General features: G+C 41.8%; 2 protein-coding genes and 1 non-coding gene across 10 annotated transcripts; 1 reads left to right on the forward strand and 2 right to left on the reverse strand.

Annotated features, from left to right (window-relative positions):
* Nucleotides 1–7456: 7456 nt before the first annotated feature.
* LOC140733677 (nuclear receptor coactivator 7-like) lies at nt 7457–147899 on the reverse strand. Of its 7 annotated transcripts, none has more exons than XM_073057351.1 (17): nt 147741–147899; nt 132032–132177; nt 104860–104919; nt 94084–94355; nt 57695–57768; nt 57425–57532; nt 57221–57325; nt 56867–57025; nt 49822–50006; nt 48531–49252; nt 42514–42682; nt 29946–30093; nt 12950–13075; nt 12715–12867; nt 12509–12604; nt 10067–10140; nt 7457–9018 (listed from the first exon to the last, which is right to left on the reverse strand). In XM_073057351.1, the coding sequence occupies exons 2-17, from the start codon at nt 132079–132081 to the stop codon at nt 8883–8885; spliced, it is 2637 nt and encodes an 878-aa protein (XP_072913452.1). In that variant the 5' UTR covers nt 132082–132177; nt 147741–147899; the 3' UTR covers nt 7457–8882. The 7 variants fall into 7 exon arrangements, with proteins under 7 accessions (XP_072913452.1, XP_072913451.1, XP_072913453.1 ...); XM_073057350.1 differs by having other exon boundaries at nt 48531–49285; XM_073057352.1 differs by lacking the exon at nt 104860–104919 and having other exon boundaries at nt 48531–49285.
* A 43461-nt stretch (nt 147900–191360) lies between these two features.
* Nucleotides 191361–191432, forward strand: trnae-cuc (transfer RNA glutamic acid (anticodon CUC)). Its single transcript has one exon. It is a non-coding gene; the product is annotated as a tRNA-Glu (tRNA).
* An 11357-nt stretch (nt 191433–202789) lies between these two features.
* Nucleotides 202790–209558, reverse strand: hey2 (hes-related family bHLH transcription factor with YRPW motif 2). 2 transcript variants are annotated; one of them, XM_073057359.1, is made up of 6 exons: nt 209195–209558; nt 208981–209059; nt 208800–208883; nt 208520–208601; nt 207470–207838; nt 202790–206632 (listed from the first exon to the last, which is right to left on the reverse strand). In XM_073057359.1, exons 1-6 carry the CDS (start codon nt 209275–209277, stop codon nt 206469–206471), a joined length of 861 nt encoding a protein of 286 aa, XP_072913460.1. In that variant the 5' UTR covers nt 209278–209558; the 3' UTR covers nt 202790–206468. The 2 variants fall into 2 exon arrangements, with proteins under 2 accessions (XP_072913460.1, XP_072913459.1); XM_073057358.1 differs by having other exon boundaries at nt 206501–207838; nt 209195–209555.
* Between the last annotated feature and the right edge of the window lie 78800 nt (nt 209559–288358).

The following is a 288358-nucleotide window of genomic DNA, read 5'->3' on the forward strand; positions in this document are numbered from 1 at the left end:
CGGTCCATCTGGTCCAGTTGACTTATTAGTTTCTCAAGCTCCTTCTCCCTAGTAAGAGCTCTTCTGCCCTCTGACACTCCCAAACTTCTGGCATACTGCTAGAGCTTTCCACAGTGAAGACTGATGCAAAATGCTTATTCAGTTTGTCTGCCATTATATTATTCCAGCTGCTGCAATTTTGCTCAATTTTCTAACCACTCAATCTGGAAAAAATTGAACAGGTTGGGAATTTATTCTTTGGAATGTAGGTTAAGGGAGATTTGGTAGAGGTATACAAACTTATGAGGTTATAGGTAGAGTAAATACAGACAGGCTTTTTCCACTAAAATTGGGTGGGACAACAAGAGGTCATGGGTGAAAGGTGAAAAGTTTAAGGGGAACATGAGGGGAAACTTCTTTACTCAGAACATTGTGAGAATGTGGAACAAGCTGCCAGCGCAAGCAAAGTCGAGTTCAACTTATAAGAGAAGCTTGGATAGGTACATGTGGCAAGGGTACAGAGGGCTATGGTTCCGGGACATGTCGATGGGAATAGAAGGTTTAAATGGCTTGGTGCAGACTAGTTGCACTGAAGGGCTTGTTTCTGTGCTGTACTTCTCTATGACTTTATAACATCCTTTCACAGCATTTTTGTAATAATTTCCCAACTTCTACATTACCCGTCTCCACCTTTATCAACTACCTACATGTAACACGCTGTAAGGTTTCACTGCTAAGGCTAATGTAATGGCTTCTATGTAATATTCCACTGTTAAGGTAATGGTTTCTCTGTAGCAACAATGTTTGGATTATGACTAGAGATAACGGAAATTTGGAATTCAGTGGCTAGCCAATAAGAGATTGTTGCTGTGTCTTGAGATTCTGGAAGCAGTTGTTTTCACAGGCTTTTGCCAGAGGGTGAGAGAGAGATGAAGAGAGAAGACGCGAATGGAGACCGTCAGACGGGGTGGACTCGGAGTGGGGGTCCTAAGGTTGGCGACACTCGGAGTAGATCGATGGTGGAAGAAGAACTACTGAACTGTGTGAGCTCCAACTTTGTGTGCACATGACTGCTTAAAAAGATTTAGGCCCTTTTTCTTTTATATTTTGTTTCTCTACTAACCATATAGTTAAAGTAAGAGTTATAAAGCTTAATTGTTTAATCATATATTGTGCACTGTTTGTCATTTCGGGGTACTGATGTGTAACGGGGGACACCGCACAGCATCCACCCAAACAAGATTTCTTAAGTTTGGCCAGGCAGGGGGTTATCACACCCAATATTAAGCCGCTAGGTGAAGCGAGTGTTACATATATAGATATATGTAGTACATGTTGATATAGATTACAACTAGCCAACACACAAGAGCTGTTTCTTGTAATCCACTAATTACAACCCTGTAAATAACCTTGTTATTTTATGTGTTAACCTATCTTCAATCTATTTGGATATATTATGCTAAAGCTAATAAAATACCTTTTAGAGATAACACTTGTGTGATATTGTAACAAATGTTTTTGGAAAATCCAAATATTCTACATCCACAGATTCTTTTTTCCCCACACTTTCTGCCATTCTAGAAGTGTTCAAATTGCCTCTAACAAACTTGTCTGATTTTCCCTTACTGAAACAAACAGCAATGTGATGATTAGATAGGCTATTCTTAACAAATGGTTATTCTATGCACTGGGTTTGAACAGCAACAGGACTGTAGATATTGTCTCTGAAGTGAGATTTTCACCTACAGCCTCTGCAATCCAATAATTACAGAATACATTTATTCTCTATTTTGCTCCTTTTTGAAGACCAATGCAGACAGGCTAATTCTTCTAGTGGGTTGTGTTGCTCCAGATTCCAGCATCTGCAGTCTTGCGTTTCCAACAGCAAGATAATCTGTTTCAGTTTAAGGGTAAATATCACAGATCGTTTTATACACCTTCAGTTCAATTGAAAGGGCAAACACCACCAGTTTTTAATCACTGGGTACAGAAAAACTACTTCTTGCTATCGGCCAAGAAACAAGAGCAGGAGTATGTCAACTGGTCTCTCAAGTATGCACTAGTATTAAATTAGACCATTGCTGATCCAAATTTCCTCAAGTCTACTTTCCTACTCTCTTCCTGTAATACACAATATCTTTATTGATTAAAATATATCTCAGCTTTGAACATTTTCAAGGATTTAGCCTTCAGCCTTCAATCCCAATTCAGCAGTTTGAGAGATGAACTTTTTCCACCTCAATTTAAATGGACACTCCCATATTCTGAGACTGTGCCTGCTGGTTTTAATTTCTACCACAAGGTGGAAAATCCTCCCAATTGGCCTTAAAGATAGATTGTGTTGTGATGTTCAACAGCACGAAGGAGTGCATGTTTAGAATCAATGTTTGCAAGCAATATGAACTGAAGGCAATCTCTAATTACATAGGATTCAATTTCCTCAATAGGAATGGCTGGCAAAACAGCATCCAAAAAGTGTTTGGTGGGAAATCCACACACTAAAATGACTAAGATTCTTGCACATCCTAATGTGGAACATCTACACAGGAAGGCAAAAGTGTATTTGTGTTGTGATTTCTATAACCGACTAAAAGGAGATATAAGTCTATACGAATATTCTCTTAATGATAGCCTTTCCTCCCTGGATTTATAGCAATCTTTGTAGAAATTCCATAGCAATTGACATATTAATGATCATTAATGGAGAATGTGTGGAGCAGGTTAAGACCTACAAGTATCTGGGAGTACAGTTAGACGAGAAGCTAGACTGGACTGCCAACACAGATGCCTTGTGCAGGAAGGCACAGAGTCGACTGTACTTCCTAAGAAGGTTGGCATCATTCAATGTCTGTAGTGAGATGCTGAAGATGTTCTATAGGTCAGTTGTGGAGAGCGCCCTCTTCTTTGTGGTGGCGTGTTGGGGAGGAAGCATTAAGAAGAGGGACGCCTCACGTCTTAATAAGCTGGTAAGGATTTTTGAGATAGTGATTTAGATGTATATCATATTTTTTTTACTGAGTTAAGTATTGTATGTAATTAGTTTTGCTACAACAAGTGTATGGGACATTGGAAAAAAGTTGAATTTCCCCATGGGGATGAATAAAGTATCTATCTATCTATCTATCTATATTTGTAGTTAATAATATTTTTTGAAGAATACACAGGCTTTGAGATAATTGAAATAATTGTCACTGTTCACAATTTAAGTAGATGCATGTAGATAAGTTTGTGACATACAGGTAGATAGATAGATAGATACTTTATTCATCCCCATGGGGAAATTCAACTTTTTTTCCAATGTCCCATACACTTGTTGTAGCAAAACTAATTACATACAATACTTAACTCAGTAAAAAATATGATATGCATCTAAATCACTATCTCAAAAAGCATTAATAATAGCTTTTAAAAAGTTCTTAAGTCCTGGCGGTTGAATTGTAAAGCCTAATGGCATTGGGGAGTATTGACCTCTTCATCCTGTCTGAGGAGCATTGCATCGATAGTAACCTGTCGCTGAAACTGCCTCTCTGTCTCTGGATGGTGCTATGTAGAGGATGTTCAGAGTTTTCCATAATTGACCGTAGCCTACTCAGCGCCCTTCGCTCAGCTACCGATGTTAAACTCTCCAGTACTTTGCCCACGACAGAGCCCGCCTTCCTTACCAGCTTATTAAGACGTGAGGCGTCCCTCTTCTTAATGCTTCCTCCCCAACACGCCACCACAAAGAAGAGGGCGCTCTCCACAACTGACCTATAGAACATCTTCAGCATCTCACTACAGACATTGAATGACACCAACCTTCTAAGGAAGTACAGTCGACTCTGTGCCTTCCTGCACAAGGCATCTGTGTTGGCAGTCCAGTCTAGCTTCTCGTCTAACTGTACTCCCAGATACTTGTAGGTCTTAACCTGCTCCACACATTCTCCATTAATGATCACTGGCTCCATATGAGGCCTAGATCTCCTAAAGTCCACCACCATCTCCTTGGTCTTGGTGATATTGAGACGCAGGTAGTTTGAGTTGCACCATATCACAAAGTCCTGTATCAGTTTCCTATACTCCTCCTCCTGTCCATTCCTGACACACCCCACTAGACAGTAGGTATGGTTAAAAAGAAGCCTAATGACTACATATGAAATATTGACTGATTAAACCAGAAATGTTCTGCTGGGGTCACATATTGACCAGAGACTAGGGTCTCCGCAATAAAAAGTTGGAAAAGTGATGTCAGAAATTGCTGAATTTGTCTGGGCTTGATGAGGAACGACTGCACAGGCATGTGAATGTTAGCGAGCGAGACCAGCTGGAAGAGTATAAAAATACTTTTTATACTCTTTATAGAGCAGGAGTCTGAGTTAGAGGTAGAGGGGATTTGATGATAACGCATCAAGGCAAGTTACCTGTGAGGAATAGGAACAGGAAATATGTCTGTGAGGCCAGTGTTTAGATCTGTGTCAGATGTGGGATGTCCAGGAGACTCCCAGCCTCCTGCACAGCCACATCTGTGCTAAATGTGCCGAGCTGCATAGGGAACTGGAGTTGCAGCTCGATGACCTTCGTCTGGTCAGGGAGAGTGAGGAGATGGTAGAGAAGAGCTATAGGCAATTAGTCACACCGGGCCTCGAGAGACAGATAAGTGGGTAACAGTCAGGAGAGGGAAGGGCAAGAGTTAGATACTAAGAGTACCCCTGTGGCTGTCCCCCTTAACAATAAGTACTCCTGATTGAGTCCTGTTGGGCGGGGGGGGGGGGGGTGCCTGGGGAAAGCAACAATGCTTGTGTCTCTGGTACAGAGTCTGGCCCTGTGGCTCAGAAGGATAGGAAAAGGAAGAAGGCAGCAGTAATAGGGGACTCTGTAGTTAGGGGCTCAGACAGGTGATTCTGTGGACGCAGGAAAGAAACTCCGATGGTAGTTTGTCTCACAGGTGCGAGGGTCACGTCCACGATATCCTGAAGTGGGAAGGTGAACAGCCAGAGGTCGTGGTACATATTGGTACGAATGTCATAGGTAGGAAAAGGGAGGAGATCCTGAAAACAGACTACACGGAGTTAGGAAGGAAGTTGAGAAGTAGGACCACAAGGGTTGTAATCTCAGGATTACTGTCTGTGCCATGTGACGGTGAGTACAGGAATAGAGTGAGGTGGAGGATAAATGTGTGGATGAAGGATTGGAGCAGGGGGCAGAGATTCAGATTTCTGGATCATTGGGACCTCTTTTGGCACGGGCATGACCTGAACAAAAAAGACGGGTTGCACTTGAATCCGAGGGGGACCAATATCCTGGCAGGGAGCTTTGCTAAGGCTATTGGGGAGAGTTTAAATTAGAATTGCTGGGGGTTGGAAACCGAACTGAAGAGGGAATGGGCTGTTGGCTCACAAATAGAGAAAGCTCGGAGACAGTGCAAAGGGAGGATGGACAGGTGACAGCGAAGGGATGTGCTCAGAGCGATGGTTTGAGATGTGTCTATTTTAATGCAAGAGGCATCATGAACAAAGTGGATGAGCTTCGAGCATCAGAAGAATCTTGGGGCCCCGAGTCCATAGGACACTCAAAGCTGCAGCGCAGGTTGACTGTGGTTAAGAAGGCAAACAGTGAATTGGCCTTCAGCAACCATGGGATTGAGTTCAAGAGCCGAGAGGTAATGTTACAGCTGTATAGTTACCTGGTAAGACCCCACTCAGAGTACCGTGCTCAGTACTGGTCACCTCACTACAGGATGGATGTGGCAACTATAGAAAGGGTGCAGAGGAGATTTACAAGGATGTTGCCTGGATTGGACAGCATGGCCTACGAGAATAGGTTAAGTGAACTTGGCCTTTTCTTCTTGGAGCATTGGACAATGAGAGGTGACTTGACAAAGGTGTATAGAGGTGAGAGGTGACTTCTTCCTAGGGCTGAAATGTCTAACACAAGAGGACACAGTTTTAAGGTGCTTGGAAGTAGGTACAGAGATGTCAGTGGTAAGATTTCTTTTTTACGCAGAGTGGTGAGTGTGTGGAATGGGCTACCAGCAACCGTGGTGGAGGCAGATTTAATAGGCTCTTTTAAGAGACTGCTGGATAGGTGCATCATGCTTAGAAAAATAGAGGGCTATGGGTAACCCTAGATAATTAAAACCATAAGATATAGTAGAAGTAGGACATTCAGCCCATTGAGTCTGTTCCGCCATTCAATCATGGGCTGACCCAATTCTTTCAGTCCTCCCCACTCCCCTGCCTTCACCCCATATCCTTTGATGCCCTGGCTAACCAAGAACCTATCTATCTCTGCCTTAAACAGACCCAATGACTTGGCATCCACAGCCACTCATGGCACAAATTCCACAGATTTACCACCTTCTTACTATAAAGTAATTTCTCCGCATCTCTGTTCTAAATGGACATCCTTCAATCCCGAAGTCGTGCCCTCTTGTCCTAGAATCCACTACCATGGGAAATAACTTTGCCATATCTAGAGTACGTTCATGTTCAGCACAGCATTGTGGGCTGAAGGGCCTGTATTGTGCTGTAGGTTTTCTATGTTTCTAGTTTGTGCACCTTCTTGCTTTAGTCTGGTTGACAGATGATAACGTAACCTCTTTACTTTGGTGTGTTTGTACCTTATCTCCAAAAGGTGTATATAAAGATTAGATTCATTGGTCCCAAGTACATCAAAACATACAGTGAAATGCATTGTTTGCAACAACAATCAACACAGTCCAAGGTTGTGTTGAGAGCAGCGTGCAAGTGTTGCCATGCTTCCAGTACCAATGTAGCATACCCACAACTTCCTAGCCTTCACTAACCCATACCTCGTTGGAATGTGGGAGGAAACCAGAGTACACAGAGGAAACCCAGGTGTTCACAAGAGAATGCACAAATTCTTTACAGACAGTGGCAGAATTGAACCCTGGTTGCTGGCACTGTGCTGCTGTGCCTGCATCTGCTTTATACACTCAGGGAGAGTGTGCAGACCACACTACTTAGTAACAAGGCCTCCCGTGCTTCTTCAGGAAATCAACTGAATAAATGTGTTTCATTTTGACCTGAGAACCCACTTGTTTGAGTGATGCTATTGCTGTGAAAGAAAAATATCAGCCAGAAAAAGTTCAGTACGGGGCTCTCACTAGTTTGAAACGTCATTCATTTAGTTCTGCCTGTTCATTACTATTTTGTAATGATAAAGACAAAGATAAACACAAAAAAGTGTGCGGATGCTGGAAATCCAAAGCAACACACACAAAATGCTGGAGGAACTCAGCAGCTCAGGCAGCATCTGTGGAAAAGAACAGCTTGTCAATGTTTCAGGCAGAGACCCTTCTTCAGACAAGGATAGGAGGTTTTCACAAGATAGGATTTGAATAAAAAGTTCTAAGATTATCATCAGCAATTAGATATCATCAGTTTCTTTCCTCCCAATTTATCTTCCAAATATCTATTTCACAATGTTCTTAAGTACACAGATTTATTCAATTTACTGCAAGTCTTTTGTTCTTAACAACATTCACAGATACAGAATTCAGATACAATTTTGATTGTTCTGACAATACAGGTATAATTCATTAAATACAATATGATTTTTAAGCTATTTAACATATCAAATGCTAAACTTAAAAAAATGGTGAAACCTTTTAGTGCTCAGTTCAGATATTTTTTAAACAGCACCACAAAAACAAATATGCAGAAATATTATAGAAAATTGTAACTTTGTATATTCTTTATTTCTTCAATTTTGGTGATACAAGTAGAAATGGCACCTACAGAAACCAAAAAATGATGCTTCTTTGATATTTCAATTATCTACTCCAGGACAGGAAAGAAATCAAACTTGTTTAACATATTTAAGTGTTTTAAGCTTTCCTGAAGTATTATAATATGCTTAACGATTAATGAAAATAATCCAGAAATGAAAGTACATTTTCACATCCTTTGTTGTGCAAAATGAACTTGTAATTCAAAATGGAGAACAATGTAAAAAAAAAAGTCTATACATTCAAATTGTATTTGGTGCCATAAACTACCATTTCTTTCAAAGTGCTCTAATATTCTTCATGTGCATTTAGGTTCCCTTGGTACCCTCAAGACACTGGAATGTTCAAATGAATGCAAAAATGCATACAGAATTAAGAATATTACATAATCTTTCTGCTAACTGTAAACAAATATTCACACCATGGTGTTCAGTGCCTGCACCGATATAAAACCATCCCTAAACGAAAGGATACAACATCCATTGTAACTAAAAATAAAAGTTAATATACTGTACTATAGCATTTAAATGGTCCTGGCTTAACTGCAATTCTTTTCTTCCGTAACTATTACCTCTTCAACAATTTTTCCCCACCTACTGGGAAAACCACCAAACGCTCTTAGAGGATATTGAATATTCCAGTTGGACTTTAAGCAATGTGATAAAAACAATTTAAAAAAATCAGAAAAGCAAATGAGTATTTAAAAATGTCTTTGACATGCATTGTCACTGAAGGTTTAAATATCCTCTTAAGTTGAAAAGCACTGCCTTGCACCCTGGCTTTGGCTGTACTCAGTTTATTGCCAGCCATTCTTCGACTAGCATACAGCATTTGGAATAAGCTACGTCTGTCATAGCAAAAGTATTGTTTTGCTCTCCCTTTTCAACCAAATACAGTTCCGCTAAAAAGACTTTGCCAACTCAGCTGGTTTCCTTCAGCATGTGGTAATTCCAAGCAAGTTGACAGAACGGAAAGAAGTTGTTGCCTCTCTGGAAAGCTGTGCCCTGTGATCTCCTTTGTAATTCAGGTTGAGAAGTCTAGCTCAAGCATTCAGAAACATGCTCATTTACAGTAAATTGTGAGCACTGGACACAATATAAGGCAGCTAGCAGTGGAATCATAACATCCAATGGACTGGAAAACAGAACCAAGTGGACTACTGAATCAGGCTAACTTATACAAAAGTCCACACTTCAAGATCTTGCACAATGAAGTCTTCTTTTTTTGAAAGTGTTTCATTGTTAAACGTACTGCATGAATTGCTTCGGCCGTGATATAAGTCTGCGTCTAGCCACAAGCCAAAATGGCCACTGAAATACAGAATATTAAAATTATTGGATTATTAGAATATGAAGTACTTATCAACAAATTCATCATCATGTTTGTGTTTACTTCTCAAATTTACAGTTAAAGTTGATCCTTAGTTTCTTAATTAAAAACAATAGTTCATTAGTAATAGGAAGCATTGTTCTTATGAGGAGGTAATGCAGGTCTAAGCCTTAGGAAATGTTTTCCACTTTACCAAGTGTAACTACCTTGAGTTAGTTCAGTCTATTCAACAGAGTTCTCAGAAAAGGATAATTTTCTAGCTCTAGAATCTTTAATAGAGTATAATGCACAAGGAATTTTCCAATTCGCATTATTCATATATAGTTGAACATGAGATATTTCACAAACGTACATTGTGGGCAGCACAGTAATGCAGTGGTTAGCACAACGGTTTACAGTACAGATTGCACAGGTTCAATTCCCACCACTGCCTGTAAGGAGTTTGTAATTTTTCCCTGTGACTGTGTAAGTTTCCTCCCACAGTCCAAAGATGTACCGGTTGGTGAGTTAATTGGACATTGTAAATTATCCTGTGATTAGGCTCAGATTAAAATCAGGGAATTGCTGGGCTAAGGGCCAGAAGGGCCCATTCTGCACTATATCACAATAAATAAATATTGCTCAGTTTTAAAAAAATGTTAAACGGATATAATTGTAAGATACTTTAGCAAGGATAAAATTTATCTCAGGATACCAACTTAAGATTTTGAAAAATCAGTTCAATTTTTCTTCCTTGGAAAGACCATTTCTGCATCTACTATATTAAAATATTCCACTACATTATATGACACCATCTGACAAAATTCACTCAATAACGAACTAACACGGCTCATTCATACATTGCAGCAGCCCCCACGTGCTGTTCTCCTTCTACAACTGTCCACTGGGATATTACAATAGCCTTACTTTAATATGAAATGTACATAAGCAAGCAAATAAGCAGAAGCAAATGTACATATTTTATACTAATTTGCAGGGAAATATGCAAGAAATAACATGAAACAATAATATTATATTGTGAAAACATACCTTCCTCCACCTAGTTCTAACGAGTCTTTATCTCCTTTAATGAAATACGAATTTTCTCCACTCCACCTAAATATCTATTAAATAAAAAACTATATTATTCTTATATTCAAATTACTTCACAGATTAGAACAGGAAGATTTTCTACTATGGAACTTGCATTCTGTTTCACAAATCCATTACATATATTAATTCAATTTCTAAATGTAGGAAACATGCTTAATTTGAACACATACTGTAATTATGACATGAAGGTTGGTAGAGTTGTGAAAAGTGTAGAAGGCTGTCATACGTTACAACGGGACATTGAAAGGATGCAAAACAGGGATGAGAAGTAGCAGATGGAGTTCAACCTGGAAAAGTGTGAAGTGATTCATTTTGGAAGGTTGAAATTGAATGGCAGGATTCTTATTAGTGTGGAGGAAACAGAGGGATTTTGGGGTTCATGTCTATAGATCCCTTAAAGATAATAAGGTCGTTAAGAAAGCGTATGGTGTGTTGGCCTTCATTAGTCGGCGGGTTAAGTTCAAGAGTTGCGAAATAATGTTGCAGCTCTATAAAACCCTCATTAGAATACACTTTATAATTACTGTATCTCAATAAAAAAAAACTTGCAATTTTCCTCTAAAATGAAAAACCAAGTATCAAACCAGCCAATCTAGTATTTTAAAATATTTTTCCAACAACAGTCCCAAAACAGCTTTTGATTCAGCAATTTAACATAGCATCATATAAGCCTATATCACAAATCATAAGCATATTTCCAAGCTAAAAACAAAATTGCCTGAAATTGTACACAGAAAATGCTGGCATTTGCTCTAAAATGATTAGGGTAATTCAATGCCATTCTAGTTGTGAATAGAAACATATGACAATCTGCAATATTTCAACTGTTTCCCAGTTATTATTCTGGAAGATCTACCAGCTGAAACAGTTCTAGGTTATACATGGTGCAGATTTAGCAACTCCATTAATTTCGGAGTGCAATGATACAGTGGAAACATACAAGTGTCTGGTAAAATGCCTCAAGTTTGCATCCATCATTAAGAATGCTCACCACCCAGAACATGCTTTCTTCTCATTACTACCATCAGGGAGGAAGTACAGAAGCCTGAAGACACACTCAACATTTTAGGAACAGCTTCTTCCTTCCGCCATCAGATTTCTGAATAGTCAACGAACCCATGAACACGACCTTACTATTTTTCTCTCTTTTTGCACTACTCTTCGTAACTTCTTATTGTAACGTAAAGCAATTGTTTATATATAGCTTTATACTGGTGCCGCAAAACAAGCTTCAAATACTTGCCAGTGATAATAAACCTGATTCTGATTCAAATCTACAAATTTATTTTGTTCAGCTAATTTAAATGTATTTAATTTCCTAATTCTTTCATTTTATTTTTACTAGAAACATATGTAATCATTGAATATTTAATAGCATGTTTAATTTTTAATAGTTTTTGCATGTTTAAGAATACCAAAGACATTTGTAGACATTAAAGGTGTTTAATAATATCAGAAGAATGCTAAGAGTAGGCTAATCAGCTTGTTAAGGATGCTCTGCCATTCGCCAGGATCATGTGTGATCTTTTTCTCAAAATCTTTGTCATGCCTAAGACTCATACATTTATTATTATTATCCAGAAATGTCTCAACCTGTCAGTGTGATTGATTGAGTACATGTCCATTTTGGACAAATTCAAAAGATTCATTGTTCTCTGATATATAAAAAAAACTCCCAATTCAGTCCAACATAGCCTAGTATTTATTTTAACACTTAAAGTCCTTAATCTAGACTCTTTGAGCAGGGGAAGGATGCATCCCACATCTACACTGCGAAGTCTTCTTAGCACTTCCTCAATAAGATTACCTTTCATTCTTCTAAACTCTTTAGAACAGAGGTTTAGCCTACTTAATCTCATCTTGCATGGCAAGTCTACCATTCCGGGAACCAGTCCAGCAAACAGAGCCTGCACTCCCTCTATAACAAGTATGCTCTTGTTAAGGAATGGGGATCAACATTGAAAAACAAATTCTGTACATGGCCTTACCAAGTCTCTTTACAATTTCTCTGTTCAGGTACTCAAATTCCCTTGCAAAAAGTGCCAACATACCACTTAATTTTCTAACTGCCTGCTGCACCTCTTTTAAAGACTTGTACACGTCTTTTAGTATTTCCCAATCAATTATTATCAGAAGGTAGTAGACACTTCTGTTTTTCTACAAAAGTGAATAACGACAATTTCCCACATTGTTAAAGCCTTTCTGTGTGATTTCAAAATGGCTTACAACCAGCTTCACTGAGAACAAGGTAGGAAGGCTGCAAGTGGTGAGATGCTGTGAAGAAGTTCCAGACTAATTTTTCTTTGAGACTTTCTGGCAATTTGTCAGTTCTACCCAATTTTTTTTTTATTTAAAAAAAATCAGCATGATAATAGATACCTTGAACTGTGGATTAAATGTGTACAGAAAGGTTTCTCCTGTACCAAAACAATGGTCACTTAATCTGAAAGGGTGCGATGCCAAAGCTCCAAATATCTGCAAAAAAAAAATGATAGCTCACAAATTTACACACACCAATTCTAAAAATTATCCAGCAAATTATGCACCGTTGATTTGATGTTTAAGAATTATTTCAAGTTGTTTACCTGATTATCCATGTCTTTGACAACTAAGAGAACTGGGGAATCGATAACAGCCAAACTACGGTAAAGTGTTCTTAAACTTGTTCCATGGACAGCTGTGCTGTACATAAGGCGCCAAGCGTATCCCTGTGTTCTTGCAGGAAGATGCAGCATAAGCTATGTTGACAAAAGCATTTCATTAGCAGGTTTCTCAATCTACTAAAGATTACAACCACAAGAAAGTGTTTCATATATTTACCTTCTCAATGTGGAAACTCTCAAGCAGTTCACTGGGGTCTGTAAGTACAGGCTGAAGATCTTCTATCTCTTCTTCATAAAAACTACTAATGCTCTGGCGTCGTTTTGCTTCCTCAATAGTGATGATCTGGAAAACCAATTTCACAATCTTGAACACTTTTCAAAATTTTCATTTTTATTTTATTCAGTGATAGAGCACAAAGTAGGCCCTTCAACCCAGGCCACGCAACCCCCCTCCCCAAACAAACTTGATTAACTCTAAAACTCTAATTTAACTCTAACTTGGTCAATTTACATGACCCAGTAACTTATTCATTATTTTTTGGGACTGTGGGAAGAAACCGGAGGAGCCAGGGAAACCCATGCATTCCAAAGGGAGGACATACAGACTCCTTACAGAATGGCACCGGAATTGAACTGCAAACTCCAGAATGTCCTGAAATGTAAAAACATCACACTAACCATGACACTACCATTTCTCCAACACTCCAGTTTCCTATCGCCAATTTACTATTTAATATTTTCAACTTTTACAAGATGTATTTTGCCTTTGGAATAATGCCTCTTCACAATGAATTTGTGGCATGCTTGGGTAAGAGGCAAAAATATCCAGAATGAATCAGTGTTCTCAGAAAAGAGCAGAAATACAAAACAGAAATAGTATACCTCAAGAGGGGATTTATCATTTTTTCACCTAGTTCTGATTGAATTTATGCAAATGTTTTCTTAAAACCAATGTTCACATTGAGCCAAAAAAAACTATGCTAAAAGTTGCACATTTGCAACAGAGTTTCAAATTATATGAAAAAATCAGATATCCAATTTATTTTATTACAGCAGAACTAATATAAATTAAAAGATCCAGAAACAAAATTATGGTTACATGCTTCAATTTCTATTGACAGTTCAAAACACGTGTGGGGAAAAAGTTCAAAACTTTGTGATTTCCCGCTTTTAGCATTTCAATTTGATAAGGCAATTCAAATAACATTTTTTCTGTATTAGATTAACTAAGTTTAAAAACCAGATTTTCATGCTATTTTCTAAATCTTTATCACTTAAGGTACTGCCTCAATACACATGTACATCTAAAACTCAATAATTTTATTTTTAACATTTAAAAATGTAGAATATTTTTACAGCACATAATCATCATATTTAAAATTTCTATAGGTTCTCTTCATTATAAATATCACTTACAAGATTAGCATAATATACTACATTGAATTTAAAAACATCAACGTAAGCAAGAAAAAAAGAATTACTTCTAAGAAGCTTAAAATTCACTAGCAGAAAACAAAATAGCATATGTGGATATGAATTTTTTTTATAAACCTTATAGTACTTGTAATATTCCAAATATAATTTTTTGTGTAAAATACTGTAAATACCTACAAGTCTAAGACAATTGAAATGCTTACATAAATGACAAAGGAAAACTAGTATGTCAAATTGAAAATACATAATTGACAGTAAAATTACAAAAATGCTTTAGGTACAAACTTATTTAAAAGCCCTATAGTGAATCAATTGAGAAAATACAACTGACCTGTACAAAAGATCCATCATCTCCCTTTGCTCTGAATAAAATCTGAATATTAGCTCTTTTTTTTAAACCCCTCATTTCTCCAGCTTAGTCTGCTCAAAGTTCTGGCCCAGCAGTTGAAAATCCATGTGAAGAACTGTTAACATCCTTATCACTTATGAAAGGCTTGCTTCTTTGCTTAACTGTACTTGATTGGCTATTGCGAGCTAATTTACATTTTACATAGTAACTTTCGTTTTTTCTGAAACCAAAACTGGCACATAGCCAAGTTTCCTATTTCGCCTACTCAAAGTAATGCATGCACGCTTTAATCAAAAAAAGATCCCTCAGTTCAAACATTATTACTTTTATTGGATTTCACATAGAGGAAGCAAAATTTAAAATAATTGTTTCTTTTTAAGTTAATAATTACAAATTGAATAATTTCAGAGTTACCACAGCAGACTCAATTCTGCTTAGCTCAGGTTTAGAATAAAAAACACCCTAATACCAGGCAAAAATCAGCCATTAATTTTAACAAAATTAAAGAGTGCTTTATTCAAATCCTGATCTGATTAATGGCAGATGAAGCAGCCAAGTCATCAGAGGGAGGTCTTGTTCTTTGATTGGTTTCTCTGTAGGCAATGTTCAACCTGAAGGTGAACATGTAGTCTTCACTTTTACTGAGTGGAAGTGGTACAGGATAAAGTCAAGATGAAGGGGTAGGAGAAAGTCACTGTTAGCTGGCCTAATTTCAGTCACATAAAAAACATTTTACAAGAGTGGCAGAGTACTTAACTGCCAATATCAAACTTGGATGGTATTTCCAGGATATGCATGCCATTTTAGCTTGGGAAGCCTGCACTTAAATCAGTTGGTGAAAAATGACATCTCTCACTAAGCACCATTCAAGAGGAAATGCTTTCTTTCTCCATTCTTTTTTCGACTATTTGTTATGCAAGTGGGGGTGGGGGAGAAGTAAAGGAATGTACAGCCCAAAAAAATATTTTGTTCACCTCCTTTTGTTCATTCACAAAGACTTTTCACGATTATGCCCTTTCTGGTGTCCTACTTGCATTGCCTTCTCAATCCTTCCAAAGTTAGCATTGGTGCAAGTGAGGCCACAAAGTTAAAACTTACATTGTGAAGTCCATCCAAACTGATACACATTAGACCCGATCTGTACAGATCAAGAGAAATGCAGAAAGTAGAACCCTCCAGTATTATTTTCAACTTCACTGATGTCTTTAACTCCATCAGTTAGGAGGGACTGTCAAACAGCCTCTCAAGTTCAACTATTCAGAAGAAAATGCATCTACAATGAAATTTCAAGTCATGGTCCTTCCAAGCTAGCTTGCGTGAAGTCAAACAAGACTACATACTGCCTGTCACTTTTTATGCCTTATCACTGCAATGTATCACTCTTCCAAGCTGATCGTTAAGAACTAATGACAAGCTGTTCAACCTACAGCAACTAAATGCCAAACAAGGCCACCCCAACCATGGTAGAGCTAAAATAAGCAGATGATGCATGTGTTGGTGCACCAAGACATCACTGACACATTTATCAAAGCACACTCAAGGACTGGCCTTGTATTCAAAAAGAAATGGGTCCTGTTATCCACCTGCCACCTCTGTGCAATGCTTCTCTGACAATGAAAGTTTATAGTGAGATACAGAAAAAAACCACTAATGCTCTTATCCCCAGAGCCACCTCTCAGTAACAATAGAATTCACCATTACTTTTAAAGCACCAGTACAGCACCGGTAAGCAAGAATGTTTGAAGATCAAGATCTGAGACCTGGCACAAAACAGTGATCTCTGCCCTTTTATATATTCTAAGAACTGGAATGTGTATAGAATATATTGACAATATTCCCTACCAACATAGAAAGAGATGGAAAAGATTCACGACAGACTGAGGAAAATATTCAAGGCTGCCTTTAAAAAAATGCAACACCCAAGTGCATTCTGGAAATCTCCAGCCCATAACCTCTCATAATGGAGAAGGAGCAGTTGGAGGATATCGAAAATGGAGCCTATACGTTGGGCACACAGAGATACTGTGTAGTTGACAAGAAGCTACCACCTCCCGAAGTACAGATCTACCCTATCAGGTGCTTTTTGCCTCATCTGTAGGAATGTCTGTAATACCCACATTAGCCTCATTAGCAATTATCAGTACCCACAAATCTAGTAGAAGCAAATCATTCTTGAACTTACTGGACTACCTTAAAAGGAACCAAATACTCATTCCAAATTATAACCAGGAAGAGTACCCAATCAAGACCAAAATACATTAGTGCAATAAAATATTTTTAGTAGTATCTTAAAGGAGGTCATAGTGGTAAATATGGCAACTGGGGTGTTTTATAATCTAAAGACTGAAAAATTTGCTAAATATCAAAGCTAGTGTAAAAAAAAAACAATTATTAACTTCCATTAGTCAGTGAAAGGACTATTTTGAAGAAACTGTGTGTATTAGATCTGATGCTAGTGCTATTAATCAATTCTTATCAGTGCTATATAATTTGACTCAAGAAATTATATAAAGAAACTGCAGATAATGGAAAGCTGAAATAGAAGAAGAAAGTAGCCTCAGTACTTCAGCAAGTTAGGTAGCATCTTTAGAAAGAAAAACACAAAACATTTCAGATCTAAGACCCTGTCCCAGAACTGAGAAACAGGAAAAAAAACAAGTTAGTGTTGAGAAGGAGATAAATCTGGGTGTGTTCAGTTTGGATCTATATAGAACAACACTGAAAAACATGAATATTCTTGTCATATCTTCTCAGCTTGAATGATATGTTATTGAATCGCCAGTACTCATTGCTTTAAAAACATTCTTGCTTCTTCCATTATTATCACAAAAATCTTAAGTTTCATTTTCCAGATGGTAAATTCCTAACAGTGAGTCAGAACAGAACTGGAGCACAACCAATTCCTTCTCACCATTTCCAACACTGAAACATGCAGCATATTAGAGCCAGCAAAACCCCCAAAGTTTTCTAGTTAAAAGTCAATTAAATCAGGTAAGGTCAGTAAAATAGATAGCTGGATAAATGACAAAATTATCTTCATGACATGAAACTTTGCTTGCCATTGATTGAAACTCCAGCATCAGAAATTTGATTACCACATCCGAGTTTCAATACATTTGCTTTTGTAATGAATCCTCCATAGCTCCCTAATTAATTCTACAGAGAACATAAAAATCCTTAAGGCAACTGGGAAAAGCAATTAAATAATTAAATTTCCCTGTTAGTGTATAATTTCATTCTTCTTACAAGAGGCTATTCATCCCATAGTCCTTCAAACACTCATCAATCCCATTCCCAATTACTTCCCAAAAGCTTATTCTCTCACACATGCACAATCTCCCATTCCAAATTCTCCTGCTTCGCAGCTACACCAGGATCAACTGAATTGAATCGAATCGAATTGATTTCTTACATCCTTCACGTACGTCAGGAGTAAAAATCTTTTATGTTACGTCTCTGTCTAAATATGCAATGTGCAATTTATAGTACTTCGTAATAAATAGTATGTTCAACCAGTTAATTTAACCAAGAAATATAATTGCATCAACGTGAATTAATCAATGTGATGGCCTGGTGGAAGAAGTTGTCCTGGAACTTGCTCGTCCTGGCTTTTATGCTGCGGTACCATTTCCCGGATGGTAGCAGCTGGAACAGTTTGTTAGGGGTGACGCTCGTCCCCAATGATCCTCTGGGGCCCTTTTTATGCACCCATCTCTGTAAATATCTTGAGTACCCGCCCTGGGATGCCGTCCGGTCCTGTAGCCTTGCAACTGTCCAGTCATTGGGAACACCTGGGTATTTCAGCCTCAGAGATGACCAAGGCAGGAGTTGCTTCCGCAGCTCTCCTCAGGGACTCAGTGTTGGCAACAATGAACTGAGTGTAAAAAAGATTTAGCTCATCTGGGAGAGAGGCAGCATTTTTGGCAGCACCACTGAATTTAGCTTTGAGGTCTGCGAATGGTGTTGTTGGTAGAGAGAGTTGTGTCTGGACCTTGTCCCTGTATTGTCGTTTCACTGCTTTAATAATTTTGCATAGATTGTAGCTGCATTTCTTGAGTTCCCAATCAATTAATTAACTTAACACCAGCATGACCTTGGAATATTGATAGAAACCAGAGCAGCCAAACCAAACCACATGCACACACAGGGTGAATGTGTAAAGTCCATACAGACACCACCAAAGGCCAGGCTCATATTCATGACCCAGGAGTGTATCAACAATGCTACGTGCTGAAAATATCCTGCATCCATGATCAAAAATAAAATGCAGTTTTAAGTGGGGTATCTCTAGAATGAATGTCAGTTGGTACACTTGGACCACTCCTTCCTTTTCTTCCAAAACTGAAATGGGATCTTAAACATCCATACATGCATGGCCACCTTCAATTAAAATCATGTCCATCACAAATTAATCAACCAAGATTAAATGTTCAAGTGCAAGGAAGGTGCTTGATCAGAATCTGCCGAATTTGGGAGGTTTGGATGCTCTAAGGCAAGCCAGTAGCAATTAATGCCTTCAGGATATGATCCCACATTTACCCTGATATCTGTAAACAATTAGAGGTTTGAATAACCTCTATGAGAAGCAGTGTTTCTCCAGAAAAAGTGATTCTGAGAGTTTCTCCAGTTGCTACAGATTAACATGCTCAAAAGTGCAAAGCAGGGGAGGGTTACTGGAAATATGTAGTGAATGAAATGGCATCAGTATAGGACTGGCTGATGTACAGTACTATGCAAAAGTCTTATAATATAGTATATATATTAGTAGCTGGGGTGTCTAAGACATTTGCACAGTACTGTAGTAATTTTATGTATTGCACTGTACTGCTGCAACCAAAAAAACCTAATTTTGTGACATATATGAGTGATGATAAACCTGATTCTGATATGGGTCTCTTTTGTTGACTAAGAGGTGGAAGGGAGAGTTAGAGAAAGGGGAAAGGGGAGGGGAGAGGGAAGCACCAAAGAGACAGTCTGTAATGACCAATAACCAATTGTTTGGAATCAAAAGGCCTTGCCTGGTGTCTCAGGGCTGGGTGAGTCTGCACCCACACTAGACCCCTGCTTCGGGCACCCCTTCTCTGCCACCTGACCCACGCCTCTCCTGTGACACTCCATCCTTGCCATTTCCAACATCCTTTGCTCCTACCAATTACAGTACCCTAGCCATCTATATATCTAATCTATCTATATCAAAATATATCTATCTCTTTAAGACTTGCACAGTACTGTAAATGGATGCTTGATGAAGAATGTGGATTTAACAGAGCCTGTTTTCATGCTGAATGGCCTCATAAATAGCTCAAAATACTTCCTGAAGGGCAAACAGGATCCCATGCATTTTTAGGCCAATTATTTCTTCTCCAAGCAACATCACTGAGATTATTTTATTTAGGAAATGCTGCTTTACAGTTCAATGGAAAAATAGCTATTGCATTTCCTACATTGCACAAGTGACTATGCTTCGAAAAGGAGGTAGACTGAAGTTAAATCAGATTAATCTAGGGAAGAAAATTGAACAAGCTTGATTAATTTTCTCCAACTGAAACAACCTAGTGATATTTAGAAAAACCCTTTGTCAGCAGGAGTCTAATAACCAAAACATCAGTGGCATAGAAACAAATGAAGTAATTTCCAATGGAAACTGGCTTTTTAGATCAAACAAGGGCCTTAACCCAAAATGTCAAGTACATTTCCCTAAATATTACCTGACCTGCTGAGCTCCCACTGCATTTTATGTATGTGCCCTTTATTTCAGTAGACAATAGCCAATAGGAGTAGGCCATTTGGCCCTTCAGGCCAGCACCACCATTCACTGTGATCATGGCTGATCTTCCACAATCAGTACCCCATTCCTGCCTTCTCCCCATATCCCTTGACTCTGCTATCTTTAAGAGCTCTATCTAACTCTTTCTTGAAAGCATCCAGAGAACTGGCTTCCACTGCCTTCTGAGGCAGAGCATTCCACAGATCCACACCTTTCTGGGTGAACAAGTTTTTCCTCAACTCCATTCTAAATGGCCTACCCCTTATTCTTAAACTGTGGCCTCTGATTCTGGATTCCCCCAACATTGGGACATGTTTCCTGCCTCTAGCGTGTCCAATCCCTTAACAATCTCATATGTTTCAATCAGATCCCCTCTCATCCTTCTAACTTCCAGTGTTTACAAGCCCAGTTGCTCTAATCTTTCAACATATGATAGTCCCGCCATCCCAGGAATTAACCTCGTGAAGCTACGCTGCACTCCTTTAATAGCAAGAATATCCTTCCTCAAATTTGGAGACCAAAACTGCACACAATACTCCAGGTGTGGTCTCACCAGGGCCCTGTACAACTGCAGAAGGACCTCTTTGCTCCTATACTTAACTCCCCTTGTTATGAAGGCCAACATGCCATTAGCTTTCTTCACTGCCTGCTGTACCTGCATGCTTACTTTATTTCATGTCCTGAAATATTTATTTTCATCAGATGAACAGATTGTGTTAAATGGATGCACTACATTTAGACAGATAGTTTAAATTTACACAAGACTGCAAAAATAGAATAACTATTGATTTAATCTCCCATCCTAAAGAGAAGACAAAAAAAAATACAAGGACATACTTGTGTCTTGAATTGGTCAAAGGAAAATGAACAGGCCCAAAGTACAATATTCAAAAATAATTTTTTTTGTTTAAAAAATGCCCAATGTAACCAAAACAGCTGAATTTTGTTGATGTAGATATAATAAAGCATGAAGAGAACCAAAAGAACCCAGTTTCTTCTGTGGTTTATCAATACCGGGTACTGAGTTGGGGGAAGAACCAGGGGAACTCCAAAAAAAGCATCAGGCGGACAAAAACCAGGCCCGAAGTATAAATTGTTTATGGCAATTCTTTTCTCATGGAAAGATTTACAAGGCAAAGAGTGATTACTGAAGCTCTGTAGCTCTTTAATTATACTTCTTAGCTTCACGTTTTTGGCCTGTTTTCACAAGAATCAAAATCATTCCCCCTTCCCATTTAATTGTAATCATAAACTCTACATATGCCATAATAATAGAGTAACACACACAAAATGCTGAAGGGACTAAGCAAGTCGGACAGCACCTGCAGAGTGGAATAAGCAGTTGACATTCTGGGCTGGGACCCTTCTTCAGGATTGCCATTATAACATTCTCATTTTTGAGCCAGGTAGTCTCGTATTCAATGTTGAATTTGGGGCTTTATTACATAAACTAAGATATCCAAGGAAATTCTACAATATCAAACATGGAACTAGTTGGTCATTTGCCTCTTCTGGCCCAATTCATAACATCACTATCATGGTAGATCATCCACGCATTAAAAAACGTATCTACCTTTTTCTTGAATATACTTCATACTTTGCTTCCTGTGGTAGAGAATTCCACAAGTGCACCACTCTTTGGATGAAGAATTTTCTCCTGATCTTCCTTTATCCTGAAGCTGTAACCACAATTCTAAATTCTTCCACTGAGAACATATTCCCTTTATTTAGGCTGTCGTGTCCTGTTAGAATTAGAATCCCTCTAACACTTATGTGCTACAAAAAAAGCCCTAACTGATGCAAGGTCTCTTTGTACTTCATTCTTATCAACCAACTAGAGCCTTGTTGGGTATCCTCCACAATAAGTACCGTAGATTCCGGACTACAGAGCGCACCTGATTAAAAGCCGCTGGCTCTAATTTTAGAAATAAAATCATTTTTTTAATTGTAAAGGCCGCATCGGATTTTAGGCCGCACCGGATTTTAGGCCGCACCGGATTTTCGGCCGCAGGTGTCCCACGTTGTAATATGAGATATTTACACAGAAAGATATTACACGTGAGGATTTTTTTAACTTTTAATTAAATCCATATGGTAACAAAAACAAATACATATTGCAAATGCTTTTTTTCGAACCGTGCCCGTACGCGGCTACTTTTAAATATACGTTGCGTATACTTCTTTACTGAACAACATTCCAATATCTCCTAACGACTGGTAAAAAAAAAAATATATATTGCAGCCTACCAGGAAAAGTTATTGATACCTTTAACTTAAAAGCAGAGTTCGCTCAGATCCAAAGCCGCTCGCGTAATGCGCTCCCTCCCTCCGTCCCGTTTCATCGCAAACCGGCATTTTCCCACAAGACACCGCGAAACCGGGTGTGACGTCATAGCATCCCGCGATGTAGTACAGAAAACAAATATAGTTTAAACTAAGTAGGCAGCACAATGCTTCGAGTGTTTTCCATGTTGATGAGGGTGAGTACAAATGACTGATTTACAATAATTTAATTGTGAAAGTGCGCTTGATTTATCGTACAATTTCATTGGACCTCTGTGAACTACTCATCAATTTTATTGGTCTACTGTTACGAGGCAAAATGTTTACGAGGCGGCATGAAAAAAATCATGCATTAGCCGCTTCGGATTATTGGCCGCAAAGTTCAAAGCTGTTCAAAATGTGGGAAAAAAGTAGCGGCTTAAAATCCGGAATCTACGGTACATCTTCCTCTATATGGAGACCAGTATGCAGCCTAGAAGACCAGCATGCCTTCAGGGTTCTGGGATTTCGTAGCTCCAGAAGCTGGCGGATACGAGGTTGGCGCCTCCGCAGGAAATAGTTGTATAATGGGAGACGGAAGATCGAAAGCAGCAAACTGGCTGCTGGTTATGTACCCAGAGACCCGAGTTCTTTGGGCACAGAACAGGAAAAAGTGAGGAAACAAACTTTTAATATCGCAAATCAGCAAGTTGTTTGTTATGTTTCCCCTCTCACTGTGAAACAGGGACATCTCTTTCCCCTAACTGGGGGGGGGGGGGGGGAGGGAGAGAGAGGGAGGAGAAAGAGAAGAGAGGAGAGAGGAGAGAGGGAGAGAGGGAGAGAGGAGAGAGGGAGAGAGGAGAGAGGGAGAGAGGAGAGAGGGAGAGAGGAGAGAGGAGAGAGAGGGAGAGGAGAGAGAGGGAGAGAGGGGGAGAGGGAGAGAGAGGGGGGAGAGGGAGAGGGGGGAGAGGGAGAGAGAGGGGGGAGAGGGAGAGAGAGGGGGGAGAGGGAGAGAGAGGGGGGAGAGGGAGAGAGAGGGGGGGAGAGGGAGAGAGAGGGGGGGAGAGGGAGAGAGAGGGGGGGAGAGGGAGAGAGAGGGGGAGAGGGAGAGAGAGGGGGGAGAGGGAGAGAGAGGGGGGAGAGGGAGAGAGAGGGGGGGGGAGAGGGGGAGAGGGGGAGAGGGAGAGAGGAGAGAGGGAGAGATTGTGCGCCAGTGGTATGTTGAATTACCAGGTGAATGAGTAGTCTTTGGGGTACTGCAAGTCTGTGTCTTTATTGATGCTTTGCTGCAGCCTTCAGTGCTTGGTGAGGAGTGCCGATGCTTTTTTATTGCTAGTGGAGGACGGGGAGTTGTCACATTGCTGCTGCTTATGCATGGGGGGGAGAGAGCTGGGGGCCTTTGGGGTTCTAACATTTAACTGTCATTCATTCTTTGGGGAACTCCTCTGTTTCCTCTGACATTAAATGTACCGCTAAAAGCACAGATACTTCAAACAGCAGCCCAGCTAGGCTCTATAAAATTACATTGAATGATTGTTGGTCTTACAATCAAAACTAAGGTCCTGAACACTTGCTTTCAATGACTGATGCACGAAGAGACCCAGGTCTTAGCGCATCTTCCCATTTTGCAGTCTAATATAATTCAAATAATAATCTGTCTGTTTTTAGAACCAAAGTGGATAAGCTCATGCATCAACATTAAACTATAATGGCTATGCATTTACTGACTCACATTCTCTCTTTGTATCTGCCTCACAACATGCACTTGCCTCTAATTTGTGTCTTCTTCAAACTAAGACATTATATTTAGTTCCCATAGCCAAAGGACTGATCTCAGACACTTCATTTTCTGGCAATTCTATAAGCCTCTTCTTTTGATTTATTATTATGTTTAACTGCTTTCAAAAGCCACAGGTAGAACCCCTTTACCTGATTTAGTTTTTGTCAAGAGAGGAATGATTATTTGTAATTCATCAACAGACTCAAGTATTATTCACCATTAACCAATTTTGTAAAATTCCCTAATCAATACCACCAGTTTGTACCGTTTTCCCCACAATTTCTTTCAGGTTTAGAACCCCAATCATCAGGCAATGTCTTTTGTGGTTACTAATATACCACTATATACATGATGAATCAGCATACAGAAGGGAGATTGAAAATCTGTCTGCGTGGTGCTACAATAACAACTTCTTACTCAATGCCAACAAGACCAAGGAGCTGATTATTGACTTCAGGAGAAGAAAATCAGAGGTCCATCAGCCAGTCCTCATCAGAGAATCAAAGGCGGAGAGGGTCAGCAACTTTAAATTCCTCAGTGTTATCACTTCAGAGGACCTGTCCTGGGCCCAGTTTGTAAGAGCAATTGGGAACAAAACACTGCAGCGGCTCTACTTCCTTAGGAGTTTGTGAAGATTTGGCATGACATGCAAAACACTGACAAATCTCTATAGAAATGAGGTGGAGAGTATATTGATGGGCTGCATCACAGCCTGGTAGGGAAACACCAATGCCCTTGAATGGAAAATCCTACAGAAGGTAGAGGATACAACCCAGTCCATCACGGATAAAACCCTTCCCACTATTGAGCACATCTGCATGGAGCATTGTCACAGGAAAGTAGTATCCATCATTAGGGGACCCACCCTACCATCACCCAGGACATGCTCTCTTTGCGCTGCTGCTGCCAACAGGTAGGTGGTACAGGAGCCCCAGGGCTCACACCACCAGGTTCAGGAACAGTTATTGCCCCTCAACCATCAGGCTCTTGAACCAAAGGGAATAACTTCACTGCAATTGCCCCATCATTGAAAATGTTCCCATAACCAATGGACACACTTAAGGATTCTTCATCTCATGTTCCCGAAATTTATTGCTTATTTAAATATTATCACTATTTTTTTCTTTTGTATTTGTATTTGCACTGTTTGTTGTCTTTTGTACACTGGTTGAATACGGAAGTTGGTGCTGTCTTTCATTGATTCTATTAGTTATTATTCTATTATGGATTTGTTGAGTGTGCCCACAAGAAAATCAATCTCAGGCTGCATATGGTGGCATATATGTATTTTGATAATAAATTTACTTTGGACTTTGTTAATAATTTATTATTCATGCCTGTTACACTCTGTGGCACAATTTGGAGAACAGCTAGGATTTCCACTAGACCTCTGGCTAGCTTTTATGCAAACTATCAAACTAGATTATTCTCCCTGCTATTTCTGAAGCTCAGTGAGTAAACAGGTACAGTGAGTAAATTGCTATATCTATGTAATACTAACAACTATAGTCCAAGCTTTATAACAAGTATTTTACATTCATATACAAATTATTATGAAGTATTACAAATTCAGAACTTAATGTCAGAAACAAAAACAATGGTGTACATCTATACAACGACAAACTATCATTAATGTTAAGTAAAGTCAGTGTCATGGAACTTGCTTTAAATATATGGTAAGTCCAATGTGGCAAGCAACTTGGTGCAAAAGGTACTCCATGAATTGAAAAAGCATTTTGCTTTTAACTCCACTGGGTCTTTCACAAAGGCTTGCATCTGCATATTAAATGCCATACTTGTTTTTAAAAAAAAATAAGAGTTCTGAGTATATGTTAATTGTTGACGGTCAATCATCAATCTTTCCAGCATTGAATGTGAACAGTTAGAAATGCAAAGTTATTTTCTTTTCTTAACTTTGTTTTCTTTTTCACTTTGATTTATTTCCATATCCAACATGATAGCAAACACCCTCTCAATAATTTATCACTTTTCACAATCCACAAACCTCACTGGTTTGAAAAAGACTATTGTTCATACTTTCTGCCACTAAGAACAAATATGCTTTGGGCTAAAGGGTATTGGAAACACTCACACAGGCAAACCATGACTTGTCCTGTCTGAACCAGAAGGCTCATTCACCTTGCTCATCCAGAAATTTGAAAATGTAAATTTATTTATTGAGAAGCAAAATTATATTTAAAAAATTCTAAAGATTGCAATCTGTGTTTTCTGCATTTGCAAATAAAACTGTTTAATTTTAATTGGAATTTCACTGTAAATTTAAGGTTGAGATAGATATATAGTTGAAAGATAATGGGGACTGTGGGGAACTGGAACAGAAGAGGAAGATCTGAAGCCAGCATGGATGAACCAAATATGAAAGGTCTGCTGGCCTACTCCTGTACCTATTTTCTCACGCTCATTTGAACAACAGTCAGTATTGTTGTGACTGTGAATGAAGTCACAGGAGAGACGCTGAAGCTCTGATACAGAAGTCTTTATTTCGCATAACAAGTAGACATTATTCTGGAGACACTCTCGGTGAAGACTCACAAACCCAAAGGTATATACCCCTAAGATCAAAGGTGCCAGTAAGCAATTCAACACATTTTCAATAGTTACAAAGACATTGTTTACTTAAGTAGTTTGGGTTGACAAATGGTTCCTTTGAGATATGTAGTGGAAGCACATCATAACTGATAAGACACCTCTGAAGGTCCAAATGTCTTTAGAAAAAATGAATTAGCACGAATATTCTAAACTTCTTGACGACAGAGAGCCGGACACCCAAAATTAATATTGCCGGAGCTGTCTGAGTACGGAAATATGGTAAGTACTCAAAAGCCATTGATTGCCTATATCTGTTTGCTGATGTGGGCCAAATCCAAGGTGGTGATGAATCAGCATACAGGAGGAAGACTGAAATTTTGGCTGAGTGGTGTCATAACAACAACTTCTCATTCCCATGTCAGCAAGACTGATTGTAGACTTAAGGAGAGGGAAACCAGAGGTCCATGAGCCAGTCCTCATCAGAGGATGAGGTAGAAAGAGTTCGCAATTTTAAATTCTTGGGTGTCACTATTTCAGAGGATCTGACCTGGACGAAGTACATAAGTGCAATTGTGAAGAAAGCGCAACAGTGCCTCTACTTCCTTAGGAGTCAGCGGAGATCCGGCCTGACATCTAAAATTTTGACAAACTTCTCTAGTTGTGTAATGGAAAGTGTATTGACTGGCTGTATCATAGCCTGATTTTGAAACAGCAATGCCTTTGAATGGAAAATTCTACAAAAGGCAATGAATTCGGCCCAACGTGTAACAGGTTAAGTCCTCCCAACCTTTGAGCACATCCGCATGAAATGCTGTCATCAAAGATCCCCACTACCCAGGCCATACTCTATTCTCACGGCTACCATTAGGTAAAGGGTAGAAGAGTCTCATGACCTGCACCACCAGGTTCAAAGTCAAGTACTCCCCCTCAACCAGCAGGCTATTGAATAAAAGGGAATAACTACACTCACTTGCCCCATCATTGAGATGTTTCCCACAACCAATGATCTCACATTAAGGACTCTATCTCATTATCTCAATTCTCTTTATTTATTGCTATTTATTTATATTTGCATTTGCACACTCTGTTGTCTACTGTGCTCTGGTTGATCTTTCATTGATCCTGTTATAGTTACTATTCTGTAGATTTGCTGAGTATGCCCACAGGAAAATGAATCTCGTGGTTTTATGGTTACATATAGGTACTTTGATAATAAAATTTACTTTTAATTTTTGAACTATGACCATGTTTGACATGCTAAGTTGCGACATCTGCCTGGTCAGCCAATTTGCACTCAATTCACACAATCCCATTGACCTAATGATTGGCTCTTACATTTGCCATCTCTTCACCTATGGAGCAGCCTGGACTTTTTAAACTTCAATTTACTGTTTGTCACACAGAAAAAACTGAAGGCTAATTGCAAGTGTAAGAGGTTTCTCCTTTTATGAACTTAAGTACATTTACACTAAGAACTGAAGTCTGGTTCTTGTTTGAATTAATATCTACTATATTCACAGAACTCCAGAATACTCCCTAATATAACTATAGAAAGGTGTATGTATCATATAAAACCATTCTCCCTCTTCTCCACTTCCTTTGAGCATCTTATATCATTCGTTATACACAATTTCTATCTCACCTAAATTTCAAACATTTTATTAATGTTTTTTCAAATGCATCAATTGCCATTAGTTCAAGATTCTAACATCTGAATATCATTTATTGTAGCTACTTTTTGAAAACAAAATTCTGTGACTAAATAATTTATCCAATTAAAATGGCAGTGACTATTAAATGCGAAATTTCAACAATTTTCTCCAGAGAGTTACACAGAACTAGAAATTACATCCATTAAAGGACAAAGACTTAGCAGATCTGAACTTGCTAAATATAACTATTTGGAACAGCAGAAGTCAGTGCAGAAGCCTAATATGATAACATGAGAACAGACTTAGGTTTGTTTTAAAACTGTTCTCCCTTTTTGGATGTCCCCCACAAGCTTGATTTAACTTTCATCAAACTTTTCTTTTCCTATCAAGCACATATACTTTGTTGTAATATTAACTGCTAATTTAGATCATTCCACCCTGCTTCATATTATGAGATTGCCCATTTACCTCTAAAAGTGCTTAATTACAGCTTAAGGGAAGTTCCATCTCCTCTCTGTTTTCTGTAATCGGCATCTTAACCACACAGAAATGTGAATGAAAGGCTAGAGGCTACTATCAGTAACTTCGGAGTATGATTTGCATCCAGATCATTAAAGGTCAACAAGTAGCTAAACCACAAGGAAAGTGATAGCTTAGCCTTTATTTTGAGAGACTTTAAATACAGGAATATGGAAGTTTTAATGCAATTGTACAGTCCATTAATGAGACCACACTTGGAGTACAGGGTACAGTTTATCCTTACTTAAGAAAGGATATAAATGCCACAAAGGGAACAGAGCAAATCTTTGGTTCTGTGGATGGCTGATTTGCCATTTGAGGAGAGATTGAGTAGACTGGGATTGGATTCTTAGGCTATCAGTGAATGAGAGGAGATCTCAGCAGAACAAACAGAATCACTCAAGATTTGAACAGGCTAGATGCAGGAGGGATATTTTCCTCGGACCTGGGAATCAAACACCAGTGGTCAGTTTCAGAATGAATACTAAACCATTGAAAACTGAAAGTATGAGAAATTTCTTCACTCAGAGGGTGGTGAGTCTTTGGAGCTCTTCATCCCAAAAGCACTTGAAAGGAAAGATGTTATGTTTATTCAAAACAGATACTAAATAGATTTCTGGGAATCAAGGAAATCACGAGATATGTGGATGTGAACTACAAGATCAGTCTTGACCTTAATAAATGGTTGAACACGCTTGAAGGCTTAGACTTCCAACCCCTGCTCCCATTTCTAATATTCGTTTATTCTACAGTTTCAAATTAATTCAAAGTTGGATAACCTGGATCTAATCTTAAGTCCTCAAGATTTGCTCATATTTCCAAATGTATTTACCATACATTAACAAATAAAACTTCCAATACTTGGATGCACGAGTGTTAAAAGTAACTAACATAACTTACCTCCCAACTTTTAGGAACTGGGTCACTGAAGAAATTGTCTATCACTTCCAATTCATCCTTTTCCACCACCACAAATCCTTGGTCTTTAGCATCTTTCCCATATACTTCAGGTGACCACTGAACAAAGAATGCATACAGATGATCTACCCTGGATAGCAGAATAAAACAGGAAGAGGGGTGGAATGAAGAAGAATCTTTTAATGAAGGTTACAACAAAAATGTATACTATTGATTTTAAATGCTTTTTAGTTATATTTTTACAATAAAACAGAAAAAACCCTTGAGAAGCTGAAAACAATAAAATTAGTAATGTTTTGACGCAAATGAATTGCAACGCTGGCTACACCCACATGCACATTTAGATCTATCCTGTGAAGCAGTCAGAGCCTCAATTAGAGTGCAAAGTTTAGCACTGGAAATAAAATTCTAAGTAATTTTCACAAAAATAGAAACACCACATTTCAGCATGAATAGTTATCTATCATGCAATTTGAATATTAAAGGTAAAAGTTAACAAAACTACCAGTATTTAAATTTCAACATGCAGCCCGACGTTAGTATGAACTGTTAATACAGGTTGCCTGGACCATGCATGCTCAATTCTGTTTACTGTTTTGACAGCACGTCTTAAATTAGATACCAGTTGCATTCTTATTTCAATACTTCGGTTTCCCTTCCAAGCTGAATGCAGAAAAGTTTCAATTTTTGTTATTGCCTCCCTTCCATGTATTACACTGTAAAGGGAGAAAATCCCCTGCACAATTAAGATACACAGAACCTTACTCATGTCGTAAAATTTTTCTTCTTCACAAGGTGATTCTCATGAATAAAAATAAATTTATTTTTATCTTAAATAATATATACAAATAATATATTTAATTTCAATTTTTGTATAAAGTTTGGAACTGACACCAATATGCTACCATTATAATGAATGTGCATGCTACTGGAAGTCTGAAATTGCTGTTGTGGTAATTAATTTACAGTAAAATGGGACAATATTTTTGTACTTGGACTTTATACACAACTATTTGTGCTCATTTTTGGTATCTCAACAGCTACTGAGGCCAGTAGTTACCGTCAATCTTCAATTGCTCTTAAACTTTGGTGACATGGATTCTAGAGTTCTGTAGTCACTTTAAAATCAAGTAAGGACAGCAAGATTTCCTTTCCTGAAGGATTTTAGTGAGCCAGATGGGTTTTCGGTCACTGTCACGTTTTCAATTCCACATTATTAAAACTTTGTGTAAAAATTTGTGTAGCTGCTATATTTTTAACCCTTAAATGCAACAATTTTAAAAACTCATCCTTTCTAGGCAAAATACTTTACTTTTTTTCTTCTCCGTCCGCCATTCTGCCAATCACGTTATTTAAAAGACGTCCTTTTTGCTGACGTGTGTGTCATAGAGACAACAGAGAGATTTCAGATCTCTATTTCAGTGCTTCCTCCAGATTTGAACCAAACTTGCAGTAAATTGCTTGTTTGTGGTTTCAGCCAATTTAGAATTATTCTAATTAGAACCCAAGTTAAGCGAAAACTGATGAAGCTATTGGTATGATCACTGGTACAACATGTACACTCCCCTCTTATACTGGCTGAATTTTCCTTTTCTCTTTCATGCTTAAATAATGTGTTACTATCTTGCTTAGTATTTTTGCATTGCCAGGGCTAGCTTTTTGTCCATTTTTATTTATTCACTGATAGAAAGTGGATGCCCTGACCTGAACTAGCAATTATTGCCTTCAAATGAGGCAGTTAAAAATCAAGCAAACATTGATAGCTTCATCTACTACCGGTACTTTTCTTTCATTTTCTAGGCCCTTTTTCTCTAATGATTACTGCAAATACTGTGTCGTGATATTATGATTATACATCTCTCCATTCTTTGCCATTTGCTATTTGAGGGTGCTGCACAAAGTACTTTGCTGAATAATGGAGCACAAATACTAACTGATAAATCTCAAGAAGAATTCACAACAACATGTTGGAGGACAAGAAAATAACTTTGTTTCGTTACAGCATTATTCTAAAGACCCAGAAGAACTTAAAGAGATAATGAAGTCTGCACAAAGCTACCAAGAGATGTGGGGGAAATTAATACTAACAACAGCCATGAGGTGAATCGTCACAAAAATTTGGCAAGGAGACTAGCTTGCAACTTACTTCACAAAAGATGCTAAATCTGGAAAAGGTAATAATAAGAAAAGACATCACTGAACTATGTGAGCAGAGTTGAAGATTATATGGGATAGCAGGACTAACATAATAAAATCATTAACTACAGCTGTAATATGCTGCCACCTTTTCATGCACGAGCTGAAAAAGATGAGACTTTTGAAACATATTCAGAAATATCCTTTGTATATCCTGACACTGTATAAATTAATTTATGAAAGTCAATGAACATGAATGCTTGCTCAAAATTGTGTCAGAGGTTAACATGCTAAAGTCATCTGAGAAAATCCACCCTATTTTTCATTTTAACATGGGTAGACAGCCAACCAGTTCATGCAGAAAGGATGGTTCATTTAATTGTAATAATGAGGCAATTTTTTGCAATTTAACAGTCAGTCAGTTGTACTCCATTTAATGCAAACCGGTGGGAAGGGTTGAAACTATGACTCAAGTGTCTTAACTGCAGAATGTGAGACAGAACATTTGTGTCATGGCCAAGTATAAACAACCCTTCATCACTTACACATCCCTTTATCTCCCCAGGGTTTATCCCATCCTCTCCCCACACAAAAAAAATCATTCCCAAGTGAGCTGTCTAGCAGAAAGACCTACAACTGTCAGACCTTCTGCAAGATGGAACCTCACTTAGAAAGAGCTTCTGTAGACCACTTCACTGACAATCTCATTCCCAACGTAACAATAGCCAGCCCTCCCTCCATCCACCCATCACTAAACCCAAACACACTTACAGGTTCAAATCCAGTATAGACAATACAAATGTCACAAAATGCTTTTCCAGTGGCGCACACAATCCACAACCTAACTGCTGAACAGTTTCAAAATGTTCAAATGAGTCACAAAGACAGGTTTATAATCAAGACTCCATTTGCTTTTGAAATTCAATCATGATTTAGTATTTTTTACTTGCCAATGGCTTTCTGAACTAAAATCATTTAACCTATGTTTCAACTACCCTGAAGTCTTGATATTGAGCAACGTCACTGCATTTTTAATGCAATTCCGTAGTCAAATAACGTGCTGGCCAAATTCTGAATCAGTATTTTCCAAGTCAACATTCCACGCCACTCTTCCTACTACATTTAATTAACACATTATTAGCCAGAGCATTCAAGTGTCCATTAGTAGTTCAGAACTTTCATCCCTTTCAATAAACCTTGCTGCAGATCATAGGAGGAGAATTTCAGTTTTGGAAGTAAATTTATGGAGGAGGATATTAACCCATTCCAAGACTAAGCTGTCAGCTCCTCAGTAAAAGTTCCTGTATTCCACGATGTCACCTATTTCAGTACCTTGGGATCCATTTGCTCATAATGTGGCATTAAGGTATTTACTACTGCCTTTATGTTTAACATTTTCTAAAATAGACTACAGAGGGGAAAAGGATCACATCCTGCTGGTACATCACAGATAGGAGGAAAAAGGAGAAAAAAGATCCGAGGTTGCTCAAATACTCTTTCTCTAAGGCATTCAAATAAGTGACAGAAACACACCAACAGAGTGAAAGTGCTAATAATTCAAATTTAGCAATATCTGTTTTTTTAAAAAGTATGCTTTTTCATCTAAAGAACATTGAAATATTGTGAACAGTCAGAATTAAATTCAATTGTGCCAGTTTGCTGTTAAGTATCAGACACTTAATGAACTGACACACACAAAATACTGGAGGAACTCAGCAGGCCAGGCAGCATCTATGGAAAAGAGTACAGTCAACAGTTTGGGAAGACTCTCTTCTTTAGAACTGAAAAGGGGGAAAAGCCAGAATGTAAAGGCGTGGGGAGGGGAAGGAGGATAGCTAGAAGGTGATAGGTAAAGCCAGGTGGGTGAGAAAGGCAAAGGGCTGGAGAACTAGGAATCTGAGAGAGTACCGTAGGAGAAAGGGAAGGAGGAAGGGGACCAGGAGGAAGTGGTAGGCAGGTGAAAAGAGGTGAGATGCCAGAATGTTAGTAGAAGAAGGGGGGAGAGGGAGGGTCTCATCCTGAAACATTGACTATACTCTTTTCTATAGATGCTGCCTGGCCTGCTGAGTTCCTCCAGCATTTTGTGTGTGCTGCTTGGATTTCCAGCATCTGTAGATTTTCTCGTTTGTAATGAACTGACACCAAAGCCGCCTTAAATAGCCATAAGAAGAGTCCCCTCTATACCAACATTAAAAAAAAGCAAAGTGGAAAAGTTATCAATGGAAGACAGTTATCTGCAACAGAAGTGTTTTAGGTGCTGCATTTCATAGCAATTATTGGCAATGTGATTATTGATTTTATCAATACAAACATATCCAATCCCTTAACAATCTTTTCAATCAATAGAAAATTAAATAAAATACAAGCATTAAATATATAGAACGAACACTTTTTTGATAGAGTTAATTTTAACAAGAGAAAAAGATGGTACTTACTCTCTAACACTATAACCAAGGCCCATTTTCTGGAGTTCAAATGAATATAGAGAAGCTACTGCAATTTTAACACAGTCACAGCAAAGTACATTCAACAAAGTCCACAATGTGGCTTCACTGGTTGAACCACTTAGATAACTTCTGAACCATTGCCAGTACATTCACATTTTACGAGCCTATTAGAAGTTGCTTATTAATCAAAGTTGTCTGCCAATGTTCAGAATACCACAGAACCTTGATAAAACTGCAATGTTGGTCTGATTTCAAGCACGTACTCAACTAAGCTGCTGCTAAGTTAGTTTTGGCACATACAGTGGCATGCAAAAGTTTGGGCACCCCTGGTCAAAATTTCTGTTACTGTGAATAGTTAAGTGAGTAGAAGATGAACTGATCTCCAAAAGTCATAAAGTTAAAGATAAAACATTCTTTTCAACATTTTAAGCAAGATTAGTGTATTATTTTTGTTTTGTACAATTTTAGAGTGGGGGAAAAAAGGAAAGGAGCACCAGGCAAATGTTTGGGTACCCCAAGAGATTTGAGCTCTCAGATAACTTTTACCAAGGTCTCAGACCTTAATTAGCTTGTTAGGGCTATGGCTTGTTCACAGTCATTGTTAGGAAAGGCCAGGTGATGCAAATTTCAAAGCTTTATAAATACCCTGACTCCTCAAACCTTCTCCCAACAATCAGCAGCCATGGGCTCCTCTAAGCAGCTGCCTAGCACTCTGAAAATTAAAATAAATGATGTCCACAAAGCAAGAGAAGGCTATAAGAAGATAGCAAAGCGTTTTCAGGTAGCCGTTTCCTTAGTTCGTAATGTACTTAAGAAATGGCAGTTAACAGGAACGGTGGAGGTCAAGTTGAGGTCTGGAAGACCAAGAAAATTTTCCCGAGAGAACTGCTCGTAGGATTGCTAGAAAGGCAAATCAAAACCCCTGTTTGACTGCAGAAGGCCTTCAGGAAGATTTAGCAGACTCTGGAGTGGTGGTGCACTGTTCTACTGTGCAGCGACACCTGCACAAATATGACCTTCACAGAAGAAACATCAGAAGAAAACCTTTCCTGCGTCCTCATCACAAAATTCAGCGTCAGAAGTTTGCAAAGGAACATCTAAACAAGCCTGATGTATTGTGGAAACAAGTCCTGTGGACTGATGAAGTTAAAATAGAATTTTTGGCCACAATGAGCAAAGGTATGGTTGGAGAAAAAAGGGTGCAGAATTTCATGAAAAGAACACCTCTCCAACTGTTAAGCACAGGGGTGGATCGATCATGCTTTGGGCTTGTGTTGCAGCCAGTGATACAGGGAACATTTCACTGGTAGAGGGAAGAATGAATTCAATTAAATACCAGCAAATTCTGGAAGCAAACATCACACCGCCTGTAAAAAAAAAGCTGAAGGTGAAAAGAGGATGGCTTCTACAACAGGATAATGATCCTAAACACACCTGAAAATCCACAATGGACTACCTCAAGAGGCACAAGCTGAAGGTTTTGCAGTGGCCCTCGCAGTCCCCCGACCTAAACATCATCGAAAATCTGGATAGACCTCAAAAGAGCAGTGCATGCAAGACAGCCCAAGAATATCACAGAACTGGAAGCCTTTTGCAAGGAAGAATGAGTGAAAATCCCCCAAACAAGAATTGAAAGATTCTTAGCTGGCTACAGAAAGCAATTACAAGCTATGATACTTGCCAAAGGGGGTGTTACTAAGTACTGACCATGCAGGGTGCCCAAACTTTTACTTCGGGCCCTTCTGCTTTTTTGTTATTTTGAAACTGTAAAAGATGGAAATAAAAAAGTAATCTTGCTTAAAATATTAAAGAAATGTGTCATCTTTAACTTTATGCCTTTTGGAAATCAGATATCTTTTACTCGCTTAGCTATTCACAGTAACAGAAATTTTGACCGGGGTGCCCAAACTTTTGCATGCCACTGTATGCTGCTCAAAATGTCATGGAAGGTCAATCATTTATAATCTTTCTCCTAACTCAATACTTTATACATAGATATATTTTTACAGGCCAGGGACAGAGAAAGGAGATTAATATTTTTATAGCCCAGGGACAGAGAAAGGAGATTACAGCAACATCAGTTCTTGACCAATTATAAAAATATCATGTAGCAATTTAATTTCACTATGCAAGTGAAATCAATAGACACATCAAAAATAACACACTACTACATTTGTATTTAGTGTTTGATGCAGATACTTTACAATGCCCCACGTCCTTGAAAGAGTTGCAATATACTCCTAAAATATTTGCAGTATTTTCACACAAATGATAATCACAAATGCCTTTAACCTAAATCTTTGAGATATTAGACTTCCAATGTGAATATAAGTAACACAAACTATTCAATATATTAAAATAGAGAGTACTGAAAAAAAAACCCCAGCAGATCAGGCAGCATTGATGGAAAGAGAAGCAATTACCGTTTCATGTCTAGTTCCCAACATCAAAACCAAGAGACCAACAAGCTCGTCTTGGTAGCAGGAAAGGTGGGGGATGATTAGAACAAAGGAAATTTGTCTGATGGTGAAATAATGTGGTTATTAGGCAGTAGTTAAGTTCCTTTATCTGTGTTGTGTGCAGCTAATGTTGTAAAACCTGTGTAATGTTGTACAATAAGGCCTACTGGGATATACCCTGCAGGTCAAATAATACAACAAAATTAAGGATGGAAGACAAAAATGGCTACTCCTGATTTATACAGAAAAAAAGAGCATCTAAAATTGTGATAGAGTTCTGCAAACTCACACCAAACCAGGCAAAACCCAATGAAGTGTTTCTTCTTGAACTCATTGTAACAGTGTACAGGAGGACACTGATAGAGAGGTCAGATTCAGAGTCAAAGTTACACAGAAATATAACAGACCCATCAGTGTATGCCAAGTTCTCTACCCCAGCTAGTTCCATTTGCGTGCAATTGGCCATCTCTCTGAACACCCCCTTTTCATATATTTTTCAACACTGTCATTGTACCTGCATCGACAACTTCCTCAGGCAACTCATAACATATAGCCGCCTATCTCCGTATGGAAAATGACGCCCCTTAGGTCCTTTTTAAATCTTTCCTCTCTCCCATACCCTGGAGAGAGTAACTGTAACTGTAACCATTGCTCATCTAATTTTCATCCACCTCCACAAGGTCTCACCTCAGCCTCTCATGCTCCAGGGAAAATAGTCTCAATCTATCCAGCCTCTCATACGCTTCAAGCCCTCCAGATCCAGTAACATCCTCTAGAAACTTTTCTGCGCCCTTTTCATCTTTACAACATCCTTCCTATAGCTGGGCAACTATATATGTACACAATACTTCAAGTGTGGTGTCACCAATGACTTGTTTAGTTGCAACTTAATGTCCCAATTCGAGTATTCAATCTTTTAGATTTCTCCATCTTACAACATGCTCCAGGGCTCTGCCACTTACCATACAAGTCCTGCACTAGTTTAACTTTCCAAACTGCAAAAAAACACTTTGCCAAATTAAAGTCCATCTGCCATTCTCTGGCCTACTTTCCCAATTACTATAATCTTAGATTACTCTTCTTACTGTCCACTATACCACCAATTTTGCTGTCACCTGCAAATTTACTAATCATGCCAACTATGTTGTCATGCAAACCATTAATATAAATTTTAATCAACAGTAGACCCAGCACCACCCCTGCAGTCAAAGATCTTAAGTCTAAAAAATAAACAACCCTCTACTTCCACCCTTGACTTCATCCACCAAATCAGTGTTGTACCTAACTGGCTAGCTCACATCAAATTGTGTATAATCTAATCTTCTAGACCATCCCACTTCGTAGGCCCTTAAAGACCTTGCTAAAGTTTGTGTAGACAATCCTGCCCCTCAGAATCTCCTACAGTAACTTCAATTGTGTAGAAGATACAAAAATCTGAAATCACATATCACCAGTCTCAAGGACACCTTCTACCTAGTTGTTATAAAACTATTAAATGGTTCCCTGACATGATAAGATGAACTTGATCTCATAAGCTACTTCTTTATGATCTTGCACTTTATTGATTAACTGCACTGTACTTTCTCTGTAGCTGTTATACTTTACTCTGCATTGCTATTTTACCATATTCTACAAACTTTGTACCTTATGCAACATGTAATGATTTGATCTGTATGAACAGTAGGCAAGACAAACCTTTCACTGTATTTCAGTACATGCGACAATAATAAAACAATTCTAATTTCCACCACTAATGTTATGCTTACCAGAGTTCCTTGCCTTATTCCTGTAGAACTTACCTAAATAAATGCAAGACATGTGTCACATTCCAGTCTTCCAGTACCTCACCTGTCACTTAAAATGATGTAAATACCGTACCTTTGCAGGGCCCCTGCAATGTCTTCCCTAGCTTCTGACAATGCTTGAGGATCTACCTAGTCAGGCCCCAGAAATGGCAGTGTGAACTAAAGGTAGGAGGCAATGGGAAACTCAGGATCATGCCTGCAGACTCTTGTATAAAGTGATCACCTATTTGCATTTGGTTTCTCTAGTGTAGGAAGGTACATTGTATAGGTGAGTAGTAATTTCTGGGTGGTACTGATAAGAATGTGGGCAGAATTAAAAATAAGACTAACTTCAGATGAGTAGAACTGTGTGGTTTATGGTCAGACCAGACTTGGAGGGCCTAAGTGCCCGTTTCTGTGCTGTACTTCTCTATGACACAGTTTGACCCAATATTCACAGTTGTTCATACATATAGAACAGAATAGTACAGCACATTACAGGCCCTTCGGCCCACAATGTTGTGCCGACCCTCAAACCCTGCCTCTCATATAACCCCCAACCTTAAATTCCTCCATATACCAGTCTAGTAGTCTCTTAAACTTCACTAGTGTATCTGCCTCCACCACTGACTCAGGCAGTGCATTCCACGCACCAACCACTCTGAGAGAAAAACCTTCCTCTAATATCCCCCTTGAACTTCCCTCCACTTACCTTAAAGCCATGTCCTCTTGTCCTGAGCAGTGGTGCCCTGGGGAAGAGGTGCTGGCTATCCACTCTATCTATTCCTCTTAATATCTTGTATACCTCTATCATGTCTCCTCTTATCCTCCTTCTTTCCAAAGAGTAAAGCCCTAGCTCCCTTAATCTCTGATCATAATCCATACTCTCTAAATCAGGCAGCATCCTGGTAAATCTCCTCTGTACCCTTTCCAATACTTCTACATCCTTCCTATAGTGAGGCGACCAGAACTGGACACAGTACTCCAAGTGTGGCCTAACCAGAGTTTTATAGAGTTGCATCATTACATTGCGACTCTTAAACTCTATCCCTCGACTTATGAAAGCTACCCTATCTACCTGTGAGGCAACTTTCAGGGATCTGTGGACATGTACACCCAGATCCCTCTGCTCCTCCACACTACCAAGTATCCTGCCATTTACTTTGTACTCTGCCTTGGAGTTTGTCCTTCCAAAGTGTACCACCTCACACTTCTCGGGGTTGAACTCCATCTGCTACTTCTCAGCCCACTTCTGCATCCTATCAATGTCTCTCTGCAATCTTCGACAATCCTCTACACTATCTATAACACCACCAACCTTTGTGTCGTCTGCAAACTTGCCAACCCACCTTCTACCCCCACATCCAGGTCATTAATAAAAATCACAAAAAGTAGAGGTCCCAGAACAGATCCTTGTGGGACACCACTAGTCACAACCCTCCAATCATAATGTACTCCCTCCACCACGACCTTCTGCCTTATATAGCAGTTCTAACCATATCATTACTACCTCCAAAACAACCATATAATCTGGACAGTGTAATAAGGTAGTTTAATGTAGACAGTGGTTGTTTCAATTAACTTCAATAGAACATTCTACATCTTTATAAGAGTGCAAAGACAATTCATTAAGTTCTGCCCCAAGATCTAGATTGAATTTAATATCCATATTTCTGTATTTTAGGCATTATTGCAGATAAGCCTCTGACTGAACTATTAAAATAAGATTGAACCTGGATATTTGCACAAGTTAGTACATTGTTGAACAAGCATATTTGACTTGCGTAATGCCCTATTTCCAATCAGGCTTAAATAGTTCAAAAAGATTGGCAGTACAACTGTGTTAGTTTAGTGAAGCAACACGTTCGATAATTCAATTTTTGGCACAAAGTTTTATTGTACAATGAAAGATCTTGCCAATCCTCAAACAAAAAATGACAGGAGATATAAGATTCCTTTGCAATTGTTAATTAAATTTAAGTAAAATTAATTAAGTTCTGTAATGTTTTATAATGTCAAATAATTTAAGGGAAAAAACTGAGAAAGAACACCAAATGTCTCTGTATCCCTACCACATATCTAGAACATGTTGTGAGGGAGAAACTTACTAGAAGTAACAGGACATACAAGGCATTTTAATCTTACATAGCTGTTTTATAATTATATCAATATAATAAATTCCTGAGCTACCTGCTCAGAAAGCAAATTAATGGATATTTCTCTTGTAATAATTCCAACTTCCTTTTAGTACGGCAGAGCTATAGATAACACACATACTGAGATGTCCACTTAGTTGAGTTAATGTCATTGATGTTTGATAAAATCTCTACTATGTACTGATATACATTTTAACTGTACAGTTAACCATTTATTTAATGCAGTGATCTAAAAGTAGAAAATCCTATTTTTGTTGTTATGAAAATGAGGGCAAGTAACAGTTGGAGCAAGAACATACAGAATAACAATACGCATGAGCACGTTCCCTACCATCAACAAAATTGACTGCAGTGAAATACAATGCAGTAATAAACAACTTGCACGTATATTACACCTCATTTCCCTGGCTCCTTTCAAGAGTTCAAAATGCTTTTATAGTCAATGAAATATTAGTGAAATGTTACCATTCTTTTTACATAGGGACAAAGCAACAAGTTTCCACACAGCAATAATAATATGCTGCTCAGTTTTTGTGATGGTGGTTTAGAGAAAGATTTACCGTAGTTCTAGATGCTATGGACATCTCACCAGACTATATATTTAACTATAACTATATCTTAACTATAACTTAAGAATATATAGTAGAACACTTTGAGCCTGCTTTGCCATTCAAAATAATCATGACTGATCCTCTATCTCAATGCTATCATTCTATACCAATTCCAAATCTCTTGAATCCTATAATATCCAGATATTTAGTGAATGTATTCAAAACATAAATCAATGAGCAGACCTTCACAGCTCACTGGAATTGAAAATGATAAAAATTCTAACTCTGCAAAAATAAACTTCTTCTCATCACAACCCTAAATAATTGATCCCTTTACTGAACTATGATCGTCAGTTCTAAACACCAAACTCAGAGGAAATATCCTTCCAGCATCCAGCCCTGTAAGAATTTGTGAGTTTCAAAAAAACTCTCCTGAACTTTTGTCACTGCTTTACTCAGAACATCAATATCTGTTTTTAGGTCTCATTCAATTATCAGATAAATCAAAGAGGGTTAACTACACTATTAGACTTCACAGCAATTACACTAAACAAAAAATGAATATCTTCAGAACTGTGTTGAAATAACAAAATTTGAAAACCTACTGAATTTAATAGATTGGACAGTAAATCTATCCAATCAATATATAGTATCAAATCTAATACAATTTTGAATTTGAAATAAAACCACATAATTATGGAAAAACTCAGCAGATCAAGTAGCATGTATGAAGGTTAAAAAGGTTAATTGTTCAGGCTGATGACCTTGCATCAGAATATTGAAATACAGAGTCAAAACAGTAATCATGTAGGGGAAAGTTAAGTTATGATGCACATCAACTTTCAGCTCTATGAAGCAGAGATTTCCATTGGATTAAAGATACTGAAAAATAAAATTCTCAATGTTATCTCCATGCAAATTTGATTTCAAGTTAGTGCAAAGCTTTAAAATAAGCTGAAGTATACATTTGTTGGAAAATTCAGATACAGCAGCTTTATGAAATATTCAAGAAATTACCTTTCTTGTGGAACTGCAAACCAATATTCTGGCTGCTTCTCCCTCTTCACATTTTGGTGTATTTTTGTGATGCCATATGACACGAATGACTTTCGCATTGGTTTCCCAACTTTAATGCAAAGGAACATGGGTGGTTTTTTACTCTTCTCCTCCTTTGATGGAAGCATGTCTAAAGAATTAAAATCAACATTATAACTACAATTGGAAATGAACAATGGTATTGAAAACAAAAGCTGAGGATGTACAATTCTTAAAAGACTAAACAATAAGCATTGCTAACCAATGCAGAAATTCAAACAAAACTTGTGGGATGTGGCAAAACATAGCCAAAAGGGTAACCAAAAGAAAAGTTGTGAATGAAACTAATCAGACTAACTAACGCCATGAAAGTTGATACTGGCTTTTGGAAAATGATAAATAACAGATCTCATAACTCTGGCTTCTAATTATCCTCCTTTTCTCTAGATTCCCCTTGTAGAACAAACTTTAGAAAAAGATTTTTGTCATCCCTAATACATTCTTTGTTTAGCTTACAATAATGATAAAATTATGACGTTTAAAAAAAAAATCAGCCAAATAATGAAAATTTTCTTTCCTGATTGCTGTTCATCAGATGCAGAGTTACCAATCTGAATGAATCAGCCTGAGAGAAAAATCAAGGGCTGGGGCCATTTGTCCATTTTGAATATAGTACTGCTGAGACAGAAACTGTGACAGGACAGCTTGTGGCCATTGAAACCATAATGATACCACAAAAGTCTTAGACAAAACTCAATTCTTCGTCTGTTTCAAAATTTTATCTACGTTTTTCTTAAAATATACTGACCCTTTGTAAAGCATCCAAGCTTCAAACAATCTCTAAGTACATTTCTCCTGGACTATCAAAAAAATACAAAGAATCTGTAAAATAAATGTTTGGTACACTTTAGCAAAGGTGAAGACTTTGCATAAGAGATTTACCAAAATAATTCCAAGGTTAGAGAGACTGGGCTTGTACACGCTGGAATTAAGGAGATTGAGAGGGGATCTGATTGCAACATATAAGATTATTAAGGGATTGGACAAGATAGAGGCAGGAAATATGTTCCAGATGCTGGGAGAGTCCAGTACCAGAGGGCATGGTTTAAGAATAAGGGGTAGGTCATTTAGGACAGAGTTAAAGAAAAACTTCTCCCCGAGAGTTGTGGGGGTGTGGAATGCACTGCCTCAGAAGGCAGTGGAGGCCAATTCTCTGGATGCTTTCAAGAAGGAGCTAGATAGGTATCTTATGGATAGGGGAATCAAGGGATATGGGGACAAGGCAGGAACCAGGTATTGATAGTAGATGATCAGACATGATCTCAGAATGGCGGTGCAGGCTCGAAGGGCCGAATGGTCTACTTCTGCACCTATTGTCTATTGTCTATTGATACAAGACAAAAGTTATAGATATGCAGGAGATGACTATGTTGTTCCTGGCAAAGGGAGTTCTTACAAGGAGTTGTGGTGAAACTATTTATATCATCAAAAAGACACAAAACTATGCAGAGAGAATTGCTGCCAGTGGAGGAAAGATGATCTAGGGGCATGAAACTAAGCTAAATGTTAAAAGAATCACAAGTCTTCTTCTCTTCACCTCCCTGTCCCCCACTCCCAAGCAGTGCATCTAGGATGAAATGCCAGATTAAATAGCATCATTCAAAAAGTTGAATTGACATCTGGAAGGAAAAGCATTTGCTTGACAATGAGGAGAGAGTGGGGATGTAAAACTGCTTGGATTATTCATGTGTACAGCTGGTATGCACTCCTTCAACATTCTGTGACACAAATTCACTAGTGAAATAAAACTGACGTAAATTTCACCTGAATTACCAAACTAACAAACTGAGGACACTAATACAGATGCCCCAAGGTATGGTCAGTGGGTTAGCTTTGAAAGAGCATCTTTAAAAAGTAAAAAAAGCATTCCTGTATTTAAGGCTTTTACAGCTGAAGACATGCCATCTAACAAAACAGTGATTAAATTCATAATGGTGCAAGAGTCTGGAATTGGAGCAGTGTAAATACCTGAAGGTTCTAGTGTTGGAGGAGATTATAGATAAAGAAAGGGCAAAATTATGGAGGGAGTTGAAACAAGGACAATCTTTTTTAAACTCCGATGTGTTTAAATTAGCAATGAGACAACACAAGGAATTGAAAATCTGCAAGTAAGAACACAGAACTCTGAAGGGCATTAAGTTTATGGAGAATAAAATAGTATCAGAGTCTAAGAATACATCAGAAAAACCAACTTAATAGTAACACAGATGTGGCAAGGGTCTTGCAGAGCAGATTAAGAGAATAGGAAATTTTGGCAAGAACATGAGCTCTAAAAAAGAGAACAAGATCACAAATGTCAAGTTCAATTTCAGATTTTACTAGTAAACAGAATTCAGTCTTCCTCATATAATTGAAAGAAATTTAAACTCATCCACCCCTGGATCGAGGACAAACAATTCAACATCTAGATCACAGGGGTCAAAGATTGAATAGTGAATGTAGAAAATTATGCCAATATTTAGGATCTTTATTTTAAACAGAGGAGCACCATCTAGTAGTGGGTAACAAACAAAGATGTAGCTGTAGAGTAATAAGCAATCACTACTAATTCTCAGGCTAGGCTCAGATTACAAATAATGAAGTAGGTGAGTGTGGTACCATCCAGCTATGGAGATGTTAGAAAAGAGTAGGATAATCAACTAACCACCATCAAGTTTGCAGAAAGGTCATAGTGGAAAAGGATAGATTACCTTCATTACAATCACAAAGGATCTCACTAGAGATTAGTTGGGCCTGCTTCAGTGTTGTAACAGACTGGAAACCTGGTTGATTCAAATTAAAAACTTCAAGTAAAAGAGACATGAATTTGGGAGGCTATGTGTCTAAAAACACATACGTTCAGATGCTGTTCATGGACTTCAGTTCAGCATTCAACACAATCATCCCTCAGAAACTGACTGGAAAGCTGAGCCTACTGGGCCTGAACACCTCCCTCTGCAACTGGATCCTAGACTTCCTGACTGGAAGATCTCAGTCAGTCCGGATCAGGAGCAGCATCTCCAACACCATCACACTGAGCATGGGGGCTCCCCAAGGTTGCGTGCTCAGTCTACTGCTGTTCACTCTGCTGACCCACGACTGTGCTGCAACACACAGCTTGAAACATATCATCAAGTTCGCCGATGACATGACCGTGGTGGGTCTCATCAGCAAGAACGACGAGTCAGTTTACAGACAGGAGGTGCAGCGGCTAACAGACTGGCGCAGAGCCAAGAACCTGTCTCTTAATGTGAACAAAAGAGATGGTTGTTGACTTCAGGAGGGCACGGAGCGACCACTCCCCGCTGAATATCGACGGCTCCTCGGTAGAGATCGTAAAGAGCACCAAATTTCTTGGTGTTCACCTGACGGAGAATCTCACCTGGTCCCTCAACACCAGCTCCATAGCAAAGGAAGCCCAGCAGCGTCTCTACTTTCTGCAAAGGCTGAGGAAAGTCCATCTCCAACCCCCCATCCTCATCACATTCTACAGGGGTTATATTGAGAGCATCCTGAGCAGCTGCATCACTGCCGGGTTCAGAAATTGCACCATCTCGGATCGCAAGACTCTGCAGGGGATAGTGACGTCAGCTGAGAAGATCATCAGGGTCTCTCTTCCCGCCATCATGGACATTTACACTACACGCTGCATCCGCAAAGGAAACAGTATTATGAAGGACCCCATGCACCCCTCATACAATCTCCTCTCCCTCCTGCCGTCTGGGAAAAGGCTCTGAAGCATTCTGGCTCTCACGACCAGACTATGTAACAGTTTCTTCCCCCAAGCTATCAGACTCCTCAATACCCAAAGCCTGGACTGACACCTTGCCCTATTGTCCTGTTTATTATTTATTGTAATGCCTGCACTGTTTTTGTGCACTTTATGCAGTCCAGTATAGATCTGTAGTCTAGTGTAGCTTTCTCTGTGTTGTTTTTTTTTATTATGTAGTTCAGTCTAGTTTTTTGTACTGTGTCATGTAACACCATGATCCTGAAAAACGTTGTCTCATTTATACTATGTACTATACCAGCAGTTATGGTCGAAATAACAATAAAATGACTTGACTAAAGACTGCAGGGGGAATAGATAATGGAGATTTGGAGATGGAGCAGTAGTTTATAAGAACTTGGTGGGGGGGCTGGTGCTGTGGCTACTGAATTAGCTTTGACAGTAAATTTAAAAGGTGCAGGGAAAATCATCTGTGGGAAAATACTGATAATCAGGATGTTGCCTCGACTGAAGGACTTTAGTTATGGGGAGATATGATATAAGCTAGGGTTCTTTATCCTGGAACAAAGTAGGCAGAGGAATATAAAGGAATGCAACATTATAAGAGGCACAAATAGGTTAGCTAGTCCATGGTGCAGCTTCAGAAACAGGATAGCATAGGTTTAAGGCGAGGAAAGAATTTCAATGGGAATTTGAGGGGCAAGTTTCCCCAGCCCCTGAGAGTTGATGATACCGGGAACTCAATGTTGAAGGAGGTGGCACTTTTAAGGAATGTTTAGAAAAGTAATTTAATAGGTAAAGTTAAGAAGGATAAAGACCTAATGTGGACAAATGGGATTAATGTAGATGGGCAAAAGAAAGTCAGCATGAATGTGGTGTGAAGGGTCAGTTTCTGTATTGTACAATTCAATTATATCAAATAACTTAGAGAATAGAAAGCCAGTGGCCAGTAATGTATTGGGAACAGTATTGAGACAGCTCCGACAAACATAGCAAGTTTACTATATTCTTGTTTCTATACTTCTTATTCTATATTCTTGTTTCTATATTTGTAAACAAGAATAACAACTATAGAAAAATGAAATTTTGGAATTAGGAGAGGAACATTAGAAGGTCTATGAGTCAGTCCTTATTGGGGGTCAGAGGTTGAGAGGGTCAGCAACTTTAAATTCTTTGGTGTTACCATTTTGGAGGATTTGTCCTGGGTCCGACATGTAAGTGCCATTTACTTTTTACATTTACAAAGCACAGTAGCACATTTACTTTTTTTTTTAAAAAAGGAGTTTGCAAAGATTTGGTTAGTCACCTAAATCTTTGACAAACTTCTCTTGATGTCTGGTAGAGAGTACACTGACTGGCTACATCATGGCTTGGTATGGAAACACTAATGGCCTTGAATGGAAAAGCCTTCAAAAAAGTAGTGGGTACAGCCCAGTCTGTCATGGGTAAAGCCCTCCCCATCAACGAGCACATTTGCAAGGAGTGCTGTCCCAGGAAAGCAGCATCCATCATCAAGGACCAACACCATCCAGACCATGCTCTCTTCTCATTCCTGCCATCAGAAAAGAGGTACACGAGTCCCAAGAACCATACCAACAAGTTCATAAACATTTGTTATCCTTCAACCATCAAGTTCTTGAAGCAAAGGGGATAACTTCATTCATCTCATCTTTTTAGTTTGGTGTCTTTTACACTTTGGTTGTAGGTCTGTCTTGTTGGGTGTGGTCTTTCATTGCTATTATGTTTCTTGTGTTTACTAAGAATGCCTGCAAGAAAATTATTCTCAGGGTTGTATAAGGTGACATATATGTACTTTGATAATAAATTTACTTTGAACATTGATCTTTGGTCTTGCGAGCTGGATCGAACAATAAGTGGTAGATGCAGCAACCTAAAAAATACACTTGATCTTAATCCCAAAACCATCCATGAGCTATCTGCACAAAATTGTAAGCATGGTTAAAGCAAGAGTTAATGGACAAAGTTCAAAAGCCAGCAGTCCAGATGATCCAGTGATAGTGGAATTGTAGCAGGAAAGCAGAAATTCATTAAGGCTTTGTAACTTCATTTAAAATATGATGGTAAACAGCTAAGCAATTGCCCTTTTTACTCAATCAAAATCACACTTTGCAATGCTCATTCAGAAAAGTGAGAAGCATAATGAGACGGATTTTCTCTGTGTAAAGCTTTTCGCAATTCCGAACAAAAAAATTAAATTTCTGAATCTTACCTTCAATTGGTCCTTTAAGTTTGTCAAAGAAAGCTTGTATTTCTGATTGACAGCCAGCTTCTACATTGTCTTCAACTACCTCCTTCAAAGCTGATTTGGTAATCTTATCTGGATGCATACCAGTTGACAAAATCTGCACTGTTGGAACCTTGCTCAAGTCATTATCTTGGTGAATTCCCTCAGGTGTTATAATTGAACAGTCACTATTAAAGGTAATTTCACTGTCCACAGAAATTCCCTCATCCAAATGAACACCAGATATTAGCAATGGACTTCCAGAAGAATTAATGCATATTTTTGAAGTGCGTTCAAGTAACAATTCTTTAAGCATGGTTTGTTGGTCATTGGACTCATCAGTTTTCACAAGTAAGTCAAGTTTCGTAGAGTCCACAGGCTTAGGCATGTCTGAAGGTTTCTCTTCAGTAGCTGAGTCATTTTTGCAATATTCTTGGCTTTTCAAGACAGACAGAGCTGCAGTCATTTCTGATACATGTTCAGATATGCCTCCAGAAATACCATTTGCTGCAACACTTTTCTCTTTTTCTGGAGATGGTGCAAGTTCAGTAAAACATTCATCAGCTGCATCTTCCATACTGTTTTGGACAGGATAATGGTTTTCCAAAGAATCAGAAGTCTTCACCTGGCGATTTTTACTCATGCCCTTGAAGCGATTAAATGGATTTAGATCCCTCTCAGCAGATAGATCATCCCAATCTCCTGGCCTATACAGGGGAGAGAGATCCTTTGGTACATCACTGTCAGGATAAATGATGTAGCAAATGGGATGTTAAATCAAAAATAAAAATGAACACAAAAGTGATGAACAAAATCTGAAATCTTGAAATTAAAACAAAGGCAATGAGAAACATAACTTAGAACAAACAAAATGTAACAAAAGTTGAACCACAATGTTATTAACAAATCTCAGAATTCTTGATGTTTTGAAAAATAATTGAAATCATAGGAAAATGGTAAAGCAAATTTGAAATAGGTTATTTTATTCTTTAAGCATATAGCAAAATTAAATACTTCTAATGTACCACAGAAATGTTTTCTCAGCATTATTGGTTTCAACTGAACAATGTAATTTTCTTTGTAGAACAGACAATAATCTTAGTTCCTTTAATCCTCTTCATGCTTTATGTTTCTTGAGACAGTTTGGCCATGTTTGAATACGGTTGGTCAAAACACCTGCCTATTATAATGAAGTTTTACATTTGAAGGCATACAAAAAACACATAAAAGCAAAAGGAGAAACATTAAACATTTTTTCTCAATGCAAACCACTTACGATGGAAGGGCATCTTTAATCTTCATGTGCGAGATATCAGGGTACAAGGCAATGGATACGACTTCATCCATGGGACAAATGAGTCCGTACTCCTCACAGCCATTTTCAATGACAAGGGAATCAGACTTGTGTGGATCAAACATTATGTTATTTGGAGTGACGATCATAACACCTCCAACCACGCCCTAATGAGGGGAGAATTTTATGTGAAATTTTATTTCAGTAAAAAGGAAAATTAGAATACTTCAGTAACAGCTTTAAATGTATTAAATGAATATATGTCCTGCTAGAACTTATTACATCTGTTACTCTAAATTCTAGGAAGACTTGAATTTTATCTAGCACCTCTGCAGTTGAGTTTATCTAGCACCTCTGTAGCTGAGTTTCATAGTACTTCAGTTAAAATGTAATGGTCAGTTACAGTTATGCAAGTAAAACAAGATCCCACAATTTGCAATGACACGAATCAGAAGTAAAATGTCTTGTGTGGTAATGGCACAATATGAAGCAGCTTGAAATGAGTCAAACTGAAACTGTTCAATGATGTATTTACTGGTGTAGTGTGCCACAGGAACATGTGGGAGACGATTATTCAAAAACAGAGGTGAAAAATACTGAAGAGGACATATGATTCAAGAAAATGCAGTGAGGTTGTGAATGGTTCTGGAACATAGATGGTGAATAAAGATAGCTGAAGTGAAGATGATGGGTATCCATAGACTTAGTTTCAGCCACAGCTCAGTTGGTAGCAATCATATCTCTCAGTCAAAAAACTTCTGGGCTCAACAATCAAAATTTGGAGTACCCATGATGTTTTCCATCATCAGTGGTGCTGCTGTTCTGATCAGCTAATAAAAGCAAGACCTCTGCCTATCCTCTTGGCTGTTTATAAAAGATCCCACAGACATAATCGTAGAACAAAGAAGTTTTCCCTCTGAAACCCTCAATCAACATTGGTAAGCAAGTTACCTGGTAATGACTACGTTGCTGTTTGAGTGTTTTTTGACATGAATTATCTGCAGCATTTATTATTTTAAAAGTAGTGACTACAGTTCATTATCAATTAAATGGTTTGACATATTCTAAGATTGTGGAAAACAAATGCAAATGGTTCATTTTTCTTTCCATCTTCCACATTTGTTTCAAAACTTCCAAAATTGTTTTTGTCTTTTTATATTTTTTATGCTTACATTTGTTTCTTCAAAGTGACACCTAACTCTATCTTGAGTTGGTGCACTAGTACATCCAGTATAAAGTATCCAGACCAACTGACTTTCTCTATAAAACATTAACGAAAGAATCAACAAAATGTGAAATTCCTCTCTACCACCCCCCCTCACCAAAGTGAAAAGGTACACCTTGTTTCAATCTGTATTTTGAAGAAAAGGGATTATCAACCACCTCAAATAGTATTTTCCACTTCTGAATTTTTAAAATGATAAAATAGTCTTGCAGGCTACTGGTAAGGAATTTGTACCATGCTTAAATTTAGTGATAGCTTCAGAAATCTCATTACAATTTTGCACAAGAAATCCATGTATACATCTCATGTAGAATAGACTGACCTTCAATTGCCACGGGATTAAGACTTTGTGAAATCTGTGTAGTAATAGACAACAGACAGTAGGTGCAGGAGTAGGCCATTTGGCCTTTCTAGCCAGCACCACCATTCACTGTGATTGTGCTGCCTTTATGGCAGTTATTTAGTTTATAATATTTTCGCTTAGTAATTCGTTTGTTAGCATTTTTTAGTTAAAGTTAGGATTGTTTAAGTAAATTCATTTGTCTGTAATATATCGCGGCATGTGATCCGGTTTCGCCGTGTCTTGTGGGAAAATACCGGTTTGGGATAAACGCAAGGGTGGGGGCCAGACATGTGCCAGTTCAGCGCAAGCAGTTTTCTCTCTACGCTGTAAGTCATGAGATAATCAATATGTTGAATTAAAATGTTAACGCTGATTCTGTTAAAAGTAACGACGGTCGACAAGGTTTATGTTTTCGTTAGTTAAAGAGTTGGGATAGTTTGTGTTGAAGTGTATTTAAAGCAGTCAATGGCATAGATAGATTCTGACTGTATGCTGCACTTTAATGTAATGTAGTTATTGTAGTTTTACCTTTGCAAGTATTCACGATGTAAATGTGATATCTAGAAGGAAACAAATACTGTACCAATCTTGTATTGTTTTATCAACAGTTTTCACCATACGTTAATGTGGAAGAGTGAACAGTAAACGGTTAATCTTATTGTGATTCTGTCTTCATTGACAACGGTTTATCTCGACGTTTAACTCGGGTTCCGTTACACCCGAGCGAGAACGTTACAGTGAACATGGCTGATCATACACAATCAGTACCCTGTTCCTGCCCTCTCCCCATATCCCTTGACCCTGCTATCTATAAGAGCTCTGTCTAACTCTCTCTTGAATGCATCCAGAGACTTGGCCTCCACTGCCTTCTGGGGCAGAGCATTCCACATATCCACCACTCTCTGGGTGAAAAAGTTTTTCCGCATCTCTGTTCTAAATGGCCTACCCCTTATTCTTAAACTGTGGCCTCTAGTTCTGAACTCACCTATCAGCGGGAACATGCTTCCTGCCTCCAGTGTGTCCAATCCCTTAATAATCTTATATGTTTCAATCAGATCCCCTCTCATCCTTCTAAATTCCAGTGTATACAAGCCCAGTCGCTCCAATCTTTCAACATATGACAGTCCCGCCATTCCGGGAATTAACCTTGTGAACCTACGCTGCACTCCCTCAATAGCAAGAATGTCCTTCCTCAAATTTGGAGACCAAAACTGCACACAATACTCCAGGTGTGGTCTCACCAGGGCCCTGTACAGCTGCAGAAGGACCTCTTTACTCCTATACTCAATTCCTCTTGTTATAAAAGACAGCATGCCATTAGCTTTCTTCACTGCCTGCTGTACCTGCATGCTTGCTTTCATTGACTGATGTACAAGAACACCTTGATCTTGTTGTACTTCCCCTTTTCTTAACTTGACTCCATTTAGATAGTAATCTGCCTTCCTGTTCTTGCCACCAAAGTGGATAACCTTACATTTATCCACATTAAACTGCATCTGCCATACATTTGCCCACTCACCCAACCTGTCCGTCACCCTGCATTCTCATAACATCCTCCTGACATTTCACACTGCCACCCAGCTTTGTGTCATCAGCAAATTTGCTAATGTTACTTTTAATCCCTTCATCTAAATCATTAATGTAGATTGTAAACAGCTGCGGTCCCAGCACCGAACCTTGCGGTAACTCACTGGTCACAGCCTGCCATTCTGAAAGGGACCCGTTAATCACTGCTCTGTTTCCTGTCAGCCAGCCAATTTTCAATCCATGTCAGTACTCTGCCCCCAATACCATGTGCTCTAATTTTGCCCACTAATCTCCTATGTGGGACTTTATCAAAAGCTTTCTGGAAGTCCAGGTACACTACATCCACTGGCTCTCCCTTGTCCATTTTCATAGTTACATCCTCAAAAAACCAGAAGATTAGTCAAGCATGATTTTCCCTTCATAAATCCATGCTAACTCGGACTGATCCTTCTACTGCTATCCAAATGTGTCATAATTTCCTCTTTTATAATTGACTCCAGCATCTTTCCCACCACTGAAGTCAGGCTAACCAGTCTATAATTCCCTGTTTTCGCTCCCCCTCCTTTCTTGAAAAGTGGGACAACATTAGCCACCCTCCAATCAGCAGGAACTGTTCCTGAATCTATCGAACATTGGGAAATGATTACCAATGCGTCCACGATTTCTAGAGCCACCTCTTTAAGTACCCTGGGATGCAGACCATCAGGTCCCAGGGACTTACCAGCCTTCAGACTCAACAATTTATCCAACACCGTTTCTTGCCTAATATAAATTTCCTTCAGTTCATCCTTTACCCTAGTTCCTTTGGCCACTATTACATCTGGGAGATTGTTTGTGTCTTCCCTAGTGAAGACAGATCCAAAGTACCTGTTCAACTCATCTGCCATTTCCTTGTTCCCCATAATAAATTCACCCGTTTCTGTCTTCAATGGCCCAATTTTGGTCTTAACTATTTTTTTGCTAGTCACATACCTAAAGAAGCTTTTACTATCCTCCTTTATATTCTTGGCTAGTTTACCTTCGTACCTCATTTTTTCTTGGCATACTGCCGTTTTTGTTATCTTCTGTTGCTCTTTAAAAGCTTCCCAGTCCTCCGGTTTCCCGCTCATCTTTGCTATGTTATACTTCTCTTTTATTTTTATACTGTCCTTTACTTCCCTCGTCAGCCACAGCCGCCCCTTACTCCCCTTAGGATCTTACTTCCTCTTTGGAATGAACCGATCCTGCACCTTCTGCATTATTCCCAGAAATACCTGCCATTTTTGTTCCACTGTCTTCCCTGCTAGGGTATTGTTCCATTGAACTTTGGCCAGCTCCTCCCTCATAGCTCCATAGTTCCCTTTGTTCAACTGTAATACTGACACATCCGATTTTCCCTTCTCCTTCTCAAATTGTAGGTTAAAACATATCATATTATGGTCACTACCTCCTAATGGTTCCTTTACCTCGAGGTCCCTGATCAAATCCGGTTCATTGCACAACACTAAATCTAGAATTGCCTTCTCCCTGGTAGGCTCCAGTACAAGCTGTTCTAAGAATCCATCTTGGAGGCACTCCACAAACTCCCTTTCTTGGGGTCCAGTACCATTCTGATTCTCCCAGTCTACCTGCATGTTGAAATCCCCCATGACAACTGTATCATTACCTTTGCGACATGCCAATTTTAACTGTTCATTCAACTTACACCCTACATCCAGACTGCTGTTTGGGGGCCTGTAGATAACTCCCATTCGGGTCTTTCTACCCTTAGAATTTCTCAGTTCTATCCATACTGACTCTACATCCCCAGATTCTATGTCCCCCCTGGCAAGGGACTGAATATCATTCCTCACCAACAGAGCCACCCCCTTTGCCAGTCAGTCTGTCCTTTCGATAAGATGTATATCCTTGAATATTCATTTCCGAGGCCCTGTCCGCTTGAAGTCATGTCTCAGTTATTCCCCCAACACCGTACTTGCCAATTTCCAACTGAGCCTCAAGTTAATCTACTTTATTCCTTATACTTCGTGCATTCATATATAATACTTTTAATTCGGTACTCCCTTCTCCTTTCATATCAATTCCTATTTCACTTGGCCATACTGTATGACCTCTTCTTGAGCTTTCTACTCCATTGATTCTGTGGTCCTTTTTAACTTCTCTTATTTTCACTTTCCCTTTAACTCCATCCTTATATTTCCAGTTCATCCCCTCCCCCCCCCCCCCCCCCCCCACTACTTAGTTTAAACACATCTGTGTTGCAGTGGCAAACCTGTCTGCCAGAATGCTGGTCCCCTACCTATTAAGGTGCAACCCGTCCCTTTTGTACAATTCATCCCAACCCCAAAACAGATCACAGTGGTCGAAGAATGTACATCCTTGTTTCTTGCACCAGTTCCTCAGCCACATATTCAGATCCATTATCTCCCTGTTCCTGCCCTCTTCAGCACAAGGAACTGGAAGCAAACCAGAGATAACCACCCTGGAAGTCCTGCTTTTCAACCTTCTTCCGAGTTCTCTGAAGTCCCGCTGCAGAACGTCCTTCCTCTTCTTCCTGATGTCATTTGTGCCGACTTGCACTACCACTTCCAGCTGTTCACCTTCACCCTTGAGGATTCCCTGCAATCAGTCTGTGATGTCCTGGATCCTAGCACCAGGGAGGCAACACACCATCCTTAAATCTCGCCTGTTGCTGCAGAAACCCCTTTCCGTACCTCTTACTATGGAGTCCCCTACTACCATGGCTCTTCCTGATGTCTGACTCCTCGGCTCTGCTTCTGCACCAATTTTCGGCTCGCAGACCTGTCCACCTCTCAGACTGGCAGTATCTTCTGTCCTGACAGCTTCCAAGAAGGTGAACCTGTTTACGAGAGGTACATCCCCTGGGGTCTCCTGTACTTGAAGCATCCTTTCCTTCCTCATCGTCGCCCCCTTTCTCTCTTCCGGTATCCTCGGTGTAACGACTTCACTGTAGGTCCTGTCCAGAAAACCCTTGTTTTCACGGATAAACCTGAGGTCATCCAGTTCTTTCTTCAGTGCTGCAACATGCTCCTTCAGAAGCTGAATCTGGACCACTTTCCACAGCTGTAGCAGCCGGGGGCACCATCAGTGTCCCTGACCTCCCACATCATGCACGTAGCACACTGAATCAGCTTAGCGGTCATGTCTTCACCCTCTCCAATTGTGCCTGGCGTAGTCTCCTCCCTCAGCCTCCTCGTCGAAGACTTTCGAGCCAAAGACTGGCACTTTTCACACCAGGCACTTCCCTCCATTGTAATTGGTATACAATGGCTACCAATGTTTAAGGAATCTTACATAAGTATCTTCCACTGCACAAATAGAAAGCTTGTAATCTGGAATATCAGAACCATCATGGACAATCCCAACAACAGCACAGCCATTCTGCTTTCATAGCTCAGGAACTTGGAATTCTGACACCAGCATCACCACATACATGGCAAGAAAAAAAGGCCATTTCAAAGAACTAGGCAGTAGGCACAACACCTCCTTAGGGCCACACCAAAAGAGGTAGACTACCTGACAGCCTGCTTTTTAAGCTGCCACCTGCCCCATCTGTGGAAGAGCCTACAACTTCCACTAGCCTCTTTAGCCAAATCAGAAGCCATAAAACAGGAGGGTTTGAGGATGATACGCTTTGTCAAGGGGCTGCCGAGAGAAGACATCAAATCTATTACTGGCAAGATATGTAAAATGTTTTTAGAAAAACAAAAATAAATGCAAGATGATCTTAAAATTCATGGTGCTTTTCAAACCAAAAAAAAAAATCAACACTGAAAGGACTATTAGTACAATTGAAACAAGCATCATGAATTTAGATACACAACTTATCAATACCTCAGTTCCTACCAACAATGTAGGGTAATTTTTTGATAATGTAAGAAGTGAAAATTTGAAATGTTTAGAATTCAAATATATTAAATTGAAGTGGTTACCTCGCCATCTGTTATGTATCTGCAATTCATTTTCAAAAACTTCTCTGTCAGTGGTTCATCATCTTCCGAACCAGATGATGTTACCCTCACAACGGGCTGGGAATGCACAGGTGACGAGAGGAAATTCCTAGCTGTTACTTTTCTTGCAAGATCAGCATCCTGTAAATGTTAGATTGGTCATTTAAGTGTAAGTACAATTATGTAGATAAAACTCAACCAAAAATATTCGAATTGGTAATATTTCATGTTTTCCAGCTGACAGTTTTGTACTACATTTTAAAAATGTTGCTGCAATAATAAGATTTACAAGTAAACTACCTTCAGAACAATCTATTGGATAACAACAATACTTACTGGAAGTTTATCATACTCTGTATCTGATGAGGGTGGAGTCAGAGGGCTTCCACAGTCTGGGGAATTTGCTGCAGCAGAATATGGTGCTTCTGGAACAAACAAGATCTGAAAGCACCAAAGCCACTTTAAATATATGCAAACTCCAAATTTCAGAGTATTATTAAATTAGCACAATTTAACTTTCTGTAATTAGTGAAGCCATACCTGACCAGGAACAACAACACGACTATAAAGTTTGTTCATTTGTACAAGTTCATTTGGAGTAATGTTGAATTTCAAAGCAATGGTGTTAATTGTGTCTTGGGACCCAGCCTATAAAATATTGCAAATAAAATCATCTCTCTCATTCTAATGATCAGCATCTTACATAAGATTATTTATTCCCATTTCTTCTTGGATAGATATAACTGGGTCTAACTTGTCAGCAAAATTTAAGTGTAATTTTACCTTATAAATCAATAACTGAATTCTTACCTCATATTCTATGGTTCCTTTTGGCTTCTTAACAACCATTTTCTTTTCCTTATTCCTGATCATCTGACCATCACCTTTTTAAAAAAAGATCAGATCTCTTAATTTAAACACAAGGTAAATGTATTTTAATATTTAAAATTAATTACATAAAGACATTATGGTTATTCAGAATTTTTTAAATTCTAGAAGGAAAGCTGCACACACTAATTTGAATGATTTCTAAAATTGTTATTTTCTGACAATCAATTTCAATTAGTTTAGATTTGTTATTCCTTTATTTGGAAAATCAAAAGTGAACTTAAAACATCTAGTTACCACTTCATAACAATTGCTACAGGTCCTCCTAGCTAACACTAAACAAATCTAAGCTGGACAGTACTGCTCATAATTCAAGAAGCCTGAGAACTATGTTGGCCAACTTTCAACTCCTACTAACTACTTACAAAATGACAGAAAATAGTTCCAAATCCGGCCTATTCAGTTAAATCAATTCCAGCAGCCACTTTTTAACACATCTGCAATTATTCTCTCAGCTATCCCACTGTATTGTCGGCATGATGAAGCCCCTTCTCTTTCAGTTCATATAACATTTGTCTCCTCAATACCCAGAGTCTAGACTGACATCTACATCATTTATTATATTGATATTTGTCCTCTACTGTGTCTATTGTCTTGTTTATCACTTATTAATTAATTATTGCACTGCCCTGCACTGTTTTGGTGCACTTTATGTAGTCCTGTGTAGGTCTGCACTCTAGTGTAGTTTTTGTGTTGTTTTATGTAGTCTAATGTAGTCTTGAGTTGTCTCACAGTCTAGTGTAGTTTTGTGTTGTTTCATGTAGCACCATGGTTCTGGAGGAACGAAGTTTTGTTTTTACTGTGCACTGTACCAGCAGGTTATGGTCAAAATAACAATAAAAAACAACTTGACTTGACTTGTCTGATTTTGTGAAATTCTCAGCACATTTAAACTTTGTTTCCTAACATACAAGTTAGAAAATTTATGACATTCCACATCTAACCACTCCCTAAAAACCCTTGGTATAACAAGCCACAACATTCTTAAAAACTATTCCCCCACCCACACAATTTTATACTTTATTGATTCAAAACACTTCCCAAAACCCAACAATTCTATTAAAGCTCAACAACAGGAGCTTAACTTTGGGGCTCTCCTCTCCACAACAGTTTCCTGTTTTATCAGCTTTGCCAAAGCACTAGCGTGCATAAAACCACCAAGTTTACAGAATCAGACAATAAAATACCACACACAGTCAACATTCACATTTAAATAACTAACATCTAGAATTTGAACTCAGAAAGACTTTTTTTTACCCAAAGAGGTATGAGATATATGAGGTATATATAACTTTTATATACAAACATAATTCTGTTTACCAAGACCATATTTAAAGTTTGTGTGCCATGTCTCATGAAAGTGTGGCTTATACCTGCTTCACCTGACTGCACCATTACAATCTTAATTCACCGGATTGACTGTACAGCGTCCTCTGGCAAAGCAAGGGTCAGAGGGGTCTGCGTCCTAATCAGCTCCTCATGGTGCTCAGATATGATGCTCTTGCTGGGTTCATACTCAGGCAGCCTGGAATATAAAACGGTGAAGCACCGCCTATACTACTTGCCATGGGAGTTCACTTCAACTATACTGACAGCACTTTACACCCTACTCCAGGTGGACTTGGAACCTGTACTTAATGAGTTGTACTCTGGTCAACAGCTTAAAACGGGATACCCAGAAGACCTATTCACCCCTGCCAGTGATTTCAACCAGGCTAGCTTCAAAAGGGTATTACCAAAATACTACCTGAATGTTTGTCGTCTCACCAAGGACTCGAACACCCTTAACTAGTGCTATACTACCAAAGATGCCTTTTGAGCCATCCTCCAAACATAATTAGGTAACTCAAGCATCATGCTGTGCTCTGCCTCTCTGCATACAAACAGAAGCTGAAACATGAGGATCTAGTTCAGAAAATCCTACAGTGCTAGTCGGAAGAAATGGATGAGCTTCCACGCTACTGATCTGAGTCAGCAGACTGGTCCTTATTCAAAGATTCAGCAGCCAGCTCAGATAACAATGTCGCCATTGTCACGGACTTCATCAGTGTTGGCAAGTGTAGTGCCATACGCATACCAAAGGCAATAATCTAGGCATTCTCAAACTGAAAACTGGGAGATCTAGCTTCCTGGTGAGCTTAACACATTCTATGCATGTCCTGAACAACTGGAATATCACCACCCACACAGATAGCCTTCAATGTACTTGAACCCAAACAACTGGGCCAGATGCTTTCCACAAGTAAAGAGTGAACTCGTAGAAAGCATCTGGCCCGGATGGCATTCCTGGCTGTGTCCTCAGATCTTGTGCAGATCAACTGGCAGAGTAATTATAGACATTTTTAACATCTCTTTGCTTTAATCTGAGGTTCCCACCAACTTTAAGACCATTATCATCCGGGTACTTAAGAAAAACAAGATAAGGTGCCTTAATGACTACCATCCAGTGACTCTGAGACCCACTATCCTGAAGTGCTTCAAAAGACTGCTTATGGCACCTGTTAAATCCAGCCTTCCAGATAACCTCAATCCACTGCAGTTCGCCTAAAGCCAGAACAGGTCTGAGGCAGACACCATCTTTCTGGCCCTACACTAAGCTCTGGAGCGTCTGGGACAATAGACACACCTGTGGTTTACTGGGTGCACCTGTGCCTTCAACGCTGTAAGTCCAAGCAAACTCTTCTCTATACTCTGAGATCTGGGACTCAAAAACTCCCTTTGTAACTGGATCAATGACTTTCTGATCAACAGTCTGCAATCAAGAAGGATGGGCAGCAACCCTTTCACTGCAATTACTGTGAACACTATGGCCCCACAAAGCTGTGTCCTTAGCCTCCTACTCCCTGAATGCTCATGACTGTGTGGCCAGATTCTGTTCTTACTCCATCTACAAGTTTGCAGATGTTACCACCATTGTGGGCTGTATCTCAAATAACAATGAGATGGAGTAAAGGAAGGAAATAGTGACATGGTACAATGACAACATTTCCCTCAGTAACAGCAAAACTAAAGAGCTGGTCATGATCCTGTTTACATCAATTGTGCTGTCTCCTTTGACTCTCACCAATTTTTATTGATGTACCATTGAAAGCATCCTATCCAGATACCTCCCAGCTCTGCACTAAACCACAAGAAATTGTAGAGTTGTGGACTCAGGTCAGCACATCACGAAATGAGCCTCCCTCCTGGAACTCTGACTGTCTCAGTAAAACAGCCAAAGACACAGACACCCCAGACATTCTCTCTTCTTTCCCCCTCCACACTCCCGTCAGAAGATACAAAACCTAAAAGCATGCATCACCAGACTCAAAGGCAGATTCCATCCTGCTGTTGTAAGACAACTGAATCCTAGTACTTTTAGATACGATAGACTCCACTTCTGGAGAGGGACAGGAACAGACATGTTAGGAAATTGGAGTAAGGGGAAATATGAGGCTATCAGGCAGGAACAATATAACCATATAACAATTTCAGCACAGAAACAGGCCATCTTGGCCTTTCTAGTCTGTGCCGAACGCTTACTCTCACCTAATCACACCAACCTGCACTCAGCCCATAACCCTCCAAATCTTTCCTGTCCATATACCTATCTAATTTTACTTTAAATGACAATATCAAAACTGCCTCTACCACTTCTACTGGAAGCTCGTTCCACACAGCTACCACTCTCTGAGTAAAGAAATTCCCCCTCATGTTACCCCTAAACTTTTGCCCCCTACTCGCAACTCATGTCCTCGTTTGAATCTCCCCGACTTTCAATGGAAAAAGCCTATCCACGTCAACTCTAAATATCCCCCTCATAATTTTAAATGCCTCTATCAAGTCCCCTTTCAACTTTCTATGCTCCAAAGAATAAAGACCTAACTTGTTCAACCTTTCTCTGTAACTTAGGTGCTGAAACTCAGGTAACATTCTAGTAAATCTTCTCTGTACTCTCTCTATTTTGTTGACATCTTTCCGATAATTCAGTGACCAGAACTGTACACAATACTCCAAATTTGGCCTTACCAATGCCTTGTACAATTTTAACATTACATTCCAACTCCTATACTCAATGCTCTGATTTATAAAGGCCTGCATACCAAAAGCTTTCTTCACCACCCTATCCAGATGAGATTCCACTTTCAGGGAACTATGCACCATTATTCCTAGATCACTCTGTTCTACTGCATTCTTCAATGCCTTATCATTTACCATGCAAGTCCTATTTTGATTATTCCTACCAAAATGTAGCACCTCACACTTATCAGCATTAAACTCCATCTGCCATCTTTCAGCCCACTCTTCTAACTGGCCTAAATCTCTCTGCAAGCTTTGAAAACCTACTTCATTATCCACAGCGCCACCTATCTTAGTATCACTGCATACTTACTAATCCAATTTACCACCCCATCATCCAGATCATTAATGTATATGACAAACAACATTGGGCCCAGTACAGATCCCAGAGGCACACACTAGTCACCAGCCTCCAACCTGACAAACAGTTATCCACCACTACTCTCTGGCATCTCCCATCCAGCCACTGTTGAATCCATTTTACTACTTCAATATTAATACCTAAAGATTGAACCTTCCTAACTAACCTTCCACGTGGAACCTTGTCAAAGGCCTTACTAAAGTCCATGTCAACTTCCCTAGTAACCTCTTCAAAAAATTCAGTAAGATTTGTCAAACATGACCTTCCATGCACAAATCCATGTTGACTGTTCCTAATCAGACCCTGTCTACCCAGATAATGATATATACCATCTCTAAGAATACTTTCCATTAAGTTACCCACCACTGACGTCAAACTTACAGGCCTATAATTGCTCAGTTTACTCTTAGAACCCTTTTTAAACAATGGAACAACATGAGCAATATGCCAATCCTCCAGCACCATCCCCATTTCTAATGACATTTGAAATATTTCTGTCAGAGCCCCTGCTATTTCTACACCAACTTCCATCAAGGTCCTAGGAAATATCCTGTCAGGACCCAGAGATTTATCCACTTTTATATTCTTTAAAAGCTCCAGTACTTCCTCCTCTTTAATTGTCATTGTTTCCATAACTTCCCTTCTTGTTTCCCTTACCCTACACAGTTCAATATCCTTCTCCTTAGTGAATACCAAAGAAAAGAAATTTTTCAAAATCTCCCCCATCTCTTTTGGCTCCACACATAGCTGTCCACTCTGATTCTCTAAGGGACCAATTTTATCCCTTACTATCCTTTTGCTATTAATATAACTGTAGAAACCCTTTGAATTTATTTTCACCTTACTTGCCAAAGCAACCTCATATCTTCTTTCAGCTTGTCTAATTTCTTTAAGATTCTTTTTACATTCTTTATATTCCTTGAGCACCTTATTTACTCCATGCTGCCTATATATATTGGAGATCTCTCTCTTTTTCTGAACCAAGTTTCCAATATCCCTTGAAAACCATGGCTCTCTCAAACTTTTAACCTTTCCTTTCAACCTAACAGGAACATAAAGATTCTGTACTCTTAAAATTTCACCTTTAAATAACCCCCATTTCTCTATTACATCTTTCCCATAAAACAAATTATCCCAATCCACTCCTTCTAAATCCTTTCCCATCTCCTCAAAGTTAGCCTTTCTCCAATCAAAAATCTCAACCCTGGGTCCAGTCCTATCCTTCTCCATAATTATATTGAAACTAATGGCATTGTGATCACTGGACCCGAAGTGCTCCCCAACACATACCTCCATCACCTGACTTATCTCATTCCCTAACAGGAGATCCAACACTGCCCCTTCTCTAGTTGGTACCACTATGTATTGCTATAAAAAAACTATCCTGCACACATTCTACAAACTCCAAACCATCCATCCCTTTTACAGTATGGGCTTCCCAGTCTATGTGTGGAAAATTAAAATCTCCCACAATCACAGCCCTGGGCTTACTACAAATATCTGCTATCTCCTTATAAATTTGCTCCTCTAATTCTTGCTCCCCATTAGCCGGTCTATAATACATCCCTATAAGTGTTACTACACCTTTCCCATTCCTCAATTCCACCCAAATAGCCTCTTGGAAGCATAAATTGGAAACAGATATTCTGAGGAAAACATAGGGAAGAAATATGGCTAATGTTCAGGGGATATTTGCGTGGCATTCTGCATAGGTACACTCCAATGAGTCAGGGAAAGGATGGTAGGGTACAGGAACTGTGGTGTACAAAGGTTATTGTAAATCTAGTCAAGAAGAAGAACTGTAGAAAGGCTCATAAAACTAGGTAATGATAGAGATCAAGAGGATTATAAAGCTAGCAGGAAGGAGCTTAAGAATGAAATTAGGAGAGCCAGAAGGGGCCATGAGAAGGTTTTGGCGGACAGGATTAGGTAAAACCCAAGTCATTCAACAAGTATGTGAAGAGCAAGAGGATAAGACGTGAGAGAATAGGATCAATCAAGTGTGACGGTTAAAAAGTGTGTAGGGAACTTGAGATAGCAGAGGTACTTAATGAATACTTTACTTCAGTATTCACTACGGAAAAGGACCTTGGCCATTGTAGGGATGACTTACAGCAGACTGAAAAGCTTAAGCATGTAGATATTACAGAACAGGATGTGCTGGAGCTTTTGGAAAGCATCAAGTTGGGTAAGTCACCGGGACTGGACGGGATGTACCCCAAGCTACTGTGGGAGGCGAAAGAGGAGATTGCAGGGCCTTTGGTGATGATCTCTGCATCATCAATGGGGAAAAGAGAGGTTCTGGCAGATTGGAGGGTTGTAGAAGCTGTTGCTTTATTCAAGAAAGGGAGTAGAGATAATCCAGGAAATTATAAACCAGTGAGTCTTACTTCAGTGGTTGGTAAGCTGACAGAGAAGATCCTGACGGCAGGATTTATGAACATTTGAAGAGGCATAATATGATTAGGAATAGTCAGGATAGTTTTGTCAAAGGCAGATCGTGCCTTATGAGCCTGATTAATTTTTTGAGGATGCGACTAACCACATTAATGAAGGAAGAGCAGTAGATGTAGTGTATTGTAGCGATGTGCTACACACAGTGCTGAAATAATGACATGCAGTCGGTAAGTCATTTCAAGACTAGTTTGTTCAAACTTCACGGCACTGGCATTTAATCCCTAGCGCCCGCCCTCTCTGGGCGGAAATGACGTCAGAGGTGCATTACCAAAGTCTCCTCCCGTGCGCTGGCTATTTGTGAGCCGGTTCGCCTGCACAGAAAGTGGGTCGCCACATAACCCTCTCCCCCAGAACCGGCGATACACCCCCCAATGTCCAGAGTCTGGATCAGCCTCTGTTTGGGAGGTCTGGCGGACCTCCGTACGATCCCCAATTCCTCCATCCTCTTGAACTCCTTCGCCACGCAGAGCTTTTCTGGGGGGGAGCCTTCATGCGTGGGTGTGGAGGGGTGGTCCCTGGGTCGGGATGTGGTGCTGTACCCCGTGTCTGGGCATGGCTGCCGTAAACTGCGGTGCCAGAATCGATGGAAAGTCCGAGGATTCTGGTGAATTCGTTGTCCGACAGCATGATGGAGTCTAGGTGTGGGGCCGGCAACTTGGCTTCACCCAGGGAGAACATCTGGAAAGTCTCGGCATGTACCAGTCTTTTCCCTTGCAAGTCGACCAGCAGGCTGTGAGCTCGCAAGAAGTCCGCCCCCAGGAGTGGTAACCAGTGGCAACCAGTGTGAAGTCCCAGAAAGTGCAGTTTTAGCGAAACTGCGTGAACAGATGAAGAGTTGGTCATCTTTGGTCCAAATCTCGTTTGGACCATCGGGGTCACCAATGTAGCGATGTGCTACACACAGCGCTGAAATAACGACACACAGTCGGTAAGCCGTTTTGAGACTAGTTTATTCAAACTTCGCGGCGCTGGCATTTAATCCCTAGCGCCCGCACTCTCCGGGCGGAAATGACATCAGAGGTGCATTACCAAAGTCTCCCCCCGCGCGCTGCCTATTTGTGAGCCGGTTCGCCTGCGCAGAAAGTGGGTCGCCACAGTATATGGATTTCAGCAAGGCATTTGATAAGGTACCCCATACAAGGCTTATTGAGAAAGTAAGGAGGCATGAGATCCAAGGGGACATTTTTTTGGGGATCCAGAACTGGCCTGCCCACAGAAGGCAAAGAGTGGTTGTAGTCAGGTCATATTCTGCATGGAGGTCAGTGACCGGTATTGTGCCTCAGGGTTCTGTTCTGGGACCCCAACTCTTTGTGATTTTACTAAATGACCTGGACAAAGAAGTGGAGGGATGGGTTAGTAAATCTGCTGATGTCATAAAGGGTGGGGGTGTTGTGCATAGTGTGGAGTGCTGTCAGAGATTACAGTGGGACATTAATAGGATGCAAAACTGGGCTGAGAAGTGGCAGATGAAGTTCAACCCAGATAGTTGTTCAGTGGTTCATTTTGGTAGGTCAAATATAATGGCAGAATATAGTTTTAATAGTAAGACTCTTGGCAGTGGGATCAGAGGGACCTTGGGGTCCGAGTCCATACTACTACTGTGCAGGCTGACTGTGTGGTTAAGAAGGCATACAATGCATTGGCCTTCATCAATCGTAGGATTGCGCTTAGGAGCCGAGAGGTAATGTTGTAGCTATATAGGACCCTCGTCAGACCCCACTTGGAGTACAGTGTTCAGTTCTGGTCGCCTCACTACAGGAAGGATGTGGAAACCATAGAAAGGGTGCAGAGGAGATTTACGAGGATGTTGCCTAGACTGGGGAGCATGCCTTATGAAAATAGGTTGAGTGAACTCGGCCTTTTCTCCTTGGAGCAACAGAGGATGAGAGGTGACCTGATAGAGGTGTATAAGATGATAAAATGCATTGATTGTGTGGATAGTCAGAGGCTTTTCCCCAGGGCTGAAATGGCTAGCACAAGAGTGCACAGTTTTAAGGTGCTTGGAAGTAGGTACAGAGGAGATGTCAGGCGTATGTTTTTTTACGTAGAGAGTGGTGAGTGTGTGGAATGGACTGCCAGCAACAGTGGTGGAGGTGGATACGAAAGGGTCTTTTAAGAGACTCCTGAATAGGCACATGGAGCTTAGAAAAAAACAGGGCTGTGGGTAACCCTACGTAATTTCTAAGGTAGAGATATATTTGGCACAGCTTTGTGAGCTGAAGGACCTATATTGTGCTGTAGGTTTTCTGTTTCTATAACCTCACAATCTACCTTGAATGGCCTTATTATCTAGCTGCATTGCACTCCTGTAACTGTAACACTATTCTGTATTGTGTAGTTTTACCTTGAACTACCTTAACGAACTGCCTCAATGATCTGTACGAATTGTATTCAAGGCAAGCTTTTTGTTATACCACAGTACAGGTGATACTAATAAACCAATAAATTAATTCCACTGATAGTTTTGTTAGCACCTGTGTTTGTTTCGATAAGCAAATGAGTGCCATTTTCTTAAATTTGTTTGTATTAAATCTCTGAAGTTTTCATATTCAAGGATAAGCAGTAAGTGCACCAAGGAGTCCAACAAACTAAAAAAAACTTTCAATTTTCACCCAGAGCGTCACAATTCTACAAAAATGCTAATTTACAGAAAATGAAAATAATAGTCTGGGAGCAACAACGCTACAGCCCTAATCATTTGCTCCCATGCTGGGAATTATCTGCACGAGCATGGTTTTCAGCAGATAACGACACTTTGCAGCCTGGTGTGTATACTATCAACTGCCTCTGCAACGCATCAACAGACACTTCATGAAGAATAACGGTCAGCACAAACAGCTAAAGGCTTCCTAACTCTCAAATTGGGAAGCTCGCCTGATGATGATCCTGCACAGTGTTAAACCTGGCAAAGTCTCCATTAAAATTCGTGAGAGATATCAAGATGAAACCAAAAAGGATAAATGAGGATAGGACATTGGATGCTGTCTCTATGGACGTGAACAAGGCCTTCAACAAGATTTTGCATGGCAGCCTAGTTTGAAATGTTAGGTCCCATGGAATTCAGGGAGAGCTGGTTAGGTGGATTCAAAACTGGCTGGAAATTCAAAATAGGAAGGAAAGAATGGTAGCTAAAGGCTGTTTTGTAGAATGGAGGCCAGTGACTAGTGCTACAAGGGTTGGTGTTGCTCTTCATTATTCGTATAAATGATTTGTACGCGAATGCACAAGATCTGATCAGTAAGGATGCAGATAACAAAATTAGGAGTTCATAGTGAACAATGTTACCAAAAATTACAGGGAAGGACTTTGATTATTTAGGGAGATGGGCCAAGGAGTGGCAAATGGATTTCAAGACAAATAAGTGAGGAGATGCATTTTGGATAGTCAAACCAGTGTAGGATTTATACTATGACTGGTAGGGCACTAGAGAGTGTTATGTAACATTGGGATCTGAGAGTACATACACAACTTGTTGAAAGCAGTGTCACTGGTAGACAGGGTGGTGAAAAGTGTTTAACATGTTGGTCTTCATCAGTCAGGGAGCTGAGCATAGGAGCTAGGACATTATGTTGCAATTATATAAATGATTGGTGATAACACACTTGGAGTACAGTACTGTACAGTTTTGGGTATCCTGTGATAGAAAAAGACATGGGTAAACAGGAAATAGTGCAAAAAGATTTACAAGGATGTTGCCAGGACTAGAGGGCATCAGTTATAGACAGCAGTTGGCCAGGCTAGGTATTTATTCCTTGGGAGCACGAGGGCTGGCCTTATAGATGTTTATAAATGAAGGATAAAGATTAAATGCATGGTAGAAGTTTTATTCCCACTGATTATCCATTCAGAAGACTGTCTTCACTGTGACACTTTTAAAACTGCACTGCGATACACTGAAGTGCTACAGTCAGGCTGCCAAAGAAAGAGTAAGCCAGAGTCAAACAGCATGGCTTAGAAGCAAGCAGTTAACAATTTTATGGCAAAAGCAATCAAACCAGATACCAGTCAAAACCTCACAGCACATTGCCTTTTTCTCCACATCTAAAACTCCATTCTCCAAAAAAATGTAGAAAAGCCAGTGATAATGAGGAAACAAAATACTGCAAATCAAACATTAAAGAGGCTAGTTGTACTTTTTAAGAAGTAAAACGCAAAAACATTTAAGGGGGAATTTATAAAGCCCGAAGCTTAGATGACTAAAGCCACTTCCTCCAATAAAAAACAATGATAAATAATTGCAACAAAGTAGACCAAAACTAACAGGACCACAACATTTCTGAAGAACTTGAAAAGAAAGACAATGTTGTGGATTGATCCAAACGAAAGTGTGATTAAATTCTGGACTGAAATAATGGAATTATAAAACATGTTTCCACTCAGCATAGCACATTCTATTGCAATGCTGCCAACTAAAACAGATTCAGCCATCTACTCAGAAAGGTTTCCGTAAACTGAATTCCACAGTTGGGAAAACGTTCAATGTTAATCCTTCAGCAACATTTGCATCCTGTGAAATAATAGGTAAAGATCCATGGTACATAAAAATGATATTAATAAACAATTTCCAGATTATCTTTAATCCATTTATAACATAAATACAACATATTTTATGCATTTCTGCAACTTCAAATATTTCCACTAATTTTGCTTTAGGGGGTGCAGTATTACAGTGCACATTGGTTTCTGACTCAAACCTGCAGAGGCCAGCCATAGCTACGAATTTCTAGTTTTGTCCAACAACCTTATTGATGAGACAGACTGATAATCAAAACTATAATTTTCAGCAATCCTATACCGAACAACTACTTACCCAAAATATCTGAGCATAACTTTTCTTATTGTATGAGTGGGGCTCTGATCTCTAAAGTAACGATGTAAAATCTATCTCTCACTGCACTGAAGCTCAGCTTTAAATGAATGCAAGGGAATAGGGAGATTCCAGAAAAAGAATGGACAGGAATATGTAAGGTGCTATCTGAAACATGCTGAATAATCATGCTCTGTATTTCCCTAAAGCAATTCAAATTCATGGAAACATGAGGGCATAACCACATGTACATTAACATGAAAAAAAAATTGTAAACATACTTAAATTTCCCGCATTAGGGCATGTAATGCATTGAAAGTCGAGCTTTGATCTCCAGAAGCTAATTAATCTTGACTCAAGATTTCCAGCATCTGCAGAATCTCGTGTTTAGTCCTGTTACATCTTTGTCACTGTCTTAATTATCTATCTGATCTCAATTCAGGGGAGGAAAACAATACTGTGTTTCAATATGCACTTCAGATCTTAGTCTTTACAAGCAAATGTGTCCATGGTTCTCGGTCATTCATTTCATGCTAACCTACTATCAGCAATTTATAGAAATCAGTCAGTACTCATGCAGGACAGATCTGTTGATCTATCAGATTGTTTCATACTGATCATTTATCAAAGCTGAAATTATAAACACATAAACGTTGAAAATCATAGACACAAAAGATTCTGCAGATGCTGGAAATCTAGAGCAACACACAAAATGCTGGAGGAACTCAGCAGGTCAGGCAGCATCTATAGAAATGAACAAACAGTTGATATTTTCAGGTCAAGACCTTCCTTCAGAACTGAGAAGGAAGGGGGATGATGCCAGAATAAAAAGTTGGGGGGAGAGAAAAGAGGCTAGCAGGAAGGTGATAGATGAAGCCAGGTAGCTGGGAAAGGTTAAGGGCTGGAGAAGAAGGAATCTGATAGGAGAGGAGATTGAACCATAGGAAAAAGAGGAGGAGGAAGCAACCCAGGGGAAAGCAATAGGTAGGTGAGAAGTAGAAGGTCAGAGTGGGAACGTACAACATAGAATAGTACAACACATTACAGGCCCTTTGGCCCACAATGTTGTGCTGACCCTCAAACCCTGCCTCCCATATAGCCCCCCACCTTAAATTCCTCCATATACCAGTCTAGTAGTCTCTTAAACTTCACTAGTGTATCTGCCTCCACTACTGACTCAGGCAGTGCATTCCACACACCAACCACTCTGAGAGAAAAACCTTCCTCTAATATCCCCCTTGAACTTCCCTCCACTTACCTTAAAGCCATGTCCTCTTGTCCTGAGCAGTGGTGCCGTGGGGAAGAGGCGCTGGCTATCCACTCTATCTATTCCTCTTAATATCTTGTACACCTCTATCATGTCTCCTCTCATCCTCCTTCTCTCCAAAGAGTAAGGCCCTAGCTCCCTTAATCTCTGATCCTAATCCATACTCTCTAAACCAGGCAGCATCCTGGTAAATCTCCTCTGTACCCTTTCCAATGCTTCCACATCCTTCCTATAGTGAGGCAACCAGAACTGGACACAGTACTCCAAGTGCAACCTAACCAGAGTTTTATAGAGCTGCATCATTATATCGCGTCTCTTAAACTCTATCCCTCTACTAATGAAAGCTAACATCCCATAAGCTTTCTTAACTACCCTATCTACCTGTGAGGCAACTTGCAGGGATCTGTGGACATGTACCCCCAGATCCCTCTGCTCCTCCACACTACCAAGTATCCTGCCATTTACTTTGTACTCTGCCTTGGAGTTTGTCCTTCCAAAGTGTACCACCTCACACTTCTCCGGGTTGAACTCCATCTGCCACTTCTCTACCCACTTCTGCATCCTATCAATGTCTCTCTGCAATCCTCGACAATCCTCTACACTATCTACAACACCACCAACCTTTGTGTCGTCTGCAAATTTGCCAACCCACCCTTCTACCCCCACATCCAGGTTGTTAATAAAAATCACAAAAAGTAGAGGTCCCAGAACAGATCCTTGTGGGACACCACTAGTCACAACCCTCCAATCTGAATGTACTCCCTCCACCACGACCCTCTGCCTTTTGCAGGCAAGCCAATTCTGAATCCAAGTGGCCAAACTTCCCTGCATCCCATGCCTTCTGACTTTCTGAATAAGCCTACCGTGTGGAACCTTGTCAAATGCCTTACTAAAATCCATGTAGGTCACATCCACTGCACTACCCTCATCTATATGCCTGGTCACCTCCTCAAAGAATTCTATCAGGCTTGTTAGGCATGATCTACCCTTCACAAAGCCATGCTGACTGTCCCTGATCAGTCCATGATTCTCTAAATGCCCACAGATCCTATCTCTAAGAATTTTTTCCAACAGCTTTCCCACCACAGACGTAAGGCTCACTGGTCTATAATTACCTGGACTATCCCTACTACCTTTTTTGAACAAGGGGACAACATTCGCCTCCCTCCAATCCTCCAGTACCATTCCCGTGGACAATGAGGACATAAAGATCCTAGCCAGAGGTTCAGCAATCTCTTCCCTCACCTCTTGGAGCAGCCTGGGGAATATTCCATCAGGCCCCAGGGACTTATCCCTCCTAATGTATTTTAACAACTCCAACACCTCCTGTCCCTTAATATCACCATGCTCCAGAACATCAACCTCACTCATATTGTCCTCACCGTCATCAAGTTCCCTCTCAGTGGTGAATACCGAAGAGAAGTATTCATTGAGGATACTTCCACAGCCTCCAGGCACATCTTCCCACTTATATCTCTAGTCGGTCCTACCTTCACTCCTGTCATCCTTTTGTTCTTCACATAATTGTAGAATGCCTTGGGGTTTTCCTTTACCCTACTCGCCAAGGCCTTCTCATGCCCCCTTCTTGCTCTTCTCAGCCCCTTCTTAAGCTCCTTTCTTGCTACCCTATATTCCTCAATAGACCCATCTGACCCTTGCTTCCTAAACCTCATGTATGCTGCCTTCTTCCACCTGACTAGATTTTCCACCTCACTTGTCACCCATGGTTCCTTCACCCTACCATTCTTTATCTTCCTCACCGGGACAAATCTATCCCTAACATCCTGCAAGAGATCCTTAAACATCGACCACATGTCCATAGTACGTTTCCCTGCAAAAACATCATCCCAATTCCCACCCGCAAGTTCTAGCCTTATAGCCTCATAATTTGTTCTTCCACAATTAAAAATTTTCCTCTCCTCTCTGATTCTATCCTTTTCCATGATAATGCTAAAGGCCAGGGAACGGTGATCACTGTCCCCCAGATGCTCACCCACTGACAGATCTGTGACCTGACCCGGTTCGTTACCTAATACTAGATCTAGTATGACATTCCCCCAGTCAGCCTGTCAACATACTGTGACAGGAATCCATCCTGGACACACTTAACAAACTCTGCCCCATCTAAACCCTTGGAACTAATCAAGTGCCAATCAATATTAGGGAAGTTAAAGTCACCCATGATAACAACCCTGTTATTTTTGCACCTTTCCAAAATCTGCCTTCTAATCTGCTTCTCAGTATCTTTGCTGCTACCAGGGGGCCTATAGAATACCCCCGGTAGAGTAACTGCTCCCTTCCTGTTCCTGACTTCCACCCATACTGACTCAAAAGAGGATCCTGCTACATTACCCACCCTTTCTGCAGCTGTAATAGTATCCCTGACCAGTAATGCCACCCCTCCTCCCCTTTTCCCCCCTCTCTATCCCTTTTAAAGCACTGAAATCCAGGAATTTTGAGAATCCATTCCAGCCCTGGTGCCAGCCAAGTCTCCATAATGGCCACTACATCATAATTCCATGTATGTATATATGGAATACAATAGGGAAATAGAGGAAGGGATGGAGGGGGTGGAAGAAATTTCTGGAAGGAGAAACTGATATTCATGCCATCAGGTTGGAGGGTACCAAGATGGAATATGAGGTGCTGTTCCTCCACCATGAGAGTGGCATTATCTTGGTACAAGAGGAGGCCATGGACCGAAACGTCAGAACAGGAATGGGAATTGGAATTAAAATGTATGGGCAGTAAGAAGTCCCACTTGTGCCTAAAAAAAAGTTAAATATGGGCAAGCAAACAGTGTAAACTGCTTAAATGGAAAACAATATATGAAGTTATAATGAAACAGATGAAACAGATTAAAGACTTGGTGATTACAGTATTTCATAAAAGTAAGGAAACGAAGTGGGTGACAGGCTGGGGCTGCCACAAATTGAGGAAAAGACAACAACTTCCACAAATATTGCAACTTAAAATTAAATTATTACCATAAAGTACAGAGTCAGAGGAAGTGACCAAAATAGTGGAGGGGCCTTAAAGAAGTTTGAAAACAAAGACAGAAATTTTAAAAATGCAGCACCACTTAAATAGGAGTCAATGTGGATAACCAAGTGAGGAATTTGGGAACCAGCTTTGCAGAAACAGTTTTAAACAGTTGAACATGGAAGCTAGTAAGTTGTCATGAATTTTCAGACGCAGGGCAGACAAAGGCAAGAACTTAGGCTTTATCAACGGACACAAGACTGACTGCATCAGGTGACATCATGAAAGCAAGAATTTGCAGTGTTAGTAAAGGCAGTCTAAAAGCACATCTCGGGGTCACATTGCAAACAAAGGTTATGAACTGATCCAAATCCAGACAATGTCGGAGGAGTGCCAGAAGGTCTTTGATCTCTCTACGCATCCAATATCAACACAAGCATCTTGACACTGGAAATGGTGAAGGGCTCAAAAGAGGTGGTAATGAAGTAGACCAGGTTATCGGGCAGAAATGAACACCAGTGTTTCTGATGCTACCAGGGTGATGCACGTTGGCAGGAAATAGAAGGCCAAGAATAAATATGTATTAACGACACTGACGGAGAAGACTTTGTAACCATTTACTACATATGATTGAGCAATTACTAATGAAATAAATGGGATAATGGTGCAAAGGCGCTGAAGAATGGTGTAATCAACAGTGGCCATGCTGCAGATGGGTGACAGAGAGAAAAATTGAACTGACTTTATTTCTTACATCCTTCACACACGTGAGGAGTAAAAATCTTTACGTCTCCGTCTGAATGTGCAATGTGCGAATTATAGTAATCTGTGATAAATAGTATGTACAGTAAGATATAGAATAGAACTGTCAATATAGTTTGGAAATACAATTGTGCCAGCGTGAATGAATCATTCTGACGGCCTGGTGGAAGAAGTTGTCCCAGAGCATTATACAGGGTGTAACTAATTGTTTTAATCTGAGGTTTTTCTATACTGAAAAAAGGGCAGAAAAATATTGAAATGACTCTTAAATTTGGCATGTTCCTGTTGACCTTCACCAAATTTTTTTTTACAAATATACCACTGAAAACATCCTATCTGGTTGCATCACAGCTTAGTATGCCTATGTGGGAAATTGCAGAAAATTGCAGATACAGCACATTCCATCATGAAAACCAAACTCCCCTCCATGGGCTCTGCCTTGGAAAAGCAGCCAGCATAATCAAAGACTGTTCCCATCATGAACATTCTCTCTTCTCCCCCCCTTCCACTGATTTGAAGATAAAAGAAAGTTTGAAAATGCACACAATCAGACTCAAGAACAGCTTCTATCCCCTTGTTAAAACAGACAGACCTCTTGATCTTTAATGGTGAACTCTTGCTCTCAATCTATCTCTTAATGCTCTTGCTCTTTGTGATCTACATGCACTGTGACTGAAAGACTATAACACACACAAAATGCTGGAGGAATTCAGCAGGCCAGGCATAGAGCAAAGTCAACATTTTGGGCTGAAACCATTCAGCGGGACTCTTGTTTTTGATTATATTTGTATTCTGTTATTGTTTTTCACTTGAACTACCTCAAAGTATTTGTTTTGAAAAGAGCTGGATGGATGGCTTGCAAAATTATATATTCACTGTAGCCTGTACTTCTCAGATTAATATGTAAATGACAATTCTGGGCAAGATTGGCTCAGATTTAAGTGACTACAATATGTCAAGGAGACACAAGAGACTATAGATACTGGAATCTGGAGCAACAGACAATCTGCTGGAAGAGTTCAACAAGTCTAGCAGCATCTGTGGGAAACAACAAGCTGTCCATATTTCAGGTCAAAACCATTCGTCAGGGTAACCCTGCAAAATGAGGGGTACATAGGGCTATGGTTTGGGTGCAGGTAGATGGGACTAGGCAAAATAATAGTTCAGCAGGGACTAGATGGGCCGAAAGGCTCTTTTCTGTACTATAGTGGTCGGTGACAATGACTCCACGCCAAAGGATTTTAAAGGAAAATAAGGTTGAAGTAGGATGGCTGTTTACAAAGACAGAGGAGGCAACAGTTGTTTGAAAAGCTATGTTAAACAGAAGTTTGAAGGAGTAGGAAACGCTACTCGGGAGAGAACTGTCAAGAATGCCATCCTGAGGCTGAGAAGGGAATTGTATGGCCAACGATTTACAATAGCAATTCAGCGGTGTCTGGCGAATGATATTTATGTGTTTACAGAAAATTCACAGTGTTACTTAGAAAACTGCTACAGTAAAGTGTCACTATTTTATAATATTGGCTGGGAAAAATAGCTAAGTACGTACTAGAAGCTCATTCAATCAAGTTTTCCTTGCCACTTATTCTTTCGGCATCAGGGTTCAATGACTCTTCGCTACTGTTGACTGCCGAATAACCAGAAGAAAATAATTCTTCGACTTCGGACGGATTTTCCCAAGCAATTTGTAATTAATTGGAGTGAAAATCCTCCACATTTCAATGGGATCATGCATTAAAAAAACTCCAGCGCAAGCATTCTTAAAAGTTGTGGAGAATTCTGCGACAAATGGATTGCAAGCGCTTCAAAGTCTTTACCCGATCAGTTCGAGTGAACAAACATCCCAGAACACCAATTCCAAAAAACTACAATGCAGCTACTATCGTAGCCCCAGAACTTAAAAGCTGATAGCTGTTCTGTCGGTGCACTCCGTACATGCTTTACACAACGCTTTTTCCAGGAGGAACACAGCCATCCCACCTGGTAGGTGTAAACACATGCACACCACGTCTCCGCACAAAAGAAGGCAGACTGCTAAGGCTGTGAAGCTGAGAAGTTTGAGATATTATCCTACTTTATTGTTTACAAGAACAAGGCAGTTTATAAACTTGAAGGACTTACGGAAGCTTCTTCTCAAAATAGCTAATAACATCTTGGATTTGAAATACACTCCTAAACTAATATAAATGTACCATGGACAGCATTCTGACAGGCTGCATCACTATCTGGTATGCTGGGGGGGTGCTGCATAAGACCAAAAGAAGCTGCCAGAGGGTTGTAAATTTCGACGACTCCATCTTGGGTATTAGCCTTCAAGGAGCGGCGTCTCAGAAATGCAGCGTCCATTATTAAGGACCTCCAGCATCCAGGGCATGCCCTTTTCTCATTGTTACCATCAGGTAGGAGATACAGAAGTCTGAAGGCACACACTCAACGATTCAGGAACAGCTTCTTCCCCTCTGCCATCCGATTCCTGAATGGACATTGAATCCTTGGACCCAACCTCACTTTTTTAATATATACCATTTCTGTTTTTTGCACGATTTTTAATCTATTCAATAAACATATACTGCAATTTATTATTTTGTGTTTTTTCTCTTCTATATTATGTATTGCATTGAACTGCTGCTGCTAAGTTAACAAATCTCATGGTGATAAACCTGATTCTGATGTAGAGGAAATAGCTGAAAATTGGAGCACATAAGATTCTCTGCATACTTTTGGACATATGTACAAAAATCTTTTCAAAAAGATAGCTGATAATTAGTATGCATTAGGGGTTGACTGCGGCTAGCTATATTTACAAGGATAGTCTCTCATATATGGACAGAAGTTTTTAAACTGGAGGCACACAGAAACACAGCTCTCAACTGTCTGCCCCTGACTGGAAATCTTCCGAAATGGACGGTTGAGACTGATGAACTCAAACTGGGAAAGGCAGGCAGAGAGAATCTTTCATTCACTCACTCACACTCTCTCTCACACACACACACACACAAACAGGACAGGCGAGAAAAAAAATTGAGAATGAAGGAAGTAAAAGGGAAAAAGATGGAGGGGAGTGTTAAGTAGGAACCATATAATCTCAACATGGCCCCTTTAATTCACAAAGTCCATGCCAAGCTTCTCGCTAGTCTACACCAATCCCATCCAGATCCTCATCAGCCAGACTATTGTGTCAGAATAAATGTCTCTTGACTGTAGTAATTAACTCCATCATTAAGGATCCCCATCACTCTGGACATGCTCTCTTCACACTATTACCATGGGAAAGCAAGCACAGGAGCCTGAAGGCATACACTCAGCGATTCAGGAACAACTTCTTCCCTTCTGCATCAGATTTCTAAATGGACACAACCCATGTGTGGTAGAGCATATATTGACTGGTTGCATCAAAGCCTGGCATAGAAACACCAAAGGCTTTGTACGGAAATGCTTACAAAAAAGTAGTGGATATGGTACAGTCAATCACAAGTAAAACCCTTCCCACCATTGAGCACTTCTATATGGAACACTCTCACAGGAAAGCAGCTTTCATCAAGGACCCCCACCATCCAGGCATGCATCTTCTCACTGCTGCCATCAGAAAGGTGGTACAGGAGCCTAAGGACCTGCACCACCAGGTTCAGGAACAGCTTTTAACCCTCAACTTCAAGCTCTTGAACTAGAGGGGATAATTCTTGAACTAGAGGGGATAATTGAACTAGAGGGGATAATTGAACTAGAGGGGATAATTTCTGCCCCATCACAGAACTGTTCCCACTGAACTGGATTCACTTTCAAGGACTCTTCATCACATGTTCTCAATATGTGATCTCTGCCTCAAAGGCCGATGTTCAGCTGTCTTTAAAGAGAGTGAATTCTCACAAGGCCGAAGATCCCAATGGAGTACCTGGTAAGGCTCTAAAAACCTGTGCCAACCAACTAGCGGGACTATTCAAGGATATTTTCAACCTCTCAGAGCTACGGGAAGTTCCCATTTGCTTCAAAAAGGCAACAATTATACCAGTGCCTAAAAAGAATAATGTGAGCTGCCTTAATGACTATCGCCCGGTAACGCTCACATCTACTGTGATGAAATGCTTTGAGAGGTTGGTCATGACTAGACTGAACTCCTGCCTCAGCAAGGATCTGGACCCATTGCAATTTGCTTATCACCACAATAGGTCAACGGCAGATGCAATCTCAGTGGCTCTCCACACGGCTTTAGACCACCTGGACAACACAAACACCTATGTCAGGATGCTGTTCATCGACTATAGCTCAGCATTTAACACCATCATTCCCACAATCCTGATTGAGAAGTTGCAGAACCTAGACCTCTGTACCTCCCTCTGCAATTGGATCCTCGTCTTCCTAAGCAGAAGACCACAATCTGTACGTATTGGCGATAACATCTCCTCCTCGCTGACAATCAACACTGGTGCACTTCAGGGGTGTGCGCTTAGCCCACTGCTATACTCTCTATATACACATGTGGCTAGGCACAGCTCAAATACTATCTATAAATTTGCTGACAATACAACCATTGTTGGTAGAATCTCAAGTGGTGACGAGTGGGCATACAGGAGTAAGATATGCCAACTAGTGGAGTGGTGCTGCAGCAACAACCTGGCACTCAAGGTCAGTAAAATGAAAAAGCTGAATGTGGACTTCGGGAAAGGTAAGCCAAGGATCAGATAGAGGGATCAGAAGTGGAGAGAGTGAGCAGTTTCAAGTTCCTGAGTGTCAAGATCTCTGAGGAACTAACCTGGTCCCAACGTATCGATGCAGTTGGCAAGAAAGCAGCTATACTTCATTAGGAGTTTGAAGAGATTTGGTATGTCAACAAGTACACTCAAAAACTTCTATAGATATACTGTGGAGAGCATTCTGACAGGCTGCATCACTGCCTGGTACCGAAAAGAAGCTGCAGAAGGTTGTAAATTTAGTTGGCTCCATCTTGGGTACTAGCCTACAAAGTACCCAGGACATCTACAAGGAGTGGTGTGTCAAAAAGGCAGCGTCCATTATTAAGGACCTCCAGCATCCAGGACATGCCCTTTTCTCACTGTTACCATCAGGTAGGAGGTACAGAAGCCCGAAGGCACACACTCAGTGATTCAGGAACAGCTTCTTCCCCTTTGTCATCCAATTCCTAAATGGGCATTGAACCCTTGGGCACTACCTCATTTTTTTTTAATATATACTACTTGTTTTTTTGCACAATTTTTAATCTATTCAATATATGTACACAGGTTTCCCCTGCTATCCGAAAGTAGAGCATTCCTATGAAACCTTTTATAAGCCGAAATGGCGTAAAGCGAAGAAGCAATTACCATTAATTTATATGGGAAAAATTTTTGAGCATTCTCAGACCCGAAAAATAACCTACCAAATAGCACATAAAACACCTGCCCACGCAAGGCTTCACTATCATGGTATTCTCGGGGTAAACACAAGTTTATGGTGGGCGCTTTTCTTCGTAAAAGTGAAAATCCTCTTCAGATTTCTTTTGGTTAGTGAAAACAGGTACTAATGTAGGTCTTTTGTAAAAGCAAAGCGGCGTAAAGCGAACTTTCATAAAGCGGGGGGACACCTGAACTGTAATTTATTTATTATATTATTATTATATTTTGTGTTTTTCTCTTCCATATTATGTATTGTATTGAACTGCTGTTAAGTTAACAAATTTCTCATTGCATGCTGGTGATAATAAACACAATTCTGATTCTGATTTTCACAATTGCTTATTTTTTCATCATTATTACTTTTTCTTTTTGTATTTGTAGAGTTTGTTGTTTTTTACATGTTGGTGATTGTCTGTCCTGTAGGATGTGGTCTTCCATTGATTTTACTGTGTTTCTCGTATTTACTGTGATTGCCCACAAGAAAATTAATCTCCAGCTTGTATATGGTGACATTATATAGTTTGATAATAAATTTGCTTTCATTTTTGACTGACAGATTAGTCTTAATCATCCTTCCTCAGATGACTAAACACTTTACCAGAGGAAATTGGTGGTTAATACTGTTACTACTGTTGACAAGTGGCACCAAGATAAGGAAAGTGGATCACAGTTCCCAGAGATTTATTGTGGATCTTTACCATTTGAAGATAAAAGTTTGGTAAAATCTTTGTTTTGTAAAATTTGGCCACACTTCAGTGAACTTGGCCATCAGCTTCTGAATGTACACAAATGTAAATACTATCCACATAATGCAACATGGAAGTAGAGGCAGTTTTAATTTTGGAGTGGTCTAGTTTCCCATTGGTCCTGTAAATTTAATGCTGATGAATGAGGTGATGCATTTGTGAAGCCAAATAATGATTTGAATGCTAAAATGATACGATCCAAGAGAGTATTGAGAGAAACCTTAATGCACATGTTCAAGGATCCCTGAAAGCAGATGCACAAGTAGATAAATTGAAGAAGAAAGCAAAGCTCAAAATAAATTTATTACCAAAGTACATAGATGTCACTAAACACACTACACACAACTCTCATTTTCTTGTGGGCACACTCAATAAAACTATAATAGAAGAATAACTATGAAAAATGAAATGAAAGACCACACCAACCAGTGTGCAAAAGACAACAAGCTACAAAGAACAAATCCAAAAAAAAAGGAACAAATGTTGAGAACATGAGATGAAGAGGCCTTGAAAGTGAATCTAGAGGTTTTTGGAACATTTCAATGATGGGGCAAGTGAAGTTGAGTGAAGTGATCTCCTTTGGTTCAATAGCCTGACAGTTGAAGGGTAATAACTGTTCCTGAAACTGACCGTGTGAGTCCCAAGGCTCCTGTCCCTTCTTCCTAATGGCAGCAGTCAAAAGAGAGCATGTCCTGGGTGATAGGGTCCCTGGTGATGGATGCTGCTTTCCTGCGACAACACTCCGTGTACATGTGCTTAAAAGTGGGGAGGGCTTTATCCGTGATGGACTGGGCTATATCCACTACATTTTGCAGGATGTTCCATTCAAGAGCATTGTTATTTCCGTACCAGGTTGTGATGCAGCCAGTCGTTACACTAGACATCTTTAGAAGTTTGTCAAAGTTTTAGGCGTCATGCCAAATCTTTGCAAACTCCTAAGGAAGCAGAGGTGCTTCAGTACCTTCTTCATAATGGCACTTACATGCTGGGCCCAGGACAGGTTTCTTCCTCCTGAAGTCTTAACCAGCTCCTTGGTTTCGCTGATATTGAGTAAGAAGTTGTTGTTATGGCACCACTCAGCCAGATTTTCAATCTCCCTCCTATATGCTGATTTGTCACCACCTTCAATTTGGCCTATGATAGTGGCATTGTCAGCAAACTTGTATATGGCATTGGTGCTGTGCTCAGCCACACAGTCATTAGTGTAAAGCGAGTAGAGCAGGGGCCTAAGCACACAGTCTTGTGATGCACCTGTGCTGATGGAGATTGTGGAGATATTGTTGCCAGTCCAAATTGATTGGGATATGCAAGTGAGGAAATTGAGCAATTGCACAAGGAGGCATCGAGGCCAAAGTCTAGAAGCTTATTAATTTCGAGGGGATGATGTTATTAAATCCTGAGCAGTAATACATAAAGAGTATCCTAATGTATGCATCTTTGCAGTCCAGAGATACTTGCCTTTATTAACTGGAGTACAGAACATAAGAGCAGGGAAGACATAGGTCATAAAGGAGAAGGATCAGTGACAATTTTATAAAACATTGGTTAGGCTACAAGTGGTGTACTGTGGAGAAGATCAAGGTGGCTAAAGAGGAATACAGGAGAGAGCTGGAGAACAAGCTTAGGCAGAGTGGCACATGGGAGGTGTGGAGAGGCATGAAGAACATCACTGGCTTCAATCAGACTAGCTGCAGGACCTTGGAATGCAGTCGTGAATGGGCTAATGAGTTAAACCAATTCTCAATTCTTCAATAGGTTTGACAATTGCCCTCCTGTTCACAGCCCCCTCAGAACACCAGTTCAAGTGCCGAGGCACCCATTGTTCCCTCAGCACCAATGCCTCCCCTCCTCTCTCCAATTTAACACATAGATGAACAACTGTCTACATTCCCTCCTTGCCCTGAACCTACCATCCACACACGAACTGGTATCATCCCAATCTTCACCTCCCCCACCCCTTACCTTCCACCAACTCCCCAGTCATCATGGAATCACCTTCACGACTGAGCAGATGAGAAGGGCTCTGGGGAAACTCAGGCACGGCAAAGCATTAAGACCGGATGGTGTGGACCCCAAGGTCCTGAGGGAGTGCTGAGCAGCTGTGTAGAGTTCTCCTACTCATTTTCAATCTGAGTCTCAGCCTGGGAATGGTCCCAACTGTGTGGAAAACATCATGTGTGGTCCCAGTACCCAACAAGGACCAATGACTACCCTCCAGTGGCCCTGACCTCACACATCATGAAGACCCTAGAGAGGCTGATCCTGGCTTACCTCTGACCCCTGGTCAGATCAGCCCTTGATCCCCTGCAGTTTGTCTACCAGGAGCACATTGGAATCGGCGATCCTGTCATCTACCTGCAGAACAGAGATTAATCCTATTTCGATAAACAGGACAGCACAGATCATGATTTTTGATTTCTCAAGTGCCTTCAATACTGGGGAGAAAGCTCCGTTCAATGCAGGTTGGCACTTCCATTGTATCCTGGATAATGGACTAACTGACTGGCAAACCACAGTTTGTACAGCTACAAAGCTGTGTGTTAGACATGGCTATAAGCAGCACTGGGGCGCCACATGGGATTGTATTGGCTCCTTTCCTGTTTATCCTATATACCTCAGACTTTAAATACAGCATCGAGTCATGTTATCTACAGAAATTCTCTGATGACTCAGCAATAGTTGGGTGTATAAAGGGAGAACAGGAGGATGAATACAGGGCACCAGTGGAAGACATTGTCAAATGGTGTAAGCTGAATCATCTGCAGCTCTACATTAGTATGACAAAGGAGATGGAGATGAACTTTAGGAAGACTAAGCTAGCACTGCTCCCTGTTACTACTGATGGTGAGGATGTGGATGTGGTGAGGATCTACAAGTACCTGGGGGGGCAACTGGATGACAGACTTGAGTGGAGCACCAACACAGAGGCTGTATACAAGAAGGGCCAGAGTTGCCTCTATTTCCTGCGGAGACCGAGTTCCTTTGGAGTATGCAGGCCTCTCCTTCACATATTCTACTAGTCTGTTGTCGCCAGTACAATCTTTTATGCAGAAGTGTGCTGGGGCAATGGCATCAACACGGGTGATGCCAACAGCCTCAATAAACTGATTAGAAAGGCTGGCTCTGTTATAGGAGCCAAACAGAACATACTGGAGGCTGTGGTAGAACAAAGGACCCTATGGTAAATCCGGGCAATTCCAGACAATGTTTCTCACCCTCTGCATGCCATCTTGGCTGAACTGAGGAGAACTTTTAGTAATAAACTAAGACAAACTGCGCTGCTTCAAAGAGCGCTATATGAGGTCATTCTTACCCTCGGCCATTATGCTCTATAATGAGTCAACCTATAGCCGGAGAAGTGATTACCCCTCCTGTTAGACTGTTTGAGGTAACTTATTTTTATTCTTTCTTCTAATATCTGTATATCTATGTATTTGTAATGCTACTGTGACAATGTAATTTCCTTTGGGATCAATAAAGTATCTATCTATAGTTCTGGTCACACCATACAGGAAGGATGCAACTGCACTGAAGGGGGTGCAGAGGAGAATCACCAGGATGTTGCTTGGGATGGCGTATTTTAGTCTGAGAATAAACTGGATTTGTTATCCTTTGAATAGAGGACCTGATGGAGATATACCAAATTATGAGAGGCACAGGCAATTCATTTCACAGGGATATCTTAAAACTAGAGGGTTTAGATTTAGATGAAGGGTTAAGTGGTTAGGTAGGTTCTGAGAAAGAACTTATTTACCTGAAGCATTTGGAATCTAGAATCCAACGCTTATATGGTGCCTTAACATTCAAGCACTTGAAATTTAACATATATAGAAGGCCAAGTTCTGGTAAATGGGTTTAGTATAGATAAATTACTTGATAGTGAGCCACGAGACCTGCCTGTGTTGTACAACTCTATAAGGGAAGGGATAACAGTGAATACAACATTTTCATATGAGTTAAATTGTCTTTTCCTAAACCTCACTTTTATTATCCTTAATTATTTGGATGGAGGTTCAGAGTTATTGGCACTACTGTATATATTTGACATTATGCAATGGCCCATGTTGGTTAGTGTTTTTTCCCCCTTTTTTTGGGTTTTTAAAAAAATATTTCTTTTGTTCATAAATACTATGAGTTTGGGAGGTTATTATATATTGATTATCATATATTTGAATGCCTACTTAAACTATTAACTATGTACCCTCAAACTCTCTGTATTCATGTTTCATTTATGTTTGCTTAAAAATTAATAAAAAGATTTAAAAAGAAAGAAAGAACAGTGAATAGTGTCCATGATCCTAAATCCACACTGGCATAGGGGTAGGGTCAATGGCAGTCTGCAAACTGCCTTAACAGAAATTCGTGGTGTGATGTCAGAAGGCAGATATGTGATTGATAGCAACTGTCTGTTAAGTTAGTTTACTATAATAAACTAAATGAGGTAATATTGTAATTTATAAGTTTTTTAAATTATTTCAATATGTATTACACTGTACTGCTGCCACAAAACAACAGATTTCATAACGTAACACGCACAAAATGCTGGTGGAACGCGGCAGGCCAGGCAGCATCTATAGGGAGAAGCACTGTCAACGTTTCGGGCCGAGACCCTTCATCAGGACTAGCTGAAAGGAAAGATAGTAAGAGATTTGAAAGTAGGAGGGGGAGGGGAAAATGCAAAATGATAGGAAAAGACCGGAGGGGGTGGGGTGAAGCTGAGAGCCAGAAAGGTGATTGGCAAAAGGGATACAGAGCTGGAGAAGGGAAAGGATCATGGGATGGGAGGCCTAGGGAGAAAGAAAGGGGGAGGGGAGCACCAGAGGGAGATGGAGAACAGGCAGAGTGATGGGCAGAAGGGGAGAGAGAAAAGGAGGGGGTAAAATCTAAATATATCAGGGATGGGGTAAGAAGGGGAGGAGGGGCATTAACAGAAGTTAGAGAAGTCAATGTTCATGCCATCAGGTTGGAGGCTACCCAGCCGGTATATAAGGTGTTGTTCCTCCAACCTGAGTGCGGCTTCATCTTGACAGTAGAGGAGACCATGGATAGACATATCAGAATGGGAATGGGACGTGGAATTAAAATGTGTGGCCACTAGGAGATTCTGCTTCCTCTGGCAGACGGAGCGTAGGTGTTCAGCGAAACGGTTTCCCAGTCTGCGTCGGGTCTCACCAATAAATAAAAGGCCACACCGGGAGCACCGGACGCAGTATACCACACCAGCCGACTTACAGGTGAAGTGTCGCCTCACCTGGAAAGACATTCTGGGGCCCTGAATGGTGGTGAGGGGGGAAGTGTAAGGGCAGGTGTAGCACTTGTTCCGCTTGCAAGGATAAGTGCCAGGAGGGAGATTGGTGGGAGGGGATTGGGGGGGGGGGGGGCAAATGGACAAGGGAGTCGCGTAGGGAGCAATCCCTGCGGAAAGCAGAAAGAGTGGGGGGGGGGGGGAGGGAAAGATGTGCTTGGTAGTGGGATTCCGTTGGAGGTGGTAAATATTGGTACCAATGTCATAGGTAGGAAAAAGGAAGAGGTCCTGAAAACAGACTACAGGAAGTTAGGAAGTAAGTTGAGAAGCAGGACCTCAAAGGTAGTAATCTCAGGATTACTGCCTGTGCCACGTGACAGTGAGTATAGGAATAGAATTAGGTGGAGGATAAACACGTGGCTGAGGGATTGGAGCAGGTGACAGGGATTCAGATTTCTGGATCATTGGGACCTCTTTCGGGGCAGGTGAGACCTGTACAATAGGTTGCACTTGAATCCCAGGGGGACCAACATCCTGGCCGGGAGGTTTGCAAAGGCTGCTGGGGAGAGTTTAAACTAGAATTGTTGGGGGGTGGGAACCGAACTCAAGAGACTGGGGAAGAGGCAGTTGGCTCACCAATGGAGAAAGCTTGGAGACAGTGTGTGAGAGAGGATAGGCAGGTGATAGAGAAGGGACGCGCTCAGACCAACAGTTTGAGATGAGTCTATTTTAACCAAAGGAGTGTTGTGAACAAACCGGATCAGCTTAGAGCGTGGATTAGTACCAGAAGCTATAATGTGGTGGCCATTACAGAGACTTGGACAGCTCAGGGACAGGAATGGTTACTTCAAGTGTCGGGTTTTAGATGTTTCAGAAAGGACAGGGAGGGAGGCAAAAGAGGTGGGGGCATGGCACTGTTGATCAGAGATAGTGTCACGGCTGCAGAAAAGGTGGATGTCATGGAGGGATTGTCTACGGAGTTTCCATGGGTGGATGTTAGGAACAGGAAAGGGCCAATAACTCTATTGGGTGTTTTTTATAGGCCGCTCAATAGTAACAGGGATATCGAAGAGCAGATAGGGAAAGAGATCCTGGAAAGGTGTAACAAAAAGAGTTGTCGTGGTGGGAGATTTTAATTTCCCAAATATCGACTGGCATCTCCTTAGAGCAAGGGGTTCAGATGGGGTGGAGTTTGTTAGATGTGTTCAGGAAGGTTTCTTTACACAATATGTAGATAAGCCTACAAGAGTAGAGACTGTATTTGATTTGGTATTGGGAATTGAACCTGGTCAGGTGTCAGATCTCTCAGTGGGAGAGCATGTTGGAGATAGTGATCATAATTCTCTCTCCTTTACAATAGCATTGGAGAGAGATAGGAACAGACAAGTTAGAAAAGTGTTTAATTGGAGTAAGGGGAATTATGAGGCTAACAGGCAGGAACTTGGAAGCTTAAATTGGAAACAGATATTCTCAGGGAAAGGTACAGAAGAAATGTGGCAAATCTTCAGGGGATATTTGTGTGGAGTTCTGCACAGGTACGCTCCAGTGAGACAGGGAGGTTATGGGAGGGTAGAGGAACCATGGTGTACAAAGGCTGCAGTAAATCTAGTCAAGAAGAATAGAGCAGTTTACAAAAGGTTCAGAGAGTTAGGTAATGTTAGAGATCTAGAAGATTATCAGGCTAACAGCTGAAGAAGGAAATTAGGTGAGCAAGAAGGGGCCAAGAGAAGGCCTTGGCAGGCAGAATTAAGGAAAACCCCAAGGCATTCTACAAGTATGTGAAGAGCAAGAGGATAAAACGTGAAAGAATAGGACCTATCAAGTGTGACAGTGGGAAAGTGTGTATGGAACCGGAGGAAACAGCAGAGCTACTTAATGAATACTTTACTTCAGTATTCACTATGGAAAAGGATCTTGGTGATTGTAGTGATGACTTGCAGCGGACTGCAAAGCTTGAGCATGTAGATATTAAGAAAGAGGATGTGCTGGAGGTTTTGAAAATCATCAAGTTGGATAAGTCAGTGGGACCGGATGAGACGTACCCCAGGCTACTGTGGGAGGCAAGGGAGGAGATTGCTGAGCCTCTGGTAATGATCTTTGCATCATCAATGGGGACGGGAGAGGTTCCGGAGGACTGGAGGGTTGCGGATATTGTTCCCTTATTCAAGAAAGGGAGTAGAGATAGCCCAGGAAATTATAGACCAGTGAGTCTTACTTCAGTGGTTGGTAAGTTGATGGAGAAGATCCTGAGAGGCAGGATTTATGAACATTTGGGGAGGTATAATATGATTAGGAATAGTCAGCATGGCTTTGTAAAGGGCAGGTCTTGCCTTACGAGCCTGATTGAATTTTTTGAGGATATGACTAAACACACTGATGAAGGAAGAGCGGTAGATGTAGTGTATATGGATTTCAGCAAAGCATTTGATAAGGTACCCCATGCAAGACTTACTGAGAAAGTAAGGAGACATGGGATCCAAGGGGACATTGCTTTGTGGATCCAGAACTGGCTTGCCCACAGAAGACAAAGAGTGGTTGTAGACAGGTCATATTCTGCATGGAGGTCGGTCACCAGTGGTGTGCCTCAGGGATCTGTTCTGATTTTTATAAATTACCTGGATCAGGAAGTGGACGAATAGGTTAGTAAGTCTGCTGATGACATAAAGGGTGGGTGCGTTGTGGATAGTGTGGAGGGCTGTCAGAGGTTACAGTGGGACATTGATAGGATGCAAAACTGGGCTGAGAAGTGGCAGATGGAGCTCAACCCAGGCAAGTCTGAAGTGGTTCATTTTGGTAGGTCAAATATGATGGCAGAATATTGTATTAATGGTAAGACTCTTGGCAGTGTGGAATATCAGAGGGATCTTGGGGTACAAGTCCATAGGACACTCAAAGCAGTTGTGCAGGTCGACTCTGTGGTTAAGAAGGTGTATTAGCCTTCATCAATCATAGAATTGAATTTAGGAGCCAAGAGGTAATGCTGCAGCTACATAGGACCTTGGTCAGACCCCACTTGGAGTAGTGTGCTCAGTTCTGGTCGCCTTACTACAGGAAGGATTTGGAAACCATAGAAAGGGTGCAGAGGAGGTTTACAAGGATGTTGCTTGGATTGGGGAGCATGCCATGAAAAAAGGTTGAGTGAACTCTGCCTTTTCTCCTTGGAGCAACGGAGGATGAGAGGTGTCCTGATAGAGGTGTATAAGATGATGAGAGGCATTGATTATGTGGATAGTCAGAGGCTGTTTCCCAGGGCTGAAATGGTTGCCACAAGAGGGTACAGGTTTAGCTGCTTGGGAGTGGGTACAGAGGAGTTGTCAGGGGTAAGTTTTTAATGCAGAGAGTGGTGAGTGCCTGGAATGGGCTGCCAGCAGCGGTGTTGGAGGTGGATATGATAGGGTCTTTTAAGAGACTTATGGATAGGTACATGGAGCTTAGAAAAATAGAGGGCTATGGGTAACCCTAGTAATTTCTAAGGTCAGGACATGTTCGGCACATCTTTGTAGGCCGAAGAGCCTGTTTTGTGCTGTATGTTTTCTATGTTTCTATGATAGCAAACCTGATTCTGAGGTAATTTGTTTAATACATCTCTTGTAATTGGAGGATAGCAGATATGCTACTGCCTCCATAAATGGAAACTTCGGGATACTTAAAGTGACTAGACCTGCGGTAAATGTCGAAGGTTCACAAAAATTTCAGGAGAGTTTGGGAGCTGGAGTACAAGCCACAAGCACTTGGAGGCATCTGGGAGGGAGGAAATTACATGGACCTTTTGCTCTCGGATACTGTTGATTAAATACTTTAGAATTCACAGTTGGCAAGGAAACAGACAGCAGGGTGGAAAAAACAATTCTAATGAATCAGTCCTGTAGGTCTGAGGATTTTAATGGCACAGTAATTTAATGTTGTTGATTCACAACCACAGGGAGTGGGTTTTAACCACGTTCCCAAGTGATTTGTGCAGTCTACGTTCTCCTTGTGACCATGAATTTCTGCTAGGTGCACCAGTTTCCTCTCACTTCCCAAGGATATCCCATTAGGTTATATGGCTACTGTAAATTGTCCTAAGTATAGTTCAGAGGCAAAAAAAATTAACAATATGAATTGACAGCATATTATGTGAGTTTTGTTGTTGCAGGATAACCAGGAAATGAGGGTGAATGGGATTACAGAGGGCAATGGTCACGGTGTGGGTCAATGGGAGTCAGCAGTTTAAATAGTTTTGGCATGGACTAAATGGACTGAAGGGTCTGTTTCTGTGCTGTACTCCTCTGACTCTCTGACTACAAGTCAGGTAGCATTTATGGAGGATATAAACAGTCAACATTTCAGGCCAAAAACCTTCATTGAGACAGAGGAACAAAGTAAGAGCTGCAAAATGCATGACATGTAAAGCACGTTAGGCTGTGGCGATGGACAGAGAGAAACTGGGCTAATGGATGACTTGACCCGATACAGAGAAAATACGTAGATTTTGAGTGACTTTGATACTGAGTGCAGAAAGTTGCAAGTGACAAAATGTATTGTTCCTCATGCCTGCATCTGGCTTTGTTATAAGAACAGACCACAGACAGATTTCTCAGAATGAAAGCTAGATGGAGAATTTAAGTGGCAGGAAATAGAAAGCTCTTAAGTCACTCCTGCAGACTGAATGCAGGTGCTCTGCAAGGTAGTCACACAATGTACACATTGTGAATACTAAACAAGAGAATTGCTGTGGAACATCTCTGGAACCAGACCATAATATTCAAAGTCTTTGGTTGATCTAGTCTTATTTTTTAACTGTTTCTCATGTAAACTGAAGGCAGCATAATTAAATCTATACGACCACGAATGCCTTCACAAAATCAGCGTAGGTTTTACGATGAACAAGAAATAAGTTAAACAACAGGACCATCAAGAAATAAAAGCAAGAGTGGCCCATTAAGATACCGTAGATGTCGGATTATAAGCCGCTACTTTTTTCCCACATTTTGAACAGCTTTGAACACTGCGGCCTTTACTACGGTGCGGCTAATGCATGATTTTTTTTCATGCCGCCAAAAACATTTTGCCTCGTAACAGTAGACCAATAAAATTGATGAGTAGTTCACAGAGGTCCAATGAAATTGTACGATAAATCAAGCGCACTTTCACAATTAAATTATTGTAAATCAGTCATTTGTACTCACCCTCATCAACATGGAAAACACTCGAAGAAAAGCATTGTGCTGCCTTTATGGCAGTTATTTAGTTTATAATATTTTCGCTTAGTAATTCATTTGTTAGTATTTTCTAGTTAAAGTTAGAAGTACTACATCCCGGGATACTATGACGTCACATCCGGTTTCGCCGCGTCTTGTGGGAAATACCGGTTTGCGATAAACGGGAAGGTGGGGGGGAGCGGCATTAGACCCGATCGAAAACGCTGCTTTTAAGTTAAAGGCGATCAATAACTTTTCCTGGTAGGCTGCAGTATATATTTTTTTTTACCAGTCCTAAGGAGATATTGGAATGTTGTTCGTGCACTGTTCAGTAAAAAAGTATACGCAACGTAATTTGTGTGTTACCGATACGTATGTATATTTAAAAGTAGCCGTGTTAGAGGCACGGTTCGAAAAAAAGCATTTGCAATATGTATTTGTTTATGTTACCATATGGATTTAATTAAAAGTTAAAAAATCCTCACGTGTAGTATCTTTCTGTGTAAATATCTCATATTACAACGTGGGACACCTGCGGCCTAAAATCCGGTGCGGCTTGTACAAGTACAAAATTGATTTTCTTTCTAAAATTAGAGCCAGCGGCTTTTAATCAGGTGCGCTCTGTAGTGCGAAATCTACGGTTCTTTACTAGTGCTCTACCAATCAGTAAATTCAAGCCTGCACAGTGTCTTACCCACCTTCCTATTACAACTCCAAGTTCTTTGATTTTTGAATGCTATGGAAATCAATCTCAACCTGAGCAACTGAGCTCCCATAACCTCCGGAAACAAATATGCAAAAAATTACCACCCTGTTCATAAATACTTTTCATCTGAATATCCTGAATGGCTAAGCCTTCATCCTGAAATTACAAGCCCTAACAGCAGAAACTCCAGCTCAAGAAACAATTTCTCACATTTATTCTCCCAGAATTTTGTACTTATAAGAACATCTTTAACATTTCTAAACAATATTCTTCCTCACTCTCTGAAAAGGGTAGCCCCTTCATTTATGAAATCAATCCAGTGATGTCATCACCTTTAGTGCCAGCCACCAACTTCTCATTCTGAACATCAATTTGCATGCCAAATCAACTGGGCCATGTTTCAAACCTATTCGTTCTACGTAACCCAGAATGAAATTCTGCTCACTTCCTCTCCACCACAAAATCTGACTGCTTGCATCTCTGCTATAGTGCATCAGTTACCATTTCAGCCTGTTACTGAAACTTGCTTTAAGAAGTAAACTCCTTTCAAACAAGATGTTTAAAAAATGTTAAGGAGATGCAGCATGGAAATAGGTTATTTGGGCTAGAGTCTGTGTGAAACACCAAGCACCCATTTCTACTGATTCTACACTAATGCCATTTAATTTACCCTACATTGCTACCAACTCCCATTATATTCCTCCACTCACCCACACACTAAGATCAAGTTAGAGTGGCAAATTTACCTAACATCTGGCCCTCAACCTCCCCTGGACTTTTCGGTAATTTAAACCCATCACCTCCCACAGAACAGATAAATTCTTATAATCTGTCTAGTACAAGTTCACATTGCCTTGTCTCCCAATCTCATATTTTTATCCTTAACTCCATCCTGTTAAGCCATTAGCTTTAATATGTCACAACACCTTGTAGTACAGGAACAGATCCACCAGCCTGATCATAGCCCCAAATTTGCAACTTTTGAATCCTGCATAGTGTTGTTTAAATGCGGAGAGAGTCTCTGCATGAGAGCTAGTCCCAGGTCATCAACTCTCCAGTGAAACAATTTCACTCATCTCCCCTCTAATCCTTCTTCCAGTTACTATAAATCCATGCCCCAGGTCTTTGCCTTTCTACTCAGGGAAACAGATTCTTCCTATTTGCTCTGTCCATTTGCTTTAGACATTTGATGAGGATGTTAGGAGAATTCAGGGTGACTTGGATAGGCTGGGTGAGTGGGCAGATACTTGGCAGATGCCGTTTAATGTGAATAAGTGTGAGGTTATCCACTTTGGGAGTAAGAACAGGAAGGCAGATTATTATCTGAACGGTATAGAGTTGGGTAAGGGAGTAATACAAAGAGATCTCGGAGTCCTTGTTCATCAGTCACTGAAGGTGAATGAGCAAGTGCAGCAGGCAGTGAAGAAGGCTAATGGAATGTTGGCCTTTATTACAAAGGGAATTGAGTACAAGAGCAAGGAAATCCTCTTGCATTTGTACAGAGCCCTGGTGAGACCACACCTGGAGTATTGTGTACAGTTTTGGTCTCCAGGGTTAAGGAAGGACATCCTGGCTGTAGAGGAAGTGCAGCGTAGATTCACGAGGTTAATTCCTGGGATGTCTGGACTGTCTTACGCAGAGAGGTTAGAGAGACTGGGCTTGTACACGCTGGAATTAAGGAGATTGAGAGGGGATCTGATTGCAACATATAAGATTATTAAGGGATTGGACAAGATAGAGGCAGGAAATATGTTCCAGATGCTGGGAGAGTCCAGTACCAGAGGGCATGGTTTGAGAATAAGGGGTAGGTCATTTAGGACAGAGTTAAGGAAAAACTTCTTCTCCCAGAGTTGTGGGGGTCTGGAATGCACTGCCTCAGGAGGTAGTGGAGGCCAATTCTCTGGATGCTTTCAAGAAGGAGCTAGATAGGTATCTTATGGATAGGGGAATCAAGGGATATGGGGACAAGGCAGGAACTGGGTATTGACAGGAATTGATCAGCCATGATCTCAAAATGGCGGTGCAGGCTCGAAGGGCCAAATGGTCTACTTCTGCACCTATTGTCTATTGTCTATTATCTTTGTTCTAGGGATACAGCCCTAATCTCTCCAATCTTTCTATATGCAATATTAGTCTTTCTTAGTTCTACTTTCAGGACAACTTGTGCATCACAATAAATTGAATGTATATGCATCCATTGTGGAGTTCCTGTTCCAAAAAGTAAAAATTTTGCTTGTATTTTTTCACTTTGTAACACCATTAACACTTTTCCATCATGCATTTTCATTTTACATAACTGAAAAAATCTTCAGCTATAAAATCTGTGTATGATGATTTACAATTACCTACCAGACGAGTAAAAATTCTTAAGCTCTGCACGTCGGATTTCTTTCCTTTGAACAGATTTTCTTTTGTCATCTGCAGGATTATCCCTTTTTTTCAACGAATTTTCTGAATTATCCATCAATTTTTCATTGTCAATCATATGTCGTGAAGACACACGGAGATTTTCTTTAGTGTCATCTTCACCAGTTTGTATTTCTATTATAGGCAATGGATTTTCAGTATTGCAGCTTGTAGATTCCGCTTCCTTTTGTTTTAGTTGCTTTGTTCTTTTCAACCTTAAAATAAAACAATGTGCACGTAAATACAACTTGCATCTAGAGAAATTATAGTAGAAATGTAATTTTCACTGAAGTACTCTGCAATGCACGATGATGATGAGGAGGAAGAGGCGGCCAGGGATGATTTTATGAAATATAATTCATTTTACTTCTCATCTTATGACTGGATACATTTCAAATAAGAAAGTGCCATTATCTGAGCACATTACAAAACATACTCTTATTGCCAAAATCACTCATTTCAGTTTTGGATTTTCAACTGCTTTAGCTTCAGCAAGTTTGAGGAAGTTCCAAATTTCAAATATCATTTGTGCAAAGAACATTCTATTGCTATCACCTGGAACAGTTCCTCTCTAAATTTAAGATTATGACATCAATTTTGAACTCCTTTGACCTAAAGAAAATGCTTCAAAATAGATTTTAAGTATTATATAAATAATTAAAAGCCTGGAACTATGAAGGAGCAATGTGATTAAGGGATTCATGAACAGCAATCATTCATATTGGAAAAAGGTCATTAAAGTAAACGGCTGCAATAAGGAATCACAAAACAAGGGGGTAAATGATTATGTTAAGCTCTGCTTAAATTGCATCTGGAATAGTTTAATTATTTTTGGCAACATTTTCACATTAGAGGATTAAAATTAGTATGTACAATGGTTAAAAGCATTGAAGAACAAGAGGGTGAACAGGACACTCTCAATTCTTCTTTTTAAATTATTAATAAAATGTTGTGAAAGTAGCAAAGGTCTGCTACATCATAGTGAAGTATTCTACATGGTCCATCTTTGAATTAGTGTGCAACTATTATCTCTTTTTTTGTTTTCCTAACTTCTAACTAGGATACAAGGAGAACCCACTGTTTCTCTTGATTGTGTACTTTAAAAGTAAACTGGAAAAACTGGCTTAAAAGAACAAACTGCACATTCAGATGCTTTTCTAGCTATTGCCTACTGTACTTCTTTTACAATGATCCAATTAAACTCAACTTTGAGTTGAGCCTGGATGGTCTGCTAAAACAATCAGTCATTTCAAATTGACCTACTGCAATTGACCTTTTATTCTGCAGCATTCTCCTTCAAAATCAGTTTTATTAATCATGATGCATAGATTTCACCTTATTAATGTTCATTTTTCCACTGTAAATTAATATATCAATTCAATATATTCATGTACACCAAGAGAAGGAATTGGAAATATTTGAACTCAGTTGTAATTCTAGGTTATTGGCATGCTTTAAAAATCTAGAGCAACAATTGCAATGAATGGTAATACATGCTTCCATAAAAACAGCAGAGCCATTCAAACGTTGTTTCTTAATGCCTCATAAAGCGCATGCCTCTACATACATATGTACATGTACATACATGTATACATATGTGTATGTGTGTGTATATATATAAGCAATAGAAAATGAGCCTCAACGGCTGGCACCAGGCATCAATTCATGGAATGACTTAACAGTAGCATATGATAACCCAAAGATTTAATTTCTGCTGCCCTCTGACCTTCTCCTTTTGTGTTTTCATCTTCAGGCCTTCTTCATTATATTTCCTTTATTCCATCTTTTGCCCAATACAGATAACAAATTATGGGTCTGAGATATTAAGTGTTGCCTTCTCTATAAACACTGCCTGATTTGCTGAGCATTTCTAATATATTATATTTTTGAATGCGAAGACTCCATTTCAAGAGGCATTTTGGGCATGTGGTTTTCCTATGTCCAATTAGAGAGTTTCAGATGAGAGGAATCGAAAAACAGAGGGAGTATCCTATCAGCTATTAGTAGCTTTATGTTTGTCAATATATTGTAGAGTTACTCAGTATTAGGTAAAAATAATGTTGACTGGTGAAAATTAAATAAATCCAAAAACTTACAAAACAAACAGGATGATGTTAACATAGTGTCTAATTGATTTTTTAAGCTACTAGTTTCCTCTATAGTAACTGTGACACAGTTGTGGTTTCCAAGAAAAAAAAGAATTCAAATCTTTGCCATACACCTTTGCAACCAAAGGCATAACTGCCTACTCCTACATATGACATTACCAGCCAACAGAAAACATGACATCAACCCAACCAAGATATTGTTTCAGCATTACTCATGAGATGACATCACTGTAGCGGTGTGCTACGCGCAGCGCTGAAATTACGACACGGAGTCGGTAAACTGCAACCACGGAATGTTTATTTCAAAAACACAGTCTTGCTTTAAAGCCTGTCTCCCCCCACTCGATACTTCGAGAGGCACGTAACTGAAACTCCTTGAGGCTATGTATCTTTGTCTCTGGCTCTGGCTAATTGTCAGCCGGTTCGAGTGTGCTAGTAATTGGGTCGCCACATAACCCCCCCCCAGAACCGGCGGTACACCCCCCAATGTCCACAGTCTGGGCCGGGCCCTGTTTGGGAGGTCGGCCTCTGCGCCGCGGTGCCGGAAACTCGACCGGTTGCGCCAAGTCCACGTGGGCCGGTTTGAGTCGGTCCACCGTGAAAACCTCCTCTCTCCCCCCAACGTCCAGCACGAACGTGGACCCGTCGTTTCTGATCACCGTAAACGGCCCCTCGTAGGGCCGTTGCAGCGGTGGCCGATGCCCGCCCCGGCGTACAAACACAAACTTACAGTTCTGCAGATCTTTGGGTACGCAGGTCGGGTGCTGCCCATGCTGCGAAGTGGGCATGGGGGCCAGGGCACCGAGTCTCTCGTGTAGTCTGCCCAGGACCGCTGCGGGTTCTTCCTCTCGCCCCCTTGGGGCTGGTATGAACTCCCCGGGAACGACCAGGGGCGCGCCGTACACCAACTCGGCCGACGAAGCGTGCAGATCGTCTTTGGGCGCCGTGCGGACGCCGAGCAGGACCCAGGGAAGCTCGTCCGCCCAGTTAGCTCCTCGCAGGCGGGCCATGAGAGCCGACTTCAGGTGGCGGTGGAAACGCTCCACCAGTCCGTTCGACTGTGGGTGGTAGGCAGTGGTGTGATGCAGCTGAGTCCCCAACAGGTTGGCCATCGCTGACCAGAGGCTGGAGGTGAACTGGGCACCTCTGTCGGAGGTAATGTGGGCCGGGACACCAAAGCGGGACACCCAGGTGGCGATCAGCGCCCGGGCGCAAGATTCGGAGGTGGTGTCGGTGAGCGGGACCGCCTCTGGCCATCTTGTGAACCTGTCCACGATAGTCAGGAGGTGCCGCGCCCCGCGTGACACTGGCAGGGGGCCCACGATATCCACATGAATGTGGTCGAAACGCCGGTGGGTGGGGTGGAATTGCTGCGGCGGGGCCTTGGTGTGTCGCTGCACCTTGGCCGTCTGGCAGTGCAGGCACGTTCTGGCCCAGTCACGGACCTGCTTGCGGAGTCCGTGCCAAACGAACCTGCTGGAGACCATCCGGACGGTAGTGCGGATGGAGGGGTGGGCCAAGTTATGAATGGAGTCGAACACACGTCGTCGCCAAGGTGCCGGGACGACGGGACGGGGCTGGCCGGTGGCGACGTCACAGAGTAGGGTCCTCTCACCTGGGCCTACGGGGAGGTCCTGGAGCTGCAAACCGGAGACTGCGGTTCTGTAACACGGGATCTCCTCATCTGCCAACTGTGCCTCAGCCAGTGCCTCAAAGTCTACCCCTTGGGAAAGGGCGTGAATGTTAGGGCGAGAGAGCGCATCCACCACGACATTGTCCTTACCCGAGACGTGCCGGACGTCCGTCGTGTATTCAGAGATGTAGGACAGATGGCGTTGCTGGCGGGACGACCAGGGATCGGACACCTTTGTGAATGTAAAGGTAAGCGGTTTGTGGTCCGTGAACGCGGTGAAGGGCCTACCTTCTAAGAAGTATCTGAAATGCCGGATTGCCAGGTATAGCGCCAACAGCTCCCGGTCGAAAGCACTGTACTTGAGCTCGGGTGGCCGCAGGTGTTTGCTGAAAAGCGCCAGGGGTTGCCAGCGGCCCGCGATGAGCTGCTCCAGTACCCCACCGACTGCCGTGTTAGAGGCATCCACCGTGAGGGCGGTAGGGACGTCCATTCTGGGGTGCACTAGCATCGTGGCATTCGCCAAGGCATCCTTCGTTTGAATGAAAGCGGCGGCGGACACCTCGTCCCAGGTAATGTCCTTGCCCGGACCGGACAGCAAGGCGAACAGGGGGCGCATGATCCGGGCAGCTGAAGGGAGGAAACGGTGGTAGAAATTGACCATACCTACGAATTCCTGGAGGCCTTTGACCGTGGTGGGTCGGGGGAAATGACGGACCGCATCTACCTTAGCGGGCAGAGGGGTTGCCCCGTCTGTGGTAATCCTGTGGCCCAGGAAGTCAATGGTGTCGAGCCCGAACTGGCATTTGGCCAGGTTGATCGTTAGACCGTAGTCACTCAGCCGGGCAAAGAGCTGTCGGAGGTGGGACAGTTGCTCCTGACGACTGCTGCTGGCTATGAGGATGTCGTCCAAATAGATGAATGCGAAGTCCAGGTCGCGTCCCACCGCGTCCATCAACCGCTGGAACGTCTGTGCGGCATTCTTCAGGCCGAACGGCATGCGGAGGAACTCGAAAAGGCCGAACGGGGTGATGAGAGCCGTTTTGGGGATGTCATCCGGATGCATCGGGATTTGATGGTATCCGTGGATTAGGTCTACCTTGGAGAAGATCTGCGCGCCGTGCAGGTTGGCTGCAAAGTCCTGAATGTGCGGCACAGGGTAGCGGTCCGGTGTTGTAGCCTCGTTCAGCCTGCGGTAGTCGCCGCATGGTCTCCAGCCCCCTGTCGCCTTGGGCACCATGTGCAGGGGGGAGGCCCATGGGCTGTCGGACCGCCGAATTATCCCCAATTCCTCCATCCGCGTGAACTCCTCCTTCGCCAGTCGGAGCTTGTCCGGGGGAAGCCGCCGAGCGCGGGCATGGAGGGGTGGTCCCTGGGTCAGGATGTGGTGCTGTACACCGTGTCGGGGCATGGCTGCCGTGAACTGTGATGCCAGAACCGATGGGAAATCCACCAGGACCCTGGTGAAGCCGTTGCCGGACAGCGTGATGGAGCCGAGGTGAGGGGCTGGCAACTGGGCTGCACCCAGGGGGAATGTCTGAAAGGTCTCGGCGTGAACCAGTCTCTTCCTGGGCAGGTCCACCAGTAGGCTGTGAGCCCGCAAGAAATCCGCACCCAGAAGCGGTTGGGCTACGGCGGCCAGTGTAAAGTCCCACGTAAACTTGCTGGAGTCGAGCCGTAGCTGCACCGGACGGGTGCCATAAGTCCTTATGGTGCTGCCGTTCGCGGCCCGTAGGGGGGGACCCGGCGCCCTGCTGCGGGTGTCGTAACTCGTCGGAGGTATGACGCTGATCTCGGCACCGGTGTCGACCAAAAACCAGCGTCCCGACTGTTTGTCCCAGACATACAGGAGGCTATCCCGATGGCCAGCCGTCGTAGCCATCAGCGACGGCTGGCCCTGGCGTTTCCCGTGGAACTGGCAGGGCGGGCGACAATGACGGGCATCTGCGCCCCACCGCTGGTGGTAGAAACACCAGTGTTCGTTGGGCTCCGCACCCCGGCCTCTGGGTTTAGCAGGCTCTGCGGCCGGGCCTGGACTGGTTTGCCGCTGGGAGCGTGGCCGGGTGATCTGTGCGATGGACGCCCCACTCACCTTCTTGGCGTTCCACAGCGCGTCCGCCCGGGCTGCCACCTTCCGGGGGTCGCTGAAATCCGCGTCGGACAGCGGCAGGCGTATGTCCTCGGGCAGCTGCTCCAGGAAAGCCTGCTCAAACATGAGGCAGGGTGTGTGTCCGTCGGCCAGAGACAACATCTCATTCATTAAAGCCGATGGAGGTCTGTCTCCCAAACCATCCAGGTGCAGTAAACGGGCAGCTCGCTCGCGGCGGGAGAGCCCGAAAGTCCTTATGAGCAGGGCTTTGAATTCCGTGTACTTGCCGTCCGCCGGGGGAGACTGTACGAACTCCGCGACCTGGGCCGCTGTGTCCTGGTCGAGGGAGCTCACCACGTAGTAGTAACGGGTGTCCTCTGAGGTTATTTGCCGAACATGGAATTGGGCTTCTGCTTGCTGAAACCATAGGTGAGGTCGTAGCGTCCAGAAGCTTGGCAGCTTCAAGGAAACCGCGTTAACAAACGCAGCGTCTGCCATCTCCGGTCCAAAAAAACGGTTGGACCGTCGGGGTCACCAATGTAGCGGTGTGCTACGCGCAGCGCTGAAATTACGACACGGAGTCGGTAAACTGCAACCACGGAATAAGTTTATTTCAAAAACACAGTCTTGCTTTAAAGCCTGTCTCCCCCCACTCGATACTTCGAGAGGCACGTCACTGAAACTCCTTGAGGCTATGTATCTTTGTCTCTGGCTCTGGCTAATTGTCAGCCGGTTCGAGTGTGCTAGTAATTGGGTCACCACATCACCATAATTTAGTACCTGAGAAACACTGGTTAGGAAATCCAGCAAACCTGACACAATATGGTACTTGTGAACAAAGACAAATCATCTATAATTAAAGTACAATAATCCAACATCTGAAAGTTCATGTTTTGATGGTTCGGCATCTGACTCATTCATTGGTCTGGTTTGAGATGAAGGTTCCCAGTTGCAAGTAGGGTGTGTAAACAGAATGGGGTTGTGTTTCAAAAGCCAGAAGTCAGGAACACCCATGCTTGTAGCTGGAGCTAAGGACCAGAGTACTTATCCATTTCCTCTTCTGCTTAAACTTGTAAGGTTAGGTGGAAAATTTATTATTGAATAGGTAGTAGGAAAAAGTTCAAATAATTTGAGTCTTAATAGTAGTGACATCTAATTGTCAGGAAGGAAAACAAAAATACTAGTCTGGCAATAGTAATTGTGCAGGATTCCCTAAAGGTTAATCTGCAAGCCGAGTCTGTGGTGAGGAAGGCAGATGCAATGTTAGCATCCATTTCATGAGGACTACAATATAAAAGCAAAGATGTAATGCTGAGACTTTATAAAGCAATGGTGAAGCTTCACTTGGAGTATTATGAGCAATTTTGGGACTCTATCTTAGAAAGGATGTGCTGAAACTGGAGAAGGGTTCAAAGGAGGTTCACGAAAATGATTCAAAGATTGAATGGCTTGTCATATGAAGAGTGTTTGATGGCTCTGGACCTGTATTCACTGGAATCGAATGGTAATATGCCTTGATAGAGGATGTTTCCTATGGTGGAAGTGTCTAAGATCAGAGGACACAGCCTCGGAATAGAGGGGCATCCTTTTAAAATGGAGATGAAGATGAATTTCTTTAGACAGAAAGTAGTGAATCTGTGGAATTCTTTGCCACAGGCAGCAGGGGGAGCCAAGGCTTTCTGTATATATAAGGCAGAAGATTCTTGATTCTTATGGGCAGCAGGCAGGATATTGAGGCTGAGAGGAAAATTGGATCAGCCATTATGAAATAGCTGACCAGACTCGATGGATTAAATGGCTTAATTCTGCTCCTATATCTTATGATCTAATGTCCAAAGCTGCCACATTATGGGAGTTTTATTGCCTTTAACACTGATGCACCAAGTTCCTTTTGTATCATACCTCAAATACCGGCATATTGTTGGTCATTTTCCACCCCTCCCCCGACATATTGCAATCACTCTGGATACATATGATATTCCAACTCATTTCAACAAGAGACAGAATTGTTTGCATAGTCACACAACCAAAGGAAGTGAAGGTCACATTCACATAATTATTAAAAATAGCATTCAATATATAAGTGATGACTTATTTCCCCAAATAGAAAAGCAAACAGCAGTGTAGAAAACTTATAGATAAAATAATTATTCAAACCTTTAATATTATCAGAATTACTGAAAACTAAAAATACTTCCAATCTTTTGTGCTTTGATTGCAAACTCCTATATTAATCACAGCCAACATGCAGTAAGCAAAAAAGCAAACTGTAAAGAAAATTTTCCTTGCAGGGAATGCAGAGTTCACTGGAATAATTCCTGCAATTTAAGGGATTTCCAACAGAAAGAGGTTCAAAAGACTTAAGTGCAATAAATATATAAGGATGAGATTTTACACAACTAACAGGTGATCCTCAGAAGCACCAATTATTTTTAAGTGATTATATGCACTAGATGCTGGAAAGCTGCTCCCATGAATGCAGAGTCTAGATCCATGGGAAAAGCTTCATAATCAGGGACACACTCTTCAGACATCTATGAGAAATTTCTTCTCTTGCACAATTGTCAAATTTTGAAACTCTGTTCAAGAGATTATGGATATTTAGGGGTTGAATATAATACAGATCGAGATCAACAAGTTTTTGGACACAAAGAAAATTGAAGGAATTGGAAAGGATGAAGTTGAAGCAGGTCTTAATCTTATCAAATAGTTAAACAGGCTTGATTGGTCAAACCCATATCTTATTTCACATACTTGGAGACTATTTAACCACGGTCAATTATCTAACTACACTGCATAAATACAATACTGAATTCCATTTTCCCCAGTTCACAAATTATACCAAACTTTAAGATTTTGGCTACATCTTAAATACTTAGTTTCTCACTGAATTATGGATTGTTCAGCGTTACATTAAAATGCAAGAACAACAGAATGGGAAGTGGTGTAAATAAGCAATGTAACTTTTCAAAACTATTAAAATGTGGTTGAGTGGAAAGTAGTCTATAACTCTTCCTAGAATATGAAACTGTGCCATCATCTACTATCTCCTAGAGCAAGACAGTGACCTTTTTCAACCTCCATCTGCACAAAACCTGAGAGGCAATGAAAATGTTCAGTATTAAACTCGTTAACAAAATGTGTAGATATATGATTAGTAGAGTGCTTTTTGCTCAAGGCCGATTCTGTAAACTTTCCAACAACTAGCAATGGACCATGTCAAACAATAGTTCCTTCCATGGTAGAAATCCATTTTTAAGAAAGGAAGTATCAAGGTTTTATTCAGGAGAATGATGATCCCAGGTGATTAGCAAAGGAGGCAGCAATAGAGTATGAACAATTAACAGTTTAACAAATAACTATTAACTAATGAACTATTATCAGGTTCTAAGAGGAAAGCTGAGCATTCACTAATACTGGAATTAAGGCTGTGGGAATGATAGACAAAAGCAGGTGAATTAAGAGAGAAAAGTAGGGAGTTCAGAATAATGAGGGGGGTGGGTAAAACTTCAGGAGAAACAATTCAAGAAGCTTTTGACTTAATTCCTTCAGTATGGCCATATATACCATGAAATTTTCCAGATAATTACTGAAATATTTTTTTACTAGTTCCAGTAATGTTTTATAATATGTACTTAATGATGAATATATATTTTCCCATTGATTGCCCACAGGTGATTTCAGAGTCAGAAAGAGTCAACTAAATCAACATTGTATGGAGTCATAGTTGACTGGAAAAAATGGCAGATTTCATTCACCAAAACCATGGTATCATAATAGTTAGCTCAACGCTATTACAGAGCCATGCTCTCCTCGTAACTGCATGGGTTTGCTCCAGGTGCTCCATTTTCCTCCCACATTCCAAAGATGTACAGATGGGTTAGTAGTTTAATTAGTCACATGGGTGTAAATGGGCAGCATGGGCATGTTACTTCCATCCTGTATTTCTAAATAAAAGTTTTAAAAATTAGAGTTCTCTCCTGGTGCTCAGTTTTCTTCCCACAGTCCACAGCTGGTAAATTAATTGGCCATTGTAAATAGTCCCATGATTAAGCTAGGGTTAAATTAGGGGTTGCTGGGCAGCACGGCTGGAACGGCCTGACAGACCTGTTTTGTGCTTTATTTCAATAAATAAACAAGCAACAAACAAACAATGAGCTTTTATAACAATCTGGTAATTCATTGGCACCAATACTGATCCAAATTTTTAATCTCTGATTAATAGAATTGAAATTCAAGTAACTGCTTTATGTCTCTGATTAACAGCCTGCACATCTGGATACTAGACTGGCAAATTAATCATTATGATACTAATAACCACTGAAGTGATAATTACAAAGTTAAATAATTATTGAGTCTTTAAATACTGTAGAAAAGGTAGTACAAGGAATTTACAAACATATTTAACAGGGAATTCTGGGCTTACCAAAATTTGACTGCACAGAGTTAAATGTGCTATTCTTTGCTAGGTATTACAGAGCATTTACTACTTTAAGTGTCCAGAAGTATGAATTGTTAGCGTATATCAGTCTCTTTAATTCTAATTGTAAACATTTAGACATACTGTATATCTCATAACTGCAGAAATCTTTCCAGTAATGCCTTTTATAGCAGTAACCTATTGGATCAAATGATCCAATATTTTAGATACAAACTTAGAAATTATGCACACATGCAACTGAAAATAAGTGCTCATAAAGTTGCTGAAATTAAAATGGATGGACTATGATCTCCAAGTTAAATTCATGTTATGTCAGCGCTTGCAGAAAATAAAGCCTATAGCAATGGCAGCTAAACGTACCATAAATCACCAGTGGTACAAAGTACTTGCTAATTGTCTACACATACAACATTTCCTCCCGAGGTCTTCCACCAATTTCTAACAAACTTACCAGTGCAGATTTAGTGAGAGGCTACAGAGAGAGACGTATGGGGACGTCATGTGAAGCAGCCTGAAAATAGTCAAAAAGTGATAAAAAATTTTAACTAAAATTTCTTCAACAGCGAATTGGATATACAACATGAGAAGCAACAGACACAAAATGCTGGACAAACTCAGCAAGTCAGGCAGCATCTGTGGAACTGAATAAACAGTAGTCAATGTTTTGGGCCAAGACCCTTCTTCAGAACTGGACGGAAGGAGGAAGACACTAGAATAAAAAGATGGGGGGAGAGTTGCTTAAAGGTAATAGGGGAAGCCAGCTGGATGTAAAGATAACGGGCTAGAGAGAAAGAAATCTGATTAGAGTGGGCCACAGGAGAAAGGATAAGGAGACCTGGGGGAAGTGATAGGCAGGTGAGAAGATGTAAGAGGCCAGAGTGGCTAATAGAAGAAGAAGGGAGAGGGAAGAAATTTTCTTTTTGAACAGAAGGAGAAATTGATATTAATGCCACCAGGTTGAAGGCTACCCAGATGGAATATAAGGTAACACATACAACAAGCTGGAGGAACTCAGCAGGTCAGACAGGTCCGACCCGCTGAGTTCCTCCAGCTTGATGTACGTGTTGCTTTGACCACAGCATCTGCAGTGCACTTTGTGGAATATAAAGTGTTGCTCCTCCACCCTGAGGATGGCCTCATCTTGACACAAGAGGAGGCCATGAACCAACATACAATAAGAATATGTCCTAAAAAAAAAGTCATGTTTGGTCATTTTATTGAATATTCCTGTGATGGCTGAAGGTACATTAGTAATTACAAAAAAGATTTTACTGGCACACCAGGAACTTTAATACAGAAAACATTTCCAAATCTCAATAGGATAAAGCCACATTACTACAACAATAAAGCAAAAAAAAATGCAATGACATGGCATTTTGGAGGACAGACACCAACTTTCCTTCCCACAGAATTTGAAAACTATCAAAAACAAAGGAATAGTGTTAAATTATTTTAAAGTGTTATGAAATATAAATATAAATTAATGAGGGAAGATTTAATAATCACTTCTCAATCAACAGTTCTACTCCATGTTAAGCTCGAGTACATAAACCTGGGAGTCTCATTTTGGGCAATCCAGACTTCACAATGAGGATAGTAAAAAATATTCTCCCCAGGTAAGTCATAAGGCATCTCCAATAAGGAGTAAATATTTATTAGCAAGCTGTGGCAAAAACCCAGCTATCAGCCTGACAGGTCTGTACAGCAATGGCCACAAAACTTGCATGATTGGTTTCCTTCATCCTAGCAATGAAGGTCTCCACTTTTCCCTATAACACACAGCTGTAAAATAGAGCCAGAAAAACCAACTTGGTGAGGAGGAGGAGGAGGAGGAGGAGGAGGAGAAAGAAAAGGACAATTTAAAAATATTTGAATATAGAACATAGAAGAGCACAGCACAGGAACAAGCCCTACAGCCCACAATATTGCACCAAACCAGCTAAAAACACTCAAACACTAATCCCTCTTACCTAAACAATGTCCATAACCCTCCATCTTCCATATATCATCGTGCTTATCCAAACATCTCTTAAAAGCTTTTAATATATTTTCTTCTAACACCACACCAGGCAGTGCATTCCAGGCATCCACTACTCTCTGAATAAAAAAATTGCCCCTGACATCCCCTTTGAACCTATCACAATAGTCATTTGTTACATTATTTTCACATAGAAGCAAAGGCTATGCATGGTAGACATTGACATCAAATACTATGCAGATGCTGAAAGTCAAGATGAATAAAAACAATGTCGTCAGGAGTTCTGTACCATTTGATTCCAAATCCAAACTCTCTGCCAGGTGGAAAGAGGATAAATTAACAAATTGTGGTATCATGTGAAGAGACAACACAGCAAGAAACAGCCTGGTTTAATATTTTAATCAGGAGGTGCAGCCAGCACTCTGTGGTCTGGAATATTTTAATATGACACAGATTAAATCATTGAGAACTATAAACGTTTATCAACACAATAAAAAACTCTTATTCTCCAACACATATTACTGTGAATGACAGAAAGCAAACTATCCTGGGACAGGCATGGGAGGTGGAAATCAATGTAGATTTTCTTTGCTGGCTAATGTCCCCTAAATAACATTGAAGGAGTCAGAATTTAGCTGGGATACTAATAGTCCTTGACAATATTTACTTTAAGTTCAGATATTCACTATCTAATGTCAGACATGAAGGGTTTCTATTCAGTTCCAAAGCATGGGGAGAAATCAATCACTGTGGATCTGCATCTCAAGATTACAGTAGGCACTGCTGTAACAAATGAAACAAAAAAAGTGATAGGAAGAGATGGATAGGAATTGGATTATTTGCAGGAGGATGACAACTGTGAATTTTCTTTTTAGCATATATTTAAAATTCTGCAAGACTGAATTCTACTGCATTTCTGAAGCCAAAGTAAGAGGAATAAAGTATTGGACTGCCAGAAGCTAATCAAAAGCATTAATGATCTGCAGATCTTCTGTCTTTAAATCCTCAATTCATCCTCACTGGGTTTTGAATGCCAGAATATGCACATTCCATGAAGTACCGTGGTAAACCAAGAGGGGAGAGATTGTGACAGTGACACATGCAGTGATATCTCCCCTTCCCCCAACCCAGAGACCTCTTTGGTTACTCTGACTGTAATATTCTGAATGCAGGACAAACCATTCTAGTATGCTAGAGGCACTTGCTCTATCAGTCAGGTTGTGTACTATGCATTTGGATTACATATGCTCAGTGAAAGAGTAAGCAGGTGTTGTTATTTTAATTGGATTCTTTATTAAGGACCTGGGGACTGACAAAACAAAGCATAATATTGTGTTAAAATCTAAGTCTAGAAAACTAGCAGATTAAAGAAACCAGTTATTAATGAAGAAATTAAGTATTAGAGGAGAATATATACACAAAAATCTGTTTGCTTTTCTGTCAAAAAGTAAATAGGCAGAATTATTTTAGCAGTACAAACCTGAGCTTAAAGGCACATAAGCAGAACCCAGTTGTTTTGAATATGCATCCAAATATGTGGAAGTACTGCAGGGCAATTTTGTGCATTCAGCCCTAATCCATATAAGGCAGGGGTTCCAAACACTGGGGTCCATAGACTCCTCGGTTAATGACATAAAGAAGGTCAGGAAGCCCTGTCCTTCTATGTATCTATACAGGTGTTTCTAGTACAATATTGTTGTACCTGTCTCAACCACTCTGGCAGTTCATTCCATACACTCACTATGCTTTGAATTCTAAAGTTGCCCGTCATGTTCATTTCAACCTATCTCCCCTCATCCCAAATCTACGCTCCTTAGGTTTGGACCCCCCTACTCCCAGAAAAGAATGCTACCATCCACCTTATCTTTCCCCCTCATGATTTTATAAACCTTTTTAAGGTCACCTCTCATTTATTCCTTGGGAGTGTAAGAAAAGAATAAATACCTAGCCTGGCCAACTGCTCCCTATAACTCAGGCCCTCTAGTCCTAGCAACATTCTTGTCACTCTTTTCTACACTCTTTCTAGTTTAACCATGTCTTTCCTATAAAGACAACCAAATCTGTACACAGTACTCTAAATGCAGCCAATTAACTTGTAAAACTTGAACATAATGTCCCAACTCCTATGCTCAGTGCCTTGACTGATGGCAGTCAATATGCTAAACACCTTTTCACCAACTATCTGTGATATTGCTTTCAACAAGTTATGCACTCGCACTCCTGGGTCCTTCCATTCTGTTACGCCCCCTAGTGCCCTGCCATTCATAATATAAGTCTTATGCTGGTTTAACTTTCCAAAATGCATCGCTTAACACTTATCTGTACTGAAATCTATTTGTCACTTCTCAGCCCACTTCCCCAAGATCCTTCTCAGTATTCTATGATAATCTTCTTTACCATCAACAATACTTCCTAATTTTGACACCTGTATTCTTATTGATCAAGTCTTGAGCATGTGTCCAAATGATTTATATAATGAATGAACAACAAGGATCCCAACAACAACCACTGCGGCACACAACTAGTCATAGGCCTCCAATCCAACAATCTTCAACCACCACACCCTTATTATGAATCCTCTCCCAGGATTCCATGGGACCTTCCAAACCAGCCAACCATGTGGGACATTGTTGAAGGCCTTGCTGAAATCCAAATAAGACAGCATCTGCTGCTTAAACTTTGGTTATCTCTTCAAAAAATTCCAAAAGGTTCATCGAGCATGCATAAAGCCAAGATGACTCCTAATCATATTCTGTCTATTCAAATGCTGGTAGATCCTGTCGGTCAGAATTTCTTCCTGTAACTTCCCCATTACTGATCTTAGGCTGACCATCCTGTAGCTCCCTGCCTTGTCCTTGATAATTTTCTTAAATAATGGAATATTAGCCACTTTTCAGTCTTTGGGAACTTCACCAATGGCTAACGATGAAGCAAAAATCTCTGTAAGGTCCTCTGCAATTTCTCCCACAAAGTCCAAAGATACATACAGTCAGACCCTGGGACTTATCCACTTTAATGAACTGTAAGGCAGCATGCACCTTGTCCCTGGTAGTATGAATGCCTTCAAAAACATCTCCACCTGTTTCCCTTGAGCAATCATAATTTTCCCCTCAACAAACATCAAAGAGAAATACTCATTAAAAATCCCACCCATCTCTGACAGCTCAAGATATCAGCAAGCCCTGCTGATTTCTAAGGGGACTTACTCTCTCCCTAGCTGCCTGTTGTTATTTATAGCTAAAGAACCTCGTGGGATTTTCCTTAACCTTCCCTGCCCAATTCATCACACATTCCCACTTTGCCTTCCTTATTTCCCTCTTCAGTGTATTCTTAATCTTTTTTATAGTCATCAATGGATTCACTTGTCCCCAACCTCCTGAACCCGTGTACGGTTCCTTCCTTTTTACAACCAGAGCCTCACTCATCAGCCAAAGTTGCCCTTTCACCCTGGAACATGCTCATTTCTATTCACTCCTACTCCTTCAAACAGGCTCATGTGAGAATTTAGCTAATTCCCCCAAAATTAACCCTGCTCCAGCTTAGTACCCTGATTTGTGGACCTGTCCTATCCTTTTCCATCACAATCTTAAATCAAATAGAATTATGGTCACTAGATCCAAAGTGCTCCTTAACTGCCACTTCAGTTACTTCCCCTGCCTTTTTCCCTACTAGAAGTTCAGTATTATAACCTCCAGAATATATTGACTCAGGAAGCTATCCTGGACACATTTTACAAACTACCGTATATCTGTGCAGGCCCTTAACAGTCTGGGTTGTCCAGCTAATACCAGGGAAATTAAAATCTCCTACTAACACAACTCATTTGTTCTTACAACTATGAGCAATTTCTTTACACACCTTTTCAAGTTCCCACTTTCTACTGATGGGTGTATAATAAAGCCCCACTCCCCTTTTCATTTCAAAATTCTACTCATAATGATCTCACTGGATGATCTTACAAGTATGTAGCATGCCAAGGAAGACCGTCATATACAGCAGCCATCATCAGAGTGGACTGAGTCAGAGTGGGATGGCTTTGGCTCAATCAGGCTTCGGCGAGAAACAGGCAGAGGCGAGGGTAGGTTCCGGTAAGTTTCTGTTTTTCTTTTTTTTTGTTCAGACTAGAGAATATGCCAGGCAGGATGTTGGAAAGCTCCTCTTGCAGGATGTGGGAAGTCAGGAAGACCTCCGGTGTCCCTGACAACGATATCTGCAAGAAGTACATCCAGCTGCAGCTCCTAACAGACCGCGTTAGGGAACTGGAGCAGGAGCTGGATGACCTCCGGATCATTCGGGAGACTGAGCAGTTCATAGATATGTAACACTTACCCAAAAGGCTGGTATATGTCTAGGGGAAAAAGAGATCCAGCCACACACCAACCCACCTCCCGTACACGCAGGTGCTGTGAGAATCGAGTTTATGCCTCGCGCCCCGCCGGCAGTATCAAACTCACAACAAATACCGTTATGAAATACACTTTAAAGAGTTTACTAAAATTAAAAGAGTATTAGGCAGTACAATATATATATATATATATATATACAAGAAAAAAACAAAAGGCGCCAACTTATCAAAGTTCAGTCAGTTTAGTGCACATCGGTGGAGCTCATCCAGCGAACCATTCGACTCCTCGGTGGTCGTCCTCCCGAAACTCCCACTTCGGACTCCCCGGTGGTCTCCCGAGCGCACGTCCTCCTTCCTCGGCGTCTCCCTCCGGACTCCCCAAGCCCGCGCAACCCCTCCCCCAAGTTCCCAGCCTCACAAAACACAATAACATTCCCCATTGATTAACAAATGAATACAATTACCATATCAGCCATTCTAAAGCGAAACAACGGCAAGAGAAACTTTTAACAGACAAAGAAGCATTCCTACTCGTAACAAACCAAAGAAGCCCTTTTTAGTAACATACACAGGACATTGTACAGATAGTAGCTTCCAGGAGGTAGTTACACCTAAGGAACAGGGCACAGGTAATTGAGTTACCGTCAGGCAAGGGAAGAGGAAAAGGCAGGTAGTGCAGGGTTCCCCTGTGGCCATTCCCCTCCAAAACAGGTATACTGATTTGGATACTGTTGGGGGTGATGGCTTACCTGGGACAAGCTGCAGCAGCCGTATCTCTGGCACTGAGTCTGATTCTGCAGTGCAGAAAGGAGGGAGGAAGAAGAGGAGAGTGGTAGTGATAGGGGACTCCATAGTCAGGGGTACAGACAGGAGATTCTGTGGTCGTGACAGAGACTCCCGGATGGTTTGTTGCCTCCCAGGTGCCAGGGTCAGGGATGTCTCTGATCGTGTGCACAGCATTCTGAGGTGGGAGGGTGATCAGCCAGATGTCGTGATACACATCAGTACCAATGACATAGGTAGAAAGAGTCAGGAGGTCCTGAAGAGTGAGTACAGAGAGTTTGGTAGGAAGTTGAAAAACAGGACCTCGAGGGTAGTAATCTCCGGATTGCTGCCTGTGCCACGTGCCAGTGAGGATAAGAGTAGGATGCTCTGGCAGATGAACACGTGGCTGAGAAACTGGTGTAGGGGGCAGGGTTTCACATTTCTAGATCATTGGGACCTCTTTGGGGCAGGTGGAACCTGTACAAGAGAGACAGGTTACACCTGAACTACAAGGGGACCAATATACTTGCAGGGAGGCTTGCTAGTGTTATTGGGGAGGGTTTAAACTAGATTTGCAGGGGGATGGGAACCAGAGTGCCAGAGTAGATAGTGGAACGGGGGTAAAAATAAATGATGTTAGTAGTTCATGCAAAGTCACAAATAGTAAGGTTGTGTGTGGTGATAATGATCTTCTGAGGTGTGTGTATTTCAATGCAAGGAGTATTGTGGGAAAGGCAGAAGAGCTGAGGGCCTGGATTGACACATGGAATTATAACATCATAACCATTACTGAAACTTGGCTACAGGAGGGGCAGGATTGGCAGCTCAATGGTCCAGGGTTCCGATGTTTCAGACCTGATAGAGGCAGAGGGATGAAGGGCGGGGGGGGGGGGGGGGGTGACTTTGTTAGTCAGGGAAAATATTACAGCAGTGCTTCGGCAGGACAGATTAGAGGGCTTGTCTACTGAGGCCATATGAGTGGAGCTGAGAAACAGGGAAGGTATGACCACATTAATAGGGTTGTATTATAGACCACCCAATAGTCAGCAAGAATTGGAGGAGCAAATCTGCAGAGAGATAACAGACAACTGCAGGAGACAGAAAGTTGTAATAGTAGGGGATTTTAATTTTCCACACATTGATTGGGACTCCCATACTGTTAAAGGTCTAGATGGGTTAGAGTTTGTAAAATGGGTTCAGGAAAGTTTTCTAAATCAATATATAGATGTACCAACTAGGGAGGATGCAATATTAGATCTTCTATTAGGAAATGAGTTAGGGCAGGTGACGGAAGTGAGTGTAGGGGAACGCTTTGGTTCCAGTGATCATAACGTCATTAATTTCAACTTGATCACGGATAAAGATAGACCTGGTCCTCGGGTTGAAGTTCTAAACTGGAAAAAGGCCAAATTTGAAGAAATGCAAAAGGATCTAAAAAGCATAGATTGGGACAGGTTGTTTTCTCTGGCAAGGATGTGATTGGTAAGTGGGAGGCCTTCAAAGGAGAAATTTTGAGAGTGCAGAGTTTGTATGTTCCTGTCAGGGTTAAAGGCAAAATGAATAAGAATAATGAACCTTGGTTCTCGAGGGATATCGGTACTCTGATAAAGAAGAAGAGAGAAATGTCTAACATGTATAGGCAACAGGGAGGAAATAAGTTGCTTGAGGAGTATAAAAAGAGTAAGAAAATACTTAAGAAAGAAATCAGGAGGGCTAATTGGTCCTCTTGAAGATCAGAGTGGTCTGCTATGTATGGAACCAAAGGAAATGGGAGAGATATTAAATGGGATTTTTGCATCTGTATTTACTAAGGAAACTGGAATGGAGACTATGGAAACAAGGCAAACAAGTAGGGAGGTCATGGAACTTATACAGATTAAAGAGGAGGAGGTGCTTGCTGTCGAGGCAAGTCAGAGTAGATAAATCCCCGGGACCTGACAGGGTATTCCCTCGGACCTTGAAGTATTCCCTAGTGTTGAAATTGCAGGGGCCCTGGCAGAAATATTTAAAATGTCGATATCCATGGGTCAGGTGCTGGAGGATTGGAGGATAGCTCATGTAGTTCCATTGTTTAAAAAAAGCTCAAAAAGTAAGCCGGGAAATTATAGGCTGGTAAATTTGACATCGGTAGTAGGTAAATTATTCGAAGGAATACTAAGAGATAGGATCTACAAGTATTTGGATAGACAGCGACTTATTAGAAAAAGTCAGCATGGCTTTGTGTGTGGTAGGTCATGTTTAACCAATCTATTAAGAGTTTTTCGAGGAAGTTAGCAGGAAAGTGGATGAAAATGTTGTATACATGGACTTCAGTAAAGCCTTTGACAAGGTCCCGGATGGGAGGTTAGTTAGAAAGATTCAGTCGCTAGGTATACATGGAGAGGTAGTAAATTGGATTAGACATTGGCTCAATGGAAGAAGCCAGAGAGTGGTAGTGGGGATTGCTTCTCTGAGTGGAGGCCTGTGACTAGTGGTATGCCACAGGGATCAGTGCTGGGTTCATTGTTATTCGTCATCTATATCAATGATCTGGATGATAATGTGGCAAATTGGATCAGCAAATTTGCTGATGATACAAAGATTGGAGGTGTAGTGGACAATGAGGAAGGTTTTCAAAGCTTGCAGAGGGATTTGGACCAGTTGGAGGAATGGGCTGAAAAATGGCAGATGGGAGTTTAATGCGGACAAGTGTGAGGTATTGCACTTCGGAAGGTCAAGCCAAGGTAGAACATACGAGGTAAATGGTAGGACATTGAGGAGTGCAATAGAACAGAGGGATCTGGGAGTACAGATACATAATTCCCTAAAAGTGACGTCACAAATAGATAGGGTCGTAAAGAGAGCTTTTGGTACATTGGCCTTTATAAATCAAAGTATTGAGTATAAGAGTTGGAATGTAACGGTGAGGTTGTATAAGACATTGGTGAGACCGAATTTGGAGTATTGTGTGCAGTTTTGGTCACCTAATTACAGGAAGGATATTAATAAGGTTGAAGGTTTACAAGGATGTTGCCGGGACTTGAGAAACTGAGTTACAGAGAAAGGTTGAATAGGTTAGGACTTTATTCCCTGGAGCGTAGGAGAATGAGGGGTGATTTGATAGAGGTGTATAAAATTATGATGGGTATAGATAAAGTGAGTGCAAGCAGGCTTTTTCCACTGAGGCTAGGGGAGAAAAAACTAGAGGTCATGGGTTAAGGGTGAAAGGGGAAAAGGTTAAAGGGAACATTGGGGGGGGCTTCTTCACACAGAGAGTGGTGAGAGTGTGGAATGAGCTGCCAGATGAAGTGGTGAATGCGGGCTCACTTTTGAAATTTAAGAAAAACTTGGACAGATATATGGATGAGAGGGGCTTGGAGGGATATGGGCCAGGTGCAAATCAGTGGGACTAGGCAGAAAAATGGTTCGACACAGCCAAGAAGGGCCAAAAGGCCTGTTTCTGTGCTGTAATGTTCTATGTCATCCCTAAGCACTCTTTTATGTCCTCCTTAGATAGGCAATACCACCTCCTCGTTTACACCTGTACCTCTGTCACACATAGAATATACTGGAATACGGTCCTGCCAGCCCTGCCCTTTTCTCAGCCACGTTTCTGTTATGGCTATATAAAATCCCATTCTCCAGACCCAATCCACACTTTGAATTTATCCACACACACACACACAGAGCAAAAGAGCAGCTCACAGAATACTTCCAAATCCAAAATCTCAATACCTTTTAGTAATTATCCTACACCACATGTCAATTCTTCCCCAATCTTTTCCCGCAAATTCAATTGCTCAGATTGATCTAGGCAAAAATGTTGCAAGAACAGAAAGATTAGGTGATAGATAATTCTGTTTTGCTCATGAGTCAAACTCCTCAATAACTTAAATCTGAATTCACATTGCACACTAGATTTTTAAAAAACTCCACATTTATACTCTTCACATTCCACCAAACAGTAGCAAATTAATCAAATTAAATGATTTCAGATGGTTATAATTGAGAATGATATATTCAAAACTCAGAAAAATCTGATAAACTGCAGATTCAAGAAATATTAAAATATTGACTGAAGGTTAAAAAAAAATCTTAATTATATTATTTAATGACAAACTTAAGTGGGATGAACAACATGGCCTTTCAAATAACTGAATGCAGACAATACGGTCAAATGTAAACACAAAATAAAAAGCATGCCATATAAAATGCAAAATTGTTTAAAAACTGAAACTTGCTCAGTTTAAACTCTGCCGCATAATTTAAAACGGTGAAATCCACAATTACTGTTCTTGGTCGTAATTAGATATTGTAACTGCTCTGAGAAATGCACAAATGAAGCTCAAGGGTATATATGTTGTTATATTATGATTTTATTTAATACTCAAACCTGTACATAAATACTTAGGAAAGGGCCCAAAGGGCAACTGGAAACAATGATACAATTGTCCAGGTTAATGATTGATACATTAGGGCATAAGCAAAACACAGAGGAAACAGGTTAACTTTAAAACTAACATAAATTACAAGGAATTACTGTGCTAAACTACACAAACTAAAGGAAAAAAACGAACCTAGTTAGCAATCCTAATAAAATCAGTAGAACAAGCAAATTTGCATATGTTTTTTAAATGGGCAAACTAGAGCAATCTTTGTAATTTGATGACAGTACAGTTACAGCCAGATCTGGGATCCACACACACAAAAAGCTGCAGAAACTAAGCATGTCAGGCAACATCAATGAAAATGAATAGACAATTGATGTTTCAGGCCGAGACCCTTCATCAGAAAAGGGGGAAGATGCCAGAATAAAAAGATTGGGGGGGGCGGGGGAAAGGAGAAGGAGGACAAGTTGGAAGGTGATTGTTGAAGCCAGGTGGGTGGGGAAGGTAAAGGGCTGGAGAAGGAGGAATCTGATAGGAGAGGAGAGTGGACCATGGGAGAAAGAGAAGAAGGAGGGGCACCAATGGGAGGTGATGGTCAGGTGAGGAGAAGAGGTAGGAGGCCAAGTGGGGAATGAAAGAAGGAAGAGGGGAAAAGCAAAATAAAGAAAAAAATTAGTGAAAGGAGAAATCGAGATTCATGCCACAAAATTGGAGGTTACTTAAACAGAATACAATGTGTTTCTCCTTCACCTTGAGAGTGGCCTCATCGTGGCAAAAGAGTAGGCCATGGACTGACATTCAGAATGGGTATGGGATATGAATTTAAATGGTTAGCCATTGGGAAATAACACTTATGCCAGAGGGAATTGATGCACCATCAATAACTCTTGGAGACGGGAGGCGAACGATAGGCTTTTATTAGCAGCAAGAGACCACCACACAACATCCTGGAGACTGAGGGAGGAGCAGTGCCTCCAATCGCCTTTATACAGGGGTCTGTGGGAGGAGCCACAGGAGCAGTCAGCAGAGGGGCGTGTCCAGACAGGTCTATGTCGTTTACCACAGGAGTGAAGGTGCTCGATTATGTCCAATCTCACTAATGTAGAGGAGGCTGAATTGAGAGCACCAGATACAATATACAACCCCAACAAATCTGATGGGTTGCCTCACCTAGAAGTACTGTTTGGGGCCCCGAAAGGAGGTGATTGGGCATGCCGAGCATCCCTGCCACTTGCAGGGATGGAGATTAGTGCGGAGGGACGAATCGACAAGGGAGTCGCAGAGGGAGTGATCCCTGCGGAGAGTGGGGGGGGGGGAGAGTAAAGATGTGTTTGGCAGTATAATCATGATGAAGATGGCAGAAGTTGCTGAGAATGATGGGTTGGATGTGGAAGGTGAAGGAGGAGGGTATCTCTTCACCTCCAAAGAAAAGGGTTTCCCCTCCTCCACCATTGACACTGCTCTCACCCACATCTCCTCCATTTCCCAGATGTCTGCACTCACCCCATCTTCCTGCAGCCTTAACAGCGACAGAGTCCCTTCCATATCCAACACATCACACTCTGCAACTTCCACCATCTTCAACAGTATCCAACCATCAAATACATATTTACAGCCACCCCCACTCCACTTTTATTGGAGTATAAAAGTATAAATTTTAAACTTGCTATTTGCTATGCATGTACCCAATTTAGTAGGACAATGAAATCCTAAAAATGTAGAAGACAATGGTGTGTTAATGAGTGGTAGCTAAGAGATGTAGATTAGAACATGATTAAGTCACGAAATCTTAAGAATGTAGAAGACAATGGTGTGTTAATGAGAGGTAGCTAAGAGATGTAGATTAGAACATGATTAAGTCAATTGGTAGAAACAATGGTGGCAAGATGTACATGTGGTACGTGTGATACGCAACTATAGACCAATTACATATGCTAATGCAACTGGACCAGGAGATTGCTATAAAAAATGCTGTGTCCGAGGATCGGGGGGGGGGGGGGGGGGGGGGGCAATCAGCGGCTAGCTCAATGACTGTCTCAGCTTTGATTTGCAAATTAAAGTTTAACCCTTCTCGAAGAATCTTCTGCGTCTCTTGGTCATTTGTGAGGCACGAGAAACCACGACAAAAAAAAACCGGAAAGAGACCCGCGGAATGGAAACGACAGATTGGGGACGCTTCCCAGTCCTCTAGGGACGCCCATAAGGCTAACAGAATTAAGGCTGCACCCAAACAAAAGGTAAGCGCTTTTTGCGACAATTTGGACTAAGAATTCTGTTGGCTTTGGGGAGGCCTTGGAGTCTCAGAAGTGTGGAACCACTGCCGAAGGGTCTCTCCGGTCCAAAGAATCTGGCAGAATTGGGGGTTAACAGAGGAGGCTCAGAGGATTGATCAAGAACACTGCAGTGCAAGTACAAATAAGTTAATAAGAAGTTAAGAAAAATTCCAAGTGGTGTTGGTAAATCCCTGTGGGTACCGCTTCGTATGAAACGAAGGGCTGAACGGGCAGGGAAAAGAAAAGAAAATAGAATAGAATTAGAGTAGAAAATCCTTGTGGATACCGCCTTAAGAGATAAGGGTCTGAACAGGCGAGGTGCAAAGAGCAAGTTCTGTGGGTACCGCTCTGAATAGAGGTCTGCACAGGCAGAACAGAATAGACTAGGCATAGAATTAGAGTAAGTTAAGTTAAGAAAAAGTCCACGTCGTGTTGGTAAATCCCTGTGGGTACCGCTTTGTATGAAACGAAGGGCTGAACGGGCAGGGAAAAGAAAATAGAATAGAATTAGAGTAGAAAATCCTCATGGATACCGCCTTAAGAGATAAGGGTCTGAACAGGCGAGGTGCAAGGCAGAACAGAATAGGAAACAAGGACAGTCCAATATATAGTTTAAAGCGCTGGTAGATAGACGATAGACTAGGCATAGAATTAGAGTAAAAAAATTATCCAGTAAACGAACTGTGAATCTCTGAAATACCTTAAAAGAGAGAATAACATGACAGGTAAAGGAACGGCAGTAGAGATTCTGAGCAAAAAATTCCTGATAAATAAATATGAGATCACAAAAACTTCAGAAAAATGGGAAAAAAGAACCAAAAACCTGGTCACAAAGTGGCCAAGAGAAGGAACGTTTGATGTAAGTTTGTGCGAAGAAATGGAGGGACTAATTAAAAATTACAAACCAAAAGATAAATCTAAGAAAAGAGGGCAAAAAAGAGAACGAGAAATGGAAATGCTAAAACTCTTCAGAATGGAGGGAGAAAGGCTGAGGAGGACAGGTAGAATATTGATTACAAGCGAGGAAAACACTAAGGTGCTGGAGAAACTGCCTGTTAGAGGAAGGTACAGTGAGAAGCTGGCTTCAGATCCGTACCCGGATGTGAAAGAAGCAGAAAGACCCCCTCCCTATAATGAGGAAGGAACCCCTAAGCAGTGCCCCCTGCTGACGGGAACAGTAAACATGCAGGGAGAAGTCCAAGTTTGGGATAATGAGGGGGGAAAAAAACAATACGAGAAGGAAAAAGCGGCAATATGGAAGGAGATACAGGCAGAAAGGATAAAGGTGGAACAGGCACAGAGAGAAATGGAAGAAGGGATTGAACGGATGAAATACTTAAGAGAGGAAAAGGAGTATGAGGAGTATCGGTTATACTATAGAAATAAACAGACTAGAGAAGAAAGTGGCTCATCAGGGCAGGAAGAGATGAGGCATTCAAGAAGAGGTGGAAAAAAGATAGAAGATGAGAGTCTTGGAGAAACACAGGAGAGAAGGGAATCAAGCACGAGTAAGGGTCATGAGGAGTCCCTGCCACAGGTGTACAGACACGGACAGAAAGAAAGAGAAGGTGACTCATTGGAAGAGCAAGAGTTAAGTGGAAAGAGAGAGGATGCGAGAATTTGTGGGGAAGAGGTAGGAGGCAGAAGCCTAGAAGGACAGAAGGAGGCGGGAGAGGAGCAACTTGCGGAAGTAGAGAGAGAGCTAGATAAGTTACTGAGAGGGGATTGCCAGAAGAGATGCGAAAAATACTCCAGGGGCCAACCAAGTATTGAATCAAGACAGAAAGGAAGGACTCCACAGGGAGACCGAGGGAAGAAGAGGACCCTGGAGACATTTGTGTGGGAGGCAGTAAAGGCACACCCTGAGACAGACGGGGAGTCAGGTGAGGAGGAGAGCCAGGGCAGGTGGGAAGAAGGAGGAAGAATGATGCCGTTGTTAGTAAAAGGATCAGGACAAATGCAGTATATCCCTTGGGGATCCCAGGACCTAGAAGGGCTGAAAAACACTCTGCACAATCTACATGAAGCAGCAGGGAAATGGATTAGAGCCTTTGAAGAAGAAACAGCGGGACGATTATTGGCTATGGGAGATTTGAAGGCACTGTTGATAAGGTTAATGGGAACCTCCAAATTTAACAAACTAATGGAAATGGCTGGCATAATAAACTCGAACGACCCAAGAACTGATGGAGATGGGTTTGACAGAGTGAGGCAGAGGGTATGGCAGGCCCTCAGAAAGCTTTATCCACCCAAAGTGTACCCCAAAGCCTTAAAAGGGGATCCACTGGGAGACACTGAAAACCCAGCAGCCTACGTAGAAAACCAGTTGAAAAGGTGGAGACTGGAGACTGAGCAAGAGGTGGAGAATAGCTTATTTATGACCTCACTGTTCCGACATAGCATTTTGGATGCAATGCCTCCACAAGTAAAATCCAAACTGGAGGAAGTGGTTGGGCTGACGTCAATGACCCCACAAGAATTTAGCGACCATGTAGTCCATGCGGTTGAAAAATACCGGAAAGACAAATGAAGGTTGGCTGAGCAGCAGGAAGAGGTGCAAAGAAAGTTAATACAAATGCAGCTCGAAGAACTCAAAAAGAAAGAAAAAGAGAAAAACAAAAAGATGCTGCCAGCAACCACCAGTTCGAGTACAGCCATCGAACTGGACAAAGCACTGCTATATGGAGGGACCGATCATACTGTAAGACAAGGGCTGGAAAACCCCATGCCAATAATTATCTTTGGGGGAACATTCCCACAAATGCCCTATCAGGAACAGACTAAATTCAAACAGCCCAGACAGGACTGGAAGTCCCAAGGAGGGGGACAGAGGAGCTATGGGCAGAGGGGACCAGTGAGGAAACAGGGGGGAAGAGAGGTAGAGAGATTGTGCTGGGAATGTAATCAGCCAGGTCACATGAGAAGATATTGTCCGTTTACACTATGGCCTGTCACACACCAGCAGGAACCAATAAGAAGGGAACCAAAGTTTAGCCAAGGACCAGCCCCCACAGGCCCAAGTGGACCTGTGAACCCCTATGCGAGGTATTAGGGGTGCCCTGAGAACTTGAGTGGGAAGGGACATTACCCAATGATAACAAGGGAGGCAGATGAGGAACCCATTGTTCAGGTTATGTTAGAAGGGCAACTGACACCAATGATGATAGATACTGGAGCCATGTACACTTGTGTACAGCCACAGTATGCCCTTCACCTTCCCATGTCAGGAAAGTTTATTAAGACGGTAGGGTTCTCGGGGAAAACACAGTTGACACAGTGCACGGCTCCAGTGCGGTTGAGAATGGGAAATAAAGAAATTGTTTTGCCGGTGCTAGTATTTAAAGGAACTCCGATTAATTTGTTAGGCAGAGATGCCTTATTGAAATTGGAATTAAAATTAGAATGCACCAGAAATGGGCTGAGTGTGGAAAGAGCAGGGGCTCAATTGATAGTACAAGAAGACAAGAAGGCTAATGTCTTTTGGATAGGAGACATCGCAGATCAGATTCAGGAAACCTGGGAAAAATGGAAAAAGGGTGTGCAGGTTATATCACCCAGGGCTGTAATGCCCAAATCTGAGCTACATTGTACAGTGATTTTTGACGAGACTCAGAACAGGGAGTTAGAGGAGAAATGGCACCTGGAGGTATGTATCCAACAGCACCTGGAAGGGGAGGCTGTGATAATTGGAAAGCAAGGGACAGCTTTACAAGTTAAGTGGAACACCTTTTTAGAAAAATGGTACAGGATACCAGAGGCTGCGCCCCACGTAATGTTGTTGGTAAATAAGGGATATCAGTCTAAAGACTTAGGACCTTTAGTTAAGAGTGCTGAAACCGTAACAGTGTGGAGGAAAATCACGCCAGAGGTGTGGATATCAGAAGACAACAATTGCATTAAAATAATGGTAAGTGTAGATATGGTAGGGACAGTGAGAGAGGTCGAAATAACTCCCCAACCACACATGCCCTTGCTGGGAAAGGAAAGAGGCCAGCAGAAAGATAAAATGTTAGATGAGTTGCTGTCTATTCTGTGGTCACAGCATGACACGGACGTAGGGAAAATAAAAACAGCTAGTCCAGTGGAAATAAAGCTGAAAAGGGGAGCAATTCCACCCAGGAGACCACAATACCCTCTAAGACCAGAAGCAGAAGAGGGAATAGCATCGACAGTGCAGGGGTTGCTTGAAATAGGAGTGCTTAAAAGAACAATCAGTCCATGCAATACCCCATTGCTGCCGGTCTTAAAAGCAGATAAATCTAAGTGGAGATTGGTGCATGATTTGCAAGCGGTAAATAATGTGGTAGAGGACTGGCCAGCGGTAGTCCCCAACCGACACACGCTTTTGACTAATGTTCCACCAGAAGCAAGTTACTTTTCAGTGATTGATTTGTGTTCGGCTTTCTTCAGCATTCCTCTAGCCGATCAGTGTCAGTATTTGTTCGCATTTACTTACAGAGGTGCTCAGTGTACCTATACCAGAATGGCGCAAGGATTTAAACATTCACCACAAATTTTTAATCAGGTATTGAAGGCAGACCTAGAGGGCATGCCATTGGAAAGTACATTGTTACAGTATGTGGATGACCTGTTGATTTGCTCCCACAGCAAGGAACAGTGTGAGCAGGACACTATAACTCTGTTAGAGAAGCTAGCGCACGGAGGACATAAAGTATCCAAAAAGAAACTGCAATTTTGCACGCAGCAAGTGGAATACTTAGGCAGGGTAATATCCAAGGGAGTGAAGGCGATAGCACCAGATCAGATTGAGGCAATAACTAAGGCCTCCAAACCCCAGACTGTAGGGCAGATGATGACGTTTTTGGGAATGGCAGGGTACAGCTCAGATTGGATAGGAGAATATGCTGAGATTGTGGCACCTTTGAGAAAGATAATGAAAGAAGCAGGACATACAAATTTGAAGAACGGCTTACAGTGGAATGGAGAGGCGGAGATAGTTTTCAATACTATTAAGCAGGAATTGCAGTCAGCACCAGCATTAGCTTTGCCTGACTACGAGAAGGTTTTTTATTTGTATGTATCCAACCGACAGGAGGGTTATGTCACAGCGGTTCTAACACAAGAGACAGGCACAGGAAAAGCAAAGCAGCCGATAGCATACTACAGTACGAGACTAGATGAGGTGGCTCAGGGGTATCCACCCTGTTATCAGGGATTGGCGGCGCTGTACTATGCATATGAAAAGGCATCATCTGTAACCCTGGGCTATCCTGTGACTCCGTACACACACCACAAAGTAGCAGAATTGCTGGAAAGAGGGAAATTTGTGCTGACGCCAGCCAGGATAGCAGCGTTATCAGATGCTATTGACATTTCCAGACATAACTATACAGAGATGCACTACCAGTAATATAGCCGATTTTGTCCCTTTAGACTATGAAGGAGAACCCCATGATTGTGTAGGGAAGACGATGGCATTTGCCAAATTGAGAGCAGATTTACGGTCAGAACCACTAGAGGATGCAGATAAAAAGGTTCTGTTCGTAGATGGCTCTTGTTATAGGGACGATGATGGAAATCATGCAGGGTTCTCAGTAGTGCAGCAGGATCAGTCGAGCTATAAGATTATTAGGATGGAGTCCTGTCCCCAACCGTGTTCAGCCCAACTAGCAGAAATCAAAGCCCTGACAGCTGCGTGTGAAATGATGGAAGGTGAGAAAGTAGACATCTATACTGATTCGGCATATGCTCATGGAGTATGCCATTTGTTTGGGGCAGTGTGGAAGCAGAGAGGTTTTTAAAAAAGTAGCGGAGATCCCATACAACATTGTCAGCAAATTCTAGACTTAATAAAAGCCATAATGAAACCTAAAGCATTGGCTATAGTAAAATGCCAGGCACATAAAAAGGGAAATGATGTAATAACAAAGGGAAATCAAGCTGCGGACGAGGCAGCCAGAAAAGCGTCTGGATGTACATCAGCTGTCATTGCCCCCCAGGTAAGCCTAACTCCAGAACCTGAGGTAGAGGACCTAATTGAAATACAAGGTAAGGCAACTTTGGCAGAACAGACAATGTGGAGAAAAAGGGGGGCCAAGCAGAACCCGGAAGGCTTGTGGAGCACGGAAGACGGTTTGTTAGTAGCACCCACCCCTCTACTGACGATTCTGATTTCAGAAGCGCATGGGATGGACCATTGTGCAAGGGGGGAAGTGATAAAGAAAATAAAGAAGGATGGTTTTTGGTCACTTTATTTACAGGCTTCAGTGGACTTTGTCTTGTCACAGTGCAAGGTATGCGCACAGAATAATGTTCGGAAGGGAATTACAACCCCAATAGGTCACATTCCTGTACCTGAAGGACCATTTAAACATCTAGTGATCGATTACGTAGACATGATAAAGACAGTGAGAGGGAAAAGATGCATGCTGGTAGTAATTGATCGATTTAGCAGATGGGTGGAAGCGGTACCTTCAAGAGATCAAGGGGCAAAGACAGTGGTAATATTTCTGACAAATGAAGTGATCCCAAGGTTTGGAATACCTACAGAAGTTAGCTCAGACAATGGTTCAGCTTTTATCCAGAAAGTGGTCAAACTGGTACTACAGGCGCTGAGGATAAAGCAAAGATTTGGATGTGTATACCACCCTCAGTCGCAGGGTATGGTAGAGAGAATTAATGGAACCCTGAAAGCCAAACTAAACAAAATTTGTGCAGACACTAAACTTAATTGGGTCGATGCTTTACCGTTAGCATTGATGAGTTACCGCATGCAAACTAATCGAGTGATATGCCTGACACCGCATGAGATGCTCACTGGGAAGCTATCATACCTGTGATAGGGGTAAGCAAAAATGTTGAATGGATATACTACAATCAACAGAGGTTCATCAACTACACCGATGATGCACTGGAGGCCTTAGGGCAACAACTAGATGCAACTAGCAGGGTGGTGTGGCAAAACAGACAGGCACTGGATTGGCTTTTGGCAGAAAAAGGGGGTGTGTGTGTAATGTTTGGAGAACAATGCTGCACTTTCATACAGAACAATACTAGCCCAGAAGGGTCTTTCACCAGAGCAATGAATAAATTAAAGAATCTGCGGACAGAGGTCAAACAGAATGCAGGGTTCGGACATCAGTTTTTTGATTGGTTAGAAAGTAGACTCGGAGGATGGGGAGCATGGCTGACTAAAATAGCAATAACTGTCAGCATTATATTGCTGAGCTGTGCGCTTGTGCTGTGCTGTTTTCTTCCTTGTCTCAAATCTCTTGCAGTGCATGCTGCAACCAAACAATTTCCAATGCTCGTGGCAATTGCTGAAGCAAGCTTAGTGAAGAAAGAAACACCGAAAATGTATCATTACAGCCTACAACACCTGCAGGATGAACAAGAGCAAAACGACAGTGTGGGAGTGGATTGTAAGGGCTGCCGAGTCTTTTTCCCTGTCTCAGATACAGAGGGACAGGTTTTTGGATCAGCGGCCCAGGGTAACAGGGAGAGAATACTTTGAGGTCTTGGCGCAGAAAATTATAGTTTAACCCGAGATTTGGGAATAAGTGCTTGAGTTTATTGGGGCTTTTGTGCGCAGACTCTTAAGTCTTTTCTCTGTGTGAGACCCTCTGGGTCTCAAAGGGGGGATATATTGGAGTATAAAAGTATAAATTTTAAACTTGCTATTGCTATGCATGTACCCAATTTAGTAGGACAATGAAATCCTAAAAATGTAGAAGACAATGGTGTGTTAATGAGAGGTAGCTAAGAGATGTAGATTAGAACATAATTAAGTCACGAAATCTTAAGAATGTAGAAGACAATGGTATGTTAATGAGAGGTAGCTAAGCGATGTAGATTAGAACATGATTAAGTCAATTGGTAGAAACAATGGTGGCAAGATGTACATGTGGTACGTGTGATACACAACTATAGACCAATTACATATGCTAATACAACTGGACCAGGAGATTGCTATAAAAAATGCTGTGTCCGAGGATCGGGGGGGGGGGGGGGGGCAATCAGCAACTAGCTCAATGACTGTCTCAGTTTTGATTTGCAAATTAAAGTTTAACCCTTCTTGAAGAATCTTCTCCGTCTCTTGGTCATTTGTGAGGCACGAGAAACCACGACACTTTCTGCAGGGATCACTCCCTCCACGATTCCCTTGTCCATTCATTCCTCCCCACTAATCTCCCTCCTAGCACATACCTCCACCCCTACCTCCACTCATGGCCTCAAACAGTCCTTCCAGGTGAGACAACACTTCAGCTGCAAATCTGTTGGGGTCATCTATTGGATCCAGTGCTCCCAATGCTGCCTCCCCTACATTGGTGAGACCCGGCATAAATTGGGAAAGGGTTTTTTTTTATAGACTTTCACTCCATTCAGCAAAAGCCAAATTTTCCAGTGGCCAACTTTTTAAATTCCTTTCCCATTGTCATTCCGACATGTCAGTTTATGTTCTCTTCTGCCACGCTGAGGCCACTCTCAGGGTGAAGGAGAGACCTTATACTCTTCTAAGCTGAAGCATGAACATTGATTTCTCTTTCTAGTAATTTTTTTCTTTCCCCCTCTCCCTCCCCTCTTCTTCTACTCCCCATCCTGGCCTCATCTCTCTTCTCCTCACCAGCCTATCAGCTCCCCCAGGGTCCCCTCCTCCTTCCCTTTCCCCCATGTGTCACTCTCCTCTCCTATCAGACTCCTTCTTCTCCAGCCTTTACCTTTCCCACCCACCTGGCTTTTCCCCATCAGCTTCCGGCTTTCCCTCCCTTCCTCTTTCCACACATTTTATTCTGGTGTCTTCTGCCTTCCTTTCCAGTCCTGAAGAAGGTCTGAGCCTGAAACGTTGACTGTTTGTTCATGTTCATAACACTGTCTGAGCTTGTAAGTTCTGCCAGCTTCTTGTGGGTGCTGGTCTGGATTTCTGGCATCTGCAGATATCTTGTGTTCTGAATATGGGATGATGTTTTGCCTGACTGCAGTGTCTATGGCAAGAAGTTAGTGTCTCAGGTTATCAGATAAGAGATTAAGGACTGAGACAACAAAAGATTTTTTTAAAATTCAGAGACTGATGAATCTTTCTATCACAGAGATCTGTAGAGGTCGTAGGCTTTGCATTGATCAGGGCCAAATATGGATGTTGCATAGTAGCTGTATAGGTGAGCCAGGGCCCATGCAGTAGGCATCCCTGCGCATGCAGCTGATGAATCCAAAGGAACAGCAGACACCGTTAGTTTAGCACCAGCGACATTGCAGGATTTGCCAGTCAGCACTGAACTCAACTTAGGGTCTCCAGCTGTGGATTTGCCTCAGGATTTACTCCTGAAGCCTTCGCCATTACTGGGTATAGCTGCAAAGCAGCAGAGGTTTAATACCAGAGATTTTCTTCTCCTAGATGAGCTACCAACCACGGCTGATGAGCCCATCTGCCCAAAGCAACTGGTTTTAAAGTGCCAGTAGCCTTTACCCCTTCTCCTGTCAGTAGAAACTGTTCCGCCAAGCTTGGTCACCAAACTATTGGGAGCTTTAACCCACTGTCTCTTGTGGCTATGACAATCGTAGGAACCTCTGTAGAGGTAAGACACTGAATATTCTTTAAGGAGACAGATAAATTTCTTAGCTATAAAGGCTTTAAGAGAAATTAAGAAAAAGCTGAAATGTGTATACAGTAATCATACTGGACAGTAGAGCAAGACTGAAAGTTCAAATGATCTACTTCTACTATTTTCTATTTATAATATTTTACTAATATCCAACCAAGACCTCAATGGTGGAACAGGTGGACCAAGTTACTTCAAATTCAACTGCTGTGAAGGTGGATGATAGATAGATAGATAGATAGATACTTTATTCATCCCCATGGGGAAATTCAACATTTTTTCCAATGTCCCATACACTTGTTGTAGCAAAACTAATTACATACAATACTTAACTCAGTAAAAATATGATATGCATCTAAATCACTCTCTCAAAAAGCATTAATAATAGCTTTTAAAAAGTTCTTAAGTAGTTTACTTAAATACATTAAATACAATCAACCCCGGCACTTTAACATATCTTACTCCTGGCGGTTGAATTGTAAAGCCTAATGGCATTGGGGAGTATTGACCTCTTCATCCTGTCTGAGGAGCATTGCATCGATAGTAACCTGTCGCTGAAACTGCTTCTCTGTCTCTGGATGGTGCTATGTAGAGGATGTTCAGGGTTTTCCATAATTGACCGTAGCCTACTCAGCGCCCTTCGCTCAGCTACCGATGTTATACTCTCCAGTACTTTGCCCACAACAGAGCCCGCCTTCCTTACCAGCTTATTAAGACGTGAGGCGTCCCTCTTCTTAATGCTGCCTCCCCAACACGCCACCACAAAGAAGAGGGCGCTCTCCACAACTGACCTATAGAACATCTTCAGCATCTCACTGCAGACATTGAATGACACCAACCTTCTAAGGAAGTACAGTCAACTCTGTGTCTTCCTGCACAAGGCATCTGTGTTGGCAGTCCAGTCTAGCTTCTCGTCTAACTGTACTCCCAGATACTTGTAGGTCTTAACCTGCTCCACACATTCTCCATTAATGATCACTGGCTCCATATGAGGCCTAGAACTCCTAAAGTCCACCACCATCTCCTTGGTCTTGGTGATATTGAGACGCAGGTAGTTTGAGTTGCACCATATCACAAAGTCCTGTATCAGTTTCCTATACTCCTCCTCCTGTCCATTCCTGACACACCCCACTATGGCCGTGTCGTCAGCGAACTTCTGCACATGGCAGGACTCCGAGTTATATTGGAAGTCTGATGTGTACAGGCTGCAACAAATCCATTAGCTCCAATCGTCATGGTTTCCATGCCAGCGGAATCAGTTGGTTGATTTGTGAAGTATTGTGTGCTTCTTGGAGTGCAACATCAAGTACACGTTAAAACAAATACACGCACAGGTGTCTTCGCTCTGTGGGCCTGATTGGACTCATAGGCCATAATTATAAAAATTGAATGCTTTACAAAATAACCCTACCTATACAAAAGCTCAAAGTTGGAACCCAATACAGGTAAGTAGATACAATGTTCTCCTAATCTATATGAAATCTTCATTCTTCAGAAGTTACGCTGTCCAATTGCACATTATTTAGAAGTAAAGGTTTCATTTTGCTCTGGCATTGACTACAAGCTGACACCAGTTCACAGCACTATGCATCAGACTGCTGACACATTATCTCATTCAAGCAGAAGGAAAAATACTTTTACTAAATGACAAAAATCTGCATCATAAATATTGATAAACATGTCCATGTTCACATTCACTCCAATGAGAGTACATTATGTTATTGGCTCTTGACTAATGACAGTGATAAGCAATGGCTCATTTTAAAGTTGATTCAATTCACACTCTCATTCCAGGTATCTGAGAGAGAGGTAGGTGCCAGAACAGAGTTCATGCAAGATCAATTGATGAAGATTTTATTACCCATTGAATACACAAAATATAAATGGTAAGGAACTCTGCAGCATGCCACTATAATGCAAAATAAACTTAGTTAAAAAACGTAGAGCCACTATTCATCATCATCTTCCTTCAATACCCATTTGACACTAAATCTTGTGAACCAAATTCCTATATGGCTATGGTAAAAGATAACTATTTTTTTAAACCCCCGGGGTTTCCCCAGGTGCTCCGGTTTCCTCCCACAGTCCAAAGATGTATCAGTTAGTAGGTAAATTGGTCATTATAAATTGTCCTGTGATTAGGCTTGTATCAACTAGGTGGGTTGCTGGGTGCTCATTGGGGTGGAAGGGCCTGTTCCGTGCTGTATCTCTAAATAAAAAATAAACAAATCCAGATATTAAACCACTAGATTTGAAATGAATTTATGACTGCACTTTTTACTGAAACTTACTTAATCATCCCTTCTGTTATTGTTATCAATTTAATACTTCAGTTTAAATTAATCATAACAATCTAACCCCATGTGGCTGGGTTGCTTAAAACAGATTCAGAAATGCTACTAAACACATGTGACACGACCAACTCAAAGCAAAGTCTGAATCAGTACTTCGGCAGCATAATTTTCTTCCAGAGTCCAAATGAATGCTCAAAATTCTTCAAAGGCAACTATTCAAAGAAGAAAAAACCCTAATATTACGATACACAGCAAAATGATGTACCACTACAAAATGAAAATATTAATGTAGCATTTATTTCTGATTAAGGGTCTAGGCTTGAAACATCAACTCTTTATTCCTTACCATAGTTGCTGTCTGACCTGCTGAGTTTCTCCAGCATTTTGTGTGTAACTCTGGATTTCCTAAATCTGCAAAATCTATTTCTATTTACTCTCATCACATTTCAAATTTTCTATACATCCATTCATTACATCCAATATTTCCTTTCTCACTTCTTTCACCTTGTGTGTTTACCTGCGAATGAAAAGCAAGACTCAATGCTACTAGTGCAAAAAGGCTGACCACCACTTGCACTCCTAAGTATTTGTTTTCCTGTGAATTTGGCTCTGACAACACAAAATGATGAGACTGAAACATTGCAATTGTCCAAACCATGTTGCTTCACCAAGTTATTTAAGCAGTTCAGCTAAATAAAGATTTTCAAATTTTGATGAATGCTGAAGAGAATATTTATAAACCACTAAACTAGTAAGTGATTAATTCAATTATCACACAATGATTTCTTCCCTTTTTTTGCTCTTAAGCAATAAAATGCTTTGGCAGAGGGTTACTTAGAGAAAGTATGGTCTAATATTAAGTTACTTAGAAAAATTCTTAAATATTTAGCAGTTTTATCTTTGTGTTTCAAGGAGCATTGAAATGAACAAGAGAATAAAATTCATGGCTCTGGTCAACTAGAATATGCAACTTTGGAACAGTATAATCAATTATTTAAAAATGGAGAGCTTCAAAGCAAACCTTATCCAATAAACGCCTCGGGCAGTTTGGACTTTGGCATGCAAACACACATCAGGGCATATATGACAACAGCCATCTTGACCTCACGACCATCTCACTCGCTTCCTTGCCATCTAATATAAACTATACCATTTCTCCAACATCTTGGATTTGAGAAAGTCTGAATCAGTAGTTGAGAAAGGCACTTTCTTTATTTTCTGTCACAACCCCCATTCCCCAGCAGCTTTCTACCCCTCTTCATGGCTGCAGAGATCTGTCACACTGTCAATTATATTAAGCATAGGCTGGTTTAAAAAAAGATTAGTCTTAAAATTTAGGATGGGGGCAATATGGCATATTCCAGATGCTTTTACTTTCATGCCTAAACCAGACCCACTGCTGCTACAATATTGTACAAGGTCTCAGGATTAGTTTCTATTCTATTCAGTTCTTCAAATACATGATGCATCAACATCAATATTAGATTCCAGAGCTCAAACCTAATTCCTCATGGACAAGAATGAAATGAAATGAATGTGTAGAATCAGACAACAGACAAACAACTGTACCCAAAGATGTTATATTAGCAGGGGGGAAATTCAAAACAAAATAAAATGTACCTATCATGTATACAGATTTTAAATTTGTGGCTAAGGCACATTTAGTAGGACAGATGAATGAACATGTAAATTTCTATAAATTCTTGCAATCTCCAACACTATGTTCAGCCTAAGATATTAGAAACTATAAAGTAGGAAACTTATTTTCTCCACTAATTGACGTACGACACATTTGTCCCTAAATATTATTTTCCTTTCTCAAAATAAACTTCTTATTGCATCCAAACAGTCTGGTTTGTAAATGCTTATTCCAGAGTCTAGGCAATAATCAACAAATATTTCCAGTTTCCAGTCTGTGCTCCAGTCATATCTAAGCATGCTTGATCTGTAGGTATTCATTCACATTTTAAATCCTTTGCAACAATAATAAATGGTATTGTGAAAGCAGATGACCCAGTGTACAAGTAGATAAGAAATATTTCACCTGGCAAAGTAACCTGGTCTTCTCTCTTTTCTCAACTCTTTAGTCTCCATGGCAGGATATTCAAATGCTGATGTTTGTTTTCTTCCGGTGCTCTGCAGCTAAGCTGTGCGAGTTTCAAGGTTCCTTGTCATCCACGTGGAAAATTCCTGTAATGACAAGATCTTGTGATTCAATTCACAAACAAAATAATTAGTTATTGTTTACCTGTAGAAAAATTTAACCCAGAATTTCAGTTAAGCGCTTTTATATTATGCAAAAGCTCTGACTGCCAATTTTTAAATGGATTGTGCACAAAAAATGTATCAAGTGCTTACTGAAATATTGTGGGGCTCTTCAGTGATGAATGCTGCCTTCTTGAGGCAGTGACTCTTGTAGGTACCATCAATGCCCGAAAAGGATGTATTGGACAGAACTGTAGTCTTAACAGGAAACACAGAAGCAGGAGTAGCAACAGACATACAACCCTTCAGGTTTGTTGCATCATTCATCAAGACCATGGTCTTTCACCCAAGTACCATTTTCAAACATCAAGCCCATGTCTTTATTTCATAAGTGCCCAGTAATCTCAGTTTTAAATAAAAATGACTGAGATTCCAGAGTCAACTAGAGTAAAGAATTCAAAAGGTTTATCACCATCTTTATAGCTTTACTTGCACAGTACCCTTGACCTTGACTCCTCAGCCAGGGGAAATAATCTCCTTGTGTTAAACCCTTGAAAAATTTTCTAAGTTTTGAGTAAATATCCTCTCATCTTTCTAGATAGGAAGAATAATTACCAGTCTATTCAATCTCCCCCTATGTGGCAAATCTGAAATCTCTGGAATGAGTCCAATGGAACTTCACTGCAGTCTCTCAATGGAAGTACATCCTTTCTTCCGTAAGACCACCATACTTTCTATACAACCAGTTATGGTTTTTATCAAGCCCCTTACAATTGCGCAAATGTTTCCCTACTCCTTAAAGCTACTCAAAATAAAGGCTAACTTACCAAATCTCTTCCTAATTGCTTGCCACACCTTAATATTAGATGATTTAAAATGGCACTGGTGAAACTCAACAACTGCTTGCTGGCAAGAAACAAAATAAAGAAAAATACTGATTATTGTATTAATCATTTTTTTCTGGTAAATGATCACTGCAATCAATAGCCTGTAACTTCCCTTTTGAAGTGCCTTTATGAGCTGGCATTTTTGTGGCGTGAACTAAAGTCTCAAAGGGTTAGAGTGAAGCGTGTATGGGCTGAATCAAGGTGGCAGGGGCAGGGCTTGGGCCTCAGAGTGAGGAATGGCCCAAATTCAGAATGACTTAAGAGCCTGGCTAGATTGAAAAGATCCAGGTGTCAGGGCCAAAGGTGAGGGAAGGGCCAGTTTAGCTCACTGCTTTGCGAGGTTTACTCATCTCCGTGCTGAATTAAGACTACATTGATGGCTGACTTTGTGGCTATGGATTCACTTTCGTGAATTTCAGTTGTTTTCACGATTTGTCTTTTTTTCTGCACTTTGGGTGTTTAACAGTCTTTTTAAAATGGGTTCTATTGGGTTTCTTTGTTTTGTGGCTGCCTGTAAGGAGCTGAATCTCAAGGTTATATGTAGTATGCATACTTTGACAATAAATGTAGTTTGACTTTGGTGATTTATTTACAGACACGTGTCACTTTGAACACTACCCATGTATTTGACAAATACTCTACTATTTGCTTTGTGCACCAAACTGAATGATATTACATTATATTCCCACACAATTAGATTGTCCATATGTTCTTGGAATCTCTCACTTGTTTGTCTGCACTCACAATCCTACTTCTGCTTTATTATCAGTAAACTTGGAAATATGACATTGCTTGGGATCCGGCTACTTTATAATCAAGGATGTGCTCGAAGAGACAAAATGCCATATTTCCAACTTAAATGATAATAGTAAATGATTATCCTTTGTGCTACCCACTCGTCTTAAAACTGCCAATCCAAGCCAAGACCCATTTACTCCTTTGTTTTCTGTCCAAAAATAACTTCAGTCCATATCAGTATGTTTACCCATGATGCCAGTACTCTAACCTTCTTAGCAAACTTCCTGCACAGACCTCAGCAGCCTGATGAAAATTAATTCTACTGCTCCCACTTATCCTGCCAGTCAAGATTCTCAAAATACTCCAATAGGTTAGTCAAACTAGATTTACATGTAACAGTGTAAATTGACACTGGTCAATCCTATTTTTTTTTCCAAGGTGATCTACTTTTACATTCTTCACTATGGTTCCACCATTAGCCCTACTGCTATCATTAGGCTAACAGATCAGGAGTTCCTGTTTTCTACCTTCCTACTTTCAGATTCAGAATCAGGTTTATTATCACTGGCATATGTTATGAAATGTATTAATTTAGCAGCGGCAATTCAATGCAATATCTAATATAGAACAGAAAAAATATATAAATAAGTAAATCAATTACAGTATATTGTGTGTGTGTGTGTGTGTGTGTGTGTGTGTGTATAGATAGATAGATAGATAGATAGATAGAACAGATTAAAAATCATGCAAAAAATCAGAAACAGTATATATTATAAAAGTGAAGTAGTGTCCAAGGGTTCAATGTCCATTTAGGAATGAGATGGCAGAAGGGAAGAAGCTGTTCCTGAATCGCTGAGTGTGTGCCTTCAGGCTTCTGCACCTCCTTCCCAATGGTAACAATGAGAAAAGGGCATGCCCTGGGTGCTGGAGGTCCTTAATAATGGATGCTGCCTTTTTGAGACACCACTCCTTGAAGATGTCCTGGGTACTTTGTAGGCTATTACCCAAGACGGAGCTGACTAGATTTACAACCCTCTGCAGCATCCTTCAGTCCAGTGCAGTAGCCCCCTCTCCCCATACCAGACAGTGATGTAGCCTGTCAGAATGCTCTCCATGGTACATCTATAGAAGTTTCTGAGTGTATTTGTTGACAAATGCATCCCCACTTTCTTAAATAGTGGGAATGCATTTACAACATTCCATTCCAAATGAACAAATCCAGAATCCATAGCACACAGGAAGATGATATTCAGAGCATCCACTACCCCCAAAGTTGCAGACCATCAGGTCCTCATGATGTATCAGCTTTCATGCTCAGGAACTTCTCTAGTACTATTTTTTGATCACCACCTAGTTTCTTATCCGCATTAAACCTTTGATTCTGTAAATGTGTCTGGGAATTCTTCCGTGAAAGTAGATGTAAAGTATTTGTTTAATTTCTATGTCACTTTAAAAAATGGACCCAGAATTGCTTGCATTAATCAATTTTTTCTACATTTTTGCTAGTCTTTTTAAAAAATTTCTCACCAGTGGACACTAATATTCCACTTTGCTCTTCTTCGTCAGTATCTTGGCACTCCTCTGCTGAATTCAAAATTACTCCCAATTCTCAGGTCTACTGCTGTTTCAGAAGGCTTCATGAGCCTCATCTTTTCCTTTTGGAGTTTTGTGTCTTAAAATATACTATTCTTTTACACTTTATTTAAAAATAATAATCTGCTTTTCTCAAACTCTTCATTTTGAGGTGCACCACCTCATCTTTTGCAATATTGTACTCTATTTGCCACTCTTGTCCACACCATCAAAACAAGCCTACGGCAAACACCATCTCCCTGACCCTACACTCATCTTTAGATCAGGACAGTAAAGACACCTATGTCAGATTATTGCATACTAACCTCTACCTTGCTGAGGCACAGCGACAACTCGCTGATACCTCCTTTTATTTACCCCTCAATCATGACCCCACTAGGGAGCACCAGGCCATTGTCTCCCACACCATCACTAACCTTATCAGCTCTGGGGATCTCCCATCCACTTTCACCAACCTCAGTTCCCACACTCTGCACTTCCCATTTCTACCTCCTACCCAAGATCCACAAACCTGTCTGTCCAGGTAGACCCATTGTCTCAGCTTGCTCCTGCCCCACCCACCCATTTCTGCATACCTCGACACCGTTTTATCCCCCCTTGTTCAATCCCTTCTCACCTAAGTTCGTGACACTTCACACACTGATTTTTTTCTCAATTATTTTAAATTCCATGGCCCCCACCGCCCTATTTTCACCATGGATGTCCAGTCCCTATATACCTCCATCCACCACCAGGAAGGTCTCAAAGCTCTCTGCTTCTTTTTGAATTCCAGACTTAACCAGTTCCCCTCTACCACACCCTCCTCCAGCTAGCAGAATTAGTCCTTACTCTTAATAATTTTTCCTTGGCTCCTCCCACTTCCTCCAAATTAAAGGTGTAGCCGTGGGCTCCCAAATGGGTCCCAGCTACACCTGCCTTTTTGTTGGCTTTGTGGAGCAGTCTATGATCCAAGCCTATACTGGTATCCGTTCCTCACTTTTCCTTCGCTACATCGATGATGGCATTGGTGCTGCTTCCTGCATGCATGCTGAGCTCGTTGGCTTCATTAACTTTGCCTCCAACTTTCACCCTGTCCTCAAATTTACCTGGTCGGTGCCGAGTACCGTCCTAGCGGCCGAGGGGTTGTGCTCGCACCCGGGTGCGGGGGGGCAAGAAAAATTAAAGAAGAAAAGAAAAAGAAAAAAAAATAAAAAAAAATTACCTGGTCCATTTCAGACACCTCCTTCCCCTTTCTTGATCTTTCTCTCTATCTCTTAGCTTATCTACTGATGTCTACTATAAGCTTATGGACTCTCACAGCTACCTTGACTATTCCTCTTCTCACCGTCTCTTGCAAAAATGCCATCCCCTTCTCGCAATTCCTCCGTCTCCGCTGCATCTGCTCCCAGGATGAGGCTTTTCATTCCGGGACAAAGGAGATGTCTTCCTTTTTTAAAGAAAGGGCTTCCCTTCCTCTACCATCAACTCTGCTCTCAAACACATCTCTCCCATTTCATGCACATCTCCTCCTACCCCACTGGGGATAGGGTTCCCCTTGTCCTCACCTACCACCCCACCAGCCTCTGGGTCCAACGTATAATTCTCCATAACTTCATCCACCTCCAACGGGATCCCACCACCAAGCACATCTCCCTCCGCCCCTTTCTGCTTTCCGCAGGGATCGCTCCCCACGCGACTCCCTTATCCATTCGTCCCCTTCATCCCTTCCCATTGATCTCCCTCCCAGCACTTATCCTTATAAGCTGAACAAGTGCTACACCTGCCCTTACACTTCCTCCCTCACCACCATTCAGGGCCCCAGAATGTCCTTCCAGGTGAGGCGACACTTCACCTGTGAGTCGACTGGTGTGGTATACTGCGTCCGGTGCTCCTGGTGCGGGCTTCTATATATTGGTGAGATCTGAAGCAGACTGGGAGACCGTTTTGCTGAACACCTACGCTCTGTCCACCAGAGGAAGCAGGATCTCCCAGTGGCCACACATTTTAATTCCACGTCCCATTCCCATTCTGATATGTCAATCCATGGCCTCTTCTACTGTCAAGATGAAGCCACACTCAAGTTGGAGGAACAACACTTTATATTCTGTTTGGGTAGCCTCCAACCTGATGGCAGAACATTGATTTCTCTAACTTCCATTAATGACCCTCCTCCCCTTCTTACCCCACCCCTTATTTATTTATTTATCCTCCTTTCTCCCCCCCCCCCCCCCTTCCTCTCTCGGTCCCTCTCACAATCACTCTTTGCCTGCTCCCCACCTCCCTCTGGTGCTCCCCTCCCTCTATCTTTCTCTCTAGGCCTCCCATCCCATGATCCTCTCCCTTCTCCAGCTGTGTATCCCTTTTGCCAATCAACTTTCCAGCTCTTAGCTTCATCCCTCCTCCCCTTCCTCTCCTATCATTTTGGATCTCCCCCTCCCACTTTCAAATCACTTACCATCTCTTCTTTCAGTTAGTCTTGATGAAGGGTCTCGGCCTGAAACGTTGACTGTATTTCTTCCTATAGATGCTGTCTGGCCTGCTGCGTTCCACCAGCATTTTGTGTGTGTTATTGCATATTGACTACAGTTTTGCCTTCAAAACTATTCCAAGCAAACTCATCACTGAACTCCAGACCCTGGGAAGTAATGGCTCCCTCTGCAATGGATGCTGGACTTTCTGACTAAAAGAGTGCAATCAGTAAATATAGGTGGCAACACCACCTCCACCACAATTATTCTAAACACTGGTGCTCAACAAGGTTGCGTCCTCAGCTCTCTACTCCCTGTAGTGTTGGTTCTGCATGGCCAAATCTGCTTTGTTTCCATCTACAAGTCTGCAAATAATACCACTATTGTGGGCCACATCTCAAATAACAATGAGTCGGAGTACAGGAAGGAGATAGTGAGCTTAATGACAGCGTCATGACAACATTTCCCTCAATGTCAACAAAAGAGCAGGTCATTGACTTCAGAAATTAGTGCGCTGCTCATGTTCCTGTCTGTACCAATTGTACTGAAGTTGAGAGCTTCAACTTCTAAGTGTGAACATCATTAATAGCCCATCCTGGTCCATCCATGTTGATGTCATAGCCAAGAAAGCTCACCAATGACTCTACTGCCTCAGGAGGCTACAAAAATTTGGCATGTCCACATCCACTCTTGCTGATTTTTATTGATGCACCATAATGGATGCATCACAAACATGAGAATTTATGCAGATGCTGGAAATCCAAGGCAAAACACACTATATGTTGGAGGAATACAGCAGGTCAGGCAGCATCTATGGAAATGAATAAACAGATGACGTTCCGGGTACGACACTTCATCAGTCCTGATAAAGGGTCTTCACACAAAACATTGACTGTTCATTCATTGAGTGTTTTGCTCTGTCTGGAGTTTGGTATGGCAGTCGGCAGAATCAAAGACCCACCCATACTAGGCATTCTCTCTCCTCTCTTCCCTCTCCCATTGAGCAGAAAATACAAAAGCCTGAAAGCAGATACCACCGGACTCAAGAACAACATCTATCCACACAAACAAGTGAAAATCTGCAGATACTGGAGATCCAAGCAACACACACAAAATGTTGGAGGAACTCAGCAGGCCAGGCAGCATCTATGGAAAAAAGTGTAGTCAACATTTCGGACCAAAATCCTTTGGCAGGACTAGAGGAAAAAAAATGAGTAGAAGATTTGGAATGTAGGGGGAGGGGAGATCTATCCCACTGTTAGCAGACACTTGAATGGATTCCTTGTATGATAAAATGGACTCTTTGCCTTACAATATGCCTCATTAAAGTCCATAAGACATAGGAGCAGAATTTGGCCCATCGAGTCTTCACTATTCGAAAATGGCTGTTCCCTTTTTCCCCTACTGAGCCCCACTCCCTGGCCTTCTCCTCGTAACCTTTGATGACATGTCCAATCAAGAACCTATCAAGCTCTGCTTTAAACACAACCAATGACCTGTCCTCCATAGTTGCCTGTTGAAATTAATGCTAACATTGCATTTGCCTTCCTCACCACTGACTCAACCTGCAAGTTAACATTCAGCGTGTTCTGCACAAGGACTCACAAGTCCGTTTGCTTGTCAGATTTTTGGATTTTCTCCCCATTTAGAAGATAGCATACCCGAAGTGCATGACCATGTATTTTCCAACATTTACCATTCTCTTGCCCATTCTCCTAATTTGACTTAGTCCTTCTGCAGCCTACCTGTTTCCTCAACACTACCAGCCCATTAACCAATCTTCATATCATCAGCACACCTGGCAACAAAGCCATCCAAGTCATTGATATACAGCATAAAAAGATGTGGTCCCAACACTGACCCCTGCAGAACACCACTAGTAACTGACAGCCAACCAGAAAAGGATCCTTTGTGCCTCCTACCAATCAGCTAATGCTCTAACCATGCCAGTAACTTTCCTGTAATACCATGGGCTCCTAACTTGTTAAGCAGCCTCATGTGTGGCACCTTGTGGCCTGCTGAAAGTCCAAATATACAATAGCCCCTGAATCCCGGTTATCTACCCTACATGTAAACTCAAAGAGTGCCAAAAGGTTCACCAGGCAAGATTTTCCCTTAAAGAAACCTTGCTGACTTTGTCCTATGTCACTAACTACTCCATAACCTCATTGTTAACAATTGATTCCAACACCTTCCCATCTACTGAGGTCAGGCTAACTGATCTATAATTTCCTTTCTGCTGCCTTCCTTCTTTCTTAAAGAGTGAAGTGACATTTGCAATTTTCTAGTCCTCTGGCATCTTGCCAGAGTCCAATGATTTTGAAAGATCATTATTAATGCCTCCACGATCTCTACCACTACTTCTTTCAGAACCCTAGTGTGCAGTTCATCTGGCCCGGGTGACTTATGTACACTTGGGTCTTTCAGCTTCTTGTGCATCTTCTCCCTTGTAATAGTAACCGCAATAGTAACTGGCAGGAGTATTCAAGGACATTTTCAACCTGTCTCTGCTATGGACAGAAGTTCCCACGTTTCAAAAAGGCAACAATAACACCAGTGCTCAAGAAGAATAAAGTGAGCTGCCTTAATGACTATCACCCAGTAGCACTCACATCTATGGTGATAAAATGCTTTAAGAGGTTGGTCATGACTAGACTGAACTCCTGCCTCAGAAAAGACCCGGACCCACTGCAATTTGCCTATCGTTACGATAGGTCAACGGCAGACGCAATCTCAGTGGCTCTTCACACGGCCTTAGACAACCTGGACAATACAAATACCTATGTCAGGATGTTGCTTATCAATTATAGCTCAGTATTTAATACCATCATTCCCACAATTCTGATTGAGAATTTACAGAACCTGGGCCTCTGTACCTCCCTCTGCAATTGGATCCTTGACTTCCTAACCGGAATACCACAACCTGTGCGGATTGGTGATAATATCTCCTTCTTGCTAACGATCAACACTGATGCACCTCAGGGGTGTGTGCTTAGCCCACTGCTCTACTCTCTCTATACCCATGACTATGTGGCTAGGCATAGCTCAAACACCACTATAAATTTGCTGATGATACAACCATTGTTGGTAGAATGTCAGATGGAGACAAGAGGGTGTACAGGAGTGAGATATGCCAACTAATGGTGTGGCAGCAACAACCTGGCACTCAACGTCAGTAAGACAGAAGAGCTAATTGTGGACTTCAATTATTGTGGAAGGGTAAGGCGAGGGAACACACACCAATCCTCATAGAGAGATCAGAAGGGGAGGGAGTGAGGAGTTTCAAGTTCCTGGGTGTCAAGATCTGTGTGGACCTAACCTGGTCCCAACATATTGATTCAGCTATAAAAAGACAAGACAGCGACTATACTTCATTAGGAGTTTGAAGAGATTTGTTTTGTTAACAAATACACTCAAAAACTTCTATAGATTTACCAGGGAGAGCATTCTCACAAGCTGCATCACTGTCTGGTATGGGGGTTGGGGGGGCGGAGTCGACTGCTCAGGACCGAAAGAAGCTGCAGAGGGTCATAAATTTAGTCGTCTCAGTCTTGGGTACTAGCCTACTAAGTACCCAGGATTTCAAGGATCAGTGTCTCAGAAAGGCTGTGTCCATTATTAAGGATCCCTAGCACCCAGAGCATGCCCTTTTCTCATTGTTACTATCAGGAAGGAGGTACAGAAGCCTGAAGGCACACATTCAGTGATTCAGGAACAGTTTCTTCCCCTCTGTCATTCGATTCCTAAATGGACATTGAACCCTTGGGCACTACCTCACTTTTTTAAATATATTTTATATATATAAAATACACCTGACTTTTTTATATATATTATTTGTTTTTGCACCATTTTTTAATCTATTCAACACACATATACTGTAATTGATTCACTTACTTATTGATTATTATTATTTTCACTCTGTCTATATTATGTATTGCATTGAACTGCTGTTGGTAAGTTAACAAATTTCACGATATATGCCAGTGATAATTTAACAACTAACTTTCACTTCCTTTGTCAAGCCACAGGTGGACTATTTTGCCATGAGTATTTCTTCATTTTTGGAATACATCCATCCTGCACCTTCCTCATTGTTTCCAGAATCTCACGCGACTGCTGCTCTGATGTCATCCCTGCCAGCATCTCCTTCCGATTTACATTGGTCAACTCCTCTCTCATACCACTATAATTTCCTTTACTCCACTGAAATACTGCAACATCAGACTTTACTTTCTCCCCATCAGTTTTCAAGCTGAACTCAATCATATTGTGATCACTGACTTCCAATGGTTCTTTTTGCTTCAGCTCCCTAATCACCTCCAGTTCATTACATAACATCTAATTCAGTACAGATGAACCCCTAGTAGGCTCAACCACAAACTGCTCTAAAAAACCATCTCATAAGCATTCAACAAACTCACTCTTGAGATCCAATTCCAACCTGATTTTCCCAATCGACCTGCATGTTGAAATCTCCTGTGCCTGCTCAGAATACCCCAAGTGAGGCCTCACCAATGCCTTATAAAGCCTCAACATTACATCCTTGCTTTTAATTCACAGGCTCTCAAAATGAATGCTCACACTGCATTTGTCTTCCTCCAGCACTGATTCAAAGTGCAAATTAACCTTTAAGGAATCCTGCGCAAGAACTCCCAAGTTTCTTTGCACCTCTGATTTCTAAATTTTCTCCGTTTAGTAAAGTCTATGCTTTAATTCAGTATAACTTTGTGGGCTGAAGGGCCTGTATTGTGCTGTAGGTTTTTTGTGTTTCTATGTTTATTCTTTCTACCTAAGTGCATGGCCATACATTTCCTGGCACTGTATTCCATCTGCCACTTCTTTGTCCATTCTCCTAATCTGTTTTAAGTCCTTCTGCAGCCTCCCTGCTTCTTCAACACTATCTGCCCCTCCACCTATCTTCGTGTCATATGCAAACTAGGCCACAAAGCCATCAATTCCATCATCCAAATCATTGACATACATTTTGAAAGAAGCAGACACAATACCGACCCCTGCAGAACACCACTAGTTGTGGGAGCCAATCAGAAAATTGTCCTTTTGTCCTACCGAAGGGCCTCAGCCCGAAATGTTGACTGTACATTTTTTCATAGATGCTGCCTGGCCTGCTGAGTTCCCCCAGCATTTTGTGTGCGTTGCCTGGATTTCCAGCATTGGCAGATTTTCTCTTGTTTGTAAGGCTCCCTTTATTCCCACTGTCTCCTGCCAACTGGCCAATGCTTTATCCATGCTTGTATCTTTCCTGAAATACAATGGGCTCTTTTCTTGTTGAGCAGCCTCATGTGCAGCAGTTTGTCAAAGGCCTTCTGGAAATCCAAGTACACAACACCCACTGATTCTTCTTGCTGTTGGCTCAAACAATTCCAATATTTTCAGGCAAGTGTTTCCCTTAAGGAAATAATGCTGTCTTTGGCCTATTTTATCATGTGCTTCCAAATATCCCGAAACCACGTCCTTAACAATCGACTTCAACATCTTCCCAACCACTGAGGTCAGGCTAATTGGCCTATAATTTCCTCTCTTCTGACTCCCACTCTTTTTGAACAGCGGAGTGACATTTGCAATTTTCCAGTGCTCCAGAACCATGCCAGAATCTGTTGATTCTTGAAAGATTACTAATGACTCCACAATCTTTTCAGCTACCTCTTACAGAAGCTGAGGCATAGACCATCTGGTCCAGGAGACTTACCTGTCTTCAGAACTTTCAACTTCCCAAGTACCTTCTCCCTAGTAATAGCAACTGCACTCATTTCTGCCCCTTGACATTCTTGAACTTCTGGCATACTGTTAGTGCCTTCACAGGGAAGACTGATGCAACATACTTTTTCAGTTCACCTGCTATTTCTTTATCCCCGTTGCTAACTCTCCAGCATTAGTTCCCAGCGATCCAATATTTACTCTTGCCTCGCTTTTACCCTTTCATGTATCTGAAAAAAACCTTTAGTATCCACTTTGATATTATTGGCCAGCTTACTTTAATATTTCATCTCCGTCCCCCCCCCCCCCCATGGAATTTTTAGTTCCCTTTTAGAAGTTTCCTAATCCTCTAACTTTCCATCAACCTTTGCTCTATTATATGCCCTCTCTTTTGTTTTTTGTTGGCTTTGACTTATTTTTGGCTTATCAGCCACGGTTGCATCATTCTGCCTTTGGAATACTAGTACTTCTTTGGGATGTATCTACTCCATGCCTTCGGAATTGCTCTCAGAAACTGCAGCCATTGCTGCTCCACCATCATCCAAGCGGGTGTCACCTTCCAATCAACTTTGGCCAGGTCATCTCTCATGTGTCTGTAATTCTCTTTATTTTACTGTAGTGTCTGAATCACCCTACTGGGTACTGATTGGCAATGTTTAAAATGATCTATGTGTCCTAACTTTGTTTGCTGCTAATTGGCCATACAACAAAACATAAGCACTCTTATTTTTCACAGGAACTTGTTATAATGAATCTTATAGAAGTCCTTCTGGAAATCCAAATAGTTTGGATCCAAATCCAAAAATCTAATAGTTCCCCTTTTCCAGGCAATTTGGTAAAAACCATAAAAGCAATTGGAAAAAGGTTAGCAAACATTACCAAGAGGATCACTGGGGGAGGGGGGTCACCCTCCGCTCTCTTTGTGACATTTACTGATAGTGTTGTATACAAAGAATCCATGGCATTGTTGAGGATCCCTACCACACATCCCATAATCTTTTTGACCTGCTACCTTTTTGGAAGGAGGTACAGGAGCATCAGGATGGACTGCCAGACTGGGTTACAGCTTCTTCCCTCAGACTGTGAGACTAATGAATACCATGCCACCATTGAAGTCTTGTCACTAGAACAGCTGTTTACTATTTATTGTACTGTTTACCTGTGCTGTGCACTACATGCACTTTGATTTATATCTTATTAACTTATTTGTGACAATATTTTGCTTTATGTACTATGTGTGATATATGTCTTACGGGTCTGGAGGAACATTGTTTCATTTAGTTGTATATATGTATAGTCTGATGACAATAAACTTGAACTCCTCAAAAAGCTAGAAAATTTATCAAATGTGACTGCCATTAAAAGTTATTCTGCTAGATTACTCTTATGATTTTCCAAATATCTTATTTCTCCATAAATACAGATTGCAGCATTTTCCTAAGGGTTGGACAAACTAGCCTAATGTTTCCCACTTTCTGACTCTACATGCCCTCCAAACCCCTTATTAAATTGTGGCAGTATTGTTTTCCTATCCTCCAGGACCTCCCCAGAATCCAGAGGATGGTTGGTAGATAATCAAAATTAGATCTCCAGTGAGAGAGATCATTTTAAATTTCAGACACTGATCAATCTGATCTCACTGTACAACACCAGATCTAAAACAGCTTTGTCATTCAGGATGGAAAAGGAGAACTATTATTTACTCCAAGAAACCACACTGAATCAACTCAATGAATCTCTCAATTTAATCTGTCTAATTTGCATAGTGATTACAATGACCCATAGATACTACAGTGCCTTTCTTAAAAATCCACATTATTTTTATAGCACAGGAGTCAGCCAGAGCTCCATCATGTTCATGATAGCCCAGTCCTCTAACTTCCCATCTTTCAGTCTATAACAACACACTGAATGCTCAGTCACATCCTTTTGTAAATGCACAGGGCATTTACCCTCATGATTCTTTCACATGAAGAGTCCTAGATGCTCTGTGCTCAGGGTACAAAAAATTCCTCAACTTTCTAATCTTTCCAACTACTTTTATCATGACCCTAGCATTAATGTTCCTGCAAAGACAAACATTTTCTATTGATCCTGCCTAGGCCTGTCAATTGTAAATATCTCCATTAAATCATTTTATAGCCTCCATTACTCCAAAGAAAAACAAGACAGAACATTTAGTCACATAAATTCACTTGACAGGACAACATCCTTGTAAATTTCCTCTGCAGCACTATCACATCCTGTAATCTGCTCTCCCTTCTAACCCAATTGCAAACTATAAATGTATTTCACGTTATATATCTTTGACTCCATCAATAATGGCAGGTATTATAGATCACTTCTTAACCAGTTGACATACATTCCAGGTCTCCCTGCATCTATCATATTTTACAATATTTTTCTATTGACTGCTGTCATTGTATATAACTTTTAATTTCCTTTTATAAGCACACATTTGAAGATAACACAAATGTTTTGTCATATCAGATACAGATAATTTGCAGTGCTCAGTAGAGGACGAGGATTTTTTTCCTCAACAGCAGAGAGTCTGGATCTATAAAACTAGCACCTGCTGGGTGGGCCTTGTGATTTCACTCGAGTATTTTCCTCAGTGTGTAACAGAGTTTTGTCAATTGCCAAAAAATTAGCACACTAAATTTAATGGATTGGGATTATCTTTCTGATGAATGGACAAACACTGAAGCAAAATCCAAAGTCACATACATTATTGCAATTATATTCTGCAAAGTGACGTCGGTCTTTTGAGGAGATGGAGAGAAATGCATCAGAGTACTCTGATTCTGAAAAGCAATTGAATACATATGGAAATAAACAAAAACCTAGAGGCTTCTTTCCCAGTTCTGACAAAATGTCTTGAGCCTGAAACAGTTTCTCTTCCCACAGATGCTACTGAACCAGCTGCGCATTTCCAGAATTTTCTGTTATTTTTTAATTTCTGATCTTCAGCATCTGCAGTTTTTTTTATATAATATTTAGTTCAGATCATGTCAGAGTCTGGCAGCACACTGAATGCATCTTTTCAAACATGAACTGAGACTTTTCACTCAAAATGTCACTTCTCAATTTAGTGGCATTGTGTGGAAAGGCATGATGAGAGAATGCTTTAAATGAACAATACAACTCAGAAAAACAAGAAGCAATCCTTATACGGAGCAATAGCTCAAGTACAAGTACAGCCATGGTGTATAATTATTAATTATTGATGTTGCTACAATTAACAGAGGTTTTCCTCTTTGAGTGTTCTGAAATTGGATCACTCGTTTCATTTATGTGATGTTTTAAGTTTCAAGGTGCTGACACCAATTTTACTTCACCTACCCCCAAATTCCTTCACCTTTTCTGTTATACTTTGTCATGTCACAATCCTCGATCGACTCCAGCTCGTGCCCTCATTCCTTCCCATTCATGTTTGTCCTTTTCCTTGTATTCTTCCCACCCACAGAACTTTTCCCCATTTCCCTCATCTTAACCCTTCATACCCCACATCACCACCCATCCCCTTCACATAGCCATGTACCCCAGCACCTCACTGCAGACCATCCCTACCCACACACATTCTTCATCCCCCTCTCGCAACTCCCTTCTCATACCCCAATCTCCTCTTGCTTGTTCAACCCCTGACCTCTTGAACACCCAGTCCCCCATCTAAATCATATAGCCCCCATACTAAACTTGTTTCACCCCCCATCTCCATCATGAATACATCCTGTTACACCTCCCTTTCCCTCACCCCATCTTGCATAGACTCCACCATCTCTCTCAAGCAGCTCTTTACCCTGTTCCCTATTCACACCACCATCTCACCACGTTACCTCCCAGCCCTCTCCACTGCAACTCACAGCCTCCTTCCCCAGAACCCCTACATTCACCCTCACACACCCATTTCTCCTTCTTCCCAAATCCCATGTTTTTCCCCTCTCTTTCGTTCACCCCCGACTTCTGGCAGCGCTCCCGCCCCCTTCCTCCTTGCTGAGCAAGAAGCGGCAGGTCTTCGGGGAGGGAGCGCTGCAAGGAGGCTCCCTCACTCCACTCCCGCCTCCTTGCAGCGTTCCTTCCCTCCCCGTCTCCTACTGCTCCGTGGTCGGCCACCTCCCACCCTTCCTGGTCTTGCTTCCTCGTCCGCCTCCCACGCTCGTTCACTTACCAGGCTCGTCACCGAGTCGGGCCTGGCCTGCGAGCGTGAGCCGCGGACGGCGGCACTCACATGCCTGCGCCTCAGACTGGCGCTGCTCCGATGGCCGGCACCTGCGGACCGTTATCGGCGACCAGCCGCAGTGCCGCCGCTCCCCGCCTGTTTACTCTCCTCTGCGCCTGCGCGTTAGCGACGCAACAATGACAGTGAACGCCTGGGCAAAGGTTCCAGTCCTGTGGTAACGAGGAGCTGCCTCACCTCACATGCCGTTCTGCCAAACTCAGCACTCTGTGCTTAAAAGGATTACAAGTTTTCAAAATTGTAAATGATCCTGCAGTGGAAATCTATACAGTAACTGAACATTAAACTAACAAAGTAGCCTGCGCCCTCCATGACCCTCAATACCTACGGCCACCAGCACACCATGGTAGCTTTTTTGCAATTACTCTTCCCAACCAGAAAGAAGCACCGAGAAAGACAAAAGGTCAACAGGTTCATAAGAATAGCACCACACGCAGGTTCCCTGAAAGGTATCACAGGCGCTCAGGGCGCTCTTAGGTAAGCACATGACGGTATGGAGTGCTACTGATCATACGCAGACACGTTGCTAGGCACAGACTGTGGGCCGAAGGGTCTGTTCCTGCGCTGTGGTGTTCTATGTTCTAAGTCTCACACCAACCTGAATTGGAAATATATTGCTGATTCTTCAGTGCTACCTGTTTTAAATTCACTGTGGGTATACCTTCAATAAATCAAATGTGTTTAAACACTGGTTGGTGCCCTCTGAACAACAAGGTCCTACCACAACAACTTTGTTACATGATATATTTTCCTGGCAGTTTGTTAGATTTTATCTACGTAGCCCTAATCCCCTAGAAAAACTTCAAATAATTCCAAATTTATTCAGTAATGTATTTTTTGTTTATGATATCTTAGCTTTTGCCTTAATTTATTTGCATGTCCCAATCTGTTAAGTCATTGCATTTTCTGGTTTACTGTAGGTGAGGCCACAGATAGTCTATAATGGCTCTGGATTCTATGGCACATGAAAATAAAGGAAATTGATGTTCTACTATTTAACTAGTCCTTTTCTCTAAGTAACTGAACCAGATAAATTTGTTGATTGTAGCATTAAGTCAACTTGAAAATAGACAATTATGTTAAGGTATATAATTACAGAGACATGGCTAAGAGGCTTCTCAGGTTAGTGGCATTCGCCATCTCTTCATCAGTGCAACACTTTACTTTGTTGAGATAGAGCGTGGAACAGGCCTTCTGGCCCTTCGAGCTACACTGCCAGCAATCCCCTGATTTCACCCTTGGGTGAGAGGTGGCGGAGCAAGGAGTGGCAGGAGGCGGGGAGGGAGGGAACCCTTTAAGGGGGTGGGAGTGGAGTGAGGGAGTGCTGCAAGCAGGTGGGAATGGAGAAAGAAAGAGGATCTGGAAGGATTGGGGGGGGGGCGGAAGGTACAATTTACAATGACCAACCAGTTGCTTTTGGACTGTGGGCACCTGGAGGAAGCCCACATTGTCACTCGAAGAACATACTGAGACAAGCAAAACGTACAACATGCCGGAGGAACTCAGTAGGTCGGGCAGCATCCGTGGAAACGAGCAGTCAGCATTTCGGGCCAAGACCCTTCATCAGGACTGAAGAGGGAGGGGGCAAGGGCCCTATAAAGAAGGTGGGGGAGGGTGAGAAGGAGAAGGCTGGTAGGTGCCAGGTGAAAAACCAATAAAGTAAGGGGAAAGATCAAGGGGTGAGGGAGGGGAAGCAGGGAGGGGATAGGCAGGAAAGGTGAAGAAGAAATGTAAGGGGAAAGCACTATGGGTAGTCGAAGAAGGCGGAATCATGAGAGAGATGATAGGCAGCTGGAGGAGGAGGCAGAGTGAAACTGGGATGGGGCAAGGGAGGGAGAGGAAGTCAACTTATAGGCAGTGACAGGAATTGAACCCAATTTTCCTGTAAAGAGTTGTGCTAGCCACTATGCTACCATGCCTCCATCACTCATGTTCCTCTGTTTGATTTATTTTTGTCTGTTAAGGTGCCACCTTCTACAGTATAACTGGCAATGTAGTGTCACTCACCTTAAAATTCTCTAGATGATCCTCCAAGAACTTTCAATATTTCTTGAAGTTCTATATACATTTCAAGAACTATAACTATATAAATATCTATACTTAAATATTATAAAGGAACTACTCTTTAAATATTTCCTTCTTTACCAGCATAACTCACTGAACAACAGAACATACCGTTCATACCTTTCTACTAAATCATAATGAAGTTAATGGTGCATGACATACTGCAACCTTTAAACAGATCTCTGTGACTGTATGCCTTCCCGTAATAGAACCATATTGTCTATCTCCTTAAATTGACTTGGTTCCAAAGTCAAAAATGTATGTTTCACTTATTCTGAGAAAGTAAGCACACAGTTGGAATTTTGAGTAATATGCTTTTTTTCACTTTAGACTGTGTTCCAAGTAATTCATTTGAAATTTGTGTTGCCTTATCTTTAACAATACTTCTTGTGCTGTGCAATGATTTCAACAGTTTTATTTATTTATTTATCGTGAAATGGAATGGAATAGGCCCTTCTGCCCCTTCAAGCCTTGCCTAGCCTAATCACTAGACAATTTACAATGACTGATTAACGTACCAACTGGTACCTCCTTGTACTGTGGGAGGAAACCAGAGCATCTGGATGAAACCCACATGGTAACATGGAGAACGTACAAACTCCTTACAGGCAGCGGTGAGAAATAAACCTGCATCGCTGGTACTGTAAAGCGTTGTGCTAACCACTACGCTACCATGCCTCCTGTACTTTGCAGTTGGAGTGAATCACAGCAAAGAATGCAAACTTCACAAACTAGTTGTTCCCAGTATATTGTCATATTCATCATTTCCCTTGATAAAAAACAAATCCAGCGGTCCATGAGCCAGTAGTCGTTGGAGAATCAGAGGTGGAGAGAGTCAGTAACTTTAAATTCCTGGATGTCACTGTCTCAGAGGACCTGTCCTGGACCCATCATATAAATATAATTGGGAGGAAAGCACGATAGCTCCTCAATTTCCTCAGGAGATTTGGCATATAATCAAAAACCTTGGCAAACTTCTATAGCTATGCTGTGGAATATATGCTGACTGGCTGCAGTACAGCCTGGTATGAGAACACCAATGCCTTTGAGTGTAAAATCCTACAAAAGGTAGTGAATTCAGCCCAATGCATCATGGGTAAAACCCTCCCAACCATTGAGCACACCTACATGAAACATTGCCATAGAAAAGCAGCATCTATCAGCAAAGACCTCCACTGCTCAAGCCATGCTCTTTTTTCACTATTGGCATCAGGAAGAAGGTACAAGTGCCTCAGGTCTCACATCACCTGGTTCAAGAACAGTTACTAGCCCTCAACCATTAGGCTGTTGAACAAAAGGGGATACCTACACTCATTTAAGGACTCTTTTATCTTATTGTTTCAAGCTCGTTATTTATTGCTCTTTATTTATATCTGCATTCGCACAGTTTGTTTTCCATTGATCCTGTTTACAGTTACTGTTCTATAGCTTTGCTAAATATGCCTGCAGAAAAAGAATCTCAGGGTTGTATGTGGTGACATGTATGTAGTCTGATAATACATTTTGCTTTGAACTTTGAAGTTGTACTCTGAAGGCTTTGAAGTTGTTGTCAATGAGTTGTTACCTATTTTTCCATAATAATAACCATGTATGCTTATAAATACCATATTGTAGGTGCACTCCAGGTGGCACATTCACAATCACTTAGTTTATTTATTTTTAAATATAATCATTAACTAACAGACCTTTTGACTAATTGTGAAAAATACATGCAGGTTCTCCTTAAATTATGAACACCTCCTTATGGACACCCTATACATAAGATTGAGCATTTGGGAGATTGCAGGATGGATAGAGATGATTTGGTGAACTTCACACACCTTCTGCTGGATGGGAATGGGGCATTTCCATGTGCCTTCGCTTCTCCACCCCATGCCACAACAATCGGAGACCGATGTTAAGCAGAACTGAGAGTCCAGAAAAGACAAGTTCACTCACTAACTCAGTCAGTGACCCAGCTATGAGCACCTCATTCCATTCCTGCTTGCTCTTCTGTCACATCTGCTTCTGCGATCCTCTCCCGCACACTGTCTTTGTTCATTTGCAACGTACAAACCGTTAGGATTACAAACAGTTCTTAGGAACAGAACTGCAGATTGCCTGTACGTAGGTGCATTTAGGAGAGAAGTCTCAAGAAAAGTATGGTTCAGACATTGCAACCAACAATCTGCTGGAAGTATTCAGTGGGTCAAGCAGCATCTGTGAGAGAAAAGGAATTGTCGACATTTTGAACTGAGGTCATTTCAAGCCCTGATGCCAGCTTTCAACCCAAGTCATCTGCAGCATGTGACTAGGGGAGTACCACAGGTATCAGTGCTTGACAATTTGGTTGAAGTGACCATTTGTCGTATTTCCAAGTTTGTTGATGGTCAAACCTAGCTGTCCTTGCCCACAGATCACAGAACGCTAATATACAAGTAGAGGAAGGCAAATGATATATTGGTTCTTAAACCATTCAGTTTGAATCCAGGGGGAAAGACAAATCAATCACCTCTTTCGCATTCCCTTCCCAATGGTGCTGCCACATCACTGGACTCTTAATTCTTCCTCCCTTGGTTATTGTCACTTCAGCATTTCTTTTTGCAAGACTTCGGATTGCAGTTCTATTTTTTTTACGCGATCCAGTTGTTTTGAGCTCATTGTTGTATTCACAGTCGTATTTATTATTACCATGTATACTGCTTATTCTGTGAGCTTCAAGTGAGCAAGGAATTTCATAGTCCTTTGCTGCACACGATAATAAATTAAACTGATCTGAATCTAATGCTTGTCAAAAGAACAAATATTTGCAAGTTTCCTACTGCTCTTCAAAGTGCTGGGTTGAAGGCTATGTCTCATCTAAAAGCATTTCAAGACAACAATCTGCAGCGGGTGCAATAAGGCAAACAGTACAACTCTGAATATCCCAGTGTAGCACAACTGCTCTCAAAAAAAAGGAGTACAGATTTGTGATGAGCTAAAGGTTTAAGACAAATTGTATCTTGATTAATCTGATAGAGTTCTTTGAAACAACAGGAAGTTATAACAGTGGCTCCCCAAGCATGAGATAACTTGTGAATTTTTGTAGCAATAACATTAGGCATAAAATATACACACAGTAGCCACTTTGCTAGGAGCACTTCTACACCTGATCATTAAGGCAAATATCTAATCAGCCAATCATGTGGCAGCAGCTCAATGCATACAAGCATGCAGACATGGTCAAGAGGTTCAGTTTTTGTTCAGACCAAGCATCAGAATGAGGTAGAAATGTGTAATGATTGTGATGACAGATGGAGTGGTTTGAGTATCTTAGAAACTGTTGAGTTCAGAGTTCAATTCCAGCACCATCTGTAAAGAATACGTACACAATGCTGGAAGAACTCAGCAGGCCAGGCAGCATCCGTGAGAAAAGAGTAGCCAATGTTTCGGGCCAAGACCCTTCATCAGGTATGGGGGGGAAGAGAGTGCCGAAGCCCAGTAATAGAGATAGGGGAGGGGGTAGGGCCTAGAGGCGCCAGGTGGAAAACCAATCAGAGGAAAGATAAAGGGGGAAGGGGGAGGGGTGGGGATAAGCATGAAAGAACTGTAGAGATAAAGAAGCAGGAAGTTGAAAGGGGAGAGAGGCAGAGAGGGACATGGGATAGGGGAAGGGGGAAAGGGAGGGAAATACCGGAAATTGGAGAATTCAATGTTCATACCACCAGGCTGGAGGCTACCCAGACAGTAGATGAGGTGTTGCTCCTCCAACCTGAGTTTGGCCTCATCATGGCAGCAGAGGAGGCCATGTATGGACATATCTAGATGGGAATGAGAGGCAGAGTTGAAGTGGGTGGCAACCGGGAGGTCCTGTCTATTGTGACGGACGGAGCGTAGGTGCTTGACGAAGCGGTCCCCCAATCTACGTTGGGTCTCGCCGATGTAGAGGAGGCCGCACCGGGAGCACTGGATGCAATAGATGACTCCAACAGACTCACAGGTGAAGTGTTGCCTCACCTGGAAGGACTGTCTGGGGCCCGGAATGGTGGTAAGGGGGGAGGTGTGGGGACGGGTGTAGCATTTGCGCTTGCAGGGATGTGCCAGGTGGGAGTTCTGTGGGGAGGGACGTGTGGACCAGGTAGTCGCAGAGGGAACGATCCCTGCGCAAAGCTGAGAGGGGTAGGGAGGGAAAGATGTGCTTGGTGGTGGGGTCCTGTTGAAGGTGGCGGAAGTTGCGGAGGATAATATGCTGGATCTGGAGGCTGGTGGGGTGGTAGGTGAGGACCAGAGGAACCCTGTCCCTGTTGTGGTGACGGGAGGATGGGTTAAGGGCTGAAGTGCGGGAAGTGGAGGAGATGCGGGTGAGCCCATCTGTAGAGAGCTTTGCATCCTCATGAACCGGGTGCTGCAGTTTCCTCTCAGAGTCTAAAGATATACCGGTTAGTAGGTTAATTGGTCAATGTAAATTGTCCTGTGATTAGGCGAGGGTTAACTCAGTGAAATGCTGGGCAATGCAATTTGTCGGGCTAGAAGGGCCTTTTCTGCTCTGGATCACTATTAAATAAATAATTATTTACCTAATTTTAATCAGAAAGGTCTCCTCTCCAAACTTCATTATGGGCTATGTTAGCTGGTGATTGACATATTGGCAGTATGGGCATTATCCTGCAGCAGTTTTCCTGACAATGAAATATGTCTTTGGACTGGAAAGATTTCTTGATAAATTGAAACAAATCTTGGTTTCAATAATGCTGAGCCAGTTCCCTAAGCGGTCTTGGAGCTTTCATTATGGTCTGTTTCTACTGGTCTAAAACTCATTGTGCCCCAAGCAAAGAATACAGTAGTTTTACAATTCAATACTTTATTTCTTGTTCAGTGAAAAAAGCAAGAAAATATTTTAGATGTATCCATCTCAACAAGCAAAGTGAAAACTTTCCTTGAAATCTACATTTTTCAATTTAATATTTTTATTTTAGCTGATAGTTTTAAAGGATGGTCTTACATTTAATTAACATACACAAAACCCTTCAGTCCTGATAAAGGGTCTTGGTCTGAAACATTGACTGTATTCTTTACCATGGATGCTGCCTGGCCTGCTGAGTTCCTCCAGCATTTTGTGTGTGTTGCTTGGATTTAGACCAGAAGACCATGAGATATAGAAGCAGAAGTAGGCCATTTGGCCAATCAAGTCTGCACCGCCATTCAATCATGGGCTGATCCAATTCTTTCAGTGTTACGAAAACCCCGTAACCAGGTAACTTACCAGCAAAGATAGATGGATCAGCTGAGTCGGATGCTACTATTTTCAAACGTTTTATTCAACAAGGGCACAAACATATGGTTAATACAAAACATTCAGATCGTCAAAACTCAATCTAAAACACCGGTGTAACCATAATCAATCAGAAATAAGCTCTACAGTTGTCTAGGGGGTAATACTGAGTCCAACGGAAGTCTAAAGAGTCACTCAGAAGTTTGCAGGCTTTTTCCTTTATAATTTAGAAAAGATGCACACTTGCCCGTCGTCTTGGCAGAGCAAATCCTTGGAATCAGGGGAGCAGACTTCCCCGTTGTTATTTAAAAGCAGTCTTTCGTTGGTTTTAGCCACAGATTCAAATTCGGAATCTAGCGCACGTGGCTTCCTTCAAAATGGCGTCCCGCTCCCACGGGAATCGATCTCGTGTCTCCTTGGTGCGTCTGCTGGGTGCATCTGAGGGTCCTCCCCTCAGACCCGCCTTTATACTTCTTCACGGGATCGCAGGTATCAATCAAGTTGCAGGTAATGCGATCTTTCTCTCAACCAGCCCACTTTGCCCGAGGGCTTTTCACGTGGTCTCCATGAGACAATAGTCAAAGTCACCTTTATTCTGCTTCTTGGGAGAACGTGGTCTTCCGCACGTCTCTCTCTTTTGGGTCAGCTGACCCCCCTTAACTAGAGTTCTTGCGATTTTCACAAAGGAGGGGGCCAACGGCATAACATCAGTCATTCCCACTCCCCTGCCTTCTCCCCATATCCTTTGATGCCCTGGCTAATCAAGAACCTATCCATCTCTTGCCTTAGATGCACCCAATGACTTGGCCCCCACAGCCTCTTGTGGCAACAAATTCCACAGATTTACCACCATTTGACTAAAGTAATTTCTCTGCATCTCTGTTCTAAATGGATGCCGTTCAATCCTAAAATCATGCCTTCTTGTCCTAGACTCCCCTACGGTAGGAAAAACCATTACCATATTTAATCTGTTCAGGCCTTTTAACATTCGGAATATTTCTATGAGATCCCCCCCTCATTCTCCTGAACTCCAGGGAATACAGCCCAAGAGCTGCCAGATGTTCCTCATACAGTAACCCTTTCATTCCTGGAATCATTCTCGTGAATCTTCTCTGAACCCACTCCAATGTCAGTATATCCTTTCTAAAATAAGGAGCCCAAAACTGCACTCAATACTCCAAGTGTGGTCTCATGAAGTGCCTTATAGAGCTTCAACATCACATCCCTGCTCTTATATTCTATACCTCTAGAAATGAATGCCAACATTGCATTTGTCTTCTTTACCACCAATTCAACCTGGAGGTTAACCTTTAGGGTATCCTGCACAAGGACTCCCAAGTCTCTTTGCAGCTCTGCATTTTGAATTCTCATCCCATCTAAATAATAGTTGGCCTGTTTATTTCTTCCACCAAAGTGCATTTCAGACATCTACACATTTTCTCCAGTTTGTGAAACCTTGTCAAAGAACACAGTCAGGTTAATCAAGGTACAATTTGTCTATTGTGAACATTTGTACTCCTTTCTCCTTCTCACATCTTCTTATTTTGCCCCCTTCCTTTCCAGTCCTGAAGTGTTTAAATTTGAAAGTAAATTTATTATCGAAGTGCATATATTGCACCATATACAACCCTGAGATTCATTTTCTTGTGGGCATACACAGTAAATCCAAGAAACACAAAAGAATCAATGAAAGACCACACCCAGCATGACAAACATCCTATCTGAAAAGCTCAACAAACTGTGCAAATGCAAAAGAGATAAAAATAATAATAAATAAATATCAAGGACATGAGATGAAGAGTCCTTGAAAGTGTCCACAGTTCAACAAACAGTCCAGGGATGGGGCGGGTGAAGTTAAGTGAAATTATCCCCTCTGGCTCAGGAGCTTGATGGGGATAACTGTTCCTGAACCTGGTGGTATGAGTCCTGAGGCACCTGTACCTTCTTCCCAATGGAAGCAGCGAGAAGAGAGCATGACCTGGATGGTGGGGTCCCTGATGATGGATGCTGCTTTCCTACAATGGCACTCTGTGTAGATGTGCTCAATGGTGAGGAGGACTTTACCCGTGGTGACTGTTTATTTCCTTCCATAGATACTGCATGACTTGCTGAGATCCTCCAGCAATTTGTGTGTGTTATAATTTGTCCTTAGCTCCTAGGTTTTAGCAGAAGTCCCATGAGTCATTTTGGATCCCGTGACCCACCATTGTGAGCAATCAGCTGCCCATATTGACAGCTGCCCCCCAACCCCCCCCCCCCCCCCGTACAGTGGCATCTTCTTCCCTGTAGGCCATCTGTTACGCACTGTGGATTTTAGTGGAGCAGATGGGATTTCTTTAATGTACGACTACATTTGCAATGAGACTCTGTAAACCCAAGAGTGTGAAACCTTATGACACTGGGTGAAGTAATGTGATAACGGTAAGGAAGAAGGAAACTATATCCTGAAGGGCCAACACCAATTACATTTTCCCAAATGAATAAGTGAGTTTTATCTGCAACTTAACTTTTCATATGAATATTTGGTAATTGAAAGAATGTTTGCTTTAAAAGATAATCATTTGATTAAATTTATTGAATGTAGAATAGTTTGACAGCTAGTTTGACCTCGTTCGCTTATCCATTTTTAAAACCATCAAAAGACTTCGCATCTCCTTGAATTTCTATGACGTTCACAAACATGGAAGAGTACTTAAAAGACTACTAAAAATAAAAACACAATTTCTAAAAATTGAAATAAGTTAAAACATTCTAACATTAGAAAGCATCTAAAACACAAAATACATATTGATTTAACAATTAAGCACTTTAAAATTTATTTTATTAAATTTTAAAAAGTAAATTACTTGAAACTCACACAGAGCCATTCCTCTCCATTGAACTGAAAGGAGCTGGATGATCTGTGCTGGGTCTAACCCAACGTTAGGCATATAGAAGGAGGTTGATTATTCTCTGAGGAGAAACCACGAGTGTGGTTAGAATGAAAGAACTGGGAAAATTCAGACTCAAAAGATTCAAAATACATTTATTATCATAGTATGTATGCAGTGTACAACTCTGAGATTCATCTTCCCACAGACAGCCATGAAACAAAAAAACCACAGAGCCCATTCAAAAAACACAGAGCCCAGAAACCAGAAACACATCATAACATGAACTACAGAGTCCAGTCCACAAACTGCATCAATTAAAGCTTGCCCAGACCCAAGACTCCGGCACCGTCCTCCGACAGCATCAAGGGAGAGAGAGAGACCATTGGAATGCACAGAACTTCCTCCAGGAAAAGTGAGCAAGAGCAAGGGAGAGAGATTCTCGGAGCCAGTAAGGTGCCAGATCACTTAATTGGCCTGAAAACACACCACCAAAATGTAGATCACAGGCTCTAATGGTAGCAGAACCACATTTGAAAGAAAAAGAGGATGTAAAAAAAGTGAAAGAGGCAGTTTCGTAAACAATCTGATGGATGTTCCCTTGGTCGGTTGTTTGCTAGCACCATCTTCTTCCGGACTGACTTCCACTTTCATGTCGGTGGCCTTCAGAGGCAATTGTCCATCTGACGACCCTTCAAAATCAAGATATACACTGCTGCTTAACCAATCCACGTTGGCTGTCGCTAATTATCCAGAGCTTCTCTGACTGAAAATTAAATGGTCGCAAGAAGTTTTCTCATTATGAGCCTAAAGTAATAAAATATATTTTTCTTCCCTGTGACCAGAAGAAGTTTTGAACAGGGGTGTAATATTCTGGGGAGTGGGAGACTACTAAACAAATTGGCAACTCATTTTAAACTTATTCTTTTCAAATTATCAAAGAAAGAAACTTACATTTCCACCCACACTACATTACTCTCCAAGCAATGTAATTATTTTGGCAAGCTTTATATCTTTCAGGAGACCTAAATAAGTAAGAAGGGCAAACTTCAGTCCCAATAAAAGAAAAGCTGATATTTCATACCAAACACAGCAGCTGTTACATTGGCTGAAATGTTTGCCATTGACATCAAAATACCCACTAGGAATGGCCAGGAAACAGGAAATAAATCATGTTCTGCAAGTTCATTAGCAAAACATATCAATCACATCATGTACCAATGTTATTATAGGCAGAATGACCAAACTGCTGATAGCACTTGTCAGCAGCCAACGCCTTGCTTTTGTATACTTGGGAAAGTCCAAGTTAGGACCGTTTTGAGTTGGACTGGATTTCTAAGCAGAGAAGTACTATTTTGCTCCTGTGCTACTTCAAAGTCTAACTCTTTCCTTTCACTCATACTCTTAATATTGTTCATCAAACAGTTTGTAGAGAGTTTTTGAATATTGAAAGCGTGTTTAATTAACATATTCTTTAAAATAAATAAAGTATTAAATTTACATAATGGAATCTGAAACAACACACAAAAAGATGGAGGAACTCAGCAGATCAAGCAACATCTATGAAGGGAAATGCACAGTCAACATTTTGGGTTGAGACCCGTCATCTGGAATGATTCAGTTGACTCAACAAGTCAGGCAACATCTATGAAGGGAATTGGAGAGTTGACCCTTTATCTGGACTCAGTTGCTGTTTGACACAATATATATTGGGGGAAGAACAAATTTCATGACATGTGCCAGTGATATTAAACCTGATTCTGATTCTGAAATGTAAACATAAATATGACACTTACATCATGTTTTCTCCACTAAGGTGTCAGAAAATTGGTGGTTGTAACTCGGATATCTATTGAGCAATTTGCCTACAGTTTTTCATTTAATCCAGAATTGACACCATGAATGAGAGAAGTTCATGTCTCATGACCCAAACTGAAAAGGTGGCAGATAGCACCAGATCAGTCCAATATTTTTTGTTTCATGGCAGTGGAATGCTCAAAGGAATGGAAAGAGAATATTTAGAACAAAAAGTGAATTTCAAGAAACTTTCAAGGTGCTGTTTATATATTACATAACATGTGTGATGGATTCTGCAGAAAGTTATTTCTATTCTAGACCTTTTTCTTTACAAAGTAATTCAGCTTCTGATTTTGCAAGGATTAACTGGCCTCTTGAAAGCAGGGGATGAGCCTGGGGTAGACTTTGAGGCGATTTTATGAGGCAGAATCAAAATGAGGTGAGTGGAGGTGAGGCAGAGCTGAGACGGCGGGGCCCATGCCCAAGTACAAGGAAATGGCCAATGTCTGACCGATTTAAGCATTGAGCCAGAATGGAAAGGCTGAGTATGAGCCAAATCAAGGTGGCGGATCCTAGACCTGAGAGGGTATTTTGATAGGGCCTGGATCTAGAGCGAGGAGCAACTCACTGTTCGGCCAATCTAAGCACCGGGCCAAATTGTAAAGGTCAGGGTATCAGGGTCAGTATTCAGCTTGTATTCAGGGTTTTTTGTCTCTGTGCTGATCTGAGGCTGTGACCTGCAACTAACAGGCTCCTGGACAGGCTGTGACTGACTTTGTAGCTGTGGACTCACCTTTGTGAACTTCTGTTCAGAATGTTATTTGCTTACTTTTATTGTTTGCACAATTTGTTTTTTTCTCCGCAAATTGGGTGTTTGATGGTCTTCTTTTTCAAAGGTTTCTGTTGGGTTTCTTTCTTTTGTGGCTGCCTGTAAGGAGATGAATCTCAATGTTGTATATGGTACACATATTTTAAGAACAAATATACTTTGGATTTTGTAATAAGATTGGCAAAATCTGACAGAGGTGTTTAAAATAAAGAATGTTCTGATATTGTAATGTTGTACACAACTGTTAACATTGTACCTCATGTTTTCAGGGTCGTGGTTCAGTCCTGAACTTGGCTGCTGTCTGTGTTGAGTTTACCTAGAAAAGCTTCTACTGTGCCCTCTGGTTTCCTCCTACATCTCAAAGATGTTCTGGTAGGTTAAATTTCCCCATACTGCAAGTATGTGGCAGAAGGACTGAAAGGAGAATTGAGGGACATGAGAGAGAATAAATTGCAGGGAAATAAGGAAAGGTGTAATGAGACTGATTGGGTTGCTCTGTTGGGAGTTGACATGGACACAATGGGTTGAAAGCCCTTCGTCTGTGTCATAATAATGTCAAAAAGTTTATTCAACAGAACAGACACAGGATATTTCAAATGCTGGAATATGGAACATTAATTAGCTGGAAAATCTCAGCAGGTCGCGCAGTATCTGTGGATGAAAGGAATTGTTGAAGTTTTGAGTTGAAACCTTGTATCAAGACCAGAAACCTCGACAATTTGTTTTCCACCGATGCCTTTCAATCTGCTGAGTACTTTCAAGAGATTGCTTGTTACTCCAGTAAACAGAGAACTCAGACTTAAGGTCATTGATAAGAGAACCAGAGATGATGTCAAGGAAAAAATATACCACAAGTTATTATGAAATGAATGCACTGTCTGAAATGGTGATGGAAGCAGATTTGATAGTAATAAAAAGGAATTGAATAAATACTTCAAGGGCTAGGGGGTGGGGAATCTGTGGAATTCATTGCCACAAATAGCTGTGGAGGCCAAGGCATTGAGTATATTTAAAGTGAAGGTTCACACAAAATGCTGGAGGATCTCTGCAGGCCAGGCAGCATCTATGGGAAAAAGTACAGTCGATGTTTCGGGCAGAAACCCTTCAGCAGGTCTTGTACTTCTCGACTTTGACTGTCCTTTTTTCCATAGATGCTGCCTGGCCAGCTGAGTTCCTCCAGCGTTTTGTGTATGTGGCTCAGCTTTCCAGCATCTGCAGGTTTTCTGTTGTTTGTGAGTTAAAGCGGAGGTTGATAGGTTCTTGATTAGTAAGAGCGTCAAAGGTTATGGAGAGAAAGCAGGAGAATGGGATTGAGAGGGATAATAAATCAGCCATAATGGAATGGCAGAGTGGACTCAATGGCTTAATTCTGCTCCTGTGTGTTATGGTCTTATGGGAAAATGTTACAGGGCTATGGGGAAAGAGTAGAACAGTTGAGTAACTGAATAGCACTTTGAATCAATTGCCTTAGGTGCAATGGGTCACAGAACATCTTTTTTTTATTTAGAGAAATAGCACAGTAACAGGCCCTTCTGGCCCAATGAGCTTGCACCACCCAATTACTCCCACATGACCAATTAACTTACTGACCTGTACATCTTGGGCACGTGGAAGGAAATTGGAGCACCCAGAGAAACCAGAGCAGTTATGGGGAGAACGTACAAATCTTTACAGGACTGCAGCAGGAATTGAACTCGGGTCGCTGGTGCTCTAATAGCGTTATGCTAACTGCTACTCTGACATGCCACCTCACAGTACCAGTTTAATACCATTCTTTGATTCTAAATTTTGTTCAGCTTGTAATAAAGTAGGAAGTTCAATGACTCAAGCACAATATGTATGTACATTATTCAGGCTGGCACACTTGTACGGCAGAGAGGATGCAGTATTTACAGAGGCAGCCTTGTAGTTTAAGTATATATTTTGAGATCCAATGGCAGCACACAAAAGAGAGCAGAGTGTTCTTCATCCACAATCACTGTACTTAAAAAAAACAACACAAGTAAAAATAATTCGCTGTCCTTTTGCTTATCAGAGTTTATTGTTGAATGGCCTCGTAACACTGCAGTCTAAAAGCTAATTTAGAAATAAAACAATATAAAAGGCACTATTGAATGGAAGGTTTATTGATAATTGTAATGGAAGTAAACAGACATTAAGATACAGGACCATAAAAAGCCACAGAACCAGAACCGGGCAGGCTCTGAGGCAAAGGAGGGATGGATGAAGTCAGACAGAGTTATAGTGATAGGGGACTCAATATAAAGGGGTGAAGACAATATCGCATAGTTGGTACAAGACATTCTGAGAGAGGATGGTGAGCAGCCAGAGGTCATAGTCCACCAGTGGGACCATGCCTGAGGTCCTGCAAAGGGATTTTAGGGAGCTAGGTAAAATTTTAAAAAACTGGTCTTCCAGAGCTACAATTTCAGGTTTAGTAGTGCTACTGAGGTGAGAAACTGATACATAGTGCAGTTTAATATGTGGCTAAGGAGCTGGCGTAGGAGTTAAGACTTCAAGTTTATGGATCATTAGGCTCTCTTCCAGGGCAGATGGGACCTGTGCAATCAAGGCAGTTTGCATCGGAAATGGAGAGGAACCGATAACCTCACCAGGAGGCTTGCTAGAGCTGCTCAAGAAGGTTTAAACTAGAATGGCAGGGCATACGAGCCACAAGGTGATATGACAGGCAAGACTGAAAAGAAGGCCAGCAAAGGGCAGGATAATAGACATGGTGGGACTGATGGGCAGAAATATGGTTATTTCAATACTGAGAATGAAGTAAGGAGGATGAACTTAGAGCCTGGGTCAATGCATGGAATTGTGACATTTTGGGCATTACAGAGATCTGGCTATGCGAGGGACAGGTCTGGCAGCTCAGCATCCCTGGTTTTCATTGTTTTAGGAATAAGGATGAGAAAGGTAAAGTAAGGGAACCTTGGATGACCCAAGACATCCTAAATTTTGTCAGGAAGGAAAAGGAAGCATACCTAAGGTTTAAGAAGCTAAAATCATACTAATCCAGAGGTTCCCAGCCTGTGGTCCACAGACCCCTTGGTTAACGGCAGGGTCCGTGGCATAAAAAAAGTTGGGAACCCCTGTACTAAGCCAATACAGAATATAAAGATAGCAGGAAAGTGCTCAAACAAGCATTAAGAAGGATGAATATTAAAAAAGTGAGGTAGTATTCACGGGTTCAATGTCCATTTAGGAATTGGATAGCAGAAGAGAAGAAGCTGTCAATGAATCACTAAGTTTGTAACTTCAGGCTTCTGTACCTCCTACCTGATGGTAACAGTGAGAAAAGGGCATGCCTTGGATGCTGGAGGTCCTTAATAATGGACGCTGCCTTTTGGAGACACCGCTCCTTGAAGATGTCCTGTGTACCTTGTAGGCTAGTACTCAAAATGGAACGGATTAAATTTGTAAACCTCTGCAGCTTCTTTTGGTCCTGTGCAGTAGCCACCTCCCCCCTCCCCCAGCACCCCCAACATACCAGACAGTGAAGCAGCTTGTCAGAATGCTCTCCACAGTACATCTATAGAAGTTTTTGAGTGTATTTTTTGACATACCAAATCTCTTCAAACTCCTAATGAAGTATAGCCACTATCTTGCCTTCTTTTTAGCTGCATTAATATGTTGGGACCAGGTTAGGTCCTCAGAGATCTTGACACCCAGGATCTTGATACTGCTCACTTTCTCCACTTCTGATCCCTGTATGAGGATTGCTATGTGTTCTTTGTCTTACCCTTCATGAAGACCACAGTCAGCTCTTTCAGCTTACTGACATTGAGTGCCAGGTTGTTGCTGCGGCACCACTCAAGTAGTTGGCATATCTCACTCCTGTATGCCCTCTCATCTCCATCTGAGATTCCACCAACAATGGTTGTATCATCAGCAAACTAACAGATGGTATTTGAGCTATGCCTAGCCACACAGTCATGTGTATAGACGAGTAGAGCAGTGGGCTAAGCACACACCCCTGAGGTGCGCCAGAGTTGATCGTCAGCGAGGAGTATATGTTATCACCAATCCGCACAGATTGTGGTCTTCCATTTAGGAAGCCGAGGATCCAATTGCCGAGGGAGGTACAGAGGCCCGGGTTTTGTAACTTCTCAATCAGGATCATGGGAATGATGGTGTTAAATGCTGAGCTATAGTCGATGAACAACATCCTGACATAGGTGCTTGTATTGTCCAGGTGGTCTATGGCTGTGTGAAGAGCCTATTGTGGCAATAGGCAAATTGCAATGGATGCAGGTCCTTGCTGAGGCAGGAGTTCAGCCTAGTCATGACCAACCTCTCAAAGGATTTCATCACTGTAGATGCGAGTGCTACCGGGCGATAGTCATTAAGGAAGCTCACATTATTCTTCTTAGGCACTGGTATAATTGTTGACTTTTTGAAGCAAGTGCAAACTTCCACCTGTAGCAGTGAAAGGTTGAAAATGTCCTTGAAAACTCCCACTAGTTGGCTGGCACAGGTTTTCAGAGCCTTATCAGGTACTTCATTGGGACTTTTCACCTTGCAAGGGTTCACCCTCTTTAAAGACAGCCTAACATCAGCCAGCCTCTGAGATGGAGTTCACAGGGTCACCATGTGCAGCAGGGATCTTCACAGCTGCAGTTATCTTCTCCCTTTCAAAGCGGGCATAGAAGGTGTTGAGTTCATCTGGTAGTGAAGCATCGCTTCCATTCATGTTTCGCTTTGTAGGAAGTAATGTCCTGCAAACCCTGCCAGAGTTGTCGTACATCCAATGTCGCCTCCAACCTCATTCAAAATTGTTTCTTTGCCCTTGAAATAGCCCTCTGCAGATCATACCTAGTTTTCTGGTACAGACCTGGGTCACCAGACTTAAATGCCACAGATCTAGCCTTCAGCAGACGATGTACCTCCTGGTTCATCCATGGCTTGTGGTTTGGGAATGTACAGTAACACTGTGTAGGCACACACTCATCCGCACAGGTTTTAATGAAGTCATTAACAACTGCAGCATACTCATTCAGATTTGAAGATGAATCCTTGAATACAGTCTAGTCCACCGATTCAAAGTAGTCCTGTAAGTGCTCCTGTGCTTCCCTTGTCCAAACCTTCTTGATCCTCATTACTGGTGCTGCAGTTTTCAGTCTCTGCCTGTACTCATGGAGTAGAAGTACAGCTAGGTGATCAGACTTCCCAAAGTGAGGGCATGGAATAGCACAGAGGCATTCTTGATGGTGGTGTAACAGGGATCCAGTGTGTTGTTTCCTCTGGTATTGCAAGTGTGGTGAACTAGATATACCTGTCTGACTGCTCCTGTGGCTCCTCCCACAGACCCTGCTGACTGCTCCTGTGGCTCCTCCCACAGACCCCTGTATAAAGGCGACTGTGGTCTGCTGCTCTCCCTCATTTTCCCCAGGATGTAGTGTTGTTTGTTCTTCCAGTCAATAAAAGCCGATATCTCACTTCCTAAGTCTCAGCGTGAGTTATTGATGGTGCATCAGCAAGTGATCTGTTGATAGTAATTGCTTAGTGACTTTTTCAGACCAGCCTGGTTAAAATCCCCCCAAAATGATGGTGAAGATGTTAGGGTGTGCTGTTTCATGCATGTTGATCCTATTGCTCAGATCATCTAAAGCCTGATTGACATTGGCCTGTGGTGGAATGTATACCACTACCAAAATGATCCTGGAAATCTCCCGTGGTAGGTAAAATGGATGGCACTTAACTGCTAGATATTCCAGGTCTGGTGAGCAGAATTGGAACATCATTGATATATTTGTGCACCAAGAAGAGTTGATCATGAGGCATACTCCTCCACCTCTGCTTCTCAGAGACTCTATATCCTGATGGTGTATAGTAAACCCGTTGATCTGAATTGCTGCATCTGGTACAGAATGGGTTAACCAGGATTCCCTGAAACAAAGGACTCACACAGTCCTAATGTCCCTCTGATTCGCCACCCTAGCACATCCTTTCTAAGATGAGGGGCCTAAAACTGCTCACAATACTCCAACTGAGGCCTCATTAGTGCTTTATGAAGTCTCACATTACATCCTTGCTTTTATATTCTAGTTCTCTTGAAACAAGTGCTAGCATTGCATTTGCCTTCCTCACCACAGACTCACCCATGCAAATTAGCCCATGGGAAATCCTGCATAAGGGCTCCCAAGTGTCTTTGCGCCTCAGATTTTTGTATTTTCGCTGCATTTAGAAAACAGTTAACCTTTTCATTTCTTCTGCCAAAGTGCATGACCATACACTTCCCAACATTGCATTCTATTTGTCACTTCTTTGCCAATTCTCCAAATCTGTCTAGGTCTTTCTGTAGCCTATTTCCTCAAAACTAAATGCCCCTCCACCTATCTTCATATCGTCTATAAACTTTGCAACAAAACCATCTAATCTCTCATATAAATTATTGACATATAATGTAAAAAGAAGTGGTCCCAACACAGACTCCTGTGGAATATCACTAGTCACCGGCAGCCAATCAGAAAAGGCTCCCTTTATTTCCACTCTTTGCCTCCTGCCAATCAACCACTGCTTTATCCATATTAGAATATTTCCTGTAATACCATTGGCTCGTAGCTTGTTAAATAGCCTCATGTGTGGCTCCTTGTCAAAGGCCATCTCATTTGTCTATCCTGCTTGTTATTTCTTCAAAGAATTCCAACAGATTTGTCAGGCAAGATTTTCCCTTGAGGAAACTATACTGATTATGGGCTATTTTATCATGTGTCTCCAAGTACCCTGAGACCTCATTCTTAATTATCGACTGCAACATCTTCACAACCACTGAGGTTAGACTAACTGGCCTATAGTTTCCTTTCATCTGCTTCTCTCCCTTCTTAAAGAGTGGAGTGACATTTGCAATTTTCCAGTCTTCCAGAACCATTCCAGAATCAAGTGATTCTTGAAAGATCGTTACTAATGCCTCCACATCTCTTCAGCCACCTCTTTCAGAACTCTGGGGTGTACACCATCTGATCCAGGTGACTTATCTGTCTTCAGACTTTTCAGTTTCCCAAGAACCCTCTCTCAAGTTATGGTAGCTTTACACACTTCATGACCCCTGATTCTCTAGAACTTCCACCATAGTGCTAGTGTCTTACACCATGGAGACTGATGCAAAATACTTATTCAGTTCGTCCATCATTTCATTGTTCCCCTTTGCTATCTCTCCACCATCATTTTCCAGCAGTCCGCTCGATCCACTCTCGCTCTCTCTTTTACACTTTATGTATCTGAAGAAACTTTTGGTATCCTCTTTAATATTGTTAGCTAGCTTACTTTAGTATTCCATTTTTACATTCTTGGTCACTTTGTACTTGCCTTCTTTTGGTTTTTAAAAGCTTCCCAATCCTCTAAGTTCCCACCAATATTTGCTCTATTATGTGCCCTCTCTTTGGCTTTTATGTTGGCTTTGACTTCCCTTGTTAGCCACAGTTGTGTCCTCTTTCCTTCCCAATACTTCTTCCTCTTTGGGATGTATATATTTTGTGCCTTCTGAATTGCTTCCAGAAATTTCAGCCATTGCTGCTCTGCTGTCAACCCTGCCAGTGTTCTTTTCCAATTAATTCTGGCCATCTCCTCTGCCAGGCCCCTGTAATTCCCTTTACTCCACTGTAATACTGAAACAGAATCAGAATCAGGTTTATTATCATTGGCATGTGACCTGAAATTTGTAAACATAGCAGCAGCAGTTCAATGCAATACATAACCTAGCAGAGAGAGAGAGAAAAAAATAAATCATAACAATAAATAAACAAATAAATCAATTATGTATATTGAATAGATTATTAAAAATGTGAAAAACAGAAATACTGTATATTAAAAAAGTGAGGTAGTGTCCAAAGCTTCAAAGTCCATTTAGGAATCGGATGGTAGAAGGAAAGAAGCTGTTCCTGAATCACTGACTATGTGCTTTCAGGCTTTTGTACCTCCTACCTGATGGTAACAGTGAGAAACGGGCAAGCCCTGGGTGCTAGAGGTCTTTAATAATGGACGCTGCCTTTCTGAGACACCACTTCCTAAAGATGTCCTGGGTACTTTGTAGGCTAGTGCCCAAGATGGAACTGACTAGATTTACAATCTTGTGAAGATTCTTTCAGACAGTGATGCAGCCTGTCAGAATGCTCTCCGTCTGACTTTAGCTTCTGTTTTGCAAATTTCAGAGTGAATTCGGTCATATTGTGATCACTTTCCCCTAAGAGTCCTTTTACCTTAAGTTTTCTAATCAGTTCTGGTTCATTGCACTATATTCAATCAAGAACAGCTGATCCTCTAGTGGGCTCAGTCAAGAGGTGCTCTAAAATGCCATCTCATAGGCACTCTAGAAAATCCCCCTCCTGGAATCCAGCACCAATCAAATTTTCCCAATCTACCTGCATATTGAAATTCCCCACGGCTATTGTAACATCCATACAATGCTGGAGGAACTCAGCAGATCAGGCAGCATCTATGGAAGAGTACAGTCAACATTTCAGGCTAAGACCCTTCATCAGGTCCTGATGAATTGTCTCAGTCCAAAACGTCGACTGTATTCTTTTCCATAGATACTGCTTGACCAGCTGAGTGTCACCTCTTTCTGAGGATTTGTTTTCAAAGTTGCCTCCTCTGCCTTCCTACCTATCTTTTCAATACAGTGTATATCCTTGGATATTAAGCTCCCAGCTGTAATCTTCTTTCAACTATGATTCTGTGATGCCTACAACATCATGCATGCCAATCTGCAACCTGTACTGCAAGTTCATCTATCTTATTCCGTACACTGTGCACATGCAAATTTAGTCCTGTATTCACCCCTTTTGATTTTCTCTACTTTTCATGTTGCAGCTTATCCTGTTGACTGCAATTTTATGCTTTAAACAGCCTCTCCTCACTACACATTGCCTCCGTTTTAAACCAGCTAGCTTATCTTCAGCACTATTATCAGCCTTTCCTATGATATTTCTTGCATCAAAATATATGCAGCTCAGGAAACCAGATGCACCATGCTCAACCTTTTGATTCCTAACTTTGTCTGAGGACTTACCAACATCTGCCTCCACAACCTCTCCATTGATTGTTCTGGCACTCTGGTTCCAATCCCCCTGCGACTCTAGTTTAAACCTCATTGAGAAACCTTCCCACCAGGATATTAGCCGTCCCTTCTGTACAGGTCCCACGTTACCTGGAAGAGAGTCCAATGATCCAAAAATCTTATGCCTTCCCTCCTACATCAACTCTTTAGCCATGTATTAAAATGTATAATTTTCCTAGTTCTGGCCTCACTAGCATGAGGCACTGGTAAAACTCCTGAGATCACACCACTGGAGGTCCTGACCTTTAACTTGGCACCTAACTCCCTGAACTCCCTAGGCAGAACCTCATCACTCATCCTACCCATGTCATTGGGTATTAATATGGACCACAACTTCTAGTTGTTCATCCTCCCACTTAAGAATGCTGAGAACTTGATCTGAGATATCCTGGGCACCCAGGAGGCAACATATCATCTGGAAATCTATTTTCGTCCACAGAACCTCCTGTTCAATTCCCTAACTAATGAGTCCCCTATCACCACAGCTCGCCTCTTCTCCCCATTCCCTTCTGAGTCACAGAGGCAAACTCAGTGCCAGAGACTCACACACTGCACCTTCATTCTGTTAGGACATCTGCCCCAGACTATCCAAAGTGATATATGTGCTGTTGAGGGGGATTAACTTAGGGGTACTCTGCAATAGCTCCTTAACCCCTTTCCCCTTCCTGACTGTCACCCGGTTTCCTGTGTCCTGTAACTTGTGTGTAACTACCTCTCTCTATATTTCCTATCTATTATCCCCTCAGCCTCTTGAATGATCTGGAGTTCATCCAGTTCCAGCTCCAACTTCTTAATACAGATCGTTAGAAGCTGGACCTTCATGCATTTAGAAACATAGAAACATGGAAAACCTACAGCACAATATAAGCCCTTCGGCCTACAAAGATGTGCCGAACATGTCCTTATCTTAGAAACTACCTAGGGTTACCAATATCCCTCTATTTTTCTGAGCTCCATGTACCTGTCCAGGAGTCTCTTAAAAGACCCTGTTATGAGTGATGAACAGACCTGATGGACAATGGGGTGAAGGGTTAACCATTCCCAACCCCCCCCTTCCTGAGAACCACGAACTATTACTGTTGCTATGCTGACCATGAGAGAGAGACGAAAAACAAGCAAGAACATCTGCAACAGATAAGAGAGAGGGGGAAATTGCTGATTAACTGTATTGTGACTCCTTTTTTTTTGAATTATTTACTGTTTCGCTGCAAGGACAATAGTTTGTTCATAAACATTCCTCAGTGGACTGAAGGAGTGGCCTTATTTGATGGACACAGTCATTCAGGAGTGATGGATAGCTGAGTCCCCGTTAGTAGGGATAAAAGACAGGTCTGGAGAGACACCCTCCAGACACGCCAGTGGACACTGTTTGAGTGTTGGAACCCACAAGAAAGGTGGGGGCTTTGAAGACCGAACCAGGAGGTCAGTCATTAAGGCTATCAGTGTTAACGCAGGCCCGGTGGGGACTTGTGTGTGTGTCCACTCATGCCAGAGTGACGAGTCCACCACAGAAGAACGGTCTAGCAGAAGGACGGAGAGGTCATAACTGAATGACCACACCGATACGACGGATTAAGAAAGCAAAGGAAGGTTTGGCTGCTATAGCTGTTACATCTCGCTCTCTCTCTCTCTCTCCAACGATTACAATACAACAACCATAACTACATCAGCACTTATGAACTGAACTTTATATTCTATGACAATTTATCTATCCCTAGACATTGATAGAGCTTGTTTATTATTGCTTATTATTATTATTCCTACACTTTTAGGTTTATTACTGCTAACTTGTTTTATATGTATATTTGCATTATTGATATGGTTTTTGCTTATTTTTATTAATAAACACCTTTAGTTTGGTACCACCAGACTCCAACAGATTCTTCTTTCTCTGCTGGTTAGACACCCAGTTACGGGGTACGTAACAACCCCATTGTATCTGTTTTCACCATAGTCACCGGCAGCCCATTCCACGCACTCACCACTCTCTGCATAAAAAATCTTACCCCTGACATCTCCTCTGTACCTACTTTCAAGCACCTTAAAACTGTGCCCTCTTGTGCTAGCCATTTCAGCCCTGGGAAAAAGCCTCTGACTATCCACATGATCAATGCCTGTCATCATCTTATACACCTCTATCAGGTCGCCTCTCATCCTCCGTTGCCCAAGGAAAAGAAGCCGAGTTCACTCAACCTATTCTCATAAGGCATGCTCCCCAATCCAGGCAACATCCTCGTAAATCTCCTCTGCACCCTTTCTATGGTTTCCACATCCTTCCTGTAGTGAGGCGACCAGAACTGAGCACAGTACTCCAAGTGGAGTCTGACCAGGGTCCTATATAGCTGCAACTTTACTTCTTGACTCCTAAACTCATTCCCACGATTGATGAAGGCCAATGCACCGTATGCCTTCTTACCCACAGAGTCAACCTGTGCAGCAGCTTTGAGTGTCCTATGGACTCAGACCCCAAGATCCCCCTGATCCTCCACACTGCCAAGTGCTTACCATTCTGCCATTATATTTGACCTACCAAAATGAACCACCTCACACTTATCTGGGTTGAACTTCATCTGCCACTTCCCAGCCCAGTTTTGCGTCCTATCAACATCCCGCTGTAACCTCTGACATCACTCCACACTATCTATAACACCTCCAACCCTTGTGTCATCAGCAAATTTACTAACCCATCTCTCCACTTCCTCATCCAGGTCATTTATAAAAATCACAAAGAGTAGGGGTCCCAGAACAGATTCCTGAGGCACACCACTGGTGACCGACCTCCAGGCAGAATATGACCCGTCTACAACCGCTCTTTGCCTTCTGTTGGCAAACCTGTTCTGGATCCACAAAGAAATGTCCCCTTGGATCCCATGCCTCCTTACTTTCTTAATAAGCCTTGCATGGAGTACCTTGTCAAATGCCTTCCTGAAATTCATTTACACTACATCTACTGCTCTACCTTCATCAAAGTGCTTACACATCCCCAAAAAATTCAATCAGGCTCATAAGGCACAACCTGCATTTCACAAAGCCATGCTGACTATTCCTAAACATATCATGCCTCTCCACATGTTCATAAATCCTGCGTCTCAGGATCTTCTCCATCAACTTACCAACCACTGAGGTAAGACTCATTGGTCTATAATTTCCTGGGCTATCTCTACCCACTTTCTTGAATAAGGGAACAACATCTGCAACCCTCCAATCCTCCAGAACCTCTGCTGTCCCCATTGATGATGCAAAGAGCATCGCCAGAGGCTCAACAATCTCCTCCCTTGCCTCCCACAGTAGCCTGGGGTACATCTTGTCTGGTCCCGGTGACTTATCCAACTTGATGCTTTCCAAAAGCTCCAGCAAATCCTCTTTCTTAATATCTACATGCTCAAGTTTTTCAGTCCACTGCAAGTCATCAGTACAATTGCCAAAATCCTTTTCCGTGGTGAATACTGAAGCAAAGTATTCATTAAGTACCTCTGCTATCTCCTCTGGTTCCATACACACTTTTCTTCTGTCACACTTGATTGGTCTTATTCTCTCATGTCTTATCCTCTTGCTCTTCACATACTTGTAGAATGCCTTGGGGTTTTCCTTAATCCTGTCTGCCAAGGCCTTCTCATGGCCTCTTCTGGCTCTTGTAATTTCTTTCTTAAGCTCCTTCCTGTTAGCCTTATTATCTTCTAGATCTCTATCATTACCTCATTTTTGAACCTTTTATAAGCTCTTCTTTTCTTCTTGTCTAGATTTACAATAGTCTTTGTACACCATGGTTCCTGTACCCTACCATCCTCTCCCTGTCTCATTGGAATGTACCTATGCAGAACTCCTTGCAAATATGCCCTGAAGATTTGCCTAATTTCTTCCGTACATTTCCCTGCAAACATCTGTTCCTAATTTATGCTTCCAAGTTCTTGCCTGATAGCTTCATATTTCCCCTTATTTCAATTAAACACTTTCCTAACTTGTCTGTTCCTATCCCTCTCCAAATAAAGGAGATAGAGTTGTGATTACTATCTCCAAAATGCTCTCCCACTGTGAGATCTGACACCTGACCTGGTTCATTTCCCAATACCAGATCAAGTACAGCCTCTCCTCTCGTAGGCTTATCTTCATATTGTGTCAAGAACCTTTCTTGAACCCACCTAACAAACTCCACCACATCTAAACCCCTCGCTCTAGGGACATACCAATCAATATTTGGGAAGTTAAAATCTCCCATCACGACAACCCTGTTATTATTACACCTTTCAAGAATCTATCTCTGTATCTGCTCCTCGATGTCCCTGTTACTATTGGTTGGACTATAAAAAACACCCAGTGGAGTTATTGACCCTTTCCTCTTCCTAACTTCCACGCACAGAGACTCAGTAGATAATCCCTCCATGTCTTCCTCCTTTTCTGCAGCCATGACACTATCTCTGATCAACAGTGCCACGTCCCCACCTCTTTTGCCTTTCTCCCTGTCCTTTCTGAAACATCTAAAGCCTGGCACTCGAAGTAACCTTTCCAAGTCTCAGTAATGGCCACAACATCACAACTTCTCACAGTCGTAGTTGTCGGGGACACTGGAGGTCTCCCTGTCTTCCCACATCCCGCAAGAGGAGCATTCCACTATTCTGCCTATCATCCCTACTGTCCCTAGCTGATGAAGCCTCTCTTCGTTGAAGCTTCCAGGCCACCACTCTGTGTCCACTCAGATGATAGCTGTTAGGATAATGGCGTCTGTGTTTGTCTCTGCCTTCCTTAATTTGGTAATCACTTCCAAACACCGACTGGTCACTGGTCAATGCTCTTTGTCACTGTACTGACCCACTGCTGCCTTTATTCTTGGGCAGTGGACATCCTCTCAAAATTGGCCGCTGGTCAAAGCTCCTGAATGGTCTTGAACTATATTGAATGGTTTGAAAGGTCTCGTGACTCTTGCTCCTATTGACTTGTCCTCTTGTATGCTCTGACAGCTGGGCTAGTCACAGAAGACACCACAAGGCAATTAAAATATGAAACCAATGTATTTGCAAAGTCTTCCAAATTCACAGGAATTCAATAATATCAGTATTTCTACTCAGAACAATATCCCCAGACATAATTACATTCAAACATGAATACTGGTTTGCTTAGTGTTCCTAGGACCAAGCATGTAAGATCAGGTGATGCTGCCTTTTGCTCTTGCGCACCAAAGATCTGAAATACTCTACCAACTGAGATACACCATCTTAACACTGCGAAACATTTCGAAACACTTCTAAAACCCTATTTCTTTAATTTGACCAACTTACAGGATTTCTTAATGTCGGTTGATGTTGTTTATGTTTATATAATGTGGTACATTTGATTACGTTTTATTCTGTATGACATTTGTCTTATAATTTTTAATTCTGTCTCCTTTTTATGACTATATTGATTTTTCTTTACATTCTATGTCAAGCATTTTGAGCCTGCATCTTAATGTATGAAATGTGCTTTATAAATAGAGTTATTATTCTTATTATTTATATTTTCTCAGCTCAAGCTGGTAAAACCTGATGGTACGGGCACAGCCAAGCACACACATTTCTCAATTGCTAGGAACTTTCAGACTATTCTAGTGGTGCTTAGTACTGTGGCTTTGTTTATAGAGGTACAGTACCACTGTGTAGCGCTAGTTGTTAAATGCTATTTTGTAGTGCCTTTGGGATGACTCCAGTTGTAGATATTATTATCAGGACAAAGTACATCTTGTTCATTTTCCCAAGTCTTTCAATTTCCTCTTTTAATTCAGCATATTTTTGGTATTTTTGACATTGATTTCTATAAGTTACATGTGTTTGGAATAGATATATCTATTAAATAAGTTGTTCTTGCTTGTTTATACTGTATTATTACATCCAGATGGTTATTATGGATTATCCTATCTGTAATAACTGATCAGCCATTTGTGGTATTCTGACTCCAAAACTGGATCAGGCGTGTATTGATAGTAAGGTGTGATTTTATTTATGAATTTGTATTTTAAAGCAAGATTTTAATGAATGATGTTTGCCACGTGATTGTACCTGTGTAAGTCATCAGTTGAGTTAAACTGGCACAGGATACAGTAATGTGTTGGATTGTTTCTGGTTCTTCTTGGAATTTTCTACTTTTATCTTCTGGAATTTGTTGGTCTTTTATTCTGTATTTTTGACAAATTTTTGCATTAACCACTTGGCCCTGTATTACCACAAAGAACACTTCTGTTTCTGGGAAGAGGTCTCCAACTCTGAGCCAGGTGTTTGACGCTTCCTTGTCGACATCTAGTCTGGTCAGATCGTGGAGATGTCTTAATATTATTATAATTATTAACCAGCAACTTTGAACACATGGACTTGAGAAGATATGATAATGGTGTATCTGGCCCATGCCTCAACTGCTCTTCTGTGTCGGCTTCTCACAGCCATCAATTCCATAATCAGTTGAAAATTGATCCATCTCCTCTTCAAATATATTGTCTTCACAACCCCTTATAGTGGAGAATTCCCGACAGATGGGAATTTGTTTCAGTCTCCGGATTGAATGCTTGCTTTAAACAATAATATGTCTGTTCACATAAGCAGATTTTGAAAGATTTCTTTTATGCCTCAGCTTTTCAAATCCTTATGAAGCCCACTTAATATGTTTTTCTCATATCCTTTCTGAAGCAGGATGTTATCTGAGTACCTGAAAATAAACTTGAAATTATATGGTGTGGCAAAATCCACATTAACACAGTTCTTTGTGTAGTACCTGCACTGATTTTGCTCCAGAGAAACAGCATGGCTTTCTCCGGCATATGGTACAAGGATTTTTGTGCAAGGTGGTGCAATTGCTGAAGCTAGAGAACAGATATATGTAGTGACCATAAGTAATTCTACATGCTGTGTTAGCATTCTTACGTTACGAGCGTGATTCTCAACCATGAGCTTTTAAGGTGAGGGTTCTCCACAGGAGTGGTTGCTTCATGCATGAATTATAACATCCCAGCCAGGAGTGTGAGGTCAGGGTCAGAGACTGTAACAGAAATAGTAATTGCAGTAAGAATCATAGAAACTGTATGGTACCACAAAAAGGCCATCTATTTTTTCATGTCCATTCAGTTCTGTCCATAATCTTACAGGCCATGGCTCTTCAGAAGGCTCTGTTGTAAACTTGGAGGTATCAATGAAAGTCCAATACCAAGCTTCTGTAGCAGATTCCTTGACAGCAGCACAAGTCCGGCCATTAAACTTAAGTTTGAATAGGCCTTCATTATCTGATCAAAGTGTGGTTTGGATGGTTCGGAGCTGTACCTGGGGATTTCAGCAAATTTCTTCAGTCCAAATTAGCAACAACAGACATATGTGGCATCTGATGGATGCCACAGGTATATGCGCAACGACTTTTGTACATTGGCACATTATGGGAGCAGAAGGCAACAGTTCATATCAGAGAGCACACTTGTAGAGACGTGATAACTGCACTTTGTGATAGACTTTGCATTTGAAATCAGTGGTGTAAGCACACAAAACGAAGGCAATATATGAATTGAATTTCTACAGTAGTTGAGGCCTTCCATTGCAAGCTAGGGCAGTACGATATGGAGAGCAAGCTGTTGCCCAAGCAGCAGACGTCCGCTCTTCACACAACTGATGAATCCAAAGGTGTTGCAGGAGTTGCCAGTCAGCATTGAACTCAACGTAGGACTGCCTTAGGGACTCCAGCTCCAGATTTTTCCTCAGGGTTTATGCCCTAATCCTTGTCCATGAGTGGGTATAGCTGCAAGGCAGTGGAGGATTGAGATTAGAGCTTTACACATATTAAAAATGAGCAACACATTGGTGATAACTGGATTTTAAGAAAGCCAACTGGAGGAATTTCAGGGGATATATTGACAGGGAATCCTCCTGGAACAAGCTGTTAAAAGAAAGCAATTTTTAATTCTAAGCAAATAAAAAGAAAACTGTTGAAAGAATTCAGTGGGTCAAGCAGCACCTGTGGAGGCAAAGGAATCAGAATCAGAATCAAGTTTATTATCACCGGCATGTGATGTGAAATTTGTTAACTTAGCAGCAGCAGTTCAATGCAATACATAATCTAGCAGAGAGAGAAAAAAATAAATAAAATAAACATAATAATAAATAAACGAGTAAATCAGTTATGTATATTGAATAGATTAAAAAACACGTGCAATAACAGAAATACTGTATATATATATTTTTTAAATTAGGTAGTGTCCAAAGCTTCAATGTCCATTTAGGAATCAGATGGCAGAGGGAAAGAAGCTGTTCCTGAATCGCTGAGTGTGTGCCTTCCTACCTGATAGTAACAGTGAGAAAAGGGCATGCCCTGAGTGCTGGAGATCCTTAATAATGGACACTGCCTTTCTGAGACACCGCTCCCTGAAGATATCCTGGGTACTTTGTAGACTAGTGCCCAAGATGGAGCTGACTAGATTTATAAACTTCTGCAGCTTCTTTTGGTCCTGTGCAGTAGCCCCTCCATACCAGACAGTGATGCAGCCTGTCAAAATGCTCTCCACGGTACAACTATAGAAGTTTTTGAGTGTATTTGTTGACATGCCAAATCTATTCAAACTCCTAATAAAGTATAGCCGTTGCCTTGCCTTCTTTTATAAATACATCGATATGTTGAAATCAGGTTAGGTCCTCAGAGATCTTAACACCCAGGAACTTGAAGCTGCTCACTCTCTCCACTTCTGATCCCTCTATGAGGATTGGTATATGTACTTTTGTCTTACCCTTCCTGAGTCCACAATCAGCTCTTTCGTCTTACTAATGTTGAGTGCCAGGTTGTTGCTGCAGCACCATTCCACTAGTTGGCATATCTTACTCCTGTATGTCCTCTCATCACCACCTGAGATTCTACCAACAATGGCTGTATTGTCAGCAAATTTACAGATGGTATTTGAGCTGTGCCTAGCCACACAGTCATGTGTATATAGAGAGTAGAGTAGTGGGCTAATCACACACTCCTGAGGTGCACCAGTGTTGATCATCAGCAAGGAGGATATGTTATCACCAATCCGAACAGACTGTGGTCTTCTGGTTAAGAAGTCATGGATCCAATTACAGAGGAAGGTACAGAGGCCCAGGTTCTGCAACTTCTCAATCAGGATTGTGGGAATGATGGTATTAAATACTGAGCTGTAGTTGATGAACAGCATCCTGACGTGGGTGCCTGTGTTGTCCAGGTGGTTTAAAGCCATGTGGAGAGTCATTGAATTTGCGTCTGCCATTGACAAATTGCAATGGGTCAAGGCCCTTGCTGAGGCAGGAGTTCAGTCTAGTCATAACCAACCTCTCAAAGCATTTCATCACTGTCGTTGTGAGTGCTACCGAGTGATAGTCATTAAGGCAGCCCACATTATTCTTCTTAGGCACTGGTATAATTGTTGCCTATTTGAAGCAAATGGGAACTTCTGCCTGTAGCAGTGAGAGGTTGAAAATGTCCTTGAAAACTCCAGCTAGTTGGTTGGCACAGGTTTTCAGAGCCTTACCAGTTACTCCATCGGGAACTTTTGCCTTGCAAGGGTTCACTCTTTTTAAAGACAGTCTAACATTGGCCTCTGAGATGGAGATCACAGGATCATCAGGTGCAGCAGGGATCTTCACAGCTGTAGTTGTGTTTTCCCTTTCAAAGCGTGCATAGAAGACATTGAGTTCATCTGGTAGTGAAGCATTGCTGCCATTCATACTATTGGGTTTCGCTTTTGTAGGAAGTAATCTCTTACAGACCCTGCCAGAGTTGCCGTGCATCTGATAACGCCTCCAACCTCATTTGAAATCATCTCTGCACCCTTGAAAGAGCCCTCTGCAAATCATACCTGTGTTGTTTGTACAGTTTTGAGTTGAGACTGTTACGTATCCCGTAACTGGATCACTTACCAGCAAAGATAGAGAGGTCCGCTGAAGTCTGATGGTACCATTTTTAAACGTTTTTATTGATAAAGGGGCACAAAGGTAAGATTAATACAAACATTCAGATAACATACGTCGTCAATACTCAATCTAAAGCGCAGGTATAGTAATAATCAATCAGAAATAGCTCTATCGTTGTCTAGGGGATAATATATTGTCCATTTGGAAATATAAAAGTCATTCACAAGTCTGCAGGCTTCAGCCTCTTGGGAACCGCTGGGTTTCCCGTGTTGGAGAGAGAGAGAGAGAGAGAGATTGGTGAGAAAAGGAACACTTGCCCGGGTCCTTACGAAGCAAAGCCATGGAATCAGGGGAGCAGGCTTCCCTGTTGTTAGTTGAAAGCGGTTTTCTGTGATTCCAGCCACAGACTCCCGATTCGGAATCTAACGCACGTGGCTTCCTTCAAAAATGGCTTCCCGCTACGACGGGATCGCTATCGTGTCTCCTTGGTGCGTCTGAAGGGGTCCCCCCTCCCAGACCCTCCTTTATACTTCCTCATGGGATCGCAGGTGTCAATCTCTCTCTCAACCAGCCCACTTTGCCCGAGGGCTTTACACGTGGTCTTCATGAGACAATAGTCAAGGTCGCCTTATTCTGCATCCCGGTGGAACGCGGGATTCAGCACGTCTCTCTCTCTCTCCCATTTCCTGTGTCTATTCAGCACGTCTCTCTCTTCTCTTGGGTCATTGACCCCCCCACTTCACTAGGGCTCTTGCGATTCTCACAAAGGAGGGGGCTGGTATCATAACACCTCCCCTCTTAAACATTTTTTACCAGCGGTTAAAAACAGTGGTACAGAGTCTTACAGGATTTTTGAATCTACCACAATACACAAGCTTTTCTTTTCACAGAGTACTACTGTTATACATTCAAGTCAGTATCTAAACAGTTAACGATTACAGTGTCCCTTTCTTTAATATCTTAACATCGTGTACCGTACTAAAATCTTGTAGCATCAGACTTCAATTCAATAACCACCTATTTATTTATTTTTTTCCTTCAGCAACAAAACTAAGGAGGTGTGATCTTAGCTTAGGTGCATCTACAAAAGTTTATGCGAATACTAATCGTTTCGGTCGTTTCACTTCACCGGCAGGTCTCCAAAGGGGCTGTCTTTATTATTCACAGGCTTTGGCGCAAACCCTTACAGCCTGCTTTGCTGTTTAAAAATGGCATCCCCATTAACCGTCGCCTCTTTTTTGGTGAGTCCCCCCGTGGGGAACTTGAGTAATTTGGCGTGGTGAACTCCCGCCCGTCTCGTTCATTGGGGTCATTGTATCAACACCCCTTAGACCACTTCCACCCAATTCTTTAATTTTTCCCAGGTGGCTAACCCTTTTGTCAAGACCATGCAGGCTGATGGGTTTCAGTTCGAACCTTTCCCTCAGGCCGCATTTAAATTTCGGCTTTTTCACAGCGCTCTCTTGAATAACAACAGCGTGTGGGGCACCTTTACATTCCAAATCAACCTGTAATCGATGCGCAGGCACCGCGTTACCAAGCCCTCGTTTCTGTAGCTTGGTTGCTTCTTCTGACACCAATCTAAACTTTAAATTTTCTTCATTCGATTTGGGAACTACAAACTTCCCGTTCCCTTCAATAATAATGTTTATCCCCCCATGGTCGAGTTCCACTTTAAGGTTCACCACCCCTTCGTGTACCAACACCTGGGAACCCTCCCTTCCCCCAATTACCAGGGTTAACCCTGTCTTCACTGAGCCCAGTCCATCTGACCCACAGGGACTGCATTCCTTTTCAACTGAATCAAATACCTCAGACGTTTTCTGAGCTCCATTACTAGGTTCAGTACCACGTGCATCCACATCTTGGACACACTCAAACGGGACATCTGCCTCTTCCAGGCTTTCAATACCCGTACCCTTTTCAAATTCTAAGTTCCCCTGATCCTCCCAGTCCCTCTCTGGGCAACTCCCTTCCGGAATAAACTCAACCCCGCGGACTGAAATAACCTCGTCTGCCAACCCAGCAGACCTCTCCAAGGTAATGGCATCCTTTTCATCTAGGACTGCCTTCATCTCATTATCGGGAACACCTTGACAACTCTCAACTTCTTCAAACAGGGCTGCCACCCCCGACAGATCATCCATGTCCAACTCTGGACCTTTTAACAGCTTTTTCCGTTTCTCATCTTTATTTCCTACCTCTAGGACCTTTCTCTTCACTAAGGGAAGATCTAGCTCCTCTTCCTTAACCCCTTTCACTTTACTACTCTTCGGTTTACCACCCTCAGAACCCTCGTGGTACAGGGTCGGTAGGACCGTCTCGGCCAAATTAATACTGGCCAGATTTAAACTGCTCGCTTTCTCAGCTGCCTTTCTCGACAGGCTGCGAATGCTCGCGCCTGTGGTACAGACTGGAGATGCGAGGGGCGGGGCTGCAATCCTCACAGGCTGTTTGAGCCGTGTCACCCTTGTCTAAACCTGCCCCCCGGCTAAATCATTTCCGAGGAGGATGTTCGCGTCAGTTCTCGGGAATTCTGATGGCACCCCTATTTCGACTGGTCCAGCTACCAGCTCACAATCCATAATTACCTGATGTAGGGGCACCATTTCTATTCTTGTACCTATCCCCTTCACGGCGACCATTCCCCTTCTCCGACCGAAATCTAGTATCTCACGGCGGATCAACGACAGCTCTGCCCCAGTGTCTCGCCAGATTCGGACGGGAATGGGTGGGTCTCCCCCCTTCATGGACACGGTTCCGGGTGACAGCCAAGTCTCTGACCCTTCTCGTACTCTGTCTACCCGGGGCTCTCTCGTCAATTTACTGATTACCACGGCACACCCGATAGGGACCGCTGCTTTCCCTTTTTCTGGCTCCTTTCTCAGAGCAAAGCACCTAGAGGCAATATGTCCTCCCTTCCCACAATTAAAACAGGTCAAGCCCGGAAATCTCGGGCTGCCTGGCCTTTCCCCCTCAATCTTACCACTAGCTCCCAGCGGGACCTCTGTCTCAGCCGGCGGACTTTCCCTACCGTTCTGACGGTCTCTCGGGTAACCTTTTGGCGAGGAAAACTTTATCCCGTGGGTTAGGGCATATTCATCTGCGAACCTAGCAATTTCTGAGATGGGCTTATTCGCCTTCTCATTCAAATACATCCGGATCTCCTCCGGAACACACCCTTTTAATTCCTCAATCAGAAATAACTCCCTGATACGCCCATAATCCCCATCCACCTGTTCCGCGGTGCACCAATGGTCCAAGAGCACACCCTTTTCATAGGCTAGCTCGGTATACGTTTGATTCCACCCTTTCTGTAAATTTCTGAACCTTTGTCGATAAGCTTCAGGTACTAGCTCGTAACTCTGGAGAATGGCCTCCTTTACTTTGGCATAATTCTCCGCGTCCCCTTCCTCGACGGCTAATGCCGCATATGCTCGTTGTGCGTTCCCTTTTAACACACTTTGTAACAACGCCACCCACTGCTCTTTGGGCCACTTTTGATTTACTGCCACCTTTTCAAAAAGCAAGAAATAACTATCAACATCCGACTCTTCGAATGGAGGTACTACCCTCAACTCCCAACTAACATTAAACCTCTCGTCTCGATCTAACCCTAGATCTCTTCGCTCTTTCTTTAACTTCTCCATCTCCAAGTCATGTTTCCTCTGTTCTCGTTTCTCCTCATACTCTCTTTGCTTTTCAGCTCGTTCCCTCTCGTTCTCGGCTCGTTCCTTATCTTTCTCGGCTACTTCTAGCTCTTTTAGCTGAATTTCATGCTGTCTTTGCTTTTCAGCTTGTTCCTGCTCTTTTAGCTGAATTTCATGCTGTCTTTGCTTTTCAGCTTGGTCCTGCTCTTTTTTCATCTCTAACCCCTTTAGTTGGAGCTCCTGGTCCCGTTATCTCTCTCTCTCAGCCGCTTCCAGCTGCTTTATTTTAAATTCATGTTCCAACCTTAATTTCTCCAACTCTAGCTGATCCATCTCACTAACTGGTACTTTTTCAGGGATATTTTCCAATACCTCTGCTTCGAACACCTCCTTCCCAATGTAATACCGAGTTATGGCCCCTCGCACCTCCCGCTTTTTCATGGACGACCTCACTTCTGTGAGGTCCAATCCCTTCGCCAAATTTAACAAGTCTGATTTGGTGGCCGCCTCTAGCGCCTCCACAGTCGGGTTTTTCATAAATTCATCCACATCCATCTTTGCTGGTTTCCAGTCTGGCTACCCGCGTACCAGATCCAAATTTTTTTTTTTGACTTACAAACCCAATTCACTGCCCTCCCAATTTGGTTTCAAATCTCAAGACGAGGCTCCACGTTGTTACGTATCCCGTAACTGGATCACTTACCAGCAAAGATAGAGCGGTCCGCTGAAGTCTGATGGTACCATTTTTAAACGTTTTTATTTATAAAGGGGCACAAAGGTAAGGTTAATACAAACATTCAGATAACATACATCATCAATACTCAATCTAAAGCGCAGGTATAGTAATAATCAATCAGAAATAGCTCTATCGTTGTCTAGGGGATAATATATTGTCCATTTGGAAATATAAAAGTCATTCACAAGTCTGCAGGCTTCAGCCTCTTGGGAACCGCTGAGTTTCCCGTGTTGGAGAGAGAGAGAGAGAGAGATTGGTGAGAAAAGGAACATTTGCCCGGGTCCTTACGAAGCAAAGCCGTGGAATCAGGGGAGCAGGCTTCCCTGTTGTTAGTTGAAAGCGGTTTTCTGTGATTCCAGCCACAGACTCCCGATTCGGAATCTAACGCACGTGGCTTCCTTCAAAAATGGCTTCCCGCTACGACGGGATCGCTATCGTGTCTCCTTGGTGCGTCTGAAGGGGTCGTCCCCCCCCCAGACCCTCCTTTATACTTCCTCACGGGATCGCAGGTGTCAATCTCTCTCTCAACCAGCCCACTTTGCCCGAGGGCTTTACACGTGGTCTTCATGAGACAATAGTCAAGGTCGCCTTATTCTGCATCCCGGTGGAACGTGGTATTCAGCACGTCTCTCTCTCTCCCATTTCCTGTGTCTATTCAGCACGTCTCTCTCTTCTCTTGGGTCATTGACCCCCCCCACTTCACTAGGGCTCTTGCGATTCTCACAAAGGAGGGGGCTGGTATCATAACAAGACACTGCATCTTTCACTTCTCTACTGCATATACATACACTGAGCTCTTCCAGTTTTACTCCAGATTTCAACATCTATTGTCACCTTTGTCTCCAATTCTTAATGTTAATATAGGGATACTAGAGATTGCAGCTGCTGGAATCTGGAGCAATGCCCAACAGCCATTAAGAAAATTGCTGTTTAAATAAAATAACATAAAGTTTCTCTTTCCAACAAATTGATACATAGATTTTAACACTCAAAACCACGTGAGGCAAAAGAATTTATTCTAACTAGCCATCCTGTTGCGAATTTAGTTCAGTGTCTTTACGACTGTAAAGACAGTAAATCATCTACTGTTTACATTATGGACGCTACTTGAAATGGCTGTGGGTTTGGAAGAAATATGGCCTGGAGTCTCCAAGCAGGGTAACTGCAAGAAGATAGAAAACACATGCAGTTTACATTCAGTGGCTGTTTTAGTAGTTACCTTCTGTACCTAACAAAGTGGCCACTGAGTGAATGTTCATGATCTTCTGCTGTTGTAGTTCACCCACTTCAAGGTTTGACGTGTTGTGGGTTCTGAGATGCTCTTCTACACAGCACTTTTTTAATGTGTGATTATCTGGGTTGCTGTCAGCTTGAACCAGTCTGGCCCTTCTCCTCTGACCTCGCTCATTAACAAGGTGTTGTCACCCATAGAACTGCTGCTCATTACCATTTACCATTCTCTGTAAACTTTAGAGAATGTTGTGTGTAAAAATCCCAGGAGATCAGCAGTTTCTTAAATTCAAGTTCAAGTTCTGACTGTACTTATATATAACCAAATGAGGCAATGTTCTTCCGGACCACAGTGCAGCTATAAAACATATCACACACAGCACATAAAACAAAATATTACCACAAATAAGCTAATAGAATATAATTCAAAGTGCATGTAATGTGCAACACAGGTAAGCAGTAAACTGTACCGTCTCAGTAAACAAGTTGGTGTCCTATTTACAAGACATGTATGGTGGCATGTATTCATTAGTCTCATACCTGAGGGAAGAAGCTGTTACCCAGTCTTGCAAATCTAATTTTGTACCTCTTTTCTGATGGTAGTGGGTCAAAGAGATAGTGAGATGGGTGGTGGGGAACCTCAGCAATGCTCTGGGCTCTTCATAGACAATGCCCCCAGTAGCTGTCACAAATAGGACTGAGGGAGACCCCGGTGAACCTCTCGGCAGTTTTTACTACTCAATATAGGATCTTGTGGTCCGATGCCTTTCAACTTCTGTACTGCACAATGGAGCCAGACAGGCTGTGGGTTGTAAGAATGGGGGTGGGGAGTCTTGCATGCCTCAATTTTCTCAGAAAGTGTAGACGCTGCTATGCCTTCTTGACTAACGAGGAGGTGTTGTCAGTCCAGGTTAGATCATCCATTATACACACACCAAGGAACTTTGTGCTCTTTACTCTCTCCACGGTAGAGCCATTGTTGTGAAATGGAGAATGGTCATGCTGCACCTTCCTGAAATCCACAATCATCTCTTTTGTCTTGTCCACGTTGAACATCAGGTCATTGTTCTCACGCCAACTCGTCATTGTTGCTGATGAAACCAACCACTGTTGTATCATCAGTGAACTTGCTGGTGCGGTTTGAGCTGGATCTGGCAGTGCAATCATGAGTTGGCAACATGAAGAGCAGTGGGGTCAGCACACAGCCCTGGGGGGCACAAGTGCTCAGTGTGATGGAGCTTGAGATGTTGCTGCCAACTCAAACTGACTGGAGTCTTTCCAATAAGTCCAGGATTCAGTTACAGAGAGATATGTTGAGTCCTAACAAGGACAGAGATGAGGGATGTTAAACGCTGAACTGAAGTCAATGAACACAACCTTGCATAGGAGCCATCATTTTCTGAGTGGGACAGGATGGAGTGGAGGGCCAAGCCTATGGCATCATCAGTGCTCTGGTTTGAGCATTAAGTGAACTGGAAAGGATCCAATGTAGCTGGAAGGTAGGATTTTATACGATCCATTACCATCCACTTCATGATTGTTGGGGTCAGTGCAATTATGTGTAATCATTTAGGCCAGTTACTGTTGCTCTCTTGGGCTCTGGAATGATGGTGGCTGCCTTGAAGCCTGCATGGACAGTGGACTGTTGTACAGAGATATTAAAGATGTCCATTGAGACCTCTGATAACTGGCCGCATAATCCATCAGCATGCGATGAAGTATGTTTCTGAGATACTTTAACCACATTGTTTGGCACCAACAATCATTCCATAGTCAAGGGCACTTAGGTCATATTTTTCACCATTCTGATGTTTGGTCTGAACAACAGCTGAACCTTTTGACCATGTTTGCTTGCTTTTATGCATTGATTTACTGCCACATGATTGGCTGATTAGATATTTGCAGAATAGAGCAGGTGTGCAGGTATATCTAATAAAGGCGCTACTGAATGTATGTTTGCACTGGTTCTTTCATAGGGTTTGTATTGCGAAAGCACATTTTCTATAACTAGTCTGGTCAGTGAGCATTTCGTGGGTGAGATGACATAACAAGTTGATAAAAAACAAGGGGTACAAGTCTTCTGTGAAGGAAGGAGTTTTTCTGCACTTAAGATCATAAGACCCTAAGACATAGGAGCAAATTTAGGCCATTCAGCCCATTGAGTCTGCTCTGCCATTCCATCATGGCTGATCCTGGATCCCACTCAGCGACATACATCTGCCTTTTCACCATATCATTTAATGCCCTGACCGATCAGGAAACGATCAACTTCCGCCTTAAATACACGCATGGACTTGGCCTCCACCGCAGTCTGTGGCAGAGCATTCCACAGCTTTACTGCTCTTTGGCTAAAAAAAATCCTCCTTACCTCTGTTCTACAGGGTCACCTCTCAATTTTGAGGCTGTGCCCTCTAGTTCTGGATACCCCCACGATAGGAAACATCCTCTCAACATCCGGGCTACCTAGTCCTTTCAACATTCAGTAGGTTTCAATGAGATCCACCCCCCCCCCCCCCACACACACATTCTTCTAAATTCCAGTGAGTACAAGGCCAGGGCTGCCAAATGCCCCTCATATGTTAACCCCTTCATACCAAGAATCATCCTTGTGTACCTCTTCTGGACTCTCTCCAATGACAACACATCCTTTCTGAGATACAGGGCCCAAAACTGTTGAGAATACTCTAAGTGTGGCCTGACTAGAATCTTATAAAGACTCAGCATTATCTCCTTGCTTTTATATTCTATCCCACTTGAAATAAATGCCAACATTGCATTTGCTTTCTTTACCACAGACTCAACCTGTAAATTAACCTTCTGGAAGTCTTACATGAGGACTCCCAAGTCCTTCTGCACCTCTGATGTTTGAAACTTCTCCCCATTTAAATAATAGTTTGCACTATTGTTCCTTTTAGCAAAATGCATTATCATACATTTCCCAACACTGTATTCCATCTGCCCCCTTTTTTGCCCATTCTTCCAATTTGTCTAAGTCCTGCTGCAATCGCATTACTTCCGCCGTACTACCTACCCCTCCACCTATCTTTGTATCATCTTCAAATTTTGCCACAAAGCCATCAATTACACTATCTAAATCATTGACAAACAATGTGAAAAGCAGTGGTCCCAATACTGATCCCTGAGGAACACCATTGGTCTCTGGCAGCCAACCAGAAAAAGCCCCCTTAAATTCTCACTCGCTGCCTCCTGCCTGTCAGCCATTCTGCTATCCATGCCAGTACCTTTCCTGTAACACCTTATCTTGTTAAGCAGCCTCATGTGTGGCACCTTATCAAATGCCTTCTGAAAATCCAAGTAATTGACATCCACTGCCTCTTCTTTGTCCACCCTGCTTGTTACTTCCTCGAAGGAATCTAACAGATTTATCAGGCAAAATTTCCCTTTACAGAAACCATGCTGACTTTGATTTATTTTATCATTGGTCTCCAAGTACCTTGAAACCTCATTCTTAATAATAGACTCTAACACTTTCCCAAACACTGAAGTTAGGCTAACTAGCCTATAATTTCTGTTCTTTTGCCTTCCTCCTTTCATGAAGAGTGAAGTGACATTTGCAATCTTCTAGTAATCCAGGACCATGCCAGAATCAAGTGATACTTGAAAGATCATGACCAATGCATCTGTTATCTTTTCAGCAACCTCTCTCAGAACTCTAGAATGTAGTCCACCTGGCCCAGGTGACTTATCCACCTTAAGATCTTTGAGTTTTCCTACTACGTTTTCCTTTGTAATAGCAATGGCACTCACTCCTGCTCCCTGACACTCACGAACCTCTGGCACACTGCTAGTGTCTTCCACAGTGGAGCTAGATGCAAAGTACACATTAAGTTCATCTGCCATTTCTTTGTCCCCCATTCCTATCCCCCCAGCATCATTTTCCAGTGGTCCAATATCAACTCTCACCTCCCTTTTACTCTTTATATAACTGGAAAAAAACCTTTTGGTATCCTGCTTTTATATTATTGACTAGTCAGCCCTCATATTTCATCTTTTCCCTTCTTATGATTTTTTCTTAGTTGCCCTTTGCTGGATTTTGAAAGCTTCTCAATCATCCAACTTCCCACTCACTTTTGTTACCTTATATGTCCTTTCCTTGGCTTTTATGCTGTCCTTACTTCCCTTGTCGGCCATGGTTGCCTATTCCTGCTATTTGAGAACTTCTTCCTCTGTGGGACATATCTATCCTGTGCCTTCTGAACTATTCGCAGAAACTTCAGGCATCTCTGCTCTACCATCATCCCCACCAGTATCCTCCTCGAATCCACCTGGGCAAGCTCCTCTCTCATTCCTCTGTAATTCCCATTGTGATGCTGGTACATGTGACTTATGCTTCTCCCTCTCAGATTGCAGTAAGAATTCAATTATATTATAATCACTGCCTCCAGGGCTCCTTTACGTTAAGCTCTTAATAAGATCTGGGTTATTACACAACACCCAATCTAAGATAGCCTTTCCCCAAGTAGGCTCAAGCACAGGCTGTCCTACAAAGCCATCTTGTAAGCATTCAACAAATTCCCTCTTTTGCGATGTGACACCAACCTGATTTTCCCAATCCCCTTGCATATTGAAGTTCCCCCATTACAATTGTGTCATTATCCTCATTACAAGCCTTTTCCAGCTCTCTTTGCAATGTCAACCCTATTTCTTGGCTATTATTTGAAGGCCTATACATGATTCACATAATGTTTTTTTTTACCCTTGCAATTTCTTAACTTCACTCAAAAAGATTCAACATTCTCTGATCCTGTATCCACCTCTTTTTAAAGATATAATTCCATCTCTTACCAACAGAGTCACACCACCGCCTATGCTTTCCTGCCTGTCTTTTTGGTACAAAGTATATCCTTTGATATTAAACTCCCAACTACGTCTTTTGCGAACAATTAGTATTTTTAATATGAAAGGACAGCATTTATACTGTGAGATCAAATTAACATGCAGTATATTAATACCTGGTTTTAAAACCTGGTAGAGCCTGTAACCACACAAATGAATTCATCACCTTTCCAGCTCTTAGCTTCACCCCACCCCCTCCGGTCTTCTCCTATCATTTTGCATTTTCCCCTCCCCCTCCTACTTTCAAATCTCTTACTATCTTTCCTTTCAGTTAGTCCTGACGAAGGGTCTCGGCCCGAAACGTCGACAGTGCTTCTCCCTATAGATGCTACCTGGCCTGCTGTGTTCCACCAGCATTTTGTGTGTGTTGCTTGAATCAGAAAGGGGCGGGATTTAGAATTTGACAAGTCAAATACGTTGCATCGCATCTGAAACAACAGTGGAGAGGAGAGCAGGAAAAACAAATAAAACGGCAATTGAAAACAAAAAGTTACTATTGTTCACATTCTGGTTCTATGTTAAGTAACAGGGGTTTCATCGGTTTTCAGGAATCTTGTATCAAAGCTTCAAGTTCAGAGTTTATTAGAGAAGTGGGCGAGAAAGCCGAAATGGAGTTAGAGTCCTGGAAATTCACGGAACGATGCCACATAAAAGCGTGTCTGCAGATTCTGAAGCTGATTTAAGAATTACCCCTAGTTTGCATACTACAAAAAAATTTGCCGTGTTGTTCTAATTAATTCTGGACTGTACATTGAAATAAACTCAAAGAAACGATCTCTGAGCCATGGCTCTGTCGCCTGGGTGTGTCCCCACTGACTGTACAAGATCGTTAAAAAGCTGCTGAAAGTGTAAAATGGACTAGTTACATCGTAGGCAGTAGCCTCCCCAGCACCGAGAACACCTTAAAAAAACGATGCCTCAAAACGGCGGTATCCATCCATCAAAGTCTGCGATCACCAGAATGTGCCCTCCACTCAATTCTGCCGTCAAGGAGGAGGTACGAAAGCCTGAAGACTCAATGTTTCAGGAACAGCTTCTTCACCTCCGCCATCATATTTCTGAATGGACAATGAACACTACCTCATTATTTGTCTTTTCTGAACTACTTATTTAATTATTATACATACTTCTTATTGAAGCATAGTTTTTATTACGTACTGCAATGGACTGCTGCTGCAAAATAACAAATCTCACGACATGCCAGTAATCTTAAATCTTATTCTGTTCTGACTCTCCCGCGAAACCATTGTCAAATCATTCTTCAATGCATTTGGAACTAAATACAAACATATTAATATAGTCAGTCACAGACGCTGCTTTCAACTTCATATAATTTCTGAACGGCAGCGTTATCAACTTCCCTGGTGGTCTAGTGGTTAGGATTCGGCGCTCTCACCGCCGCGGCCCGGGTTCGATTCCCGGTCAGGGAAATGCGCTTTTGCTGTGCCCTGTGCTCATTTCTTTAGTATTGAGTCGGTCACGTAAATTACTTTCAGGCTAACCTAATCAGTTGAAGATTTTAAATGCTTTCAATGATTGGTTTCTCATATAATTACCAGGAAAATCTTCACCACACAAAACGTTCTACTGTATTAAGCTACTTTTAATAATATGCTGAAAAGGCAGAAACTAAAATGCAAATGATATCGAACGAGCAATTATTCACTTGGTAAGCTCTTCTGAAGCTTGGACGTCCGTTTTATTTCCAATTCACAATTTCTCTTCTGCTCACATTATCACTTTTGATTGTAATTTGTAAAGCTATGCACTCACAAAATAATAATATGTTGAAATCAGAATGTATTGGAGGAGATATTTTGATTTTTTTAAAAATAAGAAGTGATTCATTTACTGAGATCCAGTGAACTAGCCAATAACGGATCAGGGTCATTTGAAGATCCAAGCAAACTTGCGACCTGAACTCCTTAATATTTGTTTCTTATTCAATCTTAATGTTTATAAAGAGAGTCATAAAGGATAGCTATACTTTGCTCTTGAAGATGCTCCACACAGTCTCGTCACTGTCCGCAATGGGTCAACTGTTTGATCTTGCTGCAGTGGCACGGGTATAATTACAGCCGCAGTGTTGAGGTTGTGATTGATTCAACATCAGCATATTGATATTGATATTTGTCCAACATCAGTGTCTGCTCTCAGGCCAAAACCTCCGGTGAAGCACAACAGGCCTGCCCGTTTGTGAAGGAAATGAGTGTTCCAAGTACGATTACATAGGTTGCTCTCATTATCTACGAGTAGTTGCAGTCCTGATTATGAAAATTCAAATGGGGCAACAATTTGGATTGGCAACAACATTTCCTCCACGATATCCTTCAGCACAGGTGCACCACAAGGCTGTGTGCTTAACTCCCTGCTCTACTCACTTTAGACTTATGACTGTGTAACTAAGCACATCTCCAATGCCATACTGAAGTTTGCTGATGACTCCACCGTCCTAGGCCAAATGAAGGGTAGTGACAAAGTGACAAATCAGAATGTAGGAGCGAGATTGAAAATCTGGCTGAGTGGAGCCATAACAACAACCTCTCACTCAATGCCAGCAAGATGAAGGGGCTGATTAATGGCTTCAGGAGGAAGAAGCCAGAGGTCCATGAGCCAGTCCTCATCAAAGGATCAGAGGTAAAGATGGTTACCTTCACCTGGTGGTCCCAAAGGCCATTGGCGCAACACAATAGTTTTATGCCATCAAAGTCAATCCTCTGGCCATTCCACTACTGCCAATTTCTCCACGTAACCCAAACGGATTCACCTCCAGTGTTCCTTGATGAGGGTTTCCACAGTGTGCCCCAACTACTGTGCTTCTCCAAAGGCTTTTGGGACTGCATGTTGAAGGAAGCCATTGAGATAAAACTAGAGAAAAAGAATTTTAACAAAGAAGTTGGTCTCGCTCTAGGTATGAACTGGAATTCAATTGTAAACAAGGTGGGACAGCGGAAACCTGATTGGATGAGGACTAACCAATCAGGAGGGATGGACAATGGGGACATATATACCACCAGACTAGACATCATCCCTGATGAAGATGGCAAAGGTTGTCATCAAAATGTTGGTTAAAATTGATATCTGTACCTGTCCGGAAACCAAAGAAGAATTTATTTGTCGATCAATACTACATTAACTCTGATGGATGGGTCCTGTTGTTTCTGTGGTAACAGCAGACCTCTGAGAAAGACACTACTCCACATTCTGTCACTGCAGTAGCTTACCTGATGGACAAAGGAAATAACTGAATGATCCTTGAAATACAATTGCATTTCCATTGACTTGTAGTCTCCCTGGAGCATGACTAAGCAGAATGGAGTTAAGGACTGTCACTAAAAATTAACTGGACTCTGAAAACTCACACTCATTCCTCAATCATACTTTATTTCACTTGTGCATAAGGAGAACAGCATGGCCCCTGTCACCACACTGTTCTGAATTCTGAACAGAGAAATACCACTTTTTTACAGAATTACAGGTATTGCCCATTTGGTAAACTGTGCATGTTTGAATTCCTTACTTGCAGGATCAATCACCATTCACAATACAGAAACTACAAGCTAACAACTGATGACACTTTGAAGTTAGCAAAGTGATTGTCCCTTAGCTTGTGTGTGTGTTACAGCATCCTCAGTTACAATATATTCTTAACTTGTCTACAGTAAATAAGACAAAATGGCTCCTGAATCTGCTGTGCAAAGGGAAATGCTGCTCTTCAAAGACCTTTCCTGCCTGGGCTGTCCACAATCTATCTGCAATCTATCCTTAGCTGGACATTGTATTAAGCCTTGCTTCACTACAACTTTCACAGACCTCTTGGGATGATATTGAGAACCTACTTCAAGCATCCTCTGTCCCAGCTGCAGTAGGTTCTCTGGGTTCTCATTCATCACCCACATTAAAACCAGAAGTGGAGGTTCAAAAAAATCATCCCAAGTCCTAGGGACTGCTGTCAGGTGGACCACAGTCATTGTACTGAATGTATGTTGATGCCAATATACTGTAAATGAGATTTAAACATCACATAGAATCTGCTGTAAAGAATGTGAATACTTTTATTAGACAGTGCAATGTGGTGTTTCATGATTTCATTAATTGCTTATCATTTTAAAACACATTGTTTATGGATATGACACTAGAAGGGAGAAATTTTAAGTTGTGGATGAAAATTCCATATGACATTTTGATATAAATTATTGTTTCAAAAATGAAAGTGTTTACTTTTTATTTGAATAAAATCATGCTTATGGCAGATGTCAACAATATAAATAATGTTACACATTTTTCTGTTTTGATTTCACATAATTTGGCTGATTGCCCCTTAAGTACTTTAAATATTGCAGTATTTCTATCATTATCCTGGAGGTCTACTTTGAGAGCAGAGGGCATCCAATGCATTGAAATTTAGTAACAGGTAATTTAATTCCCATTGAGCAAGCAGTACATTCCTTGCCAGTTAAGAACAAAAGTGGTTCCATTCATTAGAACATAGAACAGTACAGCATAGGAACAGGCCTTTGGCCCATAATGTTGTGCCAGTAATCACATGGCCAACTAAACTAATCTCTTCTGTCTACACCATATATGTCAAACTCAAGGCCCGCGGGCCAAATCCGGCCCGTGGTGAAATTATCTTTGGCCCGCGAGATAATATCTAATTACTATTAAAGCTGGCCCCAGTAATCGAAGCGCCTATGGTGTATGATATGGCTAATGCTGAGTTTATTCAGGTACCAGGTTTTCAGGGTTTTTAGTGTTTATTCGGCAGTCTTCTTCATAAGAAACGGAATTTGTAAAGTGAAACACTTTGTAGTTATAGCAGAGACTGAGACACATGAGAGCAGGCTGAAAAAACGGAGGCAACGAAAGCTGCGTTTGCACGCGTCCGACTGATCCGGCCCACATGAAGCTGCATTTTCCTTAATCCGGCCCGTGACCTAAAATGAGTTTGACACCCCTGGTCTACACAATGTCCATATCTTTCCAGTTTCCACACATTCATATGCCCATCTAAACATCTCTTAAAAGTACCAGATGTTTCTGGTTCTAGCACCACCCCTGGCACTGCATTCCATGCATCCACCTCAAAAAACTTCTCCCTCACATCTCCTTTGAAATTAACCCCTCTCACCTTAAATGCATGCCCTCTGGTATTAGACATTTTAATCCTGGGAAAAAGATATTGTCTGTCTACTCTATCCATGCCTCTCATAATCTTATAAACCTCTATCAGAGTACCAGTCAGGTTCTGCTCCAGAGAAAACAACCCAAGTTTGTCCGACCTATTGTTGTAGCACGTGCCCTCAAATCCATGCAGAATCCTGGTAAACCTATTCTGCACTCTCTCCAAAGCTTCAACATCCTTCCAATAATGGGGCGACCAGAACTGCATGGAATACCCCAGGTGTGGCCTAAGAAGAGTTTTATAAAGCTGCAGCATAACTTTCTGAGCACCCCATTGTTGCTATAACTTGCAAGAGGTATTCCTGTGTTGTTTATAATCCCATTTTCATTATTCAAGGACCTGAATCAGCTGGAGACTACAGAAAACCAAGGTTAAACTCTAATGCTTTGAAAACTAACTCTGCACATGGAAATGAAAGAAAAAAACAGACAAGTATTCAGGAACCAGGTAACAAGCTATGGGCTAATCACCAAGCCTTATGTCAACAAGCAGCTAAATTGTATCTGCAGCCAAGAAGTTAAGAGTATGACTCTAGAATAACCTTGGCAGCCACCTTGGAGGCACTCAGATTTAGCATTTGTTCTAAGGGCTGCTCTGTGGGCATCTTAGACCATAAGACTAGAAGAGATAGGAGCAGAATTAGACCATCTGGCCCATCGAGTCTGCTCCATCATTCAATCATGGCTGATCCTTTTTTTTCCTCCTCCTCAACCCCAGTTCCTGGCCTTCTCCCCATAACCTTTGATGCCATGTACAATCAAGAACCCATCAATATCTGTCTTATATACACCCAACAACCTGGCCTCCGCAGCTGCACGTGGCAACAAATTCCACAAATTCACCACCCTTTGGCTAAAGAAATTTCTCTGCATCTCTGTTTTGAATGGCGCCCCTCTATCCTGAGGTGGCGCCCTCTTGTCCAACACTCTCCCAGCATGGGGAAACTTTTTTTTTCACATCTACTCTGTCTAGGCCTTTCAACATTCGAAAGGTTTCAATAAGATCCCCCCCTCATCCTTCTGAATTCCAGCGAGTACAGACCCAGAGCCATCAAATGTTCCTCGCATGATAACCCTTTCATTCCTGGAATCATCCTTGTGAACCTCCTCTGGACCTCACCAATGCCAGCACATCTTTTTTAAGATGAGGGGTCCAAAACTGTTCACAATACTCAAGGTGAGGCCTCCCCAGTGCCTTCTAAAGCCTCAGGATCACATCCTTGCTCTTGTATTCTAGACCTCTTGAAATCAATGCTAATATGGCATTTGCCTTCTTCACCACCGACTCAACCTGTAAGTTAACCTTTAGGGTGTTCTGCACAAGGACTCCCAAGTCCCTCTGCATCTCAGATTCCTGGATTTTCTCCCTGTTTAGAAAACTATTCGCACATTTATTTCTACTACCAAAGTAAATGACCGTGCATTTTCCAACATCGTATTTCATTTGCCACTTTCTTGCCCATTCTCCTAATCTAAGTCCTTCTGCATCCCACCCATTTCCTCAACACTACCTGCCCCTCTTGACTTTAATATAATGTGTTATTTTGGTGTTTGTAGAACTTGTTTAGATTCTTGAATATTAGGGAGCACCTTGGAAAATCTAATTTTGTAAGACAAAGGGAATTTGGTTTTGTTTAAAATACTTACAGAAGATATACATTTTCTTATTTTTATGCAATGCTAGCCTGGCTTGGCTCTTTTGTTTAAACTGGAAAATCAGTCATAATTTATTGACAAGCAAAATCACATCAAAGCATACATACCCACAGTGGTTGTTACCCTGTTCACTTTTCATTCTGCTACTTTTCATACTAAGATCTAATAATTGATAAGCATCTTTGAGATAAACTAATATATCTACCCAGAATATACATACAGTGCATTTGTGGTCTGCTGCTGTTGTAGTCCATCCACTTCCAGTTTTGACATGTTGTGCTTCCAGAGATGCTGTTCAGCACATCACTGTTGTAACACGTGGTTATTTGAGTTGCTATCGTCTTCTTGTCACCTTGAACCAGTCTGGCCATTCTCATCTGAACTCTCTCATGAACAGCTCATTTTCACCCACAGAACTGTCACTCACCAGATTTTCTTTTATTATTTTTCACACCATTCTCTATAAACTGTAGAGGTTGTTGTGTGTGAAAAACCCAGGAGATCAGCAGTTTCTGAGATACTCAAACCACCCCATCTGGCACCAACAATCATTCCAGGGTCAAAGTCACTGACGGCGCATTTCTTCCCCATTCTGATGTTTGGTTTGAAGAACAACTGAACCACTTGAACGTGTCCATATCCTTTTATGCATTGAGGTGATGCCACATGATTGGGTGATTAGATATTTGCATTATGAATAGGTGTACAGATGTACCTAAAAAGGTGGATGCTGAGTGTATATAGATCTAAATCTAAAATTCCTACCTTGTGTCTTACTGCAATGTTCTGTTGACAATCTCAAAGTACCACAACAATGAGTAAAAAACAATTGAAAATAATAAGAGCAATGGAAAACCCTGGAAAATCACATATTAGAAGCTCTTAATGATTTATCAAAATAACCAGCGACCATTCAGTAAATGGAGCCTTTATGGAAGAATTGGAAATGAATCACATTATTCAAAATATGGCTTGAAAATTAAATCCTACTTGTACTACCAGATGATAGCAATTGGGACACAAATGCTTCGACCTATGCCCATGCCTCCAATCAGAGAATGGTAACAGAAAATACTATAGGTAACCTTAAGTCTTATTTTTAACTTTGAAGGAAGTCAATCAATATTCCCTCTTTTCCGTTGTTAGAATTTGGGATTTGGGAATATTTGCTATCACAGATAAATAGAATAACCACCCAGCATGTCTACTCACTTGGCAATCTGGCAATTAAAGATAGTGACTCATAACACTGGGTCTCTTTTTCATGGAATGGAACAGCATTTGAGGATGAAGTGTGGAGGCAGGGGTAGCTGCTATTTAATGCATGTAACTTCATTCAAGATCTCATGTAAATTGGATGAGAGGGAAAAGGTTAGAGCATGACTTGACTTTATTCCAATTTGCTATGGTGAACTTGCAGGATAAAAGGAAGTTATTTCTGATATTTTATTACAGCACACTGCTGGAGGAACTCAATGGGTCAAATAGAGTCTGTGCAAAACCCTTCAACCCTCCTCAATCCATGAATCACCTGTTGGCCTCTGTCCCCCTCCACCCCTCCACTACTTTATACTGGCTGTCTTCCTTCTTGCTCTCAGTCCTACTTTGAATTTTATTTCCACTTTCTCTATTCAGAAATATAACGCAGTAACAGGACCTTCTGGCCCAACGAGCCCGCGCCACCCGATTACACCCACGTAACCTATTAGCCTACTAACCCATACATCTTTTGAATGTGGGAGGAAACAGGAAGAACACAAGGTCATGGGGAGTAGAAACTCCTTAAAGACAGTGAGTGACAGGAGGTCCTGATGCAAAGTCGCAATCCAAAATTGTATCAATCCCTCCCCACTCCCACACAGATGCTGTTTGAGTCACCAAGTTTGTCCAGCAGATGGTTTATTGCCCAGATTCCAGCATCCACAATCTCTCTGGGTCCACTCCTCTATTTTGGCAGTCTAATCTTATGACATTTTGGTAGTCTGGATTTAAGGCGTAGTTTAAAAATTAAAACAATCTGCAAACATTAAGAAGCTGTTCTGCAGTTTTGGAACTCATTTTCACAAATGGGATTGATTTTAAATATTCTGTGATTCAAAGGTTTTTATTAACCCAAGGCTGTTTTAAGGAATATGATGGTTACTACACAAACCAGCTATAATCCCACTAAAAAGGTTAAATGTTCCAATATTTCTATGTTCCTAAATAATGCTGGAATGAGATAGCTATCTAATTTACACAGAAATACAGAATTTATTGCACAAAAGGCCAAAAGTATAAATATTCTATGCAGGTGATTTTTACTCTTGTCACCTTTTATCTAATGTTATTATCATGTCTTTATTTTCTTTCTCATCTTCTTCTCCAGCTTCCTCCTAAGTGCATCTTAAGCTCATATCATTTGGTAGGCCCAACTTCCAATCAGCCTTGGAGCAGGGAATGGGTGACATCTGTGAAGTCAAACAAGTACACTGCAAGTTCAGGAAGGACAGAGTGAGGCTAGCTTCCCCTCAAACTGCAGAAGAGTATGCATTTCCACTCGTTTCCCACTTCCATCTCCTGACAAATGGAAGCCCTGGACTTTAGAAACAATGAGATCTGAATACGAAAATCTGGCAAGATTAGGGAAGGCTCCTATCTAAATGTGTTTTAGACGATATCTCAGAGAGATTTATCAGATAGTAACTATCAATAGGGTAAATCTAGAGAACTACCTTAAAATGAGATACTACTGGGGATTCTAATTAATATTCCATGTGTCTTAAACTCAGTGCGAAGATTAGATGTAAGGTGACAAGTGTAAAAATTACCTGCAGAAAATAACTAAGCAAGTGGCCTTTTTGTGCAATAAATTCTGTGATTCTGGTAAATTAGATAGTCACTTCATTCCAACCTTATTTAAAAACTAGAGAGATGGGAACTTTTAAACCTTTTAATGGGATCATATCTGATTTGTGTTGTAATTCATTGTATTCCTTAAAATGCCTTTGGCTGGTAATTTGCAATATAGAACCAGCCTTTTACATTTAATAATTTGCAATTAGCAAAAAATAATTTGCAATATATTTAATTTTCCTCCTATAACTCTTTAGCATCTTTAAAAAGTTTTGCTTACAGACCCTTTGGCTCACAATGTTGAGCCGACCATTTAACCTACTCTAGAAACTGCCTGGAATTTCCCTACTGCATAGCCCTTTAATACTATTTTGAATATCCTAGTGGCATCTCAACTTAAGGTAGCTTTCTAGATTTACCCTATCAATATTTATTATTTGATAAATCTCTATGAAGATTTCCTCTAATTGATATTCTCTGTGTTCTAATCTCAGTTTAGAGCATTCAAACTCAAGAAATAACTTACACTCAGAATGCTCTTAGCATAATTTTTGTTCAGAAAAAAAAGTGGATCTCAGTCTTGGCTGTCCACTTTCTATTAATATTCCACCTCTCATTTTAGTTAGGGTTACATGGTGGGTATCTGGGGGTCTCACCTGAACTAGACATTAACCATTTTGTCAAATTGCTCTTCCATGATTATAGGATGTATCATATAGCTTCTGGTTCACTACTGCTGGTATTGTGGACTGAAACCTGATTATTAAGTTAAATGGTTATTATTTCTTTCTTTTCCTACTTGCTCAGTTTGTTGCATTTTGCACATTGGTTGTGCAATCAGTTGGTGTGGTCTTTCATTGATTCTGTTATGGTCGCAGGATTTATTGCGTATGCCCACAAGAAAATGAAACATGTACTTTGATAACAAATTTACTTCAAACTTTGTAACAGCAATGTCTTCCCAGCTTTTACTTAAAATCACGTTATGTTCCCTATTGCCTCTTTCTCTTCCAAGAATCCCCTGATGCCCATGGCCAATATCCATCCAATTTTGATGCAGTCGAAACTCCATCGTATGCTCCCTTCAAATCCTGAAATCATTGCATTGTCTCCAGGGTTCCAATTAGTAACTACAGCAAATGAGGTCAGTGCATCAATTTTCAATGGTTCATTTTTTATGACCTTGTCAAACACCTATTAAACTTCATAAACAAGAGAAAATCTGCAGATGCTGGAAATCCGAGCAACACATTCAAGATGCTGGAGGAACTCAGCAGGTCAGGCATCATCAATGGAAGAGTACAGTCGATGTTTCGGAGTCTGGCCGAAAGGTTTCGGTTCGAAACTTTGACTGTACTCTTTTCCATAGATGCTGCCTGGCTTGCTGAGTTCCTCCAGTATTATATGAAACTTCTTCAGTTAATTGATTTTTTTGGTTTTGCACTTTCACTCTGTTCATAAGTTCTCAATGTTATGAACTGCTGAAATAAGATATATTTCCTCCCATTTTAAAGTTAATTCTTTGTCGTGATCAGTAAGTGCATCAGAGGTTACTGGGGGGCGGTGGGGGTGGAAAGACAGAAGAATGGGGTTGAGAGGGAAAGCAAATCTGCCATGAACCTAGTGTCTCATTGACCTGTTGTCTTATTGATTCCTTTATCAACGGCAGTCAAACTGTTCATGATCTTTGTCAGTGCTATTATTGAAGCAGTCATTCGGAGGTGCACAAAAGTCACTGATGACTGGCGCCTTTTTAAATCAGGAAATGGCTCCCTCTGTTGGCACAGCAAAATGCTGAGAACTCAAAGTTATGCTGGTGGAAAGGAACAATGAATCAAACTATCATATTGTGAATGCATTGCAACAGATATCATTAATGAAGCTCTTCAGAATAATGTTTATATTACCAGAGGCACCTGTGAGCTTCAGAGTACCATTTTTTTTCACTGGTGCTGCAAGCTGCCAAGGGTTGCCCATACCATTAATTGCACAATATCACAATCTGGTTACCCTTGTGCAATGGGAAGTGTGTCTCCAACCTCCAGACAGCTCTGAATGAAGCAACAGGATGTACAACAACCAAAAGGGAACAGTGGACCAAGAATATACAGTAGATGTCATAGATCTCCTGATCCTGCCCAAAATTAGACCAGAGTAATATTGCAATTGTGTATATACTGTAGGAAACCATGTGCCTGATCTGAAAAGTTGCCCCAGGCTACAGAGTTAAACTTGGGAAATGTATTGACTATCTAATTTGTTTTGCAACAAGTCCATGTAGCTTCTCAATATTATCAAATGCTGAAATAAGATGACGGCGGTGTTAGCTGTGAGGAGGATGCTAAGAGGATGCAGGGTGAGTTGGTTAGGTTCGGTGAGTGGGAAAATTCATGGTAGATGCAATTTAATGTGGATAAATGTGAGGTTATCCACTTTGGTTGCAAGAACAGGAAAAGAGATTATTATCTGAATGGTGGCTGATTAGGAAAAGGGGAGGTGCAACGAGACCTGGGTGTCATTGTACACCAGTCATTGAAGGTGGGCATGCAGGTACAGCAGGCGGTGAAAAAGGCAAATGGTATGTTGGCATTCATAGCAAAAGGATTTGAGTACAGGAGCAGGGAGGTTCTACTGCAGTTGTACAAGGCCTTGGTGAGACCACACCTAGAATATTGTGTGCAGTTTTGGTCCCCTAATCTGAGGAAAGACATTCTTGCCATAGAGGGAGTACAGAGAAGGTTCACCAGATTGATTCCTGTGATGGCAGGACTTTCTTATGAAGAAAGACTGGATCGACTAGGCTTATACTCACTGGAATTTAGAAGATTGAGGGGGGATCTTATTGAAACGTATAAAATTCTAAAGGGATTGGACAGGCTAGATGCAGGAAGATTGTTCCCGATGTTGGGGAAGTCCAGAATGAGGGGTCGCAGTTTAAGCATAAAGGGGAAGCCTTTTAGAACCGAGATGAGGAAGAACTTCTTCACACAGAGAGTGGTGAATCTGTGGAATTCTCTGCCACAGGAAACAGTTGAGGCCGGTTCATTGGCTATATTTAAGAGGAAGTTAGATATGGCCCTTGTGGCTAAAGGGATCAGGGGGTATGGAAAGAAAGCAGGTACAGGGTTCTGAGTTGGATGATCAGCCATGATCATACTGAATGGCGGTGCAGGCTCAAAGGGCCGAATGGACTACTCCTGCACCTATTTTCTATGTTTCTATTTTCCCCCATTATACTCCCCATTAGGAGTAGCCAGTTAGTTACAGTATAGTCAATTTTGATTTTGTAAGAGAGGCATATAAGAGACTACAGATGCACGGACTGAAGTGAAAATGACTAGCTGGAGGAACTCAGCAGCTCAAGTAACGTCTATGGATTTGAAGAGGTAGTCAACATTTTGCGTCGTGAACTTGCATGAATCCAGATGCAGGATCTGAACTCAAAATGTGGACTACCCCTTTGCCTCCATAGCTGCTGTTTGACCTGCTGAGTTCTTCCAGCAGTTCATCTTCAGATTTTCCTTATCTCAAGCAACACACACGTCACTGGAGGAGTTTAGCAGGTCAGGCAGAGTCTATGGAAGAGTCAACATTTTTGGCTGGTATCTTTCTTCAGGACTGAGAAGGAAGAGGGAAGATACCAGAATAAAAAGGTGGAGGGAGGGGGAAGAGGCTAGCTGGTAGGTGATAGATGAAGCCAAGTGGGTGGGTGAAAGATCAAGGGCTGGAAAAGGAAGAATCTGATTGGAGGGGAGAGTGGACCGTAGGTGAGAGGGAAGAAGGGGACCCAGGCAGGTGAGAAGGATTGAAAGGTCAGAGTGGGGAATAAAGAAAGTGGGAGGGAGAAATTTGTTTGCTAGAAGGAGAAATTGATATTCATGCCATCAGGTTGGAGGGTACCCAGATGTAATATAAAGCGTTGCTCCTCCACCCTGAGGGTGGCCTCATCTTGTCGTAAGAGGAGGCCATGGAACAACATGTTGTAATAGGAACAGGAATGGGAATTTAAATATTCCCACCAGGAAGTCCCACTTGTGAAGGTGCTCAATGAAGTAGTCCCCAATTTATGACGGGTCTCTCCAACGTAGAGAAGGCCACATTGGGAGCGCCCACGAAATAGACAACCCCAGCAGATTTGCAGGTGAAATATTGCCTCAACTGGAAGAACTGTTCGGGGCCCTTAATGGAGGTGAGGGAGGAGGTGAATGGGGAGGTGTAGCACTTTGACTGCTTGCAGGGATAAGCCCATCTTGCTTTACTTTTGATGATTAAAGATTGAAACATAATAAAAGGTCACTTAAATTCTTCCAAATACCAATTAGATATAATATCCAATGACCAGTACTTTTTTTTTGTAAAACCAGCGTATATTTATAAACATTTAATGTATAACAGGTTATAGAATGCAGGTAAATAAGCAAAAGTGTCATTTGTATTTTATCATTTCCTGCATACAGTAAACTTATTTTTTTTATCACTGTCTTCTCCACACAGCAGAGATTTCAAGTGCAACATATTATCTACAGTGCTATATTTGTACACAAATCCTAATCTTTGACTTTACGTACAAACATATTCTTTTGTTGTATTTTACATCTTAATAAAAAAAAACAAGTTGCATTTTGGACAGGGTTCAAACTAAAAGTAATTTGCATAACCTTAGGCCATTATATTTAGCAGCAGATTAGTGAAGGTGGGAACGTGGCTGGGTAAAAGACCCAACAAGTACAATTTGATGATGATATAACATTGCTCTTGTACACATAGGAAGCTTCTTCTACAAACTGTTCTTTGTCCCATTGCATATTGTCTTCCATTGGCATATCTAAAAGGCATATAGGTGTATTGTCTTCCATAGGCATATCTAAAAGGTTGAATATGTTTTAAAAAAAAACAAAAATTTACTGACCACAGGTTTCAACTGCACAATTAAGTGTTGTTGGTATCTTGCCTGGTCCCCAACCCCAAGTATGAACAATTGATTATTTGCCACAGATAATTTGCCAGTGCCATCAGCAAAGGAAAATGCTTAATCCAAACAAAGTGCCCAAAGCAGAACTTTGGCCCATCAGTTCCAAATAAGTTTAACAGAACAAATTATTTCATCATCACTTTTGCATAGTTAATATATCAAACTGATGCTATGTCATAGTCCAATGCAGTGCATTAATTAATTTATTATTGTCTGGAAACATTTAATGTGGCAAGATCTAGCATCTTAATGACTTCCACTTTCATTTTAAAAATAGTTAAGCAGAATCCTCTTCCAAAATATTTAATCTGCAACAATAGAGAAATTGTATCCCTTTAACCTAACTTCAATAAAAGTATCCTAAGCACAAAGACATGGAAGGTGAGACTAAAATGCAACAAAAGTAAATTTATTTGTAGAATTCTATTTTAGTATGCCAACAGCCTTTGGGGAAAAATACCATTTCACTGGTATTTGTTTTGCTGTTTTTCATGTTTAATTGACTAATTTCTATCCATTTCAATGCACATTTGCATTAGTATGATTTAATTTTCAAGAGACAATGGCAAGAATGATTTCAAGTGCTTCATTAATATGAGTTAATTAAGGTATAACTGTCCTGGGAACAAAATAAAGTCCAAAGAGGAGCATGGAGAGATTCTCTGTTCTTTTGTTTTGAACTTAAAACTTATGGATTGGAATATTTAAGATGATCTATTTTGGGTATCCTGAGAGAATCACAATGACGTGGGGTAAAGTTACCCTTGCTCCCCTATTCACTGTGCACCAGCTGTCTCGGGATAAAAGAAGGGCACAGTGCTGTCAATTACAAGTAAATGTTAGGATTTATATTTGTACTAGACAAGGTTGTCGAGTTTATAAATTTATGTTAAGATAGGACTATGTGCTTATTTTCAGAAAAAAAAAGTTAATATATGTCCCCATTTGCTCTTTCCACTGCCTGGTGGTGGACCTGAAAATACGCAAATTTTAGTTTAGTTAATATTTAATTAATAAAGGCTATAACTTTAGAATTTGAGCAATCGATTTTAGATTTGGATAAGTGAAACTTGCGCGATGGATGAATGATTAAAGAAGTTAACATGAACTACTGTAAATGTTGTTTTGCCCCTTGGTTTTTAACCTCAATTTGACCCATAGAATGATAAGTCGATCCTTTGAACTTCAATGTGTCCAGATCAGCTCAGACTTTGTAACACCAAGCCACTTCCAATCCAATGCGAAACTGCAGTTCCGATGACACAGCCGTAACCTGATATTCGCGCATAAATGTACCTCCCATAAATAAGGGACAGGTTAATTACTACTGCTGCTGCCACTATATTCGGCAATTTCAGAAAGAGGCACAGCGGTGTGAGAGTGCTGTCTTGGCATTATTGCTATTGATGCTGCAGGTGCTGCGGAGAGAACTCCGCTCAGTTCCTAAGATCCTGCTCGTCTGTGGTGGGCGCTGTCTCACAGCGTTTCTGGCGGCCACCGAAAGCATCCAGTCTCACTGGGAAACTATCGAGCATCCCAGCGGCGAAAATAAAACCGAAAGACGGCCAAAGCCTTTCGATTCAACTGAAATGAATTAATCCATTGTTCCACTGCTGTCGTTCTACATGAGACCGGTCGCTCTTGTAGGGGGACGCTTCAAATGGGGAAGCCAAGAACTCTGCTCCATAAAGATACCCTGTATATTGCGATCGGAAGGAACTAGCATCCAAAATCAGCCAGGTTTGATTCATTCCGTTATTCTCAGGTGGATAATGGCATAAGGATTTCTTTTCTCTCCGGTGGCAAGTTGTCGTGTCAGTTAGAACAAGGCTCCTTTGGGAGACACAGCGGAATGGTTATAATTTGCGTACACAAAATAGTCCACATTAGGATACTTGAAAGCAGAAAGCTCGCGTGTAAAATTGCTGTCGATTTGCTCGTAACAGTACTGGTGCCTCTTGCAGTGGGTTACAAGCCACGGCCCTGCAGAGAGCAAGTTTTTCAATCAATTACATTGCTTTCGTGAACGCTTCCTTTCAGTTGACGAGCCAGCAGTCAGATAGACGTGTACGCCGGGAGGTGGACAACAGGCGTGCCAGCAGCAGTCGTACACAGTAGAGAGGAAGGCCCTTCGCTGTTTCCCTGCAGCGAATGCCAGCACCGTTGACTGTGACCCACCCATCCAGCGCAGGGCGTGGGTGAGGACTGTGGATAAGGACGGGAGAAGTGGGATGGGGGTGGTGATGAGTGCTGGATCCGAGACGTTTGCCAGGAAGTGGGGTTGGGAAGAGAGTTGGAGTATGACAGAGGGGAGAGGTAGTTTGTGAGGATTGGGTGTGTGACAGGGAAGAGGAATGGCGAATGGGGGGGGGGTGGAATTTATCAGAAGAGAATGTCAGGTGAAGGGTGGGATTGAAGAGCAGAATGTGCCCCAGTGTTCCGCACTCACTCCGCTTCAGAAAGCCCCTATCTCCGTTCCCCATGGTCTGTAGTGTTTCCCCCCGCCGCCGCTGCCTCTGTTGCCGGCATGAGGGACGGCGCCGAAGCCGGCTGGGCTGAGCACTGCACCGCCCGGGGGAAACACGGAGGGCAAGGCCCCGAGCGGGAGCGGGAAGGTGTGGGCGTGGGCGGCGGCGTGTACCGTAGCGGAGAGGGAGAGGAGAGAGGTGGAGAGCGGAGCCACAAGGCCAGCGCCGCCAGCAGGGGCCGCCCCTGGAGACGTATCGCCTTGAGCCGCGGCCGCGGCCGCCGCAGCTGCCGCCGCCGCCAGGGTAGCAGTAAGCAAAGCCGAGCCTTGCCGGGGCTGTGGGATGGCGGTACCTGGGTGCAGTTCAGAAGAGGCGGTGGCCAGCAGCCGGTCACTGGCAAGGCCGTGGTGCTGCAACAAAGCGGAGGGCAGCTGATGGAAGGCGGCGGCCCAGTGCTGGTGCTGTTGGTGCTGCTGGAGCCGCTGCTGGTGCCGCTGATGTTGCTGCTGGTGGTGGTGGTGGTGAGCAGCCACCGACGAGCTCATCACTGCCGCTTCTCGCTGCGAGGCGTACGTGTTGAGGTGAGAGACCAGACGGAGACGCAGCGGGTCCGAGGTGTCCAGACCTTCAACCGAGCTCAAATAACGAGCCACCTCGGCCAAGCACTCCCGGAAACCGATGCTCATAAAGTCCATGGCGAGAGCGTGAGCGTCAAAAAACCCTGTGAAACAGAAAGAGACGCATTGAGCTACGTGCAGGTCAAACCGTCAGACTGACTGTAGCGACTATGCTGCCACTTTTTTCCCTTGTTAGGCACGGCTGATTTAAATGAATCACTTCGTATCTAATCGTGTATAACTATCTGAACAGTTGTTAGCACTGGTTGGCTTTTTGTGTATTGCCCGCACCTGTAAATAGTTTCCAGTGGGGGAAAAGTGGATTTTTTTTCCTCTCTGGCCAGAGATACAATTCAAGTTAAACGACTGACTGAAAGCTATCTACGATAACCCGACCAGATCTCGCTGCGTGACAGTTAGCTCTGCCTCTCGGTGTTGTCGTTAGGTGGCGGTATGGAGATGCTGCCGAGACCCCCTGTTTATGTGTTTGTGTTTGTTTTGTCTTTCTCCGCAGGTCTGGCTGCTCCAAGCGAAAAAAAAAGCCCAAACAATCTCTGCATGCGACTCCCCGGTTTCACAAAGCACTCACTCCCGCAGTGTTAGGAAAGCAAACAGAAGCCGGGGTCAAGTGCCGCTTTTGTCTCGCCGGCTCTTTCCCACGAGCTCAGTGATACTATTAGCATTTCCACTGAACTTCGCCGGGCCGCCCACAATTGCCAGTGCGCTGTTTCCTTAGGTTACCTCTTCCAAGTAGCCTTTGAAGAGGCACTCAATTAACTTCTTACCTTTACCTCCGGTCGCCCGAAGCATCTTTAAATGGTCCACCGTCATCTGAAGTATTTCCGCTTTCTCTAGCTTTGCTGATCCCTTGAAAGTAGAAAAGTGCCGCAATTATTTTGCCCAATTCTCACTCAGATTCAGTGGTGATGTGTCGTATTTCACTCAAGTGTCGATCAATACCAGTATGCACGGGTTTACAAATATGTTAAATAATATTCTGTAAGATACTAGAAAGACTGAGTATAAAAATCGAATGTAAAAACGGAATGGATCGCCGTCATCTACCTGTTTCTCAAAAGCAGTGGGGACCAGACGACGAAGCTCTGACAAACTGTTGTTAATGCGATCCCGGCGTCTTTTCTCAATGATCTAAAAGAGCGTAAGTTGTTTCCATTAGGACAGTTTAAATATTATGGGAAGCATTCCAAATTTGTTCCACAAGTTACCAAAAAAAAATCACCCTCACCCCTCTTCTTTTCTTTCTAGCCATGATTTGGGAAGTTGTTGACGGAGACCCAGCTCTCATGAGTACATTATTGTCTTGTCTGTAGAAACAGAAAAAAAACGCCGACAGTCAGCCCTATTGCTATTCTCTACGAAAACAGGAATAAAAACATCGAGTTAATAAGTGTCAGTTAAAGTGTACACGATGCTCAGCTGGTAAAGAGCGTGTAACTCACCCTGCGTAGATATTTTCGCTCCCTACGTCTATGGTTTCATCAATATCACTATCTGAAGAACTTTCTTCACAGGGACGTTTCATTGTGGCTGGAGAAAATTATTTCGTGATCTGTTTTTTAGAAGCTCGCCGTTTAGCTCAAGCCACCCAGATCATGCGCCCTGTTGGCAGCCTGAAGCCAGTCTGACGCTCTTTCCCACGGTATAAGCTATATCAATGTTGCAATGTCTAGCTGAGCTCACTCTGTCCCACAACCCGCAACAAGCTTTGATTGACAGTACATTGCTCCCGGTTTGAAGTTGACTCTTTTCCCATTGGTGCAAGGTGATGACGTCTGCTCTGTACGTCAAACGCGCGGGTCGGGGAAAGCGTGGGAAAGCTCAGTATCGAGCTCACTTAAAAGGGATCGGCTGTTAGAAGAGCTTAAAGAAACTTTTTAAAGTTGGTTGAAAAAAACATTTGGGCACTTTTAAGAGACATTACTTCATCTACATTAAAGTTCCAGTGTTGCTTTAACAATTTTATATTCATCAAATATAAAGTTATAAATTCCCGTATTCGATTGGCCTTTGTTCTTCTCTTAAACTAGTATTGACGATATGATTTTTGATCGGCATGACTTGCTCAGTTCCAGAAATCTGAAGTATTGAACCCTATTTATTTATTTAGTTTTACATAGAGAAACTCCTGTGTTGTGCGAGTTGCATTCTACCTATAGATAAGAACAGAGTCGATGTGTACGAAGTCTGCAGTGAAAGATTATTTTCTCTCAATTCTGTTAAGGTTATTTGTGTAGGAGGCGTACCAGTTTAAAGCAGGGACGTAATGTCGATTGTAAGTAGGTATGCATTGCATTCAAAAACAGCGCAAGTTAAGGAATCAGATCTCAGACACGATTATAAACGCACACGTATGTACTATGTAAGTTCAAGCTTGTCTGTTTAAAGTGTCTATAGACAGTGCAAGACAGAAGCATCCATTGATTTTTTTAATCAAAGAACCGCTTTTGTACTCGGTGCATGGCTAAGCTGTGGTATAACCGTGTGAACTGAAACTGGACACTATTCTTCGGCACTTCCCCTGTAATTTGAACTTTCTGAATTACACGCTGCCCGCAAGTGAGGTGGTTGGAAGAATATTAGAGCACCCTGCGCGCATAACTCCCTTCTTGTCGAGGAGTTCGGGTAAAACTAATAAAAACGCGGCAGATAAAAGAGAAGGAATATCGTTGCTGGATTTAAAGATAGCTATACTATTGTCAGAAGCATATCGATCATTTCACTTATATGCTTATTTACACTGATATTTTATTAAACAATTTTTATAAAAGGCAGATATCATTCAGAAGACAAATAATTGGTATGTTCCAGTATGTCCAAGCATGCGATATATTTATTATCTGTATATCCTTTCCTTTGTTTTTGTAAGTGTTTAGTTTTATTAAAACATCATAACTTTATTAACTTCCACGTAAATAAGACCGAGATAAAACAATAATTGATCCAAATGGAAATATCTTCGGTACTTAAGCGCGTTGTTTCTTTTAGCAAGGGTCTTGCTCGGGGACGGGGTATTTCTGTGTGATTTCGGTTTGCAAGCAGTTATCTCGACCTCTCGGATTATTCTCAGCCGACATGTATTTGATGTTTAATTAATTATATTTCCACGGTCCGGGAAGACTTTGGGCGGCTGGGTCAGTAACTAAAGGTAATGAGAACCTTAAAGCAAAAAGAATGACTGGATTATTGCTTCCATGAAAAATGTCACCAGCGACATTAATCTGTCGAAGAATTGCAGGACCTGGTTTTGTGAAGTGATAAATAGTCATACATACTGATGGGCTGTTCAGAGTTAATTTATATAGGCTGTATATAGTATTAACTGCTTCGGAAGTCATTACTCTAGCTGCAATTATACAGAACAATGTAAATCGATACTTCAAGAGCAAATAGAACAAATGAGCAAGAATTTGAAAAATATCACTTTTTAATTAAATGAACTGTGCGCCACAATGCATTAAAAGTTAAGCATTAACTAAGTTTTAGATAGTGTTTTAAAAACATATAAGCAAAAATATTTTACTGATTCCAAGTTAATTCTGAACGGTTAAGATATAAATTAGATTTCCATCTTTATGACCTTGAGTACGGAGAGACTATTGGCTTTTAAGATGTTCCCGTGTTAAAATGCCAGGAGATGAGTCATTTCAACACTCAATGAAGTCAAGATCAAGGAACATGTAATTGTTTTGACAATAACCTGTCGATTTGCTGTTTCGATAGATTCTTAACGCAGTAAAATGCGCGTGACTGTTCCCAAAGATGTACAAAGAGGCACTTCTCTTCCCGATGCTGAAATATTGAATGCGTTGTACTTTCGTGTGTTTTAATGCTGATGCATCTGATGAGGGGGGGCTTGTATTATTTCACACCTCATTACTCATTACTCTGCCCGCTCCTTCGTGCAAAGTTTACCCAATATTTGCAGATAGCAGGAAAGCAGGTACTAAGGCGGGTTGTTTACCCAACACTTGTGTTTGTTGTTTTTGTTCACTCAGGGCCGCGCGTGCAAATGTTACACTCACTGCAGCTACGTTACATGATAATTTTGATTAACAGATTACTAATGCTACATGTTTAGTACTCTTTCAATAAATAACGACAAATTTCACCAACACTTGGAAAGAACTGATTGTGGAGATAGGATCAAGTCGATCTTCCCGATCTAAGCTAGAACAGGAAGTGAAAGCGGAACACAGCAACGAAGCAACACACACAAAATGCTGGAGGAGCTCAGTAGGTCAGGCAGCATCTATGGAAATGAATAAACAGTCGACGTTTCTTGCCGAGACCCTTCTTCAGGAACGAAGCTATTTCGGATTGATCTACTAGCACTTAATACGCTATATACTGCTAAATAAAACCTTCTAGGTAACTGAAACGAAAACAATATTTGAAGAACTTTGAGGACAAAGGACGAATGCTAATTAGTTACAGCTTTGAAAAATTAACACGGTAATCATTAAAATATTAAGGTTACATATTTAGCAACTGTGTTTTGAAAAATAATTTAGATTCTTATGTTGCACTTTCTCTGACTGAGGTGTACAATTTTTAAATTATTTATATTAAGACAGTTTACAAAAAAAAACAGCCGTCCGTTATACAGACAGGAGATTCTGCAAATGCTGGAAGGCTCTCGGCCCGAAACGTCAACTGTTTATTTCTCTTTATGGATGCTGCCTGACCTGCAGAGTTACGCAGCATTTTGTGTGTCTTCCATCCGTTATGCAGACAGGTTGGTTCATTAATGACGTCGGTGCTGCCTTGCTCTTCAACAGAACTCGAACGTTTCACCAGCTTTTCCACCCCGCTCTCACTTCCACACAATCCTTCCCTGATATCCCCATTTCCTTTCTTAATCTTTATCTCTGGGGCTCGGTTAGCTCCACTGCTTCTTCTCCCTCCTTGCCTCCTGTCAGGATTTAATTCCGTATTCCCATTTCGTTGCCTCCATTCTATTCGATCCGAGCTTCTAAGAATTGTCGTTTGCTCTAACATTATAAGACTCGTAAGGTGGATATTATAATAGAAGTCTCCCATCCTCCATATTTGAAAGGGCTCTTAAGCATATCTATTCCATTTCATACCCTTCTTATAGCCCCTTTCTTCCCATCCAGATCAAGGTCAGGGTTTCCATTCCATGGATCATTCTCTGTGATTCTCTAACATCTGACACATGGGGCTACCGTCAGATATACCCTCGGTGGCCACTTTATTTGGTACTCCCGCACATCTCCTCCTCAATGCAAATATCCAATCAGCCAATCACGCGGCAGCAACGCAGTGCAGATATGGTCAAGATGTGTTTATTTGTTGTAAAGATCAAACGCCAGAATGGGGAAGAAATGTGACCTTGGCCTTATAATAATTGTCGGTGCCAGACGAGATGGTTTGAGTATCTCTGAAACTGCTGATCTCCTGGGATTTTTACGCACAACAGTCTCCAGAGTCTACAAAGAATTGTTCGAAAAGCAAAAAAAAAGATCCAGTGAGCTGGAAATCCTGAGCAACGGCACAACAAAAAAATATGGAGGAACTCAGCATGTCAGTTCTGTAGCTGCTCAATCTGAGAGGAAGGTGACAGTAACTCAAATAACCGCGCATTACAACAGTGGCGTGCAGAAGGACAAGTCTAAACACACACTTTGAACCTTGAAGCGAATGGGCTACTGCAGGAGACCAAACCGGGTTCTACTCCTGTACCTAATAAAGAGGCCAATGAGCGTATCTTCATCGCCCCTGCCGACTATCCTCATCGGTCTGCTTTGAATCTCGGGTTTCACTGATTTGTTTCTCCCCTGATTTGGATCTCACTGTTTCAATATTTTCTTCTTTCACTTCTGTTTTCCTGTATATCCTTCATGTGTCAATCGGTCTCCACACCACTCCGGTTCTTTTCCGCCTCCCTCCCACCTCCCTGCAACATCTTCTTTTCATTTCTAACGTTTAGTCCCGAGGAAAGGTCATTGACCTGAAATGCTGACGATTTCCATAATTTCGTTTTTTTTTCCCATATATAACACGGCTCTTGCATTCGTTACAACGCAGCCCAGCTACGTTTCAAGGCTTACACAGTATAGACGTCGCTTAAAATTAGCGGCAAAAGTTGTAAGATCTTTGTGGAAAATTAAGCAACCATACCACAACATTTCAGTAATACTTTCATAAATAAATGTAACAATATATTTTTGAAGAAGTTTTTTTTTGTTCTTATTTAGTCTGAAATGCTGGCCCAAATCTTCAAAGCTAATGGCGATGAATGATTATGAAACACAACCTTTTACTAATCAAGCTTGTTGAAGATTGTCCGATACTAACTGTGAATACATGGGCTGTGATAAGTGAGGGCGGGGTCGCAAGGTTTTGCGCCAGTTTATTGTCCACTAAAATGTATCGTTTCATACTGAAAAAACGAGGGAAATATATCATTATCTATGAACCTCGGGAATTACATTTTTGACGGATATACATGTCACTGCGGACATACCAATCGTGTAGCAATGTCTAATTTAAATGTAATCGTTAAACCCCAAAATAACCCCAAATAGTTCTTAAATCATTAAGTGTACTGTATATAACGTGATTAAAACAAAGTTTTAACAGCAATACATTGGAATGTTTTAAAGAATGACGTTACTTAAATCTAAAAACTAAGACAATTTGCCGCTTGGCTCTGATAGCCATTGAAGGGCCCTTTAAATGGGTTAAGCATTTTTATACTCGACTGCATTGGAACAAGAGTGTTTGGAAACGGTCGCCGCTAATGACCGTGGATTAGATATAAAATCTGAGTCAAGGGTCGGGCAATCGTCTCCGGTCAGAAAGACACGTGTTGCTGTTGACTGGTCACTGGTTCTACAAAAGCCGCCTGTACCCAGAATAACTGTAACAATGACAGAAATCCCAGCGCAGCTCGGGAATAAACGTAACCTCCCACCAGATACGACGCCAGCTCCAAAACCCATTGCAATATCCTGACCTTCCAATAACTTGACCCATTAGGGTTTATATCTTGTGTACATGCTCGTGCCATATTTCCAATTTGAATTTGATTTATTGTGAACAATCAAATCCGCAATAAAATCAGTAGCACCCTCTGGTTATAATTATACAGTACCAGAGTGAACAGCGGATCACAGTTTTCAGACTCATAGAGCCATGCCACGGGACAGTTTTAAACTTTCCACGTTCAACGGTATTTTGAAGAATTCGTAACTGGAGGCGAGAGCACATCTAATAAATGGATGGAATGAAATAGGGACAAGAGCAGATTCATTAAAAAAATAAAGTTTTGACACGAAATATGCCGAAGATAAACAGTAAGATGATTATTTAATTTGTTTTCCGTAGCAATTCCTCCTTTTTAAACAAATTTATGATGTGTTTACAGCTGCTTTGATTACGACCATAATCCCATTAAATTGACAATTATTTTTTATAATCAAATACTTTCAAATCACTGCATGGGTCAAAGTCTATCTTCGCTATACTTAATGAGGAATGAAATCTTACATGTTATATGTCTACAGAAACTGCAGGCATTGTTTTGTTGCTGGAGTTCTGATGGGGAGTTTTGCAGGGCTGGGATCTGTGCCAAGTTCTTTGCTCTTTCCCACAGCTCCCCCCTGACTGCAATGTAACTCTATCGCCGTGTGAGCGCCGTGCAGAGCGTGCGCGTCACTCAGCGGGACCCGCCCAGCGAGGCCTTGGGTCAATCACACAGCGCCGCACATGCTTCGCCGAGCCATCAAAGGGCCGCTTCACAACAAGCACGCACACCGCATCTGCAGTTCCCCAGTGCACACGCACACAACAACTCGAAGAATTGCCGCATTCCCTTGGACACGCACGCAGCAACATATCAGGCTACCGCCTCACAATATAAAAGCGCCCGGCAACGATTAGGTTACCGTCGTAAAATGCAAATTCAGTGAATACAGTCCAAAGCATTTGTAATACAATGGAAAGTACTGTAGTTTACCACAACGTAGTACAAAGTCTATCGTAATGTGGTCACACAATACCCTTGAAAGCGTTGATTCATTAAAATGTCACAAAACGTTTATATGTAGTAGTTTCACGACCTCAGAACACTCAATCGTACTTTACAATGGTAAAAGTCTCGCCGCACGTTTTCAGACGATGAAGATAACGTAACTTCTACCTCTGGAAATTATGGGCACATCTGTGCTTATCCATCCATTGACTGAAATCTCACTTGCGATCCTGCAACATGCAGGTGAACTATCCTGGAAATATGTGTGGATCAAATACATTACTTATTTCAAATACATAAACTACAGCACAGAGATAATATAGTATATCTAAACTATATACCAACTAGTAAGACAGAATGATCTATATAAAGAACATCTGTCACAAAACAGATGTTGCTTTTATGAAGAAATTAGCAACCAACTTTTATGAGAGGCATAGATAGGGTGGATAGTCAGTACCCGTTTCCCAGGGCACCAATAACAAACACCAGAGGGCATATGAACAAAATTAAGGGAGGGAAGTTTAGGGGAGACATCAGGGGTAAGTTTTTTTACACAGAGGGTTGTGAGTGCCTGGAATGACTTGCGAGGGATGGTGGTGGAGGCTAAAACATTAGGGGTATTTAAGAGCCTCTTGGACAGGCACATAGATGAAAGAAAAATGGAGGGTTATTGGGTAGTGTGGGTTTAGTACGTTTTTTTAAGGATTATATGGGTTGGCACAACATGGAGGGCTGAAGGGCCTGTACTGTGCTGTAGTGTTCTATGGTTCTAACTCAAACCCATTGGTCATTGGACACGAGGTGACAATTGAGGTGAGAGGCTCCTTCCATCCATGTATCTGTCCAATTTTTTTGAAATTGAAGTGGTCATCTACCACTTGACCTGGAAGCTTGTTAAATACTCTCACGACCTACTGAGTGAAGAACTTCCCTCTAATTTTCCCTTAAACATTTCACCTTTCCCTCTTAACCCATGACTTCTAGTTGCAGTTTCACCCAATCCAAGTGGAAAAAGCCTGCTTGCATTTACCCTATCTATACTCCTCATGACTTTGTATACCCCAGTCAAATCTCCCTTCAATCTTCTACATTCTAATGAATAAAATCCTAACCTATTTAACCTTTCCCTGTAACTTGTGATGCCACTTTCAACGAATTTTGGGTCTGTATTCCCAGAGTTCTGCACTCCTCAGCCCACGCCACCCAATTACACTCCTATGACTGATTAATCTACTAAACCGTATGTCTTTGGAATGTGGGAAGTAACCTGAGAACTCACAGGAAACTCACACTGTCTCATTGGGAATGTACAAACTCCTTAAAGACCTACCCTGGCTGGTCCTCCCAAAGTGCAACACCTCTGTCTGCAACACTTGTCTGCATTACATTCCATCTGCCATTTTTTAGCTGGTCCAGATGCCACTGCAAGTTCTGATATTCTTCCTTGCTGTCCACTACACCCCAAGTCTTGGTGTCATCTGCAAATTTGCTGATCCAGTTTACCACATTATCACCCAGATCATTGATATAGATCACAAACAACAATGGACGCAGCACCAGTTCCTGAGGCACTCCACTAGTCAGAGGCCTCCAGTCTGGGAACCATCTACTACCATTCTCTGTCTTCTCCCATAAAGCCAATGTCTAATCCAATTGACTATTGTGTTGAATACCAAGTGGTTAAATCTTCATGACCAACCTCCTTGTGATGGCCTTGTCAAATGCCTTGGCAAAGTCCATGTAGACAACATCCACTGCCTTGCCTTCATCAACCTTCTTGGTAACTTTCACAAAAAACTCTATAAGATTGGTTAGACATGACCTACCACACACAAAGCCAGTCCCTATCTATCCAATAATTATATATCCAGTCCCTCAGAATACCATCCAATAATTTTCCTACAACTGGTGTCAGGCTCACTGGCCTATAATTGTCTGGCTTATCTTTAGAGCCTTTTTAAAACAATGGAACAAAATTAGCTATCCTCTAATCCTCTGGCACCTCACCTGTGGCTAAAGATGTTTTAAATATCTGTGCTAGGACCTCTGCAATTTCTGCACTAGCCTCCCACAGGGTCCAAGGGAACACCTTGTTATGCCCTGGGGATTTATCCACCCTAATTTGCCTGAATACAGCACACACCTACTCCTCTGTAATCTGTATAGGGTCCATGACCTCACTGCTGCTTTGCTTCACTTCTACAGACTTGGTGTCTATCTCCCGAGTAAATACTGATGCAAAAATCTAGTTAAGATCTCCCCCATCTCTTTAGGTTGCACATATAGACTACCACCCTGATCTTCCAGAGGATAAATTTTGTCCCTTGATATCCTTTTGCTCATATTTGTAGAAGCCCTTAGGATCCTCCTTCACCTTGACTGCTAGAGCAACTCATGCCTCTTTTAGTCCTCCTGATATTCTTCTTAAGTGTTCTCTTGCATTTCTTACACTCTGTAAGTACTTCATATGTTCCTACTTGCCTACATCCGCTATGCAACTTCTTTTCCTTTACCGGGGCCTCAATATCTCTTGAAAACCAACATTCCCTAAACCTATTGTCCTTTCCTTTTATTCTGACAGGAAGATACAAACCCTGTACTCTCAAAATTTCACTTTTGAAGGCTTCCCACTTACCAAGTACACCTTTGTCAGAAGACAACCTGGCCTAATCCACACTTGTCAGATCCTTCCTGATACAATCAAAATTGCCCTTTCTCCAATTTAGAATTTCAACCCAAGGATCAGACCTATCCTTTTCCATAATTACCTCAAAATTAATGACATTATTAACACTAGAAGAAAAGCGATTCCCCTGATCAAACTTTTGTCACCTGCCCTGTCTCATTTCTTAATAGCAGATACAGTATCACATTCTCTCCAGTTAGGACTTCTATGTACTGATTAAAAAGACTTTCATGAAAATATTTGACTAACTCTTTCCCATCCATTCTTTTCACAATATGGGAGTCCCAGTTAACATGTGGAAAGTTAAAATCACCTACTATCACATCCTTCTGTTTCTTGCAACAGTCTGCGATCTCTACAAATTTGCTTCTCTAAATCCCATGGACTGTTGGGTACCTATAAAATAATCACATTAACATGGCCAAACCTTTCTTATTCCTCAGTTCCACCCATAAATCCTCACTAGATGAGCCCTCAACTCTGTTCAGAGCACTGCTGTGATATTTTCCCTGACTAGTGGTGTTACCTATCCCCTTTCGATCCCACTCTCTCTATCATGTCTAAAGCTATGGAACCCCAGAATATTGAGCCAGCAGTCCTGCCCCTCCTGCAACCAAGTCTCACCATTGCTCCAGTGTCATAATTCCACATGCTGATCCATGCCCTACGCTCATCTGCCTTTTCTATAATACTCCTTGCGCTGAAATACAAGCATTTCAGAACATTAGCCCCCTCATGCTCAACCTTCAAATTCTTGACCTTGCATGTATGTAAACTTAAAAATATCTTTCTCCACAACCACTCCTTTATCAGTTGTGGTGCTGTGGTTCCCATCCCCCTGCAACTCTAGTTTAATCCCACTGGTCAGCGCTAGTAAACCCTCCTATTATACCCCCTCCAGTTCTTTCTGTACAAGTCCTACCTTCCTTGGATAGGGCCCAATGATCCAAAAATTGGAAGCCCTCCCTCTTGCACCATTTCCTTAGCCAAGAGTTAAAGTGTATGATCTTCCTATTTCTAGCTCCTCTAGCACATTGCACGGGTAGTAATCCTGAGATCACAACCCAGGAGGTTATGCCCTTTAATTTAGCACCTAGCTCACTGAACTCACTTTGCATGACCTCGTCACCCCTCCTACCCACGTCATTGGTATCAATGTGGACCACAACCGCTGGCTGCTCACCCTCTCACTTAAGAATGTTATGAACTCAATCTGAGATATCCCTGACTCTGGCACCCAGGAGGCAACATACTATCCTGGAATCTTGTTCTCATACACAGAACCTCTTTTCTTTTTCCCTGACCAATGAACCCCCTATCACCATACAACTCTTCTCCGCATCCCCCTTCCTTTCTGAACCACAGAGATAGACAGTGCCAGAGACCTGACCAATGTGGCTTTCCTCTGCAAGGTCATCCCGCAACAGTATCCAAAGCAATATACCTGTTGCTGAGTGGAATGGCCACAGGAGTACTCTGCACTGACTGCCTATCCCCTATCCTCCTGCTGACAGTCACCCTGTCCTGCAAGCAGCATCTGTGTCCTGCATCTTGAGTGTAACTACCTCTGTGTATCTCCTGTTTGTCAACCCTTCAGCCACCTGAATACTCCCAAGTTCATCTACTTCCAGCTCCAACTCTTTAACACGGTTTGTTAAACTACCTATGGACTATGCCTCTCCTCCCTGAAGCCTCAGTGATTCAAAGCCTCAACTCCGCACTCTAACTCTGACCCACTCATACAATGGCCACTCCGGTTAAACCTATCTTCTTTTTATTGGATCCAGCCAAGTGCCTAATTATACACGGTTCAATGTCTCCTCAGGAACTGTGATGCGTAAAATATGACAGAAGTGGATTATTGTTGTAATTAATTAACTAATGTATTAGTAAACTGTCACATGTAGGCAGTTTGAAATTTTTAAAAACGTAGTCCGTTTGAATTAATGAGCAGGTCAGGGGGTATCAGATGAAAGGCCATCGACCAGAAATGTTAATTCTGTTTCTCCCTCCGCAGATGTTGCCAGACGTACTGAACATTTCCACTAAAGTAATATACTCTAGTAAAGTGTAGTGGCAGGTGGAGATAGGTCCCACCAAAGGAGGTGTAAGGCACTCCTTCCTTCTGCTAGCCTGCAGGTCACCCTGGCACAAGGTGTAGCACCTGCTTGGTATCCCCCTCCCCCCAACCCCCTCCACCCCCCATCAGTGTCATGTGAAGCCATGGGAGAAGGTGGTGGATGGTCATATGAGCAGCTGGTGCATATCACAAGTCCTGGTTATGTGACCACTGTCACCAGGCAGACAATTCTGAAGAGTACTGATAATGGCTGGGGCCATCTGTCTTGTAAAGATGCTGCCCGGAAGAAGACAATAGCAAACCACTTCTGTAGAAAATTTTCCAATAACAATCATGGTCATGGAAAGACAATGATCACCCACATCATTCAACACGGCACTTAATGACAGAGTGATGCATTCACATCTGGCCCACAAGTCACCCACTCATGAAGCTCTCAGTTATATTTTGGTCACTTTTGTGCTTCACTGCTTTTTAGAATTGATGAATTAAGGGTTTTAAGAGAATCTAAAGGTATGGGGTTTGTATGCCATGGTAAAAGTCCAGCCATGATCTTTTTGAATAGCAAACACATGTGATGGGTCAAATGATCAATTCACCTCTTTTCATGTGCCTACTCCAATGTTCTACTTTGTGTAAACTTAAATTAATCTAAAACTGTTATTCATCTCCTGAATTATGGAAAGTTCTGTTCGCCCATCACTTCAGTTCTCCCTAAATAAACAGTACTTTGATTTAAAAATGTCTGTCATTGCTTCCAAATTTATCTCATAAAAATATCATCCTTCCTTAACTCTGTCACCTCTTTTAGCCTTTAATTCAAAGGATACAGTACTATGCAAAAGTCTGCACGTATATATAAAAACGCAAACACGAGGAAATCTGCAGATGCTGGAAATTCAAGCAACACACATAAAATGCTGGTGGAACACAGCAGGCCAGGCAGCATCTATAGGAAGAAGTACTGTCGACGTTTCGGGCTGAGACCCTTCATCAGGACTAACTGAATGGAAAGATAGTAAGAGATTTGGAAGTAGGAGGGGGAAGGGGAAACCCGAAATGAAATGAGAAGACAGGAGGGGGTGGGGTGAAGCTAAGAGCTGGAAAGGTTTTGGGCAAAAGGGATACAGAGCTGGAGAAAGGAAAGGATCATGGGAAGGGAGGCCTAGGGAGAAAGAAAGGGGGAGGGGAGCACCAGAGGGAGATGGAGAACAGGCAAAGAGTGATGGGCAGAGAAAGCGTAAAAAAAGAGGAGGCGGGGAAATAAATAAATCAGGGATGGGGTAAGAAGGGAGGAGGGGCATTAACGGAAGTTAGAGATATCAATGTTTATGCCATCAGGTTGGAGGCTACACAGATGGAATATAAGGTGTTGTTGCTCCAACCTGAGTGTGGCTTCATCTTGACAGTAGAGGAGGCCATGGATAGACATATCACTCAGTATATGGGGATCTTCTCCTGTACAAGTTAGTGCTCCTTCAGTAAGGGGATTTTTGTTTATAACAGTGGGATTTGATTTTGGCATCAGAATGTGTTGCGATATTTGCCGGCTGACCCCAGCACATCATTAGGTTGTGTTGGTTGTTCATGCAAATAAATACATTTCACAGTGTATTTCAATGCACATGTGATAAATAACTGCATCTGAATCAAAGACAAGACTTGCAGTCCACAGTAATCACTGTCGCCTATAAGCTGCGTGCGTGTATGGCCGTGCAGTAATTGAAATGTTCCCGTGCACATCACCTTTGTTGCAGCTCTTTAATAAAACATTATATAAAACAAAGGAGCCACACAGTTTTCAGGCCATATAAAAATTTCTTGCTCGGAGCAGTGGTTGCAGTGTGCAGCTATAAAAATAAATAGAGGGAACATTGATTGTAATATGAATCCTTATCTGATTTTCTGATATCAAAGTCCATTAATGCATATTAATGAAATATTAAGGAAAATTTTGCAATACAGATGGTGTTCAAAATCAAACATTAGCTTACAGTAGCTGAGCTCTGATGAAAGATCATTGACCTAAAAAGCTAACGCCTCACTCTCCTTAGATGCTGCCTGATCTGCATTTCCAATATTCTCTGTTGTAATATTAGCCGTTTTGTATCAAATGAAATTCCCATCAGGTTGGGAGGTCTTACTGCACATATTCCTTTCAGCCAGTTACAATCCAAATCCAAAAACCTCAAAGGGTAATTGTTTGCAAGGCTGCAATTCTAAAGCAGTTTATGCCTGTCTGGCCAAGAGCTCCTACAAAAATAGACACAATATAAGAGTTTTGCAGCTATCAAAACAAATCACAGCAGGTTTGATTTCAGATTGTGGCCATCCTGGAGGATTCTTCACATACAAAACTGAAGTCACTGGTATATCATTTATTGCAAAATAATTAGCCATTAAAATTAGAAACAGGAGCAGAACCCTACTGGAAAATCTGACATCTTTAAACACGGTTAAGGAAAATGCCACTTGGTGCTCTTTCCCAAAGGATGCACAACTGATCTTTAATTTTGCCAATGTATGATCACATCCACCGATACCTTCATCCCCAGCAACTCATTCCCTCATTCAAGGGAGTATAGGCCATCACAATGTAATGAACAGGTACTGTATGTTTTTACTCAGTCCAGAAGTTGATTTTATCCATTAGGCAGAAAATACATATGATTCACTTGCTATGGTAACCATACCTTCCCGACATTGTAATGAATGTCATCAAAAGTACATAAGATATAGGAGCAGAATTGGACAATTCAGCCCATCAAATCTGCTCTTCTATTCCATCGCAGCTGATATATTATTCCTCTCAACCCCATTCACCTGCCTTCTTCCTGTAACCTTTAATGTCTTCACTAATTAAGAACCTATCAACCTCTGCTTTATGTATACCCAATAACTGGCCACCTCAGCCATCTGTGGCAATGAATTCCACAGATTCATCACCTTCTGTTTAAATAAATTCCTCCTCACTCCTGTTCTAAGGGATGTCCTTCTCTTCTGAACTGTGCCCTCTGGTCCGAGACTCCTCCACTATAAGAAACATCATCTCCATGTGCACTCTATCTAGGCCTGTCAATATCAGATAGGTTTCAATAAGATCTCCTGTCATTCTTCTAAACTCCAGCGTGTACAGGTCCAGAGCAACCTAACATTCCTCATACAATAACCCTTTCATTCTCGGGATCATTTTTATAAACCTCCTCTAGATCATCTCCAAAGCCAGCACATCCTTTCTTCAATACGGGGCCCAAACCTGCTCATAATCCTCCAAGTGCATTCTGACCAATGCCCTATAAAACCTCAGCATTATATCCTTAATGTCTAATAAGAATGATAAGAAACAACAATTACTAAAACAGAGCGAGAGAGAGAGAGAGAGAGAGAGAGAGAGAGAGAGAGAATTAATTTTGCCACTTGAAGGAATGAACGGACAGTGTGTTAAACTTCTGACTTTAATAATATTATGGAGATCATTCATATCTGTGAATGACCATTAGTCATGTGTTTTTAACCCAGGGATGGTTTGTAAATGCTCAATACATGAAAATAATTAACTGAGAATGGGGAATCCTAACTACAGGAAGGACTATAGAGAGAGTGCAGAAGAGATTTACAAGGATGTTGCCTGGATTAAAGAGTGTACCTTATGAGAATAGGCTGAGTGTACTTGGCCTTTTCTCCTTGGAGCGATGGAGGATAAGAGGTGACCTGATAGAGGTGTATAAGATGATGAGAGGCATTGATTGTGTGGATATCCAGAGGCTTTTTCCCAGTGCTGAAATTGTTAACATGAGGGGGCATAGTTTTAAGGTGCTTGGAAGAAGGTACAGAGGGGACGTTAGGAGTAAGTTTTTCACACAGAGAGTGGTGGGTACATGCAATGCACTGCCGGCAATGGTGGTTGAGGCAGATACAATAGGAATTTTTAGGAGACTCTTTGATAGGTACACAGAGCTTAGAAAAATAGAGGGCTATGCGGTAGGGTAATTCTAGGCAGTTTTTAGAGTAGGTTACATGGTCAGCACAACATTGTGGGACGAAGGGCCTGTAATGTGCTGTAGATTTCTATGTTCTATGTTTTATGTCGATACTCATCCATCTCTGCCTTTCAATTTCACTATGAAGCTCGGTTGCATCCAATATCATAGCAAATGTTACGTCTTGGATGTGTATGGCTTTATTCCTAGTAAACTTTTCTCGAAGTTGCAGGAGGCGAGTAGCTGAGTGACTGACAGGAGAAATGTAAATAGGCAGTTAGAACAGAGCACCCCTGTGGCCATTCCCCTCAAAAACAAGTATATCGCTTTGGATACTTCTGTGGGGGATGACCTCCCGGGAGAATGCCATGGCGACCGGGTTACAGGCACTGTCCAAGGTGCAGAAGGGAAAGAGAGAGAAGAAGGGAGTGGTAGTGATAGGGGACTCAATAGTGAGGGGAACAGACAGGAGATTCTGTGGACGTGAACAGGACACTCGGGAGGTTATGTTGCCTCCCAGGTGCCAGGGTCAGGGATATCTCAACATATTGTAGAGGGAGGGGGAGCAGCCAGATGTCTTGGTACATATTGGTACCAATGACATAGGAAGGAAATGCAATGAGGTTCTGAAAAAGAATTTAGAGAGCTAGGTAGAAAGCTGAGAAGCAGGACCTCCACAGTAGTAATTTCTGAATTGCTGCCTGTGGCACACGCCAGTAGAAACAGGATGATCTGGCAGATAAATGCATGGCTCAGAAACTGGTGCAGTGGGCAGGGCTTCAGGTTCTTGGATCATTGGGATCTCTTCTGGGGGAGGTATGACCTGTTCAAAAGTGACGGGTTGCACCTGATCCCGAGGGGGACCCATATTCTCGTGGGCAGGTTTGTTAGAGCTGTTGGGGAGGGTTTAAACTAACTTGGCAGGGGGTTGGGAACTGGAGTGAAGGGACTCAGGATAGGACAGATGGTAAAAAAGTAAAGATAGCGTGCAGTCAGACTGTCAGGAAGAACAGGCAGGTGATGGGACTTAGTTGCAGCCAACAGGCTGAGTATCAAATCATTAGGAATGCAGAATCAGAAAGGATAACAAATACAGTACTCAAGGTGTTGTATCTAAATGTGCGTAGTATAAGAAATAAGGTGGATGATCTTGTTGCAATATTACAGATTGTCAGGTATGATGTTGTGGCCATCACTGAATCGTGGCTGAAGGATGGTTGTAGTTGGGAGCTGAATGTCCAAGGTTACACGTTGTATTGGAGGGATAGGAAGGTGGACAGAGGTGGTGTGGCTCTTCTGGTAAAGAATGGCATCAAATCAGTAGAAAGATGTGACATAGGATCTGAAGATGTTGAATCCCTGTGGGTTGAGTTAAGAAACTGCAAGGGTAAAAGGACATTGATGGCAGTTATATACAGGCCTCCCAACGGTGGATGGGAGGTGGATCTCAGGTTACAACAATAAATAGAAAATGCAAGTCAAAAGGGCAATGTTACAGTAGTCATGGGAGATTTTAACATGCAGGTCGATTGGGAAAATCAGGTTGGTAATGGATCTCAAGCGAGTGAGTTTGTTGAATACCTGAAATGGCTTTTTAGAGTAGTTTGTCATTGTCATTGATCAGCTATACTGGATTGGTGTTATGTAATGAACTGGAGGTGATTAGTGAGCTTAGGATAAAAGAACCCCTAGGAACCAATGATCACAATATGATTGAGTTCAACTTGAAATTTGATAGGGAGAAAGCGAAGTCTGATGTAACAGTATTTCAGTGGAGTAAGGAAAATTACAGTGGTATGAGACAGGAATTGGCCAAAGTAATTTGGAAGGAGTTGCTGGCAGGGATGTCAGCAGAGCAGCAATGGTGTGTGTTTCTGGGAAAAATGAGGAAGGTGCAGAACATGTGTATTCCAAAAATGAAGAAATACTCAAATAGTAAAATAGTACAACCATGACTGTCAATGGAAGTCAAAGCTATTGTAAAAGCAAAAGAAAGGGCATACAATGAAGCAGAAATTAGTGCGAAAATAGAGGACTGGGAAGTTTTTAAAAACCTACAGAAAGCAACTAAAAAAATCATTAGAAGAGAAAAGGTGAAATATGAAAGCAAGTTTTCAAATAATATCAAAGTGGATAGTAAAAGTTTTTTCAAGTATGTTAAAAATAAAAGAGAAACAAGAGTGGATATAGGACCAATAGAAAATGAGGCAGAAGAAATAATAACTGGGCACAAGGAGATGGCTGATGAAGCAAATGAGTATTTTGTATCAGTCTTTACCGTGGAAGACTCTAGCAGTATGCCTGATGTTGTAGTGTGTGAAGGAAGAGAAGTGAGTGCAGTTACTATTACAAGAGAGAAGATGCTCAAAAAGCTGAAAGACCTAAAAGTACATCAGTCACCCGGACCAGAGGAACTGCACCCTGGGGTTCTGAAAGAGGTAGCATTAGAAATTGTGGTGGCAATAGAAATGATTTTTCAGAAATCATTGGACTCTGGCATGGTGCCAGAGGACTGGAAAATTGCAAATGTCAATCCACTCTTTAAGAAAAGAGGAAGGCAGCAGAAAGGAAATTATAGACCAGTTGGCCTGACCTCAGTGGTTGGGAAGATGTTAAGAGTCAATTGTTAAGGATGAGGTGATGGAGTACTTGGTGACACAAGACAAAATAGTACAAAGTCAGCATGGTTTCCTTCAGGGAAAATCCTGCCTGATGAACCTGTTGGAATTCTTTGAGGAGATTACAAGTATGATTCCAGGATAAAGGAGATGCAGTGGATGCTGTATATTTGGACTTTCAGAAGGCCTTTGACAAGGTGCAAGTTAAGAGTCTATGGTGTTACATGAACGTTACTAACATGGTTAGAGCATTGACTGATTAGTCGGAGGCAGCGAGTGGGAGTAAAAGGTTCCTTTTCTGGTTGGCTGCCAGGACTAGTGCTGTTTTGCAGTGGTCAGTGTTTGGACTACTTCTTTTTAGCTGTATATAAGTGATTTAGATGATGGAATAGATGGCTTTGTTGCCAAGTTTGCAGATGATACGAAGATTGGTGGAGGGGCAGATAAAGTTGAGTAAACAGTTAGGATACAGAAGGACTTGGACAGATTAGGAGAATGGGCAAGAAAATGGCAAAGGAAATACAGTGTTGGAAAATGCATGGTCATGCATTGGTAGTAGAAATAAACATGTGGATTCTAAATGGGGAAAAACAACCAGGAATCTGAGATGCAGAGGGACTTGGGAATCCTTGTGCAGAACACCCTAAAGGTTAACTTACAGGTTGGGTTGGTGGTGAGGAAGGCAAATGCCATGTTAGCATTCATTTCAAGAGGTCTAGAATAAAAAAGCAAGGATGTGATGCTGAGGCTTTATAAGGCACTGGTGAGGCCTCACTTTGCATATTGTGAACTGTTTTGGGTCCCTCATCTTAGAAAAGATGTGCTGGCATTGGAGAGGGTTCAGAGGACATTCACAAGGATGATTCCAGGAATGAAAGGATGAACATTTGAGGAAAGTTTGATGGCTCTGTGTCTGTACTCATTAGAATTCAGAAAGATGAAGGGGGGATCTCATTGAAACCTTTCGAATGTTGAAAGGCCTAGACAGAGTAGATGTGGGAAGGGTGTTTCCCATGGTGGGGGAGTCTAGGACAAGAGGGCACAGCCTCAGGATAGAGGGTCACCCTTTCAAAACAGAGATGCAGAGAAAGTTCTTTAGCCAACGGGTGGTGAATTTGTGGAATTTGTTGCCACGTGCAGCTGTGGAGGCCAGGTCGTTGGGTGTATTTAAAGCAGAGATTGATAGGTTCTTGATTGGACATGGCATCAAAGTTTGTGGGGAGAAGAAGATAAAAGTATCAGCCATGACTGAATGGTGGAGCAGACTTGATGGGCCAGATGGCCTAATTCTGCTCCTATGTCCTATGTCTTTCAGCAGGGTATTAGTATCGATTTTAACCAATGTTTCAATGACCAACTCTGCCATCTTCATCAGGCAGAGTTTGTCATCAAAAAATCGGTTAAAGTCGATACCTGTACCTGTCTAGAAGCCCAAGAAGAGTTTATTCATCGTATACACCAGGAAAGCACTCAATCCTTTATGGCTCAAACAGCTAGTTACATTATTTCTCCAACAACAAAATATAAAAGGAGCAATAGCTGTTCTTACAGGAAGTTTGTTCTGTGAAAGGCGGAATGCTGCTTCTGACTTGTTGACTTTGCATAAAGCAGAGCCAGCCGTGATGATCATTTCCAGCAGTTACATTTCAAAATGAAATCAAACACTTGATTTTATAATTAAATCTTGTTAAACCTGATCAGAATGTTTTAGACCCATTGAGGGGGGATTGTGCTCAAATGGAGACAAATAAAAAACCTGAATAAATATTCTGATTTCTTGATGGTATACACAATTTATGTGAATCTTAAACACATTATTATACACCGTAGCCTGAGACTTCCTTCTAGGTAGCACAATGGTTCAAATTATACTTGACAGGTGGAGGTGGATATCGGACTATTAAATTTCAACAACTATGTTAACATAATGTGTACCAGATGTTTGTCACATTAGTCAAACACTCCTAAACAGGATGAAGATTTATCCTTCTCAAACTTCATGCTGTGCTCACTTTAAGCATTACATAGATATAAAAACTATTATATAGAGAGTGCAAGCCTCTAATCTAAGCATTGCTATAAATTATGAGATGCAAAATTCTCCATAATTTGGTGGAAGTAATAAGGTTGATTTTACAAATGTTTTGCCCCAACCCAAAGTCTTTCCTACTGAGATGGTGTACTTAAGACTTATGCTTGACTATCCAATGTAATTTTTAACCTTTTAATTCTTCCACAGTGGTGCTTTTTATGTATCGATTTAACATGAATTGCACTGTTGATTATTTTTACACAATGACTCCCCTACTTCCTTGTGTTTTCACAGTTACTATGTTTATAATTATTGCATTTTATCTTGCAAGGCTGCAAAATTATGTTTTTAAACACTTTCTACAAAAATATGTTAGCAACAATCACTTGTATCTGTAATATTCTCTCTGTTTGGATTCTGGAATGTTCTGTGAAAAGTGCAACATTGCTCATTTGGGTAAGATTGTGTATCTGCATAAATAAAATCTGGAAATAGCATACACACGTTTTCAAGGCTGAACAATGCACCAAGGAAAGAAATATTTTGATATAATAGCTCCTTATCTGATCTAGATAATATCACACTTTGTTGTAATACTACTTTAGGCAAATATTAAGTATGTCCACTAACTATTCTTCACTACTGCCAAAGCCACAAATTTTATTTACATGTGGTTAGAAATCTGTAATTACCATGTCAACATTCTGAGACAGTGCATCACTTGGGGACAGCCAAACTCCCAGAGCTGCCAACAGATGAAACTTTTGTCGCTTGGGAATAGTTCTGGCAGCAAGACAGTTTTTTTTTTTGCGCAGTGTTCTTATTCCCTTAGCTCTAAAATAACAAAAGTTGAAGATATCTTTTAAGTCCACCTGAAGTTAAATAGGGTGGAGTGTTGGTAGTATTGTTTTACTGGTTTTCATTTGTGACTCAGTGCATGATACTGGTTGTGTTTTGCAATGCAATGGGATCCTATCCAAGATGGCAATGTGGTGTGGATCCCACAATTGTTGTGGGCATGTGGAATTTAAATTGGTTGGAAGCACTTAAAATCAAAAACCTGGATTTTTAAAAAAATTACTTATTTTTAACTGCCATTTTGACTCAGGCCAAACCATGTGCCCTAAAGAATGACAGTAATGTTTTCTATTACAGTTTTCTTAAATGTAAAATTAGTTTTAAATAAATTGGAGTCCTCCTATCACTTCAGAGAAGAAAAAGCAAATGCGATAATTAAACACAAGTAAATGGAAGTAATATGGGTTTCTACTCAGATCACTGAAGTGCAGAGAGTTACAATAATGGAAGAGGTTATGGATAGGGAGAGATTTGATAGTGGTATTCAAAATTATGAGTGGTATAGGTAGGGTAAATGCAAGTAGGCTTTTTCCACTGAGGTTAGGTGAAATTAGAACTAGAGGCCGTGAATTAAAGGTTAAAGGTGAAATGTTTAAACGGAACATGAGACGGACCTTCTCCATTCAGAGGGAATAAGCTGCTAGCAAAAGTGGTAGATATGAGTTAGTTTTCAACATTTAAGAGAAATTTGGATGGGTACATGGATAGGGAGGGTATGGTGGAATATGGTCCAGATTCAAGTCAATGGGACTGGGCAGATAAATAGTTCTGCATGGACTAGATGAGTTAAGGGCCCATTTCTTTGCAGTAGTGTTCTATGACTCTAAGTGAGTCTTCAAATTAACATGGTGTAAGAATCATCATGAAATAAAAAATATCCTTAATACTTTTAAGCTGCTTTAAAGATTCATTATCAGAAAACAATGATACTGGGCTAGCTGAGGACTCATTGTGAGAAGTGACCAGAAGCTTTTTGATAGTAGCAGGTTTCAAGAATGTTATAACAGGAAAGAGTGTTTTGTTTTGGAGAGAATTCTAGAGATCTGAGCACTTAGCTACTAACAACAGAGTGAAAAAAAATGGGTTTGTACAAGAAACCAGATGGGGAGCTCTTATAGAATCATAGAAAAGATTCCTGTTCACACTCAACAAAAAATGGGCTTTAGATTTTGGTTTATGCGTTTGGTCTGTGGTAGTGTTGGTTATGACATTTCCATTGTTCACCTATGCATTTTTAAAAAATATGATGAGGGTTTCCGTCACTGCCAATCACAATAAAATTATCTAGCCCTGGCAACATACTTGTAAATATGCTCCATCCTGCTCTGGTGCTATCACACCTTCTTGTTGTGTGATGGCAGGAATTAATCTATGTGCCTGGAGGAGGCTACAGAGAAAAAGAGGGGAACAGGTGGATTTGAACTCTAGGGGTATAAGCTGGTGGACCAGGGGGTCAATCATAGAGCACCATGATGATAGTGAACTGGACTTGGTGTCCATCTTTTGATGTTAGCCAAGCAGTGAGACAATTAGAAGCACGAGATAGAGATCAAGAAATGTTGAGCTGAATGTAATTGAAGAGCTAAGGACTATAGATATTGGATCTCTGGACCATCAGATATTTTCCCAAACAAGAGAATACTTCCTATTGGTTGAGATAGCATCAAGATTTAGAACTCTAGTGAAAATATTTGGAAGGATGAATTGAGTTACTTTAGATTTTTTTAAATATTTCATGGAATGCCACATTTTTTGTTTGGTAAGTGCATTTTTTTAACCCAGATATCTGCTGAAAACTAGTTATTAAAGGCTTCTCCCAGGTGTTATCTTTGTTCCATGTATGCATAATTTGCCTGGTAAAACAAACGTTTTGCCATGTAATATGTTGCTTGATTGAACTGATTTTGGGAATGGGTTTCCAATTATGCAAGTAGTCCACTAGCTTCAGGGAAAATAAAGCGATATTGGAAAGCAGCAAGTGTTGCAGACAGTATATTTAAACAATAGGCATTATTTCCATCCATTGCAAACTTTCAAATAAGCTAACTTATAACGTGCCTGGGTGAACCTTACCTGCTACATTTTGCATTTTGAAAATTAATATTTTTGAGATATGGAAATAGGCAGAAATACGATTGGTAAATTATCCTCAATTCCAGAGTCATTCTAACAATTATTTTGTTCTTAATTTTTAAATTTGCCAGTTATCTCACATCTCTGAAACATACCCGATGTTTTAATGAAAAATGTTCAGCTATGTAATCAACTTTGATCGCTCTGCAACTATTGATTGCGCTAAGCACGTCAAGAGGAGTAACCATATCTTTGAATGGTATAGTGCAAAGCTCAACTTTCTCCTAGTCAACTTCATGCGTGGGACTACAAGCGGTATTGTGTGTGTGTATGGTGGGGGGTGGATTAGGGAGGGAGGGGGTCGATCACACTTAGCTGAACTACACTGTGAGAGAGTCTATGATTTAATCTGGTAGTTATCTGTGAAGAATGCATCGGTCCTTATCGTCGCACGGTCGGAAACACAGCTGAAGTCCTCCATCACACACAAGAGAAGACCTGCAGAAGCTGTAAGCCCAAGCAAGGCACGCAGAATGCTGGAGGAAGTCAGAAGGCCAGGCAGCATACATGGAAACGAGTAAGCAGTCGACGTTTCGGGCAGAGACTCTTCATCGAGACTTTCTGTGTTTTGCCAGTTTCCCAGTTAAGTCCCAAGTAGACAAGATTCTCCCTTGTTGATTGTTCCCGGGTTGCTCTGAAACCTGCATTGCATCTTTTCTCTTCAACTCTTATAGAATTGATTAGTATTTCATATATTTTTATTCGAGACCTGTTACCGCAGTCGTAACCAACTTCCAATAGCAGATCTCCATAGCTTCCATCTTGGAAATACATACTCTAACATGAGTGGCAAGGCAGCTTCTTTTTCTCCACGAATCGACAAAATGCGGGGCTAGAGAAATGTTTAACTTACACCGGAAAAAAATAGCTGTACAGCGCTTCAAAACGTGACCCTCTGTGTATCATTTTTAATGACAGGAAACATCAAAACGCTGAAAGAGATTTTCAAGCCGAATACAGATTTCTCTCTCTCTATTGGGTATTCATCTTGGAAACAATCTTTCATGCCCACACATATTAAAAAAGAAAAGGGGGGAAAATAGAGGTCGACTCACGTCTTCGGCTGAGCGAGTAAAGGCTGTGCCCCTTGCGCGCCACTCAATCAGCAGTTCCCAAGGCTGGTTGCATGGGAAAAGCTGGATGGAAGTGGTCCAAAATCAGCATTACATGCATTTATTGTTCTCCCGCACTGATTAGAGAGCACACAATGAAAACAGCGGCTCTATTTTCTAACGGTTCTCCCAACCTCACGCTGCCATTAGTGACTGCAGCTTCATGCCAACTTTCTCAGTGACTCCCGGGCCATATCTGAGCGATATTATGACTTGTTAATTGATGCTTAAGGTCACCGAGAGACACGCAAGTGCATCCTATATCAGGAAATGTAGACTGTCTCAGGAGTGAAATATTTGGCTTTAAGGACAAGTCTGGCTGTGACTCGGAAATCATGGGAAGTTAGTTTAGAGCAGACAGTCTCCAGGCGCCACACTGCCTAGTGTCATATATAATGTAAGAGAATAATAGACTTTCCTGCCATTCACAATAATATATAGCCCTTACATAAATCCTCCCGCCAGGGGCTCAAAATTGAGATTTTAAAACTGAAGTGTTTATGCTTCACTTCTCGGTGTCCTTATAGTGGTTAGATCAGATTTTACCAATGATTTGTCCATCACTTCCGCACGTGAGCTGGTTTAGAAGTGGGGCCAATTGTCATCCACTGAGTTGATCACTGAAGTGAAGTATAAGTAACTTGTGAACATAAAATCGGCGTGAAACAACGCAACACTTTGAAACCAACTCTTTTGATTCAACAGACCAAAGTACAGCGACTGAACCAATGAAAATGAAACCCCGTATGCCCTGTGGACATATAATAATATAACCGGACCTATCAGGTGCATTTATTGGGGTTCAGTTATATGTATGTCGGCTGCAGTTGTGTTTCCACATACGTGTGTGTATGTATGGGGGTGTGGGGCTCGGTGAAATGTGTCATTGTGTGTGCGTACCTGTGTGTTCGTTTGAGTAATATTGCTGTCAATCAGACAAGAAGTCAAACCACACTATCTTTTGATCAAGATTACGTCCCACTGCCGGCCGATAGTGATTTTTGGGTCGAAATTCATTCATATAAACCATAATTGCTTCATAGATGAAAACATTGTAAAATATGTTCAAATCTTTCGTCATCTGAGCCCTATCAAGGTGCTTTAAAAACCCTGCGGCTGATGTCTTCTCCAGCGGACGCCGTAAGGAGCTACACAGTAGATTTGTAGTAGGTTGTCTTTTTCTGGCATTTGTTGAAGCGGGACAATGTTGGCCAGGACAGAGGAGCTTTCTGGTTTGTGTGTGTGTGTGTGTGTGTGTGTGTGTGTGTGTGTGTGTGTGTGTGTGTGTGTGTGTGTGTGTGTGTGTGTGTGTGTGTGTGTGTGTGTGTGTGTGTGTGTGTGTTAATCTTGTAGATTGGGGCCCATCCTCTCCTCCACTCTGCGCGTCCGCTCCCGGATAACCTCCTTGATCTGGCCTTGCACTGTTCTCCTTCCTAATGTATCCGCAACACAGGGCCCTCTCGCATGTGCCGCACTGGAAACATAATCGCTGTTTCAAAGGGAATTCCCACCTGTGTACAGGAGACCTGCTTTAACTCAAGTAAATGCTTGAGGGATCTTTGGGACTGACAACGAACGTGGAAAGAAATAGGGGGAATAGGAAATTAGTGTTCCCGTGCCGATTTTCACCTGTAGTCTACAGGGGCATCTGTTGTGTCAACGGTCCTTTTGATGTGACTCTTTAACATTGTAGTTGGTAATTCATTAATAGAATTCATTCATGCGCACAGACTAATGTTGAAACATGGTGCAAAACAGATTTAAAAAATTACACAAGGCTATTCATGACAAAGATAAGACCATAAGACATAGGAGCAGAGTTAGGCCATTCAGCCCATCGAGTATGCTCCTCCATTCCATCATGGCTGATCCCGGATCCCACTCAACCCCATACACCTGCCTTTTCGCCATATCCTTTGATGCCCTGACCGAAGCGATCAACTTCTGCCTTAAATATACCCGTGGACTTGGCCTCCTCCGCAGTTTGTGGCAGAGCATTCCACAGATTCACTGCCCTCTGGCTAAAAAATTCCTAGCTACCTCTTTTCTAAAAGGTCTCCCCTCAGTTTTGAGGCTGTTCCCGCAAGTTCTGGATACCCTCACCATAGGAAATATCTTCTCCAAATCCACTCTATCTAGTCTTTTCAACATTAGGTAGGTTTCAATGAGATCCCCACCGCCCACATTGTTCTAAATTCCAATGAGTACAAGGCCAAAGTTGCCAAACGCTTCTCATATGTTAACCCCTTCATTCCCGGAATCATCCTCGTGAGCCTCCTCTGGACTCTCTCCAATGACAACACATCCTTTCTGAGATATGGGGCCCAAAACTGTTGATAATATTCCAAGTGCAGCCTGACTAGTGTCTTATGAAGGCTCAGCATTATCTCCTTGCTTTTATATTCTAATCCCCTTGAAATAAATGCCAACATTGCATTTGCCTCCTATACCACAGACTCAACCTGTAAATTAACTTTCTCGGAGTCTTGCATGAGTCTAAGTCTCTCTGCACCTCTGATATTTGAACCTTCTCCCCATTTAAACAATAGTCTGCATTATTGTTCCTTTAACCAAAATGAATTATCATACATTTTCCAACATTCCTTTCCATCTGTCACTTTTTTTGCCCATTCTTCCAATTTGTCTAAGTTCTGCTGCAATCACATTGCTTCCTCAGCACTAGCTACCCCTCCATCTATCTTTGTATCATCTGCAGACTTTGCCACAAAGCCATCAATTCCGTTATCCAAATTATTGACTAACAATGTGAAAAGTAGCGGTTCCAATACTGACCCCTGAGGAACACCACTAGTCACCAGCAGCCAACCAGAAAAGGCCCCTTTTATTCCCACTCACTGCCTGCTGTCTCTCTAATTGTGCCACGAGTTCATCCACCTTATTCTGAATGCTACGCACATTTAAACACAGCACCTTCAGTCGTGCATTCTTTGTCCTTTTGAATTTTGCCTATGTGGTACAATTTAACTCTGTCTGCATTTTTACCCAGTCATTGGCTTGTCCTTCTTACATTCATGTTACACCCATCATTTACCATGTAAACCTGCTGGCTTATCCTCTGTTCTACCATACTGGTTCCCATCTCTCTGCCACAGTAGTTTAAATCACTCCCAACAGCTTGAATTAATCTGCCTGCAAGAATATTGGTCCCCCTCGGATTCAAGTGTAACCCGTCCCTTTTGTGAATCATGAATACTAACCAGCAGAACTAGAATTTCACATCCTGAAGAAGGATCTCGGCCTGAAATATTGACTTTTTAATTCCTCATCATGGTTATATTAGGTACCCAAAAATATATAAAGCACAAAGGAATAGGAAAGTAAGGTTCACCCAGAGGATACTGGAAGAACTCAGCAAGTCAGGCAGCACCTATGGAGGGAAATAAACAATTTATATTTCAGGTCCAGATCCTTCATCAGGACCCATGAAAGGTCTTTGCAAGAAACATCAACTATTTATTCCTCTTCATAGATGCTGTTTGACCTGCTGAGTTCCTCCAGCATTTTGTGTGTGTGCCACGCTGGATTTCTAGCATGTGCAGAATCTCTTGTGTTTAGAATCATGGGGGTTGATGATTGTACTGCCGTTCCTTTCTTTATTGGCTTCCTGGCTATGGAGAGAAGACGAATTTCAGAGTTGTATACTTTGATAATAAATGATCCTTTAAAAGGAACCTTTGAGAATTTCAAGAAAAGGGAAACAGGACCATGATTTGACAGCCCATCTGAAGCATACAAATTAGATAGTCAAGCCTGTACATTATTGTTCGGCTAAAAACATTTCACTCAGAGGTACAGGCAGACTCCTACCGATGTCATAAACCAAAGTGAAGGCTGGATTATCATCAATGTGTTTGCTAACCGAACCACTAAATTGTATTTCTTGATTTCTCTACAAATTGAATTGTAGTTGAATTTAATTTAAATAATTAAATTGTATTTATTGACTTCTTGATAGCTACTTGTCTTTGCAATACTGTAAATATTAAATAATGAAGGAAACAAGGCAGTAGTTGGTTGAATATTTTGTGCAGCAGTTGTCAGCTTCCCCCCGTTTGAAAAGATCTTAAAACAATTCTGCTTAAAACTTCTTGTTTCTCTTGTGTTTTTAATTTCCCTATTTAGTATCAAGCCCAAAATTAGTTTTCCTTTCATTTTCAGTGGTTAAGCACAGGATTTGATTGTGGCACTTTTGAAATAACAATTGCACCCTTCATAATCACTTCTGAAACATCAATGAGCAATGACAATTAGAAATACTGTCAACATAATGCTGATTAGAAAGTCTCATAAGCCTGTTATATTGATTTTTGTCTCAATTTAACAGCATTTTCTCATCAAAAATGTTGTAGAAACTCTTTCTGATGCAGTTTGAAGCAATAGATCCCAGTGCAGATTGGTTTAATAGAAGCTGTCTGAGAACTCCATGACTGATGACTCACTTACTAACTTAGATATGCAATCTCACTGAAGCTTAATAAGCTTTCAACACAGATCTTGCCAGATCCCAACTAACATTAAATCTTTCATTAACAGCTAGACTCCAGTTAGCAGAGGCTTGTACATGCTGTTAAATATGTATGGGCAGCGTTTCATTTTTGGCAGAGCATAGGCAATAATAAAAATAATTTTCCTGTTTCAAAGTTGCCACACAGATTACTTCAATAATATGGAGTGTGTGCTCTTTCCGCAGAAATGCACTCTTCGCTGATGTAGGCCTAGAGAATTCAAGTGGAGCTTGGGGAAGTCAAATCTCAATGAGTCAGAAACCTGCAGAGAGGAACTCCCAGAATTTAATTATCTAATATTAGAATATCTAATCTATTATCTAGTTATCTGGTATGTTCTCTATTATCAAGCTGCATTGGCAAACTTTCTGACGATATGATGCATTGCAGATTCTAGAATCTGGAGCAGGTCACAAAGTACTAGAGTAATTCAGCAGGTCAGGGAGCATCTGTGGAGGGAGATGGACAATCAATGTTGTAAGTTGAGACCCTTCATCTGGACTGAAGGGCCTTGACCCAAAACCTTGATTGTTCATTGCCCTCTACAGATAACGCCTGACCTGCTGGGTTCCTCCAGTACTTTGTATATTGGAGAAACTTTCTCTTGTTTATCACCCCAGTAATCAGCTTATTGTTAAGTGCTGATTGGTAGGTTATGCAGAGCTAGGTTATATCTGTCCCAGCTGTACTGAAAGATCTCTCTTTATTATCGGTTCTGTTAGTAAGCTAGATTGACTTTGAAATCATCAAGCGTGCTTAATGTAATGGTTTGGTTCACTGGACTGGATTATTGATTGTCATGTGGGTTGCTGCTGTAACATTTCCATTGCTAATCCTAATCTTTTTAAAAAGACCCCCTGGTTTGAGGCTGACCTAATTCCCTTCTAGTTCTGAGGTGTCAGAGAGCCACTGACTGCCACAGGTGGGTCTGGTGACACTCAATGGGGTGAATGGCTAGGCTATTCTTGTGCTCAGCTTCCACGTTTTCTTGTCATGAGCAGTCAAGACACTTGAGCCATTTTGAGCAGCAGTCAGGGATCAATAGATGAAGATATTGCAGTTTTCAAATAGAATGAGAATGCTCTTGAAGCAGTTTCACTTTCTTCCTGGAAACCTCCTTTCTATGAGGGGATACTGACCTTGGTTCAATTATACTGTCAAAGGATTTGATGATTTTGCTGGGTCAGTGTAAGTGGTATCATGCTTGAAGCTGCCTGTTATCTCTTATAAAATAAAACTCTCTTTACCATTTGTATGAAAATGCAGTGTCTGGTATGGTGACAGAAGAAACATTAGGTAATATAATGGGGGGGGGTAGAATATTGTGAAAGTACAGCACTAGAAATGAAAGGTTATTGAAAAGCAGCTCTGTATTCACCCACAGAAGTAGCATTGTCTGTACTTAGAGTCAACCAGACAACCAGAGACTCTGAAAATAAAATGCTAATTTCATTCACCATCACAGGGCACTGATTAAACTATGAAAGCATAAGGCATAGGAGCAGAATTAGGCCATTCAGCCCTTGAGTCTGCTCCACCATTCAATCATGGGCTGATTTATTATCCCTCTCAGCCCCATTCTCCGCTTTTTGCCTGTAATCTTTGCAACCCTTACTAATAAAGAACCTATCAAATTCTGCTTTAACTGTATCCAATGACTTAACCTCTACAGCTGTCTTTGACAATGAATCCCACAGATTCACCATCCTCTGGCAAAACAATTCCTCATCAATTTTCTAAAGGGACATCCTTGTACTCTGAGGCTGTGCCCGCCAGTCCTAGAATCCTCCACTATAGAAACGTTCTCTCAATGTTCACTCTACCTAACTTTTTAATTTTTTGATAGGTTTCAGTGCGATTTCTCCCACATTTTTCTAAACTCCAGTGTACAGGCCCAGAGCCATCAAACACTTATCATATGTTAACCCTTTCTTTCCCAGGATAATCCTTGTGAAACTCCTCAGGACTCACTCCAATGCCAGCACATCCTTTCTTAGATAAAGGGCCCAAAACAGCTCACAATACTCCAAGCACAGTCTGACTAATGCCTTATAAAGCCTCAGCGTTAGAGAGAAATTCAGACCTTTGGCAACTGATACCAATGTGTGTACACCATCACTGGTCACTGAAGCATTCATTGAGATACTTACATTAGAAAATAATTTGGATATTTGTTACTTTATATTATTATTATTATTAAAGTATAATGGTTTTAAGATGCTTCATGGCATAATCATGAGTATGCTTCCATAAATTAACCCTTTTTACTATTAAGATTTACCGTTATTGTTCTATTTTACGCACCATTAAGTTTCCCCTAATTTTGCATTTCAGTTATGTTGACCTAAAAAGACCACTAATCAGGGTTCTTTGACAGGAAAATAAATATGACAAAAATGATTGTTGATTTAAGTCTCATTGAAAGAGATAGTGGGTGTAGAGAAGGGTTTACAGAAGTTCAGAAAAAATGGGAGAGAACTGCGCCCAAAGTGGCCCACAGTTCGATAATACCTTTCTGTGTGGCTGCACCAGGCTGTGTATAAATTCTCTATACACAACACAGTGTGCTGAGAGTCTACCTGTCTGGGGCTTTTGAAGAATGGGTTTGGCCATGAGGCTGCAAAATGTTCCACTTAGTTGCCCCCTGCTGTGCCAACTATTCCCTGTGGGAAAGTTTGTGTAGAAGAAGAACACCTTTGACTTATCAACTAGGCAGAGGTCTGCAGGAATGTCTTGTGGAAAATGAGGTTGTGGATATCGTTGGATGATTCCCAAGCAGACTGCCAAGGTATTTGGTAGAATGCTTTATTGAAGTCAAATCAAAGTAAATTCATTATCAAATAACAGCTATGTTCTACCTTGACATTCATTTTCTTCTAGGCATTTACAGGAAATTAAAGAAATACAAAATATTTCTACAAGTGTAATATAATAGAAAAGCATTGTCAATGATCCCTTCCATCCATCCAACAATCTCTTTGACTCCCTTATTATCAGGCAGGGGTACAATAGCATTACGACAAGGATGGGATACAGTTTCTCGCCAAGCATGAGACTACCTAACTCTCTGCCACTACCCAGGACTCATTGCATATGAAATGCCAGCAGCATCGTACTGTTGACTTTTTAACTGTGTCATTCAGTATATACCCCTTATTATTTGTTAATTTATGCGTGGTGATATTATTTTATGTGCTATATGTGAGTTGTATATACTGTGTTGTGTACCTTGGTCTGGAGGAACGTTGTTTTGTTTGGCAGCATACATGTATATGGTTGAATGACAGTAAACTTGAATTAACTCAGCTTGAATTTATGAAAAAAACTATACATAAACAAAGACTGACAAACAACCAATGTTGTTAGTGTTTTTGAAAACCACCAGGACTTTGATTTGATGGTTGTGAGAAGGGCCCTTTTCATTAGACCTTTAGTCGCAGCAGCACATTACACTTCTCAAGGTGACTGCAATGGGAATAAGGCCATCATCCACCTCCTTCTGGAATTATGCATCTACCAAGAAAGTCTGGGAAGAGATGCAGTTGAGTTCAGCAATGTTCATTTCCAGTAGATGCAAATCCAAGCTCTTCCATTTGTTCCCAGGGACACAGCCCAAGGCAAACAATAACTGACGGTGAAATGTTGCCTCAGCCTGCTTGACGCTTGTTGCTCTTCCAGTACATGGAGTTGTAAGTGATCAAATGATGAAGACTGGTATGATCAAATGCCCTGGACCACATGCTGAGAGATAAATGGGTTTGTTGCAGAAACATGAAAGGCTTGATTGGCAAAGGCAGCAGTTCAAGATCCTGCCTCCATTGCACAGATGGGGCTGGAACCCATGTAAAACTCCATTCCGATTGTTGCTCAAGCAAAAATTGATGTTATGTTGATATAAGATAAATGGAAGAAAGGTCTCTAACTGGGAATAGCAGCATTAAGATGTCCTGATGAAGGGTCTTGGCCTGAAGTGTCAACTCTTTCTTCCTTTCCATAGATGCTGCCTGAGCTGCTGAGTTCCTCCAGCATTTTGTACGTGTTGCTTGGAATTTCCAGCATCTGCAAATTCTCTTGTGTTTAACATATGGAGTGTGTTACAAATATTCAGAATGATCAACATTTTTAATCACCATTGGTGTTTTAAGCATTCCATAAAACAGTCTTTCAACAACATTTGTCTTGTGATTCTGCTGCATCTGCATTCTTTAATTCAGTAATTAGTTTTGTTTACAATTGGATGTTTGAAGCCTCACTCCAGAATCTTGAACATGCAACTTAGGCTGAGTTGCAGGCATGCCGTCTTGTAACTTGGAACTGACTATTCTGAATGTAAAACAGTGATCCTGTCCACCCTTTCAGTTGGATTTCAAAACTTCCACAGCATTATTTGAAGAGAGAGTAGAAATACTTCTCCTGTTCCTTGACCAGAATCAAATCCTAAACTAGTACCATTAGTAAGGGATTAGTTTAGTTCAAAGTAAATTTATTATCAAAGTACCATATGCAACCCCGAGATTCATTTTCTTGCAGGCATGCTCGTTAAATCCAATAACCATAATAGAATCATTGAAAGATTCCACCAATGGGGAGGACAGCCAGTGTGCAAAAGATAACAAACTGTGCAAATACAAAATGAAAAAAGAAGAAATAATAATAATAAATAAATAAGCAATAAATATCAAGGACATGAGATGAAGAATCCTTGAAAGCGAATCTATAGGCTGCTGGAAGAGTTTAGTGATGGACAGGTAAAGTTGTGTGAAGTTATCCTCTCTGGTTCAAGAGCCTGATGGTTGAGGGATAATAACTGTTCCTGAACTTGGTGGTGTGAGTCCTGAGGCTCTTGTAGCTTCTTCCTGATGGCAGCAGACAGAAAAGAGCATGAGCTGGGTGGTGGGGGTCCCTTGCGATGGATGCTGCTTTCCTCTGATAATGCTCCCTTTGGATGTGCTCGATTGTGGGGATGGCTTTACCCATGAAGGACTGAGCCGTATTCACTATTTTTGTAGGATTTTCCCTTCAAGGGGATTGGAGTTTCCATACCAGGCTGGGATGCAGCATGTCAATATACTCTCCACACACAGTGTGGGCCAAAAGGCCTTTTCCTGTGCTGTTCTATGTTCTACGTTCTAAGTGTGTGTTCATTTTGACTATCAATTTATTATGTTATAAAAGCGCTTCATCTTCAAATATAGTTCTACTGTAACGCATTTGGGGTATTCTATGGTGGTGGCATCCGTCGGTCTCGAGAGACCATGGATCTGCGCCTGGAGTTTCCAGGGCGCAGGCCTGGGCAGGGTTGTATGGGAGACTGGCAGTTGCCCAAGCTGCAAGCCTTCCCCTCTCCACGCCACCGATGTTGTCCAAGGGAAGGGCACTAGGACCCATACAGCTTGGCACCAGTGATGTCGCAGAGCAATGTGTTGTTAAGTGCCTTGCTCAAGGACACAAACACGCTGCTTCAGCTGAGCCTCGAACCAGTGACCTTCAGGTTACTAGTCTGATGCTTTGCCCACTAGGCCACGGAATTATAGAAATTAAAGTTCTTTCTATATTTTTTTTCTGTATTTTTCTTCCACTCAAAATTTGTTACCACTCAGCATCACTACTTATAAATCAATTGCCTGGATAATTTGCTTATACAGTATGCCTCTTATAACTGAAGCATGTAAATCAACTCAATACTAATTTTCATTAGGATGTAAACACCTGTTTTTGCTGAAAGGTGTCACTTTCGACAAATGTAATTAATTGAGGTGTGTGATTCTACTGATGAGAATTCGTTTGCAATATTGATGACACGTATTATAAACACAAGAAATTCTGCTGTTCTGAAAATCCAAAGCAACATGCACAAAGTGCTGGAGAAACTCAGCAGGACAGGCAACGTCCATGGAAATGAGTAAACAGTCAACATTTTGGGCTGAGACTCTGCTTCAGGACTGGAAAGGAAGTGGGAAGATGCTGGAATAAAAAGGAGGGGGGAGAAAAAAGAAGTGGGAGGGAAAGGAGGATAGCAAGAAGGTGATAGGTGAAGACAGGTGGGTAGCAGAGGTCAAGGGCTGAAGAGGAAGGAGTCTGTTAGGAGAGGAAGAGTGGGCCATAGGAGAAAGGGAAGAAGGGGCACCGGGGGACATGATAGGCAGGTGAGAAGAGGTAAGAGGCCTGAGTGAGGAAGAGAGGGTGGAAGAGTAACACCTTATATTCTGCCTGATAGCCTCCTCAATGGCATGAAAATCGATTTCTCCTTTTGGTAAAAAGAAATTTTCCTTCCCCTCCTCTCCTCTTCTATACCCCACTCTGGCCCTTTCTCTCAGGATGTTATGTTTTAAATAAGACCCAAACTCCAGATTTGGTCTTATTTAAAACTCTAGTCTTATTGTTATGTATAAATCCATAAACTAAAATACTCCCCACAAAAGACAAAAACCATGCTGTCACTTTGTTGTGCCTCCATGAACGCTACTGACAGTAAAAAGAATTTCTTTTTAGTATTTTTTTCAGCTCAGTGTGAATGTTCTTTCTTGTAGACAGAAACCACAGGAGTACATGTGGCTCAAATAGATTTCCATTCACCAGTCCCAAAAGAGGAAGACCGGAGGGTGATACCTGGGACTGCTTTAAATCAATGTCATTTCCTTCTCATTTGTAGCAACAGTCAAACTCTTAATGGTTGACAGGTATGCTGCCTCAAGCACAGGCCTATTCTACTCAATATCTCCTCACAGGATGAGACCCTTATTCCTGAAACTCATCTGGTGAATCCACAGCACTCCTTCCTCGGATACGCGGACAAAAACTGCTCAGAGTCCATCCAGTCTTGTCTCACAAAAATCACGTCTGATTACTTTCTTAATCTGTTATTCTAGCCTCCTTACAAAGGGCCCAGCATATCAGTTATCTTGATAAATGTTTGCAGAAGTGACCGATTGATTGTATGTGCTTTGCGTAACAAGACAATTCCTCTTATCACCAACATTAAGTACTTCCTCATTAGTCTGTATATATTTTATTGATTCCCTTTTCAAAATGATAATCTCATATATGTTGATATCATAGTCTAATGTCTTGTCCATTCATTTAACCTGCTTCCATTTCTTGCTTGTTAAACTTTACTGCCAGCAGAGAGTGCTGATTTGTTTAAAATTTCACTGATGAATCTATAAACCGTGCATTACCAGTGTGAATTGCATTACTTGGAAAACTGGATAAACCATAGGAACATAAAGTACAGGAGCAGAATTTGGCCATTTGGCTCATCGAGTCTGCTCTGCCATTTCATAATGACTTGTCCATTTTCCTCTTAGCCCCAACCTCCTGCCTTCTTTCCGTATCCCTTTATACCCTGACTAATCAAGAATCTATTAACCTTTGTCTTAATTATACCCAATGACTTGGCCTACACAGCTGCCTGTGGCAACAAATTCCACAGATTCACCACCCGTTGGCTAACGAACTTCCTCCTCATCTCCAATGTAAATGGATGTCCCTCTATTCTGAGACTGTGTCCTCTGGTCTTAGACCCCCCCCCCCCCCCACCCACCACCACAGGAAACATCCTCTCCACGTCCACTCTGTCGAGCGCTTTCAACATTCGATAAGTGCAACTTTGAGTGCTTTTGGAGGCCTGAGTTTTTGGCAAGAAGAGAACATCTTTTGACAATAGACAATATTTTCTAAGTGGACACACAAGAATCTGCATCTGATGGAATCTGAAGTAAAAACAAACATCTTGAAGAACTCATAAATATCAGAAATTCTGCAGATGTTGGAAATCCAGAATAACACACAATATGCTGGACAAACTCCAACATTCCCGGAACACAAGAATGATACTAGGAATGAAAGGGTTAATGCATGAGGACTGTTTGATGGCTCTGGGCCTGTATTTGCTAAGGATTTGAAGAATGAGGGGGGGATCTCATTGAAACCTATCAAATATTCATCCTTGCTGTGGTCCAAGTGGAAGAATCGGGCCCAGAACACTGTGGTGCGGGGTGGGTGGTGTGGGGAGATGTCTCTATGGTCTCCTACTAAGAGCAGGTTTCCCCCTCCTCCTCCTTGCAGCCTGTGATGTATTGGGCTAAGTCCACTACTCTCTGCAGCTTCGTGCCTTTTTGTGCATTTGAGATGCCATACCAGACCATGATAACCAGTCAGGATTCTTTCAACAGTACATCTGTAGAAGTTTGTTAGAGTGTTCGATGCCAAGCAAGACCTCTGAAGAAAGTGTTTTCCTTTTATGTGTGTTTCTGTTATAGGCCTAAGATATATTGGTCCTCCAATCTGTTAACATCCAGGAGTTTAAAGCTGCTGACTCTCGCTCTAATGTACCTTTCCTCAAAGCAGAATAGTTATTAATCTCGTTGATGGTTCACCATTTGTCTTTTGATTAGGTCAGAGAAACGTTCTCAAATGTGCAAATGATTTTGAAATTAAAGATTAAAAAATCATGCATGCCCAACCAGTTGTGGTCTTTGTACTGGCTCTTGAACTGACTGGAACAATAATAATTTAAAATAACAAACAGTCTCATTTTAAACTCAAGGAATATTTATGTTTCAATGGAAAATAAATTGCACAGTGCCTTAAAATGGACAATGGGTGTTGATGTGGGATTAATTCACAGCCTGGTATAGAAACACCAATGCCCTTAAATGGAAAGTCCTACAAAAAGTAATGGATGCAGGCCAGTCCTTCATGGGTAAAGCCCTCCCCATCAAAGATCAGATCTTCGCGGAGCATTGTTGCAGAAAAGCAGCAACCATCATCTGGGAACCTCACCACCCAGCTTTCTTCTTTATGCTGCCAGTAGGAAGAAGGTACAGGAGCCTCAAGACTCACACCACCAGGTTCAGGAACAGTTACTGCTCCTCGACTATCAGGCTCTTGAACCAGTGGGGATAACATCATTCAACTTCACTTGCCCCATCACAGAACTGTTCCCATAACCTCTGGACTCCCTTTCAAGGACTCATCATCTCATGTTCTCAATATTTATTTGTCTTTATTTTCTTTTTGTATTATAACGGTTTGTTGTCTTTTGCAGACTGGTTGTCTGGCCTGTTGGTGTGGTCTTTCATTGATTCTATTATAGTTATTGGATTTATTTAGTACGCACGCAAGAAAATGAATCTCAGGGCTGTGTATGATGACATAACTGTTTGTGCTTTGATAATAAATTTACTTTGAACTTAGATGCTCGTACTAAAATCCAGTTTGAGTTTCATAAAGAGCAAGTTCTCCATGGCTGGAGTAGACAACAGTCTAGTGTTCTGTATATTTAAGATTCAGATGTTCATGTTCCCTGAGCACCGCAGACACATGGGCCCTAGCCCAAGTGCTGGGAGCCCTTCTCATCATTGGGCCTTCTTTTCTCCTACCCCTCCCATTCTCTTCCCCTTACTCCTTCTCCTCCTCATACTCCCCCTTAACCTCCTTTTATCTTCCTGTTCTCACTTCCCATTCTCCTCCCCATACCCTTCCTCTTTTCCTCATAGAACCATAGAACCATAGAACACTACAGCACAGTACAGGCCCTTCAGCCCTCCATGTTGTACCGACCCATATAATCCTTAAAAAAATGTACTAAACACACACTACCCCATAACCCTCCATTTTTCTTTCATCCATGTGCCTGTCCAAGAGGCTCTCAAATACCCCTAATGTTTTACCCTCCACCACCATCTCTGGCAAGTCATTCCAGGCACTCACAACCATCTGTGTAAAAAACTTACCCCTGATGTCTCCCCTAAACTTCCCTCCCTTAATTTTGTACCTATGCCCTCTAGTGTTTGCTATTGGTGCCCTGGGAAACAGGTACTGACTATCCACCCTATCTATGCCTCTCATAATCTTGTAGACCTCTATCAAGTCCCCTCTCATTCTTCTACGCTCCAAAGAGAAAAGTCCCAGCTCTGCTAACCTTGCTTCATATGACTTGTTCTCCAATCCAGGCAACATTCTGGTCAATCTCCTCTGCACCCTCTCCATAGCTTCCACATCCTTCCTATAATGAGGTGACCAGAAATGAACACAATACTCTAAGTGCGGTCTCACCAGAGATTTGTAGAGTTGCAACATGACCTTTCTACTCTTGAACTCAATTCCCCCGTTAATGAAGCCTAGCATCCCATAGGCCTTCTTAACTACCCTATCAACCTGTGCAGCGACCTTGAGGGATGTATGGATTTGAACCCCAAAGTCCCTTTGTTCATCCACACTCTTAAGTAACTGACCATTAATTCTGTACTCAGTCTTCTGGTTTGTCCTTCCAAAATGCATCACCTCACACTTGTCCAGATTGAACTCCATCTGCCATCTATATCCTCTTGTAACCTTCGACTACCTACAGCTCCATGCACATCTCCTCCAATCTTCATGTCATCCACAAACTTACTCACCCATCCTTCTGCCTCTACATCTAGGTCATTTATAAAAATCACAAATAGCAGGAATCCCAGGACAGATCCCTGCGGCACTCCACTAGTCACCGACCTCCAGGCAGAATGCTTTCCTTCCACAACTACCCTCTGCTTTCTTCCTTTAAGCCAATTTTTTATCTGAACAGCCAATGTTCCACTTATCCCATGCCTCACGACTTTCTGGATGAGTCTCTCATGAGGGACCTTGTCAAATACTTTGCTAAAGTCCATGTAGACCACACTCACTGCCCTACCCTCATCAATTTCTTTAGTTACCTCTTCAAAAAACTCAATCAGGCTCATGAGGCACGATCTTCCCTTCACAAAGCCATGTTGACTATCCATGAGTAGACGATACTTCTCCAAATGCTCGTAGATCCTATCCTTAAGAATCCTTTCCATTAGTTTGCATACCACCGACGTAAGACTCACTGGTCTATAGTTCCCAGGTTTCTCCCTATTACCTTTTTTAAACAAGGAAACTACATTTGCCATTCTCCAGTCCTCTGGCACTTCTCCTGCAGCCAAAGAAGATTCATAGAAACATAGAAAATAGGTGCAGGAGTAGGCCATTCAGCCCTTCGAGCCTGCAATGCCATTCAGTATGATCATGGTTGATCATCCAACTCAGAACCCTGTACCTGCTTTCTCTCCATACCCCCTGATCCCTTTAGTCACAAGGGCCATATCTAACTTCCTCTTAAATATAGCCAATGAACTGGCCTCAACTGTTTCCTGTGGCAGAGAATTCCACAGATTCACCACTCTCTGTATGAAGAAGTTTTTCCTCATCTCGGTCCTAAAAGGCTTCTCCTTTATCCTTAAACTGTGACCCCTCGTTCTGGACTTCCCCAACATCGGAATCAATCTTCCTGCATCTAGCCTGTCCAATCCCTTTAGAATTTTATACGTTTCAATAAGATTCCCCCTCAATCTTCTAAATTCCAGTGAGTATAAGCCTAGTCGATCCAGTCTTTCTTCATATGAAAGTCCTGCCATCCCAGGAATCAATCTGGTGAACCTTCTCTGTACTCCCTCAATGGCAAGAATGTCTTTCCTCAGATTAGGGGACCAAAATTGCACACAATATTCTAGGTGCGGTCTCACCAAGGCCTTGTACAACAGCAGTAGAACCTCCCTGCTCCTGTACTCAAATCCTTTTGCTATGAATGCCAACATACCATTTGCCTTTTTCACCGCCTGCTGTACCTGCATGCCCACCTTCAATGACTGGTGTACAATGACACCCAGGTCTCGTTGCATCTCCCCTTTTCCTAATTGGCCACCGTTCAGATAATAATCTGTTTTCCTGTTCTTGCAACCAAAGTGGATAACCTCACATTTATCCACATTAAATTGCATCTGCCATGAATTTTCCCACTCACCTAACCTATCCAAGTCACCCTGCATCCTCTTATGATCCTCAAAGATCATAGCTAATGGTCCTGCAATCTTTTCTCTCAATTCCCACAACAACCTGGGGTGTATCATATCCGGCCCTGGGGATTTATCCATCTTAATGTTTTTAAGAAGATCCAGCACTTCTTCTTCCTTAATCTCCACATTGTCCAGCACACAGGCCCGCTCTACTTCGACCTCATCCTGATCAAGATCCTTTTCACTTGTGAATACTGAAGCAAAGTATTCATATAGGACCTCCCCAGCCTCCTCCGTCTCCATTCACATGTTGCCCTCTTTATCCTTTAGCGGTCCCACCTTTGTTCTCGTCATCCTCCTATTCTTCACATACGCATTGAACACCTTGGGGTTCTCCTTAATTCTACATGCCAAGGCCTTCTCATGCCCCCTTTGAGCTCTCGTAAGTCCTTTCTTTAGCTCCTTCCTGGCTACCCTATATTTCTCATAAGCCCCTCCTACTTCCTGCTTCTTATATCTAACATATGCTTCCTTTTTCCTCTTGACGAGTTGCCTGACCTGTTTCGCCAGCTACGATTCCCTTTAACTACAATTTTTTCCTTGCCTCAGTGGGACAAACCTATCCTGAACTCAGCTCAAGTGGTCCCTAAACTTCTCCCACATTACTTCTGGGCTTTCCCCTTTGAACATCTGTTTCCAATTTACTCTCGCTAGTTCCTGCCTCATCCCTTCAAAGTTAGCCTTTCCCCAGTTAAGCACTTTAACATTTCGTCTGATTTTATCCCTTTCCATAGCTATGCTGAAGCTAAGGGAGTTGTGGTCACTCTTACCAAAATGCTCCCCCACCAGGAGGTCTGTCACTTGACCAGGTTCATTACCCAGAACTAGATGCAGTATAGCCTCTCCTCTCGTCGGTCGGTCCACATACTGTGTCAGGAATCCCTCTTGAACACACCTGACAAATTCAGCCCCATCTATCCCCCTTGCACTCAGGAGGTGCCAGTCAATATGAGGGAAATTGAAATCTCCCATAAGTACTACCCTGTATTTCCTGCACCATACTAAAATCTGCCTGCTTATCTGCTCCTCGGTATCCCGAGGGCTATTTGGGGGCCTATAGGCTACTCCCAGCCCAGTGATTGATCCCTTCCTATTTCTGACTTCTACCCAGACCGACTCAGTGGACACTCTTTCTGGAGCGTCCTTCCTTTCTATAGCTGTGATACTATCCTGGACTAGCAATGCCACTCCCCCCCTTTTTTACCCCCCATCCTATTCCTTTTAAAACACCTGAACCCCGGGATCTGCATCATCCAATCCTGCGCTTCGTCCAACTATGTTTCAGTAACGGCCACAATATCATAATTCCATGTACTAATCCATGCTCTAAGTTCATCTTCCTTGTTCCTAATACTCCTAGCATTGAAATAGACACATTTCAACCCCTTTAACTAGCTACAATTATGTTCTGTCCCCTGCCTGTCCTTCCTCATCAACTCAAACTCTTAGCATCATGCCCTTGTCCTTCTACCTTAATCCCTGCACTCACATTCTGATTCCCACCCCCCTGCCAAACTAGTTTAAACCCTCCCCAACAGCTCTATCAAACCTGCCCCCCAGGATATTGGTCCCCCTGGGATTCAAGTGCAACCCGTCCTTTTTGTACAGGTCACACCCACCCCAAAAGAGGTCCCAATGATCCAGAAATCTGAATCCCTGCCCCCTGCTCCAATCCCTCAGCCAAGCATTTATCCTCCACCTCATTCTATTCCTATTCTCACTGTTGCGTGGCACAGGCAGTAATCCCGAGACTACTACCTTTGAGGTCCTGCATTTCAACTTCCTTCCTAACTCTCTGGAGTTTTCTTTCAGGACCTCTTCCCTTTTCCTACCTATGTCATTGGTACCAATATGTACCACAACCTCTGGCTGTTCTTCCTCCCACCGCAGGATATCTTGGACGCGATCAGAAACATCCCAAACCCTGGCACCTGGGAGGCAAACTACCATCCGAGTTTCTTTCCTGCGTCCACAGAATCACCTGTCTGACCCCCTGACTATAGAGTCCCCTATCACTACTGCCTTCTTCTTCCTTTCCCTCCCCTTCTGAGCCACAGGGCCAGACTCCATGCCAGAGACACGGCCACTGTCACTTCCCCCAGGTAGGCTGTCCCCCCGCAACAGTACTCAAACAGGAGTACTTATTGTCAAGGGGTACAGCCACAGGGGTACTCTCTAGTACCTGACTCTTCCCCTTCCATCTCCTGACTGTGACCCACTTGTCTGTCTCCTGTGGCCCCGGAGTGACCACCTGCCTATAACTCCTCTCTGTCACCTCCTCACTCTCACTGACCAGACGAAAGTCATCGAGCTGCAGCTCCAGTTCCCTAACACGGTCCCTTAGGAGCTGCATCTCGATGCACCATCTTACCCTCTCATTCTCCTTATCATCAGCCCTGCCCATTGCCCTCCTCTTACCTCTCCCCTTCTCCTCATGGGTCTTCCCCTTTATCTTCCCTTCCCCTTAACACTTAAATTTCAATAATTCTAACAGATGCCTCTAGAACTATGGATGGGTGCATCAGGAACATATAGCTTAACAGAAAATCGTGTTGAACGGTGCAAGTCACCTTCTCTACTTAAACCATTGGTTCTGACTGAAAATTCAAAATCCTGCTGGGTCCTTTTAAAACACACAGATTCATAGCTGGCCATAACTTACAGGCTTTCATCTTAATGCTGTCTGTTTTATGGTATTACTGTACTAGAAGGCCGAGAGATTATCTCAGATCATTAGAGTCCTGATGAAGAGCCTCAGCCTGACTCTTTATTGTCTTCCATAGATGCTGTCTGACCTGCTGAGTTCGTCCACCATTTTGTGTGTGTTACTCTGGATTTCTAGCATCTGTAGAATCTCTTGTGTTTATAACAACACTGGTTCCTTAAGGTTTTCATAGCTGGGGGTGGTAGTGGGAACAACCTATTAAATGCTCCCAATGATGTCTGACAACCAAGTCCAGCTCCTGGCCTTCACGTGTGGCTTAGCTACAAAGCCTGGTGGAACTGTTTCTACTGACAGGAGAAGGGGCAAAGGCAGGTTACTGGCACCTTAAAATCACTCGCTTCAGGGAGAAGGGGCTCATCAGCCATGGTTGGCTGCTCATTTAGGCGAGGAAAAACACTGATCTAAACACTGGAGAGGGGGAGCCTACTGCATGGGCAACAGCTTGCTCTCCATTTCCTGCAGTCCTGACTTGTGTACTGGCTTGTGCATCATGTAGACAGCTAAGGTGTAATATTCATGGTCAACCCCAACCAACGGAGAGCCTCATGACAGCATTGATGGTTACATACATCTATGGAAGACAATAAAGAGTCGGGCTGAGGCTCTTCATCAGGACTCTAATGATCTGAGATAATCTCTCGGCCTTCTAGTACAGTAATACCATAAAACAAAGGTTACATACAGTTTGTATCGTTCATGCAAAGAAAACTCATCAGGAGTGATTGATAAATTCGTGGCCTAAGGTAGAAGGAGATGAGTTATCAACTTCAAAATTTCTGCATAATCACTCAAAGAGTTGACTTACATGTGCTTGTAACGAGAGCTGTATAACTCAACTCCTTCTACCTTAGGCCACAAACTTATCAATCACCCATCTGTGGACACTTTCTGGAGGTCCAAGATCTGTATGCTCCATGACCGCTGGACTAAATGTGTAAGTGTAGGAGGGGACTATATTGAAACATTCTGATGTTAGGTTTGAACAATAGCTGAACCTCTTGACCATGGCTTCATACAGTCATGCATTGAGTTGCTGCCACATGAGTGGTTGAATAGATATTTGCATTAATGAGCAGGTGTACTGGCGTATCTAATGGTCACTGAGTATAAGTTCTGCTAATATATGACAGAACCTAATTGATTGCAGTTCCAAATGAGCAAAGATTGAATCTGTTGGAACTATTTCAATACAGCTGAATTCTTCACCCATGCTACTTCTAATATCAATCTAAAATTGATGATTATTTCAATGATTCCTTTAACTTGTGCTGATTCCAGTAAAACGTGAGGCTTTGGGTGGACAAATGACAGTGAGTAATGAGTTTTCAAGTCCGTGCAGGGGGAGACCTTCAAATAACAGTTCAGCATTGTCTGTGCTCCCAATACAGTCGCACAGCTTCAGCTGGCTTGGCTGTAGAACGTTACTATTCCTGGAAGGCCTTAGAGTAACAAAGAGGTTTATTTTAATCAACAGAATGTCCCAGACCAGCCGTCATACTCCTGATGTTTGGAGATAAGTAGGGTGAAGGGGAGGTATGTTACAAACTTATCATATCATGAGGTGAAATAAAATAGGGTCCACAAAATGCACCAAACCCTTATCCAAAATATGTGTGTCACATTCTCTTGCGTAACAAAGCTCCTTGTCACCTTGTGAAATTTTTCCTGAAATGAATGCCACTTAACTGAGACCTGTTTTGAGTCACTCTTGTCATTTTGCCAGTCTTGAATGTTTTGTGTAACCATATTAGCTTGGAAATGTCTTGCCCAATGTCTGGAACCTTTTAATGAACCTCTGTTGGCTTAACTCCATGAACTTTGTGAAACTGCTGTTATTATAACACAATAAAAATAAAATGGATTAAAGGGAAAAAAAACAAACAAGTCAATGCACTGTATTCTTAAAGAGAAATAGTCATTGTCAACACTATTCTTCAGCAGATAAAGATATAAAAAATTCCTTACGAGAACTGATTTAGATCTTTCTCTTGACGTACCCAAATATCCTTGAGAAATTATTTGGTTCATTTTAGGTTTGTGATAACCCATTGAAGTGAGATTCCTGAATTTATTTGTTGCTCTTTGCAGCAATTTACTGTCTGTAATTTGTCACCGGGCATGTGCTTTCTAGCAAAAGAACTTGAACGTGCAGCAAATTTTGAACTTGTAGGTTGAGAAAATGTCTGCTGAATGTACATCAGGTTAAAGCTGCTACAGAGAAAGTGAGTCTATTTTTACGGGAAGAAAATTTGAGAGGCAGATTGGTAAAGAATAGCTAATTTACATTTTTTTTGCAATTCATGTTAGTTAAATGATTTTTAATAGATTGCGTTCCTAATTGTTTCCAATTTATTATTTTTAAATGTTCATAACATTTAACATTCTGTAATTATTTAATTGATTTTTATCTGATTTTGAGTAGTTTTGAAAGTCAACATTTCAGGTTTGGATGCGTTTAACAGTTGGCTAAGCCCATGTATTTTTTCAGCTGTTTTTGAGTGGGATTTGCTCTGCCAACTCCAGATTGTGGCCTTACATTAAACAAGCCGTTTGCGATCAGGATGGCTTCGGAGAGCAATGCCACCATCATGAATCCATAAGAAATAAGTTTTACTTGCTAGGCAATGTCTGTTGGGCAGGTCATGCCATTTGCTTGCCCAACAGCAGGTTCCTGATTTAGATGTTCTATCTGAACTCTATGATGGGAAGGGATTTGGAATCCATGTTATTGTTAGCTGAAGAACCTTCTACACCCTGCCTCCATTAGCCTCCATCAATTAAGGACAATAATGACACCCTGGAAAATATAGGCTGCCTCACATATCTCAGAGGCCTTATCTCAGCCAAGGCAAACATCGAAAATCAAATCAAATCAAGTTTAATTATCATTCAAACAATACATAGACACAGCTGAATGAGACAGTGTTCCTCTGAGGCCGAAGAGCAAAACATTCAAAAAGAGCAAGCAAACATTCAAAAATAGTGAGTATAATGAAATTCCTCATTGCCTTCATTGCACCCGATAGACTTTCGCCAAAGGAGGAAAAGAGTCTTTGAAAATCATCCTCTAACCTGGTTAAGAAGCTTATAGTCTACCAGACAGCAGTGAAGCATGTTTCTGAAGCATGCTCTATGCTTCTGAAACTTGGACTACTGAGCATAGGTACCAGAAAGTGCTGGCGAGATAGCAGACCAATATTGTTTCTGCTGAAGATGTCCACATCTATTATCAAATGTCCACATCTATTGTCTATTGTCTATTTTAGCTTCTTGTTTGCAACATTTCTGTTGGGACACTTATTAAATTCACTTGACTTTGAATCAGAATCAGGTTTAATCTCACTGGCATATGTTGTGGAATTTCAAACAAGAGAAAATCTGTGGATGCTGGAAATTCAAGCAACACACACACACAATATTGGAGGATCTCAGCAGGCCAGGGTGCATCTATGGAAACGAGTACAGTGATGTTTTGGGCCGAGGCCCTTCATCAGGACTGGAGAAAAAAGATGAGGAGTCAGAGTAAGGAAGTGGAGGAAGGGGAGGAAGAACCACAAAGTGATAGGTGAAACTGGGAGAGGGGGGGAGGAATGAAGTAAAGAGCTGGGAAGTTGATTGGTGAAGGACATACAGGGCTGAAGAAGGAGGAATCTGAGAGGAAAGGAGAGGAGGCCATGGAGGAAAGAAAAGGGGGAGGGACCCTAGAAGGAGGTGACAGGCAGGTAAGGAGATAAGATGAGCGAAGGAAATGGGAATGGGAAATGGTGAAGGAGAGGGGCATTACCAGAAGTTTGAGAAACCAATCTTTATGCCATCAGGTTGGAGGCTACGGAGACGGAATATAAGGTATTGCCCCTCCAACCTGAGTGTGGCCTCATCGTGAGAGTAGAGGAGACCGTGGACTGACAATTTGGAATGGAAATGGAAATTGGATTTAAAATGGGTGGCCACTGGGATTAGTCCTTTCCTACCTACATCCATGACACTTCATGCTCCCTTGATTTTTTTCAATGATTTCAAGTTCCCTGGCCCCGATCATCTTATTTTCACTATGGATGTTCAGTCCCTATACACCTCCATTCCCCATGAGGAAGGCCTCAAAACTCTCTGTTTCCTTCTGGCCACCAGACCCAACCAGTTCCCCTCCACCACCACTCTTCTCTGTCTGGTGGAACTTGTCCTCACTCTCAATAATTTCTCCTTTGGCTCCTCCCTCTTCCTTCAAACAAAAGATGAAGCTATGGGTACTCACATGGGTCTACAGCTATGCCTGCCTGTTTGTTGGCTATGTGAAACAGTCTACGTTTCAAGCTTACAGTGGTATTACTCCTCAGTTTTTCCTATGCTACTTCAACAGCTGCATTGGTGCTGCCTCCTGCACCCATGTGGAGCTTGTCGACTGCATCGTTGACTTTGCCTCCAACTTCCACCCTGCCCTCAAATTTACCTGGTCCATTTCCAATACCTCCCACCCCTTTCTCCACCTCTCTGTCTTTATCTCTGAAAATAGCTTATCTATTGATGTTTATTATAAACCCATAGACACTCACAGCTACCTGGTCTATTCTTCTTCTCACCCTGTTGCTTGTAAAAATGCCATACCCTTCTCTCAAGTCCTCCATCTCCACCGCATCTGTTCCCAGGATGAGGTTTTTCATTCCAGAACTAAGGAGATGTTCTCCTTCTTCAAAGAAAAGGGCTTCAACTGCATCTCTTGCATTTTGCACATGTCTGCCCTCACCACATCCTTCTGTCATCCCACCAGGGACAGGGTTCCTCTTACCCTCACCTACCACTCCACCAGCCTCCACGTCCAGCACATAATTCTGTGTAACCTCTGCCATCTCCAACAAGATCCCACCACCAATTACATCTTTCCCTCCCCCCCTCACTTTCTGCTTCCCGCAGGGATCTCTCCCTATGCAACTCCCTTATCCATTTGTCCCTCCCCACTGATCTCCCTCCTGGCTCTTATCCTTGCAAGTGGAACAAGTGCTACGCCTGCCCCTATACTTCCTCTCTCATGACCATTCAGGGCCTCAAAGAGTTCTTCCAGGTGAGGCGACACTTTACCTGTGAGTCTGTTGGGGTCTGTTGGTATCCGATGCTCCCGGTGTGGTCTCCTGTGTATCGATGAGACCCAATGCAGATTGAGAGGCCGCCTCACTGAGCACTTATGCTCCGTCCACCAGTGGCCACTCATTTTAATTCCACTTCTCATTCCCATTCCAACGCGTCAGTCCATGGCCTCATCTACTGTCGTGATGAGGCCACACTCAGTTTGGAGGAGCAACACCTTATATTCTTTCTGGGTAGCCTTCAACCTGGTGGCATGAATATCAATTTCTCAATCTTCCGACAATGCCCTTTCACCATTTCCCATTCCCATTTCCCTCTCTCATCTTAGCTCCTTACCTGCCCTTCACCTCCCTCTGGTGCTCCTCCTCTTTTTCTTTCTTCCATGGCCTTCTGTCCTCTCCTATCAGATTCCCCCTTCTCCAGTCCTGTATGTCTTTCACCCATCAACTTCCCAGCTCTTTACTTCATCCTTCCCCCTCTCCCAGATTCACCTGTCATCTTGAGGTTCTTCCTACAACTCCCCCATTTTCTTACTTAGAAGCCTCATCTTTTTTCCCAGTCCAGATGAAGGGTCTCAGAATGAAACATCAACTGTTTACTCTTTTCCATAGATGCTGCCTGGCCTGCTGAATTCCTCCAGCATTTTGAGTATGGTGGAATTTGTTATTATGCAGTGGCAGTATATTGCAATATATAATAATAAGAACTGCAAATTACAATTAGAAGTATATATATACATTTAAAATAAATAAGTAGTGCAAAAAGAGAAAAAAAACAGTGAGGTAGTGTTCATGGGTTCAATGTCCATTCAGAAATCTGATGGCAAAGAGGAAGAAGCTATTACTTAATTATTCAGTGTGTACCTTCAGACGCCTGTACCTCCTCCCTGATGGTAGCAATGAGAAGAGGGCATGTCCTGGTTGACGGTGATCCTTGATGGATGCTGCCTTTTTGAGGCATCGCGCCTTGACGATGTTTTGGAAGCCGGGATGACACTGACTAAATTTACAACTCTTTGCAGCTTATTTTGATCTTGTGCAGTGTCCCCCCCTCTCATACCAGTTAATGATGCAGTCTAGAATAATCATAAGACCATAAAGATATCAGAGCAGTAGTAAGCCATTCAGCCCATCGAGTCTGCTCCACCATTCAGTCATGGACTGATCCAATTCTTCCGGTCAAAGGTACATTGAACCCTTGGACACTACCTCACTTTTTTAATATATAGATTTTTTTTGCACAATTTTAAATCTATTCAATATACATATACTGTAATTGATTTAGTTATTTATTATTATTATTATTATTTTATTTTGTTTTTTCCCTTCTATATTATGTATTGCATTGTATTGCTGCTGCTAAGTTAACAAATTACGTGTCACATGCTGGTGATAATAAACCTGATTCTGATTCTGGTTCTGAGATCTCCACAGTACATATGTAGAAATTTGCGAGTGGTCTGCAACTCCACATTACCTGCATACACCAAACACTATCTGTCATGGCAAGGTGAATGGAGGAAAAGATTCAGCGATGCTCTCAAAGAATTTTTTTGAATATCTGTAATATTCCCAAAAACATCTGGCTCAAATTCCTGGCTCGTGACCACACCAAATGAAGAAGATCTGAGGTGGAATTGAGAACTTGACATCAGGAGGACATAGATGGGTGGCATAAATGATGGATTAGTATTCCACTTCACAAACTGCCCACTCACTGTTCACTTGGGCTGACTCCTTTAACAGTCTGTGGGTCCCAGTACAGGCTCATTAGCCACCTCAGAAAACACACGGACCGAGGGATTGCCTAAGAAGCAGATCATCTGCAGCAAGTTGAGGCAGCTCATCTCTGTCAACGGTTTCTGGCCCATTAATCTTGATAATACACCAACAAATGTCAATTCTTGTTGAGATCAGCATCACAAGTTAGTACAGCCAAATCAAAAATGTTGTTCACAAAATGGAATGGGATAGCAGCGTTCCAGAATTAATGTTCACTAAAAGAGTTGAGCCCTGAAATCACACTTACAATATCAGTAAGTAAATGATTTCAGTGATTGCCTGAAAATCCTTTCTGCTAGTTTAATTTAAGTGAGCATATATATTAAAGCAACAGGGAAGCTTCCGTTAGCACCTTGAAGATTTATCCATACTCACTCTAAGGAAGGATGGAAGGTCATAGAAGTGTTCAGTATGGATTTGGTTGCCATCTTGCAAACGCACAACATGAAAAGGAAATACAGACAGAGAAAAATCAACTTGTCCATCATGTCTCCCACATTTTGTAAAATCTCCAAAATTCCCCATTCCACAAAGAAGTTTATAAAAAGCCGAAGCTAATTCAATTGGATAATAAATTCAAGAAACTCCTTGCCAATTCTGAAAGATGATCCAGAAGATAACAACCCCGTCTTGAAAATCATCCAACTTTTGTGTGCACTGATGTTAGACTCTTCTGGAAAGATCCAGTTCCAAACTGCATCAAAACTGTAACCAACAACCTATGTCAATATTTTCCTTATAAAAATTCTCCAAGCACCTAACAGAGTATTATGCTTATTACTTCTGTGGTTTGTACGCACGGCCTTTTGATCTTCTAAATGAATTTATAACAATGACTAAAATTTTCTGTGAACAAGATAGTAATCTAGTGGACTTCCTCAGGACCTTTTCTACCCTCTTTACATCTCCCATCATATGACAGGAGCATAACTGTGCTTAGTACTCTAGTTGAGGCCTAACCAAAGTTTTGTACAGTAATAACTTGATGCTGTTTGCTTTATATTTTATCGTTGTAACTATGCATCCTAAGATTCTGATTGCTTTCACAATGGCCTTTGCACTGGTAAAGGACTGAGAAAGAGCAATTCCTCCCAGCACTCCCCCCCTCACTAGACTTCTAATTCAGAGTCCAGCCTGTTACTCAGTTACTTCTTTACCTGCACTTGTATACTTCCCAGCTTTTGACGGTAAGGGAGTCGAGGACTAAAGGGCACAGCTTCAAAATAGAACAGAGATGAGGAGGATATTGTGAATTTAATAATGGAAGTATATTACTTGAGTAAGCATTCTTGTTTTTAAAATAAGTCATTAAGGGTTACACGTATAAATTGGGTAATTGTATATATTATCACACTACCAGATGATGTGTGTGTGCTTCAATTAAAGTATACACAAAGTTAGACTCATATTTTGGATTTTTATCTCTTCTTTTGAATTAGTTTAATATTTTGAAGTGACAAAGCATAACAGTGGTGATGAGGTATTTTAAAAATGAACCTGAGAAGAGTACCTCACACAAAATGCTGGTGGAACACAGCAGGCCAGGCAGTAGTACAGTTGACGTTTCGGGCCATCATAATGCATCTGTACATGTAACTGTTGAGATCACATTTGGAGCTTTTTTTTGCCACCAGCTATAGCAAGGATATTATGAAACTGGAAAGGGTGATTCACAAGCATGTTACCAGGACCGAAGAACTTGAGTTATACAGAGAGGCTGCATGGGCTAAAACATGTTTCCCTGGAGCAAAGGAAGAGAATAGCTAAGGTAGACAGGCACAGGTTTTTATTTCAGGGCAGTCGAAAACAAGAAGACGTAGATTTAAGGTGAGAGAAGAAAGATTTAAAAGGAACTTGAGAGGAAAAGTATTTCACTATTTTGTTAAGTATATAGAATGATCTACTAGATGAAACAGTTAGAATGTTTAAAAGACATTTAGGCATGTACAAACAAGTACACGAGCCTCAGAACTCGCACTGCCAGGGTCAAGAACAGATCCTATCCCTTAAACATCAGGCTTTTGAATAAAAGGGGATAACTACACTCACTTGCCCCATCATTGAAATGTTCCCACAACCAATGATTTCTCTTTAAGGGCTCTTTATCTTGCTATCTCATGTTCTTGTTATTTACCGCTATTTATTTATCCATCTATCTATCTATCTATCTATCTATCTATCTATCTATCTATCTATCTATCTATTTATTTATTTATTTATTTATTTATTTATTTATTTATTTATGCATTTGCACAGTTTGTTGTCTTCTGCACTCTCATTGATCCTGTTATAGTCACTACTCTATAGATTTGCTGAATATAGCCACAAGAAAATGAATCTCAGGGTTGTATATGGTGACATATATGTATTTTGATAATAACATTTACTTTGAACTTTGAAGAGATTCTGCAGATGTTGGAAATCCAGAGCAAGGTATAGATTGCTGGAGGAACTCAGCAGGTCAGGCAGCATCGTTGGAGGGGAATAAACAGTCATGTTTCAGGCTGAGACCACTTATCAGGACTGGAAAAGAAGGTGGAAGAATCTAGATTAAGAATGTGGTATAAGGGAAGGAGTACTAGCTGGCAGGTGATAGGCAAAGCCAGGTGAAGGGTGTGGTGAACTACATATACCTGTCTGGACACGCCCCCCTGCTGACTGCTCCTGTGGCTCCTCCCACAGACCCCGGTATAAAGGCGATTGAGGCCTGAGTCCTGCCCTCAGTCTCCAGGATGTAGTATGGTGGTCAGTTACTGCTTGTTCTTTCTTCCAGTCAATAAAAGCCAATATCTCGCCTCACGTCTCGGAGAGTTATTGATGGTGCATCAAAGGGTAAGAAGAGGGGTGAAGCTAGAAGCAGGGAGGTGTGAGGTAAAAGAGGTAAAGGACTGAAGAAGAAGGAATCTGATAGGAGAGGCGAGTAGATCAGGGGAGAAAGGGAAGGAAGAGGGGCACCAGAAGGAGGTGATAGGCAGGTGAGGAGAGGGAAGGGTTAAGAGGGGAGTCAGAACAGGGAATTGAAAAAGAGAGAGGCAGGGGGTAGAAGTTACCAGAGGTTAGAGAAATCAATGTTCATGCAGTCAAATTGGAGGCTACCCAGACAAATTATGAGGTGTTGCTAGTCAGGTTATTAGATTGGTCAGGTATATGTGCAGGAAAGGTATAGAGGGATATGGGCCAAACAAAAGAAAATGGACTGACCTGGGAAAGATACATCAATTGGTGTACAGGGACACCCAGTTCCCTACTGACCACCAGCATTTTTCAATTGTTCACTCTTTACAACATACTTCATTGTTCTATGTTTTTTACCATAGAGGATACATGCATTTTTCTCCATCATTTTCCTTCTGCCATGTCCTGTCTAGACAACCAAGTATCATAGTCACATTTCTGAACTGGTGTAATACACATGGTGGAGCTGATTTCAGAGTGTTGAAAGGGAGGGAGTTCAACAATTTTGTACCCTGGGACTCATACTTCCAAATCAGAATGGGTGTGAATTGGAGGCAAATTTGTCACCAGTGCTGTTTCCATCGCATTTTAGGTGATGGCCCAGTTTGCTAGCTGCAGTGAAAATGATTTATTTATTGAGAGGTAGCATGGAACAGGCCCTCCCAGACTTCTAAGCCTGGTCGTGGGACAATTTACAATGACCAATTAACCTACCAACCAGTAGGTCTTCGGACTGTGGGAAGAAACCGGAGCACCTGGAGGGAACCCACATGGTCATGGGCAGAATGGACAAACTCCTTATAGTCAGTGGTGGGAAATGAACCCAGGTCACTGGTACAGTAAACCGTCGTGCTAACCGTGCCACCCTTTCTAGCAATGGTAAAGCTTTGGAGAAGTAATTATGTTGTCAGCTGTCCAAAGTCATTCCTTGAATCATGTTCAGAATGAACATTATTTGCCACTTATCAGCCCAAAAGTTGCTGTGTACGTTTGTTGCACAGTAACTCCCTCATATTCAGGGCTTTGTGACTCAGCTTTGGCTCTTTGCTGAAGCTAAGAATGATGAGCCAGACCCTCAACACAGTAATAGATTGATCTTGTTCTGGCCTGCTCCCTTTCTTCCCCTACCCGTGGTGCAGTTAATGGCCTGGACTGTGCCCATTTGTAAGCCAAGCTGTAGAGGAGGTAACCAGCCACCAGTAAGCAAGAGACCTCCTCTGCACTGCATTGGCCGCAAGCCTCCTGAACAGTCAACAACTCTCTGGTGGTCCCTGCTGTGTTCTTTATGGACACATAGCTCTCTTTGTAAGAGTGTTATACTCTCCAGCTCGCTGTGCTGACTAGAATAGGAACCGAGGTATAAAGTACTTGAGGCTGACCGGGACTGTCTGTTATGGTGACTGGAATTTGGCAGGGACAGCTAAATGCCACAGCAGAAATGAACTCTGAAGGAGCTTGGTTGTTCTACATGAGAACATAAGAAACAGGAGCAGGAGTAGGCCTCCAAACCTGTTCCGCCTTTTGTTAAGTCCATGCATGATCCTCTGCCTCAGCACCATTTTCCAGCACTCTCTCCATATCCCTCAATTCACTAAACATACAAAATTCCATCAGTCTGTGTTCAGAACAGAGTGACCCGTCCTTCTCAACACTGGGTCATTTTGTATTCACCACTGAATGTGATCATGCTCAGCTTGCAGGCTTCAGGAATGAAAGCCCTTTGCAGTATTGGTATTGGTTTAACTATGGCCACATAATTAAGGTAAAAAAACTGTCTTGCATACTGTTCATACAGACCAAGTTATTACACTGTGTATTGAGCTACAATGAACTAAAGCAACAACAATGCAGAATAGAGTGTAAAAGCTACTAGCAGGCAAACAATAAAGCGCAAGGTCATAATGAGATTGTGAGGCCAAGAGAAGATCTTATCATACAAGAGATATGATAAAGTAAAGTATGATAAAGATAAATCAAGTTACACAATGCCCTTGATGTGATGTGGAGGCAACCTATGACCTTCTGCACCACGAGGGAGCCCACCATGTTAGTCAGCCGTGCACCCTTCCTGTCCACTGCACTCCAGCCAGGAGGTGAAATTATCCTCTGAATGGAGAGCCACTGTGAGCAGGACAGCTGGAGAACTTGCCCCCAAGATGCAGAAAGAGTGATGCAGACACAGGACTGTCTGCTGCAAGAGGCCAATCTCTGTTACCACCTCTCTGGGGGTCCTGGGTGTGTAATCAGCTAACAGTGTTTACCACTGACATAATGAAGAACTCCCCACCATAATCCAATGGTTTCTGTGGTAAGAGCGCACTCTCTAGTGCCCTTTGTTGTCTGAAAAAGTAATCTCATTAAGGAATTCTCACTTGGCACCAGTTTGTAATTAATTTTATTTAATGCCCTGTCTAATGTTTAAAAAGACACACTCAGAGCTAAAGGGCTGGAATGTCATAAATAAACCTAACTTAAAATCCCTTATCTTTTGAAATATTCATGTAAGGAAATTAGGAATGCATATCGGCAAATTTAATTTATTTTCAAACTAGATAGTTCTGAAGGCAGTAATTATGTCTCGGAACTCTAAATGATGTTTATCTACATGCTTACATATTATCTGTTACGTCTGCTAGTGTTTAGGACAGCAATGAAGGTCCTCCATCTCTGTCTATCCTTGGCCATCTTCTCCATTGTGCAGCCATGCAAGTCAAAGTTCAAAGTACATTTATGGTCAAAGTATGCATGCTATATACAACCCTGAGATTCGTCTCCTTAGAGGCAGCTGCAAAACAAGAAACCCTAGAGAGACCATTAAAAAAAAGACCGTCAAACACCCAATGTGAAGAAAAAAATAAACAATTTGTGCAAACAACAAAAGTAAGCAATCAACATTCAGATCTGTAGTTCACGAAGGTGAGTCCACAGCCATGAAGCCAGTCGTAGCCAGTCCAGGAGCCCGTCAGTTGTAGGCCACAGCCTCAGATCAGTGCAGAGCTGAGTAAACCTCATGGAGCAGCGAGTTGAACACAGACCTGTCCTCGCCTCAGGTTGTTCCTTGCTCTTGGACCCAGGCCCTGCCACTTCGATACTCTCTCGGGACCAGAACTCGTCACCTCGATTCAGCCCATACCTGACCTTTAAAGGTTGTCCCAGGTGCTTAAACTGATCAAACTCTGGTTTGTTCCTTGCTCTTGGGCCCAGGCCCTGCCACCTTGACTCTGCCTCACCTCAGATCTGTCGCTTTGACTTGGCTCCAAGCCAGGTCCAGCAATAGCTAAACGTTGGCTCATTCCCTGCTCTTGGGCCCAGGCCCTCCTCGTCAATTCACCTGCACGCCACGACTGTCCTGTACCTTCAGTCTTGAGTTCACACTGCACAAATGCCAGGTCAGACAGGTGGTTCACAAGCTCAACTCCAATCGGGAAGTTACAGGCTATTGATTGCATTGATCGTTGTTGAGAAAAAGTGTGATTAATAAAGTAGTTAATGCTTGTGTTTGCTGCCAGCAATTGATCGCTTTGCTTTACCAGCTCTATCTTAAACAGATACCCAAGTCTGAAGGCACACACACAGCGGTTCAGGAACAGCTTCTTCCCCTCTGCCATCCGATTCCTAAATGGACATTGAAGCTTTGGACACTACCTCAATTTTTAAAAAATATACAGTATTCCTGTTTTTGGACATTTAAAAAAATCTATTCAATATACGTAATTCATTTACTTGTTTATTTATTATTATGTTTTATTTTATTTATTGTATTTTTCTCTCTCTGCTAGATTATGGGTTGCATTGAACTGCTGCTGTTAAGTTAACAAATTTCACATCACATGCCGGTGATAAAGAATCTGATTCTGATTCTGAGGTGGAGACTCAGGAATACCACTGCACACAGATGTAGAAGGATTCTTCATTACTGTTTCCATGTCAGTTTTGTTTGACCGGCCAGAGTTGTTAGCCCTGAGCTGATTCTCGAACCTAGAGGGCCGGTGGAACACTCTTAGTCTGGCCTCTACCCTTTGACCCGTTTGGCATGGGTGACCCTACCAAGAGACAAAGCGCAAGGCCCTGACTCCAGCCAGCATAGCTTTCTGGGTTATTGAGGCACACCAGCCTCCAAACCACAAGAGAAGGTTGTAGTCCTCCTGGAGGTTATTTACATAAGGCCTGGCATTATTGTCAACATAAATTTGTTCAATTCAAGTGAATTCCTTTGAGTTCTTTCAAGCAAACTCCAAATAGTACAACATTAAAGCCTGCTTGAAATATAGATACCATTTCCACACTAAATTTACAAACTCTTGGCTGATAGTCACTGAAGTAAGGATGAGTATAATTACTTCATGTTGCTGAACACAATGTACTCAAAAAGGGAAATCTAATTCTGAGCTATTCAGTGCTTTCATTAATTTTATGACGTGTGGATATTGCTAGAGAGATAAGCTTTTATTGCCATCTTTAATCAAAACTATCTTCTTGAACTGCTGGTGAAGGTCAAAGATAAAGTCATAAAAGGGTACAGCACAGAAACAGGCCCTTTGACCCATCTAGTCCATGTCAACATTTTTAAAATGTCTATTCCCATTGACCCACACTGGGACCATAGACCTCCGTACCCCTACCATATCAGGCATATCAAGACCCTGCTGCCCCCTCACTGGACCCCCTGCAGTTCGCGTACTGTCCCAACCGTTCAACAGATGACCCCATTGCCACCACCCTCCACCTGGCCCTCACCCACCTGGACAAAAAAGGCACATACGTTCGGATGCTGTTCATAGACTTCAGTTCAACATTCAACACAATCATCCCTCAGAAACTGATTGGAAAGCTGAGCCTACTGGGCCTGAACACCTCCCTCTGCAACTGGATCCTAGACTTCTTGACTGGGAGACCTCAGTCAGTCTGGATCGGAGGCAGCATCTCTAACACCATCACACTGAGCACGGGGGCCCCCCAGGGCTGTGTGCTCAGTCCACTGCTGTTCACTCTGCTGGCCTGATGCACCATCAATAACTCACTCTGAGACGTAAGAAGCGAGATATCAGCTTTTATTGACTGGAAGAATGAACAACACTACATCCTGGAGAATGAGGCCGGGCTCAGGCCTCAATCGCCTTTATACAGGGGTCTGTGGGAGGAGCCACAGGAGCAGTCCAGACAGGTATATGTAGTTCACCACATTCACCCCCCCTTTGTTTTAAAAACAGTCCCCAGGTGGCGAAGTTTCTTACAAGTATTTACAGGTTAAGTCTAACCATATAATAACCATATAACAATCACAGCACGGAAACAGGCCATTCCGGCCCTCCTAGTCTGTGCCGAACTCTTAATCTCACCTAGTCCCACCTACCCGCACTCAGCCCATAACCCTCCACTCCTTTCCTGTCCATATACCTATCCAATTTTACCTTAAATGACACAACTGAACTGGCCTCTACTACTTCTACAGGAAGCTCATTCCACACAGCTATCACTCTCTGAGTAAAGAAATACCCCCTCGTGTTTCCCTTAAACTTTTGCCCCCTAACTCTCAAATCATGTCCTCTCGTTTGAATCTCCCCTACTCTCAATGGAAACAGCCTATTCACGTCAACTCTATCTATCCCTCTCAACATTTTAAATACCTCGATCAAATCCCCCCTCAACCTTCTACGCTCCAATGAATAGAGACCTAACTTGTTCAACCTTTCTCTGTAACTTAAGTGCTGAAACCCAGGTAACATCCTAGTAAATCGTCTCTGCACTCTCTCTAATTTATTGATATCTTTCCTATAATTCGGTGACCAGAACTGTACACAATATTCCAAATTTGGCCTTACCAATGCCTTGTACAATTTTAACAGGTCTATCTTGTACAAGTCTATCAGGTGGTCGAATCTGTCGCTGCGATCTACGTAGCTCCGGCTGCGATTGCACAGGTGCCGGAGGTGGTGATTGCACAGGTGCCGGAGGTTGTGCTGGTTCTGGCCTAACTGGAGGTGTCAGGGATCCCTCACGTGTGTGCGAGGCGCCCGGAACATACACGTACGAGATGCCTGGTACATGAGCGTCATGAGGAGTCTGTGTGGGGCACGGTGTGCGCGGTGTCACCTCGGGTACAGGGTTCATAGTTACTGTGGAGTGTTCGGGGTAGTGGTCTGCTGCTCCTGCGGGTGCCAGGTCGCGGACAGAGACCGTGTCCTCCCGCCCATCAGGCAAGACCACGTAGGCATACTGGGGGTTAGCATGCAAAAGGTGAACCCTCTCGACCAGTGGGGAGTATTTATTACTCCTCACATGTTTTCGTAGCAGCACTGGCCCCGGGGACATCAGCCAAACTGGTAGGGTGGTCCCAGTGACAGACTTCCTGGGAAAAGAGAATAGGCGTTCGTGAGGGGTGGCATTGGTGGACGTACATAACAGGGAGCAGATAGAGTGGAGTGCCTCAGGGAGGACCTCCTGCCATCGAGAGACCGGGAACCCTTTTGACTTAAGGGCTAAAAGTGTGGCCTTCCACACTGTGGCATTCTCCCTCTCCACCTGTCCATTCCCCCGGGGATTGTAACTCATGGTTCGACTAGTAGCAATGCCCCTAGCTAGCAGGTACCGGCACAGCTCGTCACTCATAAAGGAGGACCCTCTATCACTGTGGATATAGCAGGGATATCCGAACAGAGTAAAGAGCTGGCGCAGGGCTTTTATGACGGACGTGGTAGTGGTGTCGGGGCAGGGAATGGCAAAGGGGAATCGCGAGTACTCATCAATAATATTGAGAAAATAGACATTGCGGTCGGTGGAGGGAAGGGGGCCCTTAAAGTCAACACTCAGTCGCTCAAAAGGGCGGGTGGCCTTGACAAGTTGCGCCGTGTCAGGACGGTAGAAGTGCGGTTTGCACTCAGCGCAGATTTGGCAGTCCCTGGTCATCGTCCTGATGTCCTCCAGGGAGTACGGCAGGTTCCGGGCTTTAACGAAATGGTAAAATCGGGTGACCCCCGGATGGCAAAGATGTGCATGAAGGGCATACAGCTGGTTGAGCTGTGCGCTGGCACACGTTCCCCGGGATAGGGCATCAGGGGGCTTATTGAGTCTGCCAGGCCGGTACAGGATATCATAATTGTAGGTGGAGAGTTCTATTCTCCACCGCAAAATTTTATCATTTTTGATTTTGCCCCGCTGTTGGTTGCTGAACATGAACGCAACCGAGCGCTGGTCGGTCAGCAAGGTGAACCTTTTGCCGGCGAGATAGTGCCTCCAGCGCCTAATAGCTTCCACTATGGCCTGGGCTTCTTTCTCCACCGTGGAGTGCCGAAGTTCAGAGCCTTGAAGGGTACGAGAAAAGAATGCTACTGGCCTGCCTTCCTGATTGAGGGTAGCGGCAAGTGCGAAATCGGAGGCGTCACTCTCTACTTGGAAGGGAATGGTCTCGTCCACCGCATGCATCGTTGCTTTGGCAATGTCCCCTTTAATGCAGCTGAAGGCCGCGCAGGCCTCAGCAGAGAGGGGAAAAGTGGTAGACTTAACCAGGGGGTGGGCCTTGTCTGCGTAATGGGAGACCCATTGGGCGTAATAGGAAAAAAAACCCAGGCACCGTCTGAGGGCTCTGAGGGTGGTGGGAAGAGGGAGTTCTAACAGGGGGCGCATGCGGTCGGGGTCAGGGCCAATGACCCCGTTTTCCACGAGATACCCAAGGATAGCGAGTCGGGTGGTTCTCAACACACACTTGTCCCTGTTATAAGTAAGGTTCAAAGCTTCGGCCACTTGGAAAAATCGTTGGAGGTTGGCGTCGTGATCCGACCAGTCGCGACCACAGATGGTGATGTTATCCAGATAGGGAAATGTGGCCTTCAGGTTGTACTGGTCCACCATCCGGTCCATTTCCCTCTGGAAGACTGAGACACCATTGGTGACACCAAATGGGACGCGCAGGAAGTGATAGAGCCTGCCGCCCGCCTCGAAGGCGGTGTAGGGGCGGTCCTCCAGGCGGATGGGGAGCTGGTGGTAAGCGGATTTCAGGTCTATGGTCGAGTACACCTTGTACTGAGCTATCTGGTTGACCATATCCGCGATGCGGGGTAGGGGGTACGCGTCAAGCTGCGTGAACCTATTGATGGTCTGACTATAGTCCACAACCATCCTATTTTTCTGCCCAGTCCGAACAACAACCACCTGGGACCGCCAAGGGCTTGTGCTTGGCTCGATGATCCCCTCCCCGAGCAGCTGCTGCACCTCTGACTGAATGAAGGCCCTGTCCCCTGCGCTGTACCTCCTGCTTTTAGTCGGGGTCTGAGGCGTCCACGGAACCGGCGGGGAATCGTGTGGCTGGACAGCGTCCGCGTTGTGCAGAGCAGCCTCCAGCGTGTCGGCCGTCTCGATCGCCAAGCGTAAGGTAAGATCAGCATTTTCCAGCAGCCGCTGGCACACATACACTGACCTAATTCCGGTCACAAAGGCGTCTCGTACCAAGAGTTCCGCATGCTGTTCCACTGTGAGCGTTTTGCAGTCACAAGTCCGCACGAGTGCCTGTAGAGCTCGGAGAAATTCGGCGGACGACTCCGCAGGGCGCTGTCTGCGCGTGGCCAAGCGATGTCTGGTGTAGACGGCGTTCACCGGCCGCAGGTACTGTCTTTTGAGGGCGTCAGGCGCCCCTTCGTAGGTCGAGAGGTCCCTGATGAATGAATAAACTTTTGGGGTGACCCTCGAGAGGAGAATTCTGTGCTTAACAGCGGGGTCAGTTGCACGAACCTCCTCCAAGTATGATTGGAAGCATGCAAGCCAGAGTTCAAAGGCAAGAGCTGCTTCGGGGACTTGGGGGTCCAAATCCAATCTTCCCGGACGTAAAACGGTTTCCATGTTTTAACTTCCAGTCAATAAAATTGATGCACCATCAATAACTCACTCTGAGACGTAAGAAGCGAGATATCGGCTTTTATTGACTGGAAGAATGAACAACACTACATCCTGGAGAATGAGGCCAGGCTCAGGCCTCAATCGCCTTTATACAGGGGTCTGTGGGAGGAGCCACAGGAGCAGTCCAGACAGGTATATGTAGTTCACCACATGACCCATGACTGTGCTGCAACACACAGCTCGAACCACATCATCAAGTTCGCCGATGACATGACCGTGGTGGGTCTCGTCAGCAAGAACAACGAGTCAGCTTACAGAGAGGAGGTGCAGTGGCTAATGGACTGGTGCAGAGCCAACAACCTGTCTCTGAATGTGAACAAAACAAAAGAAATGGTTGTTGACTTCAGGAGGGCACGGAGTGACCACTCCCCGCTGAACATCAACGGCTCCTCAGTGGAGATCGTTAAGAGCACCAAATTTCTTGGTGTTCACCTGGTGGAGAATCTCACCTGGTCCCTCAACACCAGCTCCATAGCAAAGAAAGCCCAGAAGTGTCTCTACTTTCTGCAAAGGCTGAGGAAAGTCCATTTCCCACCTCCCAGCCTCATCACATTCTACAGAGGTTGTAATGAGAGCATCCTGAGCAGCTGCATCACTGCCTAATTCAGAAATTTCACCATCTCGGATTGCAAGACCCTGCAGCGGATAGTGAGGTCAGCTGAGAAGATCATCGGGGCCTCTCTTCCCGCCATTATGGACATTTACACTACATACTGCATCCGCAAAGCAAACAGCATTATGAAGGACCCCATGCACCCCTCATATAAACTCTTCTCCCTCCTGCCATCTGGGAAAAGGCATCGAAGCATTTGGTCTCTCACGAACAGACTATGTAACAGTTTCTTCCCCCAAGCCATCAGACTCCTCAATACCCAGAGTCTGGACTGACACTAACTTACTGCCCTCTACTGTGCCTATTGTCTTGTTTATTATTTATTGTAATGCCTGCACTGTTTTGTGCACTTTATGCAGTCCTGGGTAGGTCTGTAGTCTAGTGTAATTTTTTTCTGTGTTGTTTTTATGTAGTTCAGTGTAGTTTTTGTGCTGTTTCAAGCAGCACCATGGTCCTGAAAAATGTCTCATTTTTATTGTGTACTGTACCGGCAGTTATGGTTGAAATGACAATAAAAAATGACGACTTTACTTGACTTGACTAGACTAAGGACTACACAAGGAGCAGGTTTAATGGGCCAAATGGCCCAATTCTGCTCTTACATGTTACGGTCTAGATCCCATCTTGTTGGACATAGTCATTTCATGGCACTAACACGGCGCAAATGTTAATTGCAGTTTATCAGCCTATTCATGAAAGTCTTTTAGATTTGTTGAATGCAGGTAATGGCTTCTTCAACAAGTGAGGTATTGTGAATGGAAATGAACAGTCACTCCATGTAAATTGATTACATGTAACTTTTCTTCAAGATTGGTTCTATTTGAATTTAATAATATTTATGGGAGGTCCTCATGTATGTATGCATGCATGGGGTGCCCCACACATATTCGTAACTCGAGGAGTGGATTTGGTTCATGTCACATTGTCAGAGAATGAGAGTGAAAAACCATGTAAATGGGCCCAAAGACAATGAATCTAGGAAATAATGTTACCCACTGTTTCTTTCTTCAGAATTGAAAGAAGTTCAACATGAAGCAAGTTTTAAATTGCAAGGAAAGGGGGAAGGGAAAAGGGAAGACAAAGAAAGGTCTGTGATAGGTGATAGAAGAAAGGAGACCAAGAGAGATTGAATGATACAGGTGGTGATTGGGCTAGATGAGAGAGGGTGGTAAGGACATGAATCTTGTTCTTCAGCCCATTACCCCTACTGAGGCATAGGCTGCCAGTGGCAACTCACCAGAGTCCTCTGTCCAGAGCCAGCCTTTCTGATGCAGCCCATATATGTCTGTCTCCAAGGCAAAGATCCTTTGTGTCCCAGAGAGGAGATCTTTGGAGCATCAGTTGGCATTTCTGTAGCTCTGGGTTTTTATGAGATGGGTTTGCTAGCCCATGCCACCTCCTTTTTGCAGCCGGGCTTGGGACCGTTCATGGCAAAGTTAAGGGCATGAATGGCTGAGGTGTAAGAAGGAGAAGGGTAAAGCAATCTTAAATCCCCAAAGTGCCCAATGGGGAAAAAAAAGCCCTGAATGCAGAGTAACACACACAAAATTAGTGGAGGAACTCAGTAGGTCAAGCAACATTTACAGAGATGAATAAAGAGCTGACATTTTGGGCTGAGGATTCCTCTCCTTTGATGCTGCCTGAATGCTAGAAAAAGGGGACACAAGACCACATCAGCTGTTTATCTGAAATTCTAGAATAAAGTGTAAAAGCTAAAGGAACCAAAAACATTGTGAATGTAGAAACCAAATGACACTACAAACATAAACAGAACCATGCTCTGTATTTTGCACTTAGAAAAGCCAAAGTTGTTACACAAGCATGGCGATGGACAAACCCAAGTGCAGAACACGGGCACGGAGGCAGAGTCAGGAAGCATTATAACATAGCAAGAGTGGAGTCAGTATCCAGGAGCAATGTTAAACTTAGAACTGACAGTCCTAAGAACCATGAAACAAGGTTACTCACACCAGAGTCAACCAACAAACTGGCAGCTCTTTTTTGTGCTTACAGGGTTTTTATACTGCATTTGCTGATGAAAAGCAGGTGTTTGTAGTTGGTGGAGCCTGGGAATGATTGGAAACTAAACGAGGTGATTGAGGCCCAATTCCTGAGGTAAATAGCCAGGTGGGCGATTGCCAGAAGGGACCGTGACAGAAGTGGAATTTACTGTAGTCTGCACTGAAAAACTTGTTTGTAGCTGCATTTGAGGCTTCATGAGCACAAGAGATACTGCAGATGCTGGAAGTCCAGAGCAACACACACTGGAGGAACTCAGCAGGTCAGGCAACATCTATGGAAGTAAACAATTGATGTTTTGGGCCGAGACCCTTTTTCAGGACTGAAAAGGAAAGGGAAGACATCAGAATAAAAGGTGGTTGAAGGGGAAGGAGCCGAGCTAGACAGTGAAAGATGAAGCCAGATGCGTGGGAAAGGTTAAGGGCTGGAGAAGAAGGAACCTAATAGGAGAGGAGAGTGGACCATGGGAGAAAGGGCTGGAGAAACAGCAACAGGGAGGACTGATAGGCAGGTGAGAAGAGGTATGTCAGAGGCCAGAGTGGGAAATAGAAGGAGAAGAGGAGGGAAGAATTTTATTACCTAAAGGAGAAATTGATATTCATGCCATCAGGTTGGAGGATATTCAGACAGAATATAAGGTGTTGTTCCTGCACCCTGTAGGTGGCCTCATCATGGCACAAGAGCAGGCCATGAACTGACATGGTGGAATGGGAATGGGAATTAAGTTGTTTGTCCACTAGGAAGTTCCACTTTTATCAGATGGAGTGGAGGCACTCGACGAAATAGTTCCCCAATTTACGATGAGTCTCACCAATTAGATGTAAGCACCAGATACAATAGATGTCACCAGCAGATTTGCAGGTGAAATGTTGTCTCACCTGATTGTTTTGGGTCCTGAATGGAGGTGAGGAAGGAGTTGAATGGGCAAGTGTAGCATCTTGACTGCTTGTAGGGACAAGTACTGGGAGGAAGATTAGTGGAGAAGGTTGAATAGACAAGGGAATCACAGAGAGAGTGATCCCTGTGGAAAGTGGACAGTTGGGGGGTGAGGTAAAGAAGTGATTGGTGGTAGGAACTCTTTGGAGATGTTGGAAGTTGTGGAGAATGATGTGTTAAATGTAGAACCTCATGGGTTGATAGGTAAGGATAAGAGGAGCTCTATCACTGTTAAGGTGGTAGGAAGATGAGGTTAGCATTGATATCCAGGAAATGGAGGAGATGTGGGTCAATGGTGGAGGCAGGGAAACACTATTCTTTGGAGAAGGAGGAATTCTCTGATGTCCTGGAAAGGAAAGCCTGATCCTGGGAACAGATGCAGCAGAGGTGAAGGAACTGAGGAAAGGGAATACTTTTTTTTTAACAGGGGACAGGGAGGGAAGAGGTATAGTGAAGATAGCCATGGGAACTGGCAGGTTTATAAAAGATATCAGTCGACAGTTTGTCTCCAGAGAACTATGTGAGCATTGACGATCAATGTCTGAGCACTCATGTGAAGTACCTTTGGGTGGTTTGTCACATTGATGATATTGACAGACGTTCTGTACACTTGGTGGCCATTTTATTAGGCATTCCTGTACAGCCACATGTAAACACCAATATCAGATCAGCCAATCATGTAGCTGCAACTCAGTGCAGAAAAGCACGCAGACATGGTCAAGAGGTTCAGCTATCATTCAGGCTAAACATCAAAATGGAGAAGAAATGTGAACTAAGAGATTTTGACCGTTGAATGATTGTTGGTGCCAGAAGGGGTGGTTTGAGTAACTGCCAATACCTTGGGATTTTCACGCTCAGTGGTCTCTAGAGAAAATAGTGCAAAAAACAAAAAAAAAAATCCAGTGAGCAGCAATTCTGTGAATGGCCAGACTGGTTCAAGCTGACAGGAAGTTGACAGTAACTCAAGTAACCATGTGTTACAATAGTGATGTGTGTGCAGAGGAGCATCTCTGAATGGACAAGACATTAACCCTTGAAGTGGATGGGCCAAGGCAGCAGAAGACCACAAACATACAGAAATACACTCAATGGCCACTTCATTAGATACAGGAGGTCCCTAATAAAGTGACCACTGAGTGTAAGCCTTTGCTGCAATTTTAGTGAATTATTAAGAAAATTCCATCTGTGTCAGAGGACAATATCCCCCTGAGTTTGTTAAATGAATCAAAGGACTGAGATTTGGAGCATAGACTTAGAGAGAGAAACTTAGAGAACCATAGAGAGAGAAATAAAAGGGAAGAGCTTTGAGGGAAAGAAACAAATAAAAATAAATGAGTACACAAAGGAAGTTTAATTAAAAGAGATTGTAATGACAGAGGTTGAAATAGGAATGAAAACATCACAAAGGAGCAGGGTATCTTCGGCTGATCAGCTCCATGGATGTAATATTGAATGTTGGTGTGATCCCCCTGTTCGTTGATGCTGACTTGCTCTTGGTGATTCACTTGTTGCCTGTGATACGCTTGTTGACAACAGAATCGATGGTGTCGGCAGCCACACGGAGAGCTCCAACTGTGTTGGAGAGTTTCCCGTGGAACCACCCCCACACCCCATCCCCCACCCCATCAGCATTTGGCAAACTCCCCGTGGCAAGCCCGGTCCTGCCCAAACTGACACAGTGAATATAAAATCAGACTGACCCAAGATGATTTGGTGAATGCAATGATCTTAACTCAAGACTGAACAAGCCCACAATGTTCCAGATGAAGCACTTTGGGACCGGGATCATCAGACGCACCCATGCATTTTAATAGTGCATACTACCAATAGAAATGTTACTCATTCTACATTTTAAAATGTATTCTGAAATGTCGATAAGAAAGTGGTGTTTAAAAAGCTATTGGAGAGACACATAAAGGTGCCAGTATCACTACAGTGCCTTACATAAACATGTCCCTCACACTTTATGTCAACCAGTCAAAGTAAATTTATTATCAAAGTTCAAAGTAAATTTATTATCAAAGTACATGTATGTCACCCCATACAACCCTGAGATTCATTTTCTTGCAGGCATACTCAATAAATCCAATAACCATAATCGAGTCAATGGAAATAAGGGAAGATAACCAGTGTGCAAAAGACAGCAAACTGTGAAAATACAAAAAAATAATTAAAATAACAAACAAATAAATAAGCAATGAATATTGAGAATATGAGATGAAGAGTCCTTGAAAGTGAGAGCATAGGTTGCGGGAACAGTTCAGTGATGGGGCAAGTGAAATTGAGTGAAGTTACTCCTCTGGTTCAGGAACCTGATGGTTGAGGGGTACTAATTGTTCCTGAACCTGATGGTGTGAGTCCTGAGGCTGCTGTACTTTTTACCTGATGGCATCAGCAAGGAGAGAGCACAAGCTGGGTGGCGGGGGTCCCTGACGATGGATGCTGCTTCCCTGCGACAGCGCTCCATGAAGATGTGCTCAGTGGTGGGGACGGCTTAGGGAACTGTGCTAATATTATTTCGTGAATGTATATTCTGGCTCGTAACCGCATGTTCTAAGCGTGTACTGTATTTTGCACCTTGGCCTGAGAGGAACAATGTTTCATTTAGCTATGTGTATAGTTGAGTGACAATAAACTCGAATTTGAACTTGAATGTGTGGGGGATGGAGGGTTATGGATTACGAACAAGCAGAAAAGAATTAGGTTGGCACAGACACTGTGGGATGAAGGGGCTGTTCCTGTGCTACACCATGTTCCAAGTTTTATGTTCCATGTAATATCATTTTGGCCCTCCCAGCTTATTCTTTCACTGATTGAGGTGAAGGGTCCTGATGAAGGTTCTCAGCTGAAATGGCTACTGTTTATTCCCCTCAATAGATGCTGCCTGACCTGCTGAGTTCCTCCAGCATTTTGCAGGTGTTGTTCTGGATTTCCAGCACCTGCAGAATTGCTTGTGCTGAGGACTTATTCACAAAATATTTCGGGAAGTTTATAACACTTGGTCCTACTGTGACTAATTATCCTGATCTGTACACAAATAATCAAGCTGCTTATCAGCAAATTTAACAAAATGCTAATCTCCAGCTCTTGAATCTAAGGCAGAAAAGAAGACCAGGATGATACTTCATAAACAAGAGAAAATCTGCAGATTCTGGAAATTCATGCAACACACACACAAAATGCTGGAGGAGCTCAGCAGGCCAGGGAGCCTCTATGGAAAAGAGTACAGTCGACATTTTGGGCCAAGACCCTTCTGCAGGACCCAAAGGGTCTCAGCCCGAAATGTCGACTGTATTCTTTTCCACAGATGCTGCCTGGCCTGCTGAGTTCCTCCAGTATTTTGTGTGTGTTACCAGGATGATACTTTATGTAAACAATAATTTCAAAAGCTTTTGGACAGAAGCTAGTTGTGGATGAATTGTCTTGGTTGAACTCGCATCAGATGTTTGAATCTTGGTTTCCATGGCTAAATCACGTGGGGGGGGGTCAATGTCAAAGTGAGGTACATCTGTTGGGATGGGTGGTTGGGGCTAGAGATCTGGAACATGAGGGATAAGGTGGGTGGTAGGTCTGGGCTGGGGAGATAGGTTTGTTGAACAAATCGAGTTTCTGCCAATTGAAATTTCAGACTGGCTTCTACTTGAAATGAATAACTTTAACAAGTCGCTTTGATTTTATTTATAATCTAAGGAAACAATTTTGAGATGCTATTTTATCAAAGTGCTGACATTCCGCAAGCTATATGTAATAACACTGAATGCCTTATCCAGTTTAAACCCAATCGTTGTAGGCTTGTTTACATAACAGGCAGTCCAACCATTCCAATAATTGAGTTCTTATCAAATTCACTGATAATTTTACATCCACTTTTTTGATTTATTGCCACTTCTCTCTTTCATTCCGACAAGTTCCTCTCATGTTTCTCTTGTTGAGGGTTTCTGCCTTTTGTTCTCATTGATCTTGTGTTTGGTCCCCTTCACGGAACTGTTCCCACAACCCATGGACTCACTTTCAAAGACTCTTCATCTACTGTTCTTGATATTTATTGCTTATTTATTATTATTATCATCATCATTATTACAATTTCATCTTGTATTTGAACAGATTGTTGTCTTTTGCACACTGGTTGTTTGCTCTGTTGGTGCGGTCTTACATTGATTCTATTATGATGATTGGGTTTATTGAGTATGCCTGCAAGAAAATGTATCTCAGGATTGTGTATGGTGATATATATATGGTGTGTGTGTGTGTGTGTGTGTGTGTGTGTGTGTGTGTGTGTGTGTGTGTGTGTGTGTGTGTGTGTGTGTGTGTGTGTGTGTGTGTGTGTGTGTGTGTGTGTGTGTGTGTGTGTGTGTGTGTGTATCTCTCTAACTTCAAAAATAAATTTACTTTGAACTGTTTTCTTATTTTATGTATTCTCCTTCCAAATATTTGTAAAGCATGTTTAACTTGATGCCTTTGTAAATGAATTGTCATTGAATTCTATGCAGTAATCCAACTAAAACACAGACATTTTTCTTTTCTGCTCCTTGCCTGCTCTGCAGAATTAAAAAAAAGTTATTTTTCTTTATATTTAGAGATGCAGCACCTTCCCCTTCTGACCTTCTCATCAATGAGCCTCTGCTGTCCAATTACACCTATGAGGCTGATGAACCGATTAACCTACAAAACCACACGTCTTTGGAATTTGGGAGGAAATCGGAGCACTAGGAGGGAATGCGCGAGGTCACGGGGAGAATGTACTATATAAACTCCTTACACATTGCAGCAGGAATTGAACCCCATGTCACTGGTGCTGTAAACCTTATGCTAGCTGTTATGCTACTGAGCCGCCCCAAATCAATTCAGATCAGAATGATGCCAAGTTATTTCTAACTTGTTGCCAAACATAAGGGGCATCTGATCACACTCCATTGTAAAATTTAGCATAAATTTTATCAGAGTTATTATGAAGTTTGAGCTTCTTTCTGAACCATTAATTTGGCAAATATTTTATTAAAGAATGTAGTTGTAAGCTATAGTTTTAAATAAGATACAGCTAATTGCAAGTGAAGATTGTAAGTAAATACTTTACTTTGGGCTTCTGTTACTCTTCCTCACCGTGCCCTCCTGTTTGGCATGGGTAGGAGACATAAGTAAAGATCCCATGGTAAGGCACTGGAAAGTCTCCAGACATATCAGTCAAAGGGCACTGCAGGCTGACATGGTTGTTAGTGATCAGCTAGTGACCCTTCGCCTGTTTCACTGTTAAACCACTGTCTCCACAACACCAAACCACAATCTACACAGAGGGAGATTTTCTTTTATTTTGCAAATGATGCTTGACTAGAAAGCACAATGCTGCAGACAGGTCGGTGAATGTGCGTAAACTGTTGGTAGCATGATGCCTCTAATTATGCTGCGGTAGTTATTGTAAATGAGCTCCGGGTCTTTTTTTAAACATATGAGAGCGAGCACGAATTTCAGCTGCATGCAAGTATGTGGAACCCATACAATCGATTTTATTTGTTCTTACTTCAGAGCACTCACTCACTGGATGTTCTGCTGATTTAATAAAAAACAGCTTTAGAGTGAGTCACACTTTAAACACACCATTCTGTGAACTCGATGCGAAGTATTAAAGCGATCTTCATTTTGCTGAATTGGCAAAGTTCGGCATTCTGTTTGATTATCGAATTCAATGCAAATTCAGTTTGCCTCATGTTAATTTTAAAGTTGTTCTTTAAAAGTTTGGAGGTGTATTTCAGCCATGCAACCACAAGCATAGCTTCTGTTGTGATTCTGCTGGACACAAGCCTTTGGACAATACAGACATAAGATATAGACCGTAGAACATGGAACAAACAGAACAGCACAGGGCAGGGCCTTCGTCCCACAATGTTGTGCTGAACTCATTAAACCAATGTCTCCTAATTAATCTAATCCCTCATCCCCACACATTGACCAGATTTCTCCCTTCTCTACATATTCATGTAGTGAGTGTAGTCTAAGAGTGTCTTCAACACTTTGACATTATCTACCTCTACCACCAACCCTGGCAATGCGTTCCAGGTCGTAGGAGCAGAAGAAGGTCACTTGACCCCTCAGTTCCAGGATCCAATGTGAACTTCTCGTACTGGTCATCTGTCTTTTGTTCTTAAGTCCAAATAAAGCTTTTGACTGAAAATGACAGCCATCCATTACCCTCCTTAGACACTGCTTGCTTGATCTGCTAAGTCCTCAAGCTCTTTGTATCTTGCATCAGATCCCAGCATCTGCAGTCTCTTGTATCTCCAATTATTGAGCTCCCACTTCAGAACTCTCTTCCTCCCTTCTCCCTCTTCCGTTGATCCCTTTGGCAGTAGGAAATATATCTACCCCCTCCTTGAATAAATTTAATGACTTGGTTTCCACTTGCTTCAGTGGTAGACAACCCCACAGGTTCTCCATCCTCTGGGTGAAGAGATTTCATCCAGTCTCTGTTCTAAATGGCTGAGTCGGTACCTGCCTGTACACCTATATACTCATTTTGAAATGTACTTTGCTTAAGTGCTTCCTGGAGTACTGTCATTCTTATGACTGAAGATCTAGATAACTTGAAGGGGCATGAAACTCAGTGAGTAGTTATTTGTCTTGCAAGATTACACGCTTAACCAGAAGAACTAGACTTGATCATTTATGCAAGCTTCTCTTATTTGTTTCCTGTGTTCTTTTTTAGCGAATGGCTTTCTTCTGCATCTCAGCTATCAAGGGAATTTCTGCCTCTCTCAGGAGGAAGGAGATTGTCATAGCAGAGAATACAAAATGATCTGAAGGGGCTTCGTCACCAGGTAACCAACAGAGGACAAAATTGCCAGAAATCAGGAGAGTCTGTTCCCATTTTGTGAGGTTGTCAACCACTGATCTTAGAGTCTCAGGATTCAGTTCTCTAATGAGAGCAGTATGAATGTGGTTACTTGGCCCTCCCACTTTCTCCTCCTTCCAAGATGTACCAAGACTCAACCCTACTGATACTCCCTTGATCTATCTGGCTGCTCTTGTGCTCTTTATCGTTAGCTTCTTGGATGCTTTCCTATGTAAGGTTAAAGATGCTGGCTTCCCAGGAAAATGGAGTGGCCCTAACTCCCTGGGGTTTTGAAGTCCTAAGATCCAGGACACCTCTATGTTCAGAGGCTGATCATTTCAATGCTCAGCCCTACACCAGTGGCCCTTGAGTAGCAATGTAGACAAAATTCCACTATAGCACTGAGGAGGGGTCAGAGGAAGGGAAAAATAATAATAAGGTAAGTATTTATTGCAAATTTTAAGGATCTAGTTTTAAGGGGTGCATTTTGGTTATATGGTCTAGTACTCGGAAACATATTCTATCAATCTATGGTGAGAGAGTGTTTTGGAGGCTTATTTCGAACAGATCACTGTTCCTTCAGTAACCTCTGCCACTATTTAATTATTTTGCCCTAGATGGCTGTGCAGGCCAAGTCTTTAGGGGAGATTGATAGATTCTTGATTAGTGAGTCAAAGGTTACGGGGAGAAAGCATGAGAACTGGATGAGAAAGAAAATAAATCAGACTTGATGGACTGAATGGCCTAATTTTGCTTCTATGTCTTATGGTCTTATGGTGTCACTCTTTAACCGGAGCTTTTCTCATACTTCCACAAGGGTGAGGCTTTGCCTGCAAACCATTTTGGGATGGATGATGGACATTTCTGATACTACCTTTCCCTGTGTACCTTAATTTCATTGTCATCCTCAGAGGGACACATGTGGGAAAGGCCAAAAAGAGCTTCGTAACAACTAGTCGGGATAAGTAGATTTCCATGACTCAATTTCTTTGCCAACCATGGTGCACAGAAAAAGTAATCCATGAGCTAAAATAGCAAACAAACTTTGTGGCCATTGTTCCCTCTTTTGCTACTAGTACACAAAGGAATTTAAACTGTGCACAAAAAGTTGTCACCCTCTACCTTTTTGGCATGTCAAGTATATTTCACAATGGTACACAATCACATTTCCTTCCCCTGTTTCTGATGCGGACGGTGTTGACAACGTGGAGTTTGCGATGATTTGTCTGCAGATTTTAGAACTGGCTTATTTATACTGTTTTTATTGAAGAAATTATTGATTCGCTTGGTCAACTTCCAAAGAAGCAAAAGTCATGAAGAGCAAAAGAACTGCTAGTTCATTTAAAACAGAATGGCTTACACCGAAAGCTTTCTGTTACACCGAAAGCTCTTGAGGTCGGGAATGTGCAGCTACGAGAAATATTTATGTACAATACAGAAACTGATGTTACCTGTGTGTATTGACATGATTCAAAAGTTGCTGGAGAATTTGCAAGTGGGAAGAAGTTGTTTGACCATTTCAAACAACTTTAATAACATGTGAAAAGATTGGTATTATAACTTGCTGTTGTATAGTATTTGATAAATAAGACTAATTGATGTGTATTATTTTATTTGTTTTAACAATGAACAACAAACTGGGTTGATAGTTTATTATCCTTAGAATAGTTTCAGGTTTGCTTCCACTTAAAAATTCAGTGCAATGCGCACATGCTGTTGCCACTACACAAAAAGTTGCACAGCACAAGATTTTTCCACACTGGTCATTACAAATTAGAGGGAACATTTTTTTGTGGCCAATCAGAGATTGTGAATCATCGCTCAAAACAGTTTGGGAAGCTTTGCAGGTTATCCATATTGGTGTTTCCAGTACAGTATTCACTTGACTAAAAATGTTTGTGAAAAAGTAAGCACAAGAGATTCTGCAGATACGGGAAATCTTGAACAACACACCTAAAATATTAGAGGAACACTACAAGTCAGGCAATATTTATGGAGGTGAAAAAACAGTTGAAGGTTCTGGCAAAGAAATATTGTCTGTTCACTCTCCTCCAATTATCCTGCCTGACTTGCTGAGTTCCTCCATCATTTTGTGTGTGTTGTGGAAAAAAAAGCAAGCTTTGTCTTCTGCATCCAATCGTTTGTATAGTTCATGTCCTTGGGGCACTTCCGTGGTGTTCCAGGTTTGGCTCCAAATCCTGCACACACTATCTCTAATCTTTTGGAAAAAAGATCATATTTTCCCAAAACAATTCTCAACTCAGTAATGATACATGAACAATGTCAAATTCAAAAATGGACAGAAAGCCACAATAACATGTTACTGAAGAAGATGGCACCAGCGATCAACGTGGCAATGGCGACACCCTCCAGACAGTTCACAAAACTAATTATTTTACATTTTCTTCTTTCAAATATGATTCTGCTACTAAGCTGTGATGGTGTGTTTTCAGGCCGATTGAATGATCTGGCGCTTTGCTGTTTCTGAGGGAGTTTGTTGAGGTTTTGTATGGAGTGTGTGGCCTGGAGGCCAAGGATCCTGGAGACTGTGGAGTGAACCCATGATCGACCCCATTTCTTGCAGATTAAAGCTTCAAGCATGACTAAAAACAATGGGGACAAGAGTTGAAGGCAAGCTGGTGTTCAGCACCATCTGCCTGCATTTGACTAGTCTCTCTCTCCCACTCGCTCAATGTTGCCAGAGTCTCAGGCCTTGGGCAAGGTTTAATTGATATGGTTTGTGGATTAGACTCTGCAGTTGATGTTACACGTGTTTTTGCTCACTCCTTTTTCTATTGCTATTTTGTGCGATTTTGATCAGGGCGGACTGGCTCTGCAGTCTACAGTCAATGAACAACACACTGAATTGAACGGAACTGAACTAAACTGAACATCCCAAGACCGTTTCAATGACTCTGTGGTTTGTTGTTTTATATTCTGTGTCTTTTGCTGTTTGCGCAATTTGTTCTTTATTCTGCACGTGTTGGGTGTTTGATGTTTTTCTTTGAACAGGCTCCTTGGTCTTACTTTGTTTTGTGGCTGTCTGTGGGAAGAAGAATCTCAGCTTTATATACTGCATAAATTTCAGTGATTTTTTTGAAACAAATATGTGAATGATGCACAGGAAGTGTTAACCCTCATTAAATGAATCAGGAAAAAAAATCCACTGATATTGGCTCTGTTTTCCCACCTTGTCATGAGTTTATTCAATAATGATTTAATTATGAAATGAATATTTTTTTGACAATAAACTTAAAGTTTTGAATGAATGCTGAAAGAAACTGGATTGAATCTGGAGCATTTTAAAAAAGTAATAAAGTTTGTAATTTATGGTTTGACATTAGGTCGACACCTTGTTCCTTTTTCTTTGAGTTAAATTATTTAGGAGAGTTAGGCATTTTACATGATGTATTTTTTCTCCATATTGACACTTGATGAAATTCAAATGGATCCACAGAATGTTTAAATATGGTTACTTAATTAGAAAGCATTCAGAGGTCTCTAAGTGCTTTGTCCATTGCTTTTCAGCCCAAACAAACTCACTACATTATGACGGTATTTGCATGAATATCTCAGACAAGGGCATCTAATCTTTGTTGGGATGTGACAACAGCTTTGGACTTTTCGCTGCTCAGCATCAGCTCTGTTTGACAGGCCAGCCGCTGCGCTCTGGGGATCTTTGACACTTTGGCCACTCCTGCAAGTGCTTCACGTGGGAAGCCCCTCAGCCCTCTGGAAAATAGCTGTCAGCAAGACCTCTGCTTCACTCTAAAGAACATTGTTGCACTTAGGATGTTTCTCATCTCACAGGAAGGTGAAACATTCCCCTCGACCTTTTTGTGAAGATGAAGTATTTCAATATTTAAGGGGTTACAGTGATTTCAAAATTTGCCATTTTCTCATCAACTCTCTCCCTTTTATCCTCCAGCACATTCTGGACATACTGTGCTGGCACTGGAATGTGTTGTAATACAGTCGGCCCTCCTTATCCGCGGGGGGGGGTTGGTTCTGGGACCCCCCCCCCCCCCCCGCGGATCCCAAAAAACGTGGCTGCTCAAGTCCCTCAAATAAAATGGCATAGTATTTGCATATAATCTACGCACATCCTCCCATATACTTTAAATCATCTCTAGATTACTTATAATACCTAATACAACGTAAATGCTATGTAAATAGTTGTTTTACTATATTGTTTAGGGAATAATGACAAGAAAAAAAAGTCTGTACATGTTCAGTACAGAGGCAACCATCGTAGTTCTTCTGGGAACGCTGATTCTCCCGTGATCTTTAAGTTTTTGAGGCTGTAGCGCTTTACATAGCTAGCCAGCCATCCCTTACTAGCTTTAAACTCCTTCCTCTCGCTCACAACACAAGTAGCGAATGAATGAGACGCGAGGCGAACAATACTTAACTTCCGGGCTTTCCCGATCCACGGTTTGTTGAATCCGTGCGTGCGGAACCCGCGGATAAGGAGGGCCGACTGTACTTGCAGGCTAACACAAAGTACACTGCAGATGCTGTGGTCAAATCAACACGTACAAACAAGCTGGATGAACTCAGCAGGTCGGGCAGCATCCGTTGAAACGTTGACTGCCTGTTTCAACAGATGCTGCCCAACCTGCTGAGTTCCTGTACTTGCAGGCTGCCTCCAGCTCATACTTGAATGTGCTAGTTCTTAATACTGTACAAACTACTGTATGTTTATATGTTTTCAGTAAGATTTGACAAATACACCTGAATCTAAATCTGAATCAACACTTAACTGTACCAGCAACCTGGGTTCAATTCCTGCTGCAGTCTGTAAGGAGTTTGTACGTTCTCCCCATTACCACATGGGTTTCCTCCAGGTGCTCCGGTTTCTTCCCACAGTCCAAAGACATACAGGTTAGTAGATTAATTGGTCATTGTAAATTGTCCGGAGATTAGGCTAGGATTAAATTGGAGGATTGCAGGAAGGTGGGGCTCAAAGGGCCACACTGTATCTCAATCAATAAATTAGTAACATTTTAGTCTCTGCTTCATGTACAGGGACAGACAGTGATTAATTCAGGGTGAATTAACCTTGATAATGATGTAGGGACAAATGTATACACTTTTACTATCCCTCTCTTACACACACACACACACACACACACACACACACACACACACACACACACACACACACACACACACACACACACACACACACACACACACACACACACACACACACACACACACACACACACACACACACACACACACTCTCCTACAATACATGTCAGATTCCCCCACACAACAAACACCACTTACAGAAACCAACGACTAGCAATTAAAGCCTGCAAATGCTTGAGATGTAAAATAAAACAGAAAATCCTTGACCTGAAAAGCTGACACTGGTTTTCTTCCCACGCATGTGATATAACCTGCTGAATATTTCCTGCACTTTCTGGTTTTTTTGTAATGCCAGCAATTAGTGGGGGAAAATCAGGTTAGCTTCTACTCTTTCTAACTCGGATATTGCAACCAAATTTTACTTTCTCACTGTAGCCTTTACTGAACAACAACCAGCTCACCACAAACTAGATGCTCACGGGCTATCTTTTTAATCAGAATCAGAATCAGGTTTATCATCACCAGCATGTGTCGTGAAATTTTTTAACTTAGCAGCAGCAATAGAATGCAATACATGATAATATAGAAACAAGAAAAAAATATGTAAATCAATTACTGTAAGTATATATATGTATATTGAATAGATTAAAAATAGTGCAAAATTAAAATAATATATTTAAAAAAAAGTGAAGTAGTGTTCTTGGGTTCAATGTCCATTTAGATGGCAGAGGGGAAGAAGTTTTTCCTGAATCATTGAGCGTTTGTCTTCAGACTCCTGTACCTTCTTCCTGACAGTAACAAGCCACTTTCAGTAAATATGTCGAAAAACTGTTTCCTTTTCTGTGAAATCTCTAAAACAAATAATCAGCAGTGGATTAGATACTGGACTTTCACATTTCAGACCTGGTTTCAAATACAATCCAAACTAATGAGGTGAAAGATTTCTCTTTTTTATGAGAAAGGTGTTTGGTGAGTGCCAATCCAATGTCTGTTCAGTTTGGAGGTGAACTTAAAGTTTGAATTAGATGGAAGATTTTTCAGAAAGACTTACAGAAGAAACAGGAAAAATTATGGCATGCATAATGGTGAGAGTGGAGCTGAGGCCTGTAGCCAGGAGAGTAAATGTGACCAGAGAGAAGTATATAAGATTATGAGAGCTCTTGGTAAGATAGATAAAATCTTTTACCCATGACACCAGTATTTAAATCAAGGTAGCATAGGTTTAAGGTGAGAGGAAGCAGGTTTTGAAGGGGATCTGGGAGGTAAAATGAGAGCACACTAAGTGGTAGATATCGGGAACGCATTGCCAGAAAAGGTTCTGTGGGGAAGGTCCACATTTAGGTTCCTTCCACTACCGCACCTGGAGTGCCTGAGGAAGGTGGGGGAAACCCTCGAAGAATCATTGAGTAACTCACCTCAGGCAGCCACGTGAGTTGCATTGGCGATATTTGGTTTTTTTTCTTTGTTTATATTTTACACCATGGAACGTACTGGCCATAAACATAAAGATTTTTTGCTTTGTGTTGTTTCTTCATTTTGTATCGTGAATAAAGTCTGTTTATGGAAAAGAAAAGGAGAGGTGGTGGAATCAGATACAATTGCGACGGCTTTCCGATAGACACATATAGAGGGGTATGGTGCTAATACAGGCAAATAGAATTAGTGTAGATGAGCAGAATGGTTAGCCTGGACATGATGGGCCGAAGGGCTTGTTTCTGTACTCTGTGGCTCCGGCTTTAAATATCAAAGTGTATTTTGCCCCACGTCCAGCTGATCTGTGAGTGCCTGATACTGTCACTTC

Source organism: Hemitrygon akajei, chromosome 9 (genome assembly GCF_048418815.1).
Source record: "Hemitrygon akajei chromosome 9, sHemAka1.3, whole genome shotgun sequence".
NCBI lineage: Eukaryota > Metazoa > Chordata > Chondrichthyes > Myliobatiformes > Dasyatidae > Hemitrygon > Hemitrygon akajei.

Bases quoted from the DNA above. Each gene is read 5' to 3' on its own strand.
- LOC140733677 (XM_073057350.1), bottom strand. From the start codon at position 132,081: ATGGAGACTAAAGAGTTGAGAAAAGAGAGAAGACCAGGTTACTTTGCC. The intron at 57,326-57,424 runs GTATGGCTTCAC...TGGTGCTTTCAG, and splicing joins GTGTTGTTGTTCCTGGTCAG to ATCTTGTTTGTTCCAGAAGC. The intron at 30,094-42,513 runs GTAATTTCTTGA...TCTGCTATCCAG, and splicing joins TTTGCAGTTCCACAAGAAAG to GGTAGATCATCTGTATGCAT.
- hey2 (XM_073057358.1), bottom strand. From the start codon at position 209,277: ATGAAACGTCCCTGTGAAGAAAGTTCTTCAGATAGTGATATTGATGAA. The intron at 208,602-208,799 runs GTAGATGACGGC...TCTACTTTCAAG, and splicing joins CCACTGCTTTTGAGAAACAG to GGATCAGCAAAGCTAGAGAA. The intron at 207,839-208,519 runs GTAAGAAGTTAA...TCTGTTTCACAG, and splicing joins TCGGGCGACCGGAGGTAAAG to GGTTTTTTGACGCTCACGCT.